The 288358-nt window shown below is 44.8% G+C and overlaps 1 protein-coding gene across 1 annotated transcript; it reads left to right on the plus strand.

Annotated features, from left to right (window-relative positions):
• The first annotated feature begins 11819 nt into the window (after positions 1 to 11819).
• Positions 11820 to 171160, plus strand: SORL1 (sortilin related receptor 1). Its single transcript, XM_060104032.1, has 48 exons — positions 11820 to 12095; positions 28800 to 28916; positions 35252 to 35377; positions 41987 to 42148; positions 43996 to 44063; positions 50662 to 50842; positions 60384 to 60485; positions 61509 to 61678; positions 67302 to 67494; positions 70064 to 70181; positions 70392 to 70465; positions 82353 to 82441; positions 91743 to 91921; positions 93408 to 93594; positions 97238 to 97366; positions 98215 to 98300; positions 101579 to 101751; positions 102838 to 102969; positions 104820 to 104911; positions 106248 to 106494; positions 107733 to 107871; positions 113104 to 113277; positions 115135 to 115248; positions 119379 to 119501; positions 121793 to 121912; positions 127614 to 127739; positions 131006 to 131113; positions 132219 to 132350; positions 133370 to 133501; positions 134146 to 134280; positions 135111 to 135266; positions 138662 to 138811; positions 143590 to 143721; positions 145104 to 145230; positions 145390 to 145559; positions 149142 to 149254; positions 149495 to 149599; positions 150283 to 150355; positions 153101 to 153183; positions 154528 to 154624; positions 156916 to 157100; positions 160120 to 160239; positions 161179 to 161343; positions 162439 to 162613; positions 163643 to 163749; positions 166581 to 166773; positions 169465 to 169677; positions 171093 to 171160. The coding sequence occupies exons 1-48, from the start codon at positions 11820 to 11822 to the stop codon at positions 171158 to 171160; spliced, it is 6636 nt and encodes a 2211-aa protein (XP_059960015.1).
• The last annotated feature ends 117198 nt before the right edge of the window (positions 171161 to 288358 follow it).

Here is a 288358-nt window from a genome sequence, read left to right on the forward strand (position 1 = left end):
CTGGGGAGAAAGCTTCCCCTTTGGAGCCAGACATCCAGGGGTTTGAATCTTGACTCTGGTTGTATGTCTTCTGCAAGTAACTCAATGTCTCTGATCTTCATGCCTTTGTCAATGAAATGAAAATAATTCCCACTATCCAGGATTGCTTTGAGAATTTGAAAGAGTACATATAAAGCACTGAGCCCAGTTCAGGTCTTGGCACATAACAGACACTTAAAGGAAAATTTAAAGGTAGTGACTATTATTATAAATGCTTGAAGATGATGACTGAGCTGTTCCCCCTGCCAAATCTATCTTAGGTTAAATATCCCTAGTTCTTTAACTTTTTCATAAAATCTGGTTTCCAGACATTGCTCCCACAAGTTTTATTTGAAATATTAAAAAATCAGTAAGACAAGGGCATGAGCCAATCAGACTGGGCACAAGCCATTGGGCAGGATCAGGGTCAGGGAGGCCCCTGTGGACCACGCATTAACCTTTTAGTTAGTGGGTCCTAGGGGAAGTCCATGGTGTCCTGGGGGAGGGGGAGGGGGACTGGGATGGGAAGGGGCAGTGGAGGGGGCTGCTCAGGGGCTAGAGCAGTGACTATTTGCCAATAAATACGCAAACATTTTGATGTTTTTTAAAAGCAGGGTACCAGTACTGGAGCTTGCCTGCTGATTCTCAGCTGTGTTGTCTCCATTACTACTCTCTAATTTCGGAAGTGACTGTTGGTTGTTCCCCAGTATTGTTTTCCCCTTGGGAACAGAACCCCAGATTTGTAAGTGGACACAGGGATGCTCAAAATAGTGCCTCTACCTCTCAACATCCCTTGTGGGTGGGTGTGGCCATATAACTAAGTTCTGGCCAAGAGGACGTGAGCAGAAGCGATGTGTGCACTTTGGGTTTGAGCCCCTTCTCCTCCCCACTGTCTGGAAGGAGGATGTGCCTGGGAGCCATCGTGGATCATGCAGTTGAAGGAGGTACCCAGGGACGGCAGAGCAATGAGACAGAAGCAGCCTGAACACCTGGCAGTTTCGCCAAGCGAGGCTGAGATACCAGTTTAAGAGAGAGGAATACACTTTAGTCTTGTGTGAGCCACCATCAGTTGTGGGTCTGTGTGACAGGCAACTGAAATTTTGTCCCAGCTCATGCACTGATCCTGAGAACCTTGGACCTGCTACTTCCAACCTCAGCTTAGTTTCCCAACAGGGCCACTCTAGAGCCACATGTGAAAACTGGTCTCAATCTGTTTAGCTATGCCTAGTCATTAGCTTGTTTGATCCATAAGGGTAGCCACCAAGTTAGAGCAGGTACAGATTATTTACTCCCTGTTAGAGGCGGAATTGTGTCCACCCACCAATTTATATGTTGAAATCCTAACCCTCAACACCTTGGAAGGTAACTGTGTTTGGAGATAGGGTCTTTGAAGAGGTGATTATGTTACATGAGGCCTTTAGAGTGAGCCCTAATCCAATCTGACTGGTGTCCTTGTAAGAAGAGACAGAGACCCCAGGGGTGGCCATGCACAGAGGGATGACCATAACAGGACCCAGCGAGAGGATAGTCATCTGCAAGCCAGCGAGAGAGACCTCGGAAGAAACCCACCCTGCTGACACCTTGATTTGGCACTTCCAGTCTCCAGAACTGTGAGAGAGTACATTCCTGTTATTTCCGCCACCCTGTCTGTGGTATTTTGTTATGGCAGCCTTAGCAAACAAATACACTCCCCGTAACCTCACTGCCAGATTTTAACGACAGGAAATCTCACAACTGGTTCTGCCACGCACGCAGGCATTTGTTACTCATCTGTGAGTAACAGGGCACATTAAGAGACATCTCTTTTTAGGTACTCTCATCCCACTTTACTTGAATGTGCTTTACTAGACGTTGGTAACAGGCAACCAGAATCCTCAGACCAAGCACACAGGATGAGTCAGAGAACAAGAATCTGCCAGCTCTGAGGCTGGAGGACTTGTGATATTCTTACACCTGTTCACGCAGTGAATGGGTGTGTCTATAAAGTCTTTTGGAGGAGCCATATGTCTTAAATACTTCTGAATTCACTACCAGGAACCCATTTCGAATACTCATGAAGCTCATCAACAAGCCACTAATGAAAAAATATTTTTAACATTTGTTATGCTAATTAGTAAAAAAGAAAATCACGTGTATTGATTGAGAGTAGAATAACCAGAACACTTGTAATAGCCGCCTCTGGAGTGTGGGCTTTCTGATGAGTGCCTAGCCAGCCACCCCAGAGGCATGCATTCCTGATGAGGGCAAATGAGTAACCTAGGGCGCTGCCCAAATGACCCTGAATATCTTACTGTTCAGGCTGGAGACTCTTAAATAAACGACAGGCATGAGCATTCCCACAGAAGGAGAATCCGTGGTTCTAAAGGAAAAACATTCTCCTCGTGTGTATACTCCACACGAGGCTACAATACTCCTTCACTTCTGATACCAGATACATGGGTTTTCCACACACAGAGCAATTCCGTGACACCAGCTGGGTGTCCTACAATTTAACTCAATTTTGACACTACCTACCTGGAGATCCCATCAGATCCCCAGGTTCAGGGTTCAGACTGTCCTCCTCCACTTCAGATGCCAGTCCCACATCCAGGTGGTCACCCGTGCTTCTGACCAACTGGCTGTAGATTGGAGGTTCCCACAACCCCCTCCTCAAGTCTGGTTAATTTTGCTACACAAATGAAACAAATTGATTAATTGGCTCAGAGAACTCAGGAAAAACGTTTTACTTACTAGATTACCAGTTTATTACAAAAGGATATAACTCAGGAACAGGCCATGGAAGAGATGGTTAGGGCAATGCATGGGGAAAGGGCACGGAGATTTCATGTCCTCTTTAGGTACACCCACATCTCTACGTGTGCCCCAACTTAGAAGCTGCCTGAACCCCATCCTTCTGGGTTTTTCTGGAGGCTTCATTACACAGGCATGTTTGATTAAATCATTGGCCATCCACAGCTGATTTAACCTCCAGCACCTCTCCCCTCCCCAGAGATTGGGGCGGGGAGGTGGGATTGATAGTTCCAACCCTCTAATCTAGGTTGATTCCCCTGGAAAGCAGCCCCCAACCTTAGGGGTTTTCCAAAAGTCACCTTATAAACTCTGGTGCAGTTGAAGAGGGCTTGTTATGAATAACAAAAGACAACTTTATTGAGCCTATCATTTAGGAACAAGGGTTTTAGGAGCTCTGTGTTGGAAATGGGATGAAGACCACATATATCCTTCTTATTATCAATCACAATAGTTTACATCTGTCTCCTATTCTGTTGCTGATGGAAGCTTTTGCTTATTCATAGTTGCTCTATTGTCTGTAGTGACTTTTAACTACTTTAATATAAACAGTGTCATGTATGAGTGTATAAATTAACTTTAATCCCTGCCGGGGGGCATACAGTTAACATTTAAAGGGTCCTAGTCAGGAATCTACACCCTAAGTGAGGTCTGCATTTGAACCACCCTGGTCAGGAATCCACGCTGCAGAGGTGGCTGCCTCCACCCAGAACTTTCAACACAATGATCTCAATCTGAATCCGACAATGCAGGAATTAGCATAAGGGATACTAGGAATAATTTTTCATTGGTGAAATTGATGCTGCTTAAGAAACGTGGTTGTCTGGAATGGGCTTGAGTGGACAAGCTGTAAGAATCCAGCAAATGGCAGGCCAACTCCTCCAGAGCTGTGCTTACCAGGTGGCATTCATCTGGTCTCTTGTGCCTCTGCTTAATGGGAAACTCTGTTGACTGATTTGACCAGGAGTTTGGTGGATCCCTGGCCTCAGAACACTGCGACATCTTCCTAGGGTCCCTGTTTGCCTGCAAGGGGCATAGGGGGTGAGAGCAGGGCTCGTCCTGAGCCTCCAGAAACAGGCTGCAGTAAGGCCTCCATGCCTGTTTGCTAAGAAATGCTTGTGTGTATGGCTGAACTGGATGTGGGCCTTGCTTATATTGCCACATGTCCCTGGGTGGATGGGACACAGACAAACCTGAATAAAACCCTGACAATTGCTGAATGGCCAAACTGATTTAGCAGCAATCTCTCATCTGAATTTTCCATAATAACCATAGGTATCATTTAGTGAACAAGTTTTATGTACCATGAAACCTTGACATATACAATCTCACTTAATCCTTTAAACCTGCAGAGATAGGCAACTCATTTACAGATGAAGAAAGGTAGGTTCTGAGAAGGTACCTGAGAAGATCCAGCAGGTGCACAGCAGAGCTGGGGTATAAACCCAGGTGAGCTGCCTCCCTACTGTCTAAACTTAGGCCTCTAGTCTCTCCACACTGCTCCCACATCAACCTCTTGTTCCGTTTATATGATTAAATGATCTTGGCAAGATTAGACCATGAGGAGGATGAGGGACAGGGGGCCAGATCTGACTTTATTTTTTACTTTATTTTATTTTACTTTATTTTATTTATTTATTTTGGCTGTGCTGAGTCTTCACTGTGGTGCGCAGGCTTCTCTAGTTGTGGCACTTGGGCTCGGTAGTTGTGGTATGTGGGATCTTAGTTCCCTGACCAGGGATTGAACCTGGGCCCCTGCACTGGGAGTGTGGAGTCTTAACCATTAGACCACCAGGGAAGTCCCCCAGCTCTGACTTTATTGGGCAGAAAAAACTGAGGACACAGTGGGTGCCCCCCTGCTGGGAGGTGAATAAGGCAGATGGGGGAGCAGGAACCACACACGGTGCTTGGCAGACGGTGAAATATTCCATGGCGTCATTATCACAGAATAGCAGCCTTTTAGAATTAAGAATAGTCTTAATTTGCACTTCGTTGAGTTTTTCATTTACATAATGTTAGAATGCAGAGAAAATTCATACACAAAATCCACTGCTAATTTGGCATTGAAGTTCTTGTTGAAATAACCACTGAAAGGGAAAGGATTTTTCACTTAGCGCTCAGCTTAGGTGGCTGGACTAACTCTGGCATTGGGTCAAACCTCAGATGAGAACGTATTTGCCTCTATGAGTGGATGCATGGTATGATGCATATGGTATGCCTCCAAACCCTAATCACCATTTCAGTCATTTGGTGCGGAGGATTTAATAGAATTTGTTTAAGGGCTCTGAGAAAATGTATTCCTTTATCCAGGGCCTCATTAAAAGCGCTTGCAGTTTTAAGTCCAATGGGAGTGATCATTTTTACATGTGCTAACTCAGCTGATGACACCATGTAAAGTCTCCAGTGTGATGGATTTCGAGATGGCAGACAGTGAGAGGTATGGTCTGCGGTGCCCCACGAAGGATCCCACGTGTGATAAACAGGTGCCTCCCGGTAGCAGGAAGTATACAAAGCGGTGATTGTGGAGCATAGGTTCTGGTCCCGGTGAAACAGCTGCCCTTGCTGCACCACATCCGTAAATCCCCTGGACCACAGTCCTGACACAATTAGATGAGGCTTTCCTTGTTTTCTCTGACCTTTGCCTTCACGACCTCTGGCAGCGGGCACCACCCTACCTGTTTGCTCCCATACCCTCCCTTGCCATCATCCTCTTATTTTGAAGCTCTTCCTCATTCCCCTCAGGCACATAAAATAACCTCCTGTTTCCCCTGGACACAGCAATTTCAGCCTTCTCCCTCTCCACTCCCCACCTGCAGACACACACTAGAGACCACGGCTCCAAAGGTCTGGTTCTCTAGAAAGTTCTCCCCAGTTCACTCTCCCCAAATCCATCGATCGTCTTTGTTTTCAAAACCGAGCTCTTTCTCTTATTAAATGATAAACTGGGGCATGTGACCCATTTTAAGAGTTTATTTGAGCAAAATTTGATTCAAATCAGGCAGCGCCCAACTGGAAACGGTTAGGAGAGCTCCGTCCCAGGAGCCTGGAAAGACATATAGAGAAGGTGAGGAAGCAAAGAAAGGAAATTATTGACTGGCTATAGCCTAAAGCTTAGTCGGCTGTTTGTGATTGGTTGTCCTTAGGTTTCCATTTTTTAACCTCAAGGCATGTGCAGGCTTAGGCTTTCATCTAAGGTCACCAAAGCATTAGAGCCACTTCAGCCTAATGGCCTCCTTGTTTAATTAATTTTACGCTGTTTTCACACATTTCTGCTCTTTGTGTCTTTGCTTTCTGCAAGTTCCCTGGGAGTGGTGGCTGGATTTTTACAGACACTTATACCCTATTATCCCCATCCTTGGGCAGTAGGTAATGACAAGGTCATATGTATAACTAAGTCAAGGGAAGGACTGACTTCTCAGCTATGCTGACTCACCTGGTGCTGAGAGAACCACTTTCCAGTATCCTCAGCCATCTTTCCAGTATCCTTTGATGTGGACACTAGGATGGGAAATTGATCTCCCAAGAGACTTAATTCAAAATTGTTCTTCCTAAATAAATAAATAAAATCGAATAAAAAGCACACAGAATTGTTCTTCCGTACAGAGCCAGTTGTCAGTGGGTGTGTGTAGCAGGGGTGAGGGCAGTGCCACCTCTTCTCCACCCAGCTGTTCATTTCAACTCAGCAGGATATAATCTATTAAATGCAAGACTGGAGAATAGGTCAAAAGACGTGACTATAACCTAGAAAAGGAAGGTTAAGTACCAAGATGACTGCTGCAATGAAAGGTAGAACATTAACATCTCAAGAGAGGCGTGAATCAAGGTAGCAGGGCTTTGGAGTGATTGAGGGGAATCTGGGCAGGATCAAGAAGTGACTCTAGTTGAAGAGTGAGCAGTGACTGGGGTGGGGGGCATTTTTGTCTCATTTCGACTGGTGCAGGAAAATGGAAGGAGGGTTTCTGGGGATCCTATGTCCCTGTTAGAATGAGAGGTGGGCCAAAAGGCCAGACAGTCTGCCTTTTTCCCTAGTCAGGATGGCCCCGGGACCGCTTCAGGGCATCTGTTGAGCTAAAGCATCACACAATTAAACCGAGTCCTTTCCTATTGGCTCGGTGGTACCTCGGTTCTCCAGCACCTAAAGCTGTGCTCGCCCTGTTATTGTATTGCAGGGGCTCCAAGGGAAGGATACACGAGCCTTAGATATGTAATTATTCAGGGGTTTTCAAAGAATTTCCAGCTTTAGTTCCTCCCATTCACTCCAAACCCAGGAGGGTGAGTCCTATTCAGTATTCCTGCGGAAGAGGATAATTTCCCATTGTCTTCCGACTGGAGGGTTTGTCCTGGAGTCTACCTAACAATCAGGAAATTTCCAGGTTTTCGTTTCACACGCTTTGTGAGAAGGTTCTAAATGCTTTCTTCTTACAGAAGCTCAAGAAGTTGAGTTTCTGAGAGCTAGAGGCCAGAACTCGAGGGAAGCCTCTAAAACCTGCCCTCCTTCACAGGTCTTGAACCCAAAGCCTTCTTTTGAAAATTTGAAACCAAGTCCCTCATTCCATTTATCTCCCAGAAGAGCAGGGAAAACAGGATTTAACTCGTGAGCTCTGTAACATTACTCTCTACTTGAGCATCATGCCTCAGCTAGGCGCAGGTGGACAGTGTTAGTTTAGGGAGGGTTAAGGCAGGGCTGAGCTCTGCAAGAGGTGAGGACTTGGGCAGCTGTCTTCTCCTTTCGGTCCTGGTTCTCACTGCTCCACCCCACCCAGGACTTGAAACACCAGCCCTTCTCTCTTTCTAATGGAGATATCAGATGTGGTAGAAAAAGTCAGAGAACCTCGGTTTGAATGTAAACCTTACAAACTACGTGATTCTGGGCAAGTCCTTCCTTCTGAGCCTTAATTGTCAAAATCTGTAAAATGGGCTGTTGATAATGCCCGCTTTGGTCCCCTCTAAAGGGTTGCTGTGAGAGGAAATCCGTTAGACGATGCTGTTATAATGCAAATAGAAGTCACTGCTGTGTGAAAGTAAGTCACTACTATTTTCAGAACCTCCTCTTTGGATTTAATTTATTCAAGAGTGAGAATCTAAGCTACTTGTTCTATGTTCTGGGTGCATCTGTATTTTAAACCTCATCAGTTATCTTGGACTTTGCCTTAATTAGAGGCATTTTTAGCAAGAGCAGGAGAAAGTTATTTCTTTGGGGCTGCAGGGTATTTCTAGCTCACACCCTGGCTGGTGAGGTAAATGGTAGTTACTTGGCTAAAATGGTGTGGAAGAGGGAATAAATTTACCACTCTAAGCGTTGGCAGGGCCTTCCCTTTTCTGCTTTAGCGACTCAGAGGTCTGGTTGTAACTCAGGTTTGGCAGCTTTGGGAGAGAGAAGTGGTGGAGGGCAGATGGTGGTCAAGCTCTGAGATTCAAGCACATCTGCCCCTTGACCACTCCCCAACCCTCGAGGGTATAGGGTGTCTTGCCCTCCCTTCATTCATACACAGACGTTCCATAAATGTCACTGGGTACCCACTGTGTGCCAGGATCATACTGAGGACTGGGAGCACAGACTTTGAGCGAGTTGAACCTGGTTTTGCCCTCTTGCTGCTTGTATTTTAAGAGGAAAATGAGGTTGAATAAGTAACGTGACCAGAGAGAAAGTATCAAAGACTGCAGGGGACCTAGGGCGTTAGAGGAAGGTGGTGTAACCTAGGCTAGGTGCAGAGGGAGGTCTCTTGGAACCTGAAGGATGCATAGAATTTGGGCAGGCCAGGAGCTGGGCAGGGAGGGAGGGTGAGCAGACAGATGCCAGCATTAGGGAAGGCCAGGAAGGGAGAGAGAGAGAACAGAAGGAAGTCCAATTAGGCTTTTGGGATTTTTTTTCTGCCTTCTTTGTGACTGTCCTTGTTGCTATTTTAATTGTGACTCCATCTGGATAAAAATGTGGGACACTGGTAACCTCTGGGTGGTTTTTCCTTAGCTCCATCTCTAACTTTAGCTCAGGATGTCTTAGATGGGGCAAGAAGGACAGAAGAGGGCAGTTTAAAGTCTGACCCTAGGCTCAAGGCACTTTTTTTTTTAAATTAAATTTTTATTTTTGGCTTCATTGGGTCTTCCTTGCAGTGCACGGGCTTCTCATTGCAGTGGCTTCTCTTATTGTGGAGCACGGCGCGCGGGCTTCAGTAGTTGTGGCGAACAGGCTTAGTTGCTCCGTGGCATGTGGGATCTGCCCGGGCCAGGGCTCGAACCCGCGTCCCCTGCATTGGCGGGCGGATTCTTAACCACTGCGCCACCAGGGAAGCCCTCAAGACACTTTTTTACACAGTTGTAAGTCTAGTGTAAAATTCCCATGCATCTTGATTTTCCTCCTGATGTTTGGGCAGCATGAAGAACAAGGCCATGCAAGTTGGGGTGGAGGGGGAGGGGGATCCTGCCTTCTCTCCATCTACCTTCCCACCCCGATGTCGATATCGATGTTTTGGAGGCATGGAGGAAGTGGCAGCTTGTTTACAACCCAGATCTGGTTTTGAGGGTAGGAGGAACATCCTGCTCAATTGCACAATTCAGCCGTGGCCTGTGACTGCTCCCATCTCATGCCCAGGTCGGGGTCCTGAAGGGGTGGGGAATGGTCAGGGATGCAAAGTCTCTTTTTATTTCACATAGGAAGAAACTAATGCCCAGAGAGACCAGATGATCAAGGGCAAAAATCACACAGGAACTTAGTTACAGAGCAGGACTAGAATCCATGTCTCTAATGCCACCTGTGTACAATACATCTGTCTGGGGCCCTCACAATTTGCATGGTAATTTTATTTTACATACATTATCTCCTCTGGTTCTCTCAGCAGTTCCGTGTGATAGGCAGGAATTAAGATCCTTATTTTGCAGATGAGAAAACTGAAGCTCGGAGAGATTGTTTGGTTATGAGGCTCACACAGTCTCAGGGTTTGCTGATTATCCACCTTAGAACAGCTTGGAAAGTAGATAATGATTACAGAGGAGGGCTTTCAAGGAGTAAATTAACCATGTTTAAGCATTCTTGCCCGTTCTCCAGTATCCACGGTGCAAATCAAAATCAAAACCAGCAAGTAGCTGGTCCTGCCCTACAAATCCTTCCCCGCAAATGGCTGTCTGAACCTCAAGCCAGCAGTTTGTGTGGGAAAAGCAGCTCCCTATCTTCAAATCCACACTTAGGGGACACGTGTTTTCTGCTGGGACTCTGACAGTCGCTCTTGTAGAAAAGGTTCTCATTAAATATGTGTTGAAATAAACAATAATTGAACCATCTGCAGGGTGTTCTGACTCTAGCCATGTTCCCCTCATTTTCCCTTGGGGGTTAAATAGGGGTCCATGTGTCTTTGCTGCTGGTCTGGGGAGGCCACAGGGTGGTCCACACCTGGTAAGGTGATACTGACAAGGCAGTGCTGGTCCAGATGGGGAGGGGGACCTGGCAGTGGCTCAGTGGCTTTCCCAGAGGATAAGTGATTTGCTTAGTGGGGAGAACTGGGTGGTTCTATGATTTTGGTGAGATGGACAGAAAAGCTGGGGGAGAAAAGCAGGGGTGCGAGGAGGTAGGGGACTGCAGAACGCGACGCCATGTCCCCAGCAAGTCTGGCATGGGGTACGGGAGGGTGGTAGAAGGCTGGATTTAGGGAGGCAAGGAAAGGCTGTCTTTCCTTTGTCAGGTTGTCACCAGGGGTGGTGCTAGGTAGGGGAAGGGGGTGTGCTGAGCTAACTGGAGAGTCCTAGAGGGCAGGGGTAGGACGAGGAGCATTTTGGGGGCACTGAAATGACCGTCCCCTCCTCCCTGTAAACCAAGGGCTTGCATGCAACTCTAGAAGTAGTCTCTCCTTCAGCCCTGCTTCCTCTGTCTTATCAAAAACCAGGGTTTGAGTCCAGAGCACATTGAAACATAAAATGAAACAGAGGACAGGCCTTGGCTGCTCCCACAAACCTGCAGAAAAATATTGACCTTAGGTTTGCCTCTGCAGTTCCAACAGCAGTTTTATCTCCTTGTGTTTCAAAGAAGATCTGGATCTTCCAGCTGCATGGAGGGTTGATTTAAATTGCGTCCTCCCCACTCTTTGCGTGTCTGCCCCCACTACCCCCAGTGGCAAGCTTTACCCCCTTAGGAAGGGGACTTGCAGCAAGCAGGGTTGGCTGTGGGCTGAAGGGATTGGTGTGTGTGCCCTTTTTGGGGGTGAGGTAGGGTGGCTCAGTGCTCGTTCACCCAGGAGGGGGTCACAAGTAAGCCACTGTGCTGGGGCCATGCGTCCCGCGCGGGTATTCTGTGTGCAAGGAACCATTGTATAACTGTGTGATTGTTGAGGTGTGGCGAGCCCCTTGTCGGACGTGCCCTTGCTTTTACTGCCTCTGTGCCGGATGTATATTTACTGTGCTCCGGGCAGGGGCAGTTCAGCTCGATCAAGGGTAGTTTTGGTGCCCAGAGTTATTGAAACTGTGTGAGTTGCACCATGGGGGCGGGTTCATCTGGACTGTAACGTGCCCGCCGCGTTCTCGGAGCTAATTTTCTCTGGCTGTCCGCGCTCCCCCGGAGGTGGGGATGCGACAGGGGGCGGGCTAGGTGGTCGTGTGGCGGGACAGGGGGCTGTGCAGTCGGGAGAGGAGACCGGCCGCGGTTGAGGACGACCTCGACGCGACCCGGCAGAGGAGGCGAGAACTCCAGGGAGGACTGGCGAGCCCCACGCGACTCCCGGTTGCCGCAGGGCGCACGGGCGACGAGTAGCGCCTGCCAGGGGACCGGGCCGCGCGCCCGCTGCCTTGACTTCCCCATCCTCTCGCGGGGGAGGGGCCGCAGCGCAGAAAGTGCGCGAAGGGGCCGCGGCGGCGAGCCTCCCACGTGACGGGGCCGCGCCGAGCAGAGCGGGACCCGGCGGCGGCGGGCGCAGCAGGGCGGCCTGGAGCCCCGGGAGCGGCGCGCGCGGCCCCGGCCGGCCGGCGTCCCGGCCTCGCGCTGCACATTCTCTCCTGGCGGCGGCGCCACCTGCGGTCGCGTTCGCCCGAACATGGCGACACGGAGCAGCAGGAGGGAGTCGCGACTCCCCTTCCTCTTCATCCTGATAGCGCTGCTGCCGCCCGGGGCTCTCGGCGAGGTCTGGCCGCAGACGCTGCCCGGCGGCCGCGCGCCCGGGCCCCAGGATCGGGGCTTCCTCGTGGTGCGGGGCGACCCGCTCGAGCTGCGGCGTGGGGCGCGCGGGGCGCCCCGGGGGGCGGACGAGAAGCCGCTCCGGAGGAGACGGAGCGCTGCCCTGCAGCCCGAGCCTATCCAGGTGTACGGACAGGTGAGCGGTCGGCCCCCTCCTTCCCCCGGCTCTCTCCTCTCCCTGCGCCGCCTCACCCTCGCATCCATCCTTGGCTGTCGCCTCCCAGGTGCAGTCACCGCTTAGGACTTCCCGGCTGGCGTTTGTTTTTTTCCCCTCCTCACATAGGAGTACAACCGTCAGCACTTGAATCGCCTTGATCTTTCCTTCTTCTTGTCGATTTTAGCAAACGGATTCCAGAGCACTCGCGGGGTGCATTGCCTGTTTCCCCAGGGTGTGTGCCCACCGGTGGAGTTTCCGGCAGGTATCAGAGGGGTGCAGCTTCATTTTACGTGTGGATAAAAAACGGGCTTTCTTTCGTGTATCATCAGTTAGCAGCCGAGGCGAGCACCCTGCAGATGCAGTACATTTACCCAGAACAGTCAGAGGAGGGGCTTTCCACACTTACCGTTTTTTAACCACAATTAAGGTGGGCAAACCTGAAAGCTTACTTTCTGGGTATAGTCCAAGCAAGAGGGGTGTGAGAGAGAGAGAGAGAGAGAGAGAGAGAGAGAGAGTGTGTGTGTGTGTGTGTGTGTGTGTGTGTGTGTGTGAGGGCTGAATTTTTTTTTTATTTTGGACAGGAATATCCCTCATGACACTTGGGAATTTGAAAGACTGCAATAATTTGGTGGGCATTATTATTCAGTAAGTGATTTATTTCTATCTAGGCAATGGGTTTAATTAGATCATAAGGAACATGAATTTCACTTTTATGGCAGGACTTACTTCTGGCAATTACAAACCGAGTTTGTGGGTTAGTATCAGCGTTGGTAAAATTAATTTGTCCGTGTTATTGCCTCATGAGACTCGCAGTCCTATGGTTGAGACTGACATCAGCAAAACTGGAAGGTCGGTGGGGGAGAAAAAGTGGGAACAGTGGAGGTGGTCAATTACATGATTTCTAGAGTCAAAATATTCCCTTCAAAGTAGAAATTAAAGGACTAGTCTGAATTCTGCATCTCTTCACTGATTTTCCTTTAACCATTTCTTCAAGAAATACACAGAGTTAAATGTTCAGCCCTTGGAGCCAGGAAGAACGTTATAAACCATCTCCCCTATTGTGCCATTTTGTTGATGAAGCCACCAGAGCCGGGAAAGGTGAAGTGACTAGCCCAAGGTCACCTGGGGCAGGGTTGCCTGCCCTTTAGTTTTTGTCTGCATTGTCTCAGTGACCTTCGAGTGATCAAATAGTCGCCCTCTCTTTATACAGTGCTTCTTAAATAACTTTTTTCTAAAGTAAAATGTGCTGGTAAGAGAGGGGATAGGGATGGAGGTGAGAGGATGGGAGCATTTGCCTTCCATCCACCATCAGCTCCTGGGCAAGAGCGAGTGCCAGTGGGCATATAACTGCTGGTGGGCATGGGCTGCCGGAGCCTGCCTGTTTGGCTCCCTCGTGGGTCCAGATCCTTGTTCCCTTCCCCACCCCCATCTGAAACTTCTTTTTTGTATTGTTGAAAGAAGTCAGCAAGGTCCTTGCTCCCCGCAGGGATGCCAGCATCCTGATGGAGGGTGGGGGAGGGAGAAAGAGAGGCTCCCTTGTTCCTCGAGTCTTCCCCATCAGCCCAGCTCTGCTGTGGGCTTGAGTCAGCTTTCTGGGGGCTGGGAGTGGAGAGCCGCGGGAGATGATCCCTTCCGGAGCTCAGGTCCCTAACATCTATAGTTTGGGCTGCGGGAAGAGCTTCCTGGTCGCAAAAATATGCACACAGGTGCCATTTCTTCCTTGGGTTTGGTTTGTGAAAGCTCCTGGGGGTTTGGGGCCAGTTAAAGATGAACTGTGTTCTTCTTGGGAGTGACTAAGAAATGCTCGGCTTTTATATTTCTGAGCCAGATTGAGTTTGGTTCAGTGGAGGGTTGGAGAACTAGCCCTCGGACTCATACTGAGGAATTCCTACCAAGGGTGAGGACCGGAGCCGTGGTTTTCCTTCTCCGAGGCCTCCCCCCTGTGCCATTGTTCTTGGTTGCCTTGAAGTTAATAAAACTGGGATTAACTTGAATCTGTAAGGATTTGAGTTAGATAGAAGGAAGGACTTCCCGGTCCTGGGCTTTCTGCTACAAACACTGTCTGGTGCAGACCCTTTAGACTGCAAGCACAGGAATCAGTAACTGAAGGGGTTTGGTCTGTCCCTCTTGGAGCTCTGGAGGGCCGCCCAGCTATTTGGAACAATCTTTCTAGCAAAGATGCCCATTTGCCTCTGTTTTCCCTGGGACAGACCTGGTTTATACGTTATCCCTGATGGTTATGAAAAGTGCTGTGTTCACTCAAAAAAGTGTCAGGATGCAGACTATAAATTAGATGGCCATTCTGCTTCTAACCCTAAGCCAATTCCCACGTTATACTCCCCCCAATCTCTGCCCTTTAACTTTGAAATGTAAGGAATTACCATGTTTTTCCATAGTGTCACTTGAATTCTGTGTGATTCTATATAGGGATGGGGGTGCAGATAAGGGGGTGGGGAGAGTTTTCATCCCTGCTTTCAGAAAACTTAGAATTTAAGGAGGAGATAAAGCAGATGCAAATATACAGGCATGGAAATGTACCAGACAGGGACAAGGAAACATGGACGTGATACACCAGCCACAACTCTCCAGTGAGGTGTGAGGGGGTTGTTTGATATGGGAGGGCATGGGAGATGGAGTGATAAAGGGTCAGTGGGCTCAGACAGTCTGCAGCTTCTCGCTCTCTGACCTTTGAGTGAGGCTAAGAGGATGCCTGGCAGCACAGATTAGGGCTGGAAGCAGAAGCTGCCTGACGGAAGAAGCCCCAGGGGTGATGTTCAGGCCACCAGCTCCAGGGAGGGGAGCAGGAGGGCTTTTGCATCTGAGGAAGAACCTTGTGTTGCAGTCAGTGTCGGTTCTTTTTCTCTGGCTCTGCTAACCTATGGAGTAAACTAGGCTTAGTTGTGTCCCTTCTAAAACAGGCCAGATCCAGGAAGGGGGATTCCAGAATTCTTGTCACACTGGATTTCCTCCTGATTTTATGTCAGCTCCATGCCTCTGTGCCACCTGCTTTTCCCTCTGCCTCAGATGGTCTTTCCCTGTTTCTTTCTTTGCTTGCAAAACCCCTATTCCGTTTTTCAGCATCCAAGGAGCACCTCTTAGTATTCCCAGGCTCTGGTGGGAAGAGTTCTTTTGAGCTTGGTAACAGCACTGACTGCCTGGTGTTCTAATTGCTTGTTTAACTGTTTCATCTCCCTATTTGCTCCTTGAGGGCATGGATCAAGTCTCTTCTCTGTGTCCCTGGCACTTGGGAGGCCCTTAATGAATATTTGTGGACCAGCTGCCCACCTGGAAAGAGAAAGGCCTAGAGGGTAGGAAGCACATCCAAGTTATAGAAAAGGTATTTATAAGGAGGACTGTCATGAGCCCACAATGGAGAGTGGAAGTGAGTTGGCTCAGGATGTGGGTCGGGGAGCCCTAATTTTCCTGTGCTATTTTGGGGTTTATTTTGAATGAAGAGCTGGGATTCTATCGGACAGAATGCTCCCTTTTAGGGCTCTCATGGTATTGCTAATGGTATTGTTTTGGGGAAAAATCCTTTGGAATGAAGCGCAAAGCCTAACAGGATTTACAGGTTTATTTTCCTTCCAATGGGCTCTCTCTTCATAATTCCTGCTTTTTAGAGTCCAGGGAGTATTCAGTGTCCTGATTTGAGACTGAAAATAAAGTGTCTGTTACAGCACAAGGCCCCGAGACAAAGAGCCTCCTTTGGGGGTGGAAGACTGTGTAGCTTTAGATCTCTTTGGGGGTAGATTCTTGTATGATACACTTGCTTGGGAAAGAATTGGCTGGTTGATTCTGAAGTTAGGATGTTTGACCTGTATGCTTCCAAAAGATGAGAAGGCAAAAGCATTTGCGGTTTCAGGTTGACTTCTTCTGCATAGGTGAAGGGTTCCTTGGCGTTTTGGGTTGGCTTGATCAGGGGTGTGACCTTGAAAAACTTCCCGGTCTCACTTGGCATCTCTTCTTGGGCACAGTTCTTGGCTCGGTCTCTGGCCACTGTTTAATAGCTTGCCTGTCTTGGGGCATAGCAGGCGGAGGCTTTGAGAGGTGGAAGGGATGGGAGGAAAAGGGACAGGGAACAGGAGTGAGGAGATGGAGAATGAAAGGGATGAAATGGAAAGCCATCCAGTCCCTTTATTTAGCCTTCAGTAGGTAATGCATGTTTGCAAAACAATATTTGAACAGAAGAGTATGTAGTGAGAAGTAAATTTCTCTCCCTTACATGACCCCGTTCACCCAGTGTCCACGGTCATCAGTTTTTTGTATGTCCTTCCAAAAACATTCTACACATATGTAACGTATATGGACGTAAAATTTGAAACTTGAAATATCAGCAGCTTTCTATTATCCCCAGCCCCTGATATCATGAATAATGACATCAGCTCCGAAATATATTTATGGCATAATTACTGTCAGTAGGAAGGGAGCTACTTGAAGTGTCATAGTATAAAATAGATGGTTACTTTTCCTCCAGGCCAGGGTGGAAAATACCGGTCCACTTCAAGGATTCCGGCCAGCCAGGGCCAGGAGAGCAGCATTATGTAGCCCTCTTGTCACTTGGAAAGGTGCTGGAGGGCAGTTCCCTAGAGGTGTAGAGCCCAGGTTTGTGAGAACCTCAGAATACTGAGATCACGGATCTTGGCTTTAACTCACGTTCTTTTCGAAAATGTTTTGTTTAGATTCTGTAAAGTGGAGTCAATAGTATGCTTAATAAACTGCTTTGACACCTGGGACCCAGGAGGCAGATTCTTCACAGCAATGAACAACCCAAAGCAAACAGTGGCTGCTGTAGGAACATTTCATTGTCGTATTTTGGGCTGTTCCTCCTTAGAGATGATAGCCATCTTGGTAGTGTCATTGTTTAATCCGAGGGCCAGGGATGGATGGAGCCAAGCCTTGTACTGACCCCTGTAATGGACAGACACGGGAGCATGCAAATAATCTGGAGAGCAGGTAACCCCAAGAATAACCTATTTGCCTTTGCTGTGTATTTATTTAGTGTTGTTGTTGATGTTGTTGTTTTTAAGGATCAGTTTACCTTCCTAATTGAATTTTGCTTAGGTTAATATTAAAATGAGTTTGCATTCTTTGAGCAGCTGATATGCAAAATGACCGGCATACATGTGTTAGGGAAAGCCAGTTTGGAGTTTAACATTTTTGATAATAATTCAGATGTAGATAATTTGAGAGTTGACCACGTAGAAATATATTAAAACGAGGTATTATCGTAACCTTTCCTCCATTTTTTTTAGGTTCAGGTGTGATGGAACGTAAAGGAGAGCTCACTGCATTTTGGTTTGAATATTCATTAGTATTTCAGCAGAAGTGGTCTGGGCTGCAGGGCCGAGGCATCTTTGTCGAGCACAGAACCTTCCTGTGCATTCCCTAGGTATGCCAGAATCTGTTGGCACATGGCATATTCAGTCCAGCCATGTAAATGCAAAAATCAATTTCCCTCAGGTTAAAATGAGCTGCAGTTAATTTCGACCTAATTTACTGGTTTATCGACCTGTGAACCTTGGGTCTTCGAAGAAGTGGCACGGGCAGCCTTCTAGCATCCAAGTGGCTGATGATGCTGTAAATCAGAGAAGGTGGGTGGACTGCTGATTAAGATCAAGATTTGGGTTTCCTCCCGTATTATTGTGAGACCCTCAGCTTTTTATTGTAACGTGAGGAATGCTTTGAGCGTTTTGGTCTGGGTTCCATAAATATAAGACTTCATAAGTTACATGACTTTTGTAGTCATGACCACAACAGGGAGTTAAAAATAATTACAAAATTCTGTGATCCACTGCGTAATTGTTAATAATCATGGTAACATCCATGGTCATGTCACTGCTTCTGGCCAGGAGCTGGAAGGGTTTATCTTCCTGACCTCGTGTCAGGGCTTCTCTTCAACGGATCTTTCCGCCATGACGGAAATATTCTGGATCTGTGCAGGCCAGGGTGTCCGCTAGCCATCTGTGGCAGTTGAGGCTTGAAATGTGGCTGGTATGACCGAAGAATTGAATTTATTTTCCTTTCATTGAATTTTCATCGAGTTAAATTTAAGTTTAAATGCCCCCACGTGGCCCTTGGACAGCATAGCTTTAACCGGTTGTGTGAAGTTCCCTTTCCCAGTGGTGGCAACTGGTGCTTCACCCAGGGGAGAAGCTTGTAGCCACAGCAAGGCCTGTCTTTGTTTCCACCACAAACAGGGGAGGGGAAGCGAGAGTTGAGGGCTGCTGTCTGAACCTGAGGTTTTGGTGGCTGCTGGCTGCCAGGTTGAGTGTGAGGAGACCCTGGCCTTTCTTTCCCGGGTAGGGCTGCATCAGGGGGTGTGGTGGAGGGTGCCATGGGCGCCCTGTTCATCTGAGCAGCTGCCTCTGCACAGCTGTCTCCTCCCATCAGGGACCTGGGCACTGAAGGTTGACCTGTGTGCCTTCACTTTTGACGTGGCTTTGCCCAGACAGCCCACGTGGCCCAGGTGGTGTGCAGACCCTGCCAAGAAAGCTGTACCTGGTGCCTTAACGTGGGGGCCACCTCCCCACTCCTGCCCTCCGCTTCCTGGGCTCACCTTATCTTCCATCAATGCAGCCAGGTCTGTCTTCCGTCCCTGCAGCTCTGCAGGCTGGCATGAAGACAAACCGTGTGGGCGTGGGCGTGGGCGTGTGGTCTTCATCACCGCCTGGGACCCCCGCCTCCCGCCAGCCCTCTAACCCTGCCCGCTGCTGCAGCTGCAGGCGCTCATCTCTGCAAATTGGGACCCTTCACCATGATTTATCTCCAGTCCCCTGAATTAGATTAAAAACACCACTACAGATTCTCAGAAAGGCAGGCTGATGTGATTACGTCCCAAATTGGAGTGGCAGACAAGGGCAATAAAAAGATGTACTTGTTATCTTATATTCGTGTTTTGTGCCGTGTAGGGACCAACGTTTGGTTTATTATCTCCCTCCCCCTTCCTTTGTTTTTGTTTTTTAAATGAGGAAGGTAACCAGTATTGCATCTTTTATTTAGAAAAGAGACTAGCCTGTTGAATAGAAACCCTCTGCCCCCAAATAACTGGATTGAAGCGGGGAAGATGGCTGGGTTGATTCTTACATAAATAAATGAGGGTTTGAGCCAATGGGTGGGTCCTGAATGGAGATTTTAATGTGTTAGTTGGGACTGAGGTGAGATCCAGTCTACTTTGATGGTCTGGGGAGCTGAATAGTGTCAGGGTGAAATTCTTCCCTCTTAGGAAACCTCTGCGTCCAGAAGAAATTGGGAGAAACTGGGATAATCTGATGGAGCTTGGAGGGCCGGGGTTAAAAATAACCCTGGGAGTAAAAGGCAGTTTAGGGACTGTCTCTGGGGAGCCTGGTGTGGTTGCATCTGAGAAGAGCCATGTATGGGGGAGGGGCCCAGATAGTAAAGGACTCTATTTCTCTGTTAGCCCAGAGGATACAGACAAGACGTTTCCATGTGGGTCTATGCCAGGGGCCTGGGGAGAAGGCCTGCCCCAGGGTCCCAGCAGAGGAAGCTGCCCATGGCAGGGAGTGGGGACAGGACAGAGGTGGGTGGGTGGGGCCTGTGAGGCTGGGGGAGGGTTTGGAAGAGACTTGAAATGTTTTAAAGCTGTGCTCCATTAATTGGGTAACATGAGACTGTGTATCTATAACTTACCTCATCTGTATATATTTAGTTCCCTGAAGTTCTCTGACTAGTTCTTTAAAAAAAATCCTGGAGTTAACTGTGCACATGGTTTGCTGGATTGGGCGAGGTGTGCTGCTGTAGAGGTGATGCAGGGGTTCCTGCAGAAACAAGCCTCGGACCTGGAGAGGGGAAGAATTCAGGAGTGGATGTGGAGAGCTGGATGGAGGAGAAAGGCTGTCATCACAGGGTTGGGGAGTTAAGCTGTGGGTGGGCGGGCCCGAGGGGCTTCTCCTGCCCTCCTGGTAGCAGAGGCATCTCACAGGACTGAAAGGTTGACCTTGCTGTTGGGTTTAAACCACTGGTAAGGTGAGGTCTTGAGGCATTTGGTTCTGGGATGTCATGTAAATATTTTCCCCTTGGGGCAAGGGAAATGCTAGAAATCAGTGCCACCTCTGCATTGGTTGGTTCGTTGGAGCCTTGGGAACCAGAGCTTGGGTTTCCCCAGGTTTCGAATCTTGGTTGTGGAGTGAGGGGAAGGCTGCCTGAGCACAGGGCTTGGCCACAACTGGCTTCTTTTTTTAAAATAAATTTATTAATTTATTAATTTATTAATTTATTTATTTTTGGCTGCCTTGGGTCTTCGTTGCTGCGCGCGGGCTTTCTCTAGTTGCAGCGAGCGGGGACTACTCTTCGTTGCAGTGTGTGGGCTTCTCATTGCGGTGGCTTCTCTTGTTGAGGAGCATGGGCTCTAAAGTGCAGGCTTAGTAGTTGTGGCACATGGCCTCAGTAGTTGTGGCTCGCGGGCTCTAGAGCGCAGGCTCAGTAGTTGTGGCGCACGGGCTCCATAGTTGTGGCACACACCCTCAGTAGTTGTGGCTCGTGGGCTCTAGAGCACAGGCTCAGTAGCTGTGGCGCACAGGCTTACTTGCTCCATGGCATGTGGGATCTTCCTGGACCAGGGCGCGGACCCATGTCCCCTGCATTGGCAGTCAGATTCTTAACCACTGCGCCACTAGGGAAGTCTCCATGACTGGCTTCTGAGCTTGACCCGGACGTGCAATGTTTCACCAGTTTATGTATGTTGTTACTTCCTGCTCTTAGGCCTCAGTGTTCCAATCCTGATGATGCTCACGGTAGTTTTTTATGTGCTGCCATTTTGTGAAGAATGGCTTATTTTGGTATAAAGACCATACCAGTAACAAGAGGAAATAACGTTTTAGCATTTTGAAGTTTATGAAATATGTTCATGGATAAGATCTCATTTGATTTGAAGGTAAGCCTTATTTATTTACTTTAAAATTTTTTTTTTAGCAATATGAAAGGAAGTCTTTGTTTTCTAGGGAGGACTAGTAGCCAGGATCACTATTAAAGACTAAATCTTTCTTTTTTTTTTTTTTTTTTTTTTTTTTTTTTTCTTTTTGCGGTATGCGGGCCTCTCACTGTTGTGGCCTCTCCCGTTGCGGAGCACAGGCTCCGGATGTGCAGGCCCAGCGGCCATGGCTCACGGGCCCAGCCGCTCCGCGGCATATGGGATCCTCCTAGACCGGGGCACGAACCCGTATCCCCTGCATCGGCAGGCGGACTCTTAACCACTGCGCCACCAGGGAGGCCCAAGACTAAATCTTAATAAGAGGCATCCATACATTAAAAAAATCCCAGCACATATTTTTATTCGGTAATAATTTTGTCTCTTTCCCCTTTTGACATCCCTAGGAAATCCACTTTGCCAAAGAATAACTTTCCCCCTGCAGAGCTTTTCCAGTACGTGTCAACACAGTGAACTTTCCCTCCTTTGTTAATAAAGCAGAAGTATCCAGGGCACCTTCTGTGGCCAGGCTGGTGGGCAGCTGGGTTGTTGCTGCCATTCTGGTTGGCAAGACCCTGAATTGTGTGGATGTTGCTCATAGGGTGGTGATGGTTCGAGCAGAACTTTCCACTGGCTCTGTGGTGTCACACATCTTCAGATAAGCCTTATTATTATTCTCTGTTCACAGATGAGTATCTTGAGGCTCCAAAAGGCAAAGGGACATCCCCCAAGTTGTGCAGCCTATCAATCGTCGAGACCAGGACTCAAACCCAAGCCTCTGACTTGTCTCAGATTTACGGTGGCACCTTTCCCTCTTGTAAATTTTCCAGTAAAAGCCTTGCTTTCAGCCAGGGGTCCGGTGGCTGTGATTTCTTTTGTTCCCCCTTCAAAACCTAGAGATCTCATACAATGCCACCCTTTCCTTGGCTCTCCTGGCTACACCAGTTTACTTTTAACTTTTCAAATTTGTCAAGTTCCAGGTCCCTCCCCGTTCCTGGATTTCGCGCTGTTCTTCCTCTGAATCTGTCTTGTCTGTTCTCCATCCCTTTTGCCCTGGATTCCTCCCTCTTCATCCTTGTGGTACCCACTGGGGGTCTTGTCTTCAGTGCAGCCCTGCACTTGGTTATGCGCCCCCGGCTCCCACATTTAACATCTGTAAGTATTATTCATGAAATTAATTGTTTAACGTTTGTTTCCCCTACTGATTTAAGAGTCATGAGGCAGGGCCTAGAAGTCTGCTGTTTTTTTAACACCTAGTAGAGCATCTGGTATGTAGTAAGTGCTCAGTAAATCTCTACTGAATGAATGAGGTGGGGGGCTATTTATGGTGGAGCTGCAGAACCAAAGTGGAGGGTCAGGGCAAGTGGATGTTCTGGAACCATCCTACACAGGTGAATCCTGATTTAAGGCTAGTCCTGGTTCAGTGTGTCCAGCAGCCAGTAAACACTGGTGAGGGGCTTGCTGGGCACTCAGCGCTGTGTCCCCCACTCTGCGGTCCTGGGTTTTAAGGCAGATGGAAACCCCACCTCTAGATCTTTCTTTGGGTTTAACCCCATCTGCAAGGTGTGGAAGGTGGTTTAGATGTTCCCTGAGGTTCCTTCTGGCCCGGATAGTTTCTTCTTTGTCTTACTTGCCAACTGGTGAATTAAGGGGTGATTATTTTCATGACAAAGAGATTTTTCACAGTTGTTTTTTTTTTATAGGGAGCCCTCCCAGAACAGCAGAGCAGGCTATTTGCTAAATGACAGAGTGGGCTTCACCAGGAGGGAGTGGCAGATAGAGGTCAACGGCGGGTGGATTCTACTTGTCGAAGATTAATCAGAACTAAAGTCTCTCTGAGCTGATATTGTAAGTCAGGAAGAGGCATATAAATAAATCTAAAGAGAGCTCATTACTCTAGTTAAGGAGATTCTAGTGAAATGCTAAGTTTTTTAGTCCGGGGTCTTTCTCCTTTTGTTTCCTTGTCTGTGAAATGGGCAGCCTGCATTGATCAGAGAAGTAGTTAATGAGTTCTCTGGGTGAAGCATCAGTGAGAAAAGTCAAAGGAGTGAGTGGAGAGGCCAGGACAGGGCATCTCTGCAGGGAGCTCTTAAACTAGATTTCAGCTCTCCTTGGGAGGGGGAGAGTCCAGGGAGGGAAATGAGCTTACTAAACATAGTGGGAACACAGTCTCAAAAGGGGACATGGAGGGGCGATTTGCATAACCAGCATTTAGGTCGTGCAAACAGATGGTCTGAGAAACCTTGTTATGCTTGGACCTTGGGTACCTGTCTTTGGTTTCCTCAGATCCGTCCTGCAGTTCCGAGGATTTAGCAGCTACCTCTGTCCTTGCAGCTGAAGGACAGGATATTTGCTTTATACTTCACTGTAGAATTTTAAAAATGCTTCTTTGTATTTCATTGCTAGCGAGGCAGAGAGGAATGAACCAGGCTGCCTTATTTGTCCTTCTCATCCTGTGTTCTGGAAGGAAGGAGTGGTGAGCACTACAGGCTGTGGGTGTCTAGGACATCCTGATCTTCTGGTTTGACCAATTTGAGAGATGTAATGGCAGAAGAAATGAATGGAGATGGCATGAGACCCGTTCCATCAAGGGCCCCCATCCTTCTGAATAAGACTCAATGACTATACAGATTTTGGTGGGTTTTATTGTACATTTCTTATTACTTGTCAGACTTGTCGCGCTGATTTCCCCCAGAAGTGCTCAGTGTACTCTTTTTTTTTTTTTTTTTTTTTTTTTGCGGTACGCGGGCCTCTCACCGCTGTGGCCTCTCCCGTTGCGGAGCACAGACTCTGGACACGCAGGCTCAGCGGCCATGGCTCACGGGCCTAGCCGCTCCGCAGCACGGGGGATCCTCCCGGACCAGGGCACGAACCCGTGCCCCCTGCGTCGGCAGGTGGACTCTCAACCACTGTGCCACCAGGGAAGCCCCTGCTCTGTGTACTCTTGACAGGTGAGAAGTGAGTAAAGAGCCCCAAAGGGTACCTAGCCCTTAGTGGGCCTCAGTGTATAAGCAATCACCACCTTCCCACAGCAAGCAATTTCTTTGTCCTTCTATTTCTAACGACCCAGAGCTTGGAGCTTGGGTAGCAGCAGCTTCTTGCCCCTCTCTGAAGAGTGAAGCAAAACACTTAACCTCTTTGGAACGCTGGGGCCTGCCAGGAGACTGAGACAACGTGTGGGTTGACGGGGACCCAGGTGATGACTGTTGTGAACTGCGAAGTGGATGCTAGCCCTGAGCCTATGGCCATTGCTCCAGCCAGGGACCAGGGACCAGGCCCGCAGGGATGCTGTGGCTTTGCAGATGCCTCTGACAGCATTTTGAAGGATTGCTTTGAGTAGAGACCCACTCCTCAGCCTGCCTTCTCCATGACTCACCCGAGCTGCATATTTTGCTAGCATGAAGGACCGAGGTGGGGGAAAGAAGCATTTCTTACGAGTGGGAGCTCCTACGTATTGCATCAGCAATTGAGAAGTGTAATGTTCTTTGCAGGTCATAGAGGCTTTTAAAAAAATTGAGATGAAATTCACAAAACATGAAAGTAGCCATCTTAAAGGGAACAATTCAATCCGGTGGCGTTTAGGACATTCACCACCTCTCTCCCGTTCCAAACCATTTTCATCACTCCAGAATAACACCTCTTACCCTTTAAACAGTTACTCCCTATTCCCCCCTCCCCCCAGCCCCTGGCAACCAGCAGTCTGCTTTCTGTCTCTATGGATTTACCTGTTCTGGATATTTCATATAAGTGGGATCATGTAACATGTGACTTTTGTGTCTGGCTTCCTTCCCTTAACATAGTGTTTTTGAGGCTCATCCGTGTTGTGGCATACATCAGTAGATCATAGGGTTTTAACAACTACCCAGGACACCCAAAGACAAACCCTCACAGAAAGAGTGAGTCTTCCAGCCACGGTCATTCAAGCCCCAGGTTCTGCCAGGAGGAAGGGAGTGAACTAGATTCATCGTTCCCTAAATAAGCTACATTAGAGACACCAGGGGCATGTCCTTTAAAAATACCGATTCCTGGGCTCCAGTCAGAGGGTTCTGAATCAGTAGGACTGGGGTGGGGCCTCTCTGGGGACTCTGGTTGTTAGCTGGGTTTGGGACCCCTGAACTGGGTGACTTCTGGGGGGCTACCTTGACTCTTAACGATCTGCCTGTGATCTTAGCAGAGGCCTGAACCTCCGACCCCGATGCTGTTTGTTGTTTATGAGGCAGTTTCTCTGTGCAGAGACTTCTGTGGCACGTGATTTTCCCGTTTGCCTTCTGAGAGGGAGGCGTTGGGCCCCCTCCCTGCTGCTTTTTTACAGCTCCAATTAATTGTGGCTCATTTATCAAGCTCCAGCTACGCCCTGTGAGCTGGAGATCGGAGAGGGAAGGTTGTTCACGCCTCCGGGGTTGTAGTTACAACTGACTGCACATCAAGGTTAGTTCTGGAAAAGCCACCCTCCCATCCGCTCTCACTCCCTCCCAGACTGGTGTCTTCTGGGTCCATATGTGCCCACTCCTCTCCATGCGGCCTTTGGGACCCGAGTGAGCAAGGCTGATAGGAGTGATCTGGAAATCGGGAAGCCTGCAGCTGCACCAAGAGGGCTGGTGATGGGGGAGGCTAGGAGCTGAAACCAGGAGGAAATCCCTGGGGATGGAAGAGGACCGAAACGAACCGGAAACCACCCGCAAAGTGCAGGGACCTAGCACTGGCACCTGCAGGTGTTGTGATCACTGGGGGCTACTCTTGCACCTCTGGTTGCCTGGTCGCTGTCCATGGAGGGGCTGCTTTGACTTCTTCCCTTTCTCCTGGGGTGGGGACGAGGGGATGGAGACCAAGGGGAGATGGAGAGGCGGAAAGTGAGGCCAGAGAGCACGATGATGTCTTTGCCTTAGTAAACCGGACAGCTTGCCAGCCTGCCTGGTGTGTGGTGGATTCCCACAGCGGACTCTGCACTGTGCTGTGGGGGGATGGGCACCTGGGCTTTAGTGGAGATCAGCCTCAGCCAGGCAGGCAGCTCCCCAGGGAGCTACTCCCTGACCAGGAGGTGCGAGCGCTGACATCCCGCCAAGGGAAGGAGATGAGCTATTGTGTGAGTTGCCTGGTGGCCCTTGGACAAGCCGTTCCTTGCCTGAGATTTTTTTTTTCTCCCCACTGGGCTACCCTTTTAGGAGTGAAAGGGACAGCTAATAAAATCTTTTTTTTTTTTTTTTTTAAAGGTGTTTCACCAAGCTCACCTTCTGGGCTTCCTTTGTAAAAAAAAAAAAAAAAAGCCCTTGGATGTTCAGATGCCTCCTTTGTGCTGCTCTCACCCCTTAACCTCTCCTAGGATTGGTTGAGGGGGCCCCATAAATCTCATGTCCTCTGAATAGAAAGACTTTAGCAAGTTGTGTTCAGTCCTTGTTCCCGCTCTGATCACTGTAGGCTTTGTAACCTGCTCCGAGCGTTACTTGATTGTGAACCTGCCCGTGGGGCTGTTTTGAGGTTGCCTGAGTGCAACATTGCTGGGCTTTAAATCTCAGACCCTGGATGAATTTAGTGATTCTTCCAGGTTCCAAATCCTTTATCGATTGACACTTGCATAAATCCTCAATTTGTTACCCTCTGGTTCTAAGGGTGAGGATGTTTTGGAGGGAGAGGGCTGTTAGCCTGAATTCCCAGGGCACCTTTGCCTGGTGGGCTTCTGATCCATAGATGCTTCCAGATTCTTCCCAGAGGCGAGGGCTGGCAGGAGAGGGGGAGAGGGAGGGCTGGAGGAAGGCTCCGCAGCTGGTGGCGATTCCCTTAGCTGCTTTCCCCCTGAGCATCTGGGCTCAATAATTTACTTATTTCTATTTTTTTATTTGCACGTCTCTGTCGATGCTTGCCTGGACTTACCTCTCTGGGAGTGAGAAGGAATGTTTTGGAATGACATATTATCCTAAAAAAAAAAAAATCCAGGGGCTTTTTCTTTAAAGAGGCCTCATTTCACCTGTTTCCCCAAAGAGCTTGGGTCCTGGATCAAATTAGGTGCAGGTGCTTAAGACCCAAAGCAGTGTAGTTAAGGATTAGCTCTTTTGTTATTCTGTCAGCCAAGTTGGTGGCACAGGTGTTTCCCTTCTCCCTTCAGACGTCTGAGAGCACTATAAGGAGTGGGCGAGATGAGGAGGGGGAAAGGAGAAAGCAGCTGTGGGGGGGAGGAGGAGGGAGGGGGAGGGAGGGGGTGGGAGGGGGAGGGGAGGGTTTTCTGCTCTGAGGGCCCATCAGCTCAGGTGTGTACTTTGCATCAGTCCGGGAGGTGGGGTGGGTGGGGTAGGGTGAGGGTGGGGAAGCGTGCAGGTGGACTGTGCAGAGAGGCTCCTTGGGGTCCAGAAGCTCGATTTCCTTCTCCTGTGCCCGAGACAAGCCGAGGTTGAAGGGGCCGGTGGAATAGACTTCTCCCAGGCATTGCTTGTGCTCCGGATTTTGTGTGTGTGTGGGGTTTGTTCTGAACGTTCACAGCAGCTCTCAGAATTTTTGTGTGTGGTCATCAGTTGCCTCTTCCCACACGGAGGGCGTGAAACGGTTGCCTCAGGTGTGCCAAGATGCCAGCCCTTGAACTATCCATCAGTGACGGGTGAAAGGAAAACTAAGAGGAATGGAGTTAGCTTTCCATAAAGCAGAACCTATCAGAAAGAACTGTTCTTGATTCTGAGAGTCTATCCTTCCTTTTCCTCAGTTTTCTGTGTTAAAATGTCCTTTCTTTGAAACATGACGGTGATTCTAGATGGTGGTTGTATTGCTTTGGAGGGGGTGGCTACGTAACAGGTGAATCCCAGGAGCTCAGTGGTGTGAGTGCATCTCCCAATTATGAGAAGTTCAAAACAAGTGGAGGGCCTTCTCCTTGGGGACTCGGGCTCCTTCTGTCCTGTGGCCCCATTCTCCTCTGGGACTCTGGGGTCCTGAATGCAGCCTGTGGGTAGGGAAAGAAAACAGGGCCATGTAGGGCCACACCCCATCGTAAGGCCTGGGCCAACAGTCTGCTGTGTCCTAGGAGGCCGGGGACAGAGATCCAGAGAAAAGCCAGCCATGCTCTGACATGGTGGCTGTTTTCATTAATGTTCTTACCTGGCAAAATAGAGGTGGCCGACCAATCTTCTGTTGGCCTGCCTAATTCATCTCCATTTTAGTGGTTTACCAAACCCAGAAGCCTGGGAACTACTGTTCGCAATAAACCAAAGGTCATTTCTGTGGAGTCCTGGAAAATATTTCCTTAATTGGAATACTTCAAAACGAACTAAATAATGCTGATGTTTTCCTTTTGTTCCTCCTTGTTATGAGCTAAGGATAAGCAACGTCACCTGGAGGCCAGAGAGAACCAGTCTGAACAGAAGTTTGAAAGCAATGTGGTCTTTCTGGCTTGTGTCCCTTTTTTAAATGAGGAAGATGCTTCAGTGTTTTGGTTTCATATCTGAAGAGTGCATGTCCCACGTATGGAGGAAGGATGAGAATAACCAGAGGTTGATTTCACAAAGGACAAAAATAAGCCACGTTATTGGTTAAGCCAATGAGAGCCTGAGAAGAAGATTTTTTGCAATCCAGTTAACGCCAAACAGCAGAGGGCTAGTGTTTCTTCTTGGGGAAGTTGAGTCTGGTGGAATCTGCAGAGAGGGAAAAACAGGCCACGCTGGCCCGGTGCTCCAAGTGTAAGCACTTAGTCATGACAGAGGGGGAGAGAGTCTTGCTTTAGAAAGTTGGTGGCTGTCACTCATCACGGGTCGTAATTTCTGTGTTGGTTTGATCTCTTTCAGGTTAGTCTGAATGATTCCCACAATCAGATGGTGGTGCACTGGGCCGGAGAGAAAAGCAACGTCATCGTGGCCTTGGCCCGGGACAGCCTGGCGTTGGCGAGGCCCAAGAGCAGCGATGTAAGTATTGGTGTCACTCTGGGCGTTTCTCTGTGCACCCAGGACGCCCTTTTCTCCTCCATCGGGGTTATCATGCCCGACAAAATATTGGGTAATTGGGAGAATCTGGAAAATAACATATATCCCTTATTTGCTGAACGCAGGGTGGTGCAGTCAGTGTTGCAAAGAGACCCATGTGATGTGTGGTGACTTGTGCAGTGGTAGGGTGTCATCTAGATTGTTGCATCTGCTCAGCAGAATGCCGGAAGTGCGTTCCTGGGCAGAGCTGTCCGTCGGCAGTGGAGCCCGATGGAACTGAACGGGTCTTTCCCGTGTGCTGATTTCTCCTAACCCGTTACAGTTGGGTGAGTCCTTGAATCTGAATCGCTCAGACTCTTAATTTCCACAGTTGGCACCTTACAATGTTTAATAGCCTAGGTGCTTTGAAGACATTAGACCAAGGGTCACACACTCAAAGACCCGTGATAGAGGCCAGGTGGGTAACGGGCAGGGGCGAAGCTGCCTCCACGTTTATAACGCTCTTCACCTCCACAAGGAGGAAGGGTCTCTCCCATTTTTCTTGAAGTATGTGGCCCTCTGGGACTTTTTCCCACTTTTGATAGAGATGCAGGTTCAAGAAACATTCACCAGTATCTTTTTTTTTTTTTGCGGTACGCGGGCCTCTCACTGTTGTGGCTTCTCCCGTTGCGGAGCACAGGCTCCGGACGCGCAGGCTCAGCGGCCATGGCTCACGGGCCCAGCCGCTGCACGGCATGTGTGATCTTCCCGGACCGGGGCACGAACCCGTGTCCCCTGCATCGGCAGGCGGACTCTCAACCACTGCGCCACCAGGGAAGCCCCCACCAGTATCTTGATTTGAACATGGTGGTGGATGCTACTTGGTCTCAGGGTATAAGACACTGGGAAGTGGAGGGACTTTGAGCTTCTGGGCTGTTACTGGCTCTCAGCTCTGGTTGCCCTGCAGGGCCCAGTGCTGCTGGATCTGATTTTTTGAGAGAAGCTCAGAGGTGGGGATTTTTACATGAAAACTGCTGAGTCTTACAAGTTGGCAGCTGACGTATAGCTTTTACAAACCCTGTGTGGGCCAAGTAAAACATACATGAGGGCCAGAGTGAGCCCTTGGGTCTAAAGTCTGTGGCCCCTTCTCTGGACCTCCCCTTGTGGGGAAGAGGAATAGCCCCTGCCTCGGGTCAGGGTGAGGCTGTGGACAGAAAACTATGTTGTGAGCTTCGGTCAGTGTGCACTCTGGCCAGAGGAAAGCCCCTGATGACTTTGCTAGCACCGTCCCATCGGCCTAGAGGACACACTTGGAATTCTTGAGCCTGGATTTGGTCTCCATGAGGCCCCTCACTCTGTATCCACCATCTGGTTTGGATGTGCTCCAAGGTAGGGGACCAGAGGGCACCCCAGGGGCTGTTTTCTAGTGGGCTGAATGGGGGCAGTTGGGGAGGGCAGACGAAGGGCTGGCCATCATGATGTGTAACTTGGTCCAGGGTGGGTGCTGAGCAGTGGTGGTGGGAAACCACTGCAGCTGACAGCCAGTCTGGGTGCAGTGACCTGGTGCAGGGCTAGGCTTGTTTGGGGCCATGACTTTGGCCCAGTTATAAATGCGATCAGGGTTGGCAAGCACAGGTGGCAGAGTATCGATGACTGTTGGCCTGTGAGAGTCTGTAGGCCCCTGTATTCAGAGGCGTCTCTTTTGAGCACAGGAGACAGCTCTCTGCCCTACTGTATTAAGAAATCCTCCTTAGGGTTTTTATGTATTTTAAAAATTCTTTGTGCAGATAGCATTTTTGGCGAAGACCTATCTCTTTACTGTTTTGTGGTACAAACAGGAGCCCAGAGGCATTCAGTGATTTGTGTGGGGTCACTCAGCATGTCTGGGGCAAGGTTGGGGCTAAAACCCCATCATGTACTCATTGCGTGAGGGTACAGTGTTGCCATGGTGACCAACATTAGTTTTAGCACTGAAAGTCCTATATGCTGGGACCCTCCTCAGTCTTGGATGAACCAGGAAGGTTGGTCACCCTACAGATATTGCCAGTCTATCCAAACCCAATTCTCACTCTGCCTAAATATTTGGGTGATTCTTACTAAGAACCCATTGAACATTTGAAACGATAAACTATTCTGGAATGAAGTATATGCTAAGATTAAGTGGAAAGGAAACTTCGTGCTTGGAGATAATAAATTGGGACGGCAGAGATTTCCCTCATCAATGCAGAAGCTACATTAAAGAACTGGCAGATGAAACTGAGATGCTCTCATGTGGAAAGTTAATGCAAAAATAAATTCTGACTCAGAGGCAGGAGTAGGTGGTGCTGGAGTAGTAACCATCTAAATTTTCTTTAAAGGCTGGAAGCACGGTTCACAGGGCCCTGTCAGCAATCCAAAAGGAACAGAACCTATACAAATTAGGAACTGTGTGAGTTGGAGAACGGCCAACTCATACATATTCAGTATATAAAAAAGGGATGGATCTGGAAGCTGGAATCCCGGAAGATTTGCTCTTAAACAGAAAAAAAAAAAAAAAGAATATCCTCATGAACTTGTAGCCAGTGTGAGTCCGTGAAGCATGGCTCCTGCAGGACCTGTCTTTTTCTGTGATAAGTCTGTAGATGAAAGGAAACCGAAGGTGGTGTTTATCTTGACTGTCCCCGCCTCTTCCTTTCTGCACCCTCCTGACTATTTTACCAAGTACTCAGTTGCCACATAATTGACCAAAGAGCTTTCCAGAGATAGTGTCTACCAGAAGATCAGAATCAACCAGGGGAGGCCTCAAGAACGGTAGGACTCACTGCCCTTGTACCCAGCGTGGTGTGACAGTGTGATTGGTGCCCCTGGGGATTGGCAGGGGAGCAGGGCCCGCGCCTGTAGCCTGTGGGAGCCGGAGTCTAGCTGAGCCCCAGGTCTGAGAGCAGGATGCGTGGGTTTGAATCCTGGCTCCACCATCCGTCAGCAGTCTGACCTTGAGCCAATTCCTTCATTTCCCCTTGGTTTTCTCATCCATCAGTGAGATAGTCCTTGTAAAATCTTGCTCCCCAAAGGGTGGTCTGCAGACCGGCAGTGTGCGGGTTTTGTGGGAGGTGGTTAGAACTGCAGAATCTCTAATCTCACCCCAGACTTCCTGAATCTGAGTCTGCATTTTGACCTGTGTCCTGCTGGGTGATTTGTAGGCATGTTACAGTTTGAGAAGTACGGGTGTAAAGTACTTAGAACAGCACCAGACACGGAGCTGTTTTCTGGACATTTTAACCCCTTTCCCCCTCCCCTCCTCCTCCTCGTTATTATTTATGGTTTTGAAGTACAGGGGAAATAATTTAAAACCGTTCACTTTGAAGGACCCTCTTTAGAGGAAAGACTGATCTAACTAGCAACTTTTGGCAGTTTAGAAACTGGGTATGGAATTAAGAGATACAGACTACTGTATATAAAGTAAATAAGCTACAAGGATACATTGTACAGCACAGGGAAGTATAGCCCTTGTTTGGTAATAACTTTACATGGAGTATAATCTATAAAAATATCGAATCACTATGTTGTCTACCTGAAACTCATATAGTATTGTAGATCAACGATACTTTAATTAAAAAAAAAAAAAAAAAAGAGAAACTCCTTCCTTCTTTATTTAGTTGAGGGAGTAGTGTCCTGTGGAGGCCAGAGAAGACTAGTGCAGAAACCTGTGTCTGGATGCAAAGCAAACGGTAGAAGCCCAGGATGAGTGAGCCTGGGGGCGTTTGCCTCAGTTCACCTGGAGCTCACTGTGGGCAGTGAGTGAGTCAGCATGCTAGGGAGAGAAACCCTGACCCAGAATGTACCAACGGGGGTGCCGTGTGGAGGCCATGAGGTCATCAGCCCACTTGGCCTTGTCTGAACACTGGAAGAGGCCCTTGCAGGGCTCTTCACTGTGGAGGAAGGTGGATAGCTGTGCACAGCCCCAGGCTTGCCTTTGCCCTGTTGATTTGTTGATCAAATAGGGATAAGAATTGTGAGGATAGGATCAAAATACCGTGTGGAGTTGTCCAGCCTGGAGACAGGAAGCAAGGCTGATGAGCAGTTTGAGAGCCTCAGGCGTAGCATGGACCCTCACATACCTTCCTCACTTCTGTTTAGTATAAGCCCCAAAGGGATGGAGTTTGCTTACAGATGAGAAGGGCGAGGTTTTTGGTTTTGGGGGTGGCCGCACCTCCAGCACCAGTGGGTGATGCAGAGGTGTGGCGGGGTGTCTGCGGAAGGCCCCGCGCTTCGTTCAAGGTGGTGTTTTCTCTCTCCATCCAGTGTTCCTTTCCAGTGCCTGGGCTGTAGCTTTGGTGCGTGATCTTCCTCTTTAGCAGAGAAATGTAAGCGTGCAGAGGAGAACATTCACCCAGAACTTTGACTTGAGAGAGTGGAAAGTCAGCTGAACTTGGGCTTGGAGGAGCCCGGCCTAGTTTTGTCAGTTTCTAGCAGCATGACCTTGGGCTAGTCGTTCATTTCTCTGAGTTTTGTTATCTCTTAAATGTAAACAGTTGTTCACTGAGTCAGGGATCTATTCATTTCACTCTCTTTTGTTCACTTACAGAACTCATGCTGTGGTTTATAATGAAATTTATTCATTTCAGAATTCTTTTCTGAGCACCTGCTATGTTCCAGGTCCACAGAAAGTGGCCAAGGAGAGACCCACTCACGGGGTTTTTAAAGATGAAGAGAGTTGATGTATACAAAAGAGTATTGTTACTGAAAAATGCTGCCCCAATGTGAGCTTATTATCACACTTGTGCCTCTGAGGAGGTAACTCGGAGTGGATTATCCATGTAGGGGATGATGCTAGGGTTGGAAGGGGCCTGAGCTCCCTTCTGGAGAAGCCGTCAGTTTGCTGTGTGTGACTTTGAATGTCACAAGGAACACTTCATGTCTGTTCTTGGCCTGGAGGATGGAAGTGAGAAAGTACCGCTTGGTCTTCCTACCACTCAAATGATCTGTGAACTCTCAACCTGCTGAATTTAGGAAGCTGTTTCTGTGGCAGCCCCTTACCGTGTGTTTGGTAGTCGGGGAACACGTGCTGTGCTTAAGCGTGTGTGTTTGTAACAGGAATTCTTCCAGATATTGGCAGAGGTTCTATCTGTGCTCTTCCAACCTCGGCATCTAATAAATATTAATAACCCGCACGTGTGCTCAGTTTTCTTTGCACAAACATCGTGTAGTTCCTTGTTCACGTGGGGGCATCGTTTACCAGCAGTGACATGTTTACATGCCCATTGTGTGAGGGGCCGTGTCTTTGTATGCCTGGTGTCTAGCGCAGTATCTGGCTCACATGAACCCCTCAGAACGTGTTTGCTGCTGAGTGGATGGGATTCGTCCCGAGTTCCCATTCTTCTTGGGATTCACCTGTCCTTTTACTTTAACGCTTTCCCCAATTCTAACTCAGTATTTTATTCATAGTATTGACATTACAGTGTTATATTCATCTGTCAGGCTCATTTTTAACCCACTGACTGTATTAATTTCACAGTGCCTAGGTATTAAAGTCTACGGACAAATTATCTGACAGCTTCCATTTCTTCCATCCCTTTCTTGAGGTGTGATGGCTTTCAGGTAGCCTCCGGGCACCTGGTAGACGCTCAGTGCACAAGTTATTCTTCTGTTTCATACCTGTGGTTACCGGGGAGCCAGAGACCCGGAAGCAGGAGAGAAGTAAATACCGTTGGCAACTGCATGGCCCCCCCCACCTGCTGTTCCTCTAAACTCAGAATCTCCCATGTTACAGGGTCAGGGTGCTGGAGGAGGGGGGTTCTGGGACCCCTCTGTGCAGCCTCTGCGCATATTTAATCACTTAGCACTGCTCTCTTTTTCATCTCTGGGGCTACTGTGTGAAAACCCATGAGGGTTTGTTTTTGTTTTTGTTTTTTTTTAATCATCTGGAATGCTGTAAGGAGAGAACTCCCCAGCAAAGGGATGAGAATTAGATTACTTTCGGGGGACATTTCAACAGATGGCAAAACAAATTCTCAATCCCTTCCCCTCAGACAATCACATTTTCTCAGCCTCTGGATGTAATTTGTTAAACACTCAACCCGGCCGTGGTGAGGCGCTTATCATGGTTTCTGTCTGCGTGTCTCCCCCTCCAGGGAATTGTTGTGGCCTCAGAAAAGAGGCCACCGGCTTGGGGACAGACACAGAGGTGGCCTGCTTCTCCTTTGTGGGTTGTCTTCACACCTGTAATTTCATGGTATCAAGGACCCTTGGGAACCACATTCAGGACGCAGGGGACGCGTTTGCAAGTGGAGGCGGAGGCAGCCGCCTTTCTGCCACTTTGCTCACCGATCCTTTCCTTCTTTCCCGCCTCCATCTTCCAGGTGTACGTGTCTTACGACTACGGAAGATCATTCAGGAGAATCTCAGAGAAGCTGAACTTTGGTGAGGGGAACAGCAGCGAAGCTGTGATCGCCCAGTTCTACCACAGTCCTGCGGACAACAAGCGTGTAAGGACGTCACCTGCCGTGACTGCGTGGGGCTGTCTTTTGGGACCATGGCTGCGCTACAGGAGGGCTGGGAGATGCAGCGCTTGGGTGTCTTTGCAGCGTGACAGGCAGCCGGGGACTGTTTTTCTGCTTAGCTGGGAGTCGGTGACACAATGTCATTCTCAGGGCAGAACTGCATAATCAAGCAGGCCAGGTCCTGGCCAGGCAGGATTTCTAGACAAACAAGGGCAGGTTAAAGCCCAAAGAATCTGCCAACTGCCAAATAAGTTGCCTGATTCATAGGTGGCAAAAATGTTACCCAGGGCCACTGGGGCTTGCACTGGGGTCTAATCTAGGTCTTCCAGGGCAGCTGCTGAAGTCTTGGTTTCATGGGTATCACCAGTGTGTGCGCACACGTGTGTACCTGCGTGTGCATGTGTACCCCCCCTTCCCTCCAGTCTGTACTGGTCTAGAAGCGAAAACCAGGGCAGCTGATACTGCTGTGGCTCCTGATTTGTTTTCCCAGCTGTCTGCCCTGGGGCTTTGTTTCTGCAGTAGAACCCGGACAGTTTGATTTGGAGGAAGCCTAGACCTGAGATGGCCCTGGGCCCCAGGGAGGAAGAGGCGGGTGCAGGAATCAGGCAGCCTGCAAGGCTTTCCTGTTGGTTAGGTACCTTTAGCTTGGAGAGTTGTGTTTGGTTGCCTTCTTCCCCACTCTAGTGATCCCTAGCTCATTTCCGGGACAGGATGGCTGCTTCTAAGGATGCTCGAAAACTAGCTCCTTAGAAGCAAAAGCGAAGGTACGGGGTAGCTGCTGCTTTTTGCTCATCCAGAAAGGAAGGAGAGAGTGAAATCCACCGGGTCCTCTGACCAGGTCCCCGCCCCCCCCACCAGTGCTGGCTTCTCAGGTTGCCTGTGGTCTGTTAGCAGGGGCTGTATTCAAAATATTTAGCCACTGGAATGGCCCTGACCAATCAGAACAGACCCAATCTGGAGGGAGCTGGGTTTTGAAGGCCACCCTGCTGAGGCAGGCATTAACCTTTCAGTTGCTGGATTGTGGGCTGGGCCTGGGGAGGGGACCAGGCCAATGGAGCTTTAGGAGGGGCTGCTCATGGGCTTAAACTGGCTACTTAGTAACAGAAGCAATTGTTTTTTTAACAACTAGAACAGGTGCTACTGGTACTTACTAGTTAATATCAGCCCTGTCCGGTGGTCTCAAAGTGGAGGGGCAGTTAGGACAAACTCCCCTCTAACCTAACTCCAAGGTGACCGAGCAGTTCTTCCCTCTGTGAAGAAAAGCACAGAAAGGGGTTGGAATCGGTTCTGTAGTCTGGACAGCAGGCCCACCACGCCCTCTCCACCACTGCACTGGCAGGCCTGGTACTGGGGGCTCCCAGTCCCTCGAGTGACTGGGGAGCCCTGCCCCAGGGTGCAGCTTGCTGGCTGTGTTGCACCTCCTGTGGATCGATCTGCCTCTCCAGAATCAAACCCTTGGATTAGTCTCTACGTCAGGTGGTACCTATCCATTATTATTATTAGTAGTAGTAGTGGTACTATTACACATTGTCCCGAAGTTAACTCCTGCTGAAGTTGTGGTCTTGAAACTGCTCTGTTGTCCCTTTCAGCCCCATCTCGTCCCCTCCTCACCTCCGACCGCAGGGCACAGATGTCTGTACGCAGGCTCCGTCTCCCTTCCTGCGTGTCGCGGGTTGCGGTGAGCAGCTGCTAAACCCGCCCGTTGGAAGAGTCAGAAGACAGGAAGGATGAAGTTAGGGGCTCGCGGCGGGGGGGGGTGGTTTAGTGCGGGGAGAGGATCTGGGGCTTTTGGAGCAGGTGAGGGAGCAGGGCACGGGCTGGGGCAAGCAGGAAGGAGAACCAGGGAATGGGTGCAGTAAAGGAGCTCTAGGTGCTGCAGGCGAGGTGGGAGCCCCGGGCCCGCGGCCTCTGTGCTGTCACCTGGAAGAGGAGGGCTGCTCCGATTTCTCAGGGCCGAGTTGGGGATGACTTGGAGTCGGTGGGAGGATGCATAGGGCTGCCTTCTTGGAGAACTTGGTGGCTGTTGAACCTGGAGCCGGAGCAGGCTGAGTGAGGTTAGGGATGCTGCCTTCCCTGTTGGGTTTGTAACTCCCCAGAGGAGGCTGTTACCCCTCCTCAGACTTCTCAGGAAGGAAGTGACTCTTACTGTGCTGATGACTTTGGTTACTTTTGCCTTTGTCCCTTGGAAGGCAGATCGCCCCACTCGACCTACCACTTCCTGATAAACATCCCCCATGGCTGAGTGCTTTGCCCTCTACACCAAGGTGCTGGGCCCAGGCAAATCACCTGTGTGCAGATGTTAGCGTGGCTGCCACGGAGGGCGATTGGAAATGGTGGAAATGACTGTTCGCAGCTGCTCGGAAGGGCTAAGATGTCATGAAAGGGCCACGTGGAAGTCTGGGGGGGCACGGCCTGCAGGAGGGGAAAGAAGGCGCTGCTTAGGTAAATGGAGCGGCTGTGGGGTCATGTGAGAGTTTGGGTCTATTTTCGAATCAGCCCGCCGTCCCACTTCCTTCTTTGTGGTCCCCTGTGTGCCACCGCCTGGAGCAGCGTGTGGCTGTAGCCACCTGACAGTTCCACCAGCCTCGCAGTGCACCCGAGATCAGTCAGCAGTGTCCAGACATGTCTGGGCTCTTTGAAGGTCGCTGGATGTGTGGTCAGGTTTCCCAGCCTCCACAGATGCGAGCGCTGGTCCTGCCTTTTTCCAGGCAGAGGTTGGTCCCAGGTGACATGGTGAAACACTCTCTCTTTCTTCCCTTGGTTCCCACCTCCTGGAGGTGAGTCCGTTCCCTGCTTCGTCTGCCCATCCTCCTCTCACGGTACTCTTGGCTTCTTCACTCGAAACTGGAGAGAGTCACTTAGGCTGACATGGGGGTGAATTCTGTAGCGACTTTTGTTATCTCTCTGGCGGTCTTTGTGTTTTACGAGGGAACGTAGCGTTACGCTAAAGGAAAAGATGAAGCACGTCTGGAATATTAAGTGACTGCAGACATGAGAGGTGGTGGGTGGTGGTGAGGATGCTCCTGAAATTGCCCAGGTTAGGAAGCATCTAGTAGGTCAGCTCTGCTGGCCAGTCTGCAGGGTCGCCTCGAGCAGACTTGACAGCCAGGCATCCCGGGACTAAAAGCAGAGTCTGTGCACATTGGAGGAGGTTACTTAGCGTCAGGAAGCACGTGCCTGAGGGTGGGATGGAAGCTGCAGGTCATTAGAGTAACGTTGGATCAGAGAGGTGAAGGCTTCGCGGGTGCTCGGGACCAGGGCTGGAGCTTCACAGACGGGCAGATTTCTGTAGCTGGAGCAGAGCTGGTGGGAACCCTAGGGGATCAGGGAGGAGAAGGGCGTGGGCAGAGGCTTCAGGGCGCCCAGTGTGTTTTCTCTGCAGGCGGGGAGGGGAGTGTTTGCACTGAATGGCTTAATGATGTCATTGGGGCCCCGCCTGAAGAGGGAGGAGTTTTCCCTCTGCCTTGAGGACTGGAGGGAACCATGGAAGAACCTTTGAGTTGGCGGGTTACTGTGAATACTGTCCCTTAGGGACCTGTGTCTGGTCTGCCGGCAGCATGCAGGATGGGCTGGAAGGGCAAGGCTGGAGAACGGTAAGAAAGGGAGCCCGTGGGTTACTATAGGCATGAAGTTGCCCAGTCACTTTACCAAACCTAATATCCACCCTCTAAGGGTCTCACTCCCTGCTGGTCCTAGAAGTCAGGAGGATGAGTAAAACCCAGTGCTGACCCCAATTTCCTCATAGTCTCTAGTAGGACCACGGGCCACGCTAGTAGCACTGGGAAGAAAAAGGAAGGCACTGATTGTGAAAGACCTTTTAGAGGAAAACCTAACCGGGTAGGTGGCCGACCGAAAGTAAGGGAAGGCAGTGGAGTAGAAACCAGACCCTAATGGTGAGTAATGGGGCTGGGGAAGGTGTCACGTGGATAGGGCTTGGGACGTGGGGAGGGAGAAGTGGGTTTTGGGGGGCAGGTGGCGAAGAATTCAGTTTTGGGCAGAGAGCAATATCTGGGGACATCCGGGTGGAGGTGCTGACTGAGAAGGTAAAGAAGGTCATGAAAACTAGACTCCTGGGAAGACATCAGGGTGGGCGTGGAGATTTGAGAGTCTTGGAATGCGTGCTCCTGGAGGGGCGGTGGTGGAAGCTTTTGGAAGGATGAGCCATAAACCACGGTAGCAGCCGAGCATGGAGGAGTCAAGGTCACCTGAGGGCAAGGAGCTGAAGAAGACAGAGGGGCTGGCAAGAGAGGGTCAAAGACAGATGGTCAGGGGTGGGGCGTGGAGCGTTGATGCGACAGTGTCGCAGAAGGCAAGAGCGTTGCCAGGGAAGCTTGGGGACTGGATTAGGAGAGGAGGCACTTCACTGAACCCAGCGGTCCAGGCTAAGACCTAGGGATTCAATTCGGGAAAGGCTGCCTTTTTGTTGGAAGGAGAGACGTAAGGTTTGATGAACCAGCCAGACGCTGATATGAATGCTGCCTCTTCCTGGTCACTTTGGGCAGCCGACCTCTCTAAGCATCAGTATCCTCATTAGTAAGAGAGGAGATGACAGTGTCATAGCCTGGAGTTGCTGCGGGGACGCTGTGAGTGAAAAGAGGCAAGGTGTGCAAACATTCAGCCCAGTGCCTGGTGCATACTAAGTGCCTCTTGAAAAACTGTAGCTATTGGACCTCCCTGGTGGTCCAACAGTTAAGACTCCGTGCTTCCACTGCAGGGGGCACGGGTTCAATCCCTGGTCGGGGAACTAGGACACACATGCTGCGTGGCACAGCCAAAAGGAACAACAAAAAAAAGAAAAATCATAGCTACTGTCATGAACATCATACGTTCTGTGGCCGGACATGTGATTTCTAGGTCCTCAAATGTGAAACTGCAGGCAGCCATGGGATAGGTGTTTCTGGAGAAAACTTTTCAAACTGAGAGAACACTCCCTCCCCCAATAACCAAGACGGTTTCAGAGCAGGAAGATGGGCTGTGTTATCTCTAGGGGACACTTTTATGCCCCCAATGATGATGGTCCTCTTTGGGTCATAATTGTTTTTATCACTTTGCCTTTGGTTCTGCTAGTTTTTGCTTGCATACCATTTACTACCCTTTAGAGTTAGATTTAATTAGGCTTCTCCAGAGTTTGGAGTTTTACATTAGATGCTGTGGAGGAAACAGAGGAGAGAGAACACATAAAACACATGCCTGGGAAGTTTACAGACTGGATGTGGAGAGAGAGCAGGAATGTAAGAAAGCAATGTGTAGACAAGTGCAGATTGTTTCTGCAGGCTGAAACTGTTGGTGCTGAGAGGGCTCCGAGCTGAAGCTGGGTCTGGAGCAGGTGGAATCAATTAGGGAAAGCGTCCTTGGACTGATTCCTTTGCATCAGTGATTTCTAGGATGTCAGTGGCTGAGTTTTGGTGGCGCTGGGTCCCCCCCAGCTCTGGTTCTGGGTCACAGTCGTCCTCTGAGCCACCCTGTGCTCCTGGGAGCAGGGGACGTCCTCCAGCTCTCTGCACGCAAGACCTGCCACCTTCCGGGATTTCCAGCCTTATTTCCTGATATTTCCCTCAAGCCCCAACACTGTCATCAAACCCATAATGTATTTTTTTTTCCTTCCTCTTTTGTTCCCAAGCTCAAACTGCCCTCGACTTGGCGAGTTCCTTCCCTGTGGAAGTCTTGTCTGCCCTTCAAGGCCCAAATCTTCCATGGAGTAATATCCCATCTCCCAAACCGGAACTGATCTGTAGTCTGTGCTCTCATAGGACTCTGTCCATGGTTTCTCAGTTGGTCTCATTTCCCCTTGCATTGTAGTTGGCTGTAGACACGTCTTTCTCCCACATTAGACTGGAAAGTGCTTAAGAGGAAGGGTCCTCTGCTTTCTCCGGGACACCCTCGGCATCTGGTCCAGGGTGAATATTCGGGGCACATTTGTTCAGTTGAATTGCTTTGATCCTTTCCCCTTGAGAACTCTTCAGGCCGGCAGTCACTCTCCAGCCTGACTTGTTCAGAGTCACTCACCCGTGGGGAAGCAAAATAAGGTGAGGCCCCTGCTTGCCTGCTGTGCTCCAGAGTGAGTCTGCCTGCCCCAGTGGCAACTGGGTCCTCAGAGCTGCCCTGTCACCTGGCACAGGGGCAAGAAGGGGAAGCTAAGCTTCCTGGGTGGGTGTGATGTCAGGGGTCTTCCTGGAAAGGTGTGTCAGAGGATGCACGGATAGTGAGCAGGCCCCTCCATGTGCAGCCAGCCTGGAGAGCAGGCCTCCTCTGCCCGGCTTCCTAGAGCTGCCCTCTGATTGTGACCGGGTGACCCCCCCAGGGAGTGAGAAAGGCCAAGTCAGTTGAAAGAAAAAATAGAAAGGCTTGACTCACTTCATTACCTGGGTAAACAAGAGCACCATCTGGCTTCAGCGCAGCCCGTCTGCACCCTTCCTTCGCCGAGCCTCGTGTGGTGTGCCCCGGAGTCTCTTCATTGCCAGGAGATGGCAGGAAAACCATGTGCGAGGGTGCCGGCCCCTGGCCTCTGCATGCGTGGGCACTCAAACTCTGTTGGGGAAGGGGTGTTCGGGGTGCGGCCAGGCTCTGCTCTGAGCTCTCCTCCTCGCCCTGCAGTACATCTTTGCAGATGCTTATGCCCAGTACCTCTGGACCACGTTTGACTTCTGCAACACCATCCAAGGCTTCTCCATCCCATTCCGGGCAGCTGACCTCCTCCTGCACAGCAAGGCCTCTAACCTTCTCCTGGGCTTTGACAGGTCTCACCCCAACAAGCAGGTAAGAGAGCTTCCGGAACACGGTCAGCTGGGGCTCCTTGAGGTTTCTGTTCTGCCCCAGTGGATCGCCTGTCCTTCAAGTGACCTCCCCCGACCCCTCCCTCCTCCTCTCTCAGGCTGAGCCTTTGTAGCTACTATTTCACTTCCCACGGCTGTGGAAAACTATATCCCCCTGGCACCCTGGGTCTGCATCCTAGCCAGGGAACAACACCCAGCCCCGGCAGGCCCTGTTAGTTACACATCAGGCCCTTCTTGCTGCAGGGAAACCTCTGTTAGTCCTGGGGGTAAATCAGGTCTCTGGAATTAAATCAAAGAGAGCCAGGTAGGGAAGGCTGGCATCAGAGCTGTGCTGGGACCTCTTGTCGAATTTCTGTTCTACCTTTCCCATCCTCCACCTTAAACATACTGCCCTTGCCTACCATTTTTTTTTTTTTTTGCGGTACATGGGCCTCTCACTGTTGTGGCCTCTCCCGTTGCGGAGCACAGGCTCCGGACGCGCAAGCTTAGCGGCCATGGCTCACGGGCCCAGCCTCACGGGCCCAGCTGTTCCGCGGCATGTGGGATCCTCCCGGACCGGGGCACGAACCCATGTCCCCTGCATTGGCAGGTGGACTCTCAACCACTGCACCACCAGGGAAGCCCTTGCCTACCATTTATTTGAAGTTACGATTCACTTAAATATTCTTGCTCTGTGTGTGTGCGCGTGTGCGTGCACATGAGTGCATGTGTGTGCGTGAATATAATATAAATTTGTGCATTTTCTTCCTTTAACCTGGATTTGAAGGAAAGGTGAGAGATGGGGACAGAGCCCGGGTAAGTTTCTATCTCAAGGTTAAAACTTGCCAAGTCGAGAGTATTGAGCTGGCATAATCCTGTGAACCCTGTTGGCCCTGTAGGATTGGATTCATGATGAGTTTCAAATGGCTTTGCTCAGAGGAACCTTGGAACGATTCTTTTTCTTTGCAGGTTGTTTAACCAAAACATGACCTGTTTATCTTCACTCGCCTTAGGGAGTAACCCAAGTATGGGCTGTTTACCTGTGTAGGTGGATTATTGTTGTTTTTAGTCTCTTGCTTCTTACTTCCTGGTCCCTAGGGTCACAGGAACCCTCAGGTTTTGTCTTTGGAAGTTGAGGGGCAAAGATCAGCAAGTCAGTGACTCATGGCCACACCCTGTGTATTCAGGGGATTCCCTAAGTCCTCTCCGTTCAGCTTTCATCACTGTGTCCCATTATGGGTTTTGTCTTTTTTTTTTTTTTTTTTTTTTTGCGATATGTGGGCCTCTCACTGTTGTGGCCTCTCCCGTTGCGGAGCACAGGCTCCGGACGCGCAGGCTCAGCAGCCATGGCTCACGGGCCCAGCCGCTCCGCGGCACGTGGGATCTTCCCGGACCGGGGCAGGAACCCGTGTCCCCTGCATCGGCAGGCGGACTCTCAACCACTGCACCACCAGGGAAGCCCCCATTATGGGTTTTTAAGGACACTGTTTCCCAGGCGAGAAGTACTGAGTATAATCCTTTTGTTTTCACCACCACTTGAGGGTCAGTCTTGAGTAAAATATAATTTCTGGTAATCCATTAAAGGAAGACAAGTCGCAATCGTTTTTCCTTCCTTCCCATACGGAGGTACTGAGACCTTAGTAACTGAATGGGGAAGAATGCGAAGGTGAACTTCCTGCGCTTCCTGCCCTTGCTGGCACGTAGGGTAACCGGGTTGGGTAATGTGATCTCCCCACCTGTCTTCACAGGGGACGTATTGTTGAGGAGGGGGTTTCCACGGGTGATGCCATTCAGGGATCTTACATCACACCAAAGCAACATCGTGACCCCTTGTCGCTTTGGTCTTTGCAGCTATGGAAATCAGATGATTTTGGCCAGACCTGGATCATGATTCAGGAACATGTGAAGTCCGTTTCTTGGTAAGTCGTGCCACCTGAGAACTTTGAGTTACATAATCCCCTTGCTTCAGTTCTAGCTCCTTCATGCAGGGCCAATCTGCCCTCCCCTGAAATGTGAAGCATCTGGTTCAGGAAAGACACATTCCAGACCTGGGAATGAGAGCTGCAGGTATAACAGACTCCCCAGGGGTTTGGGGGGGCGGTGAGGAAGGAAGATAACTTGTGACGGGAGTGACAGAGCTTTTGCATTTTTCAGTCCGTCAGGGAATCCAGGGGAATCTTGAAGCTCTTGCATGTATTAGAATTTCTAAAAGACCTTCATTTTTAGAGCATCATATCAGAAGTGGGGATTTTTCTCTAAAATTCGTTCATTTGTTCATTCATAACATATTTTTTTTGAATGTCTGCTGAATATAAAACATGCTTTAGGATGTAAGAAGTTGAATAACTGATGGATATAGTTATTAAGGAGATTGCAGTTTAGGAGAGAAGAAGAGACATTTTGTGCATGTAACATACATCATGAAAGAAGCATGAAGTCCCACGGACATAGCATAAGAAGCCAGAGGAGGGCCATGCTCCTTCCAGATGGGTCATAGGCAGCTCCACGGAGGAGGTTACTGTTGATCCAGGATGTGCACACCAGGTAGGGTGTGGCTGTTTGGAGGTGTGCAGGATGGGAATTCCAGATGGGAACAGAATGGCCCAAGGCAGAGACGAGGCATTGTGGTGCTTGGGTGGAGAACCCTGAGTCTTATCCTCGGACAGTGTATTGGGTGAAATTTGGAAAGGGATGTTGGTATCAGAATCTGCAGTGCTTGATAAAGGAATTTGGACTGAATTCTGAAAGCAATGGGGAGCCATTGTAGGTTTTTGAGAAGGAAAGTGAAATCAACAGGGCTAACCTTTAAGAGGTTGTTTTGGTCTTAGTCACTTCTGGTCTTTTACTGTTACGGGGATGATGTATATAATCTTGAATTTGTACATATGCAGACGAATGTGTAGGACAGACTCCCAGGAGTGGACTTGGTGGGTCAGTGGGAAAAAGTCAAACCATTCACACACTTGAGACCTCTTGATCTTCACCACCCTGGATCAGCCCTACCCATATGTCATCTTCCCCATTTCAGTTTCTAGTTGCTCAGGTGAAAAACTCTGAGTCATGACTGATTCCGTGTTTGTTTCATGCTTCACGTTCAGTCCATGAGGAAATCCCTTTGGCTCTACCTTCAGTATATACCCAGGATCCACTACTCAGCTACTGCTTTACTCCAAGTCACTGCTGTCACTCATTAATCATCCAACTGGTCTTTCTACTTCTACTCTTGTCCTTCTACAACTGATTCTCAGCATGGCCGTATTGATCCTGTTAAAAACAGGTCAGATCATGTTGTTCTTCTACTTTGAACCCTTTCATGTGCATCATTACTTTTCTCAGATTAAATGCCAGCTAACCACAGGGCCTTTGCACTTGCTATTTTCCCTGTCTAGAATGCTTTTACTAAAGATATATTTGTGGCTTGCTCCTTTACCTCATTCAAGTCTGCTCAAATAACATCTTCCAGATGGGGCCTCTCCTAAGGATCCCATTAAAATCGCAATTACTCCTGTCATTCCCAGTCTGCTGTAGCCTGATCTGTTCTTTTTTTGCACATCACTCATCACATCCTAATATACTCTTATTATGCTTATTATTTGTCTTTCTTCAATAGAATAAAACTACACGAGGGCATGGACTTTTTTTCAGTTTTGCACTGATATATTCCCAGTGACTAAAGCATTGAAATTGTAACTTTGCCAAATTTTCTATAGAAAGTGTCAAATTTTGCACTCATTCTCAACAACATAGAATTATGCCTTTTTCCACAGCCAGTGTGTTAGTATCTCAGTATAGTTGTATTTTAAAATTTTGTTTTATTAATTTATTTACTTACATGGTTGTGCTGGGTCTTTGTTGAGGCTTGCGGGCTCCTTAGTTGTGGCACATGGGCTCCTTAGTTGTGGCATGCAAACTCTTAGTTGTGGCATGTATATGGGCTCTAGTTCCCTGACCAGGGGTCGAACCTGGGCCCCTGCATTGGGAGCAACCACTGTGCCACCAGGTAAGTCCCTTGGTATGGTTTTGATTTGCATTTTTCTTATTATGAATGAGTTTGAACATCCTTTAACCTAAGGGTCATTTTTACTTCTTTTCTGGGGACGTGTCTCTTCATGCCCTTTGCCCTTTTTCCATTAGATTGTTCATCTCTTTATTACTGATTTTCAGGAGCTCTTTATATATTTGAGATTGGTCATTTGTGATATGAAAGAGCTTGTATGTGTGTGTTCATTTATATTTATATTTTCCAGTTTGTTATTGGTTTTTTTACTTTTACATGTAGTTTTAGTCCTCATTAAATGTAGTGGCTCCACAAGATGTAGATCCTGTCTCTACGTCTTTTAGCTGTGTGTTTGAAGAGGAATGTCTTTGAGTTCATATTGCTTCCTTAGTAATTAAGGACAGTAAAGGATGGAGCAGAGAGGGGCCTAACAGCTGAGTATCTTCAGGCTCCAGTGGACTTCCTTTTTTTTTTCTGTGGTACGCGGGCCTCTCACTGCTGCGGCCTCTCCCCTTGCGGAGCACAGGCTCCGGACGCGCAGGCTCAGCGGCCATGGCTCACGGGCCCAGCCGCTCCGCGGCATGTGAGATCTTCCCAGATCGGGGCACGAACCCGTGTCCCCTGCCTCGGCAGGCGGACTCTCAACCACTGCGCCACCAGGGAAGCCCTGGACTTCCTTTTTGTAGAGGGCAGCTCTTTCTGACTCTCATTATTTTCCTTGGGCAGAGGTCGTAGAGTCTTAGAGAGATTATAACCACACTCTCATCCGAGTACAACCTCTACCCAGGTTGTACATTAGAACTTTTTTTTTTGTGCTTTTTTTGAACTTTAAAGGGACAAATTGCTCTTTTTTCTGTTTAGAGAATCATATATTAAGAGGGCAAACCAGCAGGATTACTAAATAAAGAAGCTTCACGTTTGGGAATTTTTTTGTTGTACCTTCTGCCTCTGTGCAGACATGCAGATAGATATCCTAGGGGAAGGGGCTGGCCTGTCTTACTGTAGACAATTACATGTCTGGTGTCAGGGAATTTCAGGCTATTTGAGGGATTTCTCCTAGGATTCCCCATAATATGTGAGAGTGTAATCTAACCTCTCAGAGAATAAAGGCACACTTTGTACAACGATGCTTGGTAGCCTAGGAGCAGCAGGGGTGAGGAAAACCAGTGATTTATGTTATCCAGAGCTGGAGGTTGGCAAGACAGGACAGAGGATGAGCCATGGGGGCGGGTTTCAAGGATGCTCTGTGGAGCACCCCTGAAAGGCTGTAAGTGAGGTGGGTGAGGCCAAGTGAGGACCAGTGACTGTGCTCAGGGACAGAGCAAGGCTTGGAACTTCCAAATGAGGGTAAAGAGGACAGGAAGTCAGGGTCAGTGAGCATGGAAAGTGGGAGGCGGGCGATTGCCAAGTACAGGAATTTGTTGGGGGAGCAGCTCTCAGAAAGGAGAGGTTCAGATGTGGATGATGGAAGAGAATTGGGATGAAAGTCACAGCTCTTTCTGTTGCTAGCTGTTGGCTGCTGCTTTTGGTTACGAAGGAATAGTAGAAGTGAGCTCCACCTCAGTATCTGGGTAAAGGTCCCTTCCTCTATGCCTTTTCAAAAATATCCAGCGTGTTTTTTTTTTTTGTGTGTGGCACGCGGGCCTCTCACTGTTGTGGCCTCTCCCGTTGCGGAGCACAGGCTCTGGATGCTCAGGCCCAGCGGCCATGGCTCACGGGACCAGCCACTCCACGGCATGTGGGATCTTCCCGGACTGGGGCACGAACCTGTGTCCCCTGCATCGGCAGGCGGACTCTCAACCACTGCGCCACCAGGGAAGCCCTCCAGCGTGTTTTAATTTGCATATCCTCTAGGGTAGAGGAAGTACTTTAATCAGTACTTCTTTTTTTTTTTTTTAATTGAACTTCTTGTCAATGAACAATCTCTATTCATTAAATTTTTTTTGCTTTATAACAAATTTAATCAGTTATACATATACATATGTTTCCATATCCCCTCCCTTTTGCGTCTCCCTCCCACACTCCCTATCCCACCCCTCCAGGCGGTCACAAAACACCGAGCTGATCTCCCTGTGCTATGCAGCTGCTTCCCACTAGCTATCTACCTTACGTTTGGTAGTGTATATATGTCCATGCCGCTCTTTCACTTTGTCACAGCTTACCCTTCCCCCTCCCCATATCCTCAAGTCCATTCTCTAGTAGGTCTGTGTCTTTATTCCTGTCTTACCCCTATGTTCTTCATGACATTTTTTTTCTTAAATTCCATATATATGTGTCAGCATACAGTATTTGTCTTTCTCTTTCTGACTTACTTCACTCTGTATGACAGACTCTAGGTCTATCCACCTCATTACAAATAGCTCAATTTCATTTCTTTTTATGGCTGAGTAATATTCCATTGTATATATGTGCCACATCTTCTTTATCCATTCATCCGATGATGGACACTTAGGTTGTTTCCATCTCCGGGCTATTGTAAATAGGGCTGCTATGAACATTTTGGTACATGTCTCTTTTTGAATTATGGTTTTGACCCACCTCCTAGAGAAATGGAAATAAAGACAAAAATAAACACATGGGACCTAATGAAACTTAAAAGCTTTTGCACAGCAAAGGAAACCATAAACAAGACCAAAAGACAACCCTCAGAATGGGAGAAAATATTTGCAAATGAAGCAACTGACAAAGGATTAATCTCCAAAATTTATAAGCAGCTCATGCAGCTCAATAACAAAAAAACAAACAACCCAATCCAAAAATGGGCAGAAGACCTAAATAGACATTTCTCCACAGAAGATATACAGACTGCCAACAAACACATGAAAGGATGCTCAACATCTTTACTCATTAGAGAAATGCAAATCAAAACTACAATGAGATATCATCTCACACCAGTCAGAATGGCCATCATCAAAAAATCTAGAAACAATAAATGCTGGAGAGGGTGTGGAAAAAAGGGAACACTCTTGCACTGCTGTTGGGAATGTGAATTGGTACAGCCACTATGGAGAACAGTATGGAGGTTCCTTAAAAAACTACAAATAGAACTACCATATGACCCAGCAATCCCACTACTGGGCATATACCCTGAGAAAACCATAAATCAGTACTTCTAATTGTGGAAAAGAAGAGAGCACGTCCTCCCCACCCCTCCCCTGCTCTGCACACAGAGCATCTCACGGTGAACATTAGTTTCTCTCATTGGGACAGGCTGGTTTCTCCAGTGTCTGACCAAGACTCCAGATTGTAGGGCCAAAGTCAAGTCTTCCCCCTTTGCAAAAAGAGGCTCTTTTGTTTTTCTCTCTTATCTCCCTTCTTTTCTTCTTCCTCCCTTCCTCCCTCCTTTCTTTTCTTTTCCTTCCCATCCCTTCTGTCTTGGAACTTGCTCTTGACAATACATCTTGGAAGGAATTTCCTATCATTGCCTTCATTATCCCGAGAGCCATTGTGTCTATAGAACCGTACAAAGGTGGTTTGTGTGAATTAATCATTAATGAGTCCTTCTGCTTCTCCTTGGGTCATCACTGCATCCTCACTGTGAAGCTCTCCTCCAGATTTTTCCCACTGTTTTTCCCTCTTGCTAAATGGTCCGCCTGGCCTTGGTGTTCTTGTGCATGTTAGGAAACCTCGGGCAGGTCAGTTGTCCTCCCAGGCTGCTCTTAGGGCCCTTCTTTGCGGACACACCAGTGCAGAGATTCTTCTCTGAGGTAGTTTGATCTAATCACTCTGCAGTTTTCAGTTTGGAAGAGCTTCTGTAATATGTCCGTGGATCCATGCAGCAAAGATCAATGCAGCAAGGAACTCTATAGGATAAAAAGAAATGTAAAACATGGCCTTTGATGGAATCTGTACTCTGTCTAGGAAGCTCAGACAGACACATTATGGTGAACGGTATAATATAGTGGGTAAGAAGCTCCATTGAGTAAAGTGAGAAGACTGATTCCAAAATCCACTTAAGGCAGTTCTCTCCCTTTTCTTGAACTCATAAAAAAGGCTTGGAATTGAGACGCATTGCTAGTGATGGGAGAAGGGCATGGGGGAAGGCTTCCTGGAAGAGGGGGACTTGCACTTGATCTCAGAAGACGAGTAGGATTTAGATGTGCAGATGAGAGTCTATGCAGAGGGCATCCAGGCAGAGGGGGATAGTGTGGACAGAAGCACAGAGGGAGAGTTGAGCCCTGCGTTTCTGAAGGACATCAAGGGGATCAGTACACTTGCCTTTCTCTTTTCCTTCTTCTCCCTCTCCTCTAGCCCCGCCGGAGCTTGCCTGGAGCAAAACCCAGGCTGCATTGTAAATAACAGTACCAGCAGAAAATACTTGACAAGTGGCAATTCCTTTCCCTCTCTACTGAGCCAAGGAGCCACCAAAGGGATGTGTTTACAGCACAGAGAGAGAGCATCACTTGTAGCTGCTGCCATGGTGACCCTGAGTTCTCACTGATGGTCTGCATGGCAGGACCTCCACGCCTCCAACGGCTCAATGTGGAGATGATGACAACTGCTTTTTTTTTTTCTTCCAGGGGAATCGATCCCTATGACAAGCCAAACACCATCTACGTTGAACGGCACGAACCCTCTGGCTACTCCACAGTTTTCCGAAGTACAGACTTCTTCCAGTCCCGGGAGAACCTGGAGGTGATCCTGGAGGAAGTGAGGGACTTCCAGCTGCGGGATAAGTACATGTTTGCCACAAAGGTGGTGGTAAGTTCGAGGAGTCAACTGCTTTTGAGTGTCCTTTCTGAGGGTGGCCGTTCTGTGATCAGGCACGGAGGGTCCACGCAAGCAGGGACGGGATGCACGTGCCTGGGGGAGCTTGACTGCAGGTGCTGGATGTAGCTGGACACTCCCAAGGGGCCTGGAAGGTTCTGGGAGGTCAAGGAGCAGAAAAGCTTAGACAACCACTCAGAGTGTCTCTGGGTGCTAGGAATTTGGTCCTTTCCTGGTCCAAGCATCCTTGACCAACACACATTTCTTTGAAATCCCAGTGAAAAGAACACGGAAAGGAGGGGTGGGGCTAAGTGGCTTTTTTCTTTAATCCCACTACCTGATTTCCCTGCAGCTCAGGCCGATTTCTTTGGGAGGTTTGGACACATGTTCATTTACATGGCTAATAGAGTGTGTAGTCATTGGCTAGTGGGAGTTAATGCTCTAAGAAAAGCAGTACTTAAGCTTCTAGCTGTCAGTAAGTAGCTTACGTCTCAGGCTTTGGGAAAATCTCCTTGATTTTATGTGTTGGAGCCACATGCTGAAATGGAGGGCTTGCTCATTTAAAACCACAGTTGATTATTTAACAGGACTTGCCTTGCAGCTGTATCAAGTTGCAACCATACTGCCCTTGGGTAAAGGAAAAAACCAGGCCTGGCCAAAAGTAGGTTGGGCTGCTCTTGCTGGCGGGTGTAAGCTTGCTTTCATAACGCAACCATTGCCTCCTTGACCTCAGGTCTGACGGAGGTCTCTGGTGCCTGGGCGGTTGCTCTGTTAACCTTAGGGACTAAAACCAGATGTCGTGTTTTCCTCCAGGTTCACACTTATTTATATGTTGGTAGCTGGCCAGGCAGAAGCAGGTCAACCCCCTTGGTAGGATTCTAGGGTGGAGAGAGGACTTCCCCAAAAGGGAAAGCAGGGAGCGAGGTTGGAATCAGAAGAGAAGATGCGAGAGGCTAAAGGCCAGAGGGGTTCCCCATTACACACCTCGAAAAATGTGTTTTAAGACCACTAAACTATGACAAGTTTTCTTCTGTCAGGCTCTTTGCCTCGAGTCACTCCCTGGATCATTTGCTTCCTGCCTTGCCCGTCTGTCTCTTTCTCTTACACACGCGTGTGCATGCAGAACAGCCCAAGGACACAAGCATCCTTGAGTTGCTTCAGGCAGAGATGTGCTGGGAGTGCAGAGGTGAGAGGTCAGGCCTGAGGACTGGTACCTTGTGACATCTAGTTGGGTGACCCCAAGTACCAGTTTTGTGTTTAAAACCTTGTCTCCAGTCCTCTGGTGCTCATAGGTCTTTTTTGTTTTAGTTTCTCTTGGGCCTGTGCTTTTTGTGATTTTAATTTCTCAATTTTAAGGCCCAGTGACTGATTCCCAGACTTCTTTTACTGACTGAGCTGGGAGGGTCTGAGGCAGAGAGCACTTGTGCATTCCCTTATCCTGTTATTTCTAGATCTCACACCTGAGAATAAGTTATATCCCATTTGGAGCTTTCTGTGCCTCTGTTCTGCCATCACAGCTACGTCTGTTCTGTAGACATAGCTGATTTGCAGAGTGCCGGTGGTAATTTCTTTACTATTCCTGGCCAGTGGTAGGATCAGGGGCTGTGTCTGTTTGATCATCACTGCTGCAGCTCCCAGTATCTTGCACAATGCTTGATACATAGCAGATGTACAGTAGAGTCGAATGAATCTTTGCCTGCCTAATTTAGAAAGATTAGGCTACTGGGGTTTTCTTTGGGTGGGGGGGATGGGATTGGGGGATATTAAATTATTAGTTCTTTTATTGTCAACTCTCAACTCAGTGTGTGGCTTATTGATTTATATGGTATTGGTGGCAAAATTGTAGTTGTGTTGGCTTCTTCCTTCAGCACACGGATGGACCACCAGATTCCAAGGTCAGCGGTGTTAGCTAGACGCTCCAGGTGAGATGAGCTAGGCTACCTCATGGGAGTGTTGTCTTAGGGTCACCTGCAGCAGCAGCAGCAAGGGCCCTTGTTACAAATGCAGACGGCAGGGCCCAAATGCATTTTTTTCCCCTGAGCATCCCTAGGTTGCCTAAGTCTCCAAAATTTGAGACATTCTTCGCTAAAGCCTTCTACATGCAGAAGCTTCCAATGATAGTTATATTATCAAAGGAATGTTTCTCAATGGATAGGTTGATGAGAGAAGAAGCACAACTGGCAGTGGATAATAAAATGGGTATTTTTCTCCTTAATACACTAGAGTCCTAAGCCATAAGGATAAACTACATTGGCCTTGGTTGGATAACCCTGTCAGTAGGAGTATTGAGGCCTGCAAGTGTCACTTCTTATCCGGGGTGTGCCTAGCACTCTGGTTGCTGGTTTTGGGGAATTCTGAGTGACTTTAATGTTAAATGGATTCAAATCCAATTAGGAAAGTCAAGAAACTAATTGTAAAACGACAGAAAATTGGTTTTGGGAGATTAACTCTTTTGCTTTTTTCCGGTGCCGTGAATGATTCCAATTCTTTGCAAGTTCGTACTTTAGAACGTTTCTGGGCAGCCCTCTGGGTTCTGGACTGGAGCTGGATTTCAAGTCTTCCTAACTCTCTGGGGCCCTCCTGGCCTGGCTCTAACTTCACGTGTGCTTTGTATCGGATGCCCTTCCATTTTTTTTTAACCCAAGTTTAATTTGTATTCCTTGGTTTTTGACATGAAATTCACTTACATAGTCCACATCATAGGGCCATTAATGCAACAGGGAGGCACCTCTGCAAAGGGACCGACATCAGTTTGTGAACTTGGTGAGACACAGCTGTGAGGTACTTCCTGGTGGGTAACAGTAGTTGCTGAACAGTGGGAGGGAGGTGAGGGCTGGCTGCTGCTCGCTGGCTGCACTCCCAGCCTCTCCTGAAAGCCACGCTCAGACATCTCTTGCACAAACATGCAGCAGTGAGCCAGCACCTGATGCATGAGCCTGATGGAGTCTCCTCTCTGTTCTTACAGATGATGCAGACACAGGGTTCTAGAGCAGGCTTGGCAAACCGTGGTCCTTCACTTGTCTTTGTCAATAAAGTTTTATTGAAACACAGCCATGCTCATTTGCTATGTGTCACCTGTTGCTGCTTTCATGTTACAGTGGCAGAAATGAATCATTTCATAGAGGCAGGATGGCCCACAAAGTCTAAAGTATTTCTATACAGACCTTCACAGAAAAACTTTGCCAACCGTTGTTTTAGAGGCAGGATTCTTTTCGCCTTTCAGTTGGCATCAGGCAGCTAGAATCCTCCAACGCAAGACCTTGATAAATCTGAGGCATAACCCCCAAGAGTTCAGGTGACAGGCCTTCCTAAATTGCTGTGCCCTTTTCATTCCAGGGTGTTATCTTTAGGATATTATGGCTAATTCAGACACCTTGCATTCTGCAGATTTCCCGAGAGAACTCATTTGGACTTTCACTATTCTGACCAACCAACCACTAATTTCACTATAGGAAACCAATTTCTAACCATCATTATGCTAATTTAAAGTCGCTAAGGCTGATAGAGATAATGGAAAAACTTAGTTATTGCCTCAGAACTATAGGCTTCTACACGGGAGGTTAGCTGGCCACGGTTGGGATGTGACTTTTAGGAAAACTGACCAAAATCTGACTATTGACTAATTATTTTAATTATGACATCACTTAAATGTCTCCAAACATAGACCTAGGTATACGCACTCACTGCTTATAACTCATACAACAATAAAGCTCGAACGTTTTTACGGATTAAAGATAAGACTATAATACCAATATGTTTAAAATTAATTTTTTATAATACCAGTATTGAGATATAATTTGTACAGCATAAAATTCACCCTTGTAAAGTACACAATTCAGTGGTTTATTTCACGAGGTCACGTAACGCTCACCACGACCTAAACTGTGGTCACGCCCAAAGGAAACTTCATACACATTAGCAATATTTTCCACTCCCCTCTCCTTCCAGCCCCTTGCAACCAGGAATCTACTTTCTGCCTTATGGATTTACCTATTCTGGACATTTTATGTAAATGTAAATTTATATGATTTGTGACCTTTCGTCACTGTTGTCTTTCATAGTATCGTGTTTTCGAGCTTCATGCATGTTGAAGCAGGGATCGTGGGGATCACCGTAGCTTTACGTTCGCTGCTTCTTACTCCTGCCAGATCCAATCTCTGGTTGAACCCCTCTGGCGAATTTTTGTTTTGAGTTATTGTACTTTTCAACTCAAGAATTTCTATTTGTTTCTTTTTTTAAAAAAATAATTTATGTTTCTTTATAGATATCCTCTATTTGGTGAGACAGTGTTCTCATACTTTCCTTTTAATTCTTGACACATGATTTCCTTTAGTTCTTTGAATGTGTTTAGGATAGGGGATTTAAATTTCTTGGCCGATAAATCTGATATCTGGCCTTCCTCAGGAACAGTTTCTGTTGACTGTTGTGTGTGTGTGTGTCGTGCATATGGGTGATACGTTGCTGTTTGCTTGCCCTTGTTTTGGTGGAAAACCAGACATTTTAAGTGATATAATGTGACAGCTCCTCATATCAGAGTAACTCATTCCCAGGGGGAGCTTTTTGTTGCCTTTTGTTGGTATTATTGTTGCCTTTGTTTTGTGAGTTTCCTGCATTCATTTTGTAAAGTCTGAATCCCTTGGTGGGTATGGCTAGTAAAGTACTGACCATTAGTGGTCAGCTAATGACTGAAGAGAGATTTCCTTAAGTACTTTGAGCCATTCGTCTGGCAGCCTTTGCTGATGGCCTCTGAGTGTGTGTTGGTGGCATGCCTTCTACAACTCTGCCTTAGCCTCTGCTTCTTGTTTGTGTAGAGACTCAAGGTTGTTAGCTGGATGTGAGAGATTAGGCCCTTTCAGTTCTTTCCTGAGCATAGCACAGCCCTTTTGTGTGTGACCTTGTAAATGTCTTGGAATATTTCAGAGCTTATCAAAGCCTCTTAGGGACATCTTCTTCCCCAGTTTTTCCATTTATGCTTTTTAGTTCACCTTTTGCAGTTCCAAGCGATAATGTTTCTCCAGCAGCTGTGGTGTTAAAACATTTGCCACTTGTCACTGTTCCCCGTAAATGCCCTGGCTACAGGTCTGTGTGTACAGTGAACTGAGTCATGTTATATAAAGAGAAGACCTGAGAATGCAGCTTTCAAGCGAGTCACCAGGCAGATCAGATCTGACAGTCTTCTGGCTGTGGGGCATTTGGGAAGCTCCAAACCTGTTCTGCCCTCTCCACGGGCTGCTGGGCTGTTGGTTTTCACAGCTGTTGTAGCTGTGAAGCTGTGGGTTTCCCAGGCTACCACGGAGCTAGAGAGAAAAGGGATGGGATTAGAACAAGTTAAAACATCACCAAGTTAGCTCTTCTTGCCGGGCTTCCGTCGTTGTCTTGAATAAATGCTCCTTGAGTTTTTGCAAGCTTTTATTTCATTTTCAGCATTCTGAAAAAGTTGATTTTGAGAATTTTTGTCAGTGTTCTTGTTGTTTTCACAGATGAGCGGGTTTTTAGAGTTCCTTACTTTGCCGTTCCAGAAGTGCTTTCAATTAATATTAACTTTGCAAACTTTTTATTATGGACATTTTCACATCTACATAAAAGAATAGTTTGTACTGATAGGACCTCCCCTTGTGCCTTCATTCAGTCTCAATAGGATCTACGTTTGCTAATCTCTTTTCAGCTGTCTACGCACTACTTATTTTTTTCCTGGACTGTTTTAACGCAAATCCAGATTTATCATTTTATCCATAAATTGGGTATAAACAACATGAATGTGAATGATATTTAGCCGAAACTTTGTTACTGCTTTGAAGGAGAAGGTGGTAGGGAGTCTTACAGCCCAGGTGCTTCTAAACCAATGTCTTTGTCCACCACGTGCCTTGGGTCCCTCATTTCTCCCACCAATTTTTTCTGTGAAACTTCCAGTTGAATGTTCATTGTGACGTCCTTTGACCTTCACTTGGCAAGAATATGTCATTTAGTTAGTTCCTTTCTGCTCTTTTCTCCTGCCCTCCCATTTCTTTTTGCTATTGACAGAATCTCAAGCATAAATGTACACTCACTCTCTGAAATTCAGATTATTCAGAATCTTATATTAATTTATTTTTTACTTATCAGAAATGAAAATACCAAATGAAAAAAAAATCTTATAAATTCTCAGACCCTATAATATTGGTGTAAATTAAAACATTTAAATAATTCCAAGTCTTTGGTGAAGGTATGTGTGCTGGTAGATATATTAATGGAATAGCCTTTCAGGAAGGCCATTTATACTATAGATCAAAAATGGAAAATTTGACCTAGGAGTTGTAAGGATGCATCCTACAAATATTCTTGTGTAGCTGTGAAAAAGGTAATACATACAAGTACGTTCATTGAAGAGTGCTTCTGGAAATAACCTAAATGGCCATTAATAGCTGTTAAATCAAAGATGTCTAAGATACACTGTTGATGGGAAAAGTTTAACTGTAGAACAGTACTCTGCTCATGAAAAAAGTCAAGTTGCACAACAGTATTTCTATCATGATCTAATTTGTATGTGAAAAAGAAATTTGGATGTATCAGTTTGGCACTGTGTTTGGCTAGCAGACTAGAAATAAAAGCAGCTTAGCCAAGACGGAGGTTTATTTTTCCCTCATCAGTGCTGCCGGAGGTAGGCAGTCTAGGGCTGGCATGTTGATGCCCTGGTGTTATTGGGGTCGCAGACCTCTATCTTGCTGTTCTACCATCCAAACAAATCATTTCCATTCTCAAAGTTCCCTCATGGTCCACGACACTTGTACTAGCCTTGGAGTCTATTGGAGTTAAGAAGAATTAAGGACAGACAGAAAGGTCAAAATAGGACCCCTCCTAGCTGATTCAGTCTCTTTAAGCAAGTTTCCTTGAAACCCAACACAATAGTCTGTTTATGTCTCATTGACTGGTACTCAGTCGCATGACCACACAGAGTTGTACAAAAGGAAGAGAGCCTTAGTCTTTTACTCAGGTGGCCGTCAGGGTCCTTTTGCCAAGGATGAAAGGGATTAATGGATGCTGGGGTAAGTGTAGCAGTGTCTGTCACTCTCTGAATATGCTCATAGGTGACAGCACAGAACATTTCTGAAGGAATGGCCCAGAGCCTGTTACCGGTGAGCACTCGGGAGCAGAGTGGAAACAGATCTTCTGCATTTTACCTTGTACCTGTCTGTATTGTGAGACGTTTTCCATGAGTACGTTTTACTTTTATAATAATGGTAAAGGAAAACCCAACATCAACAAAAACCCATAGTTTATTAAGAAACACATCTTACAATCAATAGTGTGCCATAGTTTCACTGTTAATACTTTTCTTGGTGGTAGTAAAATATCACAATAACTCGTCTACAGATGCTTTAGGAATGAACCTAATTATCCAGATTTAGGATTTATTCTCTTGGAAGGAAGTGGGATGGATGTGTTTAGAGGTTTTTCATGACCTTAGTATTCTGTGATTTTTGCATTTATGCCTTGCTATCCATTCTCAATTCTCAAGCTTCCCAGCCGCCATCATTAAGAACATTTAACTAATGATGGGCCTGAATGTCACTGAGAAAAGTGGCTCCTTTCTCAGGTATAACTGCTGTAGGAAGTAGTGACAAAACATAAAGCATAAAAAATATGTGTTTCACTGATATCTGTGTATTTATATATATTCATAAGGATTTATATAGGGTGACCTAAATCACCTGACCTTTATACATAGTTATAAAACTTTATTGACTTAAGGAGGGCTTTTGGAATCTATACATAGCAGTTTTACTGGGAACTCTTCTCTCATTCAGGTGATACATTTTGCGTTTTTAATCAGTCTATCATTTCTATAGCCCCATACTGAGGACAAGCTATTATGTGGGGTTTTTTTTGTTGTTGTTTGTTTGTTTGTTTGTTTGTTTGCGGTATGCGGGCCTCTCACTGTTGTGGCCTCTCCCGTTGCGGAGCACAGGCTCCGGACGCGCAGGCTCAACAGCCATGGCCCACGGGCCCAGCCGCTCCGCGGCATGTGGGATCCTCCCAGACCGGGGCACGAACCCGCGTCCCCTGCATCGGCAGGCGGACTCCCAACCACTGCGCCACCAGGGAAGCCCCATATTATGTGGTTTTCAGTGTGCCATTTTGAAAAGGCAGTCTTCTATACTTCTCTACCTGGCTTCTTTAAAACAGACTACTTTTAACCAGTGTTCAGTGGTGGCTTGAAAAAAAAATGTGTGTGTGTGTGTGTGTGTGTACACACACATTCTGCTGCTCAAATGAATAGAAAATAACTTCATGTTCATCAGCTTGCTCTTCACAGTATTTATTGGACATGCATGAGCCTATGTATTAGTAGTTGTTATTATTACAGTTAAGAGAAATTGGCATCTTCCTTACTCTATAGGAATTTAAAATCTATAATAAACAGTAGCAACATAGCCAAGGATAAGTGAAGCCTTCTGGCTGGGGATCTCAACATTCTAATCAGTCGGGTGATAGTCGTGCTTGCGAGGATGTCCACATGAGGATGGGCCTCCCTGTCTGTTTTCGTAGATGTGCAACATTTGCCTTCAGTTCCCTGTCACAGACTTGTAGAGCTGGAAAAAACCACTTAGATCCTTTACAGTGTTTCTTATCCTTTTTTGACTCATTGACCCTTTTGAGAACCTGGTGAGACGTTCTCCCTAGCAAAACGAGTGAGTACATGGACACAGAAAATTTGCATATATATTTCTGGGGTTCCTGGACCACTTAAACCCATACCCAAAGTCCTGATTCAAATCAGCGTCTCATTTTATAGATGAATAAACTAGGACCTAGAGAAATTCAGAGGTAGCTCCAAACCTCGTGCTTTTATACACATTTTCAAGCTTCCAGCTGTGGTTTAATATCTCTAAAATGCAGCGTGATGCGGTCAGCGTCGTGTGGAGTGAATGCATCACGTGTGTGGTCACATCACGTGGAGTGTTCTGTATGCTACCAAAGAAAGCGTATTCTAGCAAAAGACCTTAATCATTGAGAAGTCTTAACAGATTAAAAATAAAATCAATGAAAATCCCTTCAACTCTTGGTACAGATGAAAGCCCTGTGACTCGGGGATCCTAGCGATCTGCAAATAAGAGTAGAAGGAGGAAGAGGGTATGTTTTTATGTGTATCAGGTGTGTGGCTGACCTCACCCTATGGTGGTTTGGGGGCTGTAGGCTTCTCCGCCCCGCCTGTCTCTCCATCACACACAATGCTCTCCCTTTTCACTGTCTGCTTAAGCTTTGGCAGCCGCCGCCCCCCTCCCCAAGCTCAAGTTCTCCCATCATACCATTGTCCTTCTTCATGTGGTATCTGGAGTATCTAACATTTATCGCAGACCAGGTATCTAGGATAAAGTGGTACAGCCCAAGCTGCCCAGTGACAGCAAATGTTGCAAAAATGTGCATTTGCAGTCACACTCTCTATTTTGTGTTTTTAGTTGAATCAGAGGGGTCTGACTTTTCTGTTTCCTTTTTCGCTCATTTTGAGTGGCGATAATATAGTACAGTTGATTTTTTTTTTCCTCTTCCTTGGCAGCATCTCTTCGGCAGTCTGCAGCCATCCTCTGTCCAGCTCTGGGTCTCCTTTGGCCGCAAGCCCATGCGAGCAGCCCAGTTTGTCACAAGATATCCTATTAATGTGAGTGGGGTCCACGCCGGGGTGGGAAGGAGTGCCGTTGTCCTCATGCAGAGGTTAGAGGGAGGGTGATGGGGTGTGGATACCTGATGGAGGCTCCCTGAAGTCACTTTCTAGGTTGGTCTCGAGAGAGAGAACCATTATGCTTTGGGCATCTTGGTCTGTTTTCTCCCTCTTCCCTTTTTGAAGTGGAACTGAATGGGAGCCTTAATTTGCTTTAAGTGGAGAAGGATTGGCAGAGAGGTTTGGGACCGGAGTCAATGGTCTCAGTGTGCTAGTGCTGAAGGAATGGGAGGTTAGTGATAGCAGCAGTTATTTATTAAGTACCTGCTGTGTTGCTCACAGATGGTGAGGTTCCAAAAGGGGATAGGATTCGAGTCTCACCCTTTTAGAAGCAGATGGGTTGGAGAGCCTGAGAGCAGAGCAGAGGAAGAAACCATGTACAGTCAAAGGCTTGACTGTGCAGTACGTGTTAGAACATAGAGAGCGATAGGGAAGGTCAGTGTGGGCTGGGTCATCAGAGAAGTGACCATGGGGAGGAGGTGGCATTTGGAGGCCTTGATGCCAGGAGTTGGTGTGATGGAAGGTTAGTAGCTAAGGGGAGGATGTGATGGAGAACACACTTGTCGGTTCTTTGCTTTCTCTGGGCTCTGCCTCCTGTAGTCACCTTAGAGAAAATGAGAGGGAAGGAAATGCACATTAATCCATATTGTACTTTGTACTAATGATAGGGAGACATTATTAACTAAAAGCGATTTCTGGGTCATTTTTAGAGTTCAGGGCCCATTCTTATTTTGTGTCCCACCTGCCAAGAAGGGGTTTGCTCCGGCCGTAAGGCAGCCTCAGGGTCTCCAAAGAGAGAGTCGGCCAAGCTTCTTTCCCGACATGGGGAGGCTTTCCGTGGGCTCCAAGCCCACACTCCTCACCGGGACATTTGGAAGTCATTGCTTTAGTGTGCACTGGGAGAGTCCATGGGGCCTGCGTGGTTTTTTTGACTTGTGTCTTTTTTGACTTCTGACGCCAAAGGAATATTACATTGCGGACGCCTCCGAGGACCAGGTGTTTGTGTGTGTCAGTCACAGTAACAACCGCACCAACCTGTACATCTCGGAGGCAGAGGGGCTGAAGTTCTCGCTGTCCTTGGAGAATGTGCTCTATTACAGCCCGGCAGGGGCAGGCAGTGACACCTTGGTGAGGTAAGGAGACCGGGAGGCCCTCCCTGCTTTCTTAGCCCCGCACGACCTCTGGTTGGGTGGTTTTCAACATTAGCTGCACATTTGGACTCACCTCGGCAGGGAGGTTTCAGAAACCCCGATTCTGCCTGGCTCACCTTCCTAGAAATTATATTTTATCTGGTTTGGGATGTGATGGGTGTGTGAGGATTTTAAAAAGCTCCCCAGGTGACGTGTGTGTGATGCGCAGGCTGAGCACCACTGCCTGGCCGACACTTAGGGTCACCGCCACAGTGTCAACCGTTCCTTTGTGTTCCCTTCATTCAGTTACCTGGTTTTGTGGTCTCAGAGCCAGTGGGAAAGAGCACTTGCAAAATATCATCAACTCCAGACCAGCTGGTATATGTGGCCACAAGGCCCTGCTTCTGTGTGACTCTGGTTAATTGACATCATTACTCTTTTTTTCCGTCATTGCAAGGTATTGTTCTGTGGTGTCTGTGGAAAGACACCAACATCACTGATCCTTTGTCAGTAGATCACATGCCTGGGGTGGTCCGTGGAGGAGTCCGGGGTTTGGGAGGGGTGGATGCCACGAATCCGTGGGGGCACTGGTGCTACAAGCCCATGTATTCTCATTTATCGTGTGACAAACCAGACTTGTGTGTGTCTGACTGAGATTACGTTTACTCTCTGCTCTTGGGAAGAGCCATGCAGTGGAGCTGACTGACTGGTCTGCGGTGAGGTCTGGCCCAAAGGCCGTGAGCACCAGATCAGAGGGCATGTCCTTGCTGCCCACTGTCCCTCTTCATGTTGCCAGTTCGTTCAGTCATCAGTTCATTCAGCAAGTATGCTGCTGCTTGGTGCCTGGTGATGTTGCGTGTACAGCCATGAGATATTGTATCCAGCAAGGAAAACTCAGGACGAGGCCCCCATTCTATGGAGCTTTTGTTCTAACTGGGGGAAGACAGAATATAAACAAACATGTGATCTGCTGGTAATGGTGAGTGCCAAGAAAAAAAATAAAGCGAGATAAGAGGACAGAGGGTTACGAGGTTATTACTTTATATTGGCTGGTCGTGGAAGGCTGTTTCAGGAGGGTGACATTCCAGTAGGTGCCTGAATTACACGAGGGAGGGAGCCGGGCCCATACCCCGGGGAAGAGCATTGCAGGCGGAGGGAACAGCAGGCACAGGGGTTCTGAGGTGGGACTTTGTTGGTTTATTTTAGGAGCAGTGAGGAGGCCAGGGTGGATGAAACAGCTGGTGGAGGGGAGAGAGCATCCCCAAGACACAGGAACCAAGAGAGCAGGGTTCAGGTTGTGTAGAGCCCTCAAGGGAGTAGAAAGAACTTTATCTTTTTTTCTTTTTTGTGCAGTGTCCTAACCACTGGACCGCAAGGGAATTCCCTATTTTTTCTTCTAAGCACGGTGGAGGGTCTTGACCAGAAGCTGGACATTATTTGATTTAACCTGTTACATTTTTTGGACACCATTTTAAAAACTGTGGATTGCATTATGTAAAGAAAAGTGCATGAAACATAAATGGGTAGTGTTCATGAATGATTTTCAGTGAATGCTCACGTGACTTATCTTTTAAAGAAGCCATCCTGGATGCTGTGTAGAAATTAGACAGCAGACTTTCATGTGTCTGGTGGGGACATGAGTGGAAGTGGACTTTCATGTGTCTGGGGGGGGACGCCCAGCTGTGAGAGCACTGCCGGAATCCAGGCCAGTGGAGATGGAGGTTGGCTGGACCCCGGGGCGGTAGCAGTGGAGATGCTGGAAATGGTCAAATTCTGACCATTTACTGATGGACTGGACATGGAGTATGAGAGAAGGAGGAGTCAGGGACCCACCACTGCTTGGCCAGGGTAGCTGCTGCAGTGATGGTTTCAGACGGACCGAGAAGGCTGGGCAAGGTGCGGGTGTGGGGAAAAGATCCAGAGTTCTGGTTTGGAGATGCCTGTTAGATATCCAAGCAGAGAACTTTCTGTGTGGTCTCTGATATGCTTTTCTATGCCGTTTCTTCTCCTTTGGAGGAGCTGTCATCTTTTACTCCTACTTTTTTTTCCCCCGGTGTAGACTCACAGGTTATTTATTTATTTATTTATTCTGTTTCCCCCCCACTCCCCGGCCCACAGATTATTTATTATTCAGTGTCTTATAATGTGTTATAAACCATTCCTGCCGTGATTCATCCTCAGGTGGTTCTGGTTTGGTCAGTCACGGCCCCTTCCGGCTGGCTCCTGTGGCTTTTTTTTTTTTTTTTTTTTTTTTTTTGATTTATTAAAGTGAAATTCTCATGATGTTATCTTAACCATTTTATTAAAGTAAACAACTCAGTGGCATATAGCACATTCACAATGTTGTGCAACCACCCGCTTTCTCTAATTCCCAAACATTTACATTTGTATTTCCCCCAAAGAAAACCCCTTACCCACTCAGCAGTTTCTCTCCATTCTCCCCTCCTCCAGCCCCTGGCAGCCACCAGGCTACTTTCTGTCTCTACGGAGTTGCCTGTCCTGGCTATTTCATATAAATGGAATCATACCATAACACCTGACCTTTGTGTCTGCCTTTGTGTCTGCTTCACTTTGTAATGTAATGTTTTCAGGGTTTATCCACATGTAACACGTGTCAATCAATACTTCATTTCTCTGTATGGGTGAGTAATAGTGTCCTTGCTTTTTTATAACTAAAATCATGAACCACTCTCTCTCTGGCCTTTTGCCGACTCTTTGTTTGTCACCTTTGAGAGCCTCCAGCTATGGGGCTGATAAGTCATGGCTTGGCCAAGGTTTCCTTGACTTCTGCATTTGTCAGCTCTTCAGGATGGAGATGGCAGGGCAGAGCAGGAGCCCGAAGCTGCAGCGAGCGGCTCCCCAGGAAGTGGGAACATCAGTGATGTGGCCATACGGCCACTGCGCACAGAGAGATGGCCCTTTATGCAGTTACAAATGTTCCCCCCTCCGACTCCCTGCCCTGCCTGACCACTCGGTCCAGTTAGGAAAATGAAAATAGATTTACGTCAAGATTCAAAGACGGACATCCTCCTTGGCCTTCTTATTTTTTTCCTTCAGATTTTATCTCGGGACTGGAGATGTTCAGATGTACTCAGTTGAATGACCTTTGTCAGCTGCGTCTCCATCTCAGCACGATGACATGGGACAAGGGTGAAGGAGCAGATTATGTGGGCAGGCTGGCTTAACTTAAAAAAAAGAAAACCACACCAAACCAAACGAGCTATTCTTTGAGCTCAGTGGGAAAGCGTGGTGCCGAGGACCTGGATCTCTTTACTTAGAGACAGGGAGAAGGAATTCTCACCAGGGGTGACCCTGACCTTGTGAGAGGTGCCAAGTGGAGGCAGCGTCTAGATGGAGGGACAGATGTGGTGGGCCCACAGGGCATCTTGAGGAGGGTGTGCTGGGTTTGGGCTGAGGGTGGTCGAGGGGGACCTGGTGAACTGCCTGGCGAGGGGAAGAGCAAGTGGTGAGAGCCAGGGAGAGAAAACGGAAGAAAATGGACTCTCCGGGGGCGATGCTTGGGTGAGTCAGGTAGTTGTAGGGTGCAAGGCGTCAGAGCGGGAGATGACAGGATGGACTGGGGCCTGGAGGAGTGGGGGACGTACAGAGGACAGGCTTCTGCTTGGATTGAAAAAATAAAACACCAGGAGAGAGACCAGGGGGAGAAACAGGGCTCCTGAAAACGAGAGAAATTTAGAACTCCCAGATAAATTGAAAGAAGCCAATACGGGGACCTCACGATGCTAGGATCACAAGCAGCTTAGCCGAGGTGAATGGAGGGGAGGGGGGAGCAGACGTGGGGCCCATTCCTAAGGAAGCAACTGAAAAACAACTAAAACAGACCTAAGGAAACCACGCGTCAGAGCATTTGGTCTCAGCGCTGGTGTTTTCTGGAGGACCTTGCTCCGTCTCTCAGCTGGGGTGGCCCTGCCACTTCTGTGTGCGTCTTCCTGTCTGAGGTGGCCAACAGTCATCCAGCTCGGAGATTTGTATGACAGATAAAGGGAAAGCGCAGTTCTGTGCTTTTTACAAAGCCCAGTGGCTCAGAACCCTCCAAATAAAGGACCCGCTTCCAGTTTTACAAGCCACGTGTGAACTGTGGCTACCCTTTCTGAGAGATCTGTTCTGTTGTAACGTGTGTACCATGTTAGAACAAAACTTCTTCCCAGGGAAATTACAGTATCTGGGCTAGCAGTTAAGGCCGGGGAGGGTCTTCTTCTCTGCTTCACTGTGAATAAGCATAACCTCAAGGTTTCCAGAGCCATCCTTGTTAGATATACCATGCCTTTGGGAAAGGGATTCTGCTTTGCTCCCTGACAAATCCTGTCAGCTTTTGTCTGATCAGGGTTTTGACTAATTAGTTGTAAGTATCTGGACAGTGGCTGTGTAACCCCTTAGCTATATTCCTATAGATTGGGTTAGATTGTAAGCCTCAACACTATAATTTTTTAAATTGAAGAATAGTTGATTTACAACGTATTAATTTCTGCTGTACAGCAGTGATTCAGTTATACATATATATACATTCTTTTTTATATTCAGTTCCATTATGGTTTATCATAGTATGTCAGATATAGTTCCCTGTGCTATACAGTAGGACCTTGTGGTTTATCCATTCTATATATAATAGTTTGCATCTGCTAACCCTAAACTCTCAATCCTTCCCTCTCCCACCACCCCCTCTCCCTTGGCAACCACAAGTCTGTTCTCTATGTCTGTGAGTCTGTTTCTGTTTCATAGATAGGTTCATTTGTGTCATATTTTAGATTCCACATGTAAGTAATATCATATGGTATTTGTCATTCTCTCTATGACTTATTTCACTTAGTATGATAATCTCTAGGTCCAACCATGTTGCTTCAAATGGCATTATTTCATTCTTTTTTATGGCTGAGTAGTATTCCATTGTATATACGTACCATGTCTTCTTTATCCATTCCTCTGTTGATGGACATTTAGGTTGTTTCCATGTCTTGGCTATTGTGAATAGGCCAGCACTATAATTAGTATCTGGTGAGTTTGGTTTAAGGTTTCCTGTTTGTCAGAGCTCACTAGAGGATTTGGGGTCAATTTCATTAGTGGAGAAATAAATGTGACTCTGACATCAACTTTTCCGTGTTGTATTCATCATTCTGAACCCCACGTGAGGAGTGATAGGTCAGATGAGCATCTTGGCCTTTAAAATGACAAAACATCACTTTTTAAAAAGGACAGATTATTCAGCCATAAGAAGGAATGAAGTACTGATCCAACATGGATAGACCTTGAAAACATTATGCTAAGAGAAAGTAACCAGATACAAAAGGCCACAAATTGTATAATTCCATTTATATGAAATATCCAGAAGAGGCAAATCCATAGAGACAAAAAACTGATCACTGGTTGCCAGCGTCTGGGATGGAAAGGGAAAGTGGGGCATGACTGCCAGTGGGTACAGGGTTTCCCTTTGGGAAGATGAAAATATTCTGGGACTACATAGTGATGATGGTTGCATAACATTGGGAAGGTACTTAATGCCACTGAATTGTGTACTTTAAAATGGTTAAATTTTATGTTATTTAAAATAAGAACATGCCAAGCAAATGATGAATTCATGCTCACAGCTGTTCATTTTCTCTTAATGTAGGTATTTTGCAAATGAACCATTTGCTGACTTCCACCGCGTGGAGGGGTTACAGGGAGTCTACATTGCTACTCTGATTAACGGTTCCATGAATGAAGAGAACATGAGATCAGTCATCACCTTTGACAAAGGGGGGACCTGGGAATTCCTTCAGGCCCCAGCCTTCACGGGATATGGAGAGAAAATCAATTGTGAGGTATAGATGCTTTGCTCTTGTTTGGATTGTTAATACACACTTTTAACTCTAGTTCTACTCTTACAGTTCCCAAACTCTGTGTCAAGATGCCTTGGGGTGCCATAGTGAACTCACAGGGGCACCATGGGATATTTTAAGTTTTTGAGGGAAAAACTGTGATACTTGATGTCTGTTGATCACCATGTGAATTACTATCTTGAGTTAGTTCACAATTTCAACATTAGCTCATGCTATATGTCTTTTGATGACATATCTTTGTGAAGCTGGATTTTTGGCATTTGATGTGATAAAAAGCACAGGAAATGATGGTAGTGATATCTGATTAGATTCCAAAGTTTGAGAAGATGTGCAGTGCCCAAAAGGTGTCTATATACTATTATTAAGTAATTTTGGTTATTTAAGAATGAAATAAAATTTTATGTTTTCTTTCAATTTATATACACACACACAATATTATTTCAGACTGCTGCTAAGTTATTAGGACATATACTTATTAAGTTGTTTGGACTTAACTATGTAAAAAAACAAACATTGGTATTTCTTCTGACCTGAGGCTGTTATAAAAAAAATTACTGAGATACCAGTTGTGCTGGGAACCAAGAAAGTCTGGGGACCTGTGCTGTACAGCAAAGTGATTTGCTGGGGAACATCTTTTAAAATTCCTCCCTGAATATAATTTAGGATTCTACAGTTTTCCCTACCTGTGGCTTCATCTGAAAAGCTCATGATACTAAAATGTGTTATTTGGCCCCATTCAGTGTTACCATTCGCTTAAGTGGCTCCTTCCTTTTCCCTGGGGAGAAGTCTGTGATCGTGGTCCTCGGCTTCATGTGACACCCCACACCTCCATTTTCATTTCTCTAGGGGATCTAGGGTGTGTAAAGTAGGCAGTTGGAAGGAACTTGGAAAAAAACAGTAGTACTCATTTTTGGAGAAACCAAAACATTTTAGTTAGACAATTACCTGGTCTCTTGGATTTTTGAATTTCTTTTGTCCATGGTTAAATATATTAACTCTCTTGTATGCTATCTATATCCGTGGTCCTTGGGAAGATTATTTTGGAGACTCTTGTTCTAGAATGTACTTCTTGATTTTTTTTCTTTTCCTTTTTTTTTTTTTTTTTTGTACTTCTTGATTTTTCTTCCCTATTTGGCAACAGGTCTGGACTTCCCACATCGTGTCTAGCTTTGGAGAGAGTCAGGTTATAAGTAGGTGCAGATAAACACCTAGGTGTTGTTTCACTGCATGATACAGGTTTTGGAGCGTGTGGTAGGGGTCCAAACCTTGATTAAATAAAATGAATAGTATTGTTAAAATCCAGCTGCTTATTTCCCTGACTGATCAGTTTATTTATGAACTGTACAACAATTAGTAATCAGCTTTTAGTTTCTGCTTCTGATTTTAGGTGGTGACAGAAAAGGTGAGTTGGCAGACATTTCTTTGAGACTCAACCTAATTTGCTCCAGTTTTCATTTGCTGAACTTTGAGGCTAGCAAGACACATATTTGTTAGAGAGATCCTTTTGTTATAAAAATAAGTATATCTAGCAAATCATGTCAGTTTTTACCTGTAACATAAGTACACATAGAGATACCCTATCTAGAACACCAGACAAGGCTAAGTAACATTTGACAGTCACTTTCTGGCCAGGAGAATCAGGTATGACCCTATACCAAAAGGCCTTGTTTGCAGAACTATTAAAATCTGAACATAAGTGATGGAGGCCAGTTTGAATAACCTGAAGTCTTGCAGAGGACACCTGAAGACTTGTTGTACAAATGCAGACTGCTTAAAAAAGTTTAATGTGACTCTTTTGGTGTTTATATCTCATATGTGTTGTACATCTGGGAGGTTATCAGTGAGACTTTCTGACTTCTGATTCTCAGTTTTTTTTGACAGAGTTGCTTAAATCACATTCGAAATACATCTTCACTGACTTAGAAAATAAGTACCATGAAATCATTTCATTCTCTTTCATTCATTCGAATGACATGAGAGAAATTCTAGGTAACATGAGAGAGTGAAAGCTTTCCTATCTACCTGAGTTGGCACTGATTTCTTTTAAAATTTTTATTGAAATATAGTTGATTCACAATGTTGTGTTAGTTTCTGGTGTTCAGCTAAGTGATTCAGTTATATATATATATATATATATATATATATATATATATATATATATGTATATACACACACACACACTTTTTTATATTCTTTTCCATTATAGGTTATTACAAGATATTGAATATAGTTCCCTGTGCTATACAGAAGGTCCCTGTAGGTTATCTATTTTATATATGGCACCGATTTCTAATTGCTGTTCTCTGAGAGTCTCAGAAGGAATTTTTTCTTAGGATTTTTCTCTTTTCTTCCATGAGAGGCATTTATGTGGTTCAGATGATCACGCCCACCTCGGGGAGTGTGGGGACAGCCAGGCTGTGGCTCTGGTCTCCTTTGGGCCAGATCTCCTTCCTCTGTGCCGACTGCAGTGTGGGCCCAGGAGGCCTCGGCATTTCGAGGGAGACCTCCGTGTCGTGTGTGTGCTGACCGCTCCTCAACTTGTGTTCTGTAGCTTTCCCAGGGCTGCTCCCTCCATCTGGCCCAGCGGCTCAGCCAGTTGCTCAGCCTCCAGCTCCGAAGGATGCCCATCCTGTCCAAGGAGTCGGCACCCGGTCTCGTCATCGCCACGGGTAAGTTGGCTTTGCCTGTTCTCACTGACGAGTTAAGCTATTAGCTTACGTGCAGCCAAATACACAGTGACCGCTGCCACCTAGGGCAATACTGGCTGTTCGTGGTTCTGAGACATCTTAGTTGCTAGATGACTCAGAATTTCTGGTTGAGCAAGGTGATTATCTGACGTATTCTTGACATTAAAAATAATTACTCTTCTTGCATTTTAGGTTCAGTGGGAAAGAACTTGGCAAGCAAGACAAACGTGTACATCTCCAGCAGTGCTGGAGCCCGGTGGCGAGAGGTCAGCCCCCTCCCTCCACAACCCCTGCCCTTGTTTGTGGGAGAACATGACTGTGCCTTGACATTTCAAGGACACACATGGCTGTGGTGGAGGCCAACGACGCCAAGTATGATTATAAAATAAAGAGAGGTACCCGGAGCCACAATGACAGGGTCAGCTGTGCTGATTTGTATTCACACCCCATGATGTGGGCTTGTGATTTTGCCAAAAATGTTACTTTGAATCCAAAACAGACTTTTTAAAAAACAGCTGTGAATTTGTGTAAATATCCCAAGATTATAAGTTCCGTAAGGATAAGGCAGTGTCTGTTTTGTCACTTCTTTACTCCTGGGACCTAGCAGCGTCTGGCACAGACACATGGTGCTCAGTAAGTGTTTGCTGAATCCATCAGCAGATTGTAATGTATTTGTAGTGGTATCAGGTCTGACCCTGGTTACTTACTTATTTTTGCATATTAGCGAAGTTAAAGCCAAGCCCCTGCCCCTCCCCCTTCCCTGACTGGCTGTACTGCGTAGGTCCTCCATCTCACTCCGTGCTATGGCAGACTCTGCTGTGGAAGGAGGCTGTTTTTGCCTGAAGGTTGTGTGACTAATTTGGATCCTTAGGAACTGATTGTACCAATTCTGAAGGTGGGGCTAGTTCTCTAGTCCCCAAATGCTAACTCAGCCTTGGACATTAGAGAATTCCCAAACTTGTTTAAAAAAAAAAAAAAGTGTTTTTCACTAGTCTCCCGTCAGGGAGACAGGCATCTGGTCTCATTCTGTAGGGGCCGCTTTCAGTGATGCTCTGCTGTGTGTGCAGGGAACTGCTGGGGTAGAACTCACCAGATCTCTCGCAGGCCGGACGTGATGTCAGGAGGGCTGTGGGATTCTCAGGAGAACCAGCAGACAGCTCCCATCCTCATGGTGCCCTTCCTGGGAATGCAGTACATACACTTTCAGAGTGAAATACATAGTATGTGAAGCAGTAGTAATACCCAACATTTGTTTGGGTCTTGGCCTGTCACATACCTTATCTCGTTCGAGGTAGGGCTCGCTGTCCCTTCATACATGGTGTGTGTGTACGTGTATGTGCATGCATGTGTTTGTGTGTGTGTGTGTGTACGGACTACACAGCTGTACAGTATGGTAAGGAACATAATTACGTATTCGGATGAGGGAGATTGTTAAGGCCAGAGTAGTCAAAAAGTGAGAACACTTTGGAATTTTCGGGACATCCTTGTCCAGCTTCCATGGGAAAGATTAAGCAGCGGCTTTCCTCTTCCCTGGAGCTGGACATTCCTTTTGAAATTGGGTGTTCTCTCCTCTGCGGATAGGCTGGTGGTTTGTTTGTACCTTCTGATGTTGGTGTAATCTGGGATTTGAACATCTGCAAGTGATTTCCTTCTGGGGAGAAAGCAGTGTCTTGCTCCTCCTCCAGTGAAGTGGTGTCGTCTGGCTAATGCTGGGGCAGCTGTCAGCGCCTCCCGCCAGGTGTGCTCCACGCCTGCCAAGAGGCAGCCATCGTACAAGGGACCTTAGTTTTAGAGCCAGCAGGGACTAACTAGGGGATGAAAAGGTTGAGACTGTCTGTGTGAGCGGGCATCTGAGTCCCCATGGGCAGCCTTCTCTTTAGAGGGACAGCCTCGGGTGTGTGAGGGGGATAGATGGTGGCCGGGGAAGAGGAAATGGGATGCAGTTGACAGATGCTGTCTAGAAAACTGATGACTAGAATTCTTGTTCGCCTTCTCCTACTAAAAAGTTGTGCAAGTTCTCAGATCCACAGAGTTCCTTTTTTGCACTTAAAAAAAAACAAAAAAACTTTGTTGAGGTACAGTAAACTGCACATAGTTAAAGTATATAATTTGATCAGGATTGATCACCATCATTACACCTTCATCCACACCACAATTAAGACAGTTGCATCACCCACCAAAGTTTCTTTGTGTCCCTTTGTAATTCATTCCGGTCTCTACCCTCATCCCTCCAGATTATTAGCATTTTCTAGAATTCTGTGTAAATGGACTCACACAGATGCAGTCTTTTGGCTTTGAGGTTCATTCATGTTGTTTCATTTATCAGTGATTCTCTCCTTTTTCATTGTTGATCAGTATCCCATTGTGGGGATATTCCACAGTTTCTTTATCCATTCGTTGATTGATGGATGTTCTGGTTTTTGCTGATTACAAATATAGTTGTTATAAACATTTTTGCATGTCTTTTAGGTGGACATATATTTTTATTTCTCTTGGGTAGATACTGTAGGAAGGAATGAGTGGGCAACCTGGTAGATATGTCTAGCTTTTAAAGGAATTACCAGATTATTTTAAAGTATCAGTGTCCTCTGTCGATGGACATTTAGGTTGCTTCCATGTCCTGGCTGTTGTAAATAGTGCTACAATGAACATTGGGGTGCATGTGTCTTTTTAAAAAAATTTTTATTGGAGTATAGTTGCTTTGCAATATTGTGTTAGTTTCCACTGTACAGCAAACTGAATCAGCTATACGTATACATATATCCCCTCTTTTCTGGATTTCCTTCCCATTTTGGTCACCACAGAGCACTGAGTAGAGTTCCCTGTGCTATACAGTAGGTTCTTATTAGTTGTCTATTTTATACATAGTATCAATAGTGTATATATGTCAATCCCAATCTCCTAATTCACCCCCCCTTCCCCCTTGGTATCCATATGTTTGTTCTCTATGTCTGTGTCTTTATTTCTGCTTTGTAAGTAAGATCATCTGTACTGAGTTTTTCACATTCCACATATATGCGTTAATATATGATATTTGTTTTTCTTTTTCTGACTTAACTTCACTCTGTATGACAGTCTCTGGGTCCATCCACATCTGTACAAATGACCCAGTTTCGTTCCTTTTTATGGCTGAGTAATATTCTATCATATATGTGTACCACATCCTCTTTATCCATTCCTCTGTTGATGGATATTTAGGTTGCTTCCATATCCCAGCTATTGTAAATAGTGCTGCAATGAACATTGGGGTGCATGTGTCTTTTTGAATTATGGTTTTCTCTGGGTATATGTCCAGTAGTGGGATTGCTCTGTCATATGGTAATTCTATTTTTAGTTTTTTAAGGAACCTCCCTACTGTTCTCCGTAGTGGCTGTACCAATTTTTTTGTAATTAATTAATTTATTTTTGACTGTGTTGGGTCTTCGTTTCTGTGCGAGGGCTTTCTCTAGTTGCGGCAAGTGGGGGCCACTCTTCATCGTGGTGCGTGGACCTCTCACTGTCGCGGCCTCTCTTGTTGTGGAGCACAGGCTCCAGATGTGCAGGCTCAGTAGTTGTGGCTCACGGGCCCAGTTGCCCTGCAGCATGTGGGATCCTCCCAGACCAGGGCTTGAACCTGTGTCCCCTGCATTGGCAGGCAGATTCTCAACCACCACGCCACCAGGGAAGCCCCTTGTGGCTGTACCAATTTACATGCCCACCAACAATGCATGAGGGTTCCCTTTTCTCCACACCCTCTCCAGCATTTATGGTCTGTAGATTTTTTTTTTATAATGGCCATTCTGACCACTGTGAGGTGATACCTCACTGTAGTTTTGATTTGCATTTCTCTAATAATTAGTGATGTTGAGCATCTTTTCAAGTGACTCTTGGCCATCTGTATTTCTTCTTTGGAGAAATGTCTGTTTAGGTCTTCCACCCATTTTTTGATTCGGTTGTTTGTTTGTTTGTTTTTGATATTGGGCTGCATGAGCTGTTTGTATATTTTGGAGATTAATCCTTTGTCAGTTACTTCGTTTGCAAATATTTCCTCCCATTCTGAGGGTTGTCTTTTCTTCTTGTCTGTGGTTTCCTTTGCTGTGCAAAAGCTTTTAAGTCTCATTAGGTCCCATTTGTTTATTTTTGTTTTTATTCTCATTACTCTAGGAGGTGGGTCAAAAAAGATCTTGCTGCGATTTATGTCAAAGAGTGTTCTGCCTGTGTTTTCCTCTAAGAGTTTTATAGTCTCTGGCCTTACATTCAGGTCTTTAATCCATTTTGAGTTTATTTTTGTGTATGGTGTTAGGGAGTGTTCTAATTTCATTCTTTCACATGTAGCTGTCCAGTTTTCCCAGCACCACTTATTGACGAGGCTGTCTTTTCTCCATTGTATATTCTTGCCTCCTTTGTCATAGATTAGGTGACCATAGGTGCTGCGTGGGTTTATCCCTGAGCTTTCTATCCTGTTCCATTGGTCTAAATGTTTGTTTTTGTGTCAGTACCATATTGTCTTGATTACTGTAGCTTTGTAGTATAGTCTGAAGTCAGGGAGCCTGATTCCTCCAGCTCCATTTTTCTTTCTCAAGATTGCTTTGGCTATTCGAGGTCTTTTGTGTTTCCATACAAATTGTGAAATTTTCTGTTCTAGTTCTGTGAAGAAAGCCATGGGTAATTTGATAGGGATTGCATTGAATCTGTAGATTACTTTGGGTAGTATAGTCATTTTCACAGTATTGATTCTTCCAATCCAAGAACATGGTATATCTCTCCATCTTTTTGTGTCGTCTTTGATTTCTTTCATCAGTATCTTATAGTTTTCTTTGTACAGGTCTTTTACCTCCTTAGGTAGGTTAATTCCTAGGTATTTTTTTCTTTTTGTTGCCACATAACACTTTAGAATCAGATTGTCAGTTTCTGTAAATCCTGTTGGGATTTTTTCTGGGACCACATTGGATTTATAGATCAATTTGGGGAAAATTGACATCATAACACTACTGGGTCTTCTGATCCATGAATGTGGTGTGTTACGCCATTAAAAAAAATTATTTTAGCAATATTTTATAGTTTTCAATGTGGTGGTCTTGTATACCTTCTTTTTGTTAGCTTTATTCCTAGATATTTTTTATTTTTTGGTATTACTGTAAATGGGACTTTCTTTAAAGTTCATTTTTCAGTTTTTGCTATAGTATATAAGAGGACAGTTGATATTTATATATTAACCTTATATTCTGCAACCTTGCTAAAATAATTCATTAGTGTTAGTAGTTGTTTTGTAGATTCAGTAAGCAGTCGTATCATCTGCAAATAGGGACAGTTTTATTTCTTTCTTTCTGATCTTTACTTGTTTTATTTCTCCTTTTCTCTTTTCCTTCTCTTCCCTTCCCTAATATGTAATAATATGGTAATATGTAACATGGTGTATTATGTTAAAGGAAAAACTCTTTTCCCTTACTCTCAGAATACTTCTGATACCAAATGTATGGGAGTTTTCCCATCACAGCAAGCAGTACTCCAACTCTCCAGACACCCACTGGATGTCCTACAATTCAGTCAGGACACATGCTAGCTGGAGTTGGCACAGACCCAGAGTCTAAGGGCTCAGTCTCACAAGACTGCCCCACCTGACCCCACTTCAGACGCCAGTTGCAAGTCTCAGGTTGTCACCTGTACTTCTGACTGACCAGCTATAAACTGGGGGTTCCCACGACTCACTCTTCGGGTTCAGTAATTTGCTAGAATGGCTGACAGAACTCAGGGAAATATTTATTTACATTTACCCGTTTATTATAAAGGATATTTCAAAGGATACAAATGCACAGCCAGATGAAGAGGTACATAGGACAGGGTCCAGAAGGGTCCCAACCATGGAGCTTCTGTCCCCACAGAGTTGGGGTGTTCTCTTCTTCCAGCATGTGGATGTGTTCACCAACTTGGAAGCTCTCTGAATCCTGCAGTTTAGGGATTTTTTTTTAAACTAATCATTTGACTTTATGTATTTATTTTTTAAATTGAAGTATAGTTGATTTATAATGTGTTAGTTTCTGGTGTACAGCAAAGTGATTCAGTTTTTTATATATATGTATTCTTTTTCATATTCTTTTCCATTGTGATTTATTGCAGGATATTGAATATAGTTCCCTGTGCTATGCAGTAGGTCCTTGTTATTGATCTGTTTTAATGGAGGCTTCATCACATAGACGTGATTAATTATTAACTCACTCTCCAGCCCCTCTGTCCTCCTGGGAGGATGGAGGTGGGGCTGAAAATGTCAAGCTTCTAATCCTGCTTAGTCTTTCTGTTGACCAGCCCCCGTAATGTCCAGGAGCCCACCATGAGTCTCCTCATTAGGACAAGAGACTCTCCTATCACCCAGGAAATTACACGGGCTGTAGGAGCTCTGTGTAAGACACACTCCTGTCACCCCCATCAGTCAGAAAATTACAAGGGTTTTAGGAGCTCTGTGTCAGGAACTGGGATCCAAGACCAACTATTAAAACAAAAGGTGCTCCTATTGCTCTTCATCACTTAGGAAATTACAAAGATTTTAGGACCTCTCACCAGGAGCCCAGAACAAAGACCAAAGTTTATATTTCTTCTTATATCACAGTATCACAAATGTAATATGTAATATGGTGTAGTACATTAATTGGTTCTTGAATATTAAACTATCCTGGAATTACTGGAATAATTCTTGAACCCTACTTAGTTACAATATATTATCCTTTTAATGTAAGGTTAGTATTTTTAAAAATCAATTAATTTATTTATTTTTGACTGTGTCGGGTCTTTGCTGCCGCACGCAGGTTTTCTCTAGTTGCAGCGAGCGGGGGCTACTCTTCGTTGTGGTGCCCGGGCTTCTCATTGCGGTGGCTTTTCTTGTTGCGGAACATGGGTTCTAGGTGCGCGAGCTTCAGTAGTTGTGGCTCGCAGGCTCTAGAGTGCAGGCTAGGTAGTTGTGGTGCACGGGCTCAGTTGCTCTGTGGCATGTGGGATCTTACCAGATCAGGGCTCGAATCCGTGTCCCCTGCATTGGCAGGCGGATTCTTAACCACTGTGCCACCAGGGAAGCCCCTGTAAGGTTAGTTTTAATTTGCTAGTAGTTTTTAAAAGGTTTTTGTGTTACTTATGAGAGATATTGCTTGGTAATTTTTTTTTTTTTTTTTTGGTAATGTTTTTGTCAGGTTTTGGTGTTAGGGTAAAACAAACTGAGCAGCAATTCTTCCTCTTTTATGTTCTGATAAAGTTTGTGTAAGAGTGGTGTTTTTTTTTTCTTCAATCATCTACCATCTACTATCTGGACCTGGAGTTTTCTTCTTGGGAATGTTTTTGTTTAGAAATTGTTTCTCAGGCAGATAGAGAACTATTCAGATTTTCTGCTACTTATGTCCATTTTGGTGAGTTGTATATTTTTAGGCATTTGTCCTTTCATCTAAAGTTATTAAATTTGTTGGCTTAAAATTACTCAAGGTATTTTCTAATGTTTTAAAATGTCTGTAAGATTTGTGGTAATAACCTGTTTTCATTCCTGTTACTGGTGATTTGTATTTTTTTCCTCTATTTTCCTTGATTAGTTTAGTTAGTGGCTTGTCAATATTATTGATCTTTTCAAAGAACCTGCTTTTGGCTTTAATTTTCTCTGTTGTCTGTTTTCTATTTTGTTGATTTCTCCTCTGTAGTATTACCTTTCCCTTATCCTTGTATACTTTGGATTTACTTTGCTTTTCTATTTGTAGCTTGTTAACGTATAACTTTAGGTTATTGATTTTTAGATCTTTTATTATGTAGACATTTGCAGCTCTAATTTTCCCTGTAAATACTACTTTAGCTGTATGCCACAAATTTAGATGTGTTGTATTTTTGTTGTCATTCAGTTCAGAATATTTTTTAATGTCTCCCTTTAAGATTGAGATGTAATTCACATGCAATAAAATGTACCACTTTAAATTGTATGGTTCAGTAGTTTTAGGTATATTCACAAGTGATGTGATGTGCAGCCATCACCACTATCTAATTCGAGAACATTTTTATCACTTCATAATGTCCCTTTTGCTTTTTGTCTTTGTCTGATAAGTTATTTAGAAAAGGGTTGTTTAGTTTTCAGATATTTGATGTTTTCATAGATATCTTAATTTCCTTGTAGTCAGATAATACACTTTATATGATTTCAAGTCCTTTAAACTTAATGGGACTTGTGTTGTGATCCAACATGTAGTTTGTCTTGGTGAATATGTCATGTGCATAAACAAGGAATGTGTATTCTGCAGTTGTTGGATGCAGTGTTCAACAGATGTTATTTATATGAAGGCGGTTGATACTTGTTCAGACCTTCTACATACTTCGGGGCTAGTTCTATAAATTGCTATATATTGCAGTTTGGCGGGGGCTAGTTCCATAAATTGCTATATATTGCAGTTCTGTAAATTGTTGGTGGTAAAATCTCCAGCTATGATTGTGGAATTGTCTTTTTTTCCTTTAAATCCTATCAATATTGCTTCATGTATTTTTACACTCTTTTATTATGTACATACACATTTATAATTATTTTTTCTGATTTATTGTCCCTTTTATCGTTATGGAATATTCCTCTTTATCTATGGTAATACCTTTTGTCTTGAAGTCTTTTCTATCTGATATTGAAAGTCACTTTAACTGTCTTATGTTTACTATTTGGATAATATATCTTTTACTATCTATTTACTTTCTACCCATCTGTGTCTTTACATTGAAGTGTTTCTTATAGGCAGCATATAGTGAGGGTCTTTTTAATTTATTCTGATAAGCTCTGCTTTTTAACTAAATGCTTAGGCCATTAACATTTAATATAATTATTGATATGGTTGGATTTAGGTTTAATATTTTATGTATTTGTTTATTTAAATTTCATTTTTTAAAATTATTCTGTTCCTCCTTTATGGCCTCCTTTTGTATTATTTAGGTATTTTTAGTATTCTATTTTTATTTAAATATTATCTTTTTGATTATATTTCTTTGTAGTATTATTATTTTTTTAGTGGTTGCTCTAAGGATTACAGCATATATATTTAATCTTTCATAGTCTTTTTTGAATTAATACTGCATTTAACATAATATTACACTTAAAATAAAATTTAGAAACCTTGCAACCAAATAAATCCCTTTTCTCTTCTCCCAACTTTTTTGTTTTCATTTTTTATCACATTGACACATATTGAAAAACTCAGCAATGTCTTTGTTTTTGCTTTAATCATTGTATGGATTTTAAAGAACTTAAGAGGAAAAGCAGTCTTTTATATTCACCCAGATTTTTACCATTTCCCTTGCTCTTCCTTCCTTCCTAAAGATCCCTGTTTCCCTCGGTAAATTTCACAGCAGCCTGACGATATGCCTTTAGCATTTGTTATGGAGCAGATCTACTAGCTATGTGTTCTCTTGGTTTTCCTTTTCTTGATTTTCCTTCATTTGAGAATCTCGGTAATTCACTTTCATTCCTGGGGGATGTGTTTGTTTGATATTGTATGCTGGATTGATAGTAATTTTCTTTCCATAGAGGCATACCTCATTTTATTGTGCTTTGTAGATATTGTATTTTTTACAAATTGAAGATTTGTGGCAGCCCTGCATCGAGCATGTCCATCAGTGCCATTTTTCCAACAGCATTTGCTTGCTTTGTGTCTGTGTCACATTTTAGTGATTCTTGCAATATTTCAAACTTTTTCATTATTATTATTATATTTGTTATGGTGATATATGTTCAGTGATCTCTGATGTTACTACTGTGACTTGCTGGAGGCTCAGATGATGCTTAGCTTTTTTTTTAATAGCAGTAAAGCACTTTTAATTAAGGTGTGTACATTGTTTTATTTAGACATAATGTTATTGCACACTTAATAGACTACAGGATGGCATAAACATAACTTTCATAGGCACTGAGAAATCAAAAAATTCATATGATTCACTTCATTTTGGTATTTGCTTTATTGTGGTGGTCTGAAACACAGTATCTCCAAGGTGTGTCTATACTTTAAAGATGTGCTGTCTGCCGATGGGAAATCTATAATCATTTGTTACCATTTTCTTGTATGTATTGTGTCATTTTCCTTAAGACGCTTTGATATTTTTTCCTTATCTTTGGTTTTCAGCAGTTTTGTTCTGATGTCTCTAGGTGTGGTTTTCTTTGTGATGATTGTTTTTGGGGACACCGATCTCTTGAATCTATAAATCTATCTTTTTCACCAAATTTGGGAAATTTTCAGCCAGTATTTTTTCAAATATTTTTTCTGCTTCAGTCCCTTTCTCTTGTTCATCTTGGCCTCCAATTATACATAGACCTTTTGTTATTGTCCCACAGTTTCTTGGGGCTTTTTTCCTTTAAGTCTTTTATTCTGTATGTTCTTTAGAATAGATCATTTTTAAAAATATTTATTTATTTATTTATTTATTTTTGACTGTGTCGGGTCTTAGTTGTGGCACGTGAGATCTTTTGTTGAGATGTGAGGGCTCTTCATTGTGGTGTGCAGGCTTCTCTCTAGTTGTGGCATGCAGGCTCCAGAGCACGTGGGCTCTGTAGTTGCAGCACACAGGCTCTCTAGTTGTGGCATGAGGGATCGTAGTTCCCCAACCAGGAATTGAACCCGTGTCCCCTGCATTGGAAGGCAGATTCTTAACTACTGGACCACGAGGAAAGTTCCAGAATAGATCATTTCTACTGTTCTGTATTTATCTTTAAATTCACTAATTCCTTTGTCATTTCTATTCTGTCATTGAGCCCATCAGTGAATTTCCTATTTCAGATATTTTTTTTCCTGTTCTAGAATTCATTCCTTTAAAAAAAATAGTTTCCACTTCTCTGGGAAGAATTCTTTTCTTTTGCTCATTTCAGATGTGTTTTCCTTTACCTCATGGAACCCAGTTATAAGAACTATTTTAAAGTCTTTGGTAATCTCAACGTTTGGATCATCTTGGAATTGGCACCCATTGATTGTCTTTTCTCTGGAGAATTGGAGACTTTTTACCGATCCGTTTGTATGTTGAGTAATTTTGGATTGCATCCCGGACATGAAATGAAATCTTCTGGAGGATGTTGCTGTTTTTGTTTTAGCATGTAATGAACCTGTTCAGATTCGGACTGTAACTTCTGTCTTGCATTCTTTGGAGATCTCAGTTCAGATTGCTAAGTCTTTTCTGTGCTAGTATGGGTCTGTTCCACACACATACAGTTTAGGGGTTAGGCTGAAACATATGTGAGTCCATCCACAGAATTAGAGGGTTTACTTCCTCATGCTCTCCCCTCTGGGATTCCATCTACATTCTCTCCGTCGTGCAGGGGCTTCTTTTCCTGACTCCTTAGGCAGAAAGTTTCCATTGAAGGTTTAGCTGCCTGGCTGGGACTAACGTATTCTAGGCTGGGGCATTCCCTCAGGGCACAGGTGTACCAGGAAGCCCCAGTTGTTTGGGTAGTTTCTCCAGGTTTTAAATCCCCTTCATAAGCTGCCTTATTTTGTTTACTTTTCAGCATCCTCGGGTAGCTGTCTTTTTGTATTGAATTTTTTTTTTTTTTTTTTTTTTTTTTTTGTGGTACGTGGTCTTCTCACTGTTGTGGCCTCTCCTGTCGTGGAGCACAGGCTCTGGACGCGCAGGCTCAGCGGCCTTGGCTCACGGGCCCAGCCGCTCCGCGGCATGTGGGATCTTCCCGGACTGGGGCATGAACCCATGTCCCCTGCATCGGCAGGCGGACTCTCAACCACTGCGCCACCAGGGAAGCCCCGTATTGAATATTTTGTCCAAATTTTTTAGTTGTAATTAACAAGAAGGATGGGCTGTAGTGGGCTTATACTGTCACAGTCAAACCAGAACTCTAGTTGGTTAATTTTTAATAGCTGCTTGGTGAGGGTTAGAGATGTGGGTTTGACTCCTGCCTCTGCCGTTTACAGTCTGCCACTTTAATAGGAACCCCAGTTTCTTCATTTGGCAAAAAAATATTGGGATGTGAGAACTTGCTCTGCCCAGCCCCAGTGTTGTGTGGATCAGATGAGATAATGGCTGTGAAGTGCTCTGGAAATGGAAAAATTGTATTCAGGTGGTTGATATCCCTGCTGTGTGTGTGTGCCTGAGTGTGTGTGCACGTGTGTGTGTAGTGTGTACCATTTATGCCCGGCCATCTCCATGGCAGTGACATCAGCACTGGCTCTCTCTCTTCAGGCTCTTCCTGGACCTCACTACTACACATGGGGAGACCATGGTGGGATCATCATGGCCATCGCCCAAGGCATGGAAACCAATGAGCTGAAGTAAGTGTCTCTGGTGAAGCTTTTTAATATCACACTGTTCTCCCAGAAATTTAACTCTGTGATTATAAGTGGATTATCTCTGTAGCACTAGGTTATTGACAACACAATCTGTGCCTTGGGAAATTACTTAAATTTTTCTTGTTTATTAAGTGGGAATGATAATCTGCCCTTCCTATCTCAGAGAGGAACAAATGAAATAATTTTACTGATTTGAAAAAACACAGCTCTATATAAATATCAATTAATAATGACTGAAAAATTAACTAGAGGCTCTTCAACTTGTCTTTCTTTGCTTTGTGTGTGACACAGAGTTACTCATAGAATGAGTAATAATAATAATAAATAATAATGATACATGAGTAGTCATTTCAGAATACATATTATTTGATAGCCAAGTGACTTTTACTGTGATACCTTTGGTTTTGGGGTTCTTGCAAATAGACCTGGAAAGGACATTGGGGGTTAATGGCTTCATCTTCTAGATGAGAAAACTGAGGCTCAGAAGGTAAAGTAACTTGCCCAAGATCCTCCCCTTTGTTAATAACAGACAAGATCAGCACTCGGGTCTTTAAATTACGTTCTGTACTCTTTGCAGTATATTCCTCTGAAAAGCAAAAATGTCAAGAGTTAGTAACCTCTGCTTTCTTGAGTCTGATTTTATCAGAACCAATTCTTTCATTACTTTAGTCTGAGTTAGGACAGAAGTTAATTTTGTTAACATTCGGTCGGGACAGACTCTCACTTCTCCTTGTTTTTGGGCTGAACCCGTGAGACAGATTGCTAAAGGAGGGGGAGAGAGCTCCTATAATCATCTTGTTTAACGCAAGGGAGAAAGCTTTCTTTTCCTTGTTTCCTTTTAGAAACAGGGTCAGCAGCAAGAGAGAGAGGTGGGTGGTTTGAAACAAGAGCTCTTAGCTGGTTTCCCCTGTGGTTAATTGGACATGTGCTGAGTGACCTGGCCTCCAAGAAGCAGAGAGAAGCAAAGTCCCGGTGTTCTGCGCTCCACCTGGCTGGTCTCTGGTCTGTGCAGCTCTGGTCAGCGGCTGCTTTAGAGCCAGGAGTCAGAAGAAGTCCTGTTTGTACGCAACGGACTGTGTCCCCATTCAGATTGACGTGTGCTCAAATGAGGACAGTCACAGGGTACATGCTTCCCACATTCGTGTCATTTATTTATCCATTAATTTATTGATTCCCATCTCACACATTTCACGAGCACTGCTGGTGCCTGGTGACGTGTATCTAAAGAGAAACAGGATGTTTTCCTTCACTCGCAAGGATCCCATCCTCTAGTGGTGAGATAACACAAGTACACAGTGCTCCTTGAGAAGGACGGTAGGGGACGTAGTTTGGCTCCGTAGGAATACATTTCATTCTGTGTGTGGCAGTCAAACTGCAGAGACAGTTCCTGATTTTCCCTGTTTCATGCTCCTCCAGATTACATTTGCATTCCAAGCTGGCTTCTCTGGAGTAGTTAATGTGATTCTGGTCCTCTTACACCATCTGTTGGTGCATATGTGCTCGGGGAACGCAGCGTCATTGCTAGCTGGCTGCAGGAAAACATGATCAGGAAAATAGACCTGCTGCCAGAAAATCACAGTGCCCTCGGCAGATGTTGAACAATGATTTTGGGGTGATAGACTTTAAGGATATGGACCCTCTAGCATCCCTCTATTTGCACAGGTCATGTGGAGGTGTCTGTAGGTATGGTTCAAATAAAACATTTGCAAATATGAGAATATGTTCAGGCCTCCTATTGACAGGTGCGTGTGTCCCAAATATCAGTCTGAGCTTGGCCAAAATCTGCGTAGTGTAGCCACCTGGCATTTGTATGTGGCTCAGAGTTGTTTTTTTTTTTTTTTTTTCTTGCTTCTCCTGCTGCTCTGCTTTTGACCTGTGTGCTATCAGCTTCATCAGAAGAGAAGCAGGAAATAGATATTGTAATTAGTTCAGATCCTTAAACCACATGAGTGAAGGCTGCTTCTGACTCACCTGGATTTCTATTGCTGGTCTAGGACTTCAGACACGTCTAAGCCTGGTCTCTCCAGCCATGGCCATGACTCCCTCCTTTGCGTCTCATACTATTTACTGGCGGCTGTCTCATTGATTTGGCATTCATCGCATGCTGCCTCCTTTTGTTAGTTACCTTTTCATTATATGCCTGGTTTCCTCAACTCATTAACAAGGTCTTTGTAGACAAGGATTTCTATTCTATGCAGGCTAGCAGGCACTTAGTAAATATTTGATTGTTCAAGTAAATAGGTCATGCACACTTAGTCTTCCAAGATTGCTTATCTTTTTCCTGGTTTATAAAACTGGAAAGGGTGGGGTAGCGTGGCAATCGCAGTCCCCGGGGGTGGGGGCACTTCTGTTATTCTCTGTTGTACATGACAGTCCCTGGAGCTCAAACGTGGGTAGGGGTCCCCGGATGTGTGCAATCTGGTGAGAATGTAACGGTCAAGAGTTCAGGTCCACGCTGGATGGAAATGGAACATATTTCTGTTAAGCATCATTTCAGGTCAATTACACAAACATTTGTTGAATATCCACAAGGAGCCAGATGTTGTTCTAGGAACCAAGGATGCAGAGGTGAATGAGGCATCCTTTGGGAGCCGTCCAGCCCCACTGTGGCTCTGAGGTGTTTCTGAGCCAGCTGGAAGGAGCAGCCGGGGGGAGAGCTTTCCGACCCAAAGCTTATCCAACCTTAGGGAGGAAGCCATAACAACAGTAACCCTAGTGAGAGGTTTAGTGGGGACAGAGGGTGGAACATTGCTTAATGTAAGAGTTAAGTTTTGGGGTGGTTTTTTTTTTGGTTCTTTTTTTAAAAAATTTATTTATTTAGGCTGCATTGGGTCTTCATTGCTGCTTGCGGGCTTTCTCTAGTTGTGGCCAACAGGGGCTATTCTTTGTTGTAGGTTGCAGAGCACGGGCTCTACGCACGCGGGCTTCAGTAGTTGTGGCACACGGGCTTAGTTGCTCCGCGGCACGTGGGATCTTCCCGGACCAGGGCTCGAACCCCTGTCCCCTGCATTGGCAGGTGGATTCTCAACCACTGCGCCACCAGGGAAGTCCCTGGTTGTTCTTTTAAATAATTCATGTCTTTCTCTCCCTGTTTAGCATACTTAACTAAGAGTTGATGATCACTTGTTTCAGCTTCTGCCTTGATTCTCCACTGAGGCTGTTTTCTTTGTCGTTGTTAATTGAAATTGAGAGTAAGAAGTGGAACGCTTTGTTTTGCTCCTGTTTTCCACATGTCTGAAATGAATCAACAAGAACCTCTTCTGGGAGTCACTTACCTCTTCGTTCAGCATGCTGTCACCGTGAACCTGCTCAGGGGTTGCAGGTCATTCTTGTGTAGAATCAGTGTTTTTCAGAGAAGGGGCTGTTGTGTTTTTGCACTCTGACCAAAAACGGACCCAAACCCAAGCTTGTCGGCTTGATAGTGAGGGATGAGATCAGTTTCCGTTTCTTCCTGGTGGTTTGCCTGTCAGCATAATGATATTGGTAGTTACTAATAATACCTTGGACTTTCCCCAAAGCATCTTTCCTCATAGGAGATTTCAGATTTCAGAGGGCTTCCCTCTGGGGGAGTCCTGAAAAGCCACTGCAAAGACTGCACCCAGCAGAGCAGCTGTCTTTTCTGGACCTGAGTTCTGGAAGCAGCTTCACAGTTCTGGAACGTGGGAGATGGCGGTTAACCTGTCCTTGTGGTTGCGGAACCTCCTCTCCTAGTAACTTACCTGGATGGTTGCAGAGAGAGCCAGCCCCGCCCCCACTTCATTCTCACCCACATGTGGTGTCTTTGGCCCTGTGAGTTATAGAGGAACAGGTATTCTTATCAACCTTTAACTGTTGAGAAACTGAGAGATGGGGTTAGAAAAAAAAAAAGAAAATACAGTGCAGTTCATTTAATTTCCTTTAAAAAAAAAAACATTAATTAATGCCCCTCTGTGTGCCGGGGGCAGAAAAGTGAGTAAGAGGTCTTATTCCTGATGAACGGCAGCCCTAGTAGAAGACGCTCACAAAATCAGGTCATTTAAATATAGTAGGTATGTTGCTGAACCAAACTTGGGTCCACTTGCCCATCTACTGACACTGGGTAGTGGTGAAGGAAAGAGCAGCGTTTATTGTAAGGCATCAGTCAAGGAGTCCGGCACCACAGCTAGTGCTCAAAAAGCCCGAACTCCCTGATGGGTATTAGCAAAGCATTTTTTTTTTTTTTTTTTTTTTGCGGTACGCGGGCCTCTCACTGCTGTGGCCTCTCCCGTTGTGGAGCACAGGCTCCGGACGCGCAGGCTCAGCAGCCATGGCTCACGGGCCCAGCCGCTCCACGGCATGTGGGATCTTCCCGGACCGGGCACGAACCCGTGTCCCCTGCATCGGCAGGCAGACTCTCAACCACTGCGCCACCAGGGAAGCCAAGCAAAGCATTTTTAAAGGCCAGGTGAGGGAGGGGCATCTCAGGGTATGTGATCAGCCCTGCACAATTCTCTGATTGGTTGGTGATGAGGTAACAAGGTGGTGCAACAGGGGTTAACATTAGCTGTCCTTAGGCTCCAGTAGGCTACGTGCTCATGGTCATCAAGTAGTTTATGTCTTCCATTTGGTGGTGGTTTTTAGCATCTGTAAAACAACTCAGGAAATGTGCATCATATACTGTTATCTAGATATGTCAGAGAGGAGCTATAGCAGAGGACCTAGGGGAGGGGTCTGTCCCATAGGGTCCTGCTCCGTCACAGGTATAAGATAGAGGTGAGCACAGGATGCAGGGCGGCCACAGAAGGAGGGCCAGTAATGCTATCTGGGAGACAGGAGAAGGCTTCTGGGAGGAGAGGAAACTTGAGCTGAGACTTCAAGGGTAAAAAGCAACGTTGGAATGCCACCCCAGGTTTAGAAAGAGCTTGAGCAGAGACCAGCATGAATCAGAGTGCAAGGTGCAGCTCTTTAGTATTGACAGAATGTAAATCTCGCGGGTGTGTGTGTGAGGAATGAGGCTTGCAGTAGCTGTGTGGTCAGGGGCCAGGTCCCCTGAGGACCTTACACGCCACACCAGAGACATTAGACTTTGCTTTTGAAATGATAGGGTCCCTCTGAGGGTGTAAAAATAGGAGAATGACATGGCTAGTGTAGAAAGATGGCTCTGGCAAGTTGAGGAGCATGAATTTAAAAGGACCAAGACTGGAGGTGAGAGATGCTGCTTAGGTGGGGACCAAGCATTTTGAGGACTAAGTGTTCAGGACTTGCTTTTTGACTAGACGGTGTCAGGGGGGATGGGGGGGTGACAGGGCAAGATGATCATATCACTCATAGAAAAGCAGAGGAAAAGGAATTGGCCTGAAGGGCCATAGGATGAGTGCAGATGTGGACAAGTTGAACTGAAGTGGCCGTGGTATGTCCACGGGGAGATCCCCAGCAGGGATCTGGATGTATTAAATCATCTGGTTCTGTCTTCCACTGCCCGTTGCAGGAATTTTCTCTCTGTCATCTGTGATGGATGATCACCCAAGTCTTTGCTTGAATAATTCTAGTGATGGGGACTTTGCCAAATCAAAAGGAGCTTCCATTTCACTTTGGACAATTTGTTGTTCATTTGTTCGTGCACTAAGTATTTATTCATCCATTCCTTTATGAATGCAAGTTCTCAGGTCAGACAGAGCCCAAATTCTCCTCACCCCTGTTGCTATGCAGTGGGCTCAGCTTCCAGGAGATCCATCCAACAGATATTTTCTCTTCTGCCTGAAAGCCTTTCAGATGCATGAGGACCTCTCCCTGTCCTCTTGAGAGCATCTCCTATTCCATGGCAAACAGCCCCCGTCCCTTCCCTCCTGTGCTGTAGGATCCTGAATCTACACCCTCTAGCTTCTCCTTTGGACCCTCCTCTCAATGTCAGAGGATTAAGATGTGGAGCCCAGATCTGTCCCCAGCAGCCTGAAACGTGTCACGTTGGCGTTGATACCAGCATCATCCTCGACACTCAATTTCTTTTAATAAAAACCCTAAGACAGTTTTTCTTTGCCCTATATCATTACCCTATTCTGAAATCAAGAGTTACCCTGAGAAAAGGAAACAGGATTCATTTATTGTGACTTGTGTGTGAAACAATTTGAGCTCCCAGCTCCGACTTCCTTCGTGTCTAAGTTCTCTCCAATCAACTGTTTCATACTCCATTCTTGAAACAACTTTTTCTTCTTAAGGGAAATAAAACTACTTTTTCTCATCTAGTCTTGAGATCTTTATCTGTTCTCGTGGTTCTTTTAGAGATTATTAAAAGGAGCTCTGCAATCATACCTTTAAATCTTTCAGTTCCCTAGAATGTGCTTTATTTTGCACTCATTTTCCTTTAACTTCCGTCTTTTTTTCTGCGTTGTCCAGTTTGAAGATCATTCTCTTTAATAAAGCCAAAACCAAAATAGAAATTGACTAACTACTGCTGCCTTCTTTTCTGTCTTTCCTATTTATACCATTAACCATCAGACGGATGAGCCTATTCCATTTCTAATTCTTTATAGAACTTGCTGGGTAACCAACCCACGTCTCACTGCCCACTAATACCCCAATTATTTTGGGAATTTGAAGCATAATCCTTGACTTAATTTTGAGTTTGAGTTGTTTGGCCACTGTTTCTACAGATTACTAGCTGTAAGAATGACAGCTAGAATTAATTAGCAGATTGCTACTGCTCTTTAAGTTTTTGCCCATGGTTAATATGACTCTTTTCTCATCTTGAATATGTTTTTTTAAAAGTCTGAGCTCATCAAGGACCTTTCTCTCCAGCCACACATTTGTGTTTTAAATTGAGTGTCTACCACTGCTTCACTTATTTAGTGTAGCTTTGGTTATATTATGTTATTATTATATTATAGTCCCATCTTCTTGAGAGCTTTGGCCATGAGAATATGTCTATACTTCTGTTTGAACGTTTTGAATTCTCCGTTCCTAAGGGCTGGGGCCCTACGTCCTCTTTCACGACTGTTAGGCATATAAAGATGGCTTGGTTTGTTTTCTTGCAAGGTTCTTGTCACTTTCACTTCACCAGCACAAGTTCTCCTTTGGAGGTCAGAATTTGGTCCAGAACAGATGTTCCCTTAACTGTTGCAGTTGATAATGTGACTACCATGTCTCCAAAATTTTGAAAAAGCACTTTTTTTTAAATGCACAGTTTATTCTTAGGTTCAGGGCTGTACTCGGCCAGGCACCTGCTTTTTAGTCTCATTAATATGTTATGGTCAAAGTCTGCTGGGAACTTCTCAAGAAATGGGATGATTCATTTCCTGAGGTTATCTCGGGTTCGAGGAGCTGTTAAGTAGAATTACCTAGGCAGTGTGCAAATAGGCAGACTTCCGGCATTATCACACGGATAGCTCCCATCATGTCTGGTTAATAGGCTGACTCTGCTGGTTCAGTTTGCTTTAAAGATGGCACTAAGCCTTTCGCTCATCACCCTGCTACAAGAAAGAGATTTAATGAGTTACCTTATCCCCGTGTCTGCTTCATAGTTAGCTTAAACCAAAAGCATATCAGCCAGAAGAGAATTTCTCCTCTTAGGAAATCTGTGGAGGAGATTGCTTAGTCCCCATAGCCCTGTAGCCCCACCACTAGGTTTAACCCGTAGCACTTCTTGCAGAAGTACCAATTTTAGTAATCTCAAGACAAGAGGAAGTGTTTGGATTGAATGATGTTGTAAAAAGAACTACATCAAGTATTAAGATCCTGAGTGAGTAAAACTACTAACTCAAAAACATGGGAAAAGTGAAAGAAAAATTTTGTATATAATTTGGATTTGAGAGACCCAGTAGCTCTGTGACCCTCATGAACCCCCTCTTAATTGAGTGGTTTTTCATGGTGAGCATCTCACCAGCTTACTGGGTGATGAAGCAAATATCAGGCACACTTTCCTCTCCTTCTCCTCTTCAATACAAAAGATAATTTGAAATCAATACAGTTACTTCAGTGCTGCTTTTTTTTTTTTTTTCTCAAGGGCTCGCTTTCTTGTTCTGATGTAGTCTGTCTTGGAGACTTTTCTCAGGACACACTTTCCTCCAACTTTTTAATTTTTAAGACTATGGGAAAAGTTGGAAAAATTGTATAAAAATTAGTCATGTGACCTTCCCCTACAGCTCCCATAACAATCACCAATTGTTAACATTTTGTCCGTTTGCTCTGCTTTTGCCATCTGTCCTATCTGTCATCTTTCTATCCAGCCATCCGTCCAGCCATCCATCTGTCCAGCCACCCTTTTTTTGGGGGAATCATTTGAAAGAAAGTTGCAGCTATTGTGCCCCTTTATAGCTAAATACTTAAACATATACATATCTCCAGGAAGTTAGGGTATTTTCCTACACAATCAGAATGCCATTATCACACCCAAGAAAATGATCATGAACTCAGTATTACTTATAGACTATTATATTTTCTCAGTTGTCCTTTACTATTTGTAGCTGCTGTTTTTTTTTTTTCTAATCCAGGATTCAGTCCATGTTTACATATCGCATTTGGTTATTATACCTCTTTAGTCTCTTTTAATCTATAACAAGCCCTCTGCCTCTTTGGTTGGTTGGTTGGTTGGTTGGTTTTTCATGGCCTTGATGTTTTGAAGAATCCAGACCAGTTGTCATGTAGAAAGTTCCACATTCTGAATTTGTCCAATCGCATGGAATAGTAGTGCCTAGATGATGTGGTATCCTCGGTGCTTTATCCAGGAGGTACACGATGTCAGGTTGAACCACTGTGAGTGATGCTAAGTTTGTCGAGGGTTGTACCTCAGATTGTCTGCTGTAAATTACATTTCCCCCTTTGCAGTGAGTGTGAGTTGATATCTTTAGACCGTGTGAACACTCTGGTCCTCTTGTCTGACTCGGTTGTTACAGTGGGGGGTTATAGTACAGTCACTTTTCTCCTCTGTCATTGTTTTCAACATTTATTAGGTAGCACTGTAGTATAATAAAAAAAAAAAAAATTCCCTCCTCCCTTTCTCTTCCCTTTTGGTATCATTTAGAGACCCATGCCCTATTTTCATTCAGTGTATTATCTGTTACCATCATTTCTCTTTGTTAAGTTCATATTTTCCCAGACTGGCCAGTTGGAGCCCCATCAAGTTGGCTCCCATGTCCTTTTGGGTCATCGTCATCCATCTGTGAGCACTTCCCCCCTTCCTGGCACAACCTTAAACTTGCCCGGCTTTAGCCCAGTATCAGCCACTTCTCCAAGGAGCCCTGGTTCCTCTTACAGATGGATGTTATCTGGAAACCAAGCTCTTGCCCCGGAGACTTTAACCGCAAGGATCCTTTTACTTGCATTTGGGCAGGTACAGCACCAACGAAGGGGAGACCTGGAAAACATTCATCTTCTCCGAGAAGCCGGTGTTTGTGTACGGGCTCCTCACGGAGCCTGGCGAGAAGAGCACTGTCTTCACCATCTTTGGCTCCAACAAAGAGAACATCCACAGCTGGCTGATCCTCCAGGTCAATGCCACGGATGCCTTGGGTAAGCTGCTGCCTGCTCGGCCCTTTGCATGGAAATACCTATTGACCAAAGCATCAGCTTAGATACTGTGCCCTGGGAAGAGTTTGTGATCCATTGAAGAAGGTGGGCACATATGCAGTAAGTGAATGAGAGATTCAGAGGCAGTTGCTCGGGCAGTTGTTAATAGGGCCACGTGTTGTCTTTTGTATCCTCATTTCCTGTGCGGTCACGGGCACAGGGCAGGCTTACGTATATGTGTGCTGAACATGTGAATGAGTGAATGCTTGGAAAACATACTTCCAAATTAGCAGTTCCAGTTTGGCAAATTCAGTTTCCTGAACTACTACTAGTGATGCAGGGTCCTCTCAGAGCTGTCTGGGGTCTCATCACCATCTGCCAGCCCAGACCCAGGACCTGTAAATAAGCGAGCAGGGAGAGTGAACCTCCTTATCCTACTTCTTCCTTCCTCACCCCCATGTAACCCTGCCCTCGGCAACTTCTCTGCTTTGGCTGACATTATTCCAGCTGCCTGGAATGCCCCTTGGGTTCAGTTTCCACACGTTGAAATCCTTCTCATGGATCAGGATCCAATACACTTGACTGCTAATCCCAACCAAAAGATCTCTCCCCTCTTCTCTATGTCCCTAGCATACGTGTACTCATCACACCTTGAATTACAAATTTGTGTCTGTCACTCTGGGTGTGTCCTCTCCCATCAACTAGATCATAGGTCTTTAGACACAAGAACCTGCCCTGTGCATATTTATATTCTACCCACTGGACAGCCTGATAACCTTATTGTCAGTAAGGGTTTAATAACTGCTTGCTGATTGGAATGGTGTTGACAGTAGTTCGTCAATTTCAGGCAGCATTTAATCTGACCAAAGACACACATATGAAAAAGACATAAACTACCAGTATAGACATTGGTGTACTTTGGAATTCCTGTAGAAACCACTCTGCTTAAATTTCGAGTGGATGTGGGTAGATGGAATGACTGTCCAGGTTGTCTGACCAGTTCTCAGCCTCCTTTCATGAAGATCCCATACCTTCCGAGCAGTGACAGCGAATTCTCTTGCTCGTGGGCCATACTACCAGATGCGTCCACGCTGCCTCGGGAAGCAGGCAGGGGACAGTACTCCTGAGTGATACCATCTCTCAGGGATTCAGCCTCTACCTAACTCCCTGGAGATAAACACCTCTGGGCACCTATTTCTAAAGGAAACTACAGAATCTGCTAAAATCTTTCAGAAGTGTAGACAGTGAGCACCAAGGATGCTTGCTCCTTCCCGTCTTTCTCAGATGGACGTCCATGTTTCAGGGGACACCGGGGGGCTGCTGCCCAGCCTCAGAGCCGGCTGATTAGAGGGGCGGGCTGGCTCCGGAGGCCTGCACACCCGCTGGGCAGTAACGGGAGTCACGGGAAGTGGGTGGCTGGGCTGCGGGGCGGGCAGGGCAGGAAACCCTGCGTGGGTCTGCCTGTAATGCTGCATTTCCTCCTCCTCAGGGGTTCCCTGCACAGAGAACGACTACAAGCTGTGGTCCCCGTCTGATGAGCGGGGCAGCGAGTGTCTGCTAGGGCACAAGACTGTTTTCAAACGAAGGATCCCCCATGCCACGTGCTTTAACGGAGAAGACTTCGACCGGCCGGTGGTCCTGTCCAACTGCTCCTGTACCCGACAGGACTATGAATGGTGGGTTCTACATCCATGCCAGGGACTGAGTTCTATTCTGGTCACTCACCGGTGTGGGAAACAGACTAGGGCGTGTTCCCTTCCCCTGAAGAAAGGGAGGGAATCATAGGAAACAAATATTTATTAAGCATCTCCTATGAGCCCGGAACCGTGCTAGGCACTGTTTATGCAGGGTATTCCATTTAGTTGTTACAGCTGTGTGATGTGGTGGAGGTGTGACACCCAGGCAAGTTGCAGTGGTTTATGCAGGAATGGATCACTCTGGGATTTGTTTCTACGAGGGCAACCCAAGAAAGGAACATGCTGAAGGTTCGATTGTAGATAACTCCTTTTTGTTAGGAGTCCTATTCTAGAGGGAATTTGTTTCTTTATCTGAAACGAGGGGGGGGGTAGTGTTTTATATATATATATACATTTGTATATTCATTAGTCCTTGAGTAAAATATCCAAGGCACTGATTGACATTGTGGAAGAAATGACAGGCACACAAATCATTGTAACAGGAGACGGGAAGATGCAGGTACCTTGGAGGAGGAACGGGTACTTTTACTGGGATTATTGATAGGAAACGGGAGACTGGAATTTGCTGCTGGGGAGTCAGGAAATCTCTGGAGGCAACACTGTTTGAGATGGGCTTTAAGGAAGAAGCATCTGGATACGTGACTGGAGCGTTCCAGGAAGATGCAGCGGCAGCGTGAAGGTGTGGAAACAGGAAAGTGTAGTTGGTGGTTTAGTTTGGATGCCTGTTGGGTGTATGACTGGGGGTCAGTGAGTGGAGATGAGGCTGAAAAGAGAGAGAATACGGTGGGGTGGAGACTCGGGCGTGGACCATATTTTGTAAACAGGAGGATGTCTTTGGAGGCTTTTGAGGAGAGTTGATGACCAGAACAGAGCTTAGCTTTAGGAAGATGATGCTAGCAGTAGAGACATAGGGTCTCAGGGGCTGTAGACAGTCCCCCAATCTGTGATCCAGCATGAAATCATTACAGATTTGCAGGGCTCTCAGTAGAGCACGGGTACTTATCATAAGCACAGAACTCATTTTTCAGTGGTTGCCGAAGCATAAAGAAACCAAAGGTTGCTTTGGGAAGCCACACTTACCTTGGCTAAAGCCAGAAACCTCGGATGCGTTCTAGTCCAGAGGTGGGAACAGGGCCATAGAGTAAACGTTTTAGGCTTTGCAGGCCATGTGGTCTCCGTTGCAGCTCCTCAGCTCTGCCTATGTATCAAGATTGCCGCCTAGATGAATGGGCGTGGCCGTGACCCAATGAAGCTTTATTTACAAAACAACCAACCAGATTCAGGCAATTCCGGTCCTAGACCAGTGCTTCTGAAACTTGAAGGTGCATGTGAATCATCTTGGATCTCATTAAAATGCAAGTCCTGACTTGGTTGTCCTGGGGCCCTGCAGTCGCCCTGGCTCCAGGTGACCCCGAGGCTGCTTCTCTGCAAAGCTACCCTCAGAGCAGCAGGGCTTTAGACAGCTGAAGACAAGCATCCTCTCCGAAAGCTGTGTGGTCCTAAGATAACAATGTAGACGCTTTCACGGCAGAAGCACAGAGCTGTTCAGTGTTCCCAGTGATGTCTGCTCAGTGCCCCTCTGCTGCTTTCTGCCCTCCCTTAGAGAACCCTAAATGGTAATGTTAATCGGAGGGAATTTTGCTGGTCTGAGGTCTCCCTGCCGACTGGATTGAGACTTTGGGGACCCTGATCATGGAAAAGATTACAAGCCCTCTCTCCTCCCTCTTTTATCCCCATTAAATACTTGAAAATAAGACAAAATGAAGAATATGTGAGAAAATCTAACAAATCTTGATTTTTTTTTGATGACCACTGTTATGCTTTTTCTCTAAAATCGTTGTTTTCCTCTAAAATCCCCCCAAAACAGCCATAGCAACAACCAAAAGCAAAAGCCAGGGGCCTGGCCCCCATGGGTCTACCACACCCACTCAGCTAAAACCCACTGGAGGCTGAGACCAGGAAACAGCCTGCCCTGCCCCTCTTGGACTTGGGCTTTGGGCCAGATGGGATTGTGGGGTGATGACCATGCAAATGGTGAAGGGTGTGTTTCAGGGCATCCTGTAGTTCCTCTGTTTGCTGTAGCTTCTAGAAAGGAACCAGCCTGACTGCATGGCTCTTGGAAAGCTTTGGTGGCACTGGCCTGTGGCAGTGGGGACAGCAGTGTCTGACATGGACATGAAGAGAGGAAGTGAGAATTGGCGAGCTCCCAGTGTCTGTCCATTGGTCCTGCTCCTGAGGGACAGCTGTACTTACTTCCACCAGTCCTTTCGGGCCTCCGTGGGAAGCACAGTTACTTGCCTATATGTTCCCTGATTTCAGGAGTAGTTTCTTGTACATCTTTATATTCCCCCAGGTTGCCAGTAAGAGTGGTTTTCAAACTTGACGGCAACTCCTAGTAAGCAATGTATTTTATAGTGTGATCCTGTACCTACACATATTTGTGTATGTAGACACGTACACACATCTATGTAAACAGAAGTTTTATGAGGTAAGATTTACTTTCAAGTGCAATGAATTTTGCAATTTCTTTGTGGGGAGGGGAGGAAGCAGGTCTGCACCCTCCAATATGCTTTCACAGCCCACTAGGTCATGACCTATAGTTTGAAAAAACTGCCCAAGAAGAGTACTTTGCCATTGGAGTAATTAATGCTCTGCTTAGTCCCCCAAAAGGTTTAAAGCAGCCATTCCGTAAAAATGTACTGGATTTAATGAATGGAACGTGTTTGGTACAGTAATAGAACTGCTCCCTTCTGAAAAATGCCCTACAGGGTTCTAAATGTGGACTGTGATGTAATACGTACACGAACCACTTTGCCCTGTATCTGTTAATACTTTTCCTGTAGTAGGTGTTATACTTAATAGAGTAAGTGAAGGCTTTTGGGTAAAGCACATCAACAGGGAAAGTCCCTTTGGATTATGAGTTTATGGTTTGGGCCAGACCGTGGCAAGTACAGCTGCCTCGTTTTAGAGCCGTCCACTCACGCAGACAAGGGCAGGGCCAAGACTAGACCTGGGACCCCTTGCTTCCTACCCCAGGGCTCTGCCTGGCTAGCTGGCCAGTGTGGAAGAGATGTGGTCCCCAAATTGCAGAAGGTCTGTGGACTCAAGGTCTGGGTCCCGAAGTGCACGAGGAGGCCCCCATGGTGATTTTAGGGAGTAGGTGGACATGCTGTTAAATAACATTGAATCCTTAGTTTAGAAAATAGACGGTTCCTTTAAATTTCTCTTTTAATCCTTCCAGTCATGTCAAGGAGAAAGTCTCACTGGATGCTAGTAATTCTTCACATTTGCCAATTGCTTTTAACAAAGAGAGGGCAGGCCCAGAGTCTCTGGGCAGGGAACTGGGTCCAGCTAAAAAAGTTCAGTATTATTTTGTCTTTGGCATCATGATCTGTCTCGTTTTTTGTCTATTTATGGCATATGATAATGGTTTTCCAATTATGGCTCTGTTATAAAGTTTCTTTTGAAAATGCATTAGTGTAAAATAGTATTCGTTAAAGGGACATGTTGAGTAACTTACAATACAGGTGGTGGGCAGTAGGGTGGACGTCGCAAGGGAGGGTCCCAAAATACCTGAAGTGTGTCAACCAGCAGCCTTACCGAGCCCCAATTGCCTTTTCAGTGACTTCGGCTTCAAGATGAGTGAAGATTTGTTATTAGAGGTTTGTGTTCCGGATCCTGAGTTTTCTGGGAAGTCACACTCCCCTCCTGTGCCTTGTCCTGTGGGTTCTGCTTACAGGAGGACCAGAGGGTACGTCTCACAGAGGTTGCCATGTCTGGGACATGGCGGGTCTGCACTTGGCGTGGACAGCGCAGAGGACCACCTGGGTTCCTTGCATACTCTAAATGCCAGAATTCCAAGGCAGCAGGTTTCAGGTAGCTTGGGTGATATTTAAAACTGCGATGTTTGCAAACTCGTCTCCCCACCCTAGCCCCCGTGGGAAAAAATGCAAGTCTGTAAGCTTCTCTGAAACTCCAGTTGTTTCTGAAGTCATAAACTTCAGCCAGTGCACGTCTTCAGAGCATTGTGTTGAAGAGATACAGCTGACTCTTGAACAGTGCACATTTGAAATGCATATAAGGTCCACTTACATGTGGATTTTCTTCAGTAAATATAATACCTGTATTTTCATTGTACAGATCTTTAAGTTAAGGTGGGGGAACGTTTGTGTTCGATGAGAGATCACAGTATGTAGAATCAAAAGAACTAGGGCTCTAGTCCTGACTCTATTCAGACTATTTGAGTTCCTGCCTTTGGGTGAGTCATTTATGAATTCCTCTGATTTGGAGGTAGAGGTAGCAGCACTACGTGGATTTTTACCTACAGTTGGGGGAGGGTAGGTCAGCGCCCCTAACCCTGGAGCTGTTCAAGGGTCAACGGTATACGTGAAACTCTTGCCTGGGACAGGGCTCCAAATTGTCTGGGCTGCCCCATTTATTTACAGGCAGAAGCCATTCAGAATGATTCAGCTTCCTTCTTCTTGCTCTGTAGGAAAATGAATAGATAAGCTGTATTGTCCATGGATGGGAAAGTGTTCCTTTATGACTAGTCTTTGATGTTTCTGACCTCTTGCTCTTGGGGGGTGGGGTTGGTGACAGCTATCGGAAGATTTCTGGGGACACCTGCAGTGGAGGAGATGTTGAAGTACGCCTGGAAGGAGAGCTGGTGCCGTGTCCTTTGGCAGGTGAGACGTGGGTTCTTCCCTTTGTGTTGTTGAGACATTGTTGAAGCATTCCCGTGATCTCCCGGCTCTTCAAACTTCCTGGAGGGAAAGAATGGGCATCTCAGAGCTCCCGTTTCCCCCTAAGCATGGTATCCAAACAACATTTATTTATAACCTTATGTTTTTATAGGAATGGAAGACATTTTCGGAGGGAAATCCCTTTTGTTCATTGAAAAATATTTATTTGGCATCTGTTGTATTCTAGGTGTGGGGGGCTGAGGGCACCCTTAGGCCTTCTGTGTGTTCCTTGATCTGTTTGTTTGTCATAGAAAGAGACTCATGGCTTTCTGGGAAATAGCTAAGGGATGTATCTTAATTTTTATAACAATAATTATGACTAATATTTTAATGGAATTTTACACATTTTAATGTACTTTTCCATGCGTTATCAGTTTAGTCCTTAGAACTACCCAGTGAAGCAGATATTATTAGCTCCATTTTTTTTTTTTTTTTTTAAATATGAGGAAGCGTGTTCAGAGGAGAGAGTTAAACAATTTATTTGAGGTCACACATCTGGTAAGTGACAAAGCTAAAATTCAGACTCTAAGCCTCATGCTCTTCCTTGGTCATCACTCAAGTGGCAAATGAACGTCATTCCACTCTTTGAGGTGACCATGTGCATGCTCATTGGGGGAAACTTTTGCAGCAAGTGCACATGCTGTAGAGGTATAATGTGTTCCAAACATTTCAAGTTGATTTGGTGGTGGTGGCACATGTTGAGGTATTTGTAATATAGACGTGAAATTATGATACCTTAACAAAGAGCTAATCTCTTAGCATCTTTCCTTTCTTTGCTCTGTTTCTAGTCTTTTGCATGTAGGGCTTCTCTTCCCTCTGAGCCCTTCCTCCTGCTCATGCCTCTTGGGGAAGGTGCGTGACTGGAGCTGGCTCCATTGGTGGTGGTGGCGTCCGACAGAACAGCCATCCGCGCCAAAGGAAGCATGAGCGAACAGCCTCGTCCTCCGCGGGCAGGGAAGAGCAGCCCTCTCCTGCTCACTGCTCGCCAGTTTGCCCTGGTGTTTTTCATGCTAAGCTCATTAGTCCCTTAATTTAATCTTCCATCATTACTGAGTAATTAACATCCCTCACTGTGGAGACTTCAGAAGAACATGGCTTCAGCAGATTCCCACAAATGAGCAGATAATATTCAAACAGTCCCCTCACGAGAGCTTTATTGATGAGGGCTTGGGTGAGCAGGGTTTGAGTGATCGCTCTTAAGGGGCTGCAGTAATAAATATTTCTGAAGGTAATTCAGCGAGGGACAAAACAGTTTGTTTAAAACTGTCTAAACTGGTAGGAAAGCTATTTTCTCTTCTGATAGGAGAAGATAGAATAGGGAATGAAGTGGAAAAATCTCATTTGTAGTGTAGGCCACCTCCTAAAGGTTTTTTTTTTTTTTTTTTTTTTTTTTTTTAAGCATGGAACAGAAGGCAGGGATGTACCAAGAAAGGAAAAGATGGTTTTATAGGACTCATGTGGAACCATAATATGTTTGCTAAGATGAGGTGATCTGGTCGTCTGGAAGCATTTTTTAAAGTGAAGTAATTTTTCTTCCTTTGAGATTAGGATAATAACGCACATCTCTAGGCTGGGCTCATGTATGGTTGGGATTTACCAAGAATTCTATTTCTTTTCTAAGTTAAGAATTGCACACAAAATGCTGTCTGTTCCTCTACACCCAATCATAAGGCAGGTGTTTCAGGACTCAGACTCTACTCAAAAGGCACTAGTTGGTTAGAAGGGGAAAAAAAAAAAAACAACCCAAAGCAACAGAATGAGGTTTCTAGATGGTAGAGAGATGTGGTGTGAAGGGCTTGCTGCTGTGAATGTGTCTCCGCATCTCCACGTGGCACCTGCCATGAGAATCCTTGATTCCAACGTCATTTACAAGCTCGGCACTTTTCATCTTGACTATTCCATCCCCTGGGAATTACAGTGGGAAGGTTTTCTTGCAAACCAAAGGGAGAGGTTTGTTATCATGTGGTGGTAGGTTAGATACTTTTGAAGTGAAGTAATACTGAAGGAAAAGAAGGCAAATTTACCTTTGGTAGAAAATAGTAGGTAGACTTATATTTTGTGGGTGCATTATCTATATTGAAGCCTTTATAAAGCAGAGGTGGCTAGGACATGTTAACTCGTTGAATGAATGGGATGAGAGAGAGAGAAAACAACCACAGTCACCGTGCAGGCATGCAGCAGACAGATCCAGATTTGCAACTTGGTCCCAGATGCAACATGTTGTCACAACGGATGCCCCAGATATGGATGCAGGTGTGTTGCTCATCTCCATTCCCTTGGAAGAATCTGGATGTTTTCCAGGCTGTTCCCTAAGTGGAAGAGAGAGAGCACCAGCTCTTCACGTTCCTAGTTGTCTGACGTTAAGTCAGTCTCGTAAGCACTCTGGGCTTCTATTTCTATGTCTTGAAAAATGGCACCATTGGGTGTTAAAACATAGACTCTGGATCCAGACCATCCGAGTTCAAGTCTTGGTTCTGCCACTTACTAGCTGTGTGACCTTGAGTGGGTTACTTAACCTCTTGGCTCTCAGTTTTCTCATTTGTAAAATCAAGTTAATAGTAGTTCTTCCATTATACAGTTGTTACTGGGATCAAACAATGTCTGGTACATTAGTATGTGCGTTGTGTAAGTATTTAAGTAGAAACAGAATCTTTGTGATGATTGTGTTGTAAAACATTTTGAAGGTGGCCAAGAATGTATTATTGCTTTGAAAATATCGTAGGGTGATATAATTGCTCTATGTCATTGTGAACAATGTTGAATGGGTGAGTAAATAGATTAGGAAACTTAGCTGTAAGTCTTCAGCGACTTGAGGTCTCTAGTCAACAAGATTATGATGCCACATGATGCAGTCCTGTGATGAGGAGGAACGTGCTGATTGGTGTAATTATTTTGTCAAGTGTGACCAAAACTTTTAGGCCAAGCTCTGAAGAATAGCTATTGGAGCATGACGACTGGAGGGAATCTAGATTTTTAAAAAATGTAACAAGTAGACACTTTGCAAAGGAAACAGAGATTCACGGGAGTTTAAGAAACTTGCCCAAGGCAGAAATGTGATTCCTTTACCCACCTTCTAAGTCTGGATTCCTACGTTCTCACTTGACCCACGCTACGTGCAGTGGCTCTGAGGTTTATGGGTGAGAAAAAAGAGGGTCAGACGTGCGAGGACCCGTCCAGCATCCCCAGGTCCGGCCCCCTGTCGTCTTTGTGTGTCTGTGCAGAGGAGAACGAGTTCATCCTGTACGCCATGCGCAAGTCCATCCACCGCTACGACTTGACCTCCGGAGCCACTGAGCAGTTGCCTCTCACCGGGCTGCGGGCAGCGGTGGCCCTGGACTTCGACTATGAGCGCAACTGCTTGTATTGGTCTGACCTGGCCTTAGACATCATCCAGGTGCGTCCACTCTGGGTCTGCTCCCGGGGGCTGTGCCTCGTGACTGCCCGGTCCTGGTAAGCTTCTTTCAGAGTGGCCCAAGGAGATGGGTATTGGAGGTTTTTAAGTTGTAACTCTTCTCAGGGCCAACGGATGACACTTTTCAGTTTTCTGTTTTAGTATTTTCTTTCCCTACCTACCTCTGTCCTTGTAGGAAGGACAGAGGGAGCTCCCAGTCTGTGGTATTGCTTATAAGTGAGGTCTCCCTTTACCTGCTGGGAAGATTTTAGGACTCGGTATATAGCACTATTAGTCCCTCCCTATCGTACGCACTGCCTTGTTAGCATTCTTCTTTCCAAGCCGTGATATAGTAACGCTTGACTTCTCCATAGTTCATGTAATTATCCATTTCAGCTATTCTGAGCACAGTCAAGAACCAGGAAGTAAGCTGTAAAAGTCGCCATGCAGGCCAGATAGATGGCTGTACACTCAGACCCATGCATTTTAAAGGAGAGCTATTTGATATTTATTCATTGCTTATTTAATCCTTTTAGAAAAGCAATTCCAGCAAGTTTTATCTGGATTTCCAACCCAACAGAAATTTTACAGGGCCTGGGTATCCAAAGGGTTTGGTGGAGGGGTGGCAGTGACCACTGCCCGTTACTGTCCCAGCGACAGCACCTCATGGCTAGGAGCCTCCCGAGGGAGGAAAGACTTTTTATAAAAAGCAGACACAGGATTTTAAAAATAACAGCAGTCTGGTTTCATTTATTTTAAAAGCAGACAGACTTATGCATTTTGGTCATCTCCACCTCATTACTGTGATACAGCACAGCTCAGTGACCGGTGTTCCCGATGATAATGCAAGGTGATATAAAAGATTCAGTTCTGTTTAGTTATTCTGTTGCAAACAGGAAGCCATAATCCATCTTAGAAATGCTTTTATTAAAAACCAGCTTCATGCGTCTGGAACACTTACGAATATAAAACATCTCTGCCCTCACCCTTCAAGCCAATTGAATAAGTGGGTTCCCATCGAAGGGACTGATCTGGCTGGAGGTCATTTGAACGTTTCACACCGTTTCTTCTTTCTTTCTTCCTCATCAGCGCCTCTGTTTAAACGGGAGTACAGGGCAAGAGGTGATCATCAGTTCTGGCCTGGAGACAGTAGAAGCCTTGGCTTTTGAACCCCTCAGCCAGTTACTTTACTGGGTGGATTCTGGCTTCAAAAAGATTGAGGTATGTCCTTGATTATGCAAGCAGGGGAGCCCCTGGGCTGTGAGCCAGATTTGACACAGAGGCAGGAGCCAGTGTGTCTAATTCCTCCGGAGGTTCCCTGAGAAATGCAGAGAATGGAGGTCCCGTGTGTGAACAGGGTGCCTGAATCTGTCAAACAGAGATTTCATTAAGATACCTGAATACTTATATTTGGGCTAGCAGAAGCGTAGAGTAGTAACAGCGATGATGATGATAATAATAGCGTTATTATAATGCCATAACATCCACACTCGAGTATTATGCCGTCAATTAGCATAATGAAGATAATATCGTGATTACCATCCTCTTCATTGTTATTATGATGAGAAGCCCTGTTGGAACCACTTTGCGTGAATTATTTGATTCACTTCCCACAGCCACCCTGTAAGGTAGGTGCTCCCGTATCCTCACGTCACCTATCTGCACCTGAGCTCCGCAGGGCACTGGGAGGGTAAGAAGTCATGGTCTCCTAGGCGTGCTCAACTCCTGCACGTTCCTGCTGACGCAGTGGGGGGCGCTGCCTCCACACCTCTTTATACTGATTTCACTGGGGACACATGACTTGTGGTTTACTGGAAGGCACAGTAGAAGCAGAGAGACCCAGAGAGATGGGGGAAGTTGCATGACAAAAGCCACAGACAGACTCGAGAGACAGACCTGGGATCAGTCTTTATTCTAGTAGCTAAGTGACTTGGGCAAGTTTCTTATCCCCTCTAAGCTTCAGTTTCTTCATCTGTAAGATGAGGCTTGCTTTATCCACTCAGTCATTTGACAAGTGCCGTTTTCGGGCACGCTTCGTGCCAGGTATGGTTTTAGGTCGTGATGATAGAGCAGGAGGCAAGACACACAGGTCCCTGTGCTGAGAGAGATTAGGTTTTAGTGGAGGAAGCAAAATAATGAAGAAATAAGTCCATCCGTCCTATTGGTGCCACATACTGCAAAGAGCATCAAATGGGGCAATGTGACTGTGTGACTGGGGAGAGGAAGTGTCTCGGCAGGGACATCTGAGCTGAGCCCTGATCGAGGAGGGGATCGTTGGAGTGTTCCCCTCACAGGGCGGTTGAGAGAAGGGAATGGAAAGGTGCACAGCGCTGGGCACACACTGAGCAGTGCATCGGTGGTCTTGTTATTACTCTTCCGCTCCTGTTTTTAATTGAGTGTGGTCGGCGCTCTGCTAGAAGGGTGCGGGTAAAGCTTCAGTGTCCACACGCGTCCACAGTGTACAACTCAGATACTGTGTGTGAAATGGTGTAAGAGTGGCTGCCCCTTGATCAAGGCGGCTCGGAAGGGTCAGCAGAGCAGGTGGGCCTGGGGGCGGATATGGCGGGAGCAGACGGGAGCAGGTATGTCAGGCTTGGGGAACCATGGGAAGGCCAGCCTCCGTAAAGTTGTAGGAGCCTGTGTGGAGGAGAGAATGTGGAGAGAGCAGAGTCTGTGGAGACTCTTCAACAGCAAGCCGGTGACGTTGAGAATTTGTTTTGTGGACAGAGCAGAGCCATTGGTGACTTTGGAGCTCGGAGCAGCGGAGGCGGGTGGAGTTAGTAAACACACCGTGAGCACTTACTTCATACAGGTCATCAAGCCCCCAGAACTGGGGGCACAGCTGGCACTGGCTCCGCTGTCAGACTGTGTGAGAATTGTCACCTGAGCCAGAGGAGGGAAGAACTCATTCTGGCTGGAGATCAGGGCCGGTTTCCAGATCAGTCTGTAGGGGAATCAGGCGGCCATAAAGGGACCCATCTGTAGGAGGGAGCCAAGTAGGAAACTTTGTAATGTGGGTCTTTTAAGGAGCTCAGACCCATCTTGGCCTTTTCGCCTCCTTTATTTGTCAGGTGGGGAATCCAGATGGCGACTTCCGACTCACGATTGTCAATTCCTCTGTGCTTGACCGGCCCAGGGCTCTGGTCCTCGTGCCCCAAGACGGGTAAGTGTGGTCCCAAAGGAAATCTGTGTGTGTCCAATGCTGCAACAGACAGATTCTCATGGAAAGGCAAACTGCTGGACAGAAACTTGTTTCTAATGATTGTGGTTGAAATAGTCTATGACCTGCAAGTCTTGGAACCATGGCTTAGTTATCCTGGGCAGCTAACTCCATCCCCTTTCCATTAGCAAGCATCAGAATCTCTGTAGGCACCCAGATGTCTCACAGCTGTGGGGTGTTTCTCTAACAAAAGGTAGTATTAAAAGTCTCTCTGGACATAGGCCAACATAGTTGGATATTATAGGGAGTCTTTATCTTGAGTTTAACGTGTGATACACACATTTAACCCCTTACTTCTTTTCTCTGCCCACCAGCTTGTGTTTTCTTACCAGCAATTTGTATGCATTTGGGAAATGCAGAGGTGCTTTTTATTAATTTATTATTAACTTAAGGAAACAGAGCTAAAAGAGAAATTCTGGATGAGGCTTTCTAGCATTTATGATTGAGAATTAGATCGATTTTTAAAAGAAAATTCTGAAAATAAGATATGCATTTGATTAAAAATATTAAAAGAGAGTAGAAGTTTATGAAATGAAAAATATTTGTTTCCTCCATTCTCTTAACTCTTCATCCTCACATTTCTTAGGGGTAATCATTGTTAACAGTTTCTTGGTTAACAGTTATCTTTCAGAGTTTATTTTTACCCATGTACATGTGTATGCCCTTTAAACACAGACACACACAGACACACACACACACACACACGCGCGTATCAGAAAGGATTATAGGATATTTACTATTCTGCATGTTTTAAAAATATTTAATATGGTTTGAAGATTGTTTTATGTGAGCACATGTAGATCTTTAGACATCATAATATTCTTTTGTGTGTACCATAATGTATCACTTTATAAATTAACATTTTTGTGTGTATACATGTATATACACCTAAATATATATGTGTATACACACCTATATATATTTTTTTGGCTAGTATGAACAATGCTGTGATGAACATCTTTGTACATTGTCTTTGCATAACTTGATTATATCCATAGATAAATTCCAATAAAAGAATTTGTGGGCCAAGTAATTAAGTGGCTTTACCTATTAGAATTAGAGATTATAATAACAATGCTGAACTAACTGACTGAATTCTTATGGCCCAGCCGCTCCATGGCATATGAGATCCTCCCCGACCGGGGCACGAACCCGTGTACCCCTCATTGCCAGGCGGACTCTCAACCACTGCGCCACCAGGGAAGCCCCTCAGAGCAGTTTTTGAACTCCCATTTCCCCAGTTCTGATGGGATGTGTGCTCTTCCCTGGTTTTGGCCAGGGTGATGTTCTGGACCGACTGGGGGGACATGAGGCCTGGCATTTACCGGAGCAACATGGATGGTTCGGCTGCCTATCGTCTTGTGTCAGAGGATGTGAAGTGGCCCAATGGCATCACCGTGGATGAGCGGTGGATCTACTGGACGGATGCCTACCTGGACTGCATCGAGCGGATCACTTTCAGTGGCCAGCAGCGCTCTGTCATCCTGGACAACCTTCCGCACCCTTATGCCATTGCCGTCTTTAAGGTGGGGCCTCACCTGTTCCAGCATTGGGCAACCTGTCAGTGTAGCTAGGAGCAGACCTAGGTGTAGAACCTGCTGTCTCCGGGTTTTTGCGGAGATGCTTATCTAACTTAGAAAATCAGCTCATTTCTGAATTGGAGGCAGTTTCTTTCTGCCCATAGGGAGGGATGCCAGACAGAGCTGCCAGGGGTCCAGGGTGCCCACTGTTCACCTTTCAAAGTTTGAGGTTGTATCCCATGAGAATTCCTGGCTTGCCTTTCAGTATCGGTAGCCTCATTTTGGCTCTGTGTCTTTAAAAATTTTTTTAATTTTTTGGCTGCATTGGGTCTTCGTTGCTGCGCACGGGCTTCTCTAGTTGCGGTGAGCCGGGGCTACTCGTCATTGCGGTGCGCGGGCTTCTCATCGCGGCGACTTCTCTTGTTGTGGAACACGGGCTGTAGGTGCGTGGGCTTCAGTAGTTGCAGCACGTGGGCTCAGTAGTTGCGGCATGTGGGCTTAGTTGCTACACAGCATGTGGGATCTTCCTGGACCAGGGATCAAACCCGTGTCCCCTGCATTGGCAGGCAGATTCTTAACCACTGCGCCCCCAGGGAAGTCCCTGGCTCTGTGTCTTGGTCTCCTGTGAGGTTTGCTCTCTTCATTCCCTGATGTCTTGAGATGAGCCCTGTCCCACCTCTGCCTCCCGGGGGGCGGCCTGTCACTTGTGCTTCGACTCTAGAACACAAAATGGTTGTTCAGATTTTCTATAGAAGGGTTCAACTTGTGGTCAAACTCATCGGATGCTTATCGGATAGTTTCTTTTGGGTAGTTCCTTCAGTGTGGATACTTTGTGAGGTTTGGCTAAAATCACTAACTCTTGCATTTAAGTCAAATCTTTTTTTTTTTTTTTTTTTTTGTGGTATGCGGGCCTCTCACTGTTGTGGCCTCCCCCGTTGCGGAGCACAGGCTCCGGACGCGCAGGCTCCGAACGCGCAGGCTCAGCGGCCATGGCTCACGGGCCCAGCCGCTCCGCGGCATATGGGATCCTCCCAAACCGGGGCACGAACCCGTATCCCCTGCATCGGCAGGCGGACTCTCAACCACTTGCGCCACCAGGGAGGCCCTTAAGTCAAATCTTGATCAGGCTGATCATTCAGCCAGTGAATGTTAGGTGTCCACTGCATGTTGGAGCCCTTGTTCTGAATGAGGGTCCAGAAAAAAAGACAGAAGAGCTGACTAACAAACAAAGGTTTTCTTTTTAGAATGAGATCTACTGGGATGACTGGTCACAGCTCAGCATATTCCGAGCTTCCAAATACAGCGGGTCCGAGATGGCAATTCTGGCGAACCGGCTCACGGGGCCCATGGACCTGAAGATTTTCTACCGGGGAAAGACAACTGGTAAGGCAGCATCTCCTCCTTCATCTCTGTCGAGTTGATCTCTTGAAAGGGGCTGGGTGTGGGCAGTCTCTGATCAAGCAGGATCTGGCAGCCTGTCATGACAACATGTGCATTATTTAATTTCTTCCTCTGACATCTTAATTTCTTTTCTGATGATATACAAACAGCTGGAAGACAGCATGTTTTTGCCTGCCTGGAACGCTGGTGCTCGGTGGGTAAATTATACCCTCCTCCTGCCTTTGGCCCCTGACTGATGGGTGGTGTGGCTTCTGTTGCAGCTGGAGAGGCCCAGTGTGCACTTAATCCCCACTTGGCACCCTGACAGGGAGTGACGCTGTGCTGGGTGCATAGCTTCCGACAGGAGTCCTGTCTTTTCTGGTTGCTCAGATGACCAACTGCTCATTGAGCCCTACTTCCCTTGCAACATGAGATCTAGTTATATGATGACTTAATTCGCTTGTCCCCACTGTGAAACTCTAAACCCCATGAAGAAGGAGATTCTGTCTTTGTTTTTGCTCAGTAATCTTACCAATGACCAGCACTCAGTAGCTGCTCAGTTCATACTTGTTGAAAGAAGAAGGGATGGGGGTGGGGAGTGTTGCTGGTGGGTGTAGAGAATGGGTATCTGAAAGACTGTGGGCTGAGGCTTCAAGGACTAATGCAAGGCTCTGACTGGCTGGTTCTGGGGTCCAAGACTATTCAGTAGGATACTGTCTTCCTTACTGCACTGCCCTTGCCTCTTGTTTATCACCCAACCACACTGTTGATTCTAGAGGAGGGGGATCTGGGTACTCCCAGAAGAATAGTCCCTTTAAGAAGAGCCCTCTTTATCTCAGCAGGATTAAGTAGCATCCTGGGTCTGCTGACTCTCCTTTATTGACAGACTGCTAGGTTTCCTATTTTGAACTAGAACGTTGATATTGTCTTGTGGTTTTTGGCTGGCCCTGTGCTAAGAGAAAATTGACAAGGGGAAATAATACAGTTATAGATATCATTGCTATCCTTTGTGGACTAATGAAGAGAGCATGAAAACACGCTTGGAAAACCATAAAGTATCCTAGAAATGGAAGTCTGCATTATTGTTATGTCTTCACAGCTGACCCGTGAGGTGAGCAAGGCTGGTATTATGATCCATGGTTTCTAGATTAGGGAACAAAATCTCAGATGTGAATTAGCTTTCCCAGAGACCCCTCCCTTGTTTAGGAGCCGGGCTTTTGTTCCAGTTCTGCCACAAGACGAAGAAGTCACATTCTTTCTTAGAGGAGGTGCCTGTTTTGAAATAGGGCAGAGAGACAAAATACAAAAAAAGCACGCGCACGCACACACACACACACACACACACACACACACAAAGACAAAAAAAGAAAAAGATTAAAAAAAAAAAAGAATGAAATAAGGAGAGAGAAAGGAATCATGCTTTCCAGCTCCAGGGGCTGAAATCTCAGGGCCTTTGACGGAGGACACCCAGCCCTACTGATCCGCCCCGCTGGCAGGCCGAGGGAATTCTCAGCATTTCTTCAAGTTATCTCCCCATCCAGAAAAGGAGGTCTGCATTTTAACTTTTTTTTTTTTTTTTTTTTTTGTGGTACGCTGGGCCTTTCACTGTTGTGACCTCTCCCGTTGTGGAGCACAGGCTCCGGACACGCGGGCTCAGCGGCCATGGCTCACGGGCCCAGCCGCTCCACGGCATGTGGGATCTTCCCAGACTGGGGCACGAACCCGTGTCCCCTGCATCGGCAGGCGGACTCTCAACCACTGTGCCACCAGGGAAGCCCAGGTCTGCATTTTGACATGTGCTTGTCAGCATGTGTTGGCTGAGCACACAGCCTCAGCTCCTGCAACACTGTGTTCTGATGAACCTGTAAACCCCGGTTCCCACCCCGAGTCTTGGCCGGTCCCTTCATCCCAGCTGCCATGCGGTCACCACTGTGACCCCAGAGCTACTCTGGCTAGTTTAAAGGAAGGTGACTCTTTGAGACATAAAGGGGAAATCATGGCCTGTCTCCTGCTTCCCTGGGACCTCCTGCCCGCAGACACAGGGCCAGTGAAGCCAGTTTGTCATCTCTCAGGCTGGTTTGGGTTAAATCAAAGCATTTGCAGTGGCACCTGGCTGCCGGCACTGCCTGTGTGCAGTGGGTGCCTCTTGGCCTTGAACTTGTTTGCTCAATCCTGCCTGCTTTGTCAGACACTGAGAGTATTACGAGGTCATGATGGGTATTGGCAGTCCCTGGTGCCCGTCAAGCTTTATTAACTTTGTTGTCTGCTCCTGACACAGACAGGACCTCGTCCTAGCCATGTGTGAAGTGATAACGACATTTACTCTAAGGGATTTTGCTGTGTCATAAGCACCACACTAACTTACCCAGTGGGCTTGTATAACCTCAGTTAACCTTCCCCAAGTCCATGTGTATTATGATTCCCACTTGATAGATGAGAATGTGGAAGTCACGTTCCGTACCTTTTCTCCATCACACGTTTAGTAAGTGGTGAGAATTTGAACCATGGCCTAGTTGACTTCAAAGCTTGAACTTCAATAAAACCATCAGGCTCTGTTCCGTCTATGATCTGTTGTTGGATTAGCAGTGCTGTGGGATACAACAGCGATCAAGAAGTACTAGATTTTGATTGATTCTTATTTAGGAGAAGAATTTTGTTCACTTACAAAGTGTCTCTTCGGGATATTTGGTTACAAACAGATGCATTTTTTGTCTTTATACCTGGCTGTTTTTTACACAGCGTTACTGGAATTAACTCTTCATAAAGAGTGTTTTTTCCTTAAAACCGCTTACTTTGCAAGGCTATTAATGTATGCAACTGATGCTGTAATGGGTTAAAATATTTTGGAGTTCTTTGAATTCTCCTTCAGAGCTTGCAGTAAGCACATGCTTTTCAATATCTGTAATGAAGGCAGATATTTATTATGTGGGGTGGATTTGATAATTGTCAAGTATGTAGATAGTTAAGCAAGATAATAGCAATTTCGGCTCCTAAACTGGTTCTGGGGGAGTTTTCCAAAGAGGAAATCTAAAAATGTTCTGTGAAGCCCCCTAGTGAAGACACTGTGGGGCTAAGTGTTTGGTCTTCTAAAGGAACATCTTTGGAGATGAAGGCTGACAGCTGTCCACTATTCACATTGCCCACCTTGCCCACAAAAGGCTGTGGCATCCTGGGTGAGGAGTCTCTAGCCGTGTTGTGCTGGAACTCTGCTGAATCCTCCTTCCATGCTCTCCCAGGTTCTCAGTAACTAGCACTCCCGTTTTCCGTACTGTGGCTTTGGACCTGCCCTGCCTAACTCTTGGGGTCATTGACTTGGCTGCCTAGGTTGGGGTTTGTCCCTGGCCCTGCCTCTCGGGCTGCAGATTCATTCAAGTCTGTTGAGACCAATCTCCTGAATTACCACATCTCCCTTTGGGCACTGTACTTTCGCCTCTTGCTTCTTTGGGTGGGAACATTTGCCCTGCACGGGAAAATGTCCGTTGTGTTATTTTACAGACACGACCCATGTGAAAATACTCCTGTCGTTGAGTATTTTTCAAATATTCTATTATTGTTCAATTTCTTGGAACGTCAAACAGTACAGCGTCCTTTGAATACAAAGAACATGTTCCAGAACCCCAGATGTGGTTGTTTTCATTACTGGCGGCTCAACATTCCCTCCTGCAGCCCGCGGCAGGTGTATCTGAGATAAAGGGACAGTGTCTGCCCACGGAACAGATGAGCGGAGCTGGTTTCTGGCATTTCTGCTCCAGTCAGCAGGTTATTCACTATGATAATCCAGCCTATAGGTTGATGGAGTCATTTGCAAACCCCTTTTGAATGTTTCATCATACAGATCTCCCCCTGTGGATGTGTGTATTTTATCTACTTGGTAATGCCTTGTGCTCTTGGATCCTTAGCATGAAAGCAATACTGTTGCTGTAGCATGGGGGGTTTTATTTTTATGTGTAATACCAGTTAAACACCGATGAGGTGCCAACACATCCAAGGCTTCTGAGTGTGTCATCATCCGAGTACTGATTGTGATTAATGAACCCTGTTTCCCAACCAGAGGCCAGCAGAGGCGTGGCATAGCTCAGATCTTGGCTGGCTGGAAACCGGTTACTTGGATTTGATTCTGGTGGGGTTCTCTGTCCGTGAGATGGCACAGCTGAAGAATCTTTATCAGTTGAGTTTTATCCAAGCATTTATGTTTATTTTTCCCAGTTTTGGTGATGCGTAGTCACAGGCAAAAGGAAGAAATACATGTCTTAATTTACATGGCTTTCACGTCGCTTTTGAGTTGCATCATATTTTCAGTTGTTAGGAAATGGTTATGGGTCCTCTCTCTCCTTCCCAGAAAGACGTGGATGGTAGAAAACACCTTTTCCATCACTGTCCATCCACAGAAGTCCTCCCTTGAGAGTGCAGTGGAGGATTGTATGGACTCTAGCTGACACTCTCTTTGGAAAGCTGAACCAGAGAAAAGATTGGAAATAGTGGGCTAGATCAACAGTAACTGGTCCTTCTGTGGGTTCACTGCATGTGGATTTATTGCCTAATGGGTCTCTGGTTGGTTCCTCATTGAGCTCAGCAGCTGTGCCCTGGCACAAAGGAATTGAGAAGGGTAGGCCCAGATTTTTGTCTGAGCCCTGTCGTTTCTCAGGTGTATGTTCTAACTAAGGGCTTTGGGGTCACAAGGTGTAGTAAACTCACTCAAGCTAACTCAAGTAAAAAGTGCTGTGGAAAGAATGAAGGGGTTAGGAAGGAACCCAATATAGGAGGTGCAGGTGCGCCAGTGGGGACTGGGGCCTGGCCTGGCAAAGCCGTCCTCCCTGCCCCTCCCTCTTCCCTCGTCCCGGTGTCATCCTTTCTTCTCTCCATAAGTTGGCTTCATCCTCCTGACGCTGCAGACTGATCTTAACTGCACGGCTCTGACTTGTACAGGTTTTGGCTTGCCCTGCAGCACCTGTGACACCCATGGGGCATGACTCTCCTCCCGGATCCAGCTCCCCACCTACCCTGTCGTGTCTCAGCATCCTGATTACAGATTCCGAGGAGGACCAGTGGGTGCCTGGCTTGGTTCTGGGGCCATCTGATCCAGCCGGGGCCCGGCTCACCCTCGCCACTTCTTTCTCTTCCTGAGCTTCGTGTTGCTGGGTCTGTAAAAGGAGGAGGTCGCCCTGGGTCTCAGGCCTGCGTTTGGTGCACCCTGGTGTTTACTAACCTGGCCACCGCCATCTGTCTCCTTTCCAGGAAGCACCACCTGTGCGTCCAGGCCGTGCAGCCTGCTGTGTCTGCCCAAGGCCAACAACACTAGGAGCTGCAGGTGTCCAGAGGGTGTGTCCGGCAGCACCCTCCCGTCCGGGGACTTGATGTGTGAGTGTCCTCACGGCTATCAGCTGAAGAACCACACGTGTGTCAAAGAAGGTGCGTCCCTTTTCCCACCATCCCCCTTCCCTTCTGTCCCCGCTCCGGGTGTCCTCGATGCACTCATGTTTGGGGTTATTAAAAATGCCCAAGGGAGATGGGCTTCCCTGGTGGCGCAGTGGTTGAGAGTCCGCCTGCCGATGCAGGGGACACGGGTTCGTGCTCTGGTCCGGGAAGATCCCGCATGCCGCGGAGCGGCTGGGCCCGTGAGCCATGGCCGCTGAGCCTGCGCGTCCGGAGCCTGAGCTCCGCAATGGGAGAGGCTGCAACAGTGAGAGGCCCGCGTACCGCAAAAAAAAAAAAAAAAAATGCCCAAGGTAGAAATTAAACCCCCCTAGATACAGACATCCTGGTTCAGGTTCCAAGGCCCGTGATCCCTCAGTCCTCATCCAGAACAGGCCCGTGCTGTTCTTTTAAAAATAAGAGCTTGGGCTTCCCTGGTGGCGCAGTGGTTGAGAGTCCGCCTGCCGATGCAGGGGAAACGGGTTCGTGCCCCCGGTCTGGGAAGATCCCACATGCTGCGGAGCCGCTGGGCCCGTGAGCCATGGCCGCTGGGCCTGTGCGTCCGGAGCCTGTGCTTTGCAACGGAAGAGGCCACAACAGTGAGAGACCCACATACCACAAAAAATAAATAAATAAATAAATAAATAAAAATAAGAGCTGCTTTTAGGATTAATGTCAGGAGATTCAGGCTTTCCTCTGAGTGCCCCTTTCTTTTTTTTTTACCACCTCTTCCTCTTCTCATCCACGCCCCACATCTATCTTCTCCAGCTTCTCCTGCTTCCGTAAGTCGGACCACCCTGACTTGGGCAAGGGACTGGTCGGACTCCTTCAGAGTTCACCACATCTCATCCAGCAGCTTCCCGCCCCCCTGCCCCCCGCCCCCTGCCAACCTGGAAACGTCTGAACTTTCCAACCAATATTGCAGAGGACTTCCAGTCTTTCCTCCCAAGCCCCGGCCAAGCGGCTGCAGCAGCCTCGTTCCACTCCCCCTTTCAACACGGATTCTGACATTTTCCCCCTGAAAACCTGCTAAATCTTTCTTTCCTGTCTAGTTTTTCCGTTTACCCGAAGTGGCCTTCTGGGCTCTCTTAAGAAATACAAACGGAAAGAAAATGAACCTTTTCTTCTAAGACACAGGAGACTCTCTTTCAGCCTCTCGACATCATCTTAAAGTTGTTTGGAAAGAAATGGAGTTAACACTGAATTCCAGCAGCGGAAGAAGAGGGCCTCTCTGTATCCCTGTCAGAATGCCTTTGGTTATCCAAACAGGAGGCCGGTCATCACGTGTTCTCGACCCAGTCGACTAAACAGTGCATTTTTTTCTGTGTGAGGAATTGTAACTGCTTGCTTTGAAGAAGTCATGGGGTAGAAAAAAAATCCTCAAGAATATGTAAAGCAAATCTCCATAACCCTCCTCGTTAATAAATGGAATATATGTGAATATATATGACCATAGTATGTATAAACTATATAGATACACTGAATATATGTTTGGATCTTTGTACACAGTCCCTTAAGGAGTTCCTTGTGAAGTTAGTATTTTATAACATTGATACTAGACCCACCATATCCACTAGACCCACCTGGTACCATCCCTCTCCTTTTTCATCATTGTAACCCCCTCTGACGCTCCTAGCTGCCTCTTCTCCAATTTTAATTAAAAGAGGAGAGAAGGGAGCCTCCTTGGATGCTTGCTTCCCAGCGGGCACGTGTGTGTGGCATCTCCCTTCCCCTTTGCCGTCTAAGGCATGTTATTGGAGTAAGACAAATGGACACTCAAAAGAGAAAGCCTTGTGGTCCAGCAGGAAGAATGATATTGGTTTCGTTTCCTCCTCTGTCTCCCCCCATGGCCAGAGAACACCTGTCTCCGCAACCAGTATCGGTGCAGCAATGGGAACTGTATCAACAGCATCTGGTGGTGTGATTTTGACAACGACTGCGGGGACATGAGCGACGAGAGAAACTGCCGTGAGTCCCCGCTTGGCCGAGTTTTGGGGATGATAGGCATTTCCCATTACTCTGAAGGCTGGTCAGCGCCTCCTGGGTGGGGCCTGCAGTCTGGGGCCCCCATGATCAGTGATGCCCATTTAAGCGGCTGGAGAAAACACATTTCCGTATTAGATATTTATTATTAATTAAAGCAAACCCACTTAAGTAAGCTAGCTACTCATTGCAAGAGATTTACAAATAAGCATCGCATGGTTGGAACTTAGCTGATTTGGGAGTCAGGCAGTCTGGGCTCTGACTGTGGCTCTTCCACTGTGAATAGAGCTGGTGACCTGGGGCAGGTGACCAGGTGATAGTCCTTGATTTATAAATTTAATGTTTAGCCTTTTCGGAGATGGGAAACAGGCTTTATCTTGTTACCTCCAATCACTTGGTGCCAGCTACCTGCCAGGCTCAGGAGAGGTTGTTCTAATTGGTGATGCCAGCTTTGGCCTGGGTTGTGGGAACATTGGTATGTGTGCATGTAGATGTCATCTTTGGACTATGTCATTTCTAAGGTCCAACTATGAAAGTATGTGATTCTGTTTAGCAAGGTTTAAGGACAAACAAATAACTACTTATAATGGATAATCTATTTACCGCGAAGTTGGCCATCTTTCTTCAGTTAATTTTTAGTAGCTTTGACATCATCTCCTAAGGAGGGGTCAGTCAGTAATGTGTTCACCCGTTCACTCAACACGTGTTTATTGAGGACCATGTGTTCCAGGCTCCGTGATAGGCCTGGGGATAAACTGGTGATCAAAGTGGACACAGAGTTTACAGTCTGAAGGGGGTCAGAGAAGTAACCAGCCAGGTATATTCGAGCCATGAGTGCTGTGATGGGACAGTGCCATGAGCTTCAGGAAGGGTGCCCCCATCAGACTTGGGGAGGTCCTTAGGAAGGGTGGGCACAGGTGAACCAAGCAGAGGTAGAGGGAGGAAAATTCCGGGCAAGGGAGCAGCATGGACGAAAGCCCTGAGGCCAGTGTGTGCTGCATGAGCAGGAAAGCAGCGTGGGTTATTGAGAACTTGAGTGGGAGCCATCGGGTAAGGGGAGGGTGGACTGGTGCCTGGGGCCCAGAGTAGCAAGGACCTTTGGACTTTATCAGAAGAACAGTTTGGAACCGTCGAAATGACAGGATAAGATTTTGCCTTTGGAAAGATAAAGATGCGGGCAGAATGAATGAGGTGGGAGAAAGGCCAGAGCAGGGAAGCCAGAGACCAGTCTGAAGGCTTCTCTTTCAGATATTCTGCCTTTGGAAATCCAGAAGCTCGTTTATCATTTTGTGCTATAAGGGCAGATTAATGGGTGTGCCCCGTCTCTGTGTACCCACCTTGCCTCTGGCGAAGATAGTTTGCCAGCCGTCTGTAGAGCACGTGCCTGTTCCTATGCCCCTCCTCCCAGAAAGCAACTTCAGAAACAGTCAACTCGTTAATTCATCTGGGCCCTGCAATCCTATGTACTGCCTTTTCTGGCTCATAGGAGGTTATTACCAGACCTTAATCATTTTTCCTTGGTTTCGGTGGCTGCCTTTCACACGGAGGGAGAGGAGCTTACCAACAGATTTAGGAGAGCACTAGCCTCTCTGAGTGTTTTTCTTTTCTGCAAAAGGGACACTGATCAAACCTCCTGTACCTACCAGAGTCTCAGGAAGGTGTGATATTTGTGAGGGGATAGCCAAAGCCCCTTACAAACATTAATTGATATTAACATCACTGGAGCAGATTCTGCAAAGGAGTTTGTTACGGAAGAGGGTGGGCAAGGAGACACTTCTTAGAATTAACACATTGTGAGAAAACTGCCCTGACGTAATGAGGCGTAGCTGAAGCAGAGAGCTATAAACTAGGTGACCTCGTGTCCAGTAGCTCGGGATTCCTCCTTGGGTTCCTGGGCTTTGGTTTCTACTAGATAGACGAGCTGGGGTCTCATATTGGTTCAGTGTTTTGCCAGGAAGACCTCCCTCCATCTCCTTCCCCACAGCCCCTGAGCTGTGGCCTCACAGGTTTCCATGCAGAGTTTAAGCTTCTCCTCGGAGTGAAGTATGCAGCTGGCTCTGCGCTCCTCCTGGTTTGGTGCAAATGTCAGCTGGGATTGACCCTCCCGAGCCCCTGAGACTTGCTTTCTGCTCTGCTTTCTTGCAATTCCCTGCGGCTCGGGTCCTGGACTAGTCCGATGTGGCAGAGGTGAGGAGGTGAGGGGTGCAGGGTATGAAACGTGGAGCCTGGGAGCCAGGAGGGTGGTGCTCATCAGAGCCTTCCTGAGGGTCTCCCTTATCAAGGAGGAGGGGGCAGGCACCCTGTTCCTGGGCAGGGCTGCAGGAGGGGACAGGCTGTGGCTGGGCAATGCTGTCTGGAAGTTAAACGAGGCATCCCGTCAGCTGCCAGGGAAGAGGAGAGGCGTGGCAACAAAGGCAGCCGTGGGAGGGATGCTGTGGGCAGGTCCCCCTTCCTCTTCGGCAGGCTCCTGCCCTGGGTGGCTGTCAGCCGCTGGGGCTTTTGACGTGAATCCCCTGCAGTCTTGTCATTTCTGCCTTCATCCCCTGCCTCCCACCATGAACTCAATTACGGAGAAGAAACGGAGCCACAAATAAGAGCGTCCGGGCACATCTGACTGCAGGGTTGCCGCCCACCTCTCACTTCCTGATACTCCCCGCCCTCATCCCAGGATCCTGTTCTATCACGTCATTCCTTGTGGATTGGCTGCTCTAGGAGCAGCCTTCTTTCCCAAAGCCTTTTCTGGAAGGTTCTAGGGCTTATGCTTAAACCCAGGTAATTTCTGTTCAGAAGGGGGAGAGAAATGGAATTATGTTCACATTCTGAGGCAGAAGGGCGAGAGGAAGGATGGGAGGAGAAGTGACATTTGTTTAGAGCCCATTATATTCACATCCTAAGGATGGGTGCTGGTCCCAAACTCGTTTTCTCATGGACCTTCATAATAATGCCAAGAGGGTAGGTATTATCTCCACTTTACAGTAGCGGGAACGGAAGCCCAGGGGGGTTGGGTGAAGTAAGTTGTGGCTGGTGGAATTAAGACCCCTGTCAGGTCTTGGTGTCTGTCATCACAAGCGCTTGCCCACGTTACCTTCTCTTCCTTTTGCTGTGGAGGAAACGGAGGCTCGGGAAGGTTAAACTTCATTGCTAGAGGAGGAGCCAGGGCCAGGCTTTGAAGCCCTGTCTCGCCTGACTGCAGGGCCCCTGTTCCTGCCGCAGAATTTGACCTCACCCTCCCTCTGTCCTCTGTACGGTGCGGAGCCAGCTTCGTGTGTAAAACCGGGCCTCGTAATGGTAGTTTTCCAGATGAAGGTATGTCTGCCATTTATTTAGGAAGACACCATCACTTCTGAGGGGATCTTAGGAGGTTATCTAGTGGAGCGGTCCCCAACCTTTTTGCACCAGGGACCAGTCACGTGGAAGACAATTTTTCCATGGACGGGGGGCTGGTTTCGGGGTGATTCAAGCGCACTGATTGATTATGGTCTCTGTGCAGTCAGACCTCTCTGCTAACGATCATCTGTATTTGCAGCTGCTCCCCAGCGCTAGCCTCAGCACCTCAGCTCCACCTCAGATCATCAGGCATTAGGTTCTCATAAGGAGCGAGCAGCCTAGATCCCTCTCACGCCTAGTTCACAGTAGGGTTCACACTCCTGTGAGAATCGAATGCCACCGCTGATCTGACAGGAGGCGGAGCTCGGGCGGTAATGGAGCGATGGGGAGCGGCTGTAAATACAGATGAAGCTTCACTTGCTCACCCACTGCTCACCTCCTGCTGTGCGGCCCGGCTCCTAACAGGCCACGGACCGGTACCAGGGACCCCTGATGTAACGCGTCATGCTGTCTCGTAGCTCAGTGATGGTTTCTCAGTCTTCCCAGCCCTGTTCGGATCTGGAAGCCGTCCATGGAAGGATAGGCCCTTATCTCCCTTGGTTGTAAATTTCAGGTTCTCGCGCGGTTTATTTTTTCTGTAAGTCTAGGTTTCAATTCTGTTGTTGAAATTCATATTACAATTAAAATCTGCTTCCTTCTCTTTTTCAGTTGGCTTTCCAGTGGGATGTTTGTATTTGGGGGGAGTTGACTGGACCTAATGAGCATGTCGTATCTCTTTCCCATCCTAGCTACTACCATCTGTGATCTGGACACACAGTTCCGCTGCCAGGAGTCTGGGACCTGTATCCCACTCTCCTACAAATGTGACCTTGAGGATGACTGTGGCGACAATAGCGATGAAAGTCACTGTGGTAAGGGGACGTGCTGTCCAGGAATCCTCTTCCAGAGGGGGCAGCACCCTGGCTCATGGGACGGGTTGGAAATGGAGCATTTCTGAAAGCCATTGTGGGATTTATGACATCAGCTGCATGGCCACCTCCATTCACATGGTAGGATTGATTCATTCATGAAGTGATGGACGCTGCTTCCTTGCAGAGATGCTGTACGCATGAGTGTGAGAATTAGGAAGATTTCTAAATGAATTCAGGCAGTTATTAACAGCTGTACAGCCTTAGCCCACGCACGCCTCTGGGCAGCTATGATGTTAGCCTCCTGAAGACTCAGAGCTATACCTTTGTGAACTTTTTTTTTTTTTTTTTAACTGATCTAATTCAGTAAACCCTGTTAGAAGTCCGTGGATGGTACAACCGTTGTTTGAGCATCTGTTTTCTGAATGGAAATTTTTATTTAGGAAAATAGTGTGTTGGAATTGAAGGAGTGGTGGGAATTCTCTAGTTCAGTCCTTTTGATTTCCAGATGAAACACCTGAAGTCCATAGAGGTCAGGGGGCTTATTCAAGGAGACACAGTTAGTTTGTGTCAGAAAAGGAAACTGGGACTGTGTTTCCCACTCCCTTCTTCTTGCATAATCCTCCCCTGTCAGTTTCACGAGCCCTTAGTTGATGGGCTCTGGGTACCAAACCCGTAGCTGCTGACTGTCACGGGAGGGAACAATACACAGAGTGCCCCAGCCTGGAGGGGAGCGCGTGTGGGGGGCCGGATGCTGACCCCGCCGCTGCGAGGGTTCTGTGAGGCCCCATGGGCTCCCTGCCTGTATACGGGGGCAGGTCCAGTCCAGCTATGCGTGTACTTCTGGACGGGGCCTGCATCATCACGAATGGGGGCTTTGACTCACTGGGACTCAAATAAGGAGAGTGGGGGAAATGATCCTAGCCTGGATCTCAGAGCACATCTCTGGGGGGGAGTGGTTACGTAATTTTCCTTCGTCTTTGTAAGAATACGAAGTTCCAGGAAACAGTCCTTGGGGTTTGCAGTGTTTTCCCTTCATTCCTCCCACGTCCCCCTCTGCACTCAGAGGGTTAACATGTGCAGCCAGTTTTGCTCTCGTCGGGAGGAAGCGCCACGTGGTTATCTGTTTCTAATGTGTCCTCTCACCCACTCGCTGGACACATGTTGGACCATTAAACGGTGTCCGTCCCTCAGATTCTCTGTTCATGGTCCATTCACGCTGCTGCACCTGAGTCCACCTCAAGGTCTCAGGTGGTCCCTACCTCAGATCCAGGTCCTCTTCGTGAGTCTCCAGACTGTTTCCTCATGAATACCTGCTCCCCAGTTCACCATCAACCTCTCTCACTGTGGCAGCCACCCCAGGCCCCCGGGCGTGGCTACTCCTGTTTTCCTAGAATCTTTACAATTCCATGGGAAAATTCCGTTTTGTTAGTAGCCCCAGGGCCTACAAAAGATGCTGTCAGTGTAGTTGCCCCTCCTGTCCCGGTCAGACTGCCTTGGTTCATTTGTCTCCAGCCCCCACCCTTCTTGAGACAGCCCACCGGCCGGCATCCCAGGAGCTCTACCCACAGGAAGTCACCAGCTTTTCTGTTTTGGGAGCTCAGCACTGATCTCTCTTTCCCTGAGCTGAGCATCTCACATTGATCAGCACACTGGGCCTTCTCATTACTCCTGTTCTGAAACCACAGGCTCTGTCTCTGGAAGTCTGTTTCTTGAAAATCTGGCTTTCTGGGCAGCCAGAGCATTGCTTCTCAACCTTCTTCCCAACATAGGAAGCGTAGAAAATGATATTTGTAAAGTGCACCAAGATAAATGGCCAAGGCCGCTGTTGCCTAGAGGCGACTGGTGGCCAGTGTGTGAGGTGTCAGGATCTCAGCACACCTGTGCCCCATTTGTAGTGCACTACAGTCATCCCTGGGTATCCACAGGGTATCAGTTCCAGGACCCACCATGGGTTCCAGAATCCACAGATGCTCAAGTCCCATAGGCGGCCCTCCATATCCATGGATTCCGCATCCACAGATTCAACCAACCATGGATCGTACACATAGTACATATTGCACAGTTGGCTAAATCTGTGGATGCAAAACCTGAATATCCAGAGAGCCAACTGTACTTGGGCACCATCCTCGAGGACTTTCTATCCCTGGTTAAAGTCTTCGTGCACGCATTCTGGATCATCAGCGATAACAGGGATGTTGGGTGCATCTCTAACCCTTAGGAGCTTTGACCTCAGAGACAGAATTCCAGGCAAGCGTTTGTGCTCAGATCCTTGTCTGTGGTCTCACCTGCAGAAATGCACCAGTGCCGGATTGACGAATACAGTTGCAGCTCTGGCATGTGCATCCGCTCCTCCTGGGTGTGTGACGGGGACAACGACTGCAGGGACTGGTCTGACGAAGCCAACTGTACTGGTCAGTATTCCCTGGACTCCCTGAGCAGCGCTTACCTGCTCACGTGCTGGGTAACATTGCAGCCCTACGTGATCGCAGAATCTAGGCTGTAAGAAATGGACCTGAGAAACCAACGAGATCAGTGCTTCTCAAAGAGCTGGTCTTTGATAAGCTTGTGCCGAAAATTTAACCAACTCTCTGCTTCCTTCATTGAGAAGGTCTTGCCATGAAAAAATGTTCAACTGAACAGTCTCCTGAGTGATAGAGTTGATTTACATTTTGGCTCAAGCTTATTTCCTTAGGACCAGTAACAGAGTTTACAGACTGACCCCTGGTCTGGGGACCATACATTGAGTAACATTGAACTAGCTCATGTTTTGGAATGCAGCATCAAGGGGTTCCCTAAACAGTGAAAGCTTAAATTGTGCTTGCACCTGTTTTGGGTAAGATTTTATTGAAAATAAATTTGGGAACAACATTAGAATATGAGAGGAAGCCTGGGTGGTGTAAGGTAGAAGTAATGTTGTAATTCTTCTGTTGGGTGTTAAGTTCACTCATGTTCACTCCACTGTTTTTTTGTGAATGAATGAATGAACGAGGGCCGTATACATCATGGTGGACTCGGGGACAGCAAGGAGTTGGGGAAGTTGGAGGCAGGAAAACAAAGCCCGCTTCTGATGAGTGAATTTTCTCTGCAACCTCCTCTAGAAATTGTCATTCAGTTCTACCCTAAACCCCTCCAGTGATGGAGGTAAAGATGTTTCCTTTAACCCTTTTGTGGCTAGGGGAGATCTGGTCATTCAGGCTTCACTTTGCCATCCACTGTGAATGGATCTTCACTCTCGCGAATTAAATCCCTTAAGTCCCGTGTCTTAATCTCTCTTTCCCCCACAGTACCCCAGCAGTTCTTACACACCGCCCAGCATCCGGGAGCTCAAAGCATGCCTCCTAATTTGTAAAAGCAAATAAAAAGTAGATCTGTTATCATGTCCCACACTTACATATCAGTGTGTTATGCTTTGCTTTAGATTTGGTTTGTGAAGGGCAGAAATGATCTTTTACTCCTTTATATTCTCCCAGTGCCCAGTTCAGAGAACCTCTGTTGATTGGGTATTTGTACACAACTGTAACTCTCCATTCATTTTACTTTAGAGGTGACCTTACGTGCCTTTAAGGAGTAAACGGAGCTCCTCAGAGGCCAGGTACATCACACAGGCTGATCTGTGATGTTACCAGATTCCACCCCCTTGTAAATGTTCCCCCCCCCCGCCCCCCGTATCTTTTCTGGCGCAGTCTCCGTGTCTGTGCCTCTGCTTCTGGAAGGACTGCAGGCGATTGCTTCTCTCCGTGTATAAGCCTGGCCTGCAGAAGGAGGAAAAACCGAGGCCTGCAAAGGAACTGCCATCAACCCAGGAAGCATATGAGTGCTGTTCGGAAGCTTTGAGTCGGGCAGATAGTTGGTTAATAAATTAGAGGGGTGCACCTGGGCATTTCCGTTTGTAAATTGCGGTATTGAAGGAGACTGAACATCTTGTCAGCACAAGCACGTTAGTCAAACTTGTGTTTTAGGTGCATGTGTTGATCCTCCACAAAGAATAAACAACTTCATTTCTGTGGGTGGGCTTGACGCAGACTCCTCGTTTTATCTCTGGTTTTCTCTGGCAGGGCTACACACCTGGGGAAGTGTAGAGTGCTTGCACCACAACTGCAGCCTTGTTCCAATGGCTGTGCTTCCAAACCTTTTAAAGATGATTCTCCTTGTCTGTCATCTCAGAATAGTTGGGGGTCAGATGTGAGCGCATTCTGATGTGTGGCGGGTTACTTCATTTCCTGGCCTAGTAAATTAAGTCACCTGCAGAGCCAAAGAAAATGGGTCGACTGACTTCCTGTGGGCCTCAGCTCTCATGCATGGTCTGTGCCGGGCATTTTCTTGGCTTTTCCCCTCCCCCTGTTTTGCTTTCCATGGAATTGAGTTTCCTTTATCCCTCCCCCCCCCCACTCCCCGCATTGATTTTGAATGTAAACGTTTCATTTCTGTTCTTTTAGCTGTTGCTCTAGACATCTTATGTGTATTCCTAATATCTTTCCCCTCCCCTAGACCTGCTTTGATTCTAGTCTCTGACCACAGTTTCAATACTGACATACTTCGTATATATTTAGTATTTTAAAACACAAAATACTCCGTATTTTAGTTTTATGCTTTAAAAATCCTAAAATTAGTCATCATTATTATTTTTTAGTAACCAAACTTATTTATAGGTACCTACCTGTCTACCACTTCTGCTTCTTGTACCTAATGCTTCCTTTCTGCACACATCCTTCGGTGTTTCTTGTAGCAGGAGTCTGTGAGTAGTAAACTTCAAGTTTTTGTTTATAGAAACATGTCTTTATTTTGATCTCAAAACTGAATTCAGATGGATCTGGGTTTCTAGATTTGTAGTAATTTTCCCTATGTATTTTGATGGAATTAGTCCCTTTCTTTCTGGCCTGTTTTGTACTGATTTAAATTCTCCTCTCAGATTATCTGTTCAGACAACAGTCTGACATTCTTTTCTCTCCAGTAGTCTCTAGGTTTTTTGCATTTTGTTTGTTATTCAGTTTCACCTACCTAGGTGTGGGAGTATTTTTATTTATCCTGTTTGTTTTCCTTCTAAAATCTGAGCATTTACATTTTTCATCAATTCTGGGAAATCACAGCCACTATCTTTTCAGCTGTATCTGTTTGCTACTTTGTCTACTCTTGTCTTCAGCAGCAACTATCAGCCATTTGCTGGACTGTCTCATTCTGGTGTTCATGCCTCTGGTTTTCATATTTGCTGTCTCCTTATGACTCTGTGCTAGACTCTAAGTGACTTCCTCAGATTTCTCTCCAGTTCAACAGTTCTCTTTTCAGCTGGATCTAATCTACTGTTTCACACACCCACTGAGCTTTTTATTTCCATGGCTATGTTTCTTTATATCTAGAATTTCAATTTGGTTCTTTTTTGTGTATATAATTTTTGGTGTACTATATGTGTGCTTTAAATTTATTAATTAATTTATTATTTATTTATTATTAGTTATCATTTATTATTTATTTATTTATTTATTATTGATTGATTGATTGATTGATTGCTGCATTGGGTCTTCTTTGCTGCGCCGGGCTTTCTCTAGTTGCGGTGAGTGGGAGCTACTCTTTGTTGTGGTGCGCAGGCTTCTCATAGCAGTGGCTTCTCTCTGTTGTGGAGCATGGGCTCTAGGCATGTGGGCTTCAGTAGTTATGGCACACGGGCTCAGTAGTTGTGGCTTGTGGGTTCTAGAGCACAGGCTCAGTAGTGGCATACGGGCTTAGTTTCTCCACGGCATGTGGGATCTTCCTGGACCAGGGATTGAACCTACGTCCCCTGCATTGACAGGTGGATTCTTAACCACTGCGCCGCCAGGGAAGTCCCTCTCTTTGATTCTTTTTCAAATGCTGCCTTTTATTTTTCAGTGCGCTTTTCTTTATGCTTTATGTTATTTTTTTTACATTATTAATCATTCAAGTTGTGTTGATATTAGCATTTCTTTTTCCTCATTCATGTCCTAATGGTCCAGTGCTTTATAATAAGGCAGTGCTTTCGTTGTCACAGTAGTTAATTCATCTCTTCGGCCCCACTTTTATTTGGCTAATGCTTTTGATCAGGTGTCACAACGGGTCTTGCTGAGTCAGGAGAGATCTGCCCAAGTCAGAGAATAGGTAGGAGGATAATGGCCTCTATTAGAAACCCTGGTATTCTAATTTCATGATCATTTGCCCCATTAGCCTTTCTAAGAGTCACAATGAATCCTGCTATGCAAAGGATTCTTCACCTTCCCCAAATTCTTTAGTCTGTATTAAAGTCCATCTCTTTCATCCTTGTAATTAAAAAATATTATCGATTGGGCATGTATCATTCATCAGACACTCAATGTCAGAGAGCTAGTAAGTTACTCAGAAGACAGAAAAATTCAGAAAAAGAGAGTATGTTAAGCATTCCAGCCCTACCTGGCCACTTGAATGAAATGGTGCAAATTAATTAGTCTTTCTTGGCTCAGCATCTGTGATGGAACCTGGAGATCTCAAACATGCCTCCCAGAATTGTCATTTGGAAACTTCATTAACGCTCTGAAATTGTTTTCAACTGGAATTGAAATGCATAGGCTGAATAATAACAAGTACATCGGTATGGCAATGAGTTTAGGCGACAGTATCTTTTATGAAAGCGAGCAAGGCTTTGGTGAGGAATTTTTTAAAGGGCTGTCAGATTTGTAAAACCAATAAGTCAGAAGTATTCCAGGCAATGGCTGTTACTGGGGCAAAGCTCATGTAACATGCATGATACACTTATTCCTTTTATCAGAGATAAGTATATTTAAAAAAGATGTTTAATGGATTCTGACTGCCAAAGGCTGTAAAATATTGAAACTTCCTGTAGACTTATTTGCATGCTACCGGATATAGCCTTGGTCTTTGAGGAGATAAGTCAACAGATAATGGACAACCGTTTGTTGTAAAGTGGTTTGAAAAATCAGGTGCTTTGTATTTCAGACTATTGCCAAAAAATAGCCTCAAAGGCAGTAGAAATTCTAGAGGGCATTGGAAGCCCATTTTCCCAACACTTGAGTCACTATTACCAACCATCTCGATTGAATAAATAACTGTGGTGTGCACTCAACAACCCACTTTTGTTTGTTTTGCCTCCTTCTGTTGCTAGAACGTCCTGTCCACACAGTTAAACCAAGAGAGCCCATCTGTCTTGGTTATATTATTTTATGCCAGTTGTAAACAAGGCCAAGCCTGGCTTTCAGCAACAAACAGACACAAACTGCTCTCTGTGTCAGAGGAGGAAAGGGAACTCTGATGCAGAAGGCGCTTAGTAGTGTTGGTTGGGGTTGAGGCAGATATTATGCATTTGAAATAGTCTTTGACCGAGGCTTTGGGATGTTTTCTAAACGACTTCCAGGTGGCCTCAGCCCATGTATACAGATGAACCTGTTAATTTATAACAGTGGCTCTGTTTCACTTGCCTTTTTTTTTCTTTTAATGACTGTAGAGAATGCCACGTATTATTGGCTGGTAGATGTCTCTCTCAACTGTCCAGAAAGTTAGATTTTGGGTACATCTTTTATTCTCTTCAGACCTGAGGTTTTCCACATTTGAAATTGGGTGGTTTATTTAGAATTATAAAATCATGGCCTTTCAGAACTTACAGGGGTCCTTAGATAGGAATATAGATGATGAAATTGAGGCCTCCACACAGTGGGGACCAACTTTAGAACCCAGTCCCCTGAGCACACACTGCCTGTCCTTATCCTGCAGAATCTGGATGAGTGAGAAGATAAAGTAGCCAGGTAGAGTGGAGAAAGCACAGGCTTTGGATTTGGACGGCCCTGGTGCTATTACTTCATTATCTTTGAGAATGTGGGCGAGCTTCTTAGTATCCTAAGCCTGTTCCTCATCTGTAAAAGGGGGAATACTTCTTACCTCATAAGTTGTTTTGAAAGTGACTGATTTTTTAACATGTATATCTGTGCCTGTAACACTGATAAACTCAGAGCCTCAAGCTGTTGCCCATTCAGGAGGCTGCATTCCACCTTAAGGGCAGCCCCAGGTCATACCTGTGATCTAGTACAAGCCTTCTCTCCACTTGGCCCCTGGTGGTGATGGGAGCACGGAGGTGAGGGACATCTTGACCATTTCTCTCTTCTCTTTCTCTGGCAGCCATCTATCACACCTGTGAGGCCTCCAACTTCCAGTGTCACAACGGGCACTGCATCCCCCAGCGGTGGGCGTGTGACGGTGACATGGATTGCCAAGACGGTTCTGATGAAGATCCAGTCAACTGTGGTAAATGCGAATGCTTTGGCCCCCACCCAGAGCATTTCCCATGTCTGCTGTTCAGGAAAATAGACAACAGACAGGCCAGGAAATTGAATAGTGTCCCACTGTGCCCGGGTGCCCACTCTGACCACTAGTGAGCCTGCAGTTTCTGTGTGGCACTGCCGTGCAATGTGTAGGCCTGGGTTATGTAGTCTTAATTCTTGGGCAAGCAGGTTGCCTCACTGCTTGTCCATAACAACTTTGAAGAAAAGAAATAGAAACCCACTAACCCACCTGGAGCACTAAATGCAGTCAAAGAAATTAGCCAACAGTTACTATATAAATTGTATATTTTATGGCTAAGAGGTCTCTGTTATGGCCTCTTGGGGAAATGGCTTACCACTCGTTAAGGCAGAACTTTTTCAATATGATCTATTTAAGAAAGGATTCTGAGATAATCATTTGAAATTAACCACAAAATAGCTGCCATACAAACACAATACATAAAATGCTTTTTCACACCAAATTAAAAAAAATTTTTGTTTTATATTGGAGTATAGCTGATTTACAATGTTGTGTTAGTTTCAGGTGTACAGCAAAGTGATTCAGTTACACATACACGTGTATCTATTCTTTTTCGATTCTTTTCCCATATAGAGTATTACAGTGTATTGAATAGAGTTCCCTGTGCTATACAGTAGGTCCTTGTTGATTATCTATTTTATGTATAGTAGTGTGTACATGTTAATCTCAACCTCCTAATTTATCCCTCCCCCCAACCTTTCCCCTTCACACCAAATAGTTTTAAAGCTCTCTCTCCTTATCCTCTTGCCGTGTGTCTGTGGGAAAGACTCCCTGTTTTGTCCTTATAGTCTCAATACTCTGCTCACGCAATACTTCTGACACTTCTTGGCCACCAAATGTGTGTTTTCCATATCAAGCAATTCCCCGACACCAGCATGTCCTACAATTTAACTCAATCCTGACACTGTCCTCAAGACAGTGTCACATCACACAGCCCCCACTTCAGATGCCAGTCACAAGTCCTATGTTGTCACATGTTCTTCTGATCAACCAGCTATAAATCTGGGTTCCTACAACCTCTTCTTTGGGTTTGATAATTTGCTAGAATGGCTCAGAGCACTCAGCGAAACAACATTTTTCAGTTTATTGTAAAAGGTTATGATAAAGGAGAGAGGTGAACAGCCAGATAGAAGAGAGCCCAGAGCCCAGGGCAAGGTATGGGGAAGGCCATGGGCCTTCCATTCCCTCTCCAAGCCCCACCACCCTCCAAGTACCTCCACGTGTTCAACAGCCTGGAAGCGGTCTGAACTGCCTACTTTTGGTATTTGGGGGTGGGGCTTCATCACTTAGGCCTGATCCATTGTGAACTCAGTCTCCAGATCTCTCCTCTTCCTGGAGTGGGGATGGGCTGGAAAGCTCCAAGCCTCTAATCGTCACATGGCTTTTCTGATGACCAGCCCTCCCGCCCCCCCGCCAGTCACCTCATTAGAACAAAAGACATTCCCGTCACTCAGGAAATGATAAGGGTTTTAGGAGCTTGATGCCAGTAACCAGGGGCAGAGACCAATATACATCTTTTCTATTATGTCATACCATACGTCCCTAATTTTCATGGGGTTGTAGTCATTGTCTGCATGCTATTCTATATTCTGCTCCTTTCATGGCACAATATTAAACAAAGATGTTTCCATACGTCTGTATTTTTCTGTGGTTAGCATTTTCACGGCAGATGCCTTTCCTCTTTGTATTGCTATAACGTAGTTTTACTTAGTCCCTCCCTGGTTGAATAATTTCAGTTTCATACTGTCATGCATAGTAAAACTGTTCGTGTCCTTGGAAATGAAGGCTTCGTTTTCCTTTGAGGTACTTCCTGGGGTATGTCCCTCAATGTGGAAGTGCTGGGTCAAAGGTTCTGATTGATTTCCATGGTTCTCATGAAGCGTTTCCAGATTTTATTTCCAAGTGACTCTACTGAAAGGCTTTCCATCAGTAATATATCGTATGTTTCCCCAAGCCTCCCTTGATTTAATCTTTTGAGTTGTTTTCACTAATTTAGTGAGTGGGCATTTGTCTTGTAAAATTTAAAATTTTTACTTTTGAAAAACCTTTGTATGCTGAGTGGCATTAACTATTTCCCCAACTCAGGTACTCCTCTACTGTTTCTCTTCGATGTCCTTTGAACAGTCTCCTAAGAATGATGACTTTTTTTTTTTTTTTTTTTTTTTTTTTTGCGGTACGCGGGCCTCTCACTGCTGTGGCCTCTCCCGTTGCGGAGCACAGGCTCCGGACGCGCAGGCCCAGCGGCCATGGCTCACGGGCCCAGGCGCTCTGTGGCATGTGGGATCTTCCCGGACCAGGGCACGAACCCGTGTCCCCTGCATTGGCAGGCAGACTCTCAACCACTGCGCCACCAGGGAAGCCCAGAATGATGACTTTTTTACAGGATTAAAACACATTTATTTTCTTGCCTTATCCCTGATCCTCCTGGGACCATTCCACCAAGAGTTAGGTTTGCAACTGGCCTGCTGGAAGTGATTTTTAAGCCACGTGTCTGGCGATAGCTCTCTGTTCAGGAGAAGGGGTGACCTAGTGCTAAGAATTCTATGCTAAGTACGAAACCTAAGATTCTTAACATTTCTGGGACAAACTTTCTCCAAAAGGGCTTCGGTTTACAATTCCCAAAGAATTAAGACAGTGAGTGATTTAAGAGTGTCCTACTTTTTTCCATCCACTTGAAGCTTTTCTTTTATTTTTCATAAAAAAAAATTTTTTTTTGAGTAGGTAAGAAAAATCTGCTCAGTTCCCTCCCTTTGTTGTGTATCCTTTCAGAAGATTTTTGTGCATATATGCAAATTTAAATATACTACGTGTTCTTGTCCTGTTTTACACATGTAGTATGCCACGTACCTTGGTTTTCCATATAACTGTATACCTAGGACTTGTTTTTACGTAGTGCTTCTTCAGTCTCTTTGTAACAGGCTAGTGTTCCTGTGTACAGTCATTACACAGTCCCCTGTTGACGGATACGTATCTATTACAAACAGTGCTGCAATGAATAACCTTGTGTCTCCGTTATTTTTCACTCGTGTAGGTAGATTACTTTTCTTAAGTGCCATTGCTGGGTCACCGTATGTATACGTCTGTAATAGTGATAGCTCTCCGTAGGGTGGCACAAATTTATACCCATCACCTCCCCAGCCCCCCGGCCAAACAATGATGTGAGTGCCTGCCTGTTTCCTTATTCTGCTGCTTCTTGAATCACATTCCAGAGAAGAAGTGCAACGGATTCCGCTGCCCGAATGGCACCTGCATCCCGTCCAGCAAACACTGTGATGGTCTGCACGACTGCTCGGATGGCTCAGACGAACAGCACTGTGGTGAGTCCTCACCCTGCCTGGGGGGTGCCTTATGGCTGTGGGTGAAGGGCACACATTGGACTAAATGCTTTCATTTCCTCAGTACCTGCCTGCAATTAGCTTGTAAATGCAGTGACCCCAAGTTCTCGACCAGGACTCAGAGGGATGGAGTTGGGGAGGTGCGGTTTGGGGGAAGGAGAGCAAGGGAGGGAGCCGTGGTGGGTGACTGTGGACTTAGGTCATGGTCCATGATCATCTTTGTTCAACTGCAGTATGTCCTGTGAATGGACCAATGGTTTGGAATTGGACACTTATTTCTCCTACTTCATTGGTTTTCCTAGTTGCTGACTATCACTCGGGTAACAGTTTTAGGCCCAGGATCCTTTTTATGCCCAGTTTTTTTGGACCCGGAAAGGTTGTCTGGAGTCAGTGGTGCCCATCCTGGGGAAGAGCAGGCTGGAGACCCAGGGATGAGCCAGCGTGGCAGTTCAGGTCTGAAGGCCGCCTTCTCGCCGTGTCTTCACGTGGCCTCCTCTGTGCCTGCATTTCTGTTGCCTCTTATATGGACACCACTTCTATTGATCCTTTTGATCAATTTATCAATTGATTTATCTCCCTTAACCTGGATTACTTCTGTAAAGTCCTATCTCCAAATACAGTCACACTGGGGATTAGGGCTTCAACATAATATAAGTTGGGGGTGGGGGAATTCCCTTGCGGTCCAGTGGTTAGGACTCCATGCTTTCATAGCAACGGTTTGCCAAGCCCCGTATTGGAGAGTCAGAATTTGACTGATAGTGGTTAAGGTCATGGGCTTTGATGTCAGGCAGCTCTGGGATTCAGGTTCGGCTCCACCCTCACCCACTGTGTGCTCTTGGCAAAATACTTAACACTGCCATCCCCTGTGCTTCATTTGGAAAACAGGAGAGTAAAACCTCTCATCGTATTGTCCTGGGAGTTTAACCATGTACTAAAGCTCAGGGTTTGCTCAAAGCAAGCGCTCGGTGACTGTGCCTGTCACTCCTGTCTCCCGAATGCATGGCTGGCCAGGGTGCATCCTCCCAGGGCCCACGAGGCCTCCAGCCCCGGGGGCTCACGGCCTCTTTCCCTTGCTGGACCCTTCCAGAGCCCCTCTGTACTCGCTTCATGGACTTCGTGTGTAAGAACCGCCAGCAGTGCCTGTTCCAGTCCATGGTGTGTGACGGCATCATCCAGTGCCGCGATGGCTCGGACGAAGATGCGGTGTTTGCGGGATGCTGTGAGTGGGGCGGGGGAAGGGGGGTCACCCGTGGGCACTGGAGAGACTAAGGGGTGCTGGGCTGCCTGGGGATGTGCCTCCATCTAGTTTACAAGGTCTCGATTGAGGGTCCAGTCTTGCCTTTTCTGAGAAAGCTCACCTTTGTTGCTTCGGAAACGTGCTTGTTAGTTGTACAGATAAACGGGAGGACAGAGGGTGACCGAGCCCTTGGCCCACATGTCAACTTCACCCACAGGCTTTCTTGCGCCCCCATCACTGAGTGGCCCCCTTGCCTTGCTGCAGCGTCTTCACCGCACTCACTTCCACTTCGCACGCTGTACGCTTATTTTGTGGGCTGCCTCCCTCAGCTGGAGTGTGTGTGCCTGAGAGCAGGTCTCTGTCTCGTTCTCTGCTGCAGCCCTGTCCTCAACACTGCCCTGCGCGTATTACATTGGGCTGGCCAAAAAGTTCGTTCAGGGTTTTCCATGATGTCACGGACGAACCCCAATGAACTTTTTGGCCAACTCAATAGTAGGTACTTGCTTCAGTCGGCTTGGGATGCCAAAACAGAGGACTACAGACTGGGGGCCTTCAACCACAGAACGGTAACCTCTCACAGTTCTGGAGGCTGTACATCCAGGGTTAAGATGGCGGCAGAGTTGGCTTCCTCTGAGGCCCCTCTCCTTGGCTTGTGGACTACCGTCCTCTCCCTGTGTCTGCATCACATGGTCTTCCTGCTGTGCCTGTCTGTGTCCTCATTCACTCTTCTGATAAGGGCACCAGTCCTGTTAGATTAGGGCTCCACCCTCATGACCTCACTTTAACTTAATTACCCCTTTCGAGACCTTATCCAAATACAGTTGCCTTCTGAGTTGCTGGGGCCAGGCTTTCAACTGACTCACTTTCGAGAGATCCTTCAGCCGTGCAGTCTCTTGCTGGAGGACATTTGTTCTTTCCTCCCGTTTCCAAACAGCAGTGCTACGTTGAGCTCTTCGGTGTAGAAGCAATCTGGATTTTTCGGGTGTTCGTTCCTTCCCTAGCCCCAGGCCCCGAGTTCCACAAGGTGTGTGACGAGTTCAGTTTCCAGTGTCAGAATGGAGTGTGCATCAGTTTGATCTGGAAGTGCGACGGGATGGATGACTGCGGGGATGACTCTGATGAAGCCAGCTGTGGTAAGGAGACCTGAGATCTGCCTCCTCGCTTCCCTCATCTCCGGGTTGAAGGCGCCTGAAGTTAAGGAGGGGGTGCTCGGGCCACTCCGGCACCGGCTTTGCCATCTCCTTCCTCAGCCACAGTTCCTGCCAGTTCTTGAATCTGCCTGTAAGGAATTGAGTCTTAAAGTGAGAACCTACCCCCTAGCAGGGGTGAGGGAGTATTTACTCCGTTTTCTTTTCTTTCCCCAGTTAGGAAGTTCATGTTATATATAAGGAATATGATAGAGGAGTTAGGATAAATATTTTGGCATGTGCTTCCCCCTCCCCTGGAAAGGTTACAGAGGCCACAACGTAATGGAAATCCCTGTCACCGTCACGTTATCATCAGTAGTTAGGTCATTCCTTTGGTGAAGTGTCAAAATTAAAACTCGGGTATCGTTAGCAAGAGGCATAGGTCAGAGAATGTGAGATGGAATCCAGGAAGGTGGGCTTTTGTCTGTGGATGTGCTCTTGTCTCCCGATGGGTCCAGGAAGCTGCCTTGTCCTTCTCTGGGAGGGCCGTGTGGGCTGCCTCGGGGCTTGGGTGAGGATCCTGTGTGTCCTTGGAGCTCTGTGTTCACAGCGTGCAGGGCAGACGACTGACCATGCGGTTCACCCCCCAGAAAACCCCACGGAGGCCCCCAACTGCTCCCGCTACTTCCAGTTCCAGTGCGAGAATGGGCACTGCATCCCCAACAGGTGGAAATGCGACAGGGAGAACGACTGCGGGGACTGGTCTGATGAGAAGGACTGTGCAGGTGAGGGTCCGGGCCAGCCCCATCGCTGAGACATGCCAGCGTCCTCCCACCTGTTCACACGGAACCCAGCTCTGTCTCTGTGGTGCCTGGCTTAGGCAGCGATTTTTTTGGGGGGCGGGGGGTAACTCTCTGAGTTCTTTTCTCTCCCCCTCCCACTGTGAAAGCCGCCCGGTTGATTTCTCCTGTTCCGAGGGTTATGCTCTCCAGGGCACAGTGAGGACTTTAGCGCCTGGCTACCCCGAGTGTGGCCTGCAGACCCACAGCTCCTTGTTAGAATCGCAGCCTCTGACCCCACCCGAGGCCTCCCTCCTGACTCAGCGTTTGCGTTGTAACGAGCGCTCTGGGTGATGCAAGGGCCGTGACACATTTATGTGTACGTGATACACGCCAGGGGAGCACTGGTGTGGGCGGTGTGCCCGTCCCTTTCCTTCCTGGTGTTCTTGTCCCGGAGCTGGTCTCCGGAAGGTTGGCGTTAAGTTAAGCAGAACAGGGTTTATCCTCCATAGGAATTAATTCTCCCACCCACCCTGTGCATTCCGAGTCCTTCCACCAGCCTGCATGAGCCCCTGTGAAAACTAACTCATCCGAATGTTAGCCCAAATCAAATCAAATAGGTAAGGTGAATCCGCTCCAAAGAAGGGAAGAGAATGCAGTCTGTTCTGACACCCCATCATAAATGATTTTTCGCTGTTCAGAACTGTGCCTGACCCCGGCCTCCCTGGGCTGGTGCAGCTAAATCTGGGACATCCATACTAGGTTTGGGACACATTTGGGTCTGAGATCAAGCTTCCTGTAACATTTTGGGTTTCCTTGCTTGGTGTTTTCCTCAGATTCACATATTCTTCCCTCCCCTACTTCCGGGCCCTCTACGTGTCTGCCCAATTACTACCGCTGCAGCAGTGGGGCCTGCGTGATGGACAGCTGGGTGTGTGACGGGTACCGAGATTGTGCAGACGGCTCGGATGAGGAAGGCTGCCCCTCACCTGGTGAGTGCTGGACCCGGCCCTGGCCCGTGGCACCTGCTTTAAGGAGAAGACCTCTGGGGCTACACCCTGGGCACAGCCTGGCTGAGGGCAGTATCCTGCCCTCTGGGACTCTGCTCTGTGGCCAGGCCCCTTCTCACCTCCAGAGCAGGGAGACCCCAGGGAACTCAGAAGTCATCTTCTATCACTGCCCTCTGATCTTCCTGTAGGGAAAGGCCAGCCGCCCTGCTTTCCTCCTTGGCTGTGGTTGGGTCTCCTTTGCTTCCTCTCCACAGGAGGTTACCATGGGAATTATAGGGGAGGTGTCTGTGTGTATTAAACTCTCGGGGCGGTGGGGTGCGGGGGTCGGGCAGGGTATAGAACCCGAGTCTCTGGCTTGCTAGTTGGCGGCCATCCTATTAACAGAAGGGTAAGCACTGCCATCTAGTGGCTGAACACAGAGAGGCTCTGGAGGTTTGTGAGTGACCGTATTGCTGGAGGTCTTGGTGAACCGTGAGACCGCCGCCTAGGGCACATCCTTAACTGCAGGCAGAATTGTATCCTTTCCTAAACAGTTTTCCATTTCAAACTCAGTTATAATAAAATAATAATAGATCATTGCTTGCCATGGTTTACATAATTCTTTTCAGCAAACTTATAGGTCAATAGTCTGATTTTCCTCCTTTAAGACTTGTTTTCATCCCATCTCTTCCCTGTTTAAAATCATCACTGGTTTCCCCTTGTCCTTTTTGTCCAGAAGAGAGACCCTAACCCCTGAGTCCTATTTTCAAGGCCCTGTTTGAGCTGACCTTTCCTTGCTTGCCATTACTTTTCACTTCTGCAAGCTGCGCTCCTCACCCACCCTGGACACACCTGCTTATTCTCTGCCTAGATTCCTCCAGTAGGGTTTTTGCCCTTATCAGACCCAACCTCGTCCCCCTACTTTCCCTCTCTGTGAAACCCACTGTTGGTCAGGGCAGACAGAAACACAGGTTTCGTAGTTAAAGGAGACCTCAATATGTTGTCAGTATTTCTCAAAGTACAGCCTGAAGCCCACCTGTAATGGAATCACTTGGGGTGTTTATAAAATTATAGAATCAGAATTTCTGCCTGGAGCCCGGGAGCTCCCCGTGTGAATGGTAGGTTGACTAAAGATTGAGGCTCCTCTTTCAGGCAGGTAGGGTTTTATTCCCCCTCTCAAGACCCACCCCCACAGAGCTTTCATTGAGTTCTTTAGCTGATGTCCACCCCTTTTCCAGTGTCATTGAACTCTGCCCTGTTGTCCTTTTGGTGCTGAACTATGAATAGCCACATGTTGCTTCCTGGTCATTGCATGTGTATAAATCTTTCCTTTCCGTAGCGATTGTGCCAGACCTCGTGTTTCAGTCTGAATCTCCCACTCTGCCTACCACAATAATAGGCAAGTAGCCAGTGCCCCGTAAATGCTTCTCAGATTAAAACAAGTGAAAAAAAACCCCTTCTATCTCTGCCCTTTTCCCCCCAAGACCCATCTCTCTATGTAGTAACTTGATTGTCCCTCTCTCAAAATTGCTACTGAAACCGAGCAGGACGTTAACCAACTCTAGCAAATTCGGGCTAATTCAATGAGCAGATTCCTGGTTAGATGCTGCCTTCAGCTTTTTTGAATTCTTTTTTAGGTATGTTGCCCATGTAAAGTTAAATTGGCATCTAGCTCTCAGATCTTATTTCTTCACTGGATAAGTCTCTGAACTGGGTTCTCTGCCTTATGTCTCCCCACTTGGCGATTTATCTTCCAAGAAGCCTCATACATACTAATACGTAATTATATCCTCTCCCAGCCTGGACTCCCCTGATGGTGCCCTTACTGTCCAGGTGTAAGCGCCATGATGTGCCTTGGCCCAGTCCTCTGGCCTCATTTTTTCCCCCACTCTTCTCCATACACTTTGTTTTAGCAGAGTGCTTCTGGGGGTTGGAGAGGCCCTTTGAAACTCCAGTTATCCAACTATGGAATCCAAACAGTATCCCAGAGCTAATCACTGTTTTCTGTTGTTGTTTGCTGGCTCCGGTCATTTCGTATCTTTTGCTGGTGCTTCCTCCCTTCCAGCAGCCTCTTGGTGTAACTTTCCACAAGGTCACCGTATCAGGTGATTTCTCAGCTCCATTGTTTCCCTTGGAGATATCCCTTCTAAGAGGAGATTGGCTTCTCCTATCCGGGCCGACTGTTCTCCCAGCCTGCTGCCTGTCCTTACCCTGGGGCTTCACTGCCCTCCCTGGAATTCTCTTTGCCTTTCTCCTGATTGAGATTCCCCGTTTTCCTGAACCCTGTGTCTTGCTTTTTCTTGGTTTACTCCCTTTTTTTGGTGGAGCACACCCTCTGGTAGCTTCGTCAGGTGAATATGATGATATGGTGCCCGAGGACAGGTGATGATGGCTTTCATTCAAGGTGTTTATCTCTTGAGTTTCTCTGGTTTGTGCCGGTTGTCTGGGGCACAGGTATCTTCTGGGAGGTTGCTTCTCCATCCTTAGGACACACTTTACTTCTCTCACGTTGCAGCTCCTTTTTTCTATATCCCAGGTCTTTCCTCTTGGTTTTTAGTTTAATCCCACATTTTGGTAGAGCACATTTTCCAGAATTTCCTGAGAAAGAGTACATGGGAGGTATATTTGAGGCCTTGCTTGTCTGAAAGTGTTTTTCTTCTGTGTTCAGACCTGATTGGTAATTGGGCTGGGTTTGGAATTCTAGGCTGATAGATAGATAGATAGATAGATAGATAATTAAATAAATAAATAAATAAATAAATAAATATATCCTTCAGACAGAAATTCAAAGACATTCGAATTTCTGTCTTCAGAAAGCAGCTCTTGGAAAATCCAAAGCCATTTTGATTTGAATCTTTTATATGTAATCTGTTTTTACTGTCTGGAAGCTTGTAGAATCTTCCTTTTGGTACCAGTGTTGAAATTTCACAGTGATGTGCTTTGCTGTGGGTCTCTTTCTATCTAATGTGGTGGACACTGATGTCCTCTTTTATTCTGTAAATTTACGTATTTTAGTTTTGGAAAATTTTCTTGAAATATCCCTTAGTATTTTCTTCTCTCTTTTCTTTTTCTTCCTGGAACTCTCGTCAGTAATATGTTGAATCTCCTGATCTAGTCCGCTTACTTTTTTAAAACTTAAAAAAAATTTTCTTTCATCTTTTCTTTTTCTACTTTCTGCAAGATTTACTCACGTCTGTCTTCAAAGTCTTCAACTAAGTTTGGGCCTGAGAGAGAGAAAGATGAGATAGATCCCTGTGTCTTGTCCACCTGCCGTCTTTCACCAGAGCTCACGTTTCTGTTCAGGTCCCCGTCGTAATTCCTAAAGTACCGAGATCTCCAACACACCCAGTAGGTCGCTCTTGTACTAAACAGTGAATTATAAAAATCTTTTCTTCTAGCAAATGTCACTGCTGCCGCCACTCCCACCCAGCTCGGGCGATGTGACCGATTTGAGTTCGAGTGCCGGCAACCGAAGAAGTGTATCCCCAGCTGGAGGCGCTGTGATGGCCATCAGGATTGCCAGGACGGCCAGGACGAGGCCAACTGCCGTGAGTCATCGGCGGGGCCGTCTCCCCCAGGGAAGACTTCTAGAGGCAGGATGTCTTGTGCTTCTGCTTTGTTTCTCATAATAATAATTCTGGTATTATCTCCATTTTAGAGACAGGAAAGTTAAGCTTCCAAGAGGGTCACCTCGTCAGTAACAGACTGGGGCATTTATTCAGTATTTTTTTGTACAAAATTGTGATCTTTTCATCAAACCGTGTTGAAAGTTCTTGTAGGGAGGAATACTCCAAAATAACACAGAGAAATTAAATGGGGATTAGTGTAAAATCCTGCACTTCTATTAAAAGAGTGAACAAAGTGGGCCTTTGGGACATTAAAATAACAGGGCAGATTGATCCAACACTTACCAAAATAATAGTAGGAATGTCTGAGCCAGATGAGTATAGTAAGAAGAACATTAAACATAATTAACAAAGAAGAAATGAAATAGGAGCTTCCTCTTGGGTGGGATTAATTCATTAATGGGTATTCTTTTTTTTTTTTTTTTTTTTTTTTTTTTTTTTTTTTTTGCGGTACGCGGGCCTCTCACTCTTGTGGCCTCTCCTGTTGCGGAGCACAGGCTCCGGACGCGTAGGCTCAGCAGCCATGGTTCACGGGCCCAGCCGCTCTGCGGCATGTGGGATCTTCCCGGACCGGGGCACGAACCCGCGTCCCCTGCATCGGCAGGTGGACTCTCAACCACTGCGCCACCAGGGAAGCCCCATTAATGGGTATTCTTTAAATAAGTTTCTTTAGCCTGTTTCAAATCTGCCTTATACATAAGGATGTTGCTTGGTTAAGGGTCTTAAAATCAAGGCTCTATCTACAATAGATACTCTATGTACTCTATCTACAGTCTTCCTCAATCCATTAATTGGATAACCCTATCAGCAAAGGAAATGGATTAGCGTGACATGCCTCTTCTTAGAGAAGCTGGCCCCTGAAAGCCACTACATTCTGTTCTAAGTGCCCATTAATCATTTGTTTAATAATCAGTTTAAGAATTTTGGGAGATTAATGACAGCTTTATTCCCAGTTTCTAAAAACTATGTTCTCCTTTTTAAAATATTGAGACATGTTTCATAAAGAAACCTCGGACATCCTCCAGCTTTACTGTTCAGCTGTTCTTTGATTATATTTTACCACATTCTTACCAAGCAGAGTAATTCTGTGATGGGGATCTTGGTATTTTCCAAAACAATCCCCTCTGAGCCTGGAGTCCTTCCCTGACTCTCCTGTATAAAGTCCCCGTCACTCTCTTACTGTTACTGCCTTTATGTTTCTTTGTAGCTCTTATCACTATCTAAAGTAACATATTTGTTTGTTGACTCATTTGCTGTTTCTCTCAATAGAAGGTAAACTCTATGAGGGTAGGTCCTTTGTCTGTTTGACACATCACTATATCCTTAATGTCTTGAATAGCAGCTGATTCATGGTAGGACCTCCATAAATGTTCACTGGATGGATGGATGGATGAATTCCATCTTGCGCCTCTGAGACTGTTCACTAGTAGTTCTCAAACCTTTTCTAGATGTTCTAATGCAGTTTTATATGTAACCAAGCCCCCCATCCAAGCTCCCCCAGGCAAACCAATTTTTGCTCAGCAAATGACAGAACTGTATGATACAAGGATTCTCCAGGGGATGGGGGATTATAATTTGTAAAAAGCCTCACAAGTGGTTTCAATATTTTCCTTCTCCCATTGAGAGTTACTATATTAGGGCATTCTTTTAAAAAACTGAATTCTGTACCTCCATCCTAGAAACATTCAGAGAAGTCTTCATCCTTCTTTCACAAGGAAACTCATCAGTTGAGGACAGCTGTTATATTCTGCCCCCACCTCCCACTTCCAAACCCTGTATCTTTTCATCTCTAGTAAAAGCTCCCAGGATCCTTTACCTGTTCCTCTTGACCATCCTGGTTGCTCTTGTGAGAACATTATCCAGTTTCTTTACCTACATCTCAAAGTGTGGTTTTCAGAAGTGGATGCAGTGCTTCAGATAGAAAACAGGATCACCTTGTTCTAGAACAGAAGTCCTCAGTGCTGGCCAGTTCTGATGAATCACTGTGGAGTCTGTAAATACGACACACGCCCAGTGTCGTGTTTCTGCCTCAGTAGCTTTGGGGCAGGTCCTAGGAATCTGTATGTTTTAGACGTTCCCCAGAAGACTATTAAGAACCACTGTTGTAGATTCTCTACTGTCGGATAACCACCATGGTTTAGTGGTCTGTTTGGATTTCTTCTAGTATGGATAGAGTCATTGTATGGAACATTGTGTGTATATTTCCATGGGGTGGGGAGCACAAGCTAGGGGGAGTCTGATTCTGAGTCCCAGTGGAGAAATTACAGTTTGAACTCAGGAAACTGAGGTAGAATCCCAATGTAAGATCTGGACAAATTACAATGTTTCAAGTGTGTATTAGTTTCCTATGGCCACTGTAATAAATTACCACAAACTTAATGCCCTAAAATAACACACATTTATTATCTTACAGTTCTGTAGGTCAGAAATCTGATAGACGTCTCACTGGCTGAAACCAAGATGAAGGCATGGCTGAGTCCTCTGAAGGCTCCAGGGCAGAATCCGTTTCCTTGCTTTTCTCAGCTTCTAGAGGCCTCCTGCCTCCATTTTCAAAGCCAGCAACATTCTGTCTCTCTGATCCTTCTTTGGTCTTCACATCTTCCTCTTTGACCACAGCTGGGAAAGGGTTTCTGCTTTTTTTAAAAAATTATTAATTAATTTATTTATTTTTGGCTGTGTTGGGTCTTCGTTTCTGTGCGAGGGCTTTCTCTAGTTGCGGCGAGTGGGGGCCCCTCTTCATCGCGGTGCTCGGGCCTCTCACTATCGCGGCCTCTCTTGTTGTGGGGCACAGGCTCCAGACGCGCAGGCTCAGTAGTTGTGACTCATGGGCCTAGTTGCTCCGTGGCACGTGGGATCCTCCCAGACCAGGGTTTGAACCTGTGTCCCCCGCACTGGCAGGCAGATTCTCAACCACTGCGCCACCAGGGAAGGCCCAGGGTCTCTGCTTTTAAGGGCCTGTGTGATTGGATGGACCTGCCCGGGTAACCCAGGCTTAAGTCCTATGTCAAGGTCTTTAGCTCAATCACATCTGCAGAGTCCCTTTCGCCTTATAAGGTGACTTTAACATGTTCCAGGGATTTGAATATGGACATCTTTGATGTGGAGGAGCAAGAGTGACTTTAGAACCTCTTTACTGGTGGGGTCGGGTTCTGATATAACTCTCCCTGTCCAGGGCTGAGCAGGCAGTTGTGAGTCTCTATAATGAAGGCCCAAGGTATCTGAACCAGGACCTGGTGCAGACCTACCTGGGGTGGCAGATGCGGTTTCTGTAGCCATTCTCATCTTTCTTCTTTTTAGGATCATTTGCAGTTACATTGTCATCGCTTCCTTTTTAGAGCCTCTCATGCAGTTTAAATCTACTTTCCAAACTGGAGAGAATATCAGATTATGGTTTCTAGCCAACGAGTTGCATAACTCTTAACTCATCAGTGCTCTTTATTTGCGTTATTTCATTGTCTGCGGAAATACTTTGAAAAGCTAAACAATTAAAAAGACTACATACAATAGACATGCCTCTTACTATTGTGATTCATCTCATTACTATTAGTCTCACTCAAACCAGAAATCAGAGGGTCATTCTGGACTGCAGACTAGCAACAGGAGCAGATGATTAGGAATAAGTACCGCAGAGGAAGAGCAGCACCTCGTGGATGCCTGCTCTCAGGCGTGTTCCAGGTGCTTGATCTCACTGGGTCTTGTAGACACAGTAGGGATGGAGTTGTCACCCCAGGTTTTTTTTTTTTTTTTCTTTTTTCTTTGCGGTACCCGGGTCTCTCACTGTTGTGGCCTCTCCCATTGCGGAGCACAGGCTCCGGGCGTGCGGGCTCAGCGGCCATGGCTTACGGTCCCAGCTGCTCCGTGGCATGTGGGGTCTTCCCGGACCGCGGCACGAACCCGTGTTCCCTGCATCGGCAGGCGGACTCTCAACCACTGCGCCACCAGGGAAGCCCTCACCCCAGTTTTATACTGGGGAACTGAACTTGGGCACTACGGGCAGACCTCGGAGGTTTTGCGGGTTCCGTTCCAGACCACTGCAATAAAGCGAGTCACACGAATTTTTTGGTTTCCTGGTGCATATGAAAGCTATGTTTACACTATATTGTAGTCTGTTAAGTGTGCAATAGCATATGTTTAAAAAATAACGTACGTGCCTTAATTTTAAAATAGTTTATTGCTAAAAAATGCTAACCATCACCTGCGCCTTCAGTGAGGTGTAATCTTTTTGCCACCCTTTTGTAACATCAAAGATCACTCATCACAGAGCAACATAATAAATACAATAATAATGAAAGAGTTTGGAATAGTGTGAGAATTACCAAAATGTGACACAGAGACATGACGTGAGCAAATGCAGTTAGAAAAATGGCATTTGCTCTGCCACAAACCCTCAATGTGTTAAAAAACGCAATTATCTGCAAAGTATGATAAAGCTGAGCACAATAAAACGAGGTGCGCCTGAATTAAACAGTTAGCTCAGGCTCATACAGAGCAGGATGTAAACCCTGATTTGTTTGATGCCAAAGCTCTGGCCCTTCCTGAAGGCACATTCCCCTGGTCAATGTCAAAGGAAGAGGGATTAGCAGGCCAGTGTGGGGTCCCCGCCACCCCCATCCCGAGGGTCTTTTGAAGCTGAAGCTGATGAGTTCCCTTTTCCCGAACACGATAAACCTTTGGTGACCGTGGCCCCTCGTGTGTTGCAGCCACGCGCAGCACCCTGGCCTGCACAGGCCAGGAGTTCCGGTGCGAGGACGGCGAGGCCTGCATCGTGCTCTCCGAGCGCTGTGACGGCTTCCTGGACTGCTCGGACGAGAGCGACGAGCGCGCCTGCAGCGGTGAGTGTGGCCCCCCAGGACCCCGGGCTCACCCTCGGCCCTGCTGAGTAGGCCCTGAGCTTGAACCCTCTTGAGCTCTTCCTCAGTCTGAAAATGCAAAGATTCTTGCTCACTGTTGGAGCTGCAGGTGAGGCGAGGCCCAGTCCCGCCTCTGATGCAGCCTCCAGCTCACCTCGCCGCTCTCAGGGAAATGTTGGTCTTAGATTGGTTGTTTTTGGTTTTTTTGGTTTTTTGTTCTGTTTTCTTTTGCTTTAGTCCTTGTATTGGTACTTGGATCCTTTTATTTATTTATTTTTTAAATATTCTTTTCCATTATGCTTTATCACAAGATATTGAATCTAGTTCCCTGTGCTATACAGTAGGACCTTGTTGTTTATTCATCCTATATATAATAGTTACATCTTAGAATGGGGTTTTTTTGAGTTTAAATAATGATAATTTTAATCAAAAGATACTATGAAATTATAGTATCTAATTATGAAAAATTAAGTAGTGTCTTAGAATTATGATTTGCTTAATTACAGTAGTGCATTCTATTATGCAAATAAAGCAATTTAACTTGATCTTTCATAGGAGTTTTTTTTAATTTTTATTTTATATTGGAGTATATTAGATTGGCTTTGGAGGGACATCCCTGTGTTGAGGCATCGTTGTTCCCACAGAGCGTCAGGCTTTGTGGTGGGGTGAACTCCATCCTTCTGTCTGGAATACATTTAGCAATCATTTGGGGGCTGCTATAACAGTACCACAGACTGAGTGGCTTAGAAGCAACAGAAACTCATTTCTCACAGTTCTGGAGGCTAGAAAGTCCGAGATTGAAGCACCAGCAGATTCGGTGGTCTGGTGAGGGCCCACTTCCTGGTCCATAGACAGCCTGTCTTTTCTGTGTCCTCCCACGGTGGAAGGTGTGAGGGAGCTCTCTCGGGCCCCTTTTACAAGGACACTAATCTCATTTTCAAGGACTCCATCCTTATGACCTAATCATCTCCCAAGGGCCCCACCCCCTAATACCATCACATGGGGGATGTGGTTTTCAGCATATGGATTCTGGGGGACACAAACATTTCAGTCTGTAGCTGTAACGGATCCTGCCATGACATTGTCTTTGGATTTGTAGCATTCTCTGTTGAGAATCAGGCTTAAATCAGTGCAGACAAGGAGGTGAAATGCAAGGAGAAAGACCATGCTTGGAAATTTAGGAGACCTTGGGAAAGGTTATATAGGAAGGTCTGAACTCTTTTTTTTCTGGAGTGTGTTAAGATAATGGTGGTGGCCTGACCACATCACAGTAGGTCTGCCTGAAACCAAGGAACCTCTTGGGTCCTTTGAAATCCAAGATTTATAAGATATCAATTTCTCTTTTTTCCCCTTGCTCTCTCTAGAGGAATTAAATGTATACAAAATACAGAATCTTCAGTGGACAGCTGACTTCTCTGGGGATGTAACTTTGACCTGGATGCGGCCCAAGAAAATGCCCTCTGCTTCTTGTGTGTATAACGTCTACTACAGGTGGGTCCCATCTTTGCCGTGGGAGAAAATGATGTTTCTGTTCCCACTGGATGTTCCATAAACTCAGTGTGTGCACAGAGCAGCTCTTTTTGACGGATTCAGACATCTCAGCCACCCCATGCTGCTTTGATGTGATGCTATCTTTGTTCTCTTGGCCAGGGTGGTTGGAGAGAGCATATGGAAGACTCTGGAAACCCACAGCAATAAAACGAACACAATATTGAAAGTCTTGAAGCCAGACACCACGTATCAGGTCAAAGTCCAGGTCCAGTGTCTGAGCAAGGTGCACAGCACCAATGACTTTGTGACCCTGAGAACTCCAGAAGGATGTAAGTGCTACAGCTTATTTTTAAGAGTTTCCCAGGATGCTCAGGAGCGTGGGAATAAAAGTACTTGTGCTTCCTATGTGGCTAAGTTTTATGGTCCTGGCTGAGTTGTTCTTATTATGTCACTTTTTTTTTTTCAATACAATTCTTTTGATTGAAGTATAGTTGATTTACATTGTTTTAGGTGTACAGCAAAGTGATTTAGTTATACACATATATATATGTATTCTTTTTCAGATTCTTTTCCATGATAGGTTATTACAAGATACTGAATGTGGTTCCCTGTGCTGTGCAGTAGGGCCTTGTTGTTTATTTATTTTATATACTGTAGTCTGTATCTGTTAATCCCAAATTCCTAATTTATCCCTCTCCCCCTTTCCTCTTTGGCAATCATACGTTTGTTTTCAATGTCTTAAAACGATTGTTTTTAATTGAAGTATAATTGACCTACACCACCATGTTAGTTGCAGGTGTATGACATAGTGATTTGATATTTCTGTAATTACAAAATGATCACCATACATAATGTTTTTCTGCCCACCATTGCTCTCTTTCTACCTCTACCTTCCGTCTCTAGGTATTTCCCAGTATTTGGTACTTTGGAGATCATCACTGTTAACGTATGAGACTTGTCAGAAGTATTGTGGGTTCATTTTAAGGAAATTTACCAAAACCCTTGGGTCATAGAGAGTCCCCTAGTTCTTTCCCCTTCACAGTAGTTGACAGTGGGTGACTCTGCTTATTCCCGTGATCTTTGCTCCCCCGGTTTTGTGAACTTTTCATTTGCAGTTGCCATCAGAACCATGTTTACATTTGGAGATGTTAATATGAACTATGTTTATCTTAATATGCGTGTAGATGGTTACACGTAAAATATTTATAGATATGTGTATGTGCACAGGTTGGTACACACGCATATTTTTCTGCTTTGTCAACTGAGAAGGCCCAGAAAAACTTTAATAGCCTTGAGCATACCTGTCATTCAGATTTAGGTTTCTAATGCCTTCTTCAATAAAAGGACACAGGGCTCCTTGAAGAAATGGCCAAATCCAGGCCTGGGGCAGGAGATCTACAAGATAAACCTGGAGCATCTGGTAGTGCCAGAGTGTAAGGAAGTGCTTACTAAGTGAAGTAAGTCAGAAAGAGAAAGACGAATATCACCTGATAACACTTATGTATGGAATCTAGAAAAGTGATACAAACAAACTTATTTACAAAACAGAAATAGACTCACAGGGCCTCCCTGGTGGCGCAAGTGGTTGAGAGTCCGCCTGCCGATGCAGGGGATACGGGTTCGTGCCCCGGTCTGGGAGGATCCCATATGCCGCGGAGCGGCTGGGCCCGTGAGCCATGGCCGCTGAGCCTGCGCGTCCGGAGCCTGCGCGTCCGGAGCCTGTGCTCCGCAACGGGGGAGGCCACAACAGTGAGAGGCCCGCATACCGAAAAAAAAAAAAAAAAAAAAAAAGAAATAGACTCACAGACATAGAAAACAAACATATAATTACCAAAGGGAAACTGGGGGGAGGGATAAATTAGGAGGTTGGGATTACCAGATACACACTACTAGATATAAAATAGGTAAACAACAAGGACCTACTGTATGGCACAGGGAACTATGCTCAATATACAGTGGAAAAGAATCTGAAAAAGAATATATATATATATAAATAAACTGAATCACTTTGTGGTGCACCTGAAACTAAAACAACATTGTAAATTAACTACAATTCAAAAAAAGAAAAAAATGAAGGAAGTGCTAAACAAAACAAACAAAAAAGAATCTATGAGTTATGACTTTGTTAGAATAACATTTGTTCAGTAGAGCAGAGAGAGTGTCAGAGAGTCAGCAGAAGCCCACCAGGGAAAGTGAAATAGAGAAGTTTATTACTCCCAGATTCTGAAGGCGGTATACGCGTACCTCAAGGGGCCACGCAGGAGGTCAAGGCAGGGTGCAGGCAGAGAGCAGCGGGACCTGAGGCACACGCCTTTTTTAGGATTTGTGGGTGGAGTGCTGTGGAGTTCCTGGGCTAGGGCTGGTTTGGCGAATTCACACCAAAAAAGGGGGGTTTTGTTAAACTTCTTGGGAGTCTTACCTAAGGAGCACAAGGGGGAAGGTCCTGGGAGGTGGGAAAACTTTATCACAAGGGCCCTCGGGGAAGTCACGTTAGGGATTTGCATTTGCTTGTGACTCTTTGGGCTGTGATCCAGGGCTTGCTTGGGGGCTAATGTCAACTTAAGGCCCTCTTAGCCTATTTGTCTAAATAAAATGGATGCTGAGGCAGCAATACCATGGGCTAGCTTAGCTGAACTCTAAGTGGAGCCATTTTTGAAATATCCCATTCGTTGATCTTCTCTCCACAGACGGTAGCTGAGTCCCTACTACTGCTCAGGAATTAGGTTAGACACTGGAGAATCAGATGAATAAGACACAGTTCCTGCCCTCCAAGGGCTTGCAGGCCATGGCTTGTTGATGAACATTCATTGTATTCACTTGCCGAGGCTGCCATAACGAAGTACCCCAGATTGGGTGGCTTAAACCACAGGCATTTATTTTCTTCCAGTTCTGGAGGCTGGGAGTCCAAGGTCTAGGGTTGGTTTCATTCTGAGGCCTCCTTGGCTTGCAGACGGCTGTCTTCACGTGGTTTGCCCTCTGTGTGTGTGTCTGTGTCCTAATTTCCTCTTCTTATAGGGACACCAGTCATATTGGGTAAGGGTCAATGACCTCATTTTAACTTAATGACTTTTTTTAAGACCTTATTTCTAAATACACATTCTGAGGTACTGGGGGTTAAGACTTCAACACCTGAATTTGGGGTTGGAGGTGATACAGTTCAACCCTTAATATTCATCTTCAGTGGATTATCAGCATGAATAACTGCTGTGCAGTCAGAATGAAGTTTGACTGGGAAGCACTGTAACTGGTTTCTATGTGGTTTCTAGTTGGGCCCTGAAGGCAGTCGCAAAAGGGGAGATCCCGAAAGGTCTTAGAAATGCCAGCACTGAAGTTTTTAAGGAGCCTACTTTGAAGGGGGTCCCTTCATTTGAATTTAGAAGTTCTGTGCTATTAGAAAGTAAGTCTTGGGACTTCCCTGGCGGTCCAGTGGTTAAGACCCCGGGCTGCTACGGCAGGGATCATGGGTTTGCTCTCTGGTCAGGGAACTAAGATCCTGCACGCTGCGTGGCGTGGCCAAAAAACAAGAAAGTTTTATTTCTTTGTAGCCACACCAGTGGTTCTCTGGTTGTACGAGAGTTCAGGACAGCAGACGCCGTCCTTGACAATTAAGATCTCAGCATCAAAGCCCAGGGCCAGTGGTGACTTAGCCCGCCCAAGTGATTCTGTCCTGCAGCCCCTGGTGAGCCCCCGGCCTGCATCAGACTCGCTGAGCCGTGGTCTGATATGTGCAGTCATTAGATGTGTGATGAATACAAGCAGGCCTTGCATTCTGGAAGAGAAGAAAGGTGTTCTAGGGGATAGGTCCCACTGGCAGCTTTGGATTCTTTCTCGTCCAAGTTTTGAGCTCAGGGAAATTCCTCCAGTTGATGAGTATGCAGATGGATTTTAACCCTGAGTTGCCTCTTTTCCAGTGCCAGACGCCCCTCAGAACCTCCAGCTGTCGCTCCACAGGGAGGTGGAAGGAGTGATCGTGGGCCGCTGGGCCCCTCCCGCCCACAGCCACGGCCTCATTCGGGAGTACATCGTAAGTCCCTCTGGCAGCGGGCTGTGCGCGGGTAAGTGCGGGAGATTGCCGGGGCTGGTAGGGCAGAAGCATGTTCTGTGTGACAAGGACGTGGTTTGCTGTCACCTTGTAAATAATCATCCATCCTCTGGAACGTCTTGCATCTCACCTTCTCCTCTCTCTGCCTGCCTCCTTGCAAGATGTCGGGATGCCCAGACCTTTGGTTACCTGTCCATAGTATTTTTTTTCTCCTCACTTCAGGTGGAGTACAGCAGGAGTGGTTCCAAGATGTGGGCCTCCCAGAGAGCTCTTAGCAACTCGACAGAAATAAGGAACCTACTGGTCAACGCTCAGTACACCGTCAGAGTGAGTGTTCGCACGCGTTTTAGCCGTCCAGGTGGTCTTGGAACATGGGGAGATGGCTGGCCTTTCATGAGAACTCCGTGCCTACCTTTGTGAGATGCTTACTCGTGGTGTGCTCAGTACCCAACCTGTTGCTCTGGAAGCTTGTCATTTCTTTCAGTCTCATAAACCAAGGCCACAGAGAACTTGAAATCAGACTTTGCTTAGATAACCAACAACTGATGGTAATGCAGCTTTACCTGCTTTTAACCCAGATATTCTGCTAGTGCTCCAGCTCCAATTACTTTTGCACCCACCTCTTTTCTGCTTATTTTTAGCTGCAGGGAGATACAGAGCTATGATAAGTAGCATTTATAAAATGATATTGTGGGGTTCTTATGAAATATATTATCAACATCTTCAGTAGAAAAGAGATTTTGTGCAAAACATGTTTTGAGACCATTAAGTGTATACACAGACTCCTTCATAATTTCAGTGCTATCACAGTTCCCTTTACCCAGGTTCCCTCCCGTTGTCTCTTTCCCTGTCTTATTTCAGTTGCTGGGGCCTCTGACTGTCCTGAATCCCTCTGTGTATAATTTCTTCCACCCTTATAGCCAAAGCCTCACCACTTTAGCTCATTCGGGATTCTTACTGTGTGGTATGTTGCCTTTATTTCATACTAATTCACACTCTTGATTTGAAAGGTGGCTGCAGTGACCAGTCGGGGAATAGGAAACTGGAGCGATTCGAAATCCATTACCACCATAAAAGGAAAAGGTAAATGATTCCAGCATCTGCAGATTTAGAGAAGATAGAATAACCCTTTGGAAATAACGTTCAGTGTGACTGGAAAATGAAGAAGCAGAGATCCGAAAACTTCACACAGCCTCCCTCTCCCCGACACACGCACTTTTGTGGGCGTCTCCATAGTGCTTTACACACGAAGTCTTTTGGGGCGACTGTTGAAGGTATTCCTCCTTCTAGAACTGAGCATTTGTTATAATAAAAACATACAAAGGGATTTCCAGAGGCCTTCCTGCCCTTGTTCTCAGGCACAGTATCCAAAATAGAAGGTAGTCCTTCCTTCCCAGCCAAGGTAAAGATGATCTTGTCCATGGTTATTTGTGGTGTTTTTAAGAGGGTGCCATGCTGACCCTTGTTACTGCCCCAGGGGCACTGACCGACGATGCTTAGGTGGTAGTTTCTAGTGCTCGAGCTGATCGGAGTCATAGCTTACGACTCGCCGTGGACCTGCTCTGCATACACCAGCTCGTCTCGTTGAACCCTCAGAACAACTATAAGAACAGATAAGGGACTGGAAAGGTTATGTCTCTTGCACGCAGTCAGTCAGGTGACAGAGCTGGGATTGGAACCTCATCTCCTGAGCCCAGAGCCTGTGCCCTGAACCATTGTACCACCTGCTTGCCGGGCGGGGCTCCTTGCCTTGCACACGTGCCTCGAGGGTGGTGTCGGGTAGGAGCTGATGAAATAGTGGATGAGTGAGTGAATTGAAGCAAGTGAAACGAAGGCTCTGGCACTCTATGGGAGACGGACCAGCCTCGTCTTCCTGATTGTAGCTTTGGCGCTTGGGGCTTTCGTCTTTGGATTGATGGGTGTTAAAGCCAGAAGTGTCGCCTGGAACGTGCTTGGGGGATTATACTTTAATCTGAGCCTGTGAGAAATAGGCTCTGGGTCATGGAGAGTCACTGTCTGGTCACCTGTAAAATATGGTGTCGTTGAGATCAGGACAGGGGCAGCTAAACTTAGTGAAGCCAGCCAGTCTGTGGAGCAGGGAATGTGTGGGTATTGGAAAAAGTGTACCGAGTTCACACACCCCGAGACTTTTGATTGTGGTATTATTTTCCTCTACAAAGTCAGTCAGAACAGACTGACCATACATACTGAAAAGGAGGGACATTGGAAGGTCATCAGAAAAACAGGTAGTACCTTGATTTCCTCGTCATAAGTCACACCTGCATTTGGAAATCTCAGTGGGGGGTTGCTTCTCTTAAACTTCCTTAATATGATTTTGAGGATGAACCCCAACTCCTCATATGTGTGTTGGTTAGGGCATGTGTTAGGCAACTGTGTGCCAAGTCAGAAAGTGTGAGTTGTGATCTATCTGTGACCTCGTGTCCTAATAAGGTAAGAAGATGGTACAAAACAGTGGTGGCGTCACCCGGAATCACCACCTTCCTTAGTGAATGCAGTGGATTAATTATAACAGCAGTGAGAAAAGCCACCATTTTTTGAGCACTGCTTGCGTAGTAAGCACCATGCGGGTTGTTTTACATGAACTGATCTCTCTTAATCCTTATCAACCCTGTGAGTATTCTTAGGCTCATTTTGTAGCTGAGGGAACTGGGATCTGGAGAGGATTGTGATCTGTCCCCAGCCACCACGATTATAATCCAGGTCAGCTTTACAGCAGCACCCGAACTATTTTGCCCTGAGCTGGCTGCCTGAAACTCCTAATGTCCTTTCTTCTTCTGGTTACTGTGTTTTCCTCAAGCCCACTTTCACTGATCCTCTGGAGAGACTCCTCCAGATTTTGATACCTCTCTTTGCCACAAAGTCTTAGGCACTCCTTTGAGTCTCTCTTGCCTTGCCAGTATAAGAGGCATATGTGCTGAGAGTCTAATACACAAGCGGCCATTTAAATCTTATCTTGTGATGATGCTGATTGCATCCTGCCCTCTTAGATTATGCCTGGCAGCACACTGTCAGGTTTCTGGTGGGTAGACCTTCACAGTGACCAGCATGATGCTCACCACTTGAGCCGAGAGGGGTCTTTTCTCTCTGCTGCCCTCTCCTTGTCCCCTCAGCTCGCAGCTTGAGCTCTGATCTTTTTGAGAATGCCAGGGGCTCATCAGTTCTTTAATCTGTCGTGGGAACGGGAGAGAAAGGGAACTGTAGTTGGGTGCCAGGCACTTGACATGCGTTATTTTAGTGAGTTTTCCCACTTCTGAGAAGTACAGGGGGCATCTTCAGGCTTAACGAGGACAGGTGACTTGCCCCAGGTCAGACGGTGCTGTGTCTCGACAGGAATTTGAACTCCAGTTTGTGAGACTCCAGAGCCCAGATTCTTTCCATTTTGCCACACGCGCATTTACAAGTGAGGACTTAAGATTTAGCTTGCCGTCAACCTTCAGAAAGGACTTGAGCCCTCTGGGAGTTTGTTGGTGCCAATACAGGTGGCTCTCAGTGTGATCCCTGTACCTTTCAGAACCAGGCTGAAGCTGGGTTAATGAGGGACATTTACATAATGGAACTTTTCTGTTCGACCTAATTGCCAGGATAGCTGACTGAGCCAAGATAGTTATGTGTTCACCAGGTAACTGTGGACCTAACCTCAGCTTCAGGACAACAGTGGTAAAAGGGAAGAGGAGAAGCAGCCAAAGAAATGCCCTTTCTTCCCCAACTGAAAGATTGCTTTGTCTCTTGAGTTGAAAACTGTCAAGTCCTGCCTGCTTCCCTTTTCATCACCTGGTTTCTCTTTCTGAATCCCTTTTTTGTTCTCAGTGATCCCAGCCCCAGACATCCACATTGACAGCTATGGTGAAAATTCTCTAAGCTTTACCCTGTCCGTGGACACTGACATCAAGGTAACGTGGAAATTTCAAACCAGCGGTTGGGTGGGGCTTCACTTTGCATGGGAACCAATACGACAGAGGACGGGAAGATTAAGAAAAATGAACGACTTGATCCAGCAAAGCTAAACTACCACCCCTAGGTTGGTTCCTCCCCCCACGAAGAACAACGTGAGTCTTCACATGTAATTATTCTGCCTCAGCCTGGTGCCTTTTTTTTTTTTTACCGTATAATTAAATGGTTCACAGCTACAGTGCAAATAAAGAGTTGGTGTTAACAGAATATGTATGCCCTGTAATTTTCAGCTTTATTGGATTTCCTGGTGCTGAGCACTAATGCAGAGGTTCCCAAGAGTGAGTCTTAGGAGACAGTCAAATACCACGGAAGCATATCCACTTAGAACCACCTAATGTTCTCCCCTTCTAGCACCTTCCTCCCCTCTGCTTGGTCCATCTGCTTGACCAACTTCACCGTAATTATCTGTGTTCCTTTGGTTTCTCAGGTTGCCACACACCTTTCATGGGGTTCTTTCTCGTCTGTCTCTCCTCACATCCCTCCCTGTCTGTGAAGCTGTGGTTGGAGCAACAGCCTGTGCCATTGACTGAACTACAGTTTGGTGTCATGCCCTTGGCTTCAGAGACAGCTGATGCCAGAAATGACCTTGTGTAGACCTTGTCTCTATAGTCTTTGCTCTTGAAAACATTTTAATTTGGTGCCTTGGCCAATATTTTTAAAGACCTTTACATCAAATCCTTTTGTGAGCTCAGAATTTGGAAAAGGTAGTCTTTCCTGACCCATGGATATGTTTGCTCCTATTAGACAAAAGAGATTGAAGCAAGCCCCCTTTGTATTGACCTCTTGGCCTTGACTGCAAGGACCACCTGAGCTAAGATGGATCCTTAGTTACCATAATCTACCTTTTCAATGTTTATCCTTTCTGCCTTTTTTTTTTTTTTTTCGGCTGTGCCACGCAGCTTATAGGATCTTAGTTCCCTGACCAGGGATTGAACCCGGGCCCTCGGCAGTGAGAGCTCAGAGTCCTAACCAGTGGACCGCCAGGGAATTCCCTTCTTTCTGCCTTTTTAAATTGGTTCTTGTCCTTTTATTATTTATTAAATTTTTTGTCATTGAATCTATATGTTGTATTATAAATGGTCTCACATTTGTTTTTAGGAGTAGGAGGGAGTATAAGTATTCAATGATAGCACAAATGGAACTGGTTTAAGAATCCAAAGAACTAGCCCGTCCATTGTAAGAAGGGAGATACCCGAGGACCAACAGAGAAGATCTTCCTTTAGTGTCTGGTGAGCTCTGTGAGTGTGTTCTGTTCATGTAGCATGCCTCTTGCTCCTTGGCAGGTGAATGGCTACGTGGTGAACCTCTTCTGGGCGTTCGACACCCACAGACAGGAGAAGAGAACGATGAACTTCCTAGGAAGCATATTGTCACACAAAGGTAACGCCCGCGAGCTGGTCGGTGTGTGAGGAGGAAGGCTAGACTGATGCTTTCCTGGCAGTAGAGCTTGTGTGGGGCGCCGGGACAGGTGGGGGGTCTTCTCTGCACCTGTTCTGAGTGGGCAGGCATTGTCCATTGAAGATGCTGTCAGTGACTCCTGAGTCCAGGTGTGAGGGATCCATTGGGTGGTTCCCCAAATCCCCTTCTAGCCTGTTGTCTCTTCATGGAAGTTGGAGGCTTAAAAAGGAGGAAACGCTGGAAAGAAGCCAGGTTAACCTTCTACAGATGCTTTCTGCCTCCCAATAGAGAGAGTTCCTGGGTTCAGTTACCTGTCTCTCTTTTTACTTCCCTGGTTTGCTCCTTCTTTGCTGATACAAGGTAGCGCAGGGCCTGCTGCCTAATTGGCGTTCAGTAAACATTTGTTGAACGAATGGACCAACAGACTGAGCGAAGGAAGGAAGGAGACAAGGAAGGAAGAGGGTCCAGTTCCTCTTGTATCTGTATCTGTACAGATAGTGAGTCTCAATGAAAATCCTCCTATCTGAAGATGGACTAAAGGAAGGATTTTAATTTATTTCTAAGACAAAACCTTCGTTGGCCAAGGCTGCTTGTGAACGTTGAAGAGGCCATGGGAGCTTCTACTCTTCCCTTCTAGTCTGTTTGCAAAGTACTTTCAATCCTAGCAGGTGTTCTGTTATATACAAGTATATATTTTTTTTTTTTTTTTTTTTTTTTTTTTTTTTTTTGCGGTATGCGGGCCTCTCACTGTTGTGGCCTCCCCCGTCGCGGAGCACAGGCTCCGGACGCGCAGGCTCCGGACGCGCAGGCTCAGCGGCCATGGCTCACGGGCCCAGCCGCTCCGCGGCATATGGGATCCTCCCAGACCGGGGCACGAACCCGTATCCCCTGCATCGGCAGGCGGACTCTCAACCACTTGCGCCACCAGGGAGGCCCACAAGTATATTTTTTTTAGTGGGAGGGAACCAAAGGCTGCCTAAGGAGGCTGTGCAGGAGTCTAGCTGACATTGAGCACTTACTGTATACAGGCATTTACCCAGGCACTCTGTGCGTGGTGTTTTACATTACACCTCCAGAATCGTGCGGTGGGTGGGATCTACTCATTTAATGGACGAGAAAACAAGGTTCAGGGACCGAGTGATTCCCCCAGAAGGCGGCAGAGCCAAGATGGGAAGCCACGCCTCTGTAATTCCAGAGGCTCTGGTCTCATCGCCTCAGCGTTACACCAGTAGAAATTGGCAGCGTCGGGAGCAAAAGTCTTACCAGCCTTTGCCTGAATCACACAAAGGGCTTGCTCCGTGCCAGGCGTCATGCCGAGCACCTTACAGGCATTTTCTTTTTTGTTCCCTGCAACAGCCAGCTGGTGTAAATGCTGTCACCTTCCTCCATCTTTTACCAACGAGGAAGTGAACTCAGAGAGTTTGAGTACTTCATTCTTGCTTGTCCAAGTACAGAGGGTAGAGTTGGGCCTTGAACCCACATCCTTCTGACTCCAGAGGCTGTCCTCTCAGCACATCCTCCTCTTTGTTCACTGCTCTTAGTTTTTAAACAACATTTCCCCTAATTAGAAAAGGGGGCACATGTTTATTACAGAAAATTAGGAAAACAAAAAAGGTACAATCAAATTTTTAATTTCCTATCCTTTCACTTCCCAGGGAAACCACTTTTACATTTTGGGTAGTTCCTAAGTGAATACTTCTCCTCCTCATTGATTTCTTTATATCTTCTTAAATAAAATTTGAATAATACTATATGTAATTTTATATCCTGCCTTTTTCACTGAATGTAACTAACAGAATTTTCTAGTTTCATTGTATATTCTTGGAAACAACCTTGAGTGGCCGCGTAATAGCTCATGGAATGCACGTGAAGCTCATGGATGCACATTATTTAACTGTTGCCTTGTCGCTGGGCAGTCAGATGATTATACGTTTTTCTACTGTAACAAACACTGTGACAGACATCCTGGTTGCACACATTTTTGGATCCCTCTCATTTAACTGCACTGAAGGTTCGGAAGGATTTCAAGACTCTCACAAGGCCAAATGGCTCTCCAGGAGGGTCGTACCAATTTATATCCCCAGATGGGCAGCTTTAAAAGGCATTTTCCCATGCCCACGCAGTCATTAATAAATCACGCCGAGTGAATTTGTAAAATTCTACAGCATGTGGGGCTCACTTAAATGGAGAGATTACATTAAAAAAATAGGGTGTGCATATAAAGATATGTATTCCTGACTGCTGCCCCCAGCCCTTTGTCCCTATTTCCCCAGTTGGCAACCTGACAGCTCATACAACCTATGAGATTTCTGCCTGGGCCAAGACCGACTTGGGGGACAGTCCTCTGGCATTTGAGCATGTCACGACCAGAGGAGTCCGCCCACCCGCCCCGAGCCTCAAAGCCAAGGCCGTCAATCAGACGGCGGTGGAATGCACCTGGACCGGCCCCAGGAATGTGGTAAGTCAGCCAGGATGACCCTTGCAGAGCGGGGATGGACTGTCCCCTGGCACTAGGCCACCAGACACCCCCAGGGCTTCCCCCTCTGTTGCTGTTGTTTTTCTTCTCATCCCAAACACAAGCTACCCTTGTAGTCAGTTCTGGATTACCTTCTAGAGGCGCCTGACATCCTGCCTCAGCATCCCTTTCTGCATCCTGGCCTGGCATCCAAGACAAAGAGCCCCCTGCTGTTTGCTGAATAGACCTAGTGTGAGGAGGGGGCACATTCCTGAGCTGGGAGTCTCACCTAGGGATGGGTGAGAAGTCGCCTGCAGGGACAATGAGTATCGCACCTGAGGACCATGCCTCAGGCTCCTCTAGCCCCTCCTCACCTACGGGATCCCCCGCCCCCAGGTTGCTTTCTCTGTCCCCCCCAAACACGCCCCGCCCCAGTTCATTCCAGGATGCCGGCTCTACTTGTATATAGGCCTTTTGTTTTCATGTATGCATTTTGCCTCACTGGAATTAGATCTGTGCTTCGTTTTGAGCCTGGTTTTGATTTCCCACCTTCCACAGTGTGCACCCTCCCTTGCTCTTCGGTGCACCTTCGCAAGCCTCTTTTCATGCCCCTCCTGCCTCTGCACCAGGGCGTCTGCTCTCTCTTCCCTGGAATCCTTCCTGCTCCTGCTGCTATGTAGTCAAATCCTAGCTCTTCTGCTGGATCTCTTTCCCTTACCAACTCCTAAATCTTTAGAGTTGATGCCACACAGCATAATGTTTCATTAGATGCTACGTATCCGATTTGATATCTTCTTTCTACTCTCATCTCCCTAACTAGTTTGTAAGTTCTTGAAGGGAAGGATTGTTTTCTGGGTTTTCCAAGTGGAAAAGCATATGGAACTAAATCTGTAATCGAGCCTCAGTGAATCCTCAGTGGCTGGTGAGGAGGAATTGGTGCACGTCTTGTCTTCTGAGGGCATCCTCAGTGTGCGTTGGGGGCAGGACTGGTTCATGGGGAAAGAACCAAGGTTTGCAAGTAATTGTCGGTGAGATCAGCCGTGAAGAAGGAGGGAGAGGTAGGAGTTAACTGAGCACCCGCTGTGTGCCAGGCACGATGCCCACCCTCCATCCATGGTCTCGCACTTAATCCTCTCACCAGCTCTGTGGGGTAAATGTTCCTGCTCTACCAGTGAGGAGACTATGGCTCAGAGGGGGTGAAGTAACTGGCCAAAGTCGAGGGTTAGTAAGCAACAGGCCGAGTTAGAGCTCAGGTCCAGCTAATTTAACAGCCTGGGCGCTTCTGTTGCTCCAGAACCTGACTCTGGGGCAGAGACAGAGGTGAGAATGCCCAGAGCCACCCCCTGGTCTCCATTTTACCTGGAAGTAGACCCTTACCACAGAGGGCCTTTGTCTCTGTTTAAGTACCCAACTCAGAGCCTGCCCACCTGTCACCCCCAGCTGTCTGCACGGAGTGGGGCGTCGTGTACAGAACATTGGCCCGTGACTTGTTTTTAGTGTCTCACCACACGTGAACTTGGAGAAGGAGCCTAGCCCGGCCTCCTCCTGGCTGAGAGACCCCTTACACTCATGGTAGCCTTCCGAGGGTCAGGGGCCGGTGGAGTCCTCTGGACGAAGCTCTTAGCTTCCGCCCGTCTTCATCTCACTGCGGACGCTGGGGTCTCGCTCAGGGCTGCCGTTGGCACCGCAAGAGCTGCCCCCATCACTGTCTGCATGGGGCCTTCTTGCACCCTGGCTCCCGTGGCTCCAGGGACCCCTTTCCTGGCTCCTGGTTGAAGCCCCCACCCCATGGTGGCCACGGGCCTGTCCTCTCTGGAGTCAGGCCTGCCTGCGCCCTGGGTCCCCCTCTGCCATCCCATCTGAGCTCTCTCCTTCCCCTATTTCTGTTCCATTCCCATTTGCTCACCTGAGACACACAAGTCCTTCTGCATGTCCCTGATGGGCTCCCTTCATCCCCACAGCTTCTCCAAACATGTACGGTTTTCAAGTCCGCTTTCTTGCCTGCTCATATGCTCTTGGAGAAAATGCCCTTTGTTTCTATCTTACAAAGGAAGCTTCCTCATGCTTCCCCCATTAGAAACATGCTCTCGGCTTCCACTTTCCCCTCTACGAGGCCATCCGACTCCCACCTCCTGCTTTAAACTCCACGTGTACCAATTAGGGTTAAGAATGGGTGCATAGAACAGGAATGGAGAGTAACTGTGGCTTTCAACAGTTTATTTCCCTCCTAATTACAAGTCGGTCAGAGTTTGGAGTTCAGCCATCTGGGAGCTTCTATAGCCGCAGCACAGTTTGATCTGGGCCCCAGGCCCTGCCACCTCCAGCCCGTGGCATCACCTTGCAGTCCAGGGGGCCTCCTGGACCACATCACCCTGCATGTTCCAGGCAGCGGGAGGGCGGAAGAAGGTTACCGCTCCCTGCATTTCAATGTGTCCTCACCGAGGTCCTGCCTGGAACATCTGCTGACATCTTGTTGACCGGCCCTGTCACGTGGCCTCTGCTGCTTGGAGGGAGGTGTGGGTGTAGGCCTGTTTCCAGGTAGCAGTTCTCACTAAGAACCAGGATTCTCCTGAGGGCGGAGGGGAGGATGGGAATGTCCTAGGCAGCCAGCAGTGCCCGCCCTCCCTCCCCATGCCCCCTCCACGAGCTTGCACACTTGCTATCCCCTTCGCACCTTGGTCCACCCCTCTTTTCCCCAGTTTATTATGCAGTCTTCTAGTATAGCATCTAACCTTCCACATTTGCATCTTGTTATTGATAATTCTGTTTTTCCTCTCTGCCTGGCTCTCCTCAAAAAAGCAAGCTCTGAGGAGAGTCCGCACTGTATTTATCTTTGCAGGTGGGAAGCCACTGCCTGGCCCAGGGTGCCTTCTCTGTAAAGGCTGATGAAATAGATGTTGAATGAAGAATTCTTTGTGAGCTCATTTGAAGCGGTTCCCCGGGGTCTTAAATTAGGGCTTTCACGAGAGTGAGGTCACTGGCCACTGAACTGGTGTCCTTTTCTGTTCTCTCCTTTTACCAGGTTTACGGCATCTTCTATGCCACATCCTTTCTTGACCTCTATCGCAACCCCAAGAGCTTGACTACGTCACAGCACAACAAAACAGTCCTTGTCAGTGGGGATGAGCAGTATTTGTTTCTGGTAAGTCTCCTGTGCCAGGAGTACAGAAGAATGTTTTATTTTTTGAGGATGTCTTAATTGCTGGCCTCCTAGCTCAGACCCAGGACCTGGGGAGCTGGAGGTGTGGATTCCAGGATCCGCGTGCGATGCATGTGCGCCTGCGCGCGTGCACGTGTGTATATGTATTTGTGCGAGAGAGAGGGAGTGTGAGAGAGAGGGACACAGGAGGATGGTTCTTTTTCACAAGCATCAGGTTTTTACTTGAAACGCAGCATGAACGGCCACTTAACCAACTACAGCTCCCTTGTGCAGGATTGAGAACTTGGCGAATGGGTCACGGGAATAAATAAAAGCTTTTGTCAGATTCCACTCTAGGAATTTAGCTTACATGCTTTTACATGTGTGCCAAGATATTTAGAGAAACATGTTTGGTGTACTGTTGCTTGTGAAAACAAAAGATCTGGAACAAATGTCTATCAAGAGGAGACTGGTTAAAAGGGTTATTGCTTATCTTTGTGATGGAGTATAGTGCAACCATCCAACACAGATACAACAAACTCCAAATGTACTGATTTGGAAAAATCTCTATGCTGTGTTATTAAGTAAAAGAAGCGAAGAGCATAATAATATGTGTCATGTTTTTGCATTTGTGTAAAAAAAACTAAGAACCGTAGGCTACACATATACATGCATGCATAAGTACACACATATATAAGTACGTGTCTATACACACATGCCCGTATATCTGGGCTTATATTTGTGTAGGACACTTCTGGAAGGAAGCACATAAAGTCATTACTAGCACTACCACCGGGAAAATGGATTAGAGATCTGGGGTAGGTGGGCAATTATTCTACGTCTTTTTGTATGCATTGAATTTTAATTGTATCCGTATGTCACTATTTTGTTGAAACAGTGGTTTGGTGACAACTGCATGAGTTCGAGTGGTGTTTGTTTCAGGTCCGGGTGGTGGCGCCCTACCAGGGGCCGTCCTCTGACTACGTCGTGGTGAGGATGATCCCGGATAGCAGGCTTCCTCCCCGTCACCTGCACGTGGTTCATACAGGCAAAACCTCCGCCGTCATCAAGTGGGAATCCCCATACGATTCTCCTGACCAGGACCTGGTAAGGGGACGCATGGTCTGGTTCCGGGGGCGGGTGGGTCCTGTAATGGAACAAGAAACCTAGGCCTGGTGCTTGGAGCTCAGCAGGAGGTCTCCCCCTATTTCTGCCTGGTCAAAGACGGGGTCCTTACAGGTGCGTCTTCTTCATTGTCACATCTCCAGTATTCCTGGCTACCATGCTGGTTTGTCCCTCCTTCTCTGCTTTCTCTGCCTTCACTGACAAATCTAAATCTAGCCCACTGCCTGTTTTTCTAAATAAGTTTTATTCGAACCAAGTTATACCCATTCGTTTACACATTATCTACAGCTGCTTTTATGCTACAAGCAAGAGAGTTGAGTCATTGTGGTAGAGACCATCTGTTCTTCAAGGCCTAAGATATTTGCTCTCTGAACCTTTACAAAAAAGTTCGCTGGCCTGTGCCCTAAGAGAAGAGGCATTGATTCTGGAAAAAAAATCTCCCATTTTCCCTTGCCCGGGCTGCTCTGACCTCCATGCCCTCTGCCCTTGCTGCCGTCGCAGGGGTGGGTGGTTTTAAATGCTTGGTCACAAAGACTCCTCTGGACTCTCAGCTTCTTCCTGATGGTTGAGTTCCCTGTGCTCACTGCCTGTCCTTTTACTTCCTCCCTGTCCCCGTAGATGTGAGAAGCAACCTGGGAGAAAGTAAACGGGGTTTGTTGTCTCTCAGAGCTGGGGTTGCACACTGTCATTCCTTGTTCCCCTCTGACGGCATCCCGACACTATGGCAGTGGTGGAGACAGAGAGTTTGAGCACTGAACTGGGGTTTTCCTTGCACGTTCCAACCTACCTGCTGCTGCACCACAAATGCAGTTTTCCCTAGAGTTGTTTTTTTGGGGGGAGGCGGGTAGGTGGATCAAACTGACAATTCTCTGCACAAATCTGGGAGTGAATACTTGTTATAAGTTGGACATGACTACCCCAGAGGCTTTCCAAAGAACAGACATTGGGGCTCAAAATATCGTTGCCCGGGGTCACAGCCACTGACATCCTTATGTTACATGGGCCACCATTGAACTACAAAGGGTAAAACAACTCCAGCTTCCTGATTACCATTAAGATGTCTTTTTCTTGTCCTAGCTATATGCAATTGCAGTTAAAGATCTAATAAGGAAGAGTGACAGGAGCTACAAGGTAAAATCCCGCAACAGTACCATGGAATACACCCTTAACAAGTTGGAGCCTGGAGGGAAATACCATGTCATTGTCCAGCTGGGGAACATGAGCAAAGACTCCAGTATCAAAATTACCACAGGTAAGCCGACGAGCGATTGGAGGCCTCCTCACACAGCAAGGCACTCCCAGTGCTGCTAGAACGCCTCTAGGCATGGGATTTCTTTTTTTCCTTTTTTATTTTTTAGTCTTTTGAAGACATGGGATTTCTATCAGTAATTGCACAGGAAGTGCAAAGACAACCCGCAGTGTCCATGCTGGGGCAGAGCCGTGCAGGGGTCCAGGATCTGGGCTGCAGGGTGGTGGCCAGGGCACCGTGGGCTGGGCAGTGGCTGTCGTTTTCCATATTCTCCATCTCCTTCAGTCTCCCCTCCCCTAGCTGGTTTTGACATTTCCAAGAGAGTTAGGAAATAAAACTGAATATTTGCTACTTAAAGCCAAGCATTGCATCTGGGCACCTGGACTGAAGTCGTCGTGGTTCCTTGTGGCAACATCATATGCAGAAATGGACGGAGACCAGTAACTGGGCAGCAGATTAAAGGGGGATTTGCTGCCAGCTCCAGGCTGGCTCAGCAGTCAGGCTCAAGTTCAGAGAGCAAGTAATAAGCTCAGTTATTCAGACAGCAGCAGACAATATCAGGAGTGTCAGTAACCGAGGCTGGCAGTGTGAACCGTGGGCCTGGGCCATACTCTGTGGTCATTCCAGGGCTCTGTCTTCAGACCGAGCTCCCTAGCCCCTCACCGAGCTCTAAGGCCTCTGGCATTTGGAGCACGAAGGTAGACCGGAACCAGAGCAGAAGTCCAGGTAAACTTTGAACATGGTTCCATCCCACCCCATCCCTTCCTCCCCCTACCCCATTTGTTTTTGGCCATCCTTGAGTCTAGATAATGTCCAAATTTCTTGGCTAAAGGTATTATAGCAACAAAAGAGATGCCAGTTAAAGAGCGTCTACAATGTGCTAGGCTGTAGACTAAGCGGTATATGTGTATTATTCCTTCGTTAACCTATCCCTTCAAGATGAGCATTATTTAATCAACCTTTGACAGACAAGAAAACGGAGACTCAGATGTTGAGCCACTAACTGCGTCCTGCTTCATCTTTAATTTTCAGTTTCATTATCTGCACCTGATGCCTTAAAAATCATAACAGAAAATGACCATGTTCTTCTGTTTTGGAAAAGCCTAGCTTTGAAGGAAAAGCATTTTAATGAAAGCAGGGTAAGTTCCTCCCTCCTTCTCAGTGACTTTGGAAATCTAATTGAAATGCCATTTTAGAGATGAGCTCGTTAACAGCATGCTGGCGTAGATAGAGTAAAAAGAAAGGATAGGGCAGGGGACTGAACTTGAGAATTAAAGGACCATTTTCTGTGGGATTGCTAATTAGTGAAATGTTTATACTGCCCATTAAAGATGTGAATCTCTGCACTAAGCACTTTTCAATCCTGAACTTGTCATCCCCTGAAAGATAGGGAAATGGGCTGGAGTCCTCACTGTGCTTCCTGAGGCTGGACTGGGGCTCAGCATCGGAACCCAGGGCCCCATCTTTCCCAAACAGTCTGAGGGCGGGGCTATGGCTTCAGTACTGGGGAACCGAGCTGCACTGTCAACCTGGAATCTTACCAGTTTCTTTCCAGCGAGCAGGAAGTGCTTGAAGATAGTCTTTTGACATATGGAAAACACCTTGTTTCATTTTGTTATTAGCAGACCAGTTACTGAACTCACAGCAGGAGACAGGAGGAGGAGGAGAGTGGCACCTGGGAATAGATTTGCCATCCAAGGGTGGACAGATTCTCCAGTGGAGCTGGGTTGGCCCCATTGTCAGCAAAGCATGGGCTAAATAGATACACAGTAAATCAACCATGGCTCCCTCGGGGTAGAGCATTGGCAAAGAGCCCCACAGTTCTAAATCGTCCCAGAAGCAAAGCTAAATTAAAATTGGAAAATTCTCACAACTCTCACAACTGTGACATATAAATGGTTAATATATTTAAGTGTAAAGAGAGCTTTCAAATCAATTCAAAACAGAAACACATTGACCCTTGAAAAACGCAGATTTGAATTGTGCAGGTCCACTTATATGTGGAACCTGCAGTACCACACCCTCTGTGGTTGATTGAATGCAAGGATGCAGAACCGAGGATACACAGGGTCCACTCTAAGTTATTCTCGGATTTTTGACTGCTCAGAGGGTCAGGGCCCCAACCCCTACATTGTTCAGGGGTCAACTGTGTTATAATTTTGAATAAGGAACAGGTAACGAGGTAGAAATTTTCAAGCAGCAGTGAGCAAAAGAAAATAAAGTTTCAGCCTCACTAGTAATCTAAACGGCACAGATACAGCACTTTCACATTAAATTGGCAAAAGTTTGGGGGGAGGGTAGTACCACTATGAGTCATAGTTGGGGAGAGGAGTGCTCTGGGAATACGAATGGGTTCAACCTTCTGTAAGGCACTTTGGCAATAGGTATCAGAAACGTTGAAAGTGTTACATCGTTTGATCCAGCAATTCTTCTAGGATTTTACTCTCAGGAAACAGTGTGCATAAAGAACTTGATTTATGACAGTAAGAAAGAAGACACACCCTAAACGCCCACTAGAAGAGGGTTGGTCCAGTAAATTATGGGTGGCTGATGTTGGTCTCATTTACATTTTTTTTTCTTTATCCCCTTATGTATTTTGCAAATGTCCTACACCACATATATATTAGACAGAAAATAATAAATGCTCGTTAGTAGTTTATAAAAAAAGAAGGCAGGAGTAGGACTCCAGGCAGGTGCTCTAGGGAGACCCAGTCGGGCAGCCGATTGTCATCAGCGTGGCAGGAGCCCAGCTCTCTATAAAGCCCAGCTCTTTATAAAGGTTGGGCTTGCAGTCAGTATTCCATTCCCAGTGGAGGGTTCCAGCATAAGCTTAACGTGTCCTTCTTCCTTCCTCCTCACTTAAGAGTTCAAAGAAGAAGCAGGTCAATAGAATGAGAACCAGAAGACCATGGTTATGCAGTGGGGTCCAATATGTGGGTAGAAATAAGACGGGAGGGGTTTTGCAGGGGGGAGGTGCCAGTAGCTTTGACACTGGAAGACTGGGAGGTCAACCGAGAAGTCTGGGGGTCAGTCCTGGTCCCAGCCAGCATGCTGGGTTAGGGCTGCTCCAAGAGAGATGTTTCCAGCACAGGAGTCCAGGACTCTCCCCGAGCCAGTCTAAGTAGGATGCTTATTTCACACTCCCCCAGTGAACAGAGCCTGAGCTGCTGGAGTGCTGCTTAGTTCAAGGCCAGGCTGGTCTGGGGCTGAGATCAGCTTGGAGGAGCTAGAAAGCACGGAGATAGGAAGTGAGCTGCAAGCCAGCAATGGAGTTTGTATAGGCTGTTCTAAGGAGAAAGGTCTTGTTTTTATTTTTGACCCCATGCCTGGAGTCCACTGCAACTTGGATTTATTATTGGTCCAATCTCATTTCAAGGACCTGTTGCTGTCTTGTCTGGATTCTCTGTATCATTTAATATTCCTTGAGATACGTGGATTGCTGACCAGAACTTTGAATTCTGTACTGAAGTATTTGTTAAAATGGCTTTTGTGGGCTTCCCTGGTGGCGCAGTGGTTGAGAGTCTGCCTGCCAATGCAGGGGACATGGGTTCGTGCCCCGGTCCAGGAGGATCTCACATGCCGTGAAGCGGCTGGGCCTGTGAGCCATGGCCGCTGAGCCTGCGCGTCCGGAGCCTGTGCTCCGCAACGGGAGAGGCCACAACAGTGAGAGGCCCGCGTACCGCAAAAAAAAAAAAAAAAAAAAAAAAAAAAGGCTTTTGTGAGGTCTGTGCTTTTCATTTCTAATATGTGGCTCAGAAGTGGGTAGTTATTTGAGATGTTGGGGATGAGAATGTTCCCATTTTCTGAATCCAATATCTCAGTGCTAATGTAAAAAGAACTGGTACGAAACACACTGCTTTAGCATCTATAGATGTCGGCAATAAGGAGCTTACAAAGTTGGAACCAGTAATAGCAGCTGTCAGATTCCTTATTTAACTTCCTGAGCAATCCCTCCTGTGTTTGTTTTCAGGGCTACGAGGTACACATGTTTGATAGTGCCATGAATATCACAGCTTACCTTGGGAATACTACTGACAATTTCTTTAAAATCTCCCACCTGAAGTTGGGTCATAATTATACTTTCACTGTCCAAGCACGATGCCTTTTTGGCAGCCAGATTTGTGGGGAGCCTGCTGTCCTGCTCTATGATGAGTTGGGATCTGGTAAGTTGCTGTTGTTGCCCATTTCCATCTTCAATTCCGGGGAAATACATCAAGGATGTAGCATGGCTTGATGAACATGTGTCTTTCTAAAATGCATTTAAAATATTCTTGCAGCTCAAAGGAAAATCATTTATGCATCAGTTTAATCAGATACTGATATATTTAACAAATAATTCCTGAGTCAGGCATGGTGTGAGGAGCTGGGTTTATAAGGTGACCATATTCTGAATGTAAAGCAGAAGAAAGGGAGCTTTTGTTTAAAACGGAGATTCTGCTTGGGAAGCACTAGCTTAACGAGTTTTGTTTTTATTCTTTGGAGGACTGTTCAGAGCTTCTAATATGCTAATATTCCCTAGGATTCTGCAAGTCAGTAGATTATCTCATCACAGACTCCCTGATTTCTCAGCCTTCCCCTTCATCTTCACCGTCAGCCTCAGATCAAAGCCTGAAGTTGACCTGGGATCTCTGTCTTCTGGACACTCACAGACAGCAGTGTCGGGCCATGCTGATGGCAGGGGAGAGGAACCTTCCATTTACACGGAAATTCTGCTCAGACTGTAATAGCTTAGCCAGGATTTCAACAAATGTTTTGCCACTGGCCTTTGTAGTTCCCTTTATTCCCAGCCAAGAACTAACCAGTGCTTAAACTAGGAATCTTACGTTAGACTTGTTATACGTTCCATCACGCTTCCCAGCGTGGCTTCTCGTGGAATCCTTATCCTTGGCCCCTCCCTAAAAGAAGGAAACCTTGCACACCACATCCCTTGGAGAACTGTCGCATGTTTGAGGTTCTGAGAAGTTTCTACAGGAAACAAACAACCAAACTCTTGTTGTCCTAGTGTTTTTTAAATAGAGTCTCCTTGGTCTTCCCTGGTGGCGCAGTGGTTGAGAGTCTGCCTGCCGATGCAGAGGACGCAGGTTCGTGCCCCGGTCTGGGGAGATCCCACATGCCACGGAGCAGCTAGGCCCGTGAGCCATGGCCGCTGGGCCTGCGCATCCGGAGCCTGTGCTCCGCAACGGGAGAGGCCACAGCAGTGAGAGGCCCGCGTACCGCAAAAAAAAAAAAAAAAAAAAAAAAAAATTAAATAAATAAATAGAGTCTCCTTTTTAAGTAAAACCTATTAGCAACCTGTGAAATAAGACTTTGGGGAAAACTGCTGTGAGGACATCTGCCAGCTACCTTTGTAGAACCAAGACCTTCAGGTGGGAGAATGTCTCAGGTAGACCTCTCGAGCCACGTCCTGCCCCTTGATGTTCACGTCCCCTCGGAGGCGGGGTGAGGATGGGAGCTCACTCATTCCTGCCGCCTCCACCGTGCTGGCTTCCTCTTAACTGCTCCAGCCCAGAGCTTTCCCCCAATTTACCACTTCACAGCTGGGATTAGGTTGGGACACGTGAACTGAGATTTGGGAGAGTTTTTTCCAGTAAGTCGATAGTGCAGGAAATTAACGACGCGGCTATTGAATTGTTAGATCAGGCTCACAGGAAATGGCTGCTCTCTGGCCCATCTTTACGAGGACCTGTTGGGATGAAGCCCTGGGCAGCTCCCGAGCTCTCTCCACAAGGCAGAGCCCTGGCCTGCATCACCTCGCCCTGCACCAGGGAACAACCTCAAGCCTGATGAAGCTCCTCATGGAGACGGAGGAAGTCCACTTTGCTTCCTTAGCTAAAACTGACTCCTGCCAGCCATGTCCCTGCCTCAGGTTCAGACTTTCCCCAGGATTTATGACAAAAATCTACCCCTTTGGGCTCCCCTGGTGGCACAGTGGTTGAGAGTCCGCCTGCTGATGTGGGGGACATGGGTTCGTGCCCCGGTCCAGGAAGATCCCACATGCTGCGGAGCGGCTGGGCCCGTGAGCCATGGCCGCTGAGCCTGCACGTCTGGAGCCTGTGCTCCGCAACGGGAGAGGCCACAAGAGTGAGAGGCCCGCGTACCGCAAAAAAAAAAAAAAAAAAATCTACCCTTCCAGGAAGGCTGGCTCTAACCCAACAAGGAGATGGCTTTGCCCCAGAGCCCTGTTGCTACAACTTTGTCAGTATGTCATGATAAAGCTAGTATCTGTTTAAAACAGTGGGAAGGGAGCATCACTGTTGGGTTATAGACACCCAAATGGCTTTGCAAAGAGCTTTTAAAAAATGTTAAATGTATATGGAAAGATTCTCTCTCTCTCTCTTATTTAAGTTAAAAAACCTCATAAAACTTCATGAGCTGTTAAGTCAGTATTGCAGTAAGGGAATCTCATTTGTATCACTTAATGGAGCTTCAGGTAATTGCAGTTCAGAGTGACTTTGGTGCCAAGTAGGGGGAAATAATTGCAATCTCATTAATTAGTGGTCTGATTTCACATCCTCTTATGTAAGGCAAGCAAGCGGTCTTAAGTAATAACGCTAATGAAATCAGTGTTGGTACCCCAACAAAGGTCTCCCTTCCGAGAGATTATCCAAATAACCAACGAGGCCGTGATTAGGAGCCTAATGTAATTACCGTATTTGCATGCACAAGGCCTGTCCTCCATCGCTCATGGCAAGGAGTCAGGCGTCACGTGCAGGAACGTGCCACACCGGGCAGGCGGTTCGGGGAGGTGTTGCAGGCTCTTGGCGTTTTGGGGTGGGTGGGGCAGTGAGGGGTTGCCCAGTCCGTTCTCCTGCCCTTACGTGGGAGGCTTACGGGTTGGCCTCTTGCCTTGGCAGGTGGGGATGCATCAGCGATCCAGGCCGCCAGATCTACCGACGTTGCTGCTGTGGTGGTGCCCATCTTGTTCCTGATACTGCTGAGCCTGGGCGTTGGGTTTGCCGTCCTGTACATGAAGCATCGGAGGCTGCAGAGCAGCTTCACCGCTTTTGCCAACAGCCACTACAGCTCCAGGCTGGGCTCGGCCGTCTTCTCCTCGGGGGATGACCTGGGTGAGTGCGTCAGGGCACAGGGTTCTTCCTCCCAGGGCAGACTCCACAAAGCCAGGGGCTTGCTGAGGAAACGCCTGCCTTGAGCTCATCTTTTGACGCTAGCAGAGTGCTTTACTAACCAGTGATCCCACTGTTTTGGGTTGAATCAGTTGGAGCCCTTTGCTTTGAAGTTGCTCCTAAATTAAAATATCAGTATTCTCTTAAATAGTGTGTCCGAGACAGGGAGTTCTGCGAAAGAACAGATAGGAGCTTGCCTTTTACAGGAAGGATGGGCAGACCCTGGGCTTTGGGTGTTCCCAAAGTGTTGGCAAATTCTTAAGAATTTCCAACCCATCTCACCCTTCACAGACCTGGAGGCCTGACGTCTCTGGAGATGTTAGTCTAGACAAAAAGCCACGCTTTCCCCATCGGCTTCTGTCCAAAGAAGCCCTTCCCATCTTGCTGTTTCTCTTTCTGATGGCTAGCACAACCTCACTGGCCATTCTTCTTCTACGTATCGGTGGCATATGGCATGGCGAAGAGAAGGAAATGTTCCTTTTATAAATGTCTGTGTGCTCAAATTCCTAAATGCTAATTGAGCAAGTAGGCCACTTAATAAATGTAATCAAATAGGCGTGTTTTGGGGCCTTCCCCAAGCTCGGGCTTGTCCAAACTCAGACTGCTGAATGTGAGCTTACATATTTATTTTTTTCTGTCAACTAGTTACAGTTTTGTTTTGTTTATGCAGACATTTACGTATTCCCTGCTCACTGATCATTCGTCATTAGGTCTTCTCCCTTTTCTTCTCAGTTTCCTTTCTTGTTTTATCCCAGGCGCTTGGACTACCTTGCGTGAATAGGGTGGGTTCTTTGGTGGGTTCTTTGCTTCTGTTACTGGGGGCAAGAGGAATCCACCCATCATGGTGCCGTGCAGTGATCACTGAAAGCAGATCAGCACTTAGTTGCTCAGGATGGTACCAGGGCCCATGAGGGGACAACCATGAGTCTGGTTAAATGCTTAAACCCCTCTAAGGATCCTTTTCTTGATGAGCAGTGTGGGTTCAAAGGAGAAAACAGACAGTGACGTTCGCTGTGCTAGCATAGGGTGTGGACAACTCAAATCGGGGCACCTAAGCCACCCGTTGGACTTTGGGATAGGGAATAAGATCCACTCTCGTCAAAGATTTACTTTTCTTATTTGGTTAATTTCAAGTACCATGAAAATAAGCTTGGCCACCCGTTGATGGGCAACAGGTGACCCAAGAGTGTCAGAGAGAAGCTGGGCTGGGTTTCAGCATCGATTCTTGTGCCTGGCTGGCTCTGCTGCTGACTTTTCCAGCTGGGGCTTGTGCTGTAGGGATGGAGGGTCAGTGGTGGGGTGTGGGGTTGGGTGGAAGTGCCCCAGAACTCACCAAGGACTGACTGTCTTGCCTTTAGGGGAGGACGATGAAGATGCTCCGATGATAACTGGATTTTCCGACGACGTCCCCATGGTGATAGCCTAAAAGAGCTTTCCTCACTAGAAACCAAATGGTGTAAATATTTTATTTGATAAAGATAGTTGATGGTTTATTTTAAAAGATGCACTTTGAGTTGCAATATGTTATTTTTATATGGGCCAAAAAAATAAAAAACAAAAAAAACAAAAAAAAAAAGGAGGAAAGAAAGGAATGAATAAACTTTGTCGTAATCAACTGTGAACTTCAAACCAGGTTGATTTTAGTAACCAAATTGCTTTGATTTGATATTAGTGTAGTCTTACAGGGCTGTGCTTACTGGGCATGCTTTTTAAGTCTGTGAGATCATTTTGGTTCAGTAAATTGGCCATTCTTTTTATTTTTCTAAGACACAGAAATGTATTTAATAAAAACTTCGAGAGTGATGGGTAGAATCCCTCCTCCTCGAAAGTATGCTCAAATTTAAAATTTTTTTTGCATTTAGTTTCTATGAAAGTGTTTGGGCATATGACGGGGGAAGGTTCTTTTGTGTTATTTTGTTAATTTATTGGAACTCTGTATAGGGCAAGGCTTTAGTGGTCATCTGACACCACACATGTTATGAGCCCCTCGCCTATAGGGTTGAGGCGTGGGGAACAGAAGCAGTTTTGTTGCCATTCCAGAAACAATCCATTTTTATTCACTCTGTGTCATACAACGGTGTTTGGCAGGAGAGCATATTGAGTCATTGCTCCATTTCAGTTAAACAGAGCTGCAGCTTGGGAAGCCCTGCAAGCAACAGCTTCCTCTCTCATATTAATGGATGGATTCTTAATGGACACGCCTCTGTACAAGATGTAGCTTTGAAAGCTACAAAATAATAACACTGCTTTATTATACACTGGTGTCATTGTCATTGCAAAACATTGCTCTGGTTGTGGGAGAGAGTTCTAGATTTGTGCCATGATAGCTACACTGGCAGATATAGTACCTAATTTTTCCTTTGGGGACTTTTTGTTTCGTTTTGTTTTTACTTACCGCCGAAGAATGTCGAATGTAAAGTTTTGTATTTGTGTTGAGGTGGCCGCTTACTGTCCTTAAAAATCCATACTGATATATGCAGTCATTTCGAATTGGGTCAGTGCCTTCTCTTTTCTTCTCTTCTTCCACCTGCCTCCCCTGTACCCCTGCCCAGTTTAAAGAAGAAAATGCTCTTCACTCTTACAGAGAGACAGGAGATGTGTGAATTTGAGACCATTCGATCCAGTTCATGGTAGTGGCAACGCTAGAGTTGATGTGCTCTGTAAAGTAAGCTGGGCTGTATCCTTCTGCCTTTCAATGCCTCCCCTGTATTCAAACCATGGCCACTTGGCAGGTGTGTGAAATCCACTGGGGACTGGTGCCCACTCTCGAGACCTAGTGTTGTTAGCAGCAGTGTCTAGCATCATTGTGACGCCAATCGTATGCACCTCACTGTAGAACTTCTTCCTGAACGAGAAGCAGTGAGCTCTGGGGATATTCCAAAGTCATGCTTCTGCACATGTGTCCCTCACCTGCAAGCTTTGTCAAAACCCCATCTCCTCTTAGATGTAACGCATCACCTTCTCACAAGCATTTGCTTCCTTTTAACCAGAAGTATCATTCTTGGCTGATAACATAGTTTTGTTCTACCTGGGGAGTGTTTGGGAAACAAAGAGCCAATTAAAGTTTTTTTAGTTAAAACATCTTATTTGTGTATATATATATTCTGCTTGAGGAGTATTTTCAATGGTAGACGTTTAGTATGTCGTGAGTGGTGGTAAATGACAAGCCTTCTTCCAGCATGCTTTTCTTCTATCTCTTTCCTGTGTTATATTTTTAAAGACTGGAATTTCTTTGGCTTTATCGTGTCTTACCGTGGAGTTTCATTCAAAACTCCGATCCCTACCACCTCCCCTTTTTCTAAATAAGCACTTTAAGTAACTGAAAGATGAATGATCTGGTGGGAGGCAAGTCATTTAATCGAACCACTAGGAAGTCTATTTTCTTCTTTTCTTTTTCTGCCAACTTTTTGGTGGCATTTGTGAAAGCTGATATCAAAGGCTCTGGGACTTTATATTCAGTTTTTCCATAGGCAAGCCTTTCTACAGAGCACATGTCTCCAGTTGGCAACTTGAGATATTTCTGAGCTTCCGAGTCTTGCTCCCAGTGCCTGCCAATGCTTAGTGCACCGTACTGTATAGACTGGCCATCACCCGTCTCCTTGGAAAATGCTACTGGGCTGTTGGAGAAAAAGCAGCCTCTTAGGGCTAGAGTATTTTATATAAACAGAAGAGCTAAGTTCCTGAAGACTAAGCTAGATAGATGGAGCTATGTGGAAATTGTCTATTTTTATGAACTTTTGAAGCACGCACTCTCACCTCCCTCTGCATAGCTTTGTGTGGTTTGATGTATATACGCCATCTGCAAGAGTCCCGAGGTGGGAGTGACAAGAGCAAATGAGAACAGAAACTCCGTGGAGCCTTTGAAGGTGACCAGATAATTGTCTTCACTGTGACCAATTGGAGCCTTTTGAAGAAGGGACTTTTGTACCTCGTTGGAGATGCCACCTCCAAAGTTCACACTGTACAGGGAAAGGGCTTTATTTTCTTCCAGGATGCATTAGAATTTCAGAAGCCCACATTCATGTGGTCGATGGAGCACGAGTAGACCACTACAGCTTGGCGGGCAGGGAATTGTGTATAAGTCTCCTCTGGAAGTTGGTTTTGCCCCTTGATGGATTGAATGGCCCTCAAGCCTTATGAGATGTGGGTCCGTGTGGATAAAATAACAGAGAGTAGAGTTCTGCAGAGGAATCCAGGGAGAGGCCATGCCTATGCAGACCCTTTTCCAGACAGGTGAGACGCTCCCGTGACTGCTGGCTGCCCTGGCAAGCTGGGTAAATAGTTACGACGCTGGGTAACTGGTTGAAACTTCTGACTTTGGGAAGAGGGGTTCCTGGGGTTCCACCTCTGGTAGTTTCACCGGGGATATTTGTGGGGGACAGGTGTGCGACACACAGCTACATGTTCTCTACCCAACATGGGTGACCCACTAGATGCAGCTCTCCAACAATTTAAGGAACTTCTCAGACCAGTGGACATTTTTGGGGCAGGGGGACTGGACAATCCTGCCTTCAAACATTCACCTAGTGGTAACTCTCAATCTAGTGAGGTCATGTTCTCAGTACCTCCTTAAGGGCAGAAACCCCATCCTGTCGGGTTTGGTTGGTCGCTTTCCCACTAAGAATGTCACAGTGAATCCCTGAGACGTTTCCCTTCCTTGCAGAGAATTGGGGGTCCCTCAAAGACAGGATCCAGGGAAGTCAGCAAACCGGATACCACTTCCATATTGATTTTAGGGATTGACTCCAAAATGCTGTGCAGAATCTTCACTCGTGTTGATATTGTATCTTGACGTTCCTATTGCATTATTTTTCTTAAAGGAAGCGTGTGCTGCCTTTCAGGTACAATTTTTATGTAATAAAAGCCAGTGCATTAAGTATATATAGACTACTTTCTATGCAAGACTGAGGTATGGAGCAGATAGCGAGAGATTATGTGTGCTGTTGGGTACACACGTGGCAAGCATGTTTTCAGAAGGGGTACCCCCAGCAAACATGGGTTGAAGGAGGATGGGTCGTGTATATGATTCTGCCCACTAATTTTGAGCAGCCATATTTTGAATTAAATCAACAGAGCCACGTAACCCAAGAACGGTATTAGTTTCACGTGTAATAGCTCAAATGGGACAAGTACGAATGCTGGAATGGAACATTATTCTCTGATATTCCATGTCATTTCTCAATTAAAGACTCTTGTTATGAACTTTTAGAACCTACAGGCAAAAATCAAAAGTATTTGCAGCAAAATAAAGGCCTACTCTGCTCTTAAAGTGAAACACTGTATACTTGCTTCTCTCCAAAGTGAAATTAGATATTTATCATTTCAGTTGCCTCGATAAGTTTCCAAATCACTGGTTTATGCTGAAGATTTTACTATATTGTCTCACAGTTTTAAATCATTTTTGTCTCAATGTCAACTTTTTTCACTGAATAAAAATTTAACTGGGTCAAGAAAACACCTCTTTGAAAATCCACTCTCTACGCGTGTCTCAAGTTGTTCTTTGGAGTGCAATAAAGATGGTTAATACAGTCTCCAAACACCATTTGATTTGTCTGTTTTAAAGGCATGTTTATTTCATCGAGAAGAGAACACTAAGACCTGGAATAATTTTGTTATTAACAAGCTGGTCTCAGATGGTGGATCCTCGAAGAAGAACACGATGTCTACTTGTGTTGTCTGAGGAGAGGGGAGACATGGTGGCTGTTTTGAAGTAAATAAAATTATTCTGCCGGGACGACAACTAAGTGGCTCCCTTAAAGCTGTAACTACCTTTGCTAAGAGACAATTTGCTAAGAAGGCAATTTTCAAATCTGAGAGAAGAAAGCACAGCGGTATGATGAGGCTTCTGGAGGTGATGAAGTCTGTGAGGGATGCCACACTTGCCGCTGATCAGTGACGAAAGGCAGGTGGACCTACAAAGTCAGGACCAGAGAGAATGGAACGGGTGGGAGAGGGCAGGTGCTTTGGTGTAACATCTTCCGGGATGTTGCTCTTGTTTAAATATTGAGCCAGAATCAATCTCTGAAGTTTTATCATCCCATTTGGTAGATGAGGAAAAAGAGGCTCAGAGAAGTTTAAGTAAGTTGCTTAAGGGAAACCAGAAAGTAGATGGCAAAACCAGCCTTCAGTAGAACAGTGCTCCTGTATCACTGTGCCACCCTGCCTCCTGTCACCATTCGGTGTCAGAGTGCCCAGAAAAATCCCAAGGGGATACCTACCGTCCGGTCATGGCCTAGCCCTTAGGTTCCAGGCTTAGATAGCGGGTTTTGTCGACATACGATAGAGAGTTATCTCTTGACGGCAGACGCACCTTAACCAAGCTCCTGAGATGGAGATGCAACAAAATAACGCCCATTTATTAATTCACCTCGGGAAATCGCCCTGTCTCTTAGCAGGTTAACGTGGCCAGTACATTCCCCCCGTGTAAGGAGCTCTACCTAAGAAGCCAGTTACGATGAGAAGGTTGCTTTGTTGAGCTTGGGCGCAGAGTAAAAGTGGGAGGGGTCTGGGCGTGAATAGTGGTCGCCCAATAAATACTGAACGGATAACGGATGATTGACGTTCCACTAGAAGAAGAATCTACTCCATACAAACTTAGTATTTGAAACCTTCAGGATATAGATACTCCCTGTATCCATTTCTATTTAAGAAGGTCTTGCCAATGGGATCTTAATCCTTGAAGTCCCTTTGCCAGTTTCCCCTGGACAGGGCTTGGGCACTGCCCATGTCTGGCACCCTGAGTCATCTTTTTGTTTTGTGGTTGAGTTCACTCCTCCCCACACCAAAACATTCTGTAGCTGATGTTAACAATGCATTCAGACTGGGCTATAATAATACCTTCTGGCTTGAGAGCCATGTTTCTGTAAGATTATTATGCCTATTATGTGTTGATTTTAAAGTTTAACCCTGGGAGGATACTGTTTTTGAGTCCTTGGGGTGACAATGTAGCCCTCAAACTCTGCCTACGTGTCAGCTATGAGTCTCTGGTTTCCTAGGCCACAGTAAATTAAAAATGGAAAAAGACTATTAAGGCAGAAGCCCTGACAACAACAAACGAAAAGCTATCAGAAAATGTGAACTGTCAGAAACCTCTGTTAGAGATAAAGGAAGTGAACAGTTTGTTGGGGCCCTTTAGTATAGACCCTATTGGGCCCCAAAAGTACAGAGTCCTACAAGTTACATTACCCAACTGATTAAAATAATAATGGCTCTCTTCAGTTTGGCCCCTGTTCTTTACCAGTTGCTGTGCTAAACTCTTTATAAACTTTTTTTTTTAATTCTAAAAGTGATCCTGTGATTTAGATAATTAACCTTTGTTTTAAGAGATGAGGACAATTGCTCGTAAGAGAGGCTAAGTGACACCTCCAAGATCTCACATGTAGGAAGTGGTAGAATCTAGACTCAAACCTAGATTTATTCCATTCTTAAGTTTGTGTTCTTATTCGCCATGCTACTTTGCCCTTTTGGTACAATATGAGAAGTCTGTAATAGTAATACTGTTTAGGGAATTCAAGGGTAGAGGTAATACATTTTTAAAAGATTTCCACCGGAAAGATTAAAAATGACATTTGGAGACAGAAAGAGGTAAACTTCAATTGCTTTGCAAAATCATTTATGTGGAACATGACATTTCCTACTGATGCTAGATCAATGAAGCCTTTTTCTTAAATTGGAACTTTTTTTTTAAAGAATTCAGTAATCAGAAACACGAACGATTCTTTTGCTTTGCGACAACCCAGTTAAATTTTATCAAAATCCTTTGTGTCTTGGGAAAAGATGTCCAGTGCACATTTTACTCACCTTTATTTATGTACACGGTGGAGCATACGATTGCACCATGTCCCATTAGGGCGCTAACTGGGCTCACACGAGACCAGTAGGGTCCCAGCAAAAGGAGGTGGATGCCATTCTTTTTATACAACCCTAACTGGCTTTGATGCCAGTGCCCCATTAATTGTTTTAAAAAGATTATGTGTAGGGTAATTTGAGCCTGCAACAATTTACAGAAGAACAATGATGTTATGCTTTTCAAAATGCTAATGTTATCATTGTCGTGTCGCAACCCTACTTAACGCCAGATGACAACTGGTAATGTTCGGGAAAATTTATGTGAAAACAATGACATATCATACTTAAAACTCAGCATCAGCAAACTTTGAGGAAGAAAAAAAAGGCTCGAATTTAAATGTAAATCAGCCTTTTATGAGATTTGCCCTTTGGTTGCACGGTAGTACATAAAGCCTTCAAGATCAATTGAATGAAGAGGTCTCAAAAATAAACTTTATTTTTCAATCTGTCTCTAGTAGAAGCAGAACGTATTAGTCACCCAGGGATTGATCACACCCTAGGTGGTGCTGAATTACCTGGGGGTATGTGTGCGTGTGTGTTTTATGGAATTCTTCATAGGCGGTAGATGAGCAATACAAGAACATCAGGCCCTTGATTTCATAAACACACCTTACTTCGAACCCCAAACAGCTTGACTGCTCCCAGAATTGGCACATCTTCAAAGGAGGAAATTTTAATCACATTGAAATGATTCAAGGGAATGTGTTTAAGACCCTGAATACAATACTCCCAAAAGATGGTCCCTAAACATTTTGAGCAATAGTAGGCCTATGGCAATAAGTCATAATAGCAAATAAGTATTTGTTTTATGCCAGGCATTGTTCTGGGGGTTTCTTGTGTATTAACTAATTTAATCCTCACAATAATCCTGTAAGGAAGATATTATTATCCTCATGTTATAGATAAGGAAACTGATGCACAGAAAGGTTAAGAAATTTGCCCAAGTACACAACAGTTAGTAAGAGGCAGGGCTGAGATTTGAACCCAAGTAGCCTGATTTCGGAGTCTGTGCTTTTAATTCTTTCACACAGACACTCCGAGTGACCCTTTGAGAGCCTGATTTGGGTGTATACATTTGGAATTTATTTTAACCAGTTTATCATTTTTAACATTTTATTTTTTGGATTATAAAAGGAGTTTGTATCCACTATAGGAATTTGGGAAAAATGAAAGAAGCACCAAGAAGAAAACGAGATTTCCTGGTAATCCCAGAGACAACCCCTGTTAATATTTGGTGTGTATCCCTTTATCACTTTATTTTATATGAGCAACTGCATCTGGTTACAGTTCTGTTGTCGTGAATATGACCAAGTTCATGTGGGAGAGTTTCCCAAAGCTCTGCTACTTCTGTTCTGTCCTGGCTCCACCACAAAGGCGAACCTGAATGCAGATCTCAAAAGCGGCCTGATACCCTCTTCCCCTTTGTCCCTATAAGCAGTTTTGATATAGACTTACTCTGAGGACCAGTGGAACCAGAGGACCACCATGCCATCAGCTGCATTTCTACCTATCATCACAGTGAAGTACTTGGACTCATCTTCTGTACTAGTGAAACTCATAGGAGGATTTATTTGAGTCACTTCATTAGCTCTGGCTCACTAATTTTTCCCTATTGAGTGTTTTGCTGCTTGGAAATGTGGGAGGAACAGCTTTCAATGCATCCCATCAAAGAAAATGGACAGCGTTAAGTAGACATGAGAGCATGAGACAGATGCATAAGCAGAAGGCGCTTTGCAAACATGGTTGTCATGTGAATGTGTTTGGTCCCAAAGTAACCTGACTCATCAAGAGGGATGTGTCGGGGGCTTCTCTGGTGGCGCAGTGGTTGAGAGTCCGCCTGCTGATGCAGGGGACACAGGTTCATGCCCCGGTCCCGGTCCGGGAGGATCCCACATGCCGCGGAGCGGCTGGGCCCGTGAGCCACGGCCACTGAGCCTGCGCGTCCGGAACCTGTGCTCTGCAGCAGGAGAGGCCACAACGGTGAGAGGCCCGCGTACCCCAAAAAAAAAAAAAAAAAAAAAAAAGAGGGATGTGTCTGAGTTCTGAGGAGGAGAAGCGGATGGTCTAAAGCAAGGTAGTGGGACCACTTTGCATGTTTCTGGGTGATGGGGTAGGAGGAAAAGGAGCACCTGGAAGGAGCTTCGGAGGCATTAATATTTAGTGTTGGATGGTGAACACTTTCTCCATTTCAACAGGGCAGGGGATGTGTTAAATGGCAAAATAGTTTCCCTAAATATTAAACTGCAGCATCTAGCTTTGCAGGAGCTGGAGGGTAGAACATGTGGATTTTATGTGAATAGACGCTGAGCCCCCATTGGAATCCCTTATAAATGTCTGCAGTTCTCCAAGATAGAGAGGTATCAGGCAGGAGAAGAGAATTCTGAGGATTTGGGCAGTTCCCAAATCAGTCAAAGATTAATGTCAGGTGTCAAGCTCAAGGCTGGCAAGACTCAAAACTCCCTGTCAGTCAGGCACCTGATTCCTGGACCCCAGAGCAACATTCATTTAAGAAATATTATTTGAGCACTTCCTCTGTACCAGGTCCTGCATTAGCCTCTGGAAGAATAATGTAAAATAAGACACGATGCTTGCCCTCTGGAACAGCAGAGAATAAACCTCAGGGTTGGCAAGTCACTTATGAGTCTTGTGGAGATGGTGTATGTGATTTCATAAAAGGGGAAATGGAGGCTAAGGATGTTACCTGACTTGCTTAAGAGCTCAGCTAATTAGGGAGTTAATCCCATCTTAATTCTCAAAGCCTGTGGTCAAACCTGTGCTGGGGTCTCCCATGATTACACTGGGGGAGGAAGGAGGCTCTAGTTCGGCTTCTAAGAGAAACATTGAAACGCTACTTCGAGGATAAGAGTGCATGATTGGCTGCGTATCCACATTTTATTAATAATGTCATACCTTGTTTCCTTTGAGCTATTGTTTTTTATATGTAGACTTCCTCAATGGAAGGCAGGATGAATGGAAGACTACTAGCCTACTTCGATAGGTCCAACTCAGGGAGAGAGCGCGGGCTGAGGTGGCATCCTGGTGCTGCAGTCCTTGCCATGTGACTACAGAGACCACTTGGCAAGTCTCCCTAGTGCCGTAGTTTTGTTGTCCATCAAAGGGAGTGATACCAAAGCTGACACCACAGGGTGTTGGGAGGTCTAAAGAAACAGATGTGCAAGAGCTTTGAAGCTGGAAGGTGCTGTAGGTTTAGGCAGTTTTTGGAGCTCAGAGACCGAGCTGGGCTGGAGATGTTTGCTGGAGAGGTACATCTAGAACGGTCAGAGTTAGAGGGGTCGGTGGAGGTAAAAGCCTGGAGAGAGAGAGAGATGTTGGGAGTGAAAAGAGATCTCAGAGTAACACCCAAAGCCGAGGAGCCTGGGACAAGCCAGATTGGAGCCCTCAGGTGCCCTCGGAGGAGGGAGTATTCAGTCCTGGCAAATGCCTCAAGGAGCCATGACCAGCGTCTGTGGGGCACTTCCTCTGTGCCTGGCGGCCCTTCATGCAGAGTTGCATGTGGTCAAGGGTCTGGGCTCAGATGGCCTGAGTTGGAACCCTGCCTGGGGAGCTGGTGACTCTCGGTGTCTTGCCCCTTTTTGCCCTGCTGTTTTCTCACCTGTAAATAAGGATCCTTTAGCACCTACCTCATAGGGTTGCTGCGAGGATGAAATCAGATCATTAGGTACATTAGGTAAGGCCTATGAAATGCCACGACTCTGAGAGGCTGTCTAGGAGAGTGACTCTTGTCCTCCCCACAGCCCTGCGAGGCGGACCCTGATTTTATTTATTTATTTATTTATTTTTGTGGTACGCGGGCCTCTCACTGTTGCGGCCTCTCCCGTTGCGGAGCACAGGCTCCGGACGCACAGGCTCAGCGGCCATGGCTCACGGGCCCAGCTGCTCCGCGGCATGTGGTATCTTCCTGGACCGGGGCACGAACCCACGTCCCCTGCATCTGCAGGTGGACTCTCAACCACTGCGCCACCAGGGAAGCCCCTGGACCCTGATTTTAGCTGAGACCAGTGGTGTCCTCACAAGAGGGCTTTTGGGGCATGAGGTGTGGACGCTAGCTTAGTGTGGGATGAACAGGGCGTGGACGGTGTGGAGGAGCCGTCTTGAGGCTCCTCTTTCTCCACTTTCCAGAGAGAGACCTAGCGCGAGCCGGAGCCAGCCTAGCACAGCATCCAGACAGATACTCGTGAAACTGAGTCCTCCCTCAAACCAAGTTCCCCTGCCGAGTTTATGATTAACCTCTCTGCACAAAACTTTATTCCCTTTCTTGTCCCATCTCTGTTCCCCTCAAGGTTGAGGGGTATCAAAAAAGGGGGGATTGAAACTGCACAGGAGCCTGCTGGGCCCTCTGTGTCCCCTGCTTCTTGTTTGTAGAAAAAGGCTTTAGTCTCCTAGGCCTCCCTGCGTTCCAAAGAGCAGATGCAAGCAGTTACTAATTAGGGAAGTGAGGTAATGCAGAAACAAAGGAAAAGCAGTTATGCAAGAAAAGTAAGGTAACAGTTCGGCAACAGAGAGTTCTAATTCCTCCTGAAGGTATACACTGATGCATACCTTTGAGTTAACAGGCACTAAGACGCCCGCCCAGGTGGAGGATGGTGACTACATGCTGACCACAAGCACGAGACCCCAGACTGAAACCAGGAGGTTAATGATTAAATAAGAGTCCGTGAAAACCACGCTGTTACCTCACCACTAACCAATCAGAAGAAAGTCATGCCCCCTGCAGCCCCACCCCCAAATTTTGCCTTTAAAAAAACCCTTCCTTAGCGTTCAGCTCTTCCGAGCATGAGTCATACGTTCTCCTTGCTTGGTGTCTGCAATAAGCGCTGCACCGAATTTCACCACCACCGGGCATCAGCAGATGGGCTTCACGGCATGGCAGGTGAGTGGACTCAAGTTAGATTTGGTAACACTTGCTTCTCCATGTTTGCTGCTGCTGCTGAAAGTGCAAAGAGAGAACCCAGGTCACTGGGATGCAGAGGGGGACTGGTTGATGGTGGGTGCCTGGCCTGGAGGGAGGGGATGGAGAGGGGAGAATGCCCCCTCCATCACCAGCACACTGCACTGGGGGAGGGACCCCTCCAGTCCACCTCCCCTAGCACCTGGCAGTGGCATGCGGTGGCCTGGGAGGGGGGATGCTGGCCCCAGCCTCAGCCCCCTTACTGCACGTCCACTCAGCAGTCCCCACGCTAAGCTCTTGGGATGCAAAGACAAAGGAGGAGCCAGGCTACCTGCCATCCACAGGCTGGAGGGCCCAGCACTGCCAAGCGCCCTGACAGAGGCAGGGACACGTTGCTGTGGAGGCTGAAGGGGATGGAACAGCCGTACATTTGGGGACGTTGGGGAAGGTGCCAGCGTGGAGTTGGCACTTGACCGAGGCCTTGCGGAATGAGTAGGAGTTTGCCCCGTGGGGGGTGGGGTGAGGGCAGGTGTGTGAAGACTGTGGTCTGTGGAGGGAAGTCAGTTGGGTGTGGCTGCTGTGGGCCGTGCTGGGGGTGGTTCTGGGTGAGGGGCACGCGGCCGAACCCGAGTCCGTGTGCTCACAGCAGAGCAAGGCCTATCTGAAACACTGGCGTTTGCAGCAGAGGATGGTTTATGGCAGGACACCAAGCAAGGAGAACAGGCAACTCGTGCTCAAAAGACCCAGATTCCCTGGTGGCTTTCAGGGAAGGATTTTTAAAGACAACATTTGGGGTGCGAGCTGCAGGGGGCATGACTTTCCTCTGATTGGCTGGTGGTGAGGTAATGGGGCGGGGCTCCAGGAATCTTAATCAGCCCTCTGGTGCCAAACAGTCTGGAGTCTGCGTGCTTGTGGTCAGCATGTAGTTGTGGTCAGCATCCTCCACCTGGGTGGGGTGGAGGGGGAACTTAGTTCCTTGCAGCAGATTGTTCTGTGTATCCCTTGAGAAGGAACTAGGGCTCTGTTTTATGGCTGACTTAACTGTCTCCTGGCTGCTTTCCCTTTGTTTCTACATTCCTTCACTTCCCTAATTTGTAATTGTTTGAATCTGCTCTTTGGAACTCAGGGAAGTCTTAGGAGACTAAAGCTTTTTTTCTACAAACAAGAAACAGGTGTGTGTGTGTGTGTGTGTGTGTGTGTGTGTGTGTGTGTGTGTGTGTGTGTGTGTGTGTGTGTGTGTGTGTGTGTGTGTGTGTGTGTGTGTGTGTGTGTGTTTAGCATGGAGGGGCTTTTGTACCCGGGAGGGTGCTCAGTTTCAATGACGTTGTAATACGTGGCAGAGCTTCTTCTGGAAAACCTTCTGGAGTCTTCTTCTGGAATACCAGCAGTATCCTCTAAGTCCAGAGGGAAGCATATTGGAGCAACCTCCTGTTTTTCTCACAGTGCTCCAGAAAGGCAGCTCTGGGCTCAGAGGACCTTGAACTTGCACCGAGCATTCCGATCTTACCAGGTGACCTGACTTCCACATTCTCCTGTGTCTCATGGTCAGGGTGCTTATGAGGTTTTCAGAGACGGAAATGTGGGTGAGGTGGGTTGAGTAGTGCAGATCGAGTTCAAACCTACCCTGTTTTCTGCCCCAGATGCATTCTGGAATGTGTCAATCTGTTTTCCGTGAATTCAATAGAATTTTAAAGAAATTAGAGGGAGCTGTCATTTCATGGAGTTCAAACCTGCCTCTGTATCAAATGAAGGGTCTTTTTGTAATGCAAATGTCTGCTCTTCTTAAGCTGTGATTCTGTCTTGACTTTCTTTAAACGACACACACCTCTGGGGGGCAAAACGTGGGGCTTACAGGCAGCATTTTCAAGGCAGGCAAATGTCCATCCCCCGCCTTTGTTGTAACCACTCGCTTTGGTGGTCTTTGTTTATATCAGGTATTATTTTGGCCACTGGAGGGCCCTCCAGATAGAGGATGACTGGAGAATCCCAAATGTGTTCCTGAGCTCAGGCTCCAGCTCACACCCAGATTTTTGAGCAGGCAGTACATCTTGCAAATCGGATTTAACTGGGGAGAGTAGCAGTAGCATTGATGTTTCTTTTATTTAGGAATTTAAGCATAAGAGAGACCTCTATTTAAAAGAGCAGCTTTTGGATTATAGTCTATTTGGAGCTGGAAAGGAGGTGCTAATCTTATGTGTGGCGAGTGATCATGCAGAAGTCAGCACAGCTTAGAAAAGCGGAGCTTTGAACAAAGGTTATTTCTCCGTGTGAAGAGAATCACACTAAGGTGTATGGAGTGAAGTAGGGCCATAGAATTTATTTTTATAAGGAGGAAAAGAGAGTTTAGATAGGACTGGAAGAATAGTTTGGAAGGTTGGCACCTTACACCTGGTAAAGCACAAAATGACTACTGTTTATTTTCATGCCACATCTTTTCACCTGCAGTTTTCTACTTTATTCTTTGAGTCTAGTTCAGAGATTTTTATTTGGCTGAATGTTGCCAAAACACCCCTAACTTCTGTGCTCAAAGATGTCCCTGTGGCATGAAAAATTCCAGATCCAGCCCCCCATGGATGAAAACACACACCTGTTGCAAATGAGAAAAAGTAAAGGGAAGAGTCCAGAAAAGAAATATGGGCTGGTGACCAGGTCTCCTCAGTTTATAAAACAAAGAAAATTCGTCAGAACTCTCCAGGGCGGATCAATATCAAACCAGACTAAAACAAAGTCTAATGTTCTAATCTCTTAAGGCCTGCAACAGAAACTGAAGTTGATTGTATTGATTTGCATGGTTCCCCTGAACTAGTAATTTTCCAGCACCAGAGCAGGGCAGGCTTGACTTGTAAGCAGCTTTGAGGATGAATTTGGGCCCCAGCCATTGAAGAACTTGGGTTCTATGGAAACAGATAAGGCCACTTGAGATACAGCTAGAGCAGGGCAAGATCTGTGAAGACTGAGCTGGTTCTCATATTATTTGTCCAGCTGTGAAATAGAAATGAAACTCTTTCTGACTCATCCCTTAGATGGTGGTGTTACTGAACTGAACTGAGGTCCACTCGCCTGCCATGCAGCAAAGCCAATTTACTGACACAGACTGTGGTGAAGGAAAGTACAGTGTTGGTTTACAGGGCACCAAGCAAGGAGAAGGGCTCATGCTCAAAAGACCCATGCAGAGGACATTTCTTTCTATATTTATTTGGGGGTGAAATGGAAGAATGGGAGGGACTGAGCCTCAGTAGAGAACCTCAGTTTCCCCTTGAACTGGGGAGTTTATAGGTAAGGTGGGAAAAGATGAGCAGACAGATTGACTCCAGTCCGTATTAGCAGACTTTCCTCTTCTGGGAACCTCAAAAGTAGGCAGCAGAGAACTGAGGGTGTGTTCAGCCGATGCCTGTCAAGGGAGGTAAAGGGACTGAGTGAGATCTGCGAGCCTGGACCTCTACATTCGACCACAGTTCTTTCCCCTGTACATTAACCCCTCACAGCCTGTGTCTTGTTGGGGAGTTCTGTTCACATAGTTGTATCTTGGAATTTTGCTTCTCCCAAGGATGATGCCTGGGAGTCAAGTCTAGGACCCACCCAATTCTGATTTTGGGTGAAGTTTGAATGGTCCCCTAGCAGGATTGTCCTCTGGCAATGAGCTCCCCAGGAACTGGAGAGAAGGATTTGACTTTAAAGCTGGAGGAATGGAGGTCAAGGCTGACACGGGTTGACTGAAATCAGTTATTTAGGGGATTAGACAACACAAGGGATGACTGGGAGAATGAAACTTCTCAGAATTGCCCCCAAACACTGAGAAAAGTTCGACTGAGGGTCTGGAATCCCCTCGCTGCCTCTGAACTCACAGCTGTCATCTGTCATGGACACTGACTTGACATTAAACATACATTTTCCTCTGACATATTTGTATTGTTTTAAAAACTGTATGACAGATAGTTGTGCTGAGTGAGTGCTGGGCACCTAGCAGGCAGGCAGTAAATATTTGCTGAACGTTGAAAAAATGCGGTGGCTTGGCTGTCAGTATAGCTCCTATTCAGAACCCATCCCCAGCGCTCCATTCACACCGGGCTGGGTGGATTTTACGTCCAAGGGTTCATCAAACCCTGCCTCACCAGAATCGTCTCTGTGAATACTGGAACATTTAGAGTAAAAGCCACCATGGCAGGAAAGAGGGACGGCTGGGGGAAGTGCAGCTGGGAGTTTTCCTAGAGACGAGGTGCGGTTCCTTTGTTCTGGTAGATTTCAGCCAGAGGGAACAGCAAATTTTAGTGTCTGCAAACCACCAACCAGCTACTCCCTCCCCCTTTACCTCCTTCCCTCCCAACCTGGGAATTCATTTGCTGCTTCTCCCTCCTCCTCCTCCTCCTCCTCTGCCCCAGAGCAGTCCCCAGGGACAAAGCTCTTTGTTGTGAACACTCCGAGGCAATACGGAGTTGGACAGTCTCCAGGGCAAAATCAGGGCTGTCCTCCAAGGAGAGTGATCGCCGGGGCACAGACCCTCCCCTTCCCCCCCCCCCCCCCCGCACCTGTTGATCTCCCCCTTCCCGGGGTGAACGTCAAGCCGCAGTGTGCTTGGGACGCACGCGCTTCTACACCAGGCTCAGCAGATGGCGCTAGTGAGCAAAGCCTTTCCCTTCCCTGCCCCGCCCCTCTGCACCGCAGCCGGAGCCTCGCTGGTCTAAAGCGAAAACAGATGTTTTCATCATTTCTGGATCCGGCATGTGACTTGCAGTTCAGCAGTCTGCCAACATAACCCAGAGATGTGCGTTCGCTTCATCCCCCGCAAAATAAAAATTCTTACTTGAACGAGCCTTCCTCCTAAGTGAGCCACTGACGCGTGATCTGTTTAATCCAAGGGCACATGTCTCGTCTGGAGCCAAGTGCAAACTGCCTTTGTAGCCAGCCCTGGCTCTATAATTGGGAGGCTTTTTTTTTTTTTTTCCTTCCCCAGAGCAAAGCCAGGGCGGACAGACTAGCTATCTTTACACCGAGGGCTGGGGAGAGGCGCTAGCTTTTTAAAATAGCCCTGGTCTGGCAGGCTGGGGACCGTGTGTGCGTGGGAGCCAGTGCGTCCCCAACAAAACAGGAAGGCCAGGACGGCGCGCCCTGTTCCCCACGCTCCCGGCAGGTGGCAGCATCGGCCCGGCCTGGCCTCTGCCAGTGGCCAGGCCCAAAGCCGGGCCCTTTTACTTTTGGTGGCCTCAAAATTATTAGTTCCAGATGAGTTCTTGCAATTGTAATATTTGGTTTAACCCAATCTGCCCGATTGCGTCAGCACATGTTCAAATACAGCCGTCTGAAGTCTAACCAGACATCAGAGGCATGTTTCAGGGGGTGTCAACATTCCTTACCCTTTGAAAGAATTTAAAAAAAAAAACGCGCACAAAAACCCAGAGGTTGATTTATCCCCCAAACGAAAGAAGGGTGAGCCGCCTGGGGCTGAGGTGCCCGAGAGGGACGGAACAGGGGGAAATTCAGGGAAGGCGTAACAATAGAACTTTGTGGGTCGAAGTCTGCTAGAATGGAACTGGATTTATTTGTTGAACTAGGAAGGGACCTCTGGGCTCTTTGAAGGTTAGAGCAAATAAGCAGAACCGGTGAGCATTTGGTTTTCTAAGAGAAGAGCCCTTCAAGTCATGTAGCTGCTCTTGTGAGACACAAGATGCTATCTGCCTGTGGATGGACCTCTGCTCCCACTTGGCCTGGCAGCTCAGGAAGGGGGCCAGGGAGGAGGGGCCCGTATTTTAACACAGCTGTGAGGGGTACCCCTCGTCTCCAGCTAGGGACACAGACTGGGTTTCCTAAGCACACCAGCAGAAGGCCCTGGAGGACCCAGTTAGAAAACGCAGGACATCGTGAAGGCGTCTGGCCAGGGGACCTGCTGGAGGCCTCCAGTGTCTTGTAAACAGCCCTGCTGCAGTCGGTCACTGCCACACCCTGGTGCTTGACACCCCGGAAACCCGGCACCCACTCTGGTGGTCTCAGGTTTTACAGACGTGTCGCTGAGGCTAAGAGATTCACCGAGCCCCGGGGAAGAGTAACACATGTGCTCAGGCAGCCCAGGAATCCTGCTCCGATCGTCAGACAGGAAAGGGTGTCTTGCTTCCCTTAGCGGAGATGGAGTAGCCTGGCATTAGGAGACAGCCTCCGTCATGAGGCCCCCCTCCTCCTGCCTGCACCCCACTTTTCCATCTGTGCTCAGATTCTTCAAGCACCTCTCTCAAGGTTGCAGAGAGATTCCTGCTAGCCGACCGCGGGGAGCCTGGCTGTTTCCCTGCAGGTCTCTAGCTCAACATGCTCCTGATCAAAAGCTGGCACCCGTCTGGCAGATGCTTCGTGTCCCGTGTGTCAGGAGCTGGTGGCTGGTGCTGGCATCAGGCAGGCAAGCAGGCTGATCGGCCATCTTGTTAGATGTGGTTGGGACCTCACACTCGCCCCTGCCTGCTCCAGCGGCCACCCCACTGCCTGGTTTAGACATAGGAAAGGTGATGGGACCTCCACACGGCTAGCTGAACACCTCCCTAATGTTTAGGGGTCCAAGCTGCAGACTATTTTCCTCTCAGTTTGGAAAATGCATGTGTCCCTACACGTTGCTGGGGAGATGCTGATGGTCAGTGGTAAGAGCTGCACCTCCATCCTAGCAGATGCTCAGCTTGGGGAAATTATCCAGTCAGCAGACAAGTGAGCACGATACTTACCACAGTCTTTGTACACCAAGAATAGCTGAGAAATTCCAGTATTCCTCTCCACTGCCACATTAACTTTATTCCCTTCTGAGAATCAGCTTTTAGAGATTCTATAATCCAGGCTATTCAACCCTGGCTACTTAAGAATCACCTGGATGCTCCCCCAGAGATGCTGAAATCAGAATGGAAATAGGGTGGGAGACAGGCATCGTAATTTTAATCCACAGTCCCCCTGCCCCCAGATGATTTTAATACACACCCGAAAGTTAAAAAAAAAAAAAATCACTGTGATTCTATCCCAACTTGATGAGGTTCTATCCCAACTAGATGAGGTTCCTAAAAGTTAAGGGGTTTTGCCAAAGCCACTCAAGTTCGAGTCCAAGTCTGGAATTTCTGTATAAGAGCGCTAGCGCCTCAGTGATGGTTGAACCTCTTCCTGCGATCACTGAGCCAATTACCTCTTCTACTATCACTTTTCCCTGTTCAGTGAAACTCTCCAATGACCACAAACCTGTGTCACTGTTGTTTCTAAGAAATTTGGAAAGAGCAAATACTTCCTGAGGAATTTTCAGTTTTGCTGGTTTAAATAAACGCATACAGTCACAAAGGAGAATCACCCCGCACCCTGATGTCCCTCATTTATCACTTCTGTTTCCAAATGGGATTCACGCCTGCACAAGGCCATCATGTAATAGCAGCTCTGCGGTGATCTGTTTTTACGGGGGAGGCAAGAGGGCCCTAGAAAATTTCAGCATCATGTTTAGGATTAAGTAGATGACAGAGGCCAAGTGAACGCGGAGCCATCCCCCTTTCAGGCTGGTGAGACCAAGGGCTTGGTTCTTGCCAGCCTTCCCTGTGACTGTTTAAGATGCTGTTTGCTTCTCAGTCTTTCCCCACTGGGGGCAACAAGCACCCTCTGAAATAACTCCATCCTGCATGGACAAGGAATAGTCACTGGCTCATCCCTTGAGGTAGGGTTTCAGAGAATAGATCTGTGATGCTTATAGGTTGAATGAATGACCATAAGTCACTGGGAACAAGAGAGGCAAAGATCCTGGATATCATTGTGGTGACCAGGTCAAGTAGAAAGGAAGCTGGATAGGAGTCAGGGGCAAAGGTTCCCTGTGTGGCCTTGAAGGAGCCTTTGTACTTCTCTGGGCCTGAGTTCTCTCTCCTGGACATGACCTCTGAGGCCTCTTCTCACTCTGACATTCCACAATGAGTCCCTGCTCTCTGGGACCTCCCCATCTTTGGTCAGACGTGAGGGACCAAATTCTTTTCTCTCCTTAAATCAATTACTCTAGAGCCATTTCCCCAGTGGCCTAAGGACTAGTTCATGACGATTAAAGTGGAAATCTGAAGAGAAGCAGCTACGGGCAGACGATGACTTGGTGCCCTACCCGGTGCCTGGTGGTTTCACAAAGGACACTTATAAGTCCCTTCAATAGAATTCTGTCCCTTCTTGGAGGAACTGCCAAGGGATCTTGCATCACTGGGGTTCATTTGTCCATCCACCTGTTTCTTCCATCATTAAACATTTATTAAATACCTACTACGTTTAAAAAAAACCAAAAAGATGGGTAAGAAAAGCTTATACCCAGGAGCAACTCTTCCAGATTAAAAGAGACCAAAGAAGCATTATAACGAAATGCAGTGTGTGAACCTTGACTGGATCCTAGATCCAAGGGGGAAAGCTTGTAAAAGACATTTTTGAGACAGTTAGGGAAGCCTGAGTGTAGACTGCATAATGGGATTATTGCTACTTTTTTGGATGCGATAATAGTATTACGTTTGTGTAGGAGACACTCGTCATCCTTAGAGGCATTTCAGGATGAACGCCATGATGTTGGCAACTTATCTTCCAATGATACAGGGGAAAAAAGGCAAATGTGCCAGAATGTTAGCAACTGGTAAATCAAGGATGGAGTGTATTGGATGTTCATTGACTAATTATTCAATTTTTCTGTAGATGAAAAATTTTCAAAATAAAAAAACAAGATGAAAAGAAGTGCCTGTGTCCTCAAGGATTTTACCATTTACTTACCAATTTATTCTTTATCAAGGGCAAAAAGCCATGTGAATCACTATGTCGAATCCAAGACAGAATAGAATGGATGGCCAGTGGAGGTATAGGTAGTAAGTCTTGGAAGCCCAGAATAATGAATGGCTCATTTTCCCTGGAGCCTTGGGGGTGGGGGGGTGTTGGTGGTAGTGAGGGAAGTCTCCCTAGATGGGGCAATATTTGAGTTAGGTATAGAAAGATGTGTACAATTTCAGTAGGAAAATGGCAAGGCAGGGGATTTTAGGCTGAGGGGACAGTAGAAGCAAAGTTACAGAGCCGGAAGTTGTCCAGTGTATCTGGAAGATAATAGGTATGTGAAGGGATGCCCTGGGATTTAAATATTGATTGATGTCAGATGATGTGTGGCCTTGAATGCCGTAGGAGAAATTTTCAAAATCTGACCTTAAGATAAGCCAAATGTTTTCTTCATCTTACATCCACAACTCTTTGCCGTATAAGTGTCAACACTGTTATCTAATTAGTGAATTTTCTATGGCAAACTTGTACTGATGCTTCAAAACCAGCATACGTGACTCAACTCTAAAGTTTTCTCCAACCTCTGCAGACAGATTGGTCACTCTTTCCTTTTCCATTCCTGTTCCTGACACTCGTGCTCATCGTCCATGTAGTGAGTATCATGGAAGGCCACTCTTGACAACGGCCAGTTACACCTTTCTCTAGAATTATCCCACTGCTCCTTATTCATCTCCTTTTTGGAGTTCCAGTCCTTAGGCTCCACAATTCACTTCTCAATCCTTGCCTTAATCTCTGCTTGCTACGGTAATCAGTCGGTGTTCTCAGGTTCATTGGTTTCCTCAAATTAGCTTGGTTTGCTGGCTCCATGGATCATGGCTGTAGGACAATGGCCTGGCTGCTGCCCAGCTCATGCCAGGGACCCACCTCAGCTGGATTAGACTCAGTGGGCCGTCACCAGGGCAGAAGATGAGAGCATTCCTCTTTCATGTTCTCAGCAAATCTGTGTACCTTTACTGTATATAGTATTTATCATACTGTGCTGTGATTATTTTCTTTGTCCATTTCCCCTACTAGATCATGTGTTCCTAAAGGGCAAGTACCATGTCTTAGTCATCTTTGAATCTCCAGGACTTAGCACATTGCCTGGTACTTAGTAGATCCTCAATAAATGTTTATTGAAAGAGTGAGTGGGTAAAGCAGTAGACAAAGAGGAATATCTTTTCATTGACATCGCTTTAGATTTCTGCACCATTAGTCCCTTATTTGAGTGCATAATTGAGAATTGACTACTTGTGTAGGAACCACCAGCCATAAACAGGTCACAGAGAGTCTATCTTATTGAAGCTCCATCTCTGGGTTTATTTGTATTAGTGTGAGTTTTAAGTATGGCTCCTAAGACAGTGAGAATCTCCAGTTGTGTTCCTCTGGGAAGCTGCTTTCCCGATACATGTAAAAGAGATCAACTCTGCCTTTGAAATTGCAGTGGGATTTTAAATTGTGTCATCACAGAGCTTGGGAAAGGAGCTGAGTCATAAACCATAGTAATCAGACTTTGCTCTTACATGTGGCCCTTTGCACTAGCAGATCCACCAAATATGCAGCAAATACTAATTAAAATCAAAAGATTGCTAGAGTTGTATTCCTGTCCAGTCTATATGGGAAATACACTGTCATCACATCTACAGAGACATGGCCATTTCACCGCTCTTTCACATACCAGTCAATTGTGTGCAGAGAGTCAAAAGAGTCAAGAGAGTCAAAAGAACCAGCTTCAGAACACAAAGCAGTTTCCATGAAGAGCCTAGGCCAGGAAACATGGGGTCTGTTCTGATCACTAAATAACCATCTTTAGTCCATATAACAGATGGTGGGTAATTATGTTGGCTTATATGTTTTGTCCGGACAATGTTTCCTTGATTACTCTTTTCAAAGTATCCTCTGTCCCTGCCCCCGACTCCTAGGCTCTATCTCTCTAGGGTAGGAAATGAGTCTCCAGTGCTTTCTGAATTCAGGACTAAGCTGACCATGTCTGTGGGATTCTTGTAGAAAATAAGTCTCATGCTGGATCAAATAGCAGCTTAAATCCCATGTAGGACAACATGAGGTGGCTTTGGTGACTGATTCCATTGACCAAGAATGGACACCTGGCAACCTGATTGGGCTTAGGGACATCACCTTGTGATAGAGAGAGCTTCTCATCTCTTTATCCACCTTCCTAAACTAGAAGCACAAGAGTCCTCCCCCTACAAGGGCCTAAGTCTCTGACCAAAGAATCACATACCATACCCTCTTCTGAACACTATTCATAGAACCATTTTGGTTCACTTCAGTGCAATTCAGTGATTATTTATTGAGCAACTCTCATGAGACACTGTACCAGGCGCTGTGGGAGCACAAAATTATACATTATACGTTGACCCTGCTCCTCGAGGCTCTCTAGATCTAGATCTCATCTCTGCTCCCACTTCTTGTAGGACCACAGAACTGATATCATCCTCAGATGCTATCAGATAAATTGGTATAGAGAAGGAGATCCCAGGAAATAGGAGTATGGGTGGAGTGAGAGTGATTATAATCAGCTGAATATCTTAAAGGAAAGGTGCTATGCAGAAGAAGAGTCTGGTTGTAAATTCAATTTACCAAGACCTTAGAAATATTATCTGTAAATTCTCTGGCTTCAGAAACAACCATCCTTCTGCCTGCCACTTAGAGGTCTGGTGATAAGAAAGATATAAATGGTCTACTTTCATTATTTTGGGACATTTCTCTTCCCTTGGCTTGGATGCCGTGGGTCCACCATCATCAGGAACAGAGAGTTGGAACTGTGGGCACAGGGTAAAGACCCATTAAAAGACAGACAAGCAGGATTCTCAAAGTGGCTAAAAGAAAATGCTAGGTAAGCTTTGTGTATGGGAGCTCCAGTCCCCCTAGATGAAAGAGAGTGATAAGTTTGAAGTCAATTTTGCTCAGATTTCCCAGATTTTTTCCTGCAGGGACCTTTTCTTGAGTTACTGTGACTCTAGAAGTTTCTGTGTCATAATGAAGGGGCTCCTCACTAGCCACTTGGTCCCACTATCCATCCTGCCATCCATTAATCCACCAATTCAAGTTGTATTTATTAAACATCTGCCACATGTCTGGCACTGTACTCATTGCTAGTGGTAAGGGGGCCAGCCCTATTCTCATAGACCGGTTGTATTACTTCCTTGTTCTGTATCAGCAAGTTATTCAGCTCTTCTGAACCTCGGTTTCTGCACCTGTAAATTAGGAATATTCATATTATTTTGTGGCATTTCAGTGAGGAATAAATGAAATATTTTTGACAAACTCTTGTACTTGGTAGATATTCAATAACATGAGTTTCTTCTCCCTTTCTTTAAATCTGAATTTCTTCATTGCAAAATGTGGATAGAATAACAGCTCTTTCAGTGGGAGGTTTTAAAGATTAAGAAAAGATGATGCATGTTAAAGTATTTTGTAAGCTCTGAACTACTGCCATAATGAGAGCTTATTATTATAGTCACCCTCAAAGAGCTTACAGTCATGCTAGAAGGCCGTGGCACACACCTATGATGCACATAGTACACGTCTAAGCACATCAGTATCCCAGTGCCCTCTGTAAGGACCCCAATGCCCCACTACCCTCTAAGTGGTTTGACCTAAACCATATTCCTTCTTCCAAATGAAAATCGGGCAATAAAGAAGGCTGCTCCACACCTTTCAGTGATTTGACAGTTTTTGAATAGTGACAAATTATTCTTCCTGCCAGCTCAGCCACAGGAAGGTTTTGCTTGAGAGTTATTTCCACTGCTCTTTACCTCTTGACTTCGGCCCCACTGAGTCCCTGTATGATCCCTTTGTTCTAGCCAGGTTGGGTTGCCTTACTTTTCAACAAACCTATCTTGTCCTATTCACCCCTGCATCTTTGCTAATGCTGGACCCTGAACTAGAACTGACTTCTCCTTTCTGTCCAAGCCACTCTTGTGTTGTTGACTCACTTGCTTCCTATGTTTTGTCTGAATCTTTGTAAACCCCTTGACAACCAGCACAGGCCCTGCACATGGTATGTGTTCAATAAATGTTTATTGGATGAATGCTTAATTTTCTTCTCCATATTATATTCAAAAAGACTTAATTAAGGGATTAACTGTATGAGGCACTGTGCCAGGTGCCCTACTGAGATAATTACATGAAGGATTCCTGTCCCTAAGTAGCTTAACATCTAAAACTGTTAAACAGATGGAAACACTCATTTATAGTGGCCAATGACCTGGGTTCCTAACCTGGAATCTATTGATTAAACCCCTCCCCCTATGAAATCACTGAAATTATATGGAAAAGGTTGCATACATGCATATTCTGGGGATAGGATCCACAACCACTATGAGAATAAGAGCAGAAGAGGTGGTGAGAAGCAGCAGGTGCTAGATTTTATTCTGGATTTATTGATGGACTGGAGAAAGGACATGAGAGTAGTGGCAGAAGCAGAGAGAACTTTGGGGTTTTCCATTTGAGCAACTGAGTCTTGCCATGTACTGAGGGAGCGATCGTTTGGTGGTGGAGGTGGGAGCAGATTTGGGGAAGAGGGAAATCAATAGGTAAATAATAAGAAAGCTTGAGATGTCTATTAGGCAGCCAAGCACAGATGCCAGGGAGCAATTGCAGGCATGAAATAGAGCTCAGGGGAGAAGTCTGGGCTGGAGATAGAAATGTGGGAATTGTCAGTAGATGGTACTTAAAGCCACCAGATCAGACATCACCCAGGGGAGGAGAGGTCCAGGAAAGGAGCCCTGGGACTTTCTAAAATGTGGAGATATGGAGGAGGAGGATTCAGCGAAGGAAACTGAAATGGAGAAACCACTGATTGAGGAGTAAAACCAGGTGGGTGTGGGATCCTCAGAGCCAGAGAAGACAGTGTGCAGAGGAAATCAGTTATCAACATGCCAGGCTTTTCTCCTGGAAACTGTATCACCTGCGTGATGCAGTTTACTCGTCTGAATGTCTTGAATGTAGGAATCATGTCTTATTTATTTTAGAGTCCCCAGGGTATAGCACAAAGCCAGACACATGATTGGTACTTGCTCATTGTCTAATGAATGGGAAAGAAATCTCAAAGATCAAGCAGGAGAATAAGATGTCCCCCAAGCAGAGACCTCTATGGCTGAGATAGGCACTGCTTCTGACATGCTTTGGGGGAGACGGAGGAGTGGCTCTGACTTGTCTCCATACAGCAGGAGGCAGGACAGTTGCATTGCCATGTTGAAGAGCTGGAGCCTTGGCAGGACACTTAACCAGCAATGTCATTTGTGCACAAGGGCACTCGGCTGGGGAGCAACTGCACTTCCACCTCCACCATCTGCTTGGTTAATTCCCAGCCCACTGGCTCCAGTGTCACTTACCTCTTAATTACCAGCCTTGGCTCCCACCTGGCTCAAGAGACCAGCTTTGCTTCCCTGTTACATTTTAAGCAGCGACCTGATGAGCCCATCTCTCCTGGCTGAGAGGGCTTACCTTCAGCCAGCCCTTCCCCTCTGAGATGTCCTGAACTTGCACATTTAGGGGTTTAGAGCAGCTGGACATCCTGGTGGCCCTGGCAACTCTAAGCTAGTTCTGTCCACTCGGGGACAATGCCCCACAGGAGAAACTGGCATTTAGAGACTCTGAGAGCAGCTGGAACAGGAGAAAGCCAATTAAGAGGACAGTTGAGAGGTGCCCGGGCCCTGTGGCATAATCTACCATTGGTGGACTGGCCAAGTCAGGATGATGGTAATTACCTGAATCCTGGATGCTCTGTATAAGCTTCTGATATTCTGGAATGGAGCCAGGTTTAGGTGGGTTATCTCACCGCAGATGATGTCTATTCTTGAATTATCCTCCCTCTAAAGAATTTCAGATTTTTTTTTTCTTTTACAAGTGGAAGAGATGGCTTTGAGTTTATGGCATCTTAGTTTTATGTCATGACCCCAGAGTGGAAAGCTTTCCCCAGCTGAGTTGACCAAATATTCCTCCTCTTAACTAATGCTTTTTCTTAAACCCCAGTCAATAGAGAAACGCCAAAGTTTACCCTTCTTCTTCTGAATTGAGTTACCTCTATTCTATTTTATTTTAGTCTTTCCTTGTGTGGGAAAACTTCCCATGACCCTGACAGTGAAGAGGAGCTTGATGCCTAGATTTCTGAGTGTTGTATTCTCATTGACAGCTAAAACATACACTCCAGATATACGTGACAGCCCTAAAAGGTAGATTTTGTCCTGTATATTTACATGAATGTTCTAGGGAATAGGGGCTTTTATTAAGAAACCAACAGGAAAACACATTTTCTCATTGCATCTCTTGCTATTCTAAGGGGGAGGGAAGGAAAGAGGACCCTTTTTCCCCCCATCCCTTTTTACAGATGGTAACTGAGACATAGAAGTGATGAGTTACCCACTAGGTGGATCTGGGACTTGAACCTGGTTCTTAAGATTCTACCAAAGTCAGAGGCTCTTTGGGGGTGGGGTAATCACATGTGATTCCTGGTTCATCCTTCTGGGATGAAGATGGTAGAAAACTGCACTGTTACAGGGGCTGAGCTACATACATCTTTACCCATCCAGTGTGTATCAGAATCTTTAGACAAAGGAGGGAAAAAAGGGGTACTCTTCAGAAATATATTCATTATATTTTCATGTTTAGAAAGTGAATGTTTATGCTATAAACTGCTTAGCAGTTTATAAATAAAATCTTGACTTAATGAGGTATGGGTTAAAAAGTGTTGAAAAACAGTTTTACCTCTTTAGTCCTCTTGACTGAAGAACTGTGGTCTCTGGAGCTGGGCAGTCACTGCACGGCTCAGTCATCATCTCACTAAACCCTGGTAGGGCATAGAGTCAGAAGTAGCTCTGGAGGAATCAGCTCTTACTACCAAGCCCTGGTCTCAGATGGAGTGGATTCTTGTGAGCTGGTGAACAGAAGCTGACCCTTCGTTAATCACCAGGTCTTACTAAGCACATGTTCAGTGCTATGGTAGGTCCTTCGGCCAACAGAGAAAACCCACAAAGGGTATGCATTCTAAGTAAGGAGTCAAAATAAAATCCTTGAAGTTGGATTGAGCAACATTAAACTAAAAGACATATTGTTTTAAAAGAGTCATTTTGTACATTATTCATTCAGCATTTGAATATTTAATACTCCCTATCTGCTAAGTTCCCTGAGTGTTGAAAAGTGGTGGGTGGGGTATAACAGGATAACCTAGGCTATGCTGAAGTAACCATAGTGCACACATTTCAGAGCTTTAACACAACAAAAGTTTATTTCTAGCTCAGGTAACACATCCAACAAGGGTCCTCAGGAGTATAAGCCCCATGCAGTCATTCAGGGATCCATATGGATGGCAGCTTGCCATCTTCTAGTTGCACTCTGGGGAGACATGTGACCTCTAAGGTTTCCAAAGAAGGGAAGAGAAGGATGGATGAGGCACATTGGCTTTCAACCTGCAGCCCAGAAGTGACATCTACCACTTTTGCTTACCGTCTGTTGACCTAAACTAGTCATATGACCCCAAAGTCATGCAAGAGAGGCTGGAAAATATAGAACACCTGGAATGTTTGAGCACTAAGTTTCTGCTACAAGTGGAGAGTGGATATAAAGATAGATATAGCCCCTACCCTCAATTACTGTGCAAAGCTGTGTTATAAAGCAGGTGATGCTAAGCCTCATCAGAGAAACAGATCATGTGCTAAAGAAGTCTAGCCCTGGGTAGATTAGTGGGGCCGAATTCAGGACAGAATTTTGGAGAATGTGGTATTAGAGTGGGGCCTGGGGATTAGTAGGTTTTGATGGACTTTAAACAATGGATGTTGGTGGAAAAGCCAAATAGAATAGTGAATAGTTTGCTGGAGGGCAGGATTGTGATGAGGAGAAATAATATTAATGATAGTGGTAATAAGAAATACACATCCAGTGCCAAGAATATGCCAGGCACCATTCTAAGTGCTTCATATATATTAACTACGTAATCATCTCAATAATCCTTTGTCAAAACTGAGGCTCAAGGACGTGAAGTAATCGCCCAAGGTCGCACCCGGGTATGGCAAAGCTGGGTTCTCACCCAAGCGGTCTGGCTCCAAAGTGGGTTAACCACCACTACCCACTGGTTGGGGGAATAGGCTAGGGCCAGACTCCAGAGGAACGAATTTGTCTGAGCATCTATTCTGAAGGCAGAGGGTGCCGTAGAAGGTTTTAAAGCAGGGGAGAGACATGATCAGATTTCATTTCAATCATAGACAGCTTAGGTCCTGCGTGTGAAGATCTGGGAGAAGAAAGTAGAAGGCTTTGTGGGGATCTGAAGCTGGGTTCTGAGAGGTGGGGCGACTAGGGTGGATCAGAGAGAAATAAAGGATATTCCAGGCAGGGGACAAGCTGCCTGGGGATGTAGAAGGAGACGTGAGTATCTGGTTTGGAACAAGGTAGTGGGGTTTGCCTGACTGACCTGGAGCTGGTCTCCTAGGATCAGGAGAGATGAGGTAGAGGATCACGGTTAGGGATCTCAATGTCAAGCCAAGGAGTTTGATTTGATTTAGTGTGAAGGAAGGAGACAGCGACTGCTTGGAAGACACAGCTGAGGAATGTGTCAAGAGGTGCTTCTCTGCCCTTCACTGTCCCCAGCCTGACTTTTGTCACAAGCCCCAACACACCTGGCGTTTCAAAGCCTGGGGGCATTTTCAAAGTAAACCCGAAAGGCTGGTTGTCATTCTTTCAAAAGATCTCCTCTGTCCTACAAGCAATCAAATAATTGAAGTCGGGTGGTTGTTTTTTTTCTTTTTCTTTTCTTTCCTTTTTTTTTCTTTTTACAAGAACCATGACAAAGGTGTGCAATATTAGTCACTTACACATCTGTGAATAAGACTGTAGGCTAAAACGTGTGAGTTCCCATCTCAGCTAATGAATTGGAGTATGGTTTTAATTTTTGAACTGCAAAAATGTTCTGCGTTTTTTTGGTCATCCCTACAGAAGATTTCATATTTTAATAATTCAGTGCAGCCTAATTAATTAATCACCTTCCTTTCAGACATGTCAGTGGGCTTTGTTAATTTCTTGTTACTGTAGGTACTACTGGGAGTTTTAAGGAATTTTAAAAAATATATGGAATAGTCCAGGTTAACTCTTTCGTGAAGTCTGAGATGTGTATCCTTCCCCCGAGGGCGCTCTGTCTTTCACAAATGGTGGCTTAGGTTATACCCATAACTCTCATCTCGGCTGACACATTCCCTTCCTGTGACTGGTTAACAAAACTATCTCTGGTCATTCTGTGTCTTAAAAACTGCTGTCTGGAGAGAAAAGTAAAATGCTATTTAGAGCAAGTCAATATTTTTGCATCTTTCTGAGTCATGATGAATATACTGAGAATGACAATAGCTTTTATTGTACAATCAATATAATTTGCTTCCCTTGCAGGAAAACATAATTAGCTTACAGTTCACACAGTGACAATGAAAATGTGTTCCTTTCTGAAGTTTGTGGGTGGAGGGTCCTTTCCTGCTCAGAGTGGAGGTGTCCCCTCCTGGCTCCTGACCCAGGCAGACTGGGGATCACCAAGCAGATCTCTTAACTTTCAGGGGCCTTTGTTAGTTCTTTGCACCAAGGAATGACAATGCTTTTATACAGAGTTAATAATACATAAACTGGTTATGTAGAGGCTTGAAGTTAGATCCCAGCCTTGAATACGATCTGTATATGCTTAAACAATCTAATATTGATTGTTTAACTGGACCCATATTTTTTTCTCTCTCTTTTTTCCATGAAAGGGAGAGCTCAGACCTTATGATTTTTACCCATTTCCCTAATATATATAAAAGGGCCCCTGATTAGTTAGTGCATTGAGATATAGGGAAGGAAGACACCATGTAACCTTCCTTGTTCTTTTCTGGGACCATTTTGTCCCCCTCGGAGGCTGCCGGCCCCCCACCCCTCGGTGTGGGCTGACTACAACATCATTCCCATGCATTTCACACTCCCTGGCACTAGTCTCTGGAGCCTCTGCTTGGTTCAGGCAGGGCAGCTTTGTAAGCAGTCTGAGGTTTTACGAGGGCTGAGAACAAAGTGAGGTTTGAGTGGAGACCTTGACTGAAGTACGTCTCACAGGATTCCTGGTAAAAGGCTGCAAGGAGGCCTCCTGTTTGGGGCTTAAGGTTGAACGCTTTTATTTTGAAATGCTGACTGTCTGAAATCAGATTTACTCAACCTTCACTTTGGCTTTGAACTGAAGCACACAAGCTACCTGTCACCTGAAGGACTGCAATTAGGGTCTGCACTTGGAGCTGTGTTCTCTATCAATGCGGAGGGGTGGATGTGAGCAGAGCCTGGGAGTTGTGCGACTGAAAGAAAAAGAAAGACCTATCTAAAATTCTCCCTTTTTGCTTTTGTCTCCTCCCATTTACTGCTCATGTCCCACCCTCTTTCCCCCCAAAACTTGAGAAGTCATAGAAATCCACAAGAAAGAAATCAATAATCAGATCAATTCCTGCCATGGATCCAATAAAGGCTTATGGTTGAAAACCCTCCTGGTCCTTCTGAGTCTCCTAAAATGTTCCGCTGCAATCAGAGATGTTAAATGGTTGAAACTGCCTGTGGTCTTAGGAAGTGCTCCGATTACAAGGAGAAATCCTTTTATATTGCTGGATTCCAGCCACAGGATCTCTGAAGTTAGGAATCTGGCGGAGGTAGGGCCCCCTCCAGCGTGTAAATAAACTGGCTAGGTCTATACCCCAAAAAGAAGTGAATTTATTGCATGCGTGTTTCAAGTCACCCAGCGCACACACACTGCACATTTATTAAAGAAAAGGTGTGGGTTACAGCCGGAGCCCAGACAATGGAATATGGCAAGGGAGGTGGATGCTTGTCAAGTCTATGCAGTCAATGGAGGGAAAGAAGGGGCCCTGCAGGGATCAAAGCTTCTCTTCCTGCCTAGGTTTGCAAGGAACTGCCTAGAATCGAGCTGCTGAGCATGACTGGCACACAAAACTGCTTACTTTGCTAGCCAGGAGACTGAGACTCAAACGGCTTAAGTGGGTGAATGTTTTATAGCCTGGGTCTGGCAGCCGAGTGACGTTCTCGGCCTCACTGTGCCTACACGTGGTTGTTATCAGAACTGGAGCTTTTGCTGGGCCAGATCTTGCCATGACCCCTTGAGAGGCCGGGGGAAGCGAGTCGGGAGGCGGTTCCGAAGCCTTGGGCAGGGAACGTGATGAGCCCCCGGTTTACGTTACACAAAACTGTTTCACTTACGTTGCCAAAGGTTGTTTGGGGTTCACGTATGGTGATTAAGACCAGAGAAATCTTCCAGCCCCGCTCCACCCACACTCCCACCTCCCAACTCAGCTCTAGCATAATTGCATCCCCCGAACGGTGTGTGGCTCTGCAGGGTAAGGGTGTGAAATGTGCCCAACCTCGTTTGCAGACTGCTCCAGACTGCTGGTGACAGTGAGCTATTAGTGAAACGCAGGACCGTGTGAACAAAGCTGCCTCTTAATTGCTCACTCTTCAGCATTAGTCCCTCGGACAACACTACCCACCCACACCTTACACATAGACCTAAAAAAATACCCCATAAATTTACAGTACCCCACTTTAGCATAGCAAATACAAGAACAGTCCAGCCGGAGAGTCTTTTTTTTTTTTTTTGACTCCCCGCCCCCTCCACCTACATCCCCTTCATTCCCATTGGCTCCCGTGAAGTCCCAGAGAACCAATGGGATTCCTCTCCTTCATTCATGTCCTAGCAACAAGCCCTGTTCCAATCTTTCTCTGCCAAACTAACACCTGAAAAATTACATCATGAATAATGGCAAAAGCAGCAAGGGCCAGAGAAGGGCCTTTTTTTTTTTTTTTCATCTGTCTGATGCAGAGTTCATTTAAGGTGTTTTAGTCTAGATTCTTAAAGCAACAATGTCCTAGATTTTTTGCCTCTGTTTTTTCAGCACATCGGTTAACATTTATAAAATAGAAAATGAACAGTAACTGAATGTAGCAAAAGGCCTTTAGGTGAAGTGAGGGGAAAACATACTGTTAATTGTGTTCTCTGAACTTCCCTTTTAACAGTCTTCTTTCAGGGAAGCCCCCAAAGTGGAGAAATAGATTGCTCATATAGTATATTTTGGGGAGAAATGATGAAAACATCCCAAACCACAGCAACTGCCCACGCACTCTCCCATACAAAAAGCCTTCCTGGTAGCTTCTCTTGCTCCTGTTAACTACACCCAAGGCCCTTTCTCTTCCTCCTTTGGAATAAAGGGCTCATTCTGTTAAGGGGATTGGAGCCAGGGAAGGAACCCTTGCCTTACGGATCTGTGAGTGGCAGCGTGAGGTGGTCGCGGTAAAGGGGGCCGCAGGGTGGGTGCCATGAGCACGGGTGTGTCTGTGCACGTGCAGGGCTGCAAATGCAGAAGGGCAGCTGGGGAAATGCAAGAACAACGAGATCCAGATGACCGGGGAGGGGGGAGGCCGGGCGATAGGGAGTGGGCGTGGGGGAGGGAGGGGGCCGGAGGGGAAGGCCGCTGGCCAGGCAGACTTGTTCTCCCCAAATGTGCGAGGGTTTCTAATGAAAATGTCCACACTTCTAGGCATTTTTCAAGACCCAGATGCTGATTTGCCGCTTCCAGCTTCCCCACCCCACCCAGTCTAGCGCAGACTGCGAGCCGAGCCGCAGACACAAAGAGCCGCAGCCCTGCGCGCACTGCGGCGAGAGGGAGCCGGGCGGTGGTTCGCACCTGCCTGCGTCCCAGTGCACCGGCCAGCCCGCCCCCGACTCCCTCACTTCTGCGCACCAAGGCCCCTTCCCATCCCGCTCCTGACATCCTGGTGTCTCTGTAAGCATCCGTGGAGTGCCTGTGGCACGAGCTGGAAAGGGACCCAGGGTCCCCAGGCCGTCTCGGGTGCCTTGCTGGAGAAGCAGAAAATAGATATATTCGGTGTCTGGCTCCGACGCGGAGTTTGCAACTCGCCTCTGCCATCGCCTTGGCAGCGGAGTGGTTAGAGGGGTTGGCAGACAGTCTGCCTTGGGACTTGTGAAAGCACATGACTATATAAGGCCCGGGAAGGAAGGAGAAGGATGCCAATCTGATGGATGGGATGGCGAGGGAGAGGAAGAAGTGCAGGGGACGCAGCTAGAGCTGTCCACCCCTCCCCCACCCCCAGCCTCAGATTGCAGAGATAATAACTCCTGCAGAAGTTCTGCCCCCAGCTGTGGAATAATAACTGCATCATGGAGGTGGGGCTGGGAGGGGCGCTGCGCCGGTGTCTGCAGGAATAGATGCTCTTCCCCTGGAAGCTACTCGACAGCTGCCTCTTCCTCTGGCCTGAGAGCGAGCTGGCTTCAGGGTGGGCCAGGACGGAGACCCAGAGGTCCAGAGTCTCAGATATCTTGGTGAACACTACGTTCCGTGGTGCAGAGAATGGGTGGGGGAGGGGAGCAGTTTGGAGAAATCGATGGCTAGATGGTCTGGGCCAAGGAAAAGGCGTAGGTAGGGGAAGGAGCACTGGAATGGGAGCCAGGAGTCCTGTATTACTTCCGTGGCTCCGGCAGGAGAGCTAGAGCAGTGCCATTTCCGTTCTTACCCACTGCGGCTGTTGCAGAGATCAAATCAGAGGATTCTCAGAAGGTGCTTAGAACAGTGTCTAGAACGTACAGTAAGTACTCGATCGGGTGAGACGTTATCACTACCCTCCCACTGGCCTCCTGCGTGGGTCTGGAACCTTGAGTTAGACGGGGTGCCGTCTCCAATTGTATCCTCTTTGAAATGCTCTCTTCCCTCCCTTGGCCCCTGTGGTATAACATTTGCCTGTTCTCCCACCTCTTGGGCTCTCCTTCTATCACTGTTCTTTGTGGAACCTGCTTTCTTTGGCGGGGCCTCATCTACCGGTTCTCCTCTGGGCTCTCTCCTGGGCCCTACTCCCTGCATAACTGTGCTTTTGTGATCTCATCCTCCCAGAGGTTTTTTTTTTTTTTTTTTTTTTTTTAACATCCTTATTGGAGTATAATTGCTTTACAGTGTTGTGTTAGTTGCTGCTGTATAACAAAGTGAATCAGCTATACATATACATATATCCCCATATCCCCTCCCTCTTGCATCTCCCTCCCACCCTCCCTAACCCACCCCTCTAGGTGGTCACAAAGCACCGAGCTGATCTCCCTGTGCTATGCGGCTGCTTCCCACTAGCTATCTATTTTACATTTGGTAGTATTTATAAATCCATGCCACTCTCTCACTCCGTCCCAGCTTACCCTTCCCACTCCCCGTGTCCTCAAGTCCATTCTCCACATCTGAGTCTTTATTCCTGTCCTGCCCCTAGGTTCTTCAGAACCATTTGGTTTTTTTTAGATTCCATGTATATGTGTTACCCCCAGAGGTTTTGATGATTTGTTCTGTCCTGATGGTGGCTGTAGTACAGCTCCAGCCCAGCTCTCCCAGACTTCAGGTGGTGCCAGTAATTGGGACTTCCTGTATCCGGGTCCTCCAGGCACTTTAGATTCCATACATCTCCCGTCTTCTCCACCCTCCTCTCAGTTTGCTTTTACACCTTTGTGTAGTTATCTCAGTGAAGAACGCTGCACCCATGGAAGTGTCCCAGGTGGAAACCTGGCTGGAATCCTGGACTCCACCTTCTCCCTCATCCCCCATGTCCAACCTTCGCCAACAACTACCCATTTTACCTCCTATTTAGCAAATACATCCACTTCTCTGCCTCCCCATGGCCACTGGCCTAGTATAAGCAGCCAATCTTCTCACCTGGACGGTTGTAGCAGCGCTGGACCACCACCAGAGGGTCTGACCTCATTGCTCCTGCCCAGTACCCCTCTCATTGCTCTTAGGATGTACTTGGACACAGCTTCCCGTCTTTCGTGCTTCATCTTGTTGCACTCTCTGCCTTGTTCTTAGAGCTCCAAACTCGGATATTCCTTTAGCCTCTTCAAAATGCTTCCCACCCCAACTCAGACTTCCTAATGCAAAATGCACCCCTCCATTAGATAAATCCTACCCACTCATCATTAGGCACCCAGTCGGATTCCTTCTTATATGATCTATCTCACAGAGCTGTTTGGTTTCCTTCATCTTAGAATTGTGCATTCCACTTATTTGATTAATATCTGCCTCACCCATAAGATGATGATGCCATGAGAATAGAGACCTCACTTTTTTCCTTCACCATTATAGCCTTAAATACTTAGCACACAGTAGGTGCTTAAAGAATATTTGCTGAATAAACAAATAAGACATTCCCCCAACTATGTGTCACCAATCCATCTGGTAAACATGATTTCTTTATTGGCATTGTGCTTATGTAGGAGAGAATCTTTATTGGTAAGAGATGCATGCTGAAGCCTTTAGGGGTGAAGTGAAAAAATGTCTACAACTTACTTTCAAGTGTTCTATCCAAAGGAAAAAAAAAAAGAAAAAATGGACAATACATAAACTAGGTGTTATACTGGTACCCACTGTACTGGTTTTTTGTCAACTTTCCACTGTATTTAAATTTCACAATAAAAATTTGGAGAAAACAAAACAAAACATGACATCTTGATGTATAAGAGTGCAGAAGCAGGCAAGGTTGAGGACAAAACCCAATACTTTTAATCCAATTTATATAATCTTATTTTATTACTTAAAATCAACATTATTGAGGTATAACTTACATATACATTACATACATTAAAATGAACTCATTTTAAGTGGACACTTTTATGAGTTTTGACATATGTATGGACCCATGCAAACACCACCACAATCAAGATCTAGAACATTTTCATTACCTAACATGTCTCTTTGCAGGCAATCTTCACTGTTCTTGGACCCAGGCAACCACAACCCTGTTTTCTGTAACTATTGATTAGTACAGTGTTGCCTGTTCTAGAGTTTCATATAAGTGGAATCATCCAGTGTGTACTGTTTGTGTCTGGCTATTTTTAGTCAGTGTTATATATTTGAGATTCGTTCATGTGGCAGTCTATATTAGTAGTTTGTTCTTTTTATTGCTGAGGAGTATTCCATTATATGAATCTATCACAATTTCTTTATTCATTCATCTGTTGATGGACATTTGGGTTATCTCATTACCACATTTGGGTATTGTGGTTAAATCAGTCTCAGGCATTTCTGTACAAGTCTTTGTGTGAACATTATCTTGCCCTTCTCTTGGGTAAATGCCTAAGAGTGGAATTGTTAGGGTATAAGTGAAATATGTGCTAACTTTATTTGAAACTGTCCAACAATTTTCCAGAGAGTTGTCCTATTTTGGCCTTCCACCAGCGACGTATGAGAGTTCTAGCTGTTCTGCATACTTACCAACACCTGTTATTGTGTGTAGTGGTATCTCATTGTGCAATGGATTTCTATTTTGATGATGACTAATAATTTTGAGCTTTTTTTCATAAGCTTACTGGCCATTTATATATCATCATTTGTGAAGTGGCTGTTCAAATCTTTTGTGTCCATTTTTATTTTAAAAAAGTTTTTTCTATCACTGATGTTGTAGAGCAGAACCCCAAAAGAAAAAAGACCCATCCCCTATTCCCTCTGCCACAGTTTCTGCTTTGCTTTGTCACATGTGGCTTGACCTGACTTCTCTCCATTTTTAAATTGGGTTGTTTGTATTCATCTTCTCATTATCAAATTGTAAGAGAGAGAGAGAGAAAGAGAAATCTATTCCTCTCTTCCTCCCTCCCTTCCTTCCTCCCAGTCTGTGGCTTTCCTTTTTATTTTCTTAACAGTGTCTTTCAAAGAACAGCACAGAAGTTTTAAATATTGATGGGTTTAATTTATCATTTTCTCTTTTATGGTTAATGCTTTATTTGCCTTAAGAAATTTTTGCTGCCCAAAAGTTGATAGGAGTTTTCTCCCATGTTTCCTCCTAGAAGTTTTGTAGTTGTAGATTTAGGTTCAGTTTGATGATTGATTTTGAGTTACTTTTTGTGTGTGATGTAAAGTAAAAGTCAAGATTTATGGCTTCCCCCACAAATTCCAATTATTCTAACACCAGTTTTTTGAAAAGTCTGTTTGTTTCCTCCATTGAATTACCTTGATAATTCAACTGTTTGAGTTAACTGACCAAAAGGTTGAACAACCAACTGACCAAATAATGTGTGGGTCTCTTTCTGGACCCTCTGTACTCTCCACTGATTTGTATAGCTACCCTCACACCAATCCCACACTGCATTGTTAGTGTAGCTTTATAGTGAATCTGAAATCAGATAGTATAAATCTTCCAATTTTGTTCTTTATCTACAATTACACTATTGATATTAAAGACCCTTGGCATTTCCGTATAAATTTTAGAATCTGCTTGTCGAATTCTATAAGAAATGCAGATAATTATAAAATTTTCTCCTTTACTTTGTTACTAAGGTAAATTTCAGTGGTTGAATTTAAAATGTTAAACCAATATTGCATTCTTGGTATAAACCTCATCTAGTAATGATGCACTGTTATTTTTATACATTGCTGAATTTAATTTGCTAATATTTTAAGATTTTTGTGTCTATATTTTTGAAGGATATTGGTTTGAAATTTTCTTTTCTTGTAATTTCATTATTTGGTTTTGTATCATAATATTGCTGTCCTGTGAAATGAGTTGGCAGTTTTCTGTTTTCTGAAAAAGTTTTTGTGAGATGGATATTATTTCTTCCTTATAGGTTTGTTAGAACTCACCAGTGAAATCATCTGAGGTTGGAGTTTATTTGGAGGAATGTTTTAATTTACAAATTCAATATATTTAAATATATTTTGTATTTACTCATACATTTACTATTTCGGCATTCTTCATTTCTTCATGTAGATCTGAGTTCCCATCTGGTGTCATTTTTCTTCAGCCTGAATTTCATTAACTTTTTTTTTTTTTTGGAGTGCAGATATGCTGGTGACACATTCTTTCAGCTTTTTTAAAAATGTCTTTATTTTGCTTCTATTTTTGAGGAATATTCTCAATAAATATAGAATTTTGGGTTGACTGTTTTTCTTTAAAGGTGTCATTCAATTCCCTTCTAGCTTGCATTATTTCTGGGGGAAGTCTGCAGTCATTTTTACTTTACTTCTTTGGATATGTCTTTTTCCTCTGGATACTTTTACAGTTTTCTCTTTACCTATGATTTATAGCAGTTTCACTATGATGATTCTAATTTTTTTCTTTCTACTTGCTCTCTGTTGGGTGTTTTCAATCTGTGGGTTTATAACTTTTACTAAGTTGGATAAATTTTTGACTTATTCATTTAAATATTCTTTTATGCTTCCCTTTCTGGGACTCCACTTACACACATATTAGACTGATTTATATTGTCTTAAGAGTTGAGCATTTCTTTTTCTCTTTCTGTTGCTTGCCTAAAAGCTTGCTGTTTTCTTTTGTTTGTTTGTTTTTTTCCCTGCAGTGCTTAATCTGCTATTAAGTAAGTACATTTAGTAAATTTTTAATTTCAGATATAATATTTTTCAGCTCTGGAAGTTTCATTATGCTTCTTTTTCATCTCTTTAATTTATTTCATTACTTTTATGTTTTCCTTTAAATCTTCAAACATATTTATATTAGCCATTTAAAAGTCTTCATCTGCTACCTTCATTGTTTCTATCTGTTCTGTTGTTGTTTTTCTTGTATTATTATTTAAAAATTTTTTACTGGTTATGGGTTACATATCAAGCAATTCTTCGTGTTGGGTGTCCAATTGGTGTTGGAGATTGTGATTGTAACATTAGTTTAGAGTCTAGATTGTGTTGTTTTCTCTTAAGGAGTGATGAATTTTCTTGTGGCAAGCTGTTAGGTTACTTGTGGAACAGCCTGATCCTTTTGGGACTTGTTTCAATAATTTTAAAACGTAGGTTTATTTATTTTAAAATAAATTTACCCATGGGATAGTTTTACCATATTTCTAAGGTGTAACCCTTCTCAGTCTCTATTGAATGCCCCAAGGATCAACAAATTCTCTCCATGTGGGGCTGGTTGGAACTTGACTGTCTCCCAGCCTCATGTGAGCTCTAGAAATGTTTAGTTTACGTCTCCTCAGTATTTGTTCTTTGCCTGGCCTCATAGCACTTCTTCTTGAACATGTGAAGCTTAGTACTTAATGAAAGACTCAAGAGGATCACTATGCAAATTTCTGGATCTCTTTTCTTGTGTAGATTCCTTTTCTATGGTACTCTATTCCACAAATTCCAGCTGCCTCAGCCTACTCAAACACTGATCTCTACCTCCTCAATTCAGCAAGACTACTATGCTTTAGTTGGGCTGCTTCTCTCTGTACCATGGCCTTGGAAATGCTTTCAGACAGAATGCCTCACCTACCACAGGGCTCATCTAGTTTGCATCTCTTAGAGATCACAATCAAGCACTGCCTGTTTTCTAATGTCTGAAAATGATAGTTTCACTGCTTTTGTCTAGTTTCCTAGTTATTTACCATAGGAGGACAAACCTGATATCATGGCCAGTGATATATTTTTAACCAACTTACCTAACAGAGTTCTCATTTTGTATATATTCTTCTAAAGAAATTACCAAAGACTATAAACATTACAAAAAATGAAGATACACTACCTTCATTAGGTATAATCACTCTAATAATCCTTTTCAAATAGGAAATAAGATTGGTGGATTTGACTTAGTCATAATGAACACATACTAACCTAAAGGGATCACTTCTTTCTCTTCATAAGTCATTGTTTAATAATATTTTCTAGGATTCTGTCTATATCATGTTCACTATTAAGCTTTTTCCAGAATTTATTTTTCTTTTTAAGTATGAAGATATATGTCTATTTCTGGTCTTTTGACACAATAATATTTATAAATAGCATCTATTTACTAATAGAATGCTTACTTTGTGCCAGGCAGCATGCTAATTATTTTATGTATATTTCTTTTTGAGTCATCACAATACTATCAGTTTCTTCTATTATCTTCACTAGATAGACAAAGGAATTGAGAATAAAAGATATAAAATAACACCTAAGGACACTCAACTAGAAAAAGGTGGAGCTGGAATTTAAATCAAGGTAGTTTGCTTAGAAAATGCCAGTTTAACCACTATAGGCTATCTATCCTTAGCATCACCTTTCTCAATCTTCAAGATTTCTCAGAATTTGTATTATAATCAAGCTTCTTAATTCCTCTTTGTTTCTAAATATCACTTGTGATACCCAAGGAATGGCAGATATGAGCAATAATATAGGGACCTTCAGTGTGTATTGAGTATGTTCTACTGATTAATTCACTTCATCTCTTTCTACTCTTAGGGCATTGTGGGCAAGTGGAACAATATGTAAAACAAAATAGAGACACAAAACTGTGGGACTCGTTAATTCAAATGCAATATGGGGATGTTTCATAACAATGTCACATGGATGTTGTGAGGGTAAAAAAGGGAGAAACACATTTTAGATACATAAGGAACTAATCATGAGAATGTGCATTTAAAGTTCATAGATATATTGGGCAAAACAACGACTACAACACCTGCATGGATTTAATTAGTGCTTTTCTTGTGAAGAATGTAAAGTACTTAAATATACCATAGGATATCATTGTTAGTGGTTTTAGGAGGGGAAATCATTCACCAAACAAGACAGACAAGAAAACCATGAGAGCCAGATAAGAGCAATATGTTAGAGGTAGAGGAGACCCAGAGGAAGGACAGATCAGCCTAAGTCTTCTATTTAAAGAGTAGGAAGAATTTGCCTGACAGATGGGAATAATAAGAGCTGGGGAAAGGGCATTCCAGGCTAATGGGACAATATGTTTAACAATACAGAGGCATGAAACAGGCCACATTTTCTTTGATTGTTATATATATATTTTTTTCATAGACCATTCAAATAAGGTTAAAATCTTAGTTTTTGCCCCCAAAGAATTTATAACATAAATAAATAGATCAAATAGATCAAGTGTAAGTATGGAAAGAGAATATCGCTAATATATGATAGAGGCCTGATGAGATAAATATCTGTTAAATGAATGAATCAATGATCAATAAATATCAGGGTGTGCTACATGCCAAATGACTAACGCCAACAGTGAGACCTATGGGAAGACAGAGCAGAGGATGTTCATTTTTGGGTGGCATGATTAGGAGAGTCCTTGAAGGAGAAGTGGGTCTTGATCCAGATTTTGAAGGGTAGGTAGAGTTTGGTAAATAGATGAGAGAAGGTATCACAGGAGGGTGAAGAACAGTATAAGCAGAAGCAAGCAGGAGAAAGGCATATTCTTAGGGAGGAATGCATGTAGAGAAGGGGCGACCATGAGGTAGGCATCACCAGATGATGGTGGGGCATGAATGCCAAGTTGAGCTTGGACTTTGTCCTGTAGATTGTGGGGGATCCTTAAAGGGTTATGGGCAAGGATAAAAGCAACCTTAGCATTCATGGATTAGGGTGAGTTATAAATGATTTGACACATCAAAAAAGATTTCTTACAATATTTCTTTAAAGGCCCAACTTGTACTTTTATTTATTTTTTAAAATACTAAAAAATTTTATTTATTAATTTATTTATGGCTGTGCCAGGTCTCCATTGCTGTGTGCAGGATCCCTCTATTTGTGGTGAGTGGGTGCTACTCTTTATTGAGGTACGCGGACTTCTCATTGCGGTGACTACTCTTGTTGTGGCATGCGGTCCCCAGAGCATGCAGGCTTCAGTAGTTGCGGCACGTGGTCTCAGTAGTTGTGACTCATGGGCTCTAAAGTGCGGGCTCATAGTTGTGGCAAATGGGCTTAGTTGCTCTGCAGCATGTGGGATCTTCCCAGACCAGGGATTGAACCTGTGTCCCCTGCATTGATAGGCAGATTCCTTTTTTTTTTTTAAAGTTCTACTTCACCTTTATTATCATCAAAAACAGATTAATCTTTACATCAGCCTGACATGATTACAAAACAAGTTTATGTGACCGTTGGTGATAAAGGCAAAATTCGAAACAGTTTTTTTTGAATTTTATATTATTTTACTTTTTTTATACAGCAGGTTCTTATTAGGTATATATTTTATACATATTAGTGTATATAGGTCAATCCCAATTTCCCAATTCATCCCACCACCACCACCCCCGCTTTTTCACTCCTTAATGTCCATACGTTCGTTCTCTACATCTGTGTCTCTATTTCTGCCTTGCAAACCGGTTCATCTGTACCATTTTTCTAGATTCCATGTATATGCGTTAATACATGATATTTGTTTTTCTCTTTCTGACTTACTTCACTCTATATGACAGTCTCTGGGTCCATCGACATCTCTACAAATGACCCAATTTCATTCCTTTTAATGGCTGAGTAATATTCCATTGTATATACGTACCACATCTTCTTTATCCATTCGTCTGTCAGTGGGCATTTAGGTTGCTTCCATGACCTGGCTATTGTAAATAGTGTTGCAGTGAACACTGGGGTTCACATGTCTTTTTGAATTATGGTTTTCTCTGGGTATATGCCCAGTAGTGGGATTGCTGGGTCATAGGGTAATTCTAATTTTAGTTTTTTAAGGAACCTCCATACTGTTCTCCATAGTGGTTGTATCAATTTACATTCCCACCAACAGTGCAAGAGGGTTCCCTTTTCTCCACACCCTCTCCAGCATTTGTTGTTTGTAGCTTTTCTGATGATGCCCATTCTAACTGGTGTGAGGTGATTCCTCAGTGTAGTTTTGACTTGCATTTCTCTAATAATTAGTGATGTTGAGCAGCTTTTCATGTGCTTCTTGGCCATCTGTATATCTTATTTGGAGAAATGTCTATTTAGGTCTTCTGCCCATTTTTGGATTGGGTTGTTTTTATTTTGATATTGACCTGCATGAGCTGTTTATATATTTTGGAGATTACTCCTTTGTCCGTTGATTCATTTGCAAATATTTTCTCCCATTCTGAGGGTTGTCTTTTCATCATGTTTATAGTTTCCTTTGCTGTGGAAAAGCTGTTAAGTTTCTTTTGGTCCCATTTGTTTATTTTTGTTTTTATTTCCATTACTCTAGGAGGTGGATCAAAAAAGATCTTGCTGTAATTTATGTCATAGAGTGTTCTTCCTATGTTTTCCTCTAAGAGTTTTAGAGTGTCTGGTCTTATATTTGAGTCTTTAACACATTTTGAGTTTATTTTTGTGTATGGTGTAAGGGAGTGTTTTAATTTAATTCTTTTTTAAAAAATACATTTATTTATTATTTTATTTTTGGCTGTGTTGTGTCTTTGTTGCTGCACGCAGGCTTTCTCTAGTTGCAGCCAGTGGGGGCTACTCTTCATTGCAGTGTGTGGGCTTCTCATCACTGTGTCTTCTCTTGTTGCGGAGCACAGGCTGTAGGTACACGGGCTTCAGTACTTGTGGCTGGCGGGCTCTAGAGTGCAGGCTCAGTAGTTGTGGCACACGGGCTTAGTTGCTCTGCAGCACGTGGGATCTTCCCAGACTAGGGCTTGAGCCCATGTCCCCTGCATTGGCAGGCAGATTCTTAACCACTGTGTCACCAGGGAAGCCCTAATTTCATTCTTTTACATGTAGCTGTCCAGTTTCCCCAGCACCACTTGTTGAAGAGACTGTCTCTTCTCCATTGTATATCCTTGCCTCCTTTGTCATAGACTAGTTGACCATAGGTGCATGGGTTTATCTCTGGGCTTTCTATCCTGTTCCATTGACCTGTATTTCTGTTTTTGTGCCAATATCATATTGCCTTGATTACTGTAGCTTTGTAGTATAGTCTGAAGTCAGAGAGTCTGATTCCTCCAGCTCCGTTTTATTCCCTCAAGACTGCTTTGGCCATTCGGGGTCTTTTGTGTCCTTATACAAATTTTAAGATTTTTTGTTCTAGTTCTGTCAAAAATGCCATTGGTAATTTGATAGTGATTGCAGTGAAGCTGTAGATTGCTTTGGGTAGTATAGTCATTTTCACAATATTGATTCTTCTAATCCAAGAACATGGTATATCTCTCCATCTGTTTGTGTCATCTTTGATTTCTTTCATCAGTGTCTTATAGTTTTCCAAGTACAGATCTTTTACCTCCTTAGGTAGGTTTATTCCTAGGTATTTTGTTCCTTTTGTTGCAACGGTAAATGGGAGTGTTTCCTTAATTTCTCTTTCAGATTTTTCATCATTAGTGTATAGGAATGCAAGAGATTTCTGTGCATTAATTTTGTATCCTGCAACTTTACCCAAATTCATTGAAGAACTCTAGTAGTTTTCTGGTGGCATGTTTAGGATTATCTACGTATAGCATCATGTCATCTGCAAACAGTGACAGTTTTACTTCTTTTCCAGTTTGTATTCTTTTTATTTCTCTTTCTTCTCTGATTGCTGTGGCTAGGACTTCCAAAGCTATGTTGAATAATAATGGTGAGAGTGGACATCCTTGTCTTGTTCCTGACCTTAGAGGAAATACTTTCAGTTTTTCACCATTGAGAATGATGTTTGCTGTGGGTTTCTCATATATGACCTTTATTATGTTGAGGTAGGTTCCCTCTATGCCCACTTTCTGGAGAGTTTTTATCATAAATGGGTGTTGAATTGTGTCAAAAGCTTTTCCTGCATCTGTTGAGATGATCATATGGTTTTTATTCTTTAGTTTGTTAATGTGGTGTATCACACTGATTGATTTGTGGATATTGAAGAATCCTTGTATCCCTGGGATAAATCCCACTTGATCATGGTGTATGATCCTTTTAATGTGTTGTTGGATTCTGTTTGCTAGTATTTTGTTGAGGATTTCTGCATCCATTTTTTTTCAGTGATATTGGTTGTAATTTTCTTTTGTTGTAGTATCTTGGTCTGGTTTTGGTATCAGAGTGATGGTGGCCTTGTAGAATGAGTGTGGGAGTGTTCCTTCCTCTGCAGTTTTTTGGAAGAGTTTGAGAAGGATGGGTGTAGCTCTTCTCTAAATGTTTGATAGAATTCACCTGTGAAGTCATCTGGTCCTGGACTTTTGTTTTTTGGGAGATTTTTAATCACAGTTTCAATTTCATTACTTTTGATTTGTCTGTTCATATTTTCTATTTCTTCCTGGTTCAGTCTTGGAAGCTTATACCTTTCTAAGAATTTGTCCATTTCTTCCAGGTTTTCCACTTTATTGGCATAGAGTTGCTTGTGGTATTCTCTTATGATGCTTTGTATTTCTGCCATGTCCATTGTAACTTCTCCTTTTTCATTTCTAATTTTATTGATTTGAGTCCCCTCTCTCTTTTTCTTGATGAGTTTGGCTAAAGGTTTATCAATTTTGTTTATCTTCTCAAAGAACCAGCTTTTAGTTTTATTGATCTTTGCTATTGTTTTCTTTGTTTCTATTTCATTTATTTCTGCTCTGATCTTGATGATTTCTTTCCTTCTACTAACTTTGGGTTTTGTTTGTTCTTCTTTCTTTCTTTCCTTTAGGTGTAAGTTTAGATTGTTTATTTGGGATTTTTCTTGCTTGTTGAGGAAAGATTGTATTGCTATAAACTTCCCTCCTAGAACTGCTTTTGCTGTGCCCCATAGGTTTTGGATCATCGTGTTTTCATTGTCATTTGTCTCTAGGTATTTTTCGATTTCCTCTTTGATTTCTGCAGTGATCTCTTGGTTATTTGGTAATGTACTGTTTAGCCTCCATGTGTGTGTGCTTTTTACATTTTTTCCCTCTAATTTATTTCTAATCTCATAGTATTGTGGTTGGAAAAGATGCTTGATATGATTTCAATTTTCTTAAATTTACTGAGGCTTGATTTGTGACCCAAGATGTAATCTATCCTGGAGAATGTTCCGTGTGCACTTGAGAAGAAAGTATAATCTGCTGTTTTTGGGTGGAATGTCCTATAAATATCCATTAAATCTATGGGGTCTATTGTGTCATTTAAAGCTTGTGTTTCCTTAGTAATTTTCTGTGTGGATGATCTGTCCATTGTTGTAAGTGAGGTGTTAAATTTCCCCAGTATTATTGTGTTACTGTCAGTTTCCTCTTTTATAGCTGTTAGCATTTGCCTTATGTATTGAGGTGCTGTTATGTTGGGTGCATATATATTTATAATTGCTATTTCTCCTTGGATTGATCCCTTCATCACTGTCCTATCCTTCCTATAGTGTCCTTCCTTGTCTCTTGTGACATTCTTTATTTTAAAGTCTATTTTATCTGCTATGAGTATTGCTACTACAGCTTTCTTTTGATTTCCATTTGCATGGAATATCTTTTTCCATCTCCTCACTTTCAATCTGCATGTCTCTAGGTCTGAAGTGGGTAACTTGTAGACAGCATATACATGGGTCTTGTTTTTGTATCCATTCAGTGAGCCTGTGTCTTTTGGTTGGAGCATTTAATCCATTCATGTTTAAGGTAATTATCGATATGTATGTTCCTATTACCATTTTCTGAGTTGTTTGGGTTTGTTTTTGTACGTCCTTTTCTTCTCTTGTGTTTCCCACTTAGAGAAGTTCCTTTAGCATTTGTTGTAGAGCCGGTTTTGTGGTGCTGAATTCTCTTAGCTTTTGCTTGTCTGTAAAGCCTTTGATTTTTCTGTCAATCTGAATGAGATCCTTGCCAGGTAGAGTAATCTTGGTTGTAGGTTCTTCCCTTTCATCACTTTAAATATATCATGCCACTCCATTTTGGCTTGTAGAGTTTCTGCTGAGAAATCAGCTGTTAACGTTATTGGAGTTCCCTTATATGTTGTTTGTCTTTTTTCCCTTTTTGTTTTTAATAATTTTTCTTTGTCTTTAATTTTTGTCAATTTGATTACTTTTTGTCCTGGTGTGTTTCTCCTTGGGTTTATCCTGCCTGGGACTCTCTGTGCTTTCTGGACTTGGGTGGCTATTTCATTTCCCATGTTAGGGAAGTTTTCGAGTATAATCTCTTCAAATATTTTCTTGGGTCCTTTCTCTTCTCCTTCTGGGATCTGTATAATGCGAATGTTGTTGCATTTAATGTTGTCCCAGAGGTCTCTTAGGCTATCTTCATTTCTTTTCATTCTTTTTTCTTTATTCAGTTCCATGGCAGTCAATTCCACCATTCTGTTTTCCAGGTCACTTCTCTGTTCTTCTTCCTCAGTTTTTCTGCTATTGATTCCTTCTAGTGTATTTTTCATTTCAGTTATTGTATTGTTCATCTCTGTTTGTTTGTTCTTTAATTCTTCTAGGTCTTTGTTAAACATTTCTTGCATCTTCTCACTCTTTGCCTCCATTCTTTTTCTGAGTCTTGGATCATCTTCACTGTCATTATTCTGAATTCTTTTTCTGGAAGGTTGCATATCTCCACTTCATTTAATTGTTTTTCTGGGGTTTTATCTTGTTCCTTCATCTCATACATAGCCCTCTGCCTTTTCATTTTGTCTTTCTGTGAATGTGGTTTTTTTCCCACAGGCTGCGAGATTGTAGTTCTTCTTGCTTCTGCTGTCTGCCCTCTGGTGGATGAGGCTATCTAAGAGGCTTGTGGAAGCTGCCTGATGGGGTGGATGGCTGGTGGGTAGAGCTGGGTGTTGCTCTGGTGGGTAGAGCTCAGTAAAACTTTAATCTGCCTGTCTGCTGATGGGTGGGGCTGAGTTCCCTCCCTGCTGGTTGTTTGGCCTTAGGCCATGCAGCACTGGAGGCTACAGGTTCTTTGGTGAGGCTAATGGCAGACTCCAGGAGACCTCATGCCAAGGAGTACTTCCCAGAACTTCTGCTGCCAGTGTCCTTGTCCCCACGGTGAGCCACAGGCACACCCCGCCTCTGCAGGAGACCCTCCAACACTAGCAGGTAGGTCTCGTTCAGTCTCCTATGGAGTCAGTACTCCATTCCCCTGGGTCATGATGGGCACACTACTTGTGTGTGCCCTCCAAGAGTGGAGTCTCTGTTTCCCCCAGTCCTGTTGAAGTCCTGCAGTCAAATAACGCTAGCCTTCAAAATCTGATTCTCTGGGAATTCCTCCTCCTGTTGCCTGACCCCCAGGTTGGGAAGCCTGACGTGGGGCTCAGAATCTTCACTCCTGTGGGTGGGCTTCTGTGGTATAAGTGTTCTCCAGTTTCTAAGCCACCTACCCAGTGGTTATGGGATTTGATTTTATTGTGATTGTGCACCTCATACCATCTCATTGCGGCTTCTCCTTTGTCTTTGGATGTGGGGTATCTTTTTTGGTGAGTTCCAGTGTTTTCCTGTTGATGACTGTTCAGCAGTTAGTTGTGATTCTGGTTCTCTCATAAGAGGGAGTGAGCACATGTCCTTCTACTCCGCCATCTTGAACCCCAGAAACAATTTCTCTACAGGCAGATTCTTAACCACTGTGCCACCAGGGAAGTCCCTACGATTCTTAATTAATTACTAATTAGTTAGTTAGTTAATAGGTGTGAGGATACAGCAGTGAACAGAAACAAAACCTCTACTCTCATGGAGCTTATATTCTAGTAGGAGAAGACTGACTGACAATAAACACATGTATATATAACATGTCAAATGGTGGTGGGTGTATGATGGAGAATAACACTCAGTAAGGTGTAAAAGAGTGACGGTGAGATGGTGTTATTTGTATAAAGTAATCAAGGGGGACCACTCTGACAAGTTGGCATTTGGGAAGAGAAATCAGGGAGGGGACAGGCCATACAACTTTCTGGGGACCATGCAGGGAGTGAGAACTGCAAATAGGATGGATCTGAGGTAGGAGTGGATATGGAAAATTTGTAGAACAGCAAGGAGATCATATATGTGGCAAGGAAGTTGTAGAGTGGGCAAGGGAATAGTCATGGCAATGAGATCAGAGAGGTGGGGCAGGGACTTTTCTGGAGATCAGGTGAGAGCTAGTAATTTATGGAAAGGGCCTTCAATTTTGCTCTGAGATGGGAAGCCATTGGAACGTTTGAATGGAAAGGTATTATGAGCTGACTTATTTTGACAGTATCACTCTGCCCACTGTGTAGAGGATAAACTTTAGTGGGAGAAGCAGGGGATCTTATTGGAAATTATTACACTAATGTGCAGACAGGAAGACAGGATGGTGGCTTAGATTAGGGTGACAATGGAAGAAGTGGTGCAAATTACCTTCTGAATTACCTTTTTTGAAGGTACACCTGATGATTTGGATTTGAAGTATAAGAGATAGAGAGATGTCAAGGTTGTCTCTAAGATTTTTGGCCTGAGAAAGTGAAATGGAGATATTTCAGGGAAAAGCAGGCTGGTGTATATATGTGTGTTGGAAGTTGTGTCTAAAATGGACATATTAAATTTGAGACTTGTAAGAAGAAATATCAAGTAGGCAATTGTATATATGGATCTGTGAAGTTTAGAGAAGCACTCTTGCCTGAAGATGTAGTTTTTGGAGTTTTCAGTGTCTGGATATCCTTTAAATCCATGAGACTGGGTGAGAACACCACTGGAGTGAGAAGAGAAAAAGGACCATATGTTCCAAGATTCAGAGGTTGAGAAGATGATAAAGAACCAGCAAAAGAGATTGAGTAAGAATAGACAATAGCTGGGGAGAGATCCAAGGAAGAGGACCATGGTAGAAGCCAGATGAAAAAAGTGTTTCAAGAAAGAGCAATGAACTACATCAAATGCTGAACTTAAATTGATTAATATGAGGATCAGAAGTAGCTACTAGATTTGACAACCTGGAGGTCTCTGGTGACGAGAATATTTCCTTTGGCTGATAGTGACTGAAAAGCCTAACCGAAGTTGATCCTGGGAAAAATGAGAGAAGAATAGAGGCAACAAGTATCATAATTATTCTGAGGATGTCTGTTAGGAAAGTAAGCAGAGAAATGGGGGTGATGTGGGTGTCAAGGGAATTTTTTAATGGGAAGGGGATTTGTTGCTAAGTTCGTAGGTTGATGGGATGAGAATAGTCCATTTGAGAAGGAAATATTAAGGAGAGAGAGGACAGGATTGATTAAGTGAGGATGAGAACTGAAGGGGTTGGCCTGGGAGACAGGAGCAGAGGCAGTTCACTATGGTAATAGGGATACCGGAGGGCCCCCTTATCTGTGGTTTTGCTTTTCATGGTTTTAGTTATCCCCAGTCAACCATGGTCTGGAAATATTAAGTGTAAAAATTCCAGAAATAAACAATGCTTAAGTGTTAAGTTGCACACTGTTCTGAGTAGTATGCTGGAATCTCATGTTATCCCACTCCATCCCGCCTGGGATCCCCGACCACTGACACGGTCTGCTCTTGACATCCAAACTCAGCATTGTCATGGCTGATGATCCAAGGAGATGGTCCTTCTTCTGATGTATCCTCAGGTCAAAAGCAGCCTAATGCTACTTTACAACACTTACATCATTCACCTCACTTCATCTCATCACATAGGCGTTTCATCATCTCACATCATCACAGGAAGGGTGAGTACAGTCCAGTAAGATATTCTAAGAGAGAGAGAGAGAGACTACATTCACATAACTTTTATTACAGTATATTGTTATACGTTTTCTATTTTATTATTATTGTTGTTCATCTCTTACTGTGCCTAATTTTTAAATTAAATTTTACCATTGGTATGTATATATAGGAAAAACATAGTATATATAGGGTTTGGTAGAATTCATGGTTTCAGGCATCCACTGTGGGTCTTGGAATGTGTACCCTGCAGATAAGGGGGGAACTGCTGTCAAGGCAGTGATGTGAATACAGGTACAACTAGGTTATTAGATTTGGTGGTGGGCCTTGTAGAAGTTCTCTTCTGATTGCTGCTTCCTCAGTGAAATAAGGAGCAAGGTCACCAGTGGATAGAGAAGAGGGGAGGAGATGTTGGAGGTTTTGGAAGGAAGATGGTCAGTTTGTTTCTGCCTGAGTTGAGTTTAATGAACTGATTGATCTCACAGATGAAAATACCTAGCAGGCAGTTAGAGCAATGTGATTACAACTTGGGTGGTTACAGTCAAGGAAGAAGTTGGGTGTCATGTGAAAAGATGTGGAGATTGAAGCCCTGCTAGTGGATGAATTCTCTAATAGACAAATACAAGGTGGTAGGCCTCTCCACTGTCCATAGCTGGGGTGTAGGTTAGGAACTGAGAATCAGTAAAGGAGACAAAGTCAGGGAAATCAGTGTGGTGTTCAGGCCCCTCTCTCTATGAGCCTTCTCTCTCCCTCTTAGCAAGTGTGAAGATCATTCAAAATTATCATGAGACTGCCATATGCCCACCACTGTGCCATGTACCCTTTCCTTGATTTCTCACAAAAGTCCTGTTATTCTTGTTCTGGTTTTACAATGAGAAATGGAGGCTCAGCAGACACAAATGAAAGGGGTGAACCAGGCTATGAGCTCACGCTGTCATCTTTCCATGACATCAAGTACAGAAAGTTCCATGAAGATAGAAAATGCTTCATCAGGTCCTAAACGATGGCATGCTGAAAGACCGTCATTTATGACTGAGTACTCCATGCATTATCTAGCACAATGAATCTTTACAACAAAAAAAGACCTCCCATCTGGGCAGACTTGGCTTTGCGGGCACAGGCTTGGTGGGTAGATAGCATCTCTGTGTGGTTTCGAGAATGGTGGCCCTCTTTTCTGGCACACACTGCCTCAAACCATGTTTTGTGGCCTGGTGATAAGAGTACGAGCTAGACTGGAGCCCCACCTCACCTCCTCAGCCACAGGTACCAACTCCCACCATTACCATCATCCCCATTTTAAAAATGAGGAAATAAGGGCTTCCCTGGTGGCGCAGTGGTTGAGAGTCCACCTGCCGATGCAGGGGACGTGGGTTCGTGCCCCGGTCGGGGAAGATCCCACATGCCACAGAGCGGCTGGGCCCGTGAGCCATGGCCGCTGAGCCTGCGCATCCGGAGCCTGTGCTCCGCAACGGGAGAGGCCACAGCAGTGGGAGGCCCGCGTACCGCAAAAAAAAAAAATAATAATAATAATAATAAAAATGGGGAAATGAAGCTCAGAAAGGTTATGCAACCTGCCCAAGGTCACATATGCACCAAGCAGCTGAATCAGAACCTTGACTCAAGCCTCTGTCTAGCTTCAGAACACACACACTTAGCACCAGGCAACACGGCCACTCTTAACCTTCTCTGGGTTACCATTAGAAAGAAGCTGCTGGCTCTGTCTACCTGTCAAGGTGGACCTTTATTAAGCCTGTCCCTTGTGCCAGGAATTACTGATAGGGTGCTGTCAAGGCAGAGAACTGAGCAAGCAAGCAGCGCTTCCGTACTTAGGAAGCTGATGCATATATCCGAGTGGGCCTTGGGTAAGTAGCCAATTTACTTAGTGCGAGAGCAGAGACATGTTTTGCTGGTGGTTTCTTGCTGTCTGGAGATACTTAACTTGAACAGCCTGTTGGAGCCATACAGCCAGTTCCCAACACCTGCTGGAAAAGGGGATGGGAGTGCAGCTGGATATATATCCACATACAAGCATCCAGAAGGCCTGCACCTGAGGCACAGAGGCTGGAACACTATTGTTGTGTACCAAGAGTTGATATAGTGCTATGGTTGTGTGTCGATAGAAGACGTCCTAGAGATCCATCTGGACTCCTTTGTTGAGCAATATTGCTGCATGGGGAGGCCTCCCAGGGATGTGCAAGCAAGAGTGACAGGGACAAGGGTATCCTGAGGCAGCCTCTGGCCAAGGAAGGATGAGAAATTGGAGCTGAAAAACTGGCTGAAACCCTCTCTGCCCCTCACTAGCAATTGGATTAACTGGCCTTGGTGTCCTGCTCTGTAAAATGGGGTAATCACACTCACTCTGTCTCATCACAGAGATGTAGGGGTTCACATGATATATGTGAAAGTGCTTTGCAAAGTGTAATGTATGAAAAAGATTACACATGATCCTAATCATCAGGCAATTAAAATCACTGGGAATATATTTTAATTTATAATCCAAGGGAATATTAGCTCAGGCTAACACTAAAAAAGAATGTCTCGTGGCATCTAACTTATATGTTACTGATGCCCAGAGTTTCAAAGCTCTCTATCCATACTGCCCAATGACATATAATGAGAGCCCCATTTGTAACTTAAAATTTTCTAGCAGCCACATTAAAAACATGAAAAGATGGGCTTCCCTGGTGGTGCAGTGGTTGAGAGTCTGCCTGCCGATGCAGGGGACGCGGGTTCGTGCCCCGGTCCGGGAAGACCCCACATGCCGCGGAGCGGCTGGGCCCGTGAGCCATGGCCGCTGGGCCTGCGCGTCCGGAGCCTGTGCTCTGCAACGGGAGAGGCCACAACAGTGAGAGGCCCGCATACTGCAAAAAAAAACCATGAAAAGAAATAAATGCAATATTTTTATTACCATATATTATTTTACCTAAATATATACAAAACATTCTCATTTTAACATTTAATCTCTTAAAAATTATTCATGAATTATTTTACATTCCTTTTTCACATGAAGTGTTTGAAATTCAGCATGTATTTTATACTTATTACACATCTCAATTTGGAAGCTGCATTTCCAGTGGTTAAAGTAAAACGTAGTCGTACCAGACAGTAAAGTTTTGTTTAACAGAAAAATGTTTCACCCTGTTTCAATTCCTTAGTCACAGCAGATATGTCTGCAGTCGTCAATAGGCATATTGGCTTGTGGCTGCCATATTGAAAGGCATAACTCTATCATCTGGTCCCTCTTTCTTCTAGGTCATGCTTCATTATGTTGCCAGGCACTCCTGCCACCTATAATCAGGCAGGTTCCTGTATTATCCCATGAACATAACACAATAGTGGAGGCTCAGTTTGCTTGTCTGTGCAATGGGGTTACTAAGAATGACTCCCTCCTATGCTGGCTGTAAAGAGTCCAGAAGATTACTTAGTGAAGTACCTACAACAACTCCCTGTTGAATAGTAGGTGTCAGGAAATATTAGTTTCTCTTTCCTGCTTTGTTTTTTCTGCTCCTGCGGGGCTCTGCCTTCTCCCTTCTATCTCACAGATAGATGTTATCCATTTTTCAAGGTTTCACTTAGTCCCAATTTGCTATAACATTGTCACTGGTCACCCTGGGTATTCATTCATCTCTAGAGTTTGTTCCCTACAGTTTGGCCCTTTAGTCAGAGCCACAGTTTTGTCACTTGTATTTTGTCACATGTTGGTCTTGTTTTTCTAACATCATTGTGACAGGGCAGGACCGGAGCCCTTCATATCACCCAAGCGTTTTCCACAATGCTGAATTCACAGTTCCAAATAAACACTTACATTTACTTTTTTTGTGTGTGTGTGTGGTAGGCAGGCCTCTCACTGTTGTGGCCTCTCCCGTTGCGGAGCACAGGCTCTGGACGCGCAGGCTCAGCGGCCATGGCTCACGGGCCCAGCCGCTCTGCGGCATGTGGGATCTTCCCGGACTTGGGCACGAACCCGTGTCCCCTGCATAGGCAGGCGGACTCTCAACCACTGCGCCACCAGGGAAGCCCCCTACATTTACATTTTTTGATGGATGGATTGATCGAGGTAGCCACAGAGGGGTTCTTAGTGACCAGGGGCATCCCATTTGGGTTTTAAAACATGAGTGTAGACAAAATACTTTGTGAATTCAGTGGCACATGGAAAATTAAGAATTGACTTTGATTTGCCCTCACATGGAGTTCATCAATTTCAAGTTACTTTATGTTAAATGTTACAATAAATTAAAATTTTTCTTTAATGTAATCAAATTTCAAAACTGTTGGAAAATAAGGGATAGAAAAAAAATCCATCTATAATCCTATCACAGTCCTTATTATTTTTATTTATTTAAAATTTTAGTGAAGTAGAGTTCATTTACAAGGTAGTGTTTAATTTCTGCTGTACAGCAAAGATTGGGAGTTGGGATTAGCAGATACAAACTATTCTATATAGGATGGATAAACAAGATCCTACTGTATAACACAGGGAACTATATTCAATATCCTGTGATGAACCATAATAGAAAAGAATATTAAAAAGAACATATATATATATGTATAACACAGTCCTTTTTATTATTCTGCTGTTTTTTTCCTCTCAATTCAAGTTTTTCCAGTATTACATTATTGATACATGTTGCTAGGTAGAAAATAAGTGGCTATCTCCATTTTACAGGTAGTGAAACTGAGGCTCCGAGATTCAAGAAAACTGCTCAGTTTTAGAAATCAGGGTGAAGACACAAGAGAAATGTGGGTGTCTTGATAGCCTCTCCCAGCCTGGTGCCAGCAGTTTATGTTAGAGCCTCTCTCTTTAGAAATCACTGTTTCCCTGACTGATATGAATTAGAGCGTAAGGTATTGCTAAGAAATTGCCTTTATTTTCATTGCATGTTGAGTTGTCTTCTAGGATGATGTCGAGGTTTCTTAACATCAATAGAAAAGGGGGAATTTACAAAAACCAAATGATGATGGCATTCAGTTGCATCTTTGAGAGGAACCTGGATTCAGTTAGATGACTGAGGCTTTGTTTGACCTTAAACGGCTTTGACAGTTTAAATTTGAGATTTTAACCCCTCCATAAGGCTGTTAAACCAGCCAGAAAATCTGGAGCGCTTGAGAAATTCTGCAGACTGAGGGGACAAAAATTGAGTGGAAGGAGCCCAGCACTGGCGCTTAGGACACAGGTGCAGGAAGAAGCGGGGGAGACATACCTGGGTTGGCAAAGGCTCGGGAGCTTCCTAAATGATGGGGCTCCTTCTCTCCCGCTCTGCGCTGCCCCAACATGCGCCTGCCTTCCGCGTCCTTCCCATAGGATGGATCTCTAGCACCTTGGCCTTTTGAGCGAGCATGAGGACAAAGTGATAACAGAGCCCCCTTATTGTCCTGCATGGAATGCACTGACTTATCCTTTCAGTGCGTGTTTAAAAGCGTGTGGCACAGGCAGGATGTACAGAGGGCTCAGAAAAAGATTCAGATGACGCTGGAGGCTGGAGGCGTCTTGACTTGTGTTGTAGATACATAGCGGGGCTCAGAGAGGTGCTGGGACTGCTCCAAGCTAAGCAGGTTCATGCTGTTTCAATAATTCCAAGTGCCCTATTTCAAGATTGATTTGACACCACTTTTGTCTGAGTTTACAGTTTGTTGTTTATGATCCTCAAGCAGGAGCACAGGCTTCCTGTCTACACAGAAGATGGAGGTGGAGTAAATTCCAGCCCCAGAGGCTATTTCTCACCCACTTGGCTTGCTGATGCCTCCCAAATCTGTTTTCCCAGAAGATCCCAAGCTTTAGACTTTTATGATTTTCATTTCCCGGTGGTTCATCCTGTGTCCCTCTGGCCTCCTTGCCAGGAACCAAGTCCCAAGGATTCCAGTGTGACCACCACAGGCCACTTTATCCAAAGGTAGTTTACATATTATGGCAAAGAATGGACTTCCGCTACCTGAGGAAATCGCCACCTGAACGGCCCTGGTCCCAGGTGACCAGGCATTATGAAGGCCATTTTCTGATTGGGCAACTAAGAGGTCAGAGAGGGGAACCAATCAGCTCAGAGACATGCAGCAAATCAGGATTAACCCCTGCTGCCGAGTGCACGCGCCGGTACTTGCTCTCAGACAGGTGACCTAGGGCTTGTGGCTTGGGCTGTTGGAGATCTCACGGCCTCTCTGTGTGTCTTCCCTCTCTTACTCTCCAGAGAGCTGAGCAGAAGCTTCCAAACAGCTCGAGTTTCATCGGGGTGAGGGCGGGGTTTGGAGTGGAAAGTGGGCAGGGAGGGCTGCCGCGGTAATTTGTCTGGTTTACAAGGTCAGTTTCCTGTCAGGACTCACTGTGGTTTAAAATCATTGTGGAGCTTGGTTTCTTATTGACAGGCGTTTATAAACCCCAGTGTGTCTACTCCTGCTTCCATCCTGGAGGGAGCAGCTTCTCCCTAACCTTTCCAGGCCTTCCTTCTATTACCGAGGGCTAATACTGTTTTCCTGGGTGACCCGTGATGCCGGGTTCCACATTTGGGGCTGATACTGGCTCTCCTCGGCACATTTTCTGGTGAAACATTTCCATTTTGAAGGGAATTCCACTGGATTTGCCATACAACCTATCATCTTAGTTTTCTCCCTTTTTCTATGTCTACGAGCCATATGTCCTATATAGTAGTCATCAGACACGTGTGGTTGTTACATACTTGAAACGGGGCTAGTCCGAATTCAGATGTCTTCTAAGTATAAAATATACGCTAGATTTCTAAGACTTAGTACAAAAAAAGGTTAAACTAGCTCATCAAAATTTTTATATTGATTGCATGATGAAATGACCATATTTAAAAGATACTGGGTTACATACAAACATTAAAATTAATTTCACCTGTTTCTTTTTAGTTTGTTATGTGGCTACTGGAAAATGTGTAACTTACACGTGTGCCTCACATTCTATTCCTGCTGGGCAGTGCTGATCTACACCAATTTCTGGAAAGTGTTGATTGCGCCTGTGTTGCTATTTGAAACACCCGGGTTGGACTCCTAATTCCAGTATTCCTAGTTTATCATCTCCTGCAAGTTGCTTATCTATACCTAGATTCAGCGTCTTCGCCTCCTACCAATTATACTGCCTGTGCTTCCTGTCTCTTATGAAATTTTATGTGCAACTGGAAACACTTTGAAATGTGTGGCCCTGGCCGTAAGGAATTGTAATGATTGTTAGGCGGTAGTGCCTGCCACCTGTACTAGAGGACCCAGGATGTCTCGAGTTATTTCTCATCCTCCACTCTGTGCAAGGAGAAAACGGTGAGAGCCTTTGTCTTCCTAAGAGTTAAGAAGAAGCAGTTTGAGAGAGTCAGTCTATCTTTTCGGTTAACAGTTCCCAGAATAGATCTGGGGAGGTAAAAAAAAAAAAAAAGCAAAAAGGCCATCGAATTGAGTGAGGAGACTGAAAGCTGCTGGCATTTCACTTCTTTTGTTCTCCCTCTTGGTCATCAGAACAGAAACTGATGGGCAGTCGGTGGCGTGGACGGCCTCTGCAAAGTGGCCTGATCAGATTCCTGAGCTTGTAGGTCACTGGGCAGCATGGCGACTGGCCGGAGCCAACACCACGCCCTCCTGACCTTGAAAGGAGCCACAAGTGGACTTGCATTCATTGCTCTGCGAGCCTCTGCTGGTATCGGTGATATCGTGGGCATCAATCTTATATCTTTATGAGAGTTTGGTGAGCCAGCAAAGGCATAAGGAGAGGAAATGAGAAAAAAATACATGTTTGACCTTAGTGAACAACAATAATAAAGAAACAAACTAGAAACAGAAAAGAATATCAAAGACTCCTCCCTTCCTGTCCTTTCCATCCTTTTTATTATCCTCAGAGTATAGCATCCTCCCCAGTGCTTAATGGTTCTCTGTAAGTGAATGAATGAGTTGTTTGTATCAACATAGGCATATTCCTTTGTGAAATAAAACCATGTTGGGTGTTGTAACTTATCTTTTCAACCCCCAAGTACGCGGCCAGAAGATGTTAGGCATCGGCTGAGAGCAAAGCAGGATTCAAAAGATACTCAGTATATTGACAGTCAACCAGAGAGGCTGAACTCAGCCTACATTTATCTGATATCATAGATTTTTCAGAGGGGTGGATGGAATGATCTCTCTTTTAACCCTACAAACCTAATTTTATATAAACACAAAATGCCTTATAATACACTTTGTTGTGTGGTCTTTCTTTCCCATTTTTCTCAGCTCCTTCCTCCCCACCCTGCCTACATACATATCACCTTCTCCCACGTAACTCACGTGAATACCCTACTATCTTTCTTTCCTCACTTTTCTCCATGCTCATGTAATCACACACACACCATACACACACAACATTCCTTTGTCAGGGTGGATTTTACTTAAATGAAATAAAATTGTATCACTTTCCACATTCAATGCTTCTTCCAGGAAATCCCACCAGGGCAGCTCTTAGAGCTCTGAATCATTCTTTTAAACGACTATATAATATTCCAGAGTGTGGATAGATCATTACTTCCTAACTTTCCCCTTAGCAGTAGGCATTCACTTTGTTTCCAGGTTTGTTTGTTCATTTTTGGCCTTTTGAACAATACTTGCCAATCTACTTTTTTTTGTATGGGTGTTTTAATTTATATTAGCTAAATTCCCAGGAGTGAGATTACAGCGTATATACACATTTTGAAATTTTTAAGAAATATCGCCACATTACTTTCTAAAAAGGCTGTTACAATTCTCTTTTTTTTTCAACTACGTGAGAAAGTACTCCTTTGCCACATCTTCCCCTGAAAAGGGTGCTTCTTTAGAAAGAATATTTTGCCAGCAGGATGGATATAAATTAATATAATTCATTAACTCTAGACTAGGAGTTGTTAACTATTTTGGGGGAGATGTACTCCTCAGAACACTGTTTTTTGAAGGGCAAAATAAAGTACGTAGGATTACAAAGAAAATGAATTAATTGAAATATAGTTTTTAAATATCAAAAACCCCCATAGATATTATATGTATATCTACTCACATTTTAAATAACAAAGTTTAGTTTCAGATCCAGTAGCTACCATAAGTTCAAAGAAGTGATGAATACAGATGATATTTCAATATATATGCTACAACCGTAGCATGATAGGAAAATTGCTGTGATTCCTCTTGGACACAAAATCATAGGTACTGCTAATATGACTGTGGTTGGTTGACTACACTTGTCATTGAAACAAACACTACCTTTCAGCTGAAAATGAAACTAAAAATGTGGGTTGTTTTTTTTTTTTTCATCTAAGTTCATGGATTGTTCAGTATTATCCATAGACTCCTTGGGGTATCCCTGTGCCCCAGGTTAAGTACTTTCAGAGAAGAGTCCCTAAAGACCACCTTATTCTACTCTTTCATTTTACAGATGAGGAAGACATTATCCTAGAGTTTGTGCACTGACCAAGACCCAAGTTCAGATGTCCCAGCTCCCTGCCTGGTTACTCTTTTGCCACAAATTTTACCCTCTGCGGGGAGGCCCACCCCAGTGGTGAAGTTCCCTTAGCTGCCTCTGTTTGGCTCCAAGTCCTGGTTAAACCAGGGGTTGAAAGACTATGGCGTGTGGACCAAACTTATAAGAATGCCTCATCTTATAAATAATCATTGAAACACAGTTGCATTCATTTTTTTGCATATCGCCTGTGGCGAATTCCTGTTCCAATGGCAGAGTTGAGTAGTTGCAACAGACCACATGGGCCACAGAGCCTGCAATATTTACTATCTGGCCCTTTACAGGAAACATAGCCAACTTCTGGCTTAGACCCGCACGTGACCTGCACTCTCACCTCACCTATACTTTGATGTTCCACCTTTTTCAACAGTGGAGCCGGGAGCACAGTGGTTCTCTCTAGGGAGTTTGCATAAGCAATTCCCTTTCTCAGGAATACTGAAGCCCCACCCTCACTCCTGGGATTTCACCCCCTTCAAGAAGCTTTCCCTGATCCACCCCTTTCTCCAAGTCTGCTTTATGTGCCCCGAATGTGTGCCCTTTTAGTGCCCTGTGCCCACCCTGACTAGCACTACTCAGATGTGTGTCTGACTACACCCGATATAAGCTCCCTCCTGAGGGCAGGGGCTGTGTCCTTCTTGTTCAGGTATCTACCCTCAGTATCTGGCTCTCAGGAGATGCTTAAAATGTATTTGTGGAATGGATGAATGAATGAATGAATGAAATTTATTCTCAGTGGCTCTTGTTCCACCACTTTTTCATCCTTTTGCCTTTCTGCTCAGGGGTAGCCCATCTCCATCTTGCTCTCCTTTAGGTGGTCTCACTTAGTCACCTTCTTCTATTGAAATGTGCTTTCAGGAAATGATTAGATAAACTCATTCTTAAATGACTGATGGAGATTAAGTGCCATGAGAGCAGAAACTTTGTCTATGTTATTTCCCCCATTTATCTAATGCCCAGTAAAGGGCATGGCAATGAAGAAGGTATTCAACAGATATTTGCTGAATAAATGAATGTTTATGGTAGCTTAACGTTGGATTAAACCAAAGGAATACATTTCAAATTGTGGAATTTCTGGTGTCAGGGAGCCAAGTTGGGAATATTTTTGGAAATAGAATGTCTTCATTTGTGCCTCTGAAATTTAACTAATTCAAAGACTTCCTCTTCCACTTAACTATAACTAGTAGGCTAACCTATGGGATAGTTTTGGCATCTTGGGTGTCAGTGTAGGTGATAGGACATGCTGGTGTAACATGAATTAGGAGAGGTATGAAAAGCCAGGGGAGGTGGGTGTTTGGTGAGAGCCTACTATCTTTGTAGCTCCCACATCTGACAATTCTTTAATCCCTTAAGTACAGGAGGTTTTCTTTTTCCCAATGTTTATGAGTGGCCTTGACAGCTCAGCTTCTGAACTCCAATTCTAGCTCTGCCCTGGGGCCACTCCTGTCAGCTCTGGATATGAGAGTGCTCTTAGTTCCAGGTACTGGAACAATAGAAGCCTCCCTCTCCGGGCTAGCACCTTGTCATGTTCCCACTTGCTTTCTCAGCATCACCAGCACCTCTGGAGGCACTTGGTGCCAGGGGTGCGGGCTGCTCCTGGCCATGGAGGCCTCTGGGAGGTATCACCTATTACCACCCAATGTCCTGTTTTTCCCAGGCTCGGCTCCTGTCTTTCTCAATGGCCCTGAGTCTGTACTGGTAGAAAGTTGGAAATCTCTCAGCAAAGCCCTTGCATCTTTTGCATCCTTCCAGAGTGCTGGAGAGCTGATGGAGTTCCCCCTCCGAGATATTTTTCCACTTACCAGCTCGGAGGGAGCCCAGGGTAGAGAGGAAGGGCAGGTGGGGAGAGTGGGAAAAAGGACAAAGATCTTCTTCCACATCTTTGCTATCTCCCTGGGGCTGAGGCTGGGAAGGACAAGCTAGATTAGCTAATAGTGACCCTCTCTGCATCATCACTGATTCTCAGGTAGCTTTTCTTGGGTGGAGGGGATACAATAGATTCAATTTAGAATGAAGGCCTCAGGGCTCTCTGGACCTCCAATGGCAGGACTGGCTTTCCCAGTCCCCTCCCGCCTTATGCAGCCTGCCGCAGTTCTAGTCCTGCCCCTGCCCGAGGATATGTGCAGGTTATCCGAGGGCATTTGGTCCCGACCTCCTGATGCCTTCTTTGCCTGGGCGACCAGCCCACCTGCGCCGGCATCCATGAGGTCTTCATAAAATCTCCAGACACTCCAGCCTGCTGGGTTACATGTGTGCAGAAAAATAGTACCTTGGCCCAAATCATGCCTGTAGCAAGTCAGAGCAGGAAAATCATGTTAAGAGCTACCAGCTTCTTGGTCCACAGGGCGACTTACAGATCCCTTCTCTTCTGGAATGTACCACCAGCCCAGGGATGGACTGTGACGAATATTTGGCCTGAGGCAACAGTGGAGCCCAGGGAATGCTCTCGAGGCATGTGTGTTTTCTCACAGAATTATAAAGCCCAGCAGCTCTCGGTGCCAGAGGCTGCCGAGACTTTCTGTGTTTTTCAACCATTCATTCGTGATTACATACCCCCCTGAACACCTGCAAGACCAATTCATAAAGCGAGCATTCATGGACTTTGGCAAGGCCTTCATGGGAACGGCAGAGTATGGGCCACGGTCATTGTATCTCCAGATAAAAACATTCTCTTACCAAGGAGGCCTCTGAAAATAGAAGCAGGCTGCAATTTCAGTTCCACACCGCGGGGTATTAAAAAGAAAAGTGTTACTTCACCTCGTCTCTTTATAAAGTCAGCAGGCTGCAGGGCTGCGGCGGTCCTGGACAAATCCTCTTTCAGGACCCTTTGGGGAGCGAGAAGAGGGGAGTGGTGGGCACGGCATTGACTGTGACAGAGGACGGGCCGGCCATCGGTGTGTTGTGGCATGCTTCCCCGCAAGTTACACTGATTTACAGCCGGATAACAGGAAACACGGAGCTTGGGTGGCCTTCTGTGTAATTCTGGGGGACAGATTGCTTCTGCGACTCTCAAAAACGGTGTCATAATTAATCTGAAAAGGCCAACGATCCTAAGTAACCATTAAAAAAACAACATCTTTCTATAAAAGACAGAGTCGACTTTTAACGTGATTCTTTTTCACCTTTATTTTTTCTTTTAAATGCTTGTTATTAAATGACAAAATGGCTGCGGCCAGCACAGGAAGGCTCTGAAAATCAGTGCTGGAGCATCGTGGCTGAGTCTGTCTGAGCAGACCAGGCGGAGCCAGAGGTATGCTCAGAAGTACGGTGAGGACCGTTTCACAGAATGAGCTAAGATGTATCTGGGCATCTGGAAGCCCAGGCTCCCAAAAATGTAAAAATATTTTGTCTATAGAGGCAAAATGAAGTTGATGTTGATGCATTATCAGATGAAATTGGCTTTCCTGGATAATTTATCAGGGTTTTGCTTATGTGTGCGTGTGGGGTGGGGAATGGGGAGGCTTCCAGATCTCCCCTCTGCTCTGCCTGTGTAGACAGCCTCCAGTGCTCAATTAGCCTCCTGAAGTGCCTCATTCTCAGATAACAGCTTATACACTAGGAGAAGGGATGCTCACAGTATGTTTTATCCTCACGTATAAACACACATCGTCACAAACTCATTTAGGTTCGAAAGGACTTTTAATGGGACATCTGGCTCTGTTCCACGACTTCTTGTCAAGGCAAAGTAAGTTCCCTTGTGAATATCCTGTCTCAACCCCATGGGTGGCTAGAATCTGTGGTTACGTAGAAAAAATTTTTTGTCTCTTGCTATCGATTCAACTAGCACAAGGGAACCAACGGCAAATGGTTGAACCTAAGAAATTACAGTCAGAATTTCCATATATATCACTGCCCTGAAAGGTGGGGGAAGCTTAACCTACCTTGATGGGCCTTTTCCATGTTTAAATGAAATAATAAATGCACATGTTTGGTATTCAGTAAATATGCCATTAGTATCAGCAGCGGCCAACTCCTTGAAGATCTCAATGCATTGTTCTGGGGAAGAAGAAGCTGATGAATAAAATGAGAAAATTTCATCAGCTGCAGTAACAGCACAAAAATGCTACATCGACTTCTATCTCCTAATGTTAATACAGAGCAAAGTAATATGAAGCAAGCCATTATTTAAGTAATTCGATCTGTGCAAAAAGTCAATATAACCAGGTCTCAACCCCGTCTAGGTTGTCCTCATGGTAGGATTTTTTTGTTTTGTTACAGATAATTCCCTAAGCCTACCATTGTAATTTGTGTGGAGGTAGCCGGGATCTGTAATGCTTGAAAAGGGCAACTAGATTTTGTAAGATGCTTTCTTATTATCCTGTTCATGTCACCTGCTAACTCGAGGCTTGATTTAGCTCCGTCCACAGTGTAGACTCAGCATAGCCCGAAGTGGAGAAGGTTGTCGGTTACCTAATAACGATGAAACTCAGGATAATTTAGGCAGGATAAAAAGCTTGCTCTTTTCTGGATGATCTGGTTAATTATCTGGTTAAATTAGGTTAAAACCTTTTTGTCAGGGGTGGTCTCTAATTATCTGGAAAACCAGGTAACTGTGTCCTTTTAAGAATCTTTAGGCTTGAATTATTCATCAACATAACCCAGCATCCCGGGAAGACACCCAATTCTTCATCTGCCTTTTTGTGCATGATTTTGGATTGAGACTCTTGAGCTGCTCTATTTGCAGCTTCTTGTAGATGCAAAATCGTCAAACGGTCTCCATTTTATTTATTTATTTATTTATTTATTTATTTATTTATTTATTTATTCTTTTACAAAAGACAGCTCCACCTTTGAGCTGTGAGCACACTGGTGCTCAACTTGGAAGATGGGTAGCAAATTTTCCCAAGAGACACAAACAAACACATGCATAACTGGAATATCAATGAGGTCTTTTTAGAAGCGACACATTAAAATGCAAGGCAGGAGATAATGAGATAAGCAGCAAGTTACAGGTTTCTTAATTCTAGCGTGAAAGGAGAGAGGAAAAAAGAGAACAGAAAACCCCTGTAAAGTAGCTTAGCACAAGGATCTCCTGGGCTTGCTAGTATGCTTGCTTGGGGAGGGGGTTACGGGGTGTTTTCACCAGCTACCTCAGTGACACAAATGGAAGGGGAGAGAATTGCCTTAGAGGTGACAGGAGAGATAGTAAAACCATGCAAAAAAAATTTTTTTTCATAACCTAGTTTATGTCTCTTTCCTGCCCTTACTACCATATTCCTAAGTCAAATATACGACATCTTTTCTGGTGATGGCTTGACTCTTTCCTGACTATTCTGGGGAAAAATTGGTACCATTTCTTGAGAACAGACTGTGTACTAGGCATAGTACTGGCGGCTCTGATCTTATTTACAACAATCTTACAGCAACCCTGCAGGATGATGCTGTGACCGATGGGGAGACTGAGGCTCCAGTGTTCTTGTTCAGGGCTGGGAATCAGACCCAGGTTGCTCAGACTACAAAGCCAGGCTCTAGCTCAGCTGCCCTCTGAGCCACTGAAGTTACACCCAGACAAACTGTCTGTCTGCCAGCCTTCAGTCTGACATAGGAAAGAAATAGAACAAGAATGAGTCTGGGGCTACTTAGTGGGGGTGCAGTTGGAAGAGCACTTGACTTGGAGCCAGAAAATCTGGGCACCAGGCTAGCTGCTGCCTTTAGCTGTGTGGCTTTGGGCAAGTTACTTAGCCTCTCTGAGTCAGTTTCCTCTTTGGTAAAAGTGAGATACTGATACATATATTTCAGGGGGTGTGGTGAAGCTTGATACAAGTGAAAGCATGGGAGTACTCAATTCATGTTTAAGAAATAAAACCCAACCTAACAGCTAACCAAACAAGCAAAAATCAAGATTCAAAGTCCAGGAGGAAATCAGGATAAATATTCAAATCATTTAAAGTTTCCTTCCTCTCTAGTCCCACTGTTACCACCTGAATTGGGGCCTCATCTTCTCACTTGGACTTTGGCAACGTTCTCTATCAACTTCATCTGCCTCCAAGGTTGGTCTCTTTCAGGGCATCCTCCAGCCTGCTATCGAAGAAAGCCTTCTAAAACTAAGGGATAATCATGTGAGTTCCCTGCTCAAATTCCTCCAATGGTACTTCATCGACTGTGGGACGAAATCCAAATTCCTCACTGCACCGTGGATCTGTAACTTTTCACGATTAGGTTCCTGCCTCATTTTTCAGCCCTTGATCCTGACAGGCTTTTATCTGCCTGCCGCCTACTCTGTTATCTGCATTGAGGTCCTTTCGATTTCAATAATAAATCGGAATCTTTCCTACCTTTGGGTCTTTGCACATGCTGTGCCTTTTTTCTGGAATGTCTCTCAACTCAGACATCACCTCTGCTCTGGAACCTTCTCTGATTTTTCTATCCAGAAGTTGCTGCATCCTCCTCTTTGATACCCTAGCTAAAAACTTACCTAACTGTGGCAATGATGTCCTTACTTGTATCTCATCTGCTAGATTCAGAGTTCCTTGAAGGGAGGACCAGGGTGATTTATCTCTGAGCCCAGGCACCAAGCACGGTGCTTCACGTACATCATTTGTTCAAGAAGGAGAGGGGGTGGTAGTGGACAATGGGCCAATTAGGAGGCTGCTGCAGTTGTCCAGGGAAGACATGACAAACGTCTGGACAATGATGTAAAGGAGATGTGGTTTTCCCCTCTCCGCATAAGTTGACTGGCTGGCTAAGTGGGTACCCCCTCCCTTGCTTGCCTGTCCTCAGACATCTCTTCTGAAGCACACCTTTCCATAGCAGTAGTATTAGAAACACACGTTCCCATTCCTAACCTTTTTCACTCTTTTACCTTTTTTATTGTTCCGTTAGCCTTGGGACTTCACAACCAAATGCTTCAAGGATCAGAAAGCTGACACTCCAGAAGTTATGGTAGTTGGGTAAATTTTTTGGCAGTTTTGGCTATATACCTTGGTTTAGAAGACAAGCCTTTGTCCTCGGACCTGAAGCTTTCAGACGTGTCAGCTTCAAGAAGGAAGTCTTTCGTACCCGTATTTCCTACATATTGTTTGGGGATGGGGAGAAAGGCTCTGGTGGTTTTAGACATAATTGACTTTAAAATAGTGGTTTCAATGTTGACTACATACTAGAAACACTTTAGTGCTGGGATTTTTGAAAGATCCTCATGTGTTCCCGGTGTACAAACAAGGCTGAGAACAATTCTCTCAGCTGCCTTGGCTTCCCTTAGCTCTAAAATGTTCCCAGGAGCTCTTAGCCTCACCTTGTGTAGCTGGTTATTGGAGGCCTTAGAGGAAATTAGAATGAGAACAAAGAGAAAGGAAGTTAAGGCAAAAGAAAGTATTCAGAATAAAGGTTCATTATTAACCAAACCCAGTAATGGAGGGAAAGATATTTTCATTTCTGCCAAAGGCCATATGTGAATGCTTGTGAGGGAAAGCGTACCCATAGCTTTGTGACTGAACCAATAATTCATATCTGATTCAGAAGCTGACTTTGTTGGATTATAGCTCTACAGCTGTTCTCATTCTAAGGCCAGCCTCTCCCAATGGGACTTATTGTAGCAACATGTCTCATTTATAGAACTCATATGCAGGGGCCTGGAGACCCCAAACTGTAAATTAAAACCTTGTGTATATTACTTTGGTGAATTCAATTCAAAAGCATTTTGGCTTGTCCACATAGGTCATTTTCACTACAGAGGGGAGGAGGAAACACAGTGGGAAGGAAATAGGTCTTTTATATTCACCCTTCCTATTTCTGGTAGGAGGTCTTGATACAAAGGTAATCATGGAAATAAATTCTAATAAAATGTTGAGGCTTTGGTCAGACTTGGTACTGGCAAGTCGGGGCAGGGGAAGCAGGCAGGAAAGGAAGACGGACAGGGCTCGGGAGCCTGAGCGTTCGCGCTAGAAAACTCCTCAGAGAGCGCCTTCTGGTAGAAGACCAGCTCAGAGTTTGCTTAGTTTGGAGGCTTTTTTTCAAGTAGACACTAGAAAAGAAACTGAGGCCCAGAGAGGGAAAATGTGTTGACCAAGGTCACACAGTGAATTAGCAGATGAGGCAGAACTTAGAAGTGCTTTGTCTGGATGCATAATCGGTGTCCCTCTCTCTTATCCTGTTGCCTTGAAGGTACCGTGGGGACATTAAAAGAGACCTAAGAGGCAAGAAAGTATTCCAGGTACTGTTTCTAAAATAATGGAAGACTATGAATCAGAAAACATTTCCAGGAGTTTCAGGCTAAAAGAATTCTCCTGGTTTGTCCCAAATAAGATAACGGCTGGGGCTTGAGAGTGATCTAAAATGTGGGAGACATTTTAGAGGGAGAACCAATAAGATCTGGGACTTACTGGATTTTGTAAAAGAGGAAAAAGGACAGTGAATCAGAACACAGATTTGATCTAGAAATGCTTTGATTTGCAAAAAATGATTGCTCATGACCTGGTACTGTCTGTTCATACCCACTGTCTAACTTTCATTCATTTCTCATTCCTTATTAGTGCATCACAGTGAAATATGGGGAAGGCAAAGAATATAGTGGCAGGGACAAAGCAGAGAAGGATATGGATTTGATGGGAGTGGACAGCCCACCTGGGTTAATTCATTCAATACACAACAAACATTTTGTTGAGCACCTTCTGTGTGCCAGGCACTCAGGATGTGGAGAGAAATAAAACCCAGCCCCACCTCTGCAGGAACTCAGTCTTGTGGGATTGCATAGTCATATGAACAGACAACTGTGATTGTCTTCTGTGAGGAAGCTGAGGAAGGAGTCAGGGCAGGGTGGAGCCACGGTCAGAGAAGCATCCCAGTAGAAGTAACTTTTAAGCTGATCTTCACTGGATGATTAGGAGTTTGTTGGGAGGTAGCAAAGCAGAGAAAGCACCATATACAAAGACAAGGGGATGTAGAAAAAAAAACAAACCCTGTGTTTGGGGATTGGGGACCAGTTGGATGTGTCTAGAAAGTAGGATGTGAGGGGCCATTGGGAGAAATAAAACTGGAAATGTGGTTTGGGGCCAAGTTAGGAAGCCATGTTAAGGAGTACAGCCTTTATCCTTAGGGGATTGGGAGGGGAGGCATTCCTGGTTTAGAAGCCCAGAGTGATGTGCTCAGACAGGAGAGTTACAAAGTCATCGTCAGCCTTGAAATGATGTGTATTAAGCAAGAGGAAAAGCTAGAGGGGTGGAGACCAGGCAAGAGTCTCTGGAAGAGTCCAGAGAAGGTAGAGTAAGGGCTGAGGATGATCTAAGATTGGGGATAGATGTGGGAGACATTTTAAAGGGAGAATCAACAAGACCTGTGACTAACTGGATCTTGGAGAAGAGCAAAAAAATATGTGAGGAAATGATGATTCTTTCATTTTTATGCCTCGAAGATCTATGTTTTCCTGTCCAGTTTGTTTACTCAACTTTCTTAGGCAAGGGCTTCAATTCCATAGCTAGTTCTCCTTCTCTGTACTGGTAGAGCCAGGTGTTTTCCTCCTGTCTAGTATTATTAAGAAACCAAGGGCTGGGCTTCCCTGGTGACGCAGTGGTTGAGAGTCCGCCTGCCGATGCAGGGGACGCGGGTTCGTGCCCCGGTCCGGGAAGATCCCACTTGCCGCGGAGCGGCTGGGCCCGTGAGCCATGGCCACTGAGCCTGCGCGTCCGGAGCCTGTGCTCCGCAATGGGAGAGGCCACAGCAGTGAGAGGCCTGCGTACTGCAAAAAAAAAAAAGAAAGAAACCAAGGGCTAGCACGCTATTACTCTGCCACCTCCTACTGTTACCACTACCACTACTATTACTGATGCTGCTACTGATGTACTGTTTGGGGCGGTAAGGCAGTTATACCCCAAACAGATAAGCTCAAAACAAAGTTGTATTCTGCTCTTTCTAGCCACCCCCTATTCCTACCATTTTTAACCGCATTTATTTCTTAAACATTTTAAAAGAGCTTACTGTGTACAAAGCATTGTGCAAACTCAAGGGAGTAATCCCAGGGCACAAAGGAAAGGCAGTGTGGGTGTGTCAAGAGTTCAGCTAGTGGGACACCATGGGGACTGGGGCGTCAGGGCAGCCCTGCAGAGGAGTCTGGAGTTACTATTCAAGTCCTGAAGAAAGGAGCACATTTGAACCAATGCTCTGTGTGAGAGATGCAAGGCCAAAAGGGTGGGGGCAGAGCTTGAGTGAAGATGTGGAGTGGATACATCTTTGACATATTGGGTGACAGTGACTAGACCAGTGGTAAAAAGCATTTGGGAGGGAGGAAGGAGGGATTGAATCGTGTCCTGGACTCTGACTTGCTTTCCAGGCATCTAGGCACGGCCACGTGTTGGATGAAGCCATTTGCACCTTGTTTTGAGCTATGTCAGGACCCACATTTTGCACCAGTGGGATGATTGGATGGGATTCTACTGATGGTGTCCAGCAAATGGTGACAGTTAACTGCTTTTTTGGTCTGTGAAATGAATGGGCAGGAGATTGAACCTCTGAACTTGGCCCATTAGCACTTTGCCCGGCAACTCAGAGACACTCCCCAGCCTCCTCACTGTAGTAGCCTGTGACCTAGTACCTCTCTTCATAAATACAGACTTTTCTAACACAGCCATCGCTAAGTGATGTGGCCTCTCCCGTTGCAGAGCACAGGCTCTGGACGCGCAGGCTGCGGACGCGCAGGCTCAGTGGCCATGACTCACGGGCCCAGCCGCTCCATGGCATGTGGGATCTTCCCAGACCGGGGCACGAACCTGTGTCCCCTGCATCGGCAGGCGGACTCTCAACCACTGCACCACCAGGGAAGCCCAGTGAATGGTTTTGAAAGGAGACACATCTTTTGTTTTCTCTGTCTTTATCTTTGCTTCTATATTTCCCACTTGGAGTTTACTTTGCTAACCACAGTGGAACACACTGTGATTGCCTCAGGTAGGGAATGCCATGCTGGGTGACTATATTCTCTTCCTGGAAGACAGTCTACAGTTTAACAGGGTGAGTTGAGTGTGAATAAGGGCACAGTGATGGGATTGACATGTGCACACTGCTATATTTAAAATGGATAACAAACAAAGACCTACTGTATAGCACAGGGAACACTGCTCAATATTATGTGACAACCTAACTGGGAAAAGAATTTGAAAAAGAATAGATACATGTATATGTATAACTGAATCACTTTGTTATACACCTGAAAGTAACACAATATTGTTAATCAACTATACTCCAATATAAAATAAAAAGTTTTTAAAAATAAAAATCACAGCTGTTTTCATTAAAAAGGGGGGTTGGTGAAGAGGAGCTTGAGGGTCTGGGTGGTTTTTTGGTTATGGGACAGCCAAATAATTCCAAGCTGGACCTCTATGGTAACTCATAGGGGCTTCTTTTAAAGCTCACTCTGGGTTTTGATGATGGTGGAACCTGACTCGATTGCTCTCAGAGAGTAGACCACTAGCAGGAGCGGTTTGTGAACACCATCTCAGTGTGCTCTTCCCCCTGGTTCTGGGGAAGTTCACTGTGGGGATGGTATCCTATGCTTCTTGCTCAACCTACCCACCCTCCGGGGCCAGATCCAGAGTTGCTTCTCTCACAAAGCCTGTCCACATCACTCCAGCTAGCTGAGATTGTTACCTGTTTTTTTTTTTTTTTTTTTTTTTTGCGGTACGTGGGCCTCTCACTGTTGTGGCCTCTCCTATCGCGGAGCACAGGCTCCGGACGCGCAGGCCCAGTGGCCATGGCCCACGGGCCCAGCCGCTCCGCGGCATGTGGGATCTTCCCAGACCGGGGCACAAACCCGTGTCCCCTGCATCGGCAGGCGGACTCTCAACCACTGCGCCACCAGGGAAGCCCTGTTACCTGCTTTATATTCATAAATCTCATCATCTGTACATCTCCCTTGCAAATAATTACACGTTATCTTGCCAAACTACTTGTCATGTTGTCTTTTCTATAGTTTAATCCTTACACTGTTACTTACATTTGATATGTTTATGCTTTGTTCCTCCAAATCGTCAGAGCTCCTTGTGAGCAAGGCTCAGACCCCATGCTTCATCGTATCATCACGTGACTTTGCATTTCCCTGGCACATTAGCGCTTATAAATCCCTTCCACATATATTACCTTATTTAAGCTTCACAGTAACGCTGTCAGTTTGGAAGAGCTGGTATTATTAGTATCCTAATTTCTCAGATGGGGAGACCTGGTGTAAGAAATATTAAACGCCTTTCCCAAAGTTACACTGAACCATGATTTTCACAGAGCAGGGACATTGGAGATGCTTAGTAAGTATCGTTGATTTATCTGTTCATTAAATTCCAGCTCAATTCCACAGCCAGCCTGATGTTTTGAGCAATTGGATTTGTATTGGGGGGAGATGATTGGCTGTAAAGACTTCCTGAACTCACTGGCTTAACATGCAGCCTTCTGCTTCACCCTCCCTGTTGGAAATGCACTTGGTAAATCAGGACAACGTGGACAGATGATAAATCTGATTTTTAACGTGTACCCTTCCCCGATATTTTCCCCCAAAGTAAGTTTCAGAGAATCCCTTTGCGGCCCCACCTCTCCTTTTCACGCTGCCTATAAAGGCACAGGTGGGGGTGATGAAACAGTGGGTTTTAAAATCCTCCTTCCAGATGTCATCTATTTAGTTCTTGTGATATTTGTTGGCAGCCATATTCAATTTTAGAAGTGTGAGGATTACTTGAAACCATGTGACAGAACTGTTTTTCTTATGGAGCCAAACGTTGCAAAAGGTTTCAGTAATGAAAGTGGTGCAACAGAAATGGAACTCGTAAAGAGGGATTTTGTACCTCTTACATTTCCAGGAGTCTGTCAACCTGGGAAGGACAAAAGTACAAGTACTTTTTTAACATCCTCCGTGGGGGTAAGGCCTTTTTCTGCCCAAGTCTGTGTAGCACAAAGTGAGTCAAAAAGTTGAGTAGATTGGCTGCTCCTTCCTGCTTGCGTCTCCTCTCCCTCCCGGTTCCTACCCTCTCTGCGTCCCATTCTGTCGTTAGTGTATTTAGACAAAAGTTTTCAATTTGTCTGAATTACCTGAGAAGTTGTAAGGATAAATGAGGTGTGAAAGCACTTTGAAAGTAGAGAACTGCTTTGAAGAATCCAAACCCAGTCTAAACAGAACTCTCTGTACTCTATAATCCAAGAAGAAAGAAGATGATGACAATGATTACAGTGAAGTTCCGAATGCGGTAAAAGAGAACTGGACTTCTAGGGTGTGTCTCTGGCTCAAAGGCAGCTGCAGTACGGAAAGCAATGCAGTGGAGTTAGAAGGTTTGAAACCACCCAACTGTCACTTACTCCTTCTGTCACCCACTGGGGATGACTCATCAGATCTCTTTGAGTGTTTCCTTATCGGTAAAGTGGTGATAATAATGCTTGTCTCACTGGGTGGCTGTGAAGAGCAAATGAGATAAACCATAGGGAAAAGCTTTGTAAATTGAAAGGTGCTATACAAAGGTAAGGGATTACAGTTATTATTTAGAACAGTATCTTATGCCTTTGACATGTGCATTTATGGAAGTGTATTGTGGTTTTTAATATTCCCATGGATGCTTGAGGCACCAAAACATCTATAATAATTGAGCAAAGACTCAGTTGTGTCCATTAGTTACCTATTTAGAAGGTGAATTAAATGCCCTTGAGAAGCCACGCCCCACCACTCCCCAAGACACCCCTTGCTCTTGCTACAAAGACCTCTTCTTGAGCCCAGACATGCCCTGACTTCCTTTCTGCCCCTGTGCTTTTGTCCATCTTGGCTCTCCAGCCTGGGGAGGGAGTGGGGGTGGCTCTCTTATTTTCTGTTAGACTCCTGCCCATTCTGCAAGGCTCCCTTTTCTCTTGTCCTGTGACGTCATTTCTTGAGCTCTCCAGTGAAAGTTACTTCTCCTGCAATTATTCTTCAGAAACTCATTCCCCTTTTTTAAGCACTTGCACCTATATTTCAGAGTGAATTTTCATAGACCTCTTCTTCTAGAATTTTAGTCCTGCCAGGCAGGGCAGCTGGTGTATTTCCCCTGGTTTCTCCGTTGCACAGATACATGTTTGCACTCACTGCATAGAAGTGGTCTGGAATCTCCCCAAGGTGCCTGGGTTGAGCTGAGCAAGAATAGCCTGCAGGGCCCTGAAGGAAGTATGTAATAGGTATTTGGAAAATAACTGTTGGCTGATGACTTGATTTTCAGCAAAGGGATTCAGAAAGTATTCCTAATTAATCTCTAGTTTGTCACAACATTAAATCCACTGAAACATTTCATCCCTCTGATCATTTTGGCTACTCAAGGTCTCACCGTACAAGCTGTTTTTAATTTTAGTTTTTTATTTCTATGGGTATTTTTTTTTCTGATTTGAAAAGTAGCAGATGCCCACTGTGGAAAATTTGGAAACTGCAAAAAATTTAAAGAAGAAAATAATAATAATACAATATTGAGACACTTTGTTCTATTTTTATTGGGTATATAATTTTGAGATTAAATTTTAGCATGTAATTTTATGATATTTTTCACTTAATGGAACATCAGAGGCATTTTCCATGTCATTAAAAATCCTGACGAAATATATTTTTAGTGACTACAAAGTGTTCTGTCATATGGATACATCATAATTTACTAAACCATTATCTTGTACTGATCATTTAGATTGGATCCAATTTTCCTTTATTATAAAGGATTCATACATGAAGATCTTTATTTAAAAAATTATTTGCATTTCAGATTTTTCCTTAGGATATATTAATAAAAGAGGAATCACTAAAGTACAAATATTTTTAAGGCTCTGGATGCATTTTCCCAAATTTATTTCCAGAATGATTATACCAATTATATATGTTTTCATTAATGAGTATTAGAGTGCCCTGTGTATTCACTCTATATTTTATAACTTAAACTGTTCGGCTGACTTTACTTTTTTCTACAGAAGGTGTTTTTGGATCAACCTTATTTTGACACAGATACTTATTTAATGTTGGTAACATTTCTAGAGGTTTTGGCGCAATGAAATTATAGGTGCTATATTCTGAAAGGATGATCTAGTGCCACTAATATAATCCTGATGAGAATGACATTAATTTTATTTTATTTTATTTTATTTTTATTTTATTTTTTTTTTTGCGGTATGCGGGCCTCTCACTGTTGTGGCCTCCCCCGTTGCGGAGCACAGGCTCCGGACGCGCAGGCTCCGGACGCGCAGGCTCAGCGGCCATGGCTCACGGGCCCAGCCGCTCCGCGGCATATGGGATCCTCCCAGACCGGGGCACGAACCCGTATCCCCTGCATCGGCAGGCGGACTCTCAACCACTTGCGCCACCAGGGAGGCCCGACATTAATTTTAAATAACACAAACCACAAGTGGTATAAAAGTGTGAGCTGTTGTTATTATTATTATTATTTCCCAAGAAACAATAGGATTTAGGCAACTGACATATCTAAGATGTCTACTACAGCAATTTAAGAAGGAAATAGTCTTCTGCAGACCACAGTAATGTAAGGAAGTATTGATATATTGAAACTGAAGAATAAGTTAAGCATACATTAAAAATGGAAAAGGAAATCTAGGTCCGGTGTGTTACTATATTACCAATTTTTTTCGTTCCTGAGGTGAATTAGAAACTCAAAGCTAAGTTAAATGTGTGTGTGTGTGTGTGTGTGTGTGCGTGCGCATGCGTGTGTGGGTGAGTATACATACAAATACATTATTATTATTTGACTTTCTTCTAAAGCTTTTACAGCATTTTCTTTTTTTAAGGTAGTAAGAGGACAAATACTTTCAGAATGAGTATCTTCATGGGAGAATATCTTGAAAGGAAACATTACTAAATTTATATTACAAAACCCATCAGAAGTGATCAGAACAGCAAGGTGGACTCAGTCATTAAGAGCTCAAAGGGATTAGAGATGTTATAGTTGAATCTTCCTTTTTACAGATGAGGAAACTGAGGTTTGTTGAAGTTAAAATAATTCTAAGGAGAGATAGCAGGGTGGTGCCAGAAATGGTCTCCAATACAGGTCTTGTTTGTGTCTCAAAAAATAATCTTGTTAGCAGATGGAATTGCACAGAAATTTGTGAACACTTCTTTATATCTGTCGGCTCAAGAACTTGTGCTGGGTGTGTGAAATGGATCATCTTTTATTCTATTATTTATGGAGACATCACAGAGGAGCCAGCTGTAGTTGACAAGGAAGCACCAAAACAATTCAAGGGGAGAATACTCCACTGGTTCCCAAGAACTTGGTGGTGTACCCCACTCGACATTTTTTCCACCTATATATGTTGTCTTTGGAGACTAATCAGAGTGAAATCATGGTGAATCATTGAGCTTTGTTATAGCTAATACAGCTAATACCTTACCAACTCCAAATGCATCCTTTGTGAATGTTACAAGTAAGGACAAAGATTTTGGATAAAAGGTTATGGATTCACATTAAAATAACATTAGCATTAGTTGGCTTGTCTCTAAGAAAAATTTGGACTGAATGGCGGGGGGTGCTGGTTCTTGGCTTTCTGGAGCAAAATGAAGAATGCGTGAGAACAACAATTCCTGTGATTTGGGGATGAGGATGGAGGGTAACTAAAAAGGCATTATGAAGATTTTGAGGGTTTTTTTTTTTTTCCCTTTGCCTCAGACAATCAACACTGGTCAGTTTCACCAGATTATTATTTTGATTTCAAATATCCATGTTAAAATTTTCCTTGGTAAAGTTAAGTAGACAAAAGCAGACCTGCAATATTTCCCAGCCCCTGTCCCCTATCCTGGCTCTCAGATGTATTCCCCTGGTTTATCTGGATAAGTAAATCTCTCAAGTCTTCCTAGTGGAGACCTGGCTTTTGTTGATTTTCCATCCAAAGGGAGGAAGGGCAAAGAGGCCACACAAAGCTAATATTTTCCTTTTGTGTAACTCGTCTACTTTAATTCCTGATTGCCACCCTCACTTCCATCCCCATTTTTAGGCTAACCAATCAGAAGGCCATCTCCTCCTTAGCTGCCTCCTTATCCAGACATTGGAAGAATCACTCAAATCCTAACTTTCTTTTTATTACACTTCTTGGGAGTACTGGGTAATAAATCAACTGGGCAAGGACAGATATGGAAAAGCAATATTTAAAATGAATTATGATGTAGAAGAGATGACTTGCTCTTATGTTTTATCAAAGGCAGCCTCTAACAAGCATAATGTAATTCACAATGCTTAAGTAGGGTGACTTTAATTGCACCAGTCATTAAGCTCACAGGATCATTAACTACGTTAAAAGAGGGAGCCAATGAGTTATTGTGTATGAAATAAGGCCCCCCACTCACCCCACTTCACCTCTTTAACTGGAATTGAACTTAGCCTGGGTCTCTGATCCATCACAAGCCTTGACTTTTTCTCCTCCTTCTATACCAAAAAGTCACTGGGACAATTTCAGAACAGGTCAAACAGAGAAGTTCTTAAGAGGAAAGAAAGACAGAGGTGTTGTCAAACTACAGTTTAAATTTACTAGCAGATTAAATTTTTCATAACATTTTAAAGTTTGAAGTCTAGCCACTTACCTGTTTTCAATAAGTTTATTATCTTCAGAAGCCTACAAAAAAAGAACTACCCACATACAAAAAATTCTATTTCCTCAGTAATTACAGAAATGTGAACAGAAACTTATCAAATTGGTAAAAAAAAAAATAGAAACAAAATGACTTTTCCTATTGATGGAAAGCATATAGGGAAATAGGTACTCTCTTACATTTCTGTTGGGATTTTAAACATTAATAAATTTCTGGAAAATGAGTTGGCACCATGTATCAAAAACCTTTAAAAAGTATTCATATAGGGCTTCCCTGGTGGCGCAGTGGTTGAGATCTCCGCCTGCCGATGCAGGGGACACGGGTTCGTGCCCCGGTCCGGGAGGATCCCACATGCTGCGGAGCGGCTGGGCCCGTGAGCCATGGCCGCTGAGCCTGCGCGTCCGGAGCCTATGCTCCACAACGGAAGAGGCCACAACAGTGAGAGGCCCACGTACTGCAAAAAAAAAAAAAAAAAAAGTATTCATATATGTTGAACCAGAAATTCTGTATCTAGGAAGTTATCATTAAAAACGTTAAGATTGGGCCTCCCTGGTGGCGCAAGTGGTTGAGAGTCCGCCTGCCGATGCAGGGGATACGGGTTCGTGCCCCGGTCTGGGAGGATCCCATATGCCGCGGAGCGGCTGGGCCCGTGGGCCATGGCCGCTGAGCCTGCGCGTCCGGAGCCTGCGCGTCCGGAGCCTGTGCTCCGCAACGGGGGAGGCCACAACAGTGAGAGGCCCGCATACCGCAAAAAAAAAAAAAAAAAAAAAAAACACGTTAAGATTTAGCTATGAGGTTAAGTGTAAAAAGAAATTGGAAATACTCTAAATATCCTGCAATAAGAGATTGGTTAAATAAAGTAACATAGAGCTAATAAAGGAATATTATACATTTATTTAAAGTGATATTTTAGAAGTGCATTTATTGAGAAGGAAAAGATGTTAACAACATAAAGTGATGAAATGTGGACCACAAAACCTTATGAATGGCGTGAACTCACCTTTGTACACAAAATATTTTTTAAATGCACAGCTACCCTTACATAGAAAAGAGTGGGGATTTATGTTCTGGTCTCTTCTCTTCAACGTCATCTCTCAACATTCATACCCTTTCACCCTACTATTCTGACATTGGAATTATTTTAGGTTATTGGATGCAAATGCTCTTTCTCTCTCTTTTTCTCCTGGGTCTTATAGAATATTGTTCCCAACTTTTAGAACACTGTCTCTGCTGTTCTCCTAGCCACACAATCCCTTCAAGTTTGGCCCAGGTCTCATGTTCAGTATTTTCTACTCCAGAAATTCTTTCTTGACCTCTCAAGTCTGGGTTGGGTTCTCCTTCCATGTGCTTCTATTCCATGGCTTACCTCTTGTATCCCTGGGATGACCTGTTGACTTGTTTGCATCGCCTGTTTTTTCTGTGAGAAGAGACTATATCTAGGTTCTTACAGCACCATGTGTGGTAGCCTCTCTCCAAGATGGCCACTATAAAGTCTTTCCCTCCCTGGGTCTGCATTCCACAGCCTCATAGAGAGGTAGAGTCTGTTCCTTCTCTCACCTTGGATCTGGGTTGGTCTTAATGACTCACTTTGACCAATAAAATGTGGCAGAAGTGAGGTTCAGAGAGTGCTAAGGCTTTCACTTGGCTTTATTAGAATACTACCTGTGGGGAAGTTAGTCATCACCTAAGGAGTGTGACTACTGTGAGACAACCATGCTGTGAGAAATCCAAACAAAGTGGAGGAGGCCCAGAGAATGGGACATTATGGGGAGGGAGAAAGGGAGGGAGGGGAGGGAAGAGAGAGACAGAGAGACAGAATGGCCAAGGAACACTGAGGTTCTAGACATCTTGAAAGTCACCTGTCCAGCGCACCAGCCCAACAAATACCAAGTGTATCCAGCTGAGTCATTCCCCAATTCTTGACCCACAAAATTTATGAGCAAGATTAAATGGTTGTCTAAGCAACTAAGTTTTGAGGTAGTTTGTGATAGGTAACTGTTATATCAGCCTGGCATGTAGTGAGCCTTCAATAAATATCTGTCAAAGGAATGCATAATGGGGATTTTTACTTTCTTTTTTTTTTTTCCTAGTTACCTTCTTAGTTCTCTGTCATGTAATGTGTATAAATAATAAAACAAAAAAATTTTTTTTTACAAAAGAAAGAGGTTCCAGGATAGCTAAAAATGAGAAGGACATGAAAGATGACACATTGTGGCCAATTGACCAGAGAGTATGTCTGACTTAACCCAATTCTGTAGATGTCCTTAATTCTTTCTGGAAGGTTGGCTTCTCCATAACAGCCTTTGTCTCATTGGAGACATGAATAGTTATCTAAAAGCCTAATGCCCTGACAGAGGGAAATATAACCATAGCATCGAATTTTTTAATCTCTCTGTTTCTACAACCTTAAATGATCACAGACAACTTCACCAGGTCAGTTTAGCCTTCTCTGAGCTCGTCATTTCCTGTTATTTAGGGAAGAAAATCATTATGCCTCCTCTTTCCTCTTACAGAACAGTCTCAGGTCCTTAAGGTTAAGAACATGGAAGGCTTCATTTTTCTTCTAATAATGTTTCTGTGGGTTGGGAGGAAAACGCCTACTGGCTCATGATGACGTAGCAGTGGGTGGGGGCATTGTACCAGCATCCTCCCCATAAGAACTTCTTTCCAGTCTTGGCTGTACCTAAGTTTTGCTTATGAAGCCTAGGGAGGGCAATTACCGTCAGTGGCATTTCTAAACCAGTTGAGCGTCTGTGTCTAGGATGAATTAGGTGTCCTGGACGGATGGAGTGAAATGCTCTTTAGTGACAAGTGGAGGATTAACTAGATGATCTCTGCTAACACTTTTAGCCCAGGAATTCTATGGCATCATGGATTTCCACTTGGAGAGCTGAGTGCATTGAGATCTTTCCAACACTAGCAATTTGGATCCCATTATTCCATGGATATGTCTGTACATTCTAGATTTCCTTTGAGATTAAAGTAAAATAAATGAATTCATAAATGAATAAATAAGATGCATAGCTGTATTAAAATTTTTTATTGTGGTAAGATATGCATAAGATTTAATATTTCAACCATTTTTAAGTGTACAATTCAGTAGCATTAAGTATATTCATAATGTTGTATAACCATGACTAGTGTTTATTTCCAGACTTTTTCATCATCCCTATAATTTGATTTTTAAAATGCCACTTCTACCTATTCAAAGGCTACTTTTTCTTATTTCTAGATTCTAAACGGTTGATGTAGACAAGTAGCTAACCTTGACATAAGTACCTTATGACAGTAATCCTCCACGGATGAAATCTTTCAGAAACATGTTCACCAGAGGAATAATACTGAAGAAGATTTCTCAGTGTAGGGGTCATGTGAGTGGTTTTAAATCCTCTGCGAAGAGTGAACATCTAAAAGCCTAACAGCTACAATTAGTGAATCATTCAGAACATCTTCAGGTTTGGGGGTGAGTCTTGCTCTGTGTGCTCAGTGTCTGTTCTCCTGCCTCATCCTGCTAATAGACTCCACTCCCCAGGCTCAGGGATGATCTGTGGTCCAGGCTGGGCTAGTGATAGTGCCTCACTCCCAGGCCATAGTGCTTGGTCCAAGGGATGGGCATAAGATTCAAACCATGTTCAGAATTTTTATTTTTATTTTTTTCCAAATTTCAATTGAAAGAAGAGGGCCTTCATTTTCCTTTATGGTTTTGCAGCATTTGGGATATAAATCTGGAGTAACTGGCAGCCATGTACCCCACTCTGTTAGGTAAGCTAGTTTGGGAGAATATATCTAACATTTAGAGAGATGCAGAGATGAGAGGTGAAGAAAGAGACTCCTTAATAACATTTGATCCTTGGTTTCGTTGTACCTAAAACCATATCTATTCCTGCCCTTTCTGCTGTTCAATTATTATTAATCCCCCTCTTTTGCTTGAATTGTTTTGAGGTGTGTTTCTGTCCCTTGTAACCAAGAGTCCTGATCAATACAGTGGGATGTATAATTGTAGCCAAACTACATATTTTGCTCAGGAATATAGATGCCAGCCAGCGTGGCTACCCTGTGACTCTATGGGTTAAACATATGGAGACAGGAAGACAGTGTTTCCCACATCCATCCATCCACGAGTCCATCCATCTGTCCATCCATACTCCAGCCCCACGGATATTACATGCATGCGAATATAAAGCAATACTTTCAATTGCTAGAAGTTTTCTGTGTTGTGAAATCCTACTCATTGTTCAAAATGGTTAGCATACAGTTGCAGGGAACAGAAAGCACTCTATCCGTTTCAAGCAGCAAGAGATCTAATGTAAGGAATGAGGTAATTACACAGTTGACGCATGTGCTGAAGCAGCGGACTGTAGGTTGGGCCTCTAGGAATGCCTCTTAGAACAACACAGTGGAATTGCTCTGCCAGGGGAGCTTCTACTTCAGCCAGGATCAGCAAGGAGAGGTATTGGGGGGCCACCCCGGAACCAATGACTTCAAAACAGGAATTGGGAAGCCACTTCGGAGGTCTCCACAATTGTCTTTAATCGCCCGTAAAGCCAGTGATTAGGAAACTTTCATCTGCTGTGGAAAAACCAAAGTCTCCACAATTGTACTTAACCAGTGGCAGTAGCAGAATTCAGGGAAATGGACTTCACCTCGCTTCCACCTTCCAAATCTTGGGTGTATCTAAATGCATACAATGTTAATTGGGTGAAAGAAACAGTGTTTAGAACAGAAGTGGGGATAAGCTTGCTGTCTGTGCTGGTTAAACCTCATCTTTGCATTTAGTTTTGGGTACTCTCCCACCTCCCCTAAAGGGAAAAAGATAAATAATGTATTTGGGAGATGGTGGATATGAGGATGAAGAAACCAAAAAATATATTATGTAAGAAATGACTGAAGGATCTGGGAATATGTAGCTAGGAGAGAAAAGGTTCTGCCAGTTTTTGCTAGGTATTTGAAAGGCTAATTCTTTTTTTTTTTTTTTTTTTTTTTGCTGTACGCGGGCCTCTCACCGCTGTGGCCTCTCCCGTTGCGGAGCACAGGCTCCGGACACACAGGCTCCGCGGCCATGGCTCGCGGGCCCAGCCGCTCCACGGCATGTGGGATCTTCCGGGATCGGGGCACGAACCCGTGTCCCCTGCATCGGCAGGCGGACTCTCAACCACTGCGCCACCAGGGAAGCCCAAGGCTAATTCTTTATGGTCCTTAAGGGCAGGATGAAAGCTATAGGAGTTAGATTTTAATGGACAAAGTTAAAAGCTTCTACTAATAAAATCTATGGAATGGTTGGGCTACTCTGGAGTGCTCCATCTCTTGAAGTACCCAACCATTGTTTACATGACCAGGTGATAGGAATGTTGTGGAAAATACTGTATTTTTACTCCCCTCCCCCACATTTTGTATTTTTTTTACATTAATTAATTAATTTGGGGCTGTGTTGGGTCTTCGTTGCTGTGCACAGGCTTTCTCTAGTTGCAGTGAGCCGGGGCTACTCTTCATTACGGTGCACGGGCTTCTCATTGTGGTGGCTTCTCTTTGTTGCGGAGCATGGGCCCTAGGCACACAGGCTTCAGTAGTTGTGGCTCGCAGGCTCTAGAGCTTAGTTACTTCGTGGCATGTGGGATCTTCCCGGACCAGGGCTCGAACCCGTGTCCCCTGTATTGGCAGGCAGATTCTTAACCAGTGCACCACCAGGGAAATCCCGCACATTTTGTGTGGTTTTTTTTTTTTTTTGCGGTACGCGGGCCTCTCACTGTTGTGGCCTCTCCCATTGCAGAGCACAGGCTCCGGACACGCAGGCTCAGCAGCCATGGCTCACGGGCCCAGCCGCTCCGTGGCATGTGGGATCCTCCCAGACCGGGGCACGAACCCGTGTCCCCTGCATCGGCAGGCGGACCCCCAACCACTGCACCACCAGGGAAGCCCCCACATTTTGTATTTTTTTTTTTTTTTTTTTTTCTTTTTGCGGTATGCGGGCCTCTCACTGTCGTGGCCTCTCCCGTTGCGGAGCACAGGCTCCGGACGCGCAGGCCCAGCGGCCATGGCTCACGGGCCCAGCCGCTCCGCGGCATATGGGATCCTCCCAGATCGGGGCACGAACCTGTATCCCCTGCATCGGCAGGCGGACTCTCAACCACTGCGCCACCAGGGAGGCCCAACACATTTTGTATTTTTGATGTCATATTTTACATCTTCATATTTATCCCTGAACTTTTTATTGTAGTTATAGTTGATTTTCCAAAATGTTTGTCTTTTAATCTTTGTACTAGTTTAAGTGGTTGACCCACAGCCTTTACTATATACTGTATTTGCCTTTACCAATGGGATTATTCCTTTCCTGTAAACTCTTCCTTTTTGTTGTAGGCTTTTCTCTTCTACTTAGAGAACACGTTTAACACATTTTTAGGGTCAGTTTAGTATCGATGAACTCTTAGTTGTTTGTTGGTTGGTTTATTTTTTGTCTGAAAAGTTCTTTTCCTTTCAATTCTGAATGATAAATTTGCTGGGTAGAGAATCCTAGGTTATAGGTTTTTCCCTTTCAGCACTTTAAATATATCATTCCACTTGCTTCTGACCTACAAAATTTCTGAAGAAAAATCAGCTGATAGCCTTATGAGGGTTCCCTTGTATGTGACTCTTTGTTTTTCTCTTGTTTTTAGAATTATCTTTTTTTTAATTTAATTTTATTTTTTTATACAGCAGGTTCTTATTAGTTATCCATTTTATACATGTTAGTGTATACATGTCAATCCCAATCTCCCAATTCACCACAGCACCACCACCGCCCCCCGCTCCTTTCCCCCCTTGGTGTCCATACGTTTGTTCTCTACATCTGTGTCTCAATTTCTGCCCAGCAAACTGGTTCAACTGTACCATTTTTCTAGGTTCCACATATATGCGTTAATATACGAGATTTGTTTTTCTCTTTCTGACTTACTCCACTCTGTATGACAGTCTCTAGATTCATCCACATCTCTACAAATGACCAAATTTCTTTCCTTTTTATGCTGAGTAATATTCCATTGTATATGTGTACCACATCTTCTTTATCCATTCGTCTGTTGATGGGCATTTAGGTTGCTTCCATGACCTGGCTATTGTAAATAGTGCTGCAATAAACATTGGGGTACATGAGTCTTTTTGAATTATGGTTTTCTCTGGGTATATGCCCAGTAGTGGGATTGCTGGGTCATAGGGTAATTCTATTTTTAGTTTTGTAAGGAACCTCCATACTGTTCTCCATAGTGGTTGTATCAATTTACATTCCCACCAACAGTGCAAGAGGGTTCCCTTTTCTCCACACCCTCTCCAGCATTTGTTGTTTGTAGCTTTTCTGATAATGCCCATTCTAACTGGTGTGAGGTGATTCCTCATTGTAGTTTTGACTTGCATTTCTCTAAAAATTAGTGATGTTGAGCAGCTTTTCATGTGCTTCTTGGCCATCTGTATGTCTTCTTTAGAGAAATGTCTATTTAGGTCTTCTGCCCATTTTTGGATTGGGTTGTTTTTATTTTGATATTGACCTGCATGAGCTGTTTATATATTTTGGAGATTACTCCTTTGTCCGTTGATTCATTTGCAAATATTTTCTCCCATTCTGAGGCTTGACTTTTTGTCTTGTTTGTAGTTTCCTTTGCTTTGCAGAAGCTTTTAAGTTTCATTAGGTCCCATTTGTTTATTTTTGTTTTTATTTCCATTACTCTAGGAGGTGGATCAAAAAAGATCTTGCTGTGATTTATGTCAAAGAGGGTTCTTCCTATGTTTTCCTCTAAGAGTTTTATAGTGCCTGGCCTTACATTTAGGTCTTTAGTCCATTTTGAGTTTATTTTTGTGTATGGTGTTAGGGAGTGTTCTAAATTTATCCTTTCACATGTACCTGTCCAGTTTTCCCAGCACCACTTATTGAAGAAACTGTCTTTTCTCCATTGTATATCCTTGCCTCCTTTGTCATAGATTAGTTGACCAAAGGTGCATGGGTTTATCTCTGGGCTTTCTATCCTGTTCCAATGATTGATATCTCTGTTTTTGTGCCAGTACCATATTGTCTTGATTACTGTAGCTTTGTAGTATAGTCTCAAGTCAGGAAGTCTGATTCCTTCAATTCCATTTTTTTCCCTCAAGACTGCTTTGGCTATTCGGACTCTTTTGTGTCTCCATACAAATTTTAAGATTTTTTTGTCCTAGTTCTGTAAAAAATGCCATTGGTAATTTGATAGGGATTGCATTGAATCTGTAGATTGCTTTGGGTAGTATAGTCATTTTCACAATGTTGACCCTTCCAATCCAAGAATATGGTATATCTCTCCATCTGTTTGTATCACCTTTAATTTCTTTCATCAGTGTCTTATAGTTTTCTGCATACAGGTCTTTTGTCTCCCTAGGTAGGTTTATTCCTAGGTATATTATTCTTTTTGTTGCAATGGTAAATGGGAGTGTTTCCTTAATTTCTTTTTCAGATTTTTCATTATTAGTGTATAGGAATGCAAGAGATTTCTGTGCATTACTTTCTATCCTGCTACTTTACCAAATTCATTGATTAGCTCTAGTAGTTTCCTGGTGGCATCTTTAGGATTCTCTATGTATAGTATCATGTCATCTGCAAACAGTGACCATTTTACTTCTTCTTTTCCAATTTGTATTCCTTTTATTTCTTTTTCTTCTCTGATTGCAATGGCTAGGACTTCCAAAACTATGTTGAATAATAGTGGTGAGAGTGGACATCCTTGTCTTGTTCCTGATCTTAGAGGAAATGGTTTCATTTTTATACCATTGAGAATGATGTTTGCTGTGGGTTTGTTGTATGTGGCCTTATGTTGAGGTAGGTTCCCTCTATGCCCACTTTCTGGAGAGTTTTTGTCATAAATCAGTGCTGAATTTTGTCAAAAGCTTTTTCTGCATATATTGAGATTATCATATGGTTTTTATTCTTCAATTTGTTAATATGGTGTATCACAGTGATTGATTTGCATATATTGAAGAATCCTTGCATCCCTGGATTAAATCCGACTTGATCATGGTGTATAATCCTTTTAATGTGTTGTTGGATTCTGTTTGCTAGTATTTTGTTGAGGATTTTTGCATCTATATTCCTTAGTGATATTGGTCTGTAATTTTCTTTTTCTGTAGTATCTCTGTCTGGTTTTGGTGTCAGGGTCATGGTGGCCTCATAGAATGAGTTTGGGAGTGTTCCTTCCTCTGCAGTTTTTTGGAAAAGTTTGAGAAGGATGGGTGTTAGTTCTTCTCTAAATATTTGATAGAATTCACCTGTGAAGCCATCTGGTCCTGGACTTTTGTATGTTGGAAGATTTTTAATCACAGTTTCAACATCATTACTTGTGATTGGTCTGTTCATATTTTCTATTTCTTCCTGGATCAGTCTTGGAAGGTTATACCTTTCTAAGTATTTGTCCATTTCTTCCAGGTTGTCCACTTTATTGGCATAGAGTTGCTTGTAGTAGTCTCTTAAGATAGTTTGTATTTCTGTGGTGTCTGTTGTAACTTCTCCTTTTTCATTTATAATTTTATTGATTTGAGTCTTCTCCCTCTTTTTCTTGATGAGTCTGGCTAATGGTTTATCAATTTTGTTTATCTTCTCAAAGAACCAGCTTTTAGTTTTATTGATCTTTGCTATTGTTTTCTTTGTTTCTATTTCATTTATTTCTGCTCTGATCTTGATGATTTCTTTCCTTCTACTAACTTTGGGTTTTGTTTGTTCTTCTTTCTTTCTTTCCTTTAGGTGTAAGTTTAGATTGTTTATTTGAGACTTTTCTTGCTTGTTGAGGAAAGATTGTATTGCTTATAAACTTCCCTCTGAGAACTGCTTTTGCTGTGCCCCATAGGTTTTGGATCATCGTGTTTTCATTGTCATTTATCTATAGGTATTTTTTTATTTCTTCTTTGATTTCTTCAGTGGTCTCTTGGTTATTTGGTAATGTGCTATTTAGCCTCCATATGTATGTGTTTTTTACATTTTTCCCCTCTAATTTATTTCTAATCTCATAGAATTGTGGTTGGAAAAGATGCTTGATATGATTTCAATTTTCTTAAATTTATCAAGGCTTGATTTGTGACCCAAGATGTGATTTATCCTGGAGAATGTTCCATGTGCACTTGAGAAGAAAGTATAATCTGCTGTTTTTGGGTGGAATGTCCTATAAATATCAATTAAATCTATGTGGTCTGTTGTGTCATTTAAAGCTTGTGTTTCCTTAGTAATTTTCTGTGTGGATGATCTGTCAATTGGTGTAAGTGAGGTGTTAAATTCCCCCACTATTATTGTGTTACTGTTGGTTTCCTCTTTTATAGCTGTTAGCATTTGCCTTATGTATTGAGGTGCTGTTATGTTGGGTACATATATATTTATAATTGCTATTTCTTCTTGGATTGATCCCTTGATGACTATCCTGTCCTTCCTATAGTGTCCTTCCTTGTCTCTTGTGACATTCTTTATAGTCTATTTTATCTGCTATGAGTATTGCTACTACAGCTTTCTTTTGATTTCCATTTGCATGGAATATCTTTTTCCATCCCCTCACTTTCAGTCTGCATGTGTCCTTAGGTCTGAAGTGGGTATCTTGTAGACAGCATATGCACGGGTCTTGTTTTTGTATCCATTCAGTGAGCCTGTGTCTTTTGGTTGGAGCATTTAATCCATTCACATTTAAGGTAATTATCGATATGCATGTTCCTGTGACCATTTTCTTAATTGTTTTGGGTTTGTTTTTGTAGGTCCTTTTCTTCTCTTGTGTTTCCTGCTTAGTGATGTTCCTTTAGCAATTTTTGTAGAGGTGGTTTGGTGGTGCTGAATTCTCTTAGCTTTTGTTTGTCTGTAAAGCTTTTGATTTCTCCATCGAATCTGAATGAGATCCTTGCTGGGTAGAGTAATCTTGGTTGTAGGTTCTTCACTTTCATCACTTTAAGTATGTCATGCCACTTCTTCTGGCTTGTAGAGTTTCTGCTGTGAAATCAGCTGTTAACCTTATGGGAGTTCCTTTGTATTTTATTTGTCATTCTTCCCTTGCTACTTTAAATAATTTTTCTTTGTCTTTAATTTTTGCCAATTTGATTACTATGTGTCTCGGCGTTTCTCCTTGGGTTTATCCTGTATGGGACTCTCTGCACTTCCTGTATTTGGGTGGCTATTTCCTTTCCCATGTTAGTGAAGTTTTCAAGTATAATCTCTTCTAATATTTTCTTGGGTCCTTTCTCTCTCTCTTCTCTTTCTGGGACCCCTATAACGTGAATGTTGTTGTGTTTAATGTTTAATGTCCCAGAGGTCTCTTAGGCTGTCTTAATTTCTTTTCATTCTTTTTTCTTTATTCTGTCCTGCAGCAGTGAATTCCACCATTCTGTCTTCCAGGTCACTTATCCCTTCTTCTGCCTCAGTTATTCTGCTATTGATTCCTTCTAGTGTATTTTTCATTTCAGTTATTGTATTGTTCACCTCTGTTTGTTTGTTCTTTAATTCTTCTAGGTCTCTGTTAAACATTTCTTGCATGTTCTCAATCTTTGCCTCCATTCTTTTTCCGAGGTCCTGGATCATCTTCACTATCGTTATTCTGAATTATTTTTCTGGAAGGTTGCCTATCTCCATTTCATTTGGTTGTTTTTCTGGGGTTTTATCTTGTTCCTTCATCTCATACATAGCCCTCTGCCTTTTCATCTTGTCTATCTGTCTGTGAATGTGGTTTTTGTTCCACAGGCTGCAGGATTGTAGTTGTTCTTGCTTCTGTTGTCTGCCCTCTGGTGGATGAGGCTATCTAAGAAGCTTGAGCAAGTTTCCTGATGGGAGGGACTGGTGGTGGGTAGAGCTGGCTGTTCCTCAGGTGGGCAGAGATCAGTAAAACTTTAATCCACTTGTCTGCTGATGGGTGGGGCTGGGTTCCCTCCCTCTTGGTTGTTTGGCCTGAGGCAACCTAACACTGGAGCTTACCTGGGCTCTTTGGTGAGGCTAATGGCAGACTCTGGGAAGGCTCATGCCATGGTGTACTTCCCAGAATTTCTGCTGCCAGTGTCCTTGTCCTCACAGTGAGACACAGCCACCCCCCGCCTCTGCAGAAGACCCTCCGACACTAGCAGGTAGGTCTGGTTCAGTCTCCTATGGGGTCACTGCTCCTTCCAGTGCATCCTGATGCACACACTGCTTTGTGTGTGCCCTCCAAGAGTGGAGTCTCTGTTTTCCTCAGTCCTGTCAAAGTCCTGCAATCAAATCCCACTAGCCTTCAAAGTCTGATTCTCTAGTAATTCCTCCTCCCGTTGCCGGACCCCCAGGTTGGGAAGCCTGACGTGGGGCTCAGAACCTTCACTCCAGTGGGTGGACGTCTGTGGTATAAGTGTTCTCCAGTTTGTGAGTCACCCACCCAGCAGTTATGGGATTTGATTTTATTGGGATTGCGCCCCTTCTACTGTCTCATTGTGGCTTCTCCTTTGTCTTTGGATGTGGGGTATCATTTTGGTGTGTTCAGCATCTTCCTGTCGATGATTGTTCAGCAGTTAGTTGTGATTCTGGTGCTCTTGCAAGAGAGAGTGAGAGCATGTCCTTCTACTCTGCCATCTTGGAACAATTAACTTAGAATTCTCTCTTTATCTTTAACTTTTGCCATTTTAAATATGGCATGTTTGGTGTGTGTCTGTTTGGGTTCATCTTCTTTGGGACTCTTGGTTCTTGTACCTGAATATCTGTTTGCTTCTTTAGGTTTAGGAAGTTCTCAGCCGTAATTTCATCAGATACATTTTTGACCCCTTTGTCTACCTCTTCTCCTTTTAGGACCCCTATAATGTGAATGTTAGTACTATTTAAAAAATTTTTTTAATTGAAGTATAGTTGAATTACAGTGATGTGTTAATTACTGCTGTACAGCAAAATGACTCAGTTATATATATATATATATATATATATATATATACACACACACACACACACACATTCTTTTTCATGTTGTTTTCCATTATGGTTTAATCACAGGATATTGAATATAGTTCCCAACAAGTAGGACCTTGTTGTTTATCCATTCTATATATACCGGTTTGCATCTGCTAATCCCAAGCTCCCAATCGATCCCTCTCCTACCCCTCTCCCCCTTGGCCACAACCAGTCTACTCTCTATGCCTCTGATTTGTTTCTGTTTCATAGATAGGTTCATTTGTGTCGTATTTTAGATTCCACATATAAGTGATATCATATGGTATTTATCTTTGTCTTCCTGATTTACTTCACTTAGTATGATAATCTCTAGTTGCATCCATGTTACTTCAAATGGCATTATTTTGTTCTTTTTTATGGCTGAGTAGTATTCCTTTGTATGTATATACCACATCTTCTTTATCTGTTCATGTGTCAATGGACATTTAGGTTGTTTCCATGTCTTGGCTATTGTGAATAGTGCTGCTATGAACATAGGGGTGCACATATCTTTTTGAATTATAGTTTTGTTTGGATATATGCCCAGGAGGGGTGTTGCTGGATCATATGGTAATTCTCTTTTTAGTTTTCTGAGGAACCTCTACACTGTTTTCCACAGTGGCTGCACCATTACATTCCCACCAACAGTGTAGGAAGGTTCCCTTTTCTCCACACCCTCTCCAAAATTTGTTATTTGTAGACTTTTTAGTGGTGGCTGTTCTGACTGCTGTGAGGTGGTACCTCATTGTACTTTTTTTTTTTTTGCGGTATGCGGGCCTCTCACTGTTGTGGCCTCCCCCGTTGCGGAGCACAGACTCCGGACGCGCAGGCTCCGGACGCGCAGGCTCAGCGGCCATGGCTCACGGGCCTAGCCACTCCGCGGCATATGGGATCCTCCCAGACCGGGGCACGAACCCGCATCCCCTGCATCGGCAGGCGGACTCTCAACCACTTGCGCCACCAGGGAGGCCCTCATTGTACTTTTGATGTGCATTTCTCTAATAATTAGTGATGTTGAACTCCTTTTCATGTGCCTGTTGGCCACCTGTATTTCTTCTTTGCATAAATGTCTCTTTGGGTCTTCTGCCCATTTTTTGATTGGGGTGTGTTTTTTTTTTTGTTTGTTTTTTTAACATCTTTATTGGAGTATAATTGCTTTACAATGGTGTGTTAGTTTCTGCTTTATAACAACGTGATTCAGTTATACATGTACATATGTTCCCATATCTCTTCTGTCTTGCATCTCCCTCCCTCTCACCCTCCCTATCCCGCTGCTCTAGATGGTCACAAAGCACCGAGCTGATCTCTCTGTGCTATGTGGCTGCTTCCCACTAGCTATCTATTTTACATTTGGTAGTGTATATATGTCCATGCCACTCTCTCACTTTGTCCCAGCTTATCCTTCCCACTCCCCATATCCTCATGACCATTCTCTAGTAGGTCTGTGTCTTTATTCCCGTCTTACCCCTAGGTTCTTCTGATCATTTTTTTCTTTCTTTCTTTTTTTTTTTAGATTCCATATATATGTGTTAGCATACGGTATTTGTTTTTCACTTTCTGACTTACTTCACTCTGTATGACAGACTCTAGGTCTATCCACCTCATTACAAATAGCTCAATTTCGCTTCTTTTTATGGCAGAGTAATATTCCATTGTATATATGTGCCATGTCTTCTTTATCCATTCATCTGTTGATGGACACTTAGGTTGCTTCCATGTCCTGGCTATTGTAAATAGAGCTGCAGTGAACATCGTGGTACATGACTCTTTTTGAATTATGGTTTTCTCAGGGTATATGCCCAGGGGTGGGATTGCTGGGTCGTATGATAATTCTATTTGTAGTTTTTTAAGGAACTTCCATACTGTTCTCCTTAGTGGCTGTATCAATTTACATTCCCACCAACAGTGCAAGAGGGTTCCCTTTTCTCCACAGCCTCTCCAGCATTTATTGTTTCAAGATTTTTTCATGATGGCCATTCTGACCGGTGTGAGATGATATCTCATTGTAGTTTTGATTTGCATTTCTCTAATGATTAATGATGTTGAGCATTCTTTCATGTGTTCGTTGGCAATCAGTATATCTTCTTTGGAGAAATGTCTATTTAGGTCTTCTGCCCATTTTTGGATTGGGTTGTTTGTTTTTTTAGTATTGAGTTGCATGAGCTGCTTATAAATTTTGGAGATTAATCCTTTGTCAGTTGCTTCATTTGCAAATATTTTCTCCCATTCTGAGGGTTGTCTTTTTGTCTTGTTTATGGTTTCCTTTGCTGTGCAAAAGCTTTGAAGTTTCATTAGGTCCCATTTGTTTATTTTTGTTTTTATTTCCATTTCTCTAGGAGGTGGGTCAAAAAGGATCTTGCTGTGATTTACATCATAGAGTGTTCTTCCTGTTTTCCTCTAAGAGTTTTATAGTGTCTGGCCTTACATTTAGGTCTTTAGTCCATTTTGAGTTTATTTTTGTGTATGGTGTTAGGGAGTGTTCTAATTTCATACTTTTACAGGTACCTGTCCAGTTTTCCTAGCACCACTTATTGAAAATGCTGTCTTTTCTTCACTTTATATTCTTGTCTCCTTTATCAAAGATAAGGTGACCATATGTGTGTGGGTTTATCTCTGGGCTTTCTATCCTGTTCCATTGATCTATATTTCTGTTTTTGTGCCAGTACCATACTGTCTTGATTACTGTAGCTTTGTAGTATAGTCTGAAGTCAGGGAGCCTGATTCCTCCAGCTCCGTTTTTCATTCTCAAGATTGCTTTGGCTATTCAGGGTCTTTCATGTTTCCATACAAATTGTGAAATTTTTTGTTCTAGTTCTATGAAAAATGCCAGTGGTAGTTTGATAGGGATTGCATTGAATCTGTAGATGGCTTTGGGTAGCAGAGTCATTTTCACAATGTTGATTCTTCCAATCCAAGAACATGGTATACCTCTCCATCTATTTGTATCATCTTTAATTTCTTTCATCAGTGTCTTATAATTATCTGCATACAGGTCTTTTGTCTCCTTAGGTAGGTTTATTCTTAGATATTTTATTCTTTTTGTTGCAATGATAAATGGGAGTGTTTTCTTAATTTCACTTTCAGATCTTTCATCATTAGTGTATAGGTATGCCAGAGATTTCTGTGCATTAATTTTGTATCCTGCTACTTTAGCAAATCCATTGATTAGCTCTAGTAGTTTTCTGGTAGCATCTTTAGGATTCTCTATGTATAGTATCATGTCATCTGCAAACAGTGACAGCTTTACTTCTTCTTTTCCAAATTGTATTCCTTTTATTTCTTTTTCTTTTCTGATTGCTGTGGCTAAAACTTCCAAAACTATGTTGAATAAGAGTGGTGAGAGTGGGCAACCTTGTCTTGTTCCTGATCTTAGTGGAAATGGTTTCCGTTTTTCACCATTGAGGACGATGCTGGCTGTGGATTTGTCATATATGGCCTTTATTATGTTGAGGAAAGTTCCCTCTATGCCTACTTTCTACAGGGTTTTTATCATAAATGGGTGTTGAATTTTGTCGAAAGCTTTCTCTGCATCTATTGAGATGATCATATGGTTTTTCTCCTTCAGTTTGTTAATATGGTGTATCACGTTGATTGATTTGCATATATTGAAGAATCCTTGCATTCCTGGAATAAACCCCACTTGATCATGGTGTGTGATCCTTTTAATGTGCTGTTGGATTCTGTTTGCTAGTATTTTGTTGATTTTTGCATCTATGTTCATCAGTGATATTGGCCTGTAGTTTTTTTCTTTGTGACATCCTTGCCTTGTTTTGGTATCAAGGTGATGGTGGTCTCGTAGAATGTGTTTGGGAGTGTTCTTCCCTCTGCTATATTTTGGAAGAGTTTGAGAAGGATAGGTGTTAGCTCTTCTCTAAATGTTTGATAGAATTCGCCTATGAAGTCATCTAGTCCTGGGCTTTTGTTTATTGGAAGACTTTTAATTACAGTTTCAATTTCAGTGCTTGGAATTGGTCTGTTCGTATTTTCTATTTCTTCCTGGTTCAGTCTCGGCAGGTTGGGCATTTCTATGAATTTGCCCATTTCTTCCAGGTTGTCCATTTTATTAGCATAGAGTTGCTTGTAGTAATCTCTCATGATCCTTTGTATTTCTGCAGTGTCAATTGTTACTTCTCCTTTTTCATTTGTAATTTTATTGATTTGAGTCTTCTCCCTTTTTATCTTGATGAATCTGGCTAATGGTTTATCAATTTTGTTTATCTTCTCAAAGAACCAGCTTTTAGTTTTATTGATCTTTGCTTTCGTTTCCTTCATTTCTTTTTCATTTATTTCTAATCTGATCTTTATGATTTCTTTCCTTCTGCTAACTTTGGAGTTTTTTTTTGTTCTTTCTCTAATTGCTTTAGGTGCACAGTTAGGTTGTTTATTTGAGATGTTTTCTGTTTCTTAAGGTAGGATTGTATTGCTATAAACTTCCCTCTTAGAACTGCTTTTGCTGCATCCTATAGCTTTTGGGTCGTCGTGTTTTCATTGTCATTTGTTTCTAGATATTTTTTGATTTCCTCTTTGATTTCTTCAGTGATCTCTGAGGCGCACCATGCATTCTCCCAGGGAAGTTGTCCCTGTATCCCGTGACCCTGGCTGTGGCGGGCTGCACAGGCTCCCAGGAGGGGAGGTGTGGAGAGTGACCTGTGCTTGCTCACAGGCTTCTTGGTGGTGGCAGCAGCGGCCTTAGAGTTTCATGCCCATTTCTGGGGTCCGTGCTTTTAGCCGTGGCTCCAGCCCGTCTCTGGAGCTCATTTAAGTGGTGCTCTTAATCCTCTCTCCTCGCGCACCAGGAAACAAAGGTGGAAAAAAAAGTCTCTTGCCTCTTCGTTAGGTCCAGACTTTTCCCCGGACTCCCTCCCGGCTAGCCGTGGTGCACTAGCCCCTTCAGGCTGTGTTCACACCACCCGCCGCCAGTCCTCTCCCTGCGCTCCGACCGAAGCCCGAGTCCAGCCCCCTCCTGCCCCGACGGGTGAGCAGACAAGCCTCTCGGGCTGGTGAGTGCCGGTCAGCACCGATCCTCTGTGCAGGGATCTCTCCACTTTGCCCTCCGCACCCCTGTTGCTGCACTCTCCTCCGTGGCTCCAAAGCTTCCCCCCTCCGCCACCCACAGTCTCCGCCCACGAATGGGCTCCTAGTGTGTGGAAACCTTTCCTCCTTCACGGCTCCCTCCCACTGGTGCAGGTCCCGTCCCTATACTTTCATCTCTGATTTTTCTTTTTTCTTTTGCCCTACCCAGGTACATGGGGAGTTTCTTGCCTTTTGGGAGGTCTGAGGTCTTCTGCCAGCGTTCAGTAGGTGTTCTGTAGGAGTTGTTCCACGTGTAGATGTATTTCTGATGTATCTGTGGGGAGGAAGGTGATCTCCGTGTCTTACTCTTCCGCCATCTTCTCTAACCTCCCATTCATCTGTTGATGGACACTTAGGTTGCTTCCATGTCCTGGCTATTGTAAATAAAGCTTCAATGAACATTTTGGTGCATGACTCTTTTTGAATTATGGTTTTCTCGGGTTGTTTTTTTGTTGTCAAGTTGTATGAGCTGTTTGTATATTTTGGAATTAAGCCCTTGTTGGTCGTATCATTTGCAAATATTTTCTCCCATTCTGTAGGTTGTCTTTTCGTTTTGTTTATGGTTTCCTTGGCTGTGCAGAAGCTTGTAAGTTTGATTAGGTCCCATTTGTTTATTTTCATTTTTATTCCTCTTGCCTTGAGAGACTGACCTAAGAAAACATTGGTACGATTTATGTCAGAGAATGGTCTGCCTATGTTTTCTTCTAGGAGTTTTATGGTGTCATGTCTTATGTTTAAGTCCTTAAGCCAGTTTGAGTTTATTTTTGTGTATGATGAAAGGGTGTGTTCTATGAATATGGGTACTACTATGTTGTCCCAGAGGTTCCTTATACTCTCCTTATTTTTTAAAATTTGTTTTTCATTTTGATTGTGCAATTTCCATTATTCTATCTTCCAAATCATCTGCAAAGTGATCTTCCAGATCACTTATGCATTCTTCTGTATCACCTAGTCTGCTGTTAATTCCTTCTAGTGTGTTTTTCATTTCAGTTAATATATTCTTCAGCTCTCTGGTTCTTTTTAATATTTTCTAGCTCCTTGCTAAAATTCTCATTGTGCTCATCTATTCTTTACTCAAGTTCAGTTAGCATTCTTTTCAGTTTTTATTGAGGTATAGTTGATATACAATATTACATAAGTTTCAGGTGTACAGCATAGTGATTTAAATTTTTTAAAGGTTATCCATTTATAGTTGTTATAAAATTAGCTACATTCTCTGTGTTGTATAATATATTCTTGTAGTTCATTTATTTTATACATAGTAGTTTGTACCTTTTAATCCCCTATGCCTATCTTGCCCCTCCCCTCTTCCTTCTTCCCACTGGTAACCACTAGCTTGTTCTTCGTATCTGTGAGTCTGTTTCTTTAGCATTCTTATTACTAATGCTTTGACCTCTTTATCTGGTAAACTATTTATCTCTGTTTCATTAGCTGTTTTCTCAGGGTTTTGTTTCTTGTTCTTTCATTTGAAGCAAATTCCTGTGTCTTCTCATTTTGTTTGAAAATATTGTATTTGTAGATACTAGAGACTTGACTATGTATTCATTATGAAGTTGTTAATTTTGGCAAAGCCCTTCACTTTCCTCAATTTTCCTGGGCAACTGTGACCATGTTAATGCTGGATTTAGAAAGAAATAGAGTATGGATCTGAGCACAGCATCTCTCTCAGGATCCAAAAGAAGATTTTATGAAGGGGTGGTGGCTATGTAGAACTCAGGAGAGGGGCAGATATGGTTGAAATAACCCCTTCAGGGGTTAAAGAAGAATAAGAACTAGTAGTACCTCTCAAAAAAGGATTTTAGAAATATATCCTACAGGAGATTTGGGGTGGAACTGAGATTTGAATGAGGGGTGTAATGGGGTTTGGTAAAAGTAATAATAGTTATTGTGTATTGAGCATACTGTGTTTATAACATATATCATGTAATACAACATATGTTTGAGAGCTCCCTGATTTACATATGAGGAAAATGAAGCCTAGAAAGGCTAAATAACTTGTCCAAGGCAACAGAGTTACTAAGGGGAAGGGCCAGAATTTGAACCCCAGAGCTCATGCATACACATCCCACTACATTGCGCTCCACGTCCAAGTTGGGAAAGAATAAATATCCAGCTGGTAGTGGAGCCTGGGCTGTTAACAACCTGATCTACACAGCAAGGCCAGGAGGGTAAGATAAAGCAAATGTCAGAACCATTTGGGCAATGAACCAGCCATTTTTCTTTCCATAATTGGGATAATACAGTCAAATCTATACATAGCCAAGGAATGCTATTTTTGAGACATCTGTAATAACTTATTTCACCACGACTTATTCCAGTCACAGTTTCTCATCCATAAAATAGAAATAAAACTCATTGCCTCAAAAGGGTCATGTGAGGATTCACTGAGATAATGTATGTAAAAGTGCTTGCCTAGAGTGTGGTTATCAAATAAAAGGGAGTTGCCTCTTAATTCCCAACCCAGGAGTTGTTTTGCTTTTAAGGACATGGTCTCAGTCTTAGACCATCTAGTCAATTAGAAGAACAATGAAAAAGAGGCATTTTTGAATTCTGAGGGGACCTTTTCTGGAAAAAAAAATGAATTTCACCTGTGAAATGTTATTTGAGCCTACCTGTGGTTATATCCAAACAGGCAGGGAAATTAGGGAATTCAGCTTAAAATCAGCGAATCCAATTTATGCTCAGGTTAAAAACACTTGCGTATAAGGCCAAGGGGTATTTTTCTGTACAGCTGTTATTCATAAAAGACTAGGCAGCTGCTTATGTGACAGGATTTGAAAGGCATGGAAAGGCCTCCTCACATCTTTCTTCTTTCAAACATACAATCTGAATTTCCATTCCAAGAAATCTCTCCATGGGTAAGACACTGATTCTCAAACTTTACTATGTATCAGAATTGCCTAAAGAATTTATATAAAATATTGACCCTGGAACTACTGAGTCAGACTCTTTGAGGTTGGGGCTCAGGCAGCTGTATTTTTAACTAGGTGAGTCTAATGCACAACAAAGCTTGAAAACACCAGATCAAGGCATTATATCTACAGAACTCCCTATTAAATTTCAAGTTTTCTTTCAGGAGGTTGCCATGGTTCTCTAATTATAGCTTCTATTTCCCCCTTCTACTAAAACTGTTCCAGTCCATATCATCAGTAAACTCTTTGTTGTCAGCTCTAATGGATTCTTTTTGGTTTTCATATATTATGGCATCTCTCCTCAGCATTTGATGCTGTTTACTCTTCCCCCTCTCAATCTCTGAGATATCAATCTCTCCTAGTTTTCTGCCTTATGTCCTTGACTGCTTCTCAGTCTCCTTTGCTGACTTCTCCTCCTCTTTTCAACTCCAAATATGGAAGTTTCTATATGGAAATATGGCTTGTAGCCAGGCCCCCTGCTCTTCTCTGTATAGTCTTTTCCTGGGTTTAAATAGCTAATGGCCAGCCATTCCTGAATTTTTACCTCCTACCTAATCTTCTCCCCAAGCTCCAGTTTTGCGCTGCCAACTACCTACTTAGATATCTCATGATTATCTCAAACTCAGTGGGTTGAACAGGATTCCTAGACTCTCCCTTCCCTCACATCCTCTCTAGTCTACACTTCTCAGGAAATGATACCATAATCCACCAAGTTACTCAAACTAGAGCCTAGACATCATGTGGATTCCTACTTCTCCCTCATCACCCACAACCACTCCATCAGCAAATCATGTCAATGTCCTCCCAAATGAATATTGAACTTCCTTTCTCTCTGTCTCCCATGACCGCTATCCAGTAAGCTACCGTACTGTTTCCCAGAATCCTTCCTAGTATCCTCCCCCTATGACCCTCTTTACATTATTCTCAAGGAAGCCAGATCATTCTTTTAAATGACTCAAAACATAAAAACAGAAATTAGATCATTAATTTTTTCGCTTAAACGTTCAGTGGTGTCACACTGCATTTAGGGCAAAATCAATACCTCACTGTGTCTGTAAGGCACCTACTAAGTTCTCCCTCATCCTGGTCTATAAGGCTCTTTATCTTCTGATTCACTGCATTCCTTGCTGTATTCCAGTCACATTGATCTCCTCTAAGTTTCTCAAATACTCCAAATTACTCTCCTCCTCAGGGCCTTTGAATATACTGTTCATTCTGCCTAGAATGTTCTTTACCTCCATGACTGGCTATTTCTCATCCCTCAGAGCTTAGTTTAAATCTCACCTTCTGTAATCACTCTCCCTAACTAGGTTTTCTCTGTTATTTTCCATTAATTCTTCAGAGTATTTTGAATTGTAATTACTTATTCATTCGTTTGTTTGTTTATTGTCTATCTCCCACCCTAGAAAATAAGCTCCATGAATTCAGGAACTGTGTCTACGTATCCAGCTTCTAAAATAGTGTCTGGCATGATACCTGCTCAATAAAAATCTACTTACTACTACTACTACTACTAATAATAATAACTAATCATGAAAGTGTTAGAAGAAAATATAGCAGAATATTTAGATTTTTCTGGAAGTTTGAAAAAGGTTTTCTAAGCATGACAAGAAACCAAGAAATGATAAAGATTGACAGACTTAGCTACATTAGCATTTAGCACTTTTGTATTACAGAACTAACAGGTAGAAAACAAACTGAGAAAAATCTTTTATCAATTACTCAAAGGAATTTCTTCAAATCAGTAAGAGAAGATCAGTAAACCAATAGAAAAATGGGTAAGAAAACACAACTTATAAAAGCAAAATAACAAATGGTCAGTTAAAATATCATAATATGCTCAACCTTACCCTTAAAAACATGAGATTTTCATCCTGTTGAATTAGCAAGAATTACAAAGATTTACAAATATCCAGGTCAGGTGTGTGTAGAAACAGTTAACTTTTATACATTAATGTCCTACACTAACAGTTAACTTTCTTACTTGTGTTGTAAATTAGTGTAACATTTTTGTTGAACAATTTGGCCATGTCTATTGAAATTTAAAATGTGCTTTACCTTTGACCCAACACTGCTTTGAATTAGCAATTTTAGGAATTCATCCTGCAATAATACTTTCACAATGTACAGTATATATTTACATAAGAATATACAATATATTCATTTATTAATATATGATGTATATTCATATAGCTTATGCTTATTTTGGCATTGTTTTAATAAACAAAAACTGGAAACCATCTGATTTTGCAATTAAATAACGTACACTCATACAAAGAAATAGTATGCAGCTGTTAAAAAGAACAATGGTGTAGATTTGTATATTCTGTTTCGTAAAGATATCCTTTGCTATATTGTTAAATTGAACAGATTTAATTGAGTGGTATGTGTATTAAGATTCCCCCCTTAAAAAAATAAAGATTCAAGTATTTATAAATTGTATAAATATGTTCAGGTAGGCATGAAAAAATAAGGAAATGACTGAAATTCTTAACCATGTCTATATTTGGAAAGCTGGATTTTGGAAAACATTCCCATTCTGCATCCTACATATATGTTTCATACGTTTCTGTGTTGTTTGGCTTTTTTAAAAAACCACAAGTGTGTATTATTCTGTAATTTTAAAAAATGGGATACAGAGAGGGCGTGAGAGGGATGGAGAAAGAGAGAGAGACAGCCCGCCAGCCAGAGAGACGGTTTCTGTTTCATGAACTTTGCCATCAGCCGTGTTTGGAGCTGCCCTGCTGGGCCTCGTGGAAGGTCAGACCACTCGGTCAGGGGTTCAGGGGCACCAGCCCTTCCCCTCTCCCTCTTTACCCCAATTAGGAGAGGCACTTTAGCATCATATGTTTTTGTAAGGATTAAATGAGATAAAAGTTCTGAGAAAGCTTTATCAACTATAAAGCTCTTTCAAATACAAGAGATTATTATCATCGTCAGAGTCCACTTAAACCTGCAGTCCCTTTTTTCCAGAAGAGCCTTTACCCGCCCCCGCCACCCTCCGCAGCCTCCACCCGGTGCTTCTCTGGGGAGGGGGAGGGAGTCGGCCCGTCTCCTGCGCCATCATTTCACCCCGGCCCCGGCCCAGCCGCTTCCCAGCAGAGCTTGGCTGTTCCTTGAACTTTCAGTGTTGGTTCGATTTCCTCCAGTGGTACCACATGCTGCTGTGCAAACAGAGCACGTGGTCGGGCCAAACAAAGGAACATGTGTGCTGCAAACCATCCCCCTATCACGGGAGCGGGAACTCGGCCAGGAGAGGGCCCGGCCCGCGCGCTATAATTTTTCACTGCAGTTGAAACTCCCCGTAAGCTCTTAGGAAGCGGCGCGGGTGGAGGAGCGGCCGAGAGCAGGGGCCTGCGTCTCTGGCTTTCCATCACCACCCTGGAAATAGCAGCGATTGTGCACGGCCCGACCCGGGCTTCCCCCAAGCTGCTAAGATTTCATTTCACCTCCGACAGTCTGCTTGGGGACTCGCTGGGAAAAGATCCCTCTCCCGGGATGCTGTCAGGGGGAGGGGGCCCGCGACTGTATACAGCTGTCAAAGCGTCTCGGACGGGAGGTTCAGGCACATCTGCACGAGCCTGTCTCCGGCTGTGGGGCACGCGGGGAGCACCTCAAACCTATCAGTGTACTGGCGAGCGGTAATTGCATTAGGATTAGTTATCTCCTGCGCTCTGCTCATTAGCCCCCGTGGATGGCGCGCATCCAGCAAGAGGGTGCTGCAGGGCGAGGGGGAGGACGTCGCCTAACAGGTCGTGATAACGGAAGACTTGCTCTCCTAGAATTTGCTTCCCTCCGCCCTCCAGCCCCCCTACTCTCCTCCTCCGTCTTCCTCTAAACCGCATTTCCTGACTTTTTCCTGAAGGTCTTATGAAATGTGCAATTTAGGAGGATGATGATGAAAAAAATCTAGATTGGCTGGAGGTGGGGGAGGGAGTCTGCGGAGGGCATGGGGCTGGGTTGGTTGCCTGAGTCAGAGGAGGAGAAGAAAGCGGTTGGCATGTTCTGATACCAAGGCCAGTGGCCTGAGAATGCCTAGGTGCTTTTGCTGGCGGGGCTGGTTCTTTATATGTTTCAACTTCCTTCCCTGTGTGATGCCTAAGACTGGGATGAAAGGGAGAGGCAGCGATTCCCAGGGGATTTGGGTCCCTCCTGAGGAGCCCCACCTTGGAGTGTGTGAACTCTCAGGGCTGCACCCACCAGGTTGAGCTCGTGGCTCCCTGCTCTGTCCGCCCCCAGCTCTCTGGCTGGTTTGATCACGTAAGCACCATAGAGCAGTTGTTTGTTTCTTGTTTGCTCCGGGACCCAGTCAATTTATTTTTCGCTGCACCTAGCACACGGTCTGGTATACAGAAGGTTATCACAAGTGTCTGATGGGTAATAATTTTAAAAAAGAAAGAAAAGATCAGGGGAATCACCCTGCAGAGGCACCATGATCCCAAACTGGACTTTCAGGCCGGCAGACTTACTAGCTGTGTGACCACGACAGGTAACCTAACTTTTCTAAATGTGTTTTCTCATTGGCAAAACAGGGTTAATAGTTTACCCGTGGGCTTATTCACACATGTGTAAATCACCCCAAATAGAGCCTAACACGTAGTAGGTGCTCAATGGATGTTAGCTTCTCTCTACATCTTGCTTTATTCATCCCTAAGGTGGGAATTTTTTTTACAAAAACCTCTTTGATGTCTCAGGAGGAGGTAATTAACGTTCTCTTAACCCATCTGAAAGGGCCAATAGGGTACAAAGTTGTTTTATAATTAAGAAATGTATCAGACCCTGTGCAGGACTAATTGCTGTGCAAATTTGATTGAGGCCTGTGAGGACAAGATTGCCTTTAATGGGTTGCAGAGAAGGGGACCATTTAATATTCTTCAGGGAAGTTCCAATACTCGAGTCTCTGCATTGGAGATTGTATCACCAACCGTTAGGGGCACTGCTCAATGGTTTAGAGTGAATACACCAGGGCTTTGCTTAAGTAATTATTTTGAAACTGGAAGCTTTATTGAGAGTTCAGGGTTCAGATTTAGAAATGTCAGAAATAGAGTTTTATTTGTTTCCATTGCACATAATGAATTGCCCTTTAAATAATGAAGCCATGAAAATGCCAAGTACCACATACTCCAATGGATTGCCAAATGTTGAATTAGGCCCCTGTGAGACTAAGGTTTCAAAGCCACATACGTCAGAGAATGGGGGCATTTACAATTTCCACAGAAATCATTGATCCAGAGGGAGCTCAGTGGAGGCAGATTCCCTCACCAAGTCTACAATCTCCACTTTTCAACTTCTACTGTGGTGTTATGGGACTACTTGGCAATCCTTGTTGTTAGGCATCTGGAACAATACTTTGGAGAGGTAACAATGCAGAGAAGCTCCTAGAACAGCCTGTGTGGATTCCATATACTGGTATGGAACAAATATGTTCTCCCTTAGACAGTAAGACCATGCGTATATATTCAAGTTGGGGTCCAGTGGGAATGAGGAGTGTGGTTGGCTTCCTTCCGTGTGGCCTGAAGCCACTAGCTTTGCTTATCACAGGGGAATCCAAAGGACTGGTGTGGTTTAACCTTGGGATCAAATCTTCTTCCACCATACACAGACCCCCAGAGCACCAAAGTCTTTTTTCCTTCTTACACCTCATTCTCTCTTTGTCTCTTCTACATCCTCTGTAGATAAGAGATTTCCGTCTTTATCTCCCAGGCTAATTCACCCATGTCTCTTCTCGACTGCATTACACTCTGCCTCCATCTGGAGTTTTTCCCTTCATTATCATTTTACTCCTAAGTATGTGTGTGTGTGTGTGTGTGTGTGTGTGTGTGTGTGTGTGTGTGTGTATATATATATATATATATATATATATATATATATTTTTAATGTATTTATTTATATTATTTATTTGCCTGTACCGGGTCTTAGTTGCAACATGCAGGATCTTTGTTGCCACATGCAAGCTCTTTAGTTGCGGTGCGTGGGATCTTTTAGTTGCGGTGTGTGGGATCTAGTTCCCTGACCACGGATCAAACCCGGGCCCTCTGCATTGGGAGTGTGGAGTCTTAGCCACTGGACCACCAGGGAAGTCCCTCTCCTAAGTATATTTTATATTTCTTTTTTCACTGGAATTTACTTAGTTTACTTCTGCTTTCATTCATAGTCCAGCCTTCTTGATATTAAAAATAAACCTTCACTTGAGTTTGCTCTTTTTCTAGTATCTTTTCTAGGTCTCTCTTTCCTTTTAGTGCCCTTCTGATTTGTCTCCACTGGGACATTATCCAGTGTCCCTTGAACTCCCTGAAGCCTGATTTTTGCTTCCTTTAGTCTCCTGATTGCCAGAGTCAGTAGTCTATTCTGACCCCACTCTCCTTTGTTTATCAATCTCTCCTTAAGACCCTCTGGGCATATGTCACATGGCACTAAGTCTTTTCCAGATTTCTCTGATTCTTCCTCCTCTGGGTCTTCCAGGCCTCCCTTCCTCTTCTTTCTCCCCAAATATATGCACGCCTCCATAACCAGAGCTGACATTTATGGAGTACTTACTATGCTTTTTTTTTTTTTTTTTGCCTGCATTTGGTCTTTGTTGCTGCACGCAGGCTTTCTCTAGTTGCGGTGAGCAGGGGTTACTCTTCGTTGCGGTGCGCGGGCTTCTCATTGGGTGGCTTCTCTTGTTGCAGAGCACGGGCTCTAGGCACGTGGGCTTCAGTAGTTGCAGCACATGGGCTCAGTAGTCGTGGCTCATGGGCTCTAGAGCGCAGGCTCAGTAGTTGTGGTGCATGGGCTTAGTTGCTCCACGGCATGTGGGATCTTCCCGGCTCAGGGATTGAACCCATGTCCCCTGCCTTGGCAGGCAGATTCCCAACCACTGAACCACCAGGGAAGTCCCCTTATTATGCATTTTAATCCTCCCATCAACCTGTGAAACAGGTACATTAATTATTTCATTGTTATAGGAAGAACTGAGGCTAAGAGAGCTGGTAGGTGTCAAATCCTGGTCTGCTCTGACTTGAGTCCAAGCACTTAACCAGGTGGCTCTAATGCCCAAGGCTTGGTTTTCTGATCTCAATCCCCCTTCGTCTACCACTGACAGGCAAATCTCACTTTGTCTTTGGGTCCCACCAGATCTCAAACCCTAAATTTCCTGATGAGCTGATCACTCTCCCCTCCTTTCAGCTCTCCTTCCTGACTTCCATAACAGAAATGACATTTTCCTAGGGCCAAGGCTTGACCCCTAGAACCCTCTTCTCTTTTCCTAGCTCGTTTTGCTCAGCCCTTCATCCTATTAGACACCAGGCCTTGACCATATTTCTTTTACGATGTCTCTTGAATACTTTTTTTTCCCCTTCTCATTACCGTCCCTTAATATAGACCATGAAATGGTCCCTTGTTTGAACTAGCACAGTATTCTGATATCCTCTTACCTGTTTTTCCTGCTGTTGGTCCTGCCTAGCTCAACCTGTTCATCGCAGCCAGAACCATCTTCTTCCACATTCTCATGGTTTTGCTCCAAGAACTTAAATGATTTCTCTGTACCTGTAATAAAATGGATACTCCTAAACTTGTTACTCAAGGTCTTCTATGTTCTGGTCCCCCAACTTTTCCATCTATAGCACCTAAATATTTCTAAACAACCTCTTAGCACTGTTTGAATTAACTAGTTAATTGATATCCTTCCTTTTACTACAAAGGCCTGAAGACCCCTGTTGCAGCCTCATCTCCATGGACCTGGGCAATGGCGCTTAGGTGTAGTTTGCGCGTATATGAGCTATGAACCAGGAGTCAGAGTCCAACTCTGCATCAGTTGAGGAAGTTCCCTGGTTCCCCTCTGTCCTCCTCCTCTTATCTGTATAATGAGAAGCTGTCCTGAAGTTTACAGAAGGAAATAAATGCTTACATCTATTGGTGGAAAAGCAAAGATATTCAACAAATAGTAGTTATCATTCATCCTTTTTATTTCCCAAACATGCTTGGTGCTTTTCTGATTCTGCACCTTTGGTTATGATCCCCCTTATGAAATTGCCTTCCTTTGTGTCTCCACTGATTCCAATTCTCCCAGTTTTTAAAAGTACACTCATCACATTGCCTCAGTGAAACTTTCCCCAGCTCCCCTTGGAGAGATTTGTCTCTAATTTTGACACCTACAGGTACCATGTAAATCAACTCTTTTTTTTTTTTTTTTTTCTTTGCGGTATGCGGGCCTCTCACTGTTGTGGCCTCTCCCGTTGCGGAGCACAGGCTCCAGACGCGCAGGCTCAGCGGCCATGGCTCACGGGCCCAGCCGCTCCGCGGCATATGGGATCCTCCCAGACCGGGGCACGAACCCGTATCCCCTGCATCAGCAGGCGGACTCTCAACCACTGCGCCACCAGGGAAGCCCTAAATCAACTCTTAATTACATACTGTCTTGTGTGTCACCCTCCAGCTGTTCTAGGCCTTTCTCCCCACTCAGCCAACTACCCCAGGGCCACCCATGAGAGCATCAGGCACCTGGGATGGAGGAAGGGGTGGAAATGTTCAATGGCTACAACAATGGAGTTGAGGGGGACGGAAGTAAGTATATTAAACAGGAAAAGTCAGGGAGGGTGTCAGACATCTCCTTTCTTCCTTCCTTTCCGCCTTTCTTGGACAAAATAAGTAGTGTGCTTAACTGATATCTTCAACAAGCACAATCAAAGGATGTGATCAAAACAGAACTGTATTTTGTTTCCCACTGCCCATTCATAATTTATTTCGTGGGGATAAAGTTTCCCTGCCCCTGGATATGGGTGGGTCCAACAGTTTTTTAAAACCTATTTGTTTATTAAGACATAATTTACAGACAATAGTATGCACAGATCTGAAGTGTTCAGTCTGATGCGTTCAGTCATTCTGTACACCTGTGAAACCACCGCCCCCAAACAAGATAGAAAACATCTCCATTATCTCAGAAAATGCCTTCACTTCTCTTTCTGGTTATTTACTTTCCCACTATCTCTAACCCCATTCCCACTGCCAGATGCACCACTGTTCTGATTTCTCTCACAATAGGTTAGTTTTGCCTGTTCCCAACTTCGTATAAATGGAATTATGCAGTATGTACTCTTTTGTGTCCAGTTTCTTGGGCTCCACGTAATGCTTTCAGGATCCATTCATGTGTTACCTATATTAGTAGTTCATGCATTCCTTTTTATTGTGTGCTGTGTTGTATTATTGTGTAGTTCTGTTATATTCCTAAGAACTCTGCTTTTGTATGAATATACCACAATCTGTTTATCCATTCACCTGTTAATTGACATTTAGGTTATTTCTAGATTTTGGCTACTATGAGTAAGATTGCTATTAATATATTTGTGTAAGTCTTTTTGTGGACACTTTCTTTTTTTTTTTGGGTGAATTCCAGGAGTAGAATTGCTGGGCCATAGCATAGTTGCATGTGTGATGAAAAATATGCTATTGGGAAGTTGTTCTCTAGAGCAGTGGAAATGTATGGCCAAAATAGAATGCCTTTATCAGGTGTTCCATCTGAGTCTTAGTTTTCTATGAGTTCTTTTCTTTTAGAGCTCTGTTGCAAGCTGAATCCTCATGTTGCCAGCCATTTGTCTACTTTTATTAAATATTTACAGAGTCTCATAAGGATCTGGATGGTAAATGAACTAGAAATTGTTTCTTACACAGTGGCCCTTGATTTATTTATGCAGGTTTTTTGTAAGGAGTTGAAGGGCTGTAGAGACATCACTATACTTCTTAATACCTCCATGAACCAAAGACAAACCGAAGATGCCCATTTTATAGTTGGAGAAGTTGAGGCACAGAATGGCAGCAGGAAGGGCCGTCCTTTTCCTCAGAATAGACCTGTCTAAAATGTCTCAAAATAGGTCTGCACCACCCAGACCGACTCGTTCACTGCCAAACAAGTGAGTAAACAAGTATCCTAACAGCCCGCAAGGTCCCTTTGGGTGTTTGTGTGTGTGTGTGTGTGTGTGTGCGCACGTGCACGCCCCCACCATGACTTTCCTGCTGCTCCACGTCACTCAACTCATACATCACAAAACTAATAGCCCATTCCCTGTGGGGTATTTTACCCTCCCTGGTACCACCACTTAGTAACTCTCTCTTGAGATGCATTCCAGATGTCAGATATTTGGCTGAAAAATACCACAGCCAAGGTCTACAGCATCACTGCTATGATCTCACTGGCTCTTATAAACAAAGCAGAATTGGGTCTTGTCTGTACTTAGATGAGAAACCTCTCAGGAAATTAGCTAGAGTTGGGAGAGCAAGGTTGGCAGTTCACGGGTGGGACGGAGAGTAGCATCAGGCCATTTTATGTGTCAACTTGACTGGGCCAAGTCACATGTTATTCTGGGTGTGTCTGTGAGGGTGTTTCTGGATGAGATTAACATTTGAATCACTAGACTAAGTAAATCAAATTGCTCTTCCTAATGTGGGTGGGCCTCATCCAAACAGTTGAAGGCCTGAATAGAACAAAAGGGCCGACCCTCCCACAAGTAAGAGGGAACTCCTTCTGTCCGACTGCCTGGAGCTGGGGCATTGGTCTTTTCCTGCCTTTGGACTTGAGCTCAGACCAAAACACTGGTTTTCTTGGGTTTGGAACCTGCTGCCTTTTGAATCACCTTATTTTATATATACAGTTGACCCTTGAACAACGTAGGGGTTAGGGGCATGGAAAATCTGCCTATGACTTTGCAGCTGGCCCTCTGTATCCTTGGTTTTGCAACCGTGTTATTCAAGGGTCACCTGTATCTATCTACCTACTAGTTCTGTTTCTGTGGAGAACCCTGACTAATACAGGCCGTTGTAGGAGAAGAAGGAGTTTCTGAAGTAAAATAATTTTCATGCTGAGGAGGTGAGGCATAGGACTCTTCCATTGAATAAGAGTTATCTTTCTTTGAAATTATTCATGCTTAGAAAGATTTTTAAAACTTTGGTTAGATATGCTTAAGGATTAAAAAGTAGTTATCTCTTAGTGGGGACGATGTACCTGATTTTTATTATTTTTCTGTGTGTGTGTGTGTGTGTGTGTCTGTGTAGTCCAGATTTTCTAAAATTACTATTACTTTGAAAAAAATAAACTTTTAATTTTGAGATAATTGTAGATGCACATGCAGTTGCAAGAAATAATACAGAGTGATCCCATGTACCCTTGGTCCATTTTCCCCCAAAGGTGACATCTCACAAAGCTATAGTGCAATATCACAACCAGGATACTAGTGTTGATACAGCCAAGATTCCATCACCCCAAGAATCTCTCATGCTGCCTTTTTATATCCACACTCACTATCCTCCCACTTCCACCCCTCCTTAACCTCTGGTAACCACTGATCTGTTCTCCATTTCTATAATTTTGTCATATTCAGAATTTATATACATAGAATCCTACAATAGGTAATGCTCTGGAGATTCATGTTTTTGTGTGTATCAGTAATTCATTCTTTTTTAAATTGTTGAGTAGTATTCCATAGTATGGATGTACCACAAGTTGTTTAACCATTTACTGTTGAAGGATATCTGGGTTGTTTCCAGTTTTACACTATTATTAATAAAGCTTCAGTAAATATTTATGAATTTATCAATTTTGTCTTTCACAGATTGTGCTTTTGGTGTCAAGTTTGGGATCTGTTTTCCTAGCCCTGGGTCCCAAAGATTTTCTCCTATTTTTTAAAAAAAATTATAGTTTCGTTTTTTATGTTTGATCCATTTTGACTTCATTTTTTTTTTTTTTTTTTTTTTTTTGCTGTACGCGGGCCTCTCACTGCTGTGGCCTCTCCCGTTGCGGAGCACAGGCTCCGGACACACAGGCTCCGCGGCCATGGCTCGCGGGCCCAGCCGCTCCGCGGCATGTGGGATCTTCCGGGATCGGGGCACGAACCCGTGTCCCCTGCATCGGCAGGCGGACTCTCAACCACTGCGCCACCGGGGAAGCCCTGACTTCATTTTTGTTTAAGGAGTGAGACTTAGGTCAAGGCTCTCCTTCTTTACCTCCTCCTACTCTTCTCCTCTCCTACTTTTCCTTCTCTTTCTTGCCTATAGATGTCTAATTGTTTCAGCACTGTTTATTGAAAAGCCAGTCTTTCCACCACTGAATTGCTTTTGCGCCTTTGTCAAAATCAGCTGGGCATGCTCGTGTAAGTCTATTTCTGGCTTCTTTATCTATTCCATTGATCTATGTGTCTATTCCTCTGCCAGTACCACACAGTTTTGATTACTGTGGCTATATAAAAAGTTTTGAAATCAGATAGACTGTGTTCCTTTTACTTCAGTCCCATTTTTCACAATGGTTTTAGCTATTTTAGTTTGCCTTTCCACATAAATTTTAGAATAATCTTGTCTATATCTATAAAAAAAGCTTTCTATAGTTTTGATAGGAACTGCACTGAACCTATGTATAAATTTGGGAAGAAATGATATCTTTTACTATGTTAAGTCTTCCAATCCATGAATACAATATATTACTTCATTTATTTAGATTTTAGTTGATGTCTTCCTTCATTGTTAGCATACAAGTTCTGAACATGTTTTGTTAAATTTACACACAAGTATTTAATTTTTTTGAGTGATTGAAATGGTACTGTAATTTTGGTGCCCAAGTGTTCATTGCTAGTGTATAGAAATATAAAAATAAATTTATATATGTTATATATGTGTATAAATTTATGTTTATTTTGTATTCTGCAATGTTGCTGAACTCACTTATTCTAGGAGTTCCTTCAGTAGATCTCTTGAAATTACCTATACAGACGAGCATGCTACCTACAAATACGGACAATTTTACTTTTTCCTTTCCAATTTGTATGTCTTTTATTTCATTTTCTTGCCTATTGTATTATTTAGAACTTACAGCTCTATATTGATTAAGACTGGAGAGCAGATATCCTTACTTTATTCCTGATCTTAGAAGAAAAGCACTGTCTTTCACTATTAAATGTAATGTTAGTTATAGGTTTGTTGTAGATGGTCTTTATCAAGTTTCTAAAGTTCCCCTAACCCTATTCTTTTCCGAGAGTTTAAAAAAAATTATAAATGGATATTGAATTTTATCACATGCTTTTTATGCATTGATTGATATTATCATGTGATTTTACTGCTTTTCCCCATTAATATGATGAATAACATGGATTGATCATTTGGAAATTGAACCAGCCTTGCATATCTAGAACAAATTCCATTTAGCCATGGTGTTTAATTCTTTTTATAATTTCTGAATTATATTTAATAACTTTTTGTTAAGAATTTTTGTGTTCATATCTTGATGAATATTGAACTGTAGTTTTGTTTTTTTGTACTGTCTTTGGCTGAGTTTGGGATCAGGGTAATATTAGCTTCACAGAACAAGTTGTGAAGTGTCCTCTCCTCTTACATTTTCTGGAAGAGATTGTGTAGAATTGATGTTAATTCTTTTTTAACTGTTTGGTAGAATTCTTTAGTGAAACTACATGGGCCCAGAGACTTATTTGGGGGGCGTTTCTTGGTTATAAATTCAACTTCCTTAATATTATAGGGATATTCAAATTATCTGTTTCACATTAGATGAGTTGTGGTCATTTCTGTTTCTCAACGAATTGATTCATTTCATCTAAGATGTCAAATTTGTATGTAGTAAGTTTTGAAATCAGGAAATGTGAGTCTTCCAACTTTGTTTTTCTTTTTCAAGGTTGTTGACTATTTGGAGTCCCTTAAGATTTCATGTGAATTTTAGGATGGGCTTTTGTATTTCTGCAAAAAACATTGTTGGGATTTTGAGAGAGATTGCATTGAATTTGTAGATTGCTTTGGGTAATATTGACATCTTAAAAATATTAAGTCTTCCAACCCATGAACATGGAACATCTTTCCATTTATTTATCTCTTCTTTAATTTCTTTAGGCAATGTTTTGTAGTTTTCATTGTATAAGTCTTTTACATCCTTAGGTAATTCCTAAACATTTTATTCTTTTTGATGCTATAGTAAATATAACTGTTGTCTTAACTTCCTTTTCAGATTGTTCATTGTTCGTGTATAGAAATGCAAGTGATTTTTGCATGTTGATTTTTGTATCCTACTACCTTGCTGAATTAATTTATTAATTCTAACAGTTTTATTTTGGTGTGGAATGTTTAGGATTTTAATATGTATAAAATAGCATCTGTGAATGGAGATAAATTTACTTTTTTTCTTTCCAATTTGGATGTCTTTAATTTCTTTTTCTTGCCTAATTGCTCTGGCTGGAACTTCCAGTACTATGTTGAATAGAAGTGGTAAAGTGGGCATTCTTGTCTTATTCCTGATCTTAGAAGAAAACCTTTCAGTCTTTCATCATTGAGTATGATACTCATGGTGTGTTTTTCATATGTAGCTTTTAGTATGTTGAGGTAGTTTCCTTCTATTCCTTAATTGTTGAGTGTTTTTATCATGAAAGGGTATTGAATTTTGTCAGATGCTTTTTCTGCATCAATTGAGATGATCATATATTTCTTTTCCTTCACTCCATTAATGTGGTGCTTTACATTGATAGATTTTTGTATGCTGAACTGTCCTTGTATTCCAGAAATAAATCCAACTTGGCCATATTATATAATCCTTTTAGTATGCTGCTGAATTCAGTTTGCTAGTATTTTTTTGAGGATTTTGCATTAATGTTCAAAAGGGATATTTATAATTTTGTAGCGTCTTCATCTGGCTCTGTTATCAGGGCAATGCTAACATTGCCCTCATAGAATGGGTTAAGAAATGCTCCCTCCTTTTCAATTTTTTGGAAAAGCTTGAGAAGGATTGGTGTTCTTTAAATGGTTGGTAGAATTCACTAGTGAAGGTATCAGGTAGTAAAAAATGTGCCTGTTGCCATTTCTGAGTCTCTGGCTTCTTCAGCTCCAAGTCTGGGGTATATGAAGGAAAAAGAAAACTTAGGAACTCAGCGCTGCACTGTTTTTTAGGTCCTGAGGTCGCTGGACACTCTTCCATCTTCTCTCCACTTTTCAGACTCTATAACTTTGTTTTATATATAATATCCCACACTTTTCAGTTGTACTTAGTGGAGGAATAGGGAAATGTATGCCTACTCCATCCTCCTGGAAATGGAAGTATATTCATGTATTATTTTTATAATAAGAATAAAACACATATTTTTAACAAAATAAGATTTAAATTGCAGTTGGAGGTATATGAGTAAATCAAGGAGTACTTGCCTAATTTAATCCAAAGACAGTAAAATTGGTGACTATGATATTGGGCGATGATTAAAAACCATACCATACTTTCTTGAGCACAGGCTATGTGGTTTGCATACATTCTTGCTTTTTATGAATCCTCACAGCAAACCTGGGAGGCCAGCATTATTCCCATTTTCCAGTGAAGTAAACTGAGATACAGATAGTTTAAGAAAAATTTTCCAATGTTATGTACCTAATGAGTGAGACAAGAGGGATTCAACCTCTAGTTTGTCTTAATGCAAAACCCATGCTCTTAATCTCTGTGTTTCATTGCGTCTATGTACTTCCTTTTAGAAGAGGAGAGACTGGAAGTATTTAGGTTACATCCGGTGGAGAACAGGAAATTTATAATGTGATTGAGCAGCCCATATTACCTGTGGTTTTGTAGGAAGCACTTAGGGTCCCCTTGAAGGGACCTGTTTTCATGTAGACTACCGATGGCATTTCTACAGAACTTGTATTTTACATTACTTCCTTCAAACAACTTCGAGATGTAGGTGGAAGCCAGCCTCACTGATGAACAGATGGCGAATCTGTAGCTCCGAGAGGTCGAGTGACTTGTCTAAGACCATATGGCATTGAATGCTAGAAGCAGACCTGGAAAGAAGGTCTTTTGAGTTGGGAGCAAGTATGCACTCCACCAGCCCCCAGCGCTGCTTCCTGCTTGGTCTCTGCACTACTGCTCTATTCTTACAAAGCAGAGTCCTGGAGTAGGCAGGGCCTGCTGCAGTTAAATCAGGGCCTCCCTCCAGCAGCCTCCTGGCTTGCACCAGTTTGCAGACTGTATCTGATGGAAACCTTACGCAGAACAAAAAACCAACCTGAAGACCAGACCCATCTCAGTATCTCCATCCGCTGGATAAACATCTCGAGACAGATACACAGGGAGGCCAAGCACCCTTTGCCAAGTTTTTAACCTAAAGTTTGGAAGCAGCTTGCATTTTCCATAGAGCAGTAAACTATTTTCATTCCTTTTACAGTGAACGACTCCTTATGGGGTGATAATTGACTTTCAGTCTCTCTTTCAGGAACTGATGATTTTGTCTTCTTGCCTGAAAGAAGTTGCGGGTTAAAAGAAAAGGCCCCCCCTTTTTTTTTTCAAGTTTTCTTCCTTCCCATCTTTTCTTTTTTTCCCTTTTGAAAGCCTGCTTTGCGAGTCTTTGGAGCCTTGCCTCTTTATTTGGAGAGAACTTGGCTCCTTCGTGGTGCCCCCATTCCTCTGCTGAATCTAATCTGACTGTTCTATTTATAATTCTTGAGCAAGATGAATCTCGTCTTTGTGTTTCTTTCTGAGCAACAGCGTCCCCTCCCTAGGACTTGAGCCATTTAACCTCCACAAGAATCTCTTTAATTTCTCTGCAAATTGCCAGAGAAGCAGGCAGCTGAAACCCTATCAGGTCCTGGATCATATCAGACCTGTTTTAAACTGGCACCCTCCTCCATCCCCCAATCTCCTGGGAGTTCATTTAGGAACAGGGCTCTGCAGAGAAATTCCCAGCAGCCTTTTGGCAATGCCAGTGCAGTCTGGGAAGTCTGATAGGGAGGGCATGGTTTCTGGAGAACAGGGAGGCTGTAGGATGGAACCCCTGCCCACTTGAAACCATGGCTTTCTTCCTCTCAGATCCCTCAAGGTTTATACATACATTACGTACTATTCACCCTTACTTTGATTCATCAAATTATTTTGCTCGGAAACCATCTGGCCCAAACACCTTGGTTTATAGGAGGGAAAATGGAGACTAAGAAGGGAACTGACTGATTCAAAGTCACACAGCTAGTTAGTCCAAGAGTTGACTATAGAGTAGGTATCCAACCTTATAACTCCATGAACATTTTTTTAAATTAATTTTTATTGGAGTATTGTTGATTTACAATGTTGTGTTGGTTTCTGCTGTATAACAAAGTGAATCAGTTATACATATACATATATCCACTCTTTTTCAGATTCTATTCCCATAAAGTTTATTAAAGGGTATTGAGTAGAGTTCCCTGTGCTATACAGCAGGTTCTTATTAGTTATCCATTTTATATATAGTAGTGTGTATATGTCAATCCCACTCTCCCAATTTATCCCTCCCCCAACCCTTTCCCCCTTGGTAACCGTAAGTTTGTTTAATACATCTGACTCTATTTCTGTCTTGTAAATAGGTTCGTTTGCACCATTTTTTTCGATTCCACATATAAGCAATATCATATGATATTTGTCTTTCTCTGACTTCCTTCACTCAGTATGACAATCTGTAGGTCCATTCATGTCTCCATGAACTTGTGAAGGCATTATTTTGATTTAATGTATCCACTCCAATTCAATGCCATTTTAAAATGCATTTCTATTTTTATGCATTTCTAATCTGTATGCATCTTCTAATTCCTCTTTTCATTCCCTGTCTCCCATACTTCATTTTTGCCCAGTCCTTTCTTTTATGTCCAGTATAGGTCTCTCTGTTCTCAAGGTGTGTTAATAGACCTAGAAGAAGACCACTTCTATAACCAGGGTTTGAGAAAGAAGTGATGAGCCTCAGAATCCTAGATCTTGAGCAGGCAGATCATTGAGTCTGTGTAGACCTCAAAAGCTGTGATGGGGCAGCTTCCCAGGTGGCGCGGCAAGCGAGCAACCAAGCCAGGATTAGAGCTGAGATTCTCCCTTTCCCATCCAGGCTCTCTACTCCACTCAAACTTCCTGCTAGCTCTGTGTAGATCCCAGTTCTGATGTGAGTCTAGAAAGTCCATTTAGACAATTCTTTTTAAATTAGGGCTTACCCAGACCAACCAGATTTCCAGGCTGACATCCATTGTAATAGGGGGATGTTCCATCATACTCATAAATTAACCACATTTTAACCTCATTTGCCATGAGCTTCCTTGTAAAATTAAAAAAGAAAGGGCCAAGATATTTACTCTGACCCTCATAACATAAGTGGTCTTTTCCAGCAACATAAACTGAGATGGTCTTACAAGTTTTTAAGGACCAGGCATCAGTGTATCCCACTGAACATATATAAGCACATTTACCCTTTGAAGCTACGTGGACCCATTTGAATATGACACAAACACTACTTTAAGCCAAGCATAATTATATTTAACTCATACTGAGATCCAGGTGGTGGAAAGGCTGTAATCAATGGTTTCCTAAGCTTGTAACTGTTTCGGTGTCCCTGCCTCCCTCTTTTCATGACACTCTTTTCCTTTGGGACGTGTGGCATGGTGTACTTTTCAGAAAGCACTAAAGAGAGGAAATGGAGTTTAAACATTTTGAAACAGCACACTTGCCTTCACTGTAGGATCCTGCCTCTCCTAAAATCAAGGAATTCCCTCCAGTCAATTTAGGATATAAACATCCATTTAGTACACGGAGAAATGGGAACTAATGTTCTTAAAGTTTTAGTAAGTGTCAAATGTGCTACATTCTTTATAAACCTTTTTTTTCTTTTAATCTGCACAATATTTCTGGTGGGCAGGTATGGTTGCCTGCATTTTAATAATGGAAAAGTTAAAGCTAAGAGAGATTTAAAGACCTTTTGCCTGAGGCTACTCAGAGAATGAATGGTTTAGGTAAGATTTAATCCAGCTCTCTGACACCAAAAACAGCTATTATTATGAATGTTCTTATTTATGTTTTCTTATGGAATATGTGTGAAAATTTCATGGTGTGTGTGTGTGTAGAAATGGAGCAGCTGGGTCATGAAGAGTGTACATCTTCAACATCATGAGACATTCCAAATTGCTCTGCATAGTGAGTGTACTTATTTATAATCTCTCCGGCAGTGTTTAAGAATTTTTGTTACTCCATATTCTTGCCAACATTTGGAGTGATCAAAATTAAAAATTGTTTTTCTGGCACCGCTTGGTACTTCATTGCAGTTTTAAGTTTATATTTTCTTGATTACAATGA

This window comes from Mesoplodon densirostris, chromosome 7, assembly GCF_025265405.1.
Source record: "Mesoplodon densirostris isolate mMesDen1 chromosome 7, mMesDen1 primary haplotype, whole genome shotgun sequence".
Classification (NCBI taxonomy): domain Eukaryota; kingdom Metazoa; phylum Chordata; class Mammalia; order Artiodactyla; family Ziphiidae; genus Mesoplodon; species Mesoplodon densirostris.

Coding starts and splice junctions, on each gene's coding strand:
- SORL1 (XM_060104032.1), top strand. CDS start 11,820: ATGGCGACACGGAGCAGCAGGAGGGAGTCGCGACTCCCCTTCCTCTTC. Junction 127,740..131,005: donor TGAAGATCCAGTCAACTGTG/GTAAATGCGAAT, acceptor ATCACATTCCAG/AGAAGAAGTGCAACGGATTC. Junction 135,267..138,661: donor GGAAGGCTGCCCCTCACCTG/GTGAGTGCTGGA, acceptor CTTTTCTTCTAG/CAAATGTCACTGCTGCCGCC.